The sequence below is a fragment of the Meles meles genome, chromosome 2 (genome assembly GCF_922984935.1).
Source record: "Meles meles chromosome 2, mMelMel3.1 paternal haplotype, whole genome shotgun sequence".
Classification (NCBI taxonomy): Eukaryota; Metazoa; Chordata; class Mammalia; order Carnivora; family Mustelidae; genus Meles; species Meles meles.
The window spans coordinates 202,781,533-203,025,325 of NC_060067.1; the positions used below are offsets into that span (position 1 = coordinate 202,781,533).

At 39.7% G+C, this 243,793-nt stretch overlaps 4 protein-coding genes across 14 annotated transcripts; 2 read left to right on the plus strand and 2 right to left on the minus strand.

The window, feature by feature from the left end:
• Positions 1-12,428: 12,428 nt before the first annotated feature.
• SPCS3 (signal peptidase complex subunit 3) lies at positions 12,429-21,180 on the minus strand. The gene is made up of 5 exons (XM_045996207.1): positions 20,899-21,180; positions 19,170-19,243; positions 17,203-17,279; positions 13,968-14,083; positions 12,429-12,821 (listed from the first exon to the last, which is right to left on the minus strand). The coding sequence occupies exons 1-5, from the start codon at positions 21,039-21,041 to the stop codon at positions 12,689-12,691; spliced, it is 543 nt and encodes a 180-aa protein (XP_045852163.1). The 5' UTR covers positions 21,042-21,180; the 3' UTR covers positions 12,429-12,688.
• Positions 21,181-56,760: 35,580 nt separating this feature from the next.
• On the plus strand, positions 56,761-106,797 carry ASB5 (ankyrin repeat and SOCS box containing 5). Its single transcript, XM_045997179.1, has 7 exons — positions 56,761-57,058; positions 97,327-97,406; positions 99,575-99,682; positions 100,385-100,535; positions 100,699-100,833; positions 103,189-103,380; positions 104,776-106,797. The coding sequence occupies exons 1-7, from the start codon at positions 56,863-56,865 to the stop codon at positions 104,901-104,903; spliced, it is 990 nt and encodes a 329-aa protein (XP_045853135.1). The 5' UTR covers positions 56,761-56,862; the 3' UTR covers positions 104,904-106,797.
• A 4,218-nt stretch (positions 106,798-111,015) lies between these two features.
• Positions 111,016-127,123, plus strand: SPATA4 (spermatogenesis associated 4). Its single transcript, XM_045987018.1, is given in 7 exon segments — positions 111,016-111,233; positions 112,055-112,184; positions 112,553-112,671; positions 112,782-113,002; positions 120,569-120,685; positions 123,531-123,563; positions 123,566-127,123. Coding segments are annotated over 7 exon segments (909 nt in total). The 3' UTR covers positions 123,637-127,123.
• Positions 127,124-127,286: 163 nt separating this feature from the next.
• Positions 127,287-235,529, minus strand: WDR17 (WD repeat domain 17). 11 transcript variants are annotated; one of them, XM_045998153.1, is made up of 31 exons: positions 235,413-235,509; positions 207,907-208,029; positions 196,788-196,916; positions 189,076-189,259; positions 184,921-185,151; positions 179,024-179,275; positions 178,020-178,142; positions 175,720-175,904; positions 173,523-173,691; positions 170,708-170,799; positions 168,629-168,711; positions 166,149-166,235; positions 159,756-159,920; positions 157,363-157,565; positions 156,227-156,376; positions 156,011-156,141; positions 155,592-155,717; positions 154,420-154,575; positions 150,532-150,596; positions 147,877-148,009; positions 146,982-147,073; positions 145,826-145,925; positions 144,697-144,836; positions 142,315-142,335; positions 140,533-140,644; positions 137,144-137,285; positions 136,743-136,845; positions 135,404-135,505; positions 130,655-130,753; positions 130,158-130,341; positions 127,290-128,104 (listed from the first exon to the last, which is right to left on the minus strand). In XM_045998153.1, exons 2-31 carry the CDS (start codon positions 207,970-207,972, stop codon positions 127,985-127,987), a joined length of 3,945 nt encoding a protein of 1,314 aa, XP_045854109.1. In that variant the 5' UTR covers positions 207,973-208,029; positions 235,413-235,509; the 3' UTR covers positions 127,290-127,984. The 11 variants fall into 11 exon arrangements, 5 of the variants coding, with proteins under 5 accessions (XP_045854112.1, XP_045854109.1, XP_045854111.1 ...); XM_045998156.1 differs by lacking the exon at positions 130,158-130,341 and having other exon boundaries at positions 127,287-128,104; XM_045998155.1 differs by lacking the exon at positions 207,907-208,029 and having other exon boundaries at positions 127,291-128,104; positions 235,413-235,529.
• Between the last annotated feature and the right edge of the window lie 8,264 nt (positions 235,530-243,793).

A 243,793-nucleotide genomic window follows, 5' to 3' on the forward strand; every position in this document is an offset into this window, starting at 1 on the left:
TCCTTATGCTGTTTAAAGGAACTCTCTCTAAGCCTAAGAACATAAAAATGATGGAAGTAAAATGCTTGTCTACTGTTGTAGCTTATAGTTCAAATTGTCCAGAAAATACCTCTTTCTACATACCGTGAGTGGGTTTGTTTTCAATCTAATTCTCAATGACATTTTATTTTTTCTCTTTATTATTTTTTAGAGCAGGGGAAGGGACAGAGAGAGGAAGAGAGAGAATCCTAAGCACTCAGCGCAGACCCTGATGCGGGACTTGATCTCACCACCCTGAGATCACCACCTGAGCTGAAACCGACAGCCAGAGGCTCCACCGACTGAGTCGCCCCGCAGTGATGTTTTAAAATTTACTTGGCTTGTTTCAGTGAGAGGGGATTTGTTGGCACGATACACACACATGTGATGAAACATTCATTTCTGTTAGCATCTCTCAACGAGGTGTAATTTTTTTTTCCACGACACTGGTTTTTGAGCCTACTCTCAGTTTATGAGATTAGATGTTGCTTTCTCTGGCCTCAACACCCTCAAAGATGTTAGCAATTTTTATGTGAGGGAAGACAAAAGGAACTGACAAGTGCACATTCTCACGGGTAATTTTTCTTTACGCTCCTCTCCTCGGTGTTGTCTATTGTGAGCCTTCGCCAGCCATAGGGTAACCAGAAATGCTGAGCTCTAACATGCTTTCCCCAATACCACCACCAGAGGGCGCCAGAGCTCCAGTAATCTGCAGCAGCCGCGCATTTGCGAAAAAGACGATCCCAACTGTTGGAGTTTTCCACAGCTTTTCACAAGAACATAGCCGCGCGTGGTGAAGAATGTCCACTTTTTTTTTTTTAAGATTTTATTTATTTATTTGACAGAGAGAGATCACAAGTAGGCAGAGAGGCAGGCAGAGAGAGAGGAGGAAGCAGGCTCCCTGCGGAGCTGAGAGCCGCATGCAGGGCTCGATCCCAGGACCCTGAGATCATGACCTGAGCCGAAGGCAGAGGCTTAACCCACTGAGCCATCCAGGCGCCCCAAGAATGTCCACTTCTTGAAGGCAAAATGAAATGCCAGGCCATCGAGGTGTACTGTCTGCACAGAGCACAGTGCCCTGAATTATTTCTTTCTGAAATAATTTGGTCCTTAAACATTTTACTGTAAAGAAATACTTAAAATCAAGAAATGGGAAACTTGGTGAAAGTTACTTTGCCGTCCAGTGACTTTACAGGTTACACTGAATTAAAAAAAATACGTCCCTTATATAGAAAACTATTCTCCCGTGCCATGTCTCTAAATGGGCGTTGAGAGCAATGCACTGCGTCCGTCCGTCTCTATTAAACTCTGGGAACTCGCTGGGCCCGGAGTTCCTCCACGGACAGCTGTGGAAGATGCCACCATGAGGCGAAACTGGGCAAAGGCACCAGACATGGGGCCTTTGTGCGAGCACTCAGCCCTGTATACACTGTTTTCCCGATATACGAGAACGATGAGGTGTCATTTATCACTTGGGCACAGTGAGAGACGGACGGTAACTAATCGAAACAGAACAACTCTACCATAATAAATGTGAACGTGCTCTCTCCCTCTCTTACAGGGTCTTATTTTACCGCACTCCCCCCTCTTGTGAGATAAAACACCTACCTGAGGCGAGGAGGGGAGTGACGTCAGCATTGTGACCTTCGCGTTGTGACGTCAGCATTGTGACAGCAGCACGGTGACACAGCACCCGCCGGCTGCTGACATTCTGATGCTGCTGCGTGAGGAGGAAGAGCCTCTGCTTCAGGGACGAGGTTACCCGGCGGATCACAGTAAGCCCGGACGAGGGGAGACTACTGGTTTTCTTCTTTTTCTTTAGAGACAGAGCAGGAGAGGGGCGGAGGGGGAGAGAGAGAGAGTCTTAAGCAGGCTGCACACCCAGCGCTCAGCCCATCCCTGGCTCAATCACAGGACCCCAAGATCAGGACCCGAGCAGAAATCAAGAGTCAGTTGCTTCACATGGGCAAGTGGTCCACTACTGATTTCTTTTCTTTTCTTTTTCTTTTTTTTGCAGGCAGACAACTTTAAACTGTAAAGAAAAATCTTACGATCTCTTATTACGAGCAGACCAATAGCCCAAGAAAACTTTGTTCTTTTAACAGAAAGAAACCGAATTCTTATTTTGCCCCAGCTTACTTTTCATATTAAAACTCATTTACTGGGGCGCCTGGGTGGCTCAGTGGGTTAATCCTCTGCCTTCGGCTCAGGTCATGGTCTCAGGGTCCTGGGATTGAGCTCTGCAACAGGCTCTCTGCTCAGTAGAGAGCCTACTTCCCCCTGCCTCTCTGCCTACTTGCGGTCTCTCTTTCTCTGTCAAATAAATAAGATCTTTAAAAAAAAAAAACAAAAAACCTCGGGGCGCCTGTGGCTCAGTGGGTTAAAGCCTCTGCCTTCGGCTCAGGTCATGGTCTCAGGGTCCTGGGATCGAGCCCCGCGCGGGGCTCTCTGCTCAGCAGGGAGCCTGCTTCCTCCTCTCCTCTCTGCCTGCCTCTCCGCCTACTTGTGTCTCTCTCTGTCAAATAAATAAATTAAAAAAAAAAAATTTAAAAAAAAACTCATTTACTTAAATTTATTTTAATCTTAGCCAGTCCTGACTACACACAAAATTCCTTCCTAAAGATTTCTTTTCCATAAACCTTCTAGGACTTGTTAATTTTATTAACAATGTATTATTTGTTTCAGGGGTACAGGTCTGTGAATCATCAGTCTTACCCAATCCACTGCACTCACCATAGCACACACCCTTCCCAGTGTCCGTAAGAGGCGGGTTGGGGGGGTGGGGGGGTAGGAAAGGAAAAAAATGAAACAAGATGGGATCGGGAGGGAGACAAATCATAAGACTCTTAATCTCAGGAAGCAAAATGAGGGCTGCTGGGGGGTGGGAGGGGAGGAATAGGGTGGCTGGGTTACTGACTTTCTAATTAGTAAGGAAGAACAGTGGGGAAGCATTTGCAACCTGTTACAGTGTTGCAGGAATATTTCATTATCAGAAAGGTTATTGATTATAAGTAGACAAATGACCAGGGGAGGGAAATAATAATGTGATGCGCTGACTTACATAAATATTTAGAACTTGATGGGAAAGGTGTTGAATAAATACTGGTTTAATTGAACTTATCGCTGTGATATAATCAGGGGTAAAGAGCTGACGGTTTGTGAACTCTGGATTTTAAGTTGAAAGTGATAAACCATGTGATAGAGCTGTGTTTCGTGCTCCTCATCGCTTAGACCCCTGATTAGGTTTCTAATGTGTTACCCTGATCACTGTCACTTTCTGGGTAAGGACCCACGGTGCTGTGGGATGATTCTGCAGTCTTCTGTGCTCTCCAGATACCAAGGACAGTGTTGAGCCTTTTCTGAACTGCTCCCAGAAGGAAGCAGTGGTTAAGAAATCTCATGACCTTTGAGGTTCTGGGAAGCAGCTACACTTCGGGATCACCCCCCACACGCACACATTCCAGGAACTAAAGGCTTCTGTCCTTCTTCATGATTTCCGTGTTCACCTCTCTAAAACCCTAAGCCTTCTTCCTTTTGAGACATTCTTCTGCAGAAATGAATGTTCTCCCAATTACAATGGTCAGAAGAAAACCCTCTCCTTCATTGGCTGGTGCATTTTGTCTTGTGCACCAACTTTCAGCCAAACATGTATTACTTGATTATTTTTCTCGTCCTTTCTATTTCACATGGTTAAAATGAGGGCAGATTTTCCCGTACTTTTCATGGTCATTAATAAGTTAATCTATCTGACTGAGCTAAGAAATTGGCCTTTTTCCATTTTTACTGGAAAAACAGTGGAGTAGACGCACCACTTTGCATCAAGGGAAGTAACTACCTAACTTGTTCTATAATTCTACGTAAGGGGGGAGGGATGTCTTTGCTGAGACACTTTAAACTCTGAAGTGTTCAGCTCTGTTGCTTCAGCTCCCCTCCCCACCCCCACCCCCCACACATGCCCAACACTTCATAGAAATAATAAAAACCTGCTATACTGCAAGAGTGCTAGAGGGTCCTTTTCCCACACATAATTATTTCTCACAGCAGTTCTGAGAGAGAGTGATGATCATCCCCTTGTTTCTGAGGAGAACGGGCAGCCTGAGGGAGGAGCAGATGCCAGGGCTTGGATATTGGCTTTACCACTAAATACCCTCATGACCTCGGGCAAGTCAATCTCGGGTTTTCTTGTCCTTAAAATAGGAATGATAATAGCATCTCCCTCATGGAGGTGCTGGGAGCTCACTAACGGGGAGTTCAGTCAATGCCAAGTACGTACAACTCGGTCCATCTCAGACATGAGGTGTGGGCAGGTGACTCCGCTAGGAAAGTGAGTCTCACTTACCCAAGTTCACACAGCCGGAAAGTGACAGCATCAGAATCCAAACCCAGATACTTCTGACTTCAAAGCTGGTAACTCTTTCTGTTACGTAGCCCTGCAGTAGCTGAGGTTTTCTGTAAGATTTTATATACACATTTTGACGGCAAAGACGTGTGGTAGAGTTACCAAGAAAAGACTTTTGAAAATAGAACTATCTGTACTAGTACCCATTAGGATAAATCTTATTGGGGAAAAGGAATGTAAATATGATTTTAAGAAGAAAAAAGAATAAAGTTTTTTTTTTAAGATTTTATTTATTTATTTGACAGACAGAGACCACAAGTAGGCAGAGAGGCAGGCAGAGAGAGAGAGGAGGAAGCAGGCTGTCCGCAGAGCAGACAGCCTGATGCGGGACTCGATCCCAGAACCCTGGGATCATGACCTGAGCCAAAGGCAGAGGCTTTAACCCACTGAGCCACCCAGGTGCCCCAAGAATAAAGTTTTTAACCTTAAGGATGTGTTCATTAAATAAATGGTTGTGGCTATCAATCATTACAGTATTTCTATTCCATTTGATATATTTAGATATATTTCTTGAAGTAATACAACAGTTTGTACTTTAAAATGTTAATATTTACATTATGCCAAAAATTACGTTCTTTCTACTCTTTTAACAAGATGTAAAATTTTAGACGTCTAATGATATTCATGATTCTTGTTTTTCCCCCACAAATTCTCCATATCTTATGCAAACAAAAATGTTTGAAGATCTCATTTCTAGAGAAACACAGACATGTCTACCAGGCTCCCTGTGTAAGAATTCCCACAGCAACTGTCCATCAATTGGGAACAGATGAAGACATTCTGCAGACTATGGACTGTTATGCATTACTATATTACAATTATTACTCCACAACAAAAATACATAGACTACAGCTTCCCACAAAAACATTAATGAATCTCTCAATTTACTGTTGAACGAAAGCAGCAAGACTCAAAAAATTCCTATGGTAGGATTCACTTACGTTCATAACCAAATAAAATTAAATTATATTGCTTAGGGATGTTTGAGAAGTTATGTCATTACTCCCAAGAATTCCCTCCCCTTTCCCCACAAGAGGATTGTGAAATGCATGAGACTTGCACTATTTTATTATTGAATTCACATTTCCACCCTTTTGAGTTTGGGTCAAAGGCTTTGCATGTGACATGCTTGAGCCAATTAAAAGAGTAGACATGAAGCTTGTCACATTCAACCAGAGGCTGTAAGGGGCATCGAGAATTTCTTCCTGTTCTCCTGCTCTTTGCTATTTCAAAGGGAACAGTCCTTTCCAATTTGGATTCTGGAATGAAGAGACAAGAGGAGTATATCCTAAGCCAAACCATAAACCCTTATCAATTCAAGAGATACAGATTTGTTTTTGTCAGCCACCGAGATGTTGCTACTGCTCATGACAGCACAACTAACATGATGCAACACAGAGGGTAAAAACTTTCAAGTAAAGCGAGAAAAGGAGGCAAAAGTGAAGGCAGCGGAGAGGGAGGAAGTTGTGATCCAGAAGAGATAGGGAGGGAGGCTTGGCGTAGTGGTTACGGAGGTGTGTGCTGTGTAATTTTTCAAAGAACTACTACAAATATTTCGTGCGCTTTTCTGTGTTCCTTTTCCCCAACTACAAACATCAGATCGGCAAAAGATATTCTCCCAAGCCCTATTTAACAAATTAAATTTAATGTTAATTGAAATTAAATTTAAATTTAAATTAAAAAATTCTCCCAATCCCTATTTAACATTACTTAATATTAAGCATTATCATCAAGCGATATTACTGAGATACCAGTCTAAGCAAATGGAACCAAAAGTTACTCATCACACTCATTTTCTTGCTTTTCATTAATTCATTCAATATGTATTAAATGTCCCCTGTGTAGAGCTAGGGATAAAACAAAATAAACATAGCTCTGCGCATGGTGAAACTGATGTGTATGTACACTTGTATATATCAGGGAGCCGATGAGATTATGTAGGGGAAAGATAAAGAGATTGGGGAGGACCTGACGAAATAATCCAGGGAGAGAGATAAAGAAGTGCGTTGACTGGGCAACAGGAACCTGCGGGGCGAGCTGGAAGGTCAGCAAGGTAGTCAGCGGTGGCTGCGCGGCGTGTGCGTTATCTGCTGGTGTGCTTTCCGTGACACAAATTCTGCGCACGCTCCTTATATGGAAGCGATGGCATCCCAGGAGTTTGAGGCTCTCAACTGTTTATAATTACCTGTACTCAACAGTCTGACTCCCAGGTATCTCTTCCAGGTCCAAACGCAGGGACAACACTAGATCAAAGTAGAGCAAAAGCTTTCCGCAGCATTCACTGAGAGGTCTTTTGCATATCTGAACTGCACTGAGTGATACAAACAGCAGCAACCAGGACAAAAAAAAAAAAAAAAAAAAATCAATAGAAACTGAGTACCCCTTCACTGAAACTTAAAAAATAAAAATTACTCTAAGGAGGGAATACTAGGTTTGTCAAGTAACTCTGATGCCTGATAAGTTGCTTTAAAAACCTAACTCTTAAAACCTAATATGCTCACCTTCAGAAAATGCTGAATGCCTAGACACTAGGTGAGACCCCCGCCCCCTCCAAGATATCTATCTATCTATCTATATGATTTATATATTATATATATTATATATTATATAATGTCCAAAAGAATCAATGGATTATTCCCTGCTTGGCATCAGGGACACTGGGAGCACAAGCAAAATGTGACAGACTAGCTATGCAAGAAAGATTTATGCTCCTCGCCCATCTCATGGTTGTTTCTGGAAAGTGAGCACCCAAGAAAACACTGTCCTTCCCCAACACTCCTTGCACCTATTCACAATTCTGCAATTAGTTCTCATCCCTGGAATCTGACTTCTGGGCCACGCTAATTAAGCAGGTAAGATTCCTCCACTTTTCACTTGGCCCTGATCAGCCAGGTTGAAGGGCAGTGAGCCCTGGGATGGCCATCCTAGGATGGTACATCCCTGGGTCCTTCGGTCACATCATGAGGAAAGCTGCCTGGACACCATCTTGGCTCCTTGCAGAAGAAAAAAAAGGAACTTACTTGCTTGAGCTACTCAAATTTTGGAGTTTAGCTATTACAACAGATAGTGTCATTTTAATTAACAGAGTACTTGAGCTCTTCAGTGCTGAGAGCAATCAGTTTGCCGTCTGCCTCTTCCAATGTAACAGAACTTGCAAATCTTTAAATGCAGGTGAACAGGATTCCCACGGTAGTATAGTCTCTGCTTGTCTCTGCATACATAGTACAAAAGGAAGGGAGTATTTATTTATTTTTTTTTTTAAGATATTATTTGGAGCAAGAGCAGGCACAGAGGAGGAAGGGGGCAGAGGGAGAGGGAAAAGCAGAAGCAGGCTCCCCGCTAAGCAATGTGCCCAATGCGGGGCTCCATCCCAAGACCCGGGGATCAGCATGGGTGGTTCAGTGGTAGAATTCTCGCCTGCCAAGACCCGGGGATCACGACCTGAGCCGAAGGCAGCCGCTTAACGGACTGAGCCATCCGGGCACCTCAACAATTAGGGGAGTCTTAAAAGCAGCAGGGGAGACTGCAGCAATGGGACAAGGCCCCCACACAACTTGGGGGCCTCTTCTAATGGAATCTAGTTCCCTCTAAGCCCAATCACCTTGCTCTGGACCCCTTAGAGCAGCTCAGAATCCTCCTCCTCCAGATCCCAGCCATCAGATTCCTTCCGGCCCTTCGTACTCACCTCCTTTCCCGGGTAGGTTACAGCCCTTCTGAGCCTATATGGCAGTGGGGCGAAGGACACAGACACGGTGGCATTTAGGAGCAGAGACTATTTGTCTCAGGTATCCCGTGCTGAGCAGAACCTTTACTTTCTACTCCCAGATGCGTTTCCAACTATACTCAAGAGCTGCAGCAGTGAATCAACCACACATATTCCAAAGCGGAAATGCTGCTTTGCTGTCAGGTGGGAAGGAAAGGCCCAGCTGAGAAGCTACTTTAAGCTTGAGGTCTCTTCAGACAGAGCAGGGCACACCTATTCAAGTGACACATTTTCCTTCTGCAGGGATAACCCATTAATCAGGCAACATTTTACTGAGCCCTGAATTCTTGCTTTAACCTACCACCTGCAGAGCAGATGAGAATACAAGGGAAAATGCCTAAGATTAAGGTTCTGACACACGGTTGCCCAGGTTTGGAGAAAACGAGCAAAAGCAAAACCTAGCTGACCTTTTATCATCCCAGATAACCTATCCTTATGTTAAAAAACAACAACAACAATAAAAGGACCCTCTAAATTCAGCTGATTCCCTGCTCTTGAAAGAGTATTTCTACTGTTTTGGTTGTCTTGAGTTTTCTGGAAACGTTCTAGATCTTGTCAAAAACTCCTCTCTCTCTCGATATAAAAAGGAAAACTGCAATTTCTACAACCTCCTGGGTTCCGTGCACGCCCCTTGGGCCAGAGGTGAGGAGTCAGCCAAGCCAGCGCATGCGCCCAAGCGGGCAGAGGCTCGGCAAAGACGGAGCTTCTGACCCACCGCCTCATGAGCTGCACATGCACCTTGACACTGTTAACCGTCAGGTCTATGTGGTGGTTTTCTTGTATTAAAGTAGAGCACTTTCCATGTCAATCTCCTCCTCCAGGCACTATCCCTTGGCTCTCTTATAATCCAAAGCTGGGTCAAAGAAACAGAAGGGCAGCATTTGCCACGACTGAGCAGTCTAAGTGGGCCCCAAAGGAAAGAAGAGTCAGATCTAACATCACCAGGAGCTCAAGAGGGAAATGGCAGCACTCACAAAGGAAGAAGAGTGTCAACTGGAAAGCAACCCCCGTGATTTGGCCACATTATAAAGACAAGGACTTCATTCATCATCAATATTTATTGGGCGCCTATGACGCGCAGGGCACTATGCTAGGCGCTGGGGAGATACAAAGATAAACCCAACAAGACTGCCCTCAAAGAGCTTACAGTCTAGCAGAGGAGCATACAGTGTCTGGAGAAGATATTTTAGAAGTAAATTACCTCTCCCCCCACCCCCCAGCCCACCAAAAAAAAAAAAAAAAGGAAAGGAAAGAAAAGAGAAAGACAAAAAGTTAAGTTTCTTAGACTTGGTTTCATCCATTTTCTTTTCGTTCAGCGGCTTCACATAAAAAGCAGAAATCTGGAAGTCTTTTAAAATGCATACTTTCACTACTAAACAAAATTCATTTTCATTAGAAAAAAGGCTGTTTATTGCAATTAAGAAAATCCTCAAACATCTCTTCAGTATTTTCATGAAATTTTTTATGAATCTGTTATTTGTGAAGTAAACAATTTCCCAAATTGCAAAACACACAACAACTTCTGAAACCCATCTTGTTAAATCACTGGCAGTCACAGATAATACACACGGGCTCTCTGCTGAAAGGAAAGCTTCTGAAAGGAACAGGTGCTGTTTACTACCAAAGTTCACAGCTTACGGTATTTCCCCTTTCACCCATTTCGTGTCAAATCCAAGATATTATAAAATAGCACGTCCACTAACGTATACCTCAAGGATCCAAAGCTTTAGATCGCTAAGCTTTAGATAGAACAGTCAAAAAAAAAAAAAAATGTTCACTATAACCTTAAAGCCCATCTCTTAGTGCTAATACGAGGCCAGCCAGACCCACCAAAGAACTGGAAAACAATTCCAAAAAAGGAAATTCAAAATAACCCACTTTTCTATTACACCCTTAGGAACTTCTGAAGTTTTCTACTATTTTCCTTGAAGCATAAAGAAACCAAACGTCATCCATCAGGGAAATACAAAACACAGTCAGAGCTGCATGTCTAGGTTAACCTGCTGGAGAAAAGGAGTCTGTGAGCACATATAGATCAGGTCATTTCTAACCCCAAGTATTTTAGATCAAGTATCTTGCAATTCTTCTCCTTCCCCAGTGTCCTGGGAATGTCCGGACTCAGACATTTCTAATAAGACTTAGGGTTCTGAAAGTCTGAAGCCTTGGGCCTGTGTGGAGACTCCAAGACTTCTGGAAACACGGGCACTGAGGGTAGATGGTGCACTTCTCAAACTGAGCACGAAGCCATCTGCTTTCACGTAGGATCGTGGACAACGGACAAGGCCGTGCACACCCAACAATGAGTTCCTGAGACAGAGGCTTCTTACTCCCATGCCGGAGCATTCCTGTCCTAGCACTTTCCCCAAGTTGAGCAAAAACAAGAAACGGTTTATTAATCATTGCGCTAGTTGCGCCTTTCTACTCGTCTTCCTCACCCAACTCCAAGAAAGCGGGTAGGCTTGTCAGGTACACTTTAACTCGAGTAAAGGTCAACATTCACCCCTAGCAAACCCACGATCTGCTCACCACCGAGGGAAGAGGGACTAAGCCAAGTGCCTGCTCCCGGTCAGGGCTGCCGAGTTCTTGTGCACACCTTCCTGAATGCACGTACCCAATTTTTCAGCTTTGACATCTAGGGACTACATTTCCATGTGTTCTATTTGTACCAGCGAGGTTAAATGTTCTGGGCATAAAAATCTAACAGAAATATAGTCCAATCAGCACAGAACAGGTATGGGTTAGTCTTCCTGCTCATCTCCTTGCCTTCACGTTCCTAAGGTGCTTTTCTGCTCAATCTCTCTGCTGAACGGATAGCACAAATTTTATAGACTTGTGTGGTATATAAAAGAACCACTATTTAAGTTAGTGAGTCCGACTCTGTCATTTTAGATAAAGAAACTGAGACCCTGAACAGTTTAGTGAAAAAGCTGGGAGCCAAACCCAGTCTGGTATTCATGATACGACAGCTTTGACCTTCGAGAGGAACACATGCTCTCACATACAACAGCTGTAAAAACCACCGTAATTAAATGGTGATGTATTTCCGATGAGGTAAATACAACAACTGTTAATTGAAACCCATTCATAGGAAACATTAGCCCTTTTTGGTTACTGCTGATAGTGTAACTACAGTGTTTGGTCTTGCTTTTAAGGGTAATTGATTTGTAGTTCCTTCCTTGAGCTGTTTATTTGCTCAGTGTAGGAAAAAATCACGTTCAATATGATCATATATTCAACCATGTATTATTCTGCATTTAATCTCTAAATCATTTCTACATACATCTGGATTCTTCTACTTTTAACATATGTAATATTAATTTATGCAGAGAATGAAATGAGGTATTATCTCTACACAAGTTGTTGGCAGCTTGAGGGTGTCCAGGGTAACATAAAACATAATGAAAATTGTAAGTGAATTTTGACTGGTCTATACTCTGAGCTACAGGAGAAAAGATAAGCTTAGAGAATGACTGAAGTTTTAACTATCTTCCTTGCTAGGTATGAATCCTCAGAGCGATTCAATAAACTTCCAGGTTTCAGTTTCTTCATCTGCAAAGAGCTAACATCTGTACTACTTACCTCGTTAGATCATCGAGGATAACACACAGTAAAAATATGGGAGTGCTTCTAAGTGGAAAAGCGCACCAACAAATATTATTACCCCAATAATGATTAAAATGTGGACCTAGAAACTTTTAAATAACTACCACTCAGTGGCACTAGGCATGCTCACAAGAACAAACATAACTCAGAAGGTAAACCATGCAAACATTTTCAACTTTCAATGGCAATGCTAAAAATTCACACAAAGATAATACAAAGGAACATTTTTAGAGAAAGCACTGAGACACACATATTTGGTTGACTTAAGAGACTTTAAAATGAGTTAGAATGATTTACAGCATATAAAGAGGTATTTAGTCTTTAAGTGGAGAAAGCTGTTAGTCACCTGTAAGGAAAACAAGCATATGGGGCATTCCAGAGACAAATGGAATACAATCCCATCACTTCTGGCTATTTTGTAAACCAGGTATCTTACAAATAACCATTCTTTAATTTTTCCGGTAATGCGACATACCCTAAAAAGAGAATGTCCACTTCTGCATCACCTCCATTGTGAACCTGCATGAATGCGAGGCATAAAATACAGTTCTTCTAACTCCACAGGCACCTAAAAGTTTTAACTACCCTTCATGCTCACTGTATATTCCGTAAGGAACCATGGACATACAGGGAATACCTCAAACATAAATTTTTTACAAATCTTTATTGTGTAGTTGTCTTGTTTTTATAATTTTATAATATTCTGGTGGCCTTTTGTGTGTGTGTTTTGCTTGTAAAATTAAGTAGCACATTAACCTTTCCCCTTCAACTATGCCTTTGATGTTAGTTCTTAAACCACCCCCACAAAAAAAGAAAAGTAACAACCAAATGAAGATGCAAGGGAAGAGAAAAACAAGATATGACTCATTAAGTATAAAAATATGTTGTTTCAAATTCAGAATAATTTAATAACTCTTCGTTATTTCATATGTATCTGGAAATGGGACAGATACGTGACCTGATCCTGTCACAAGAGGTAGAATTCCAGCATTTGGTACAACGTTCCAAGAGAGGGTTAAAGTGACATTCCTGTTTCCCCTATAAAAAGACAGAACAAACATGTTTATTAGATATCAGCAGAAACATTTTTAGTTCAATAAAAACATTTAACTCAAGCACTGGGGTTCTAATACTTCATAACCAGCTATTTGTAACGGAATCCTAATCTACCAACAGCAGTCCTCTCAAGTCTTTGAAATCCAGGAACAACGCTGGAAAACCAGCATTGTATCTGCAGGCATCCCATAATGACCTAACTGAACTCACTCACAGTGCCAGTTATTAGAGCTATGGGTCAAAAAGCTTAATTGAGTAAAACAGAGAGAGAATATAGAAAGAGATCTGAGCTAGATATCAGAAGGCGATGATTTGAAATCGAATTCTCTCCTTGTCAAGACTGTGATCAAATCATCTTTCATGGCTCCAATTTTTCATCTGCAAAACCTGAGGTCTGGTTACAACAGCTCTCCCCTAAATTCCTTTCCAGTGTTTACTCACAGAGCTTATGAGCTAAAATGACCCAAAATCTGTTATTCTAATTATTTCCCTGTGCATGAAAGAAAAGGGGGTTCAGAGAAGTTAAGCACAGCTGGAACCTCAGCTAGACACACAAATCCTAGATACACAAATTATTTCCTCCTGAAGGGCCCCCTGACAAATCTGTCTCCCATTCCAGAAGGAGCCCCTGCCACGGCAGTTCCTATCTCCAGGTGGGCAAGCCCAGGCCCCCTGCAAAGGTCACAGCATAAACAGCTAAGGGCCTTTCTCAGTGCGACTGGGCCATTTCACTTACCGCACGAGAACTGAGCGTTCAACTTAGACCCGTGTCTGTGGCAGTGTTTCTACCCAATCTTCCAGTTCAGATCTGTATTTCTTGTCTCTCAACTTTCCCCTTTTTACCCTCTAGTCACTTTCTTAAAAACAAAACTACATTAAATAATTCTCTCCCCCACATATTTAATTACATGTAAAGAATGACAAAGAACCGGGGCGCCTGGGTGGCTCAGTGGGTTAAAGCCTCTGCCTTCGGCTCAGGTCATGATCCCAGGGTCCTGGGATCGAGCCCCGCATAGCCTGCTTCCCTCTCTCTCTCTGCCTTCCTCTCTGTCTACTTGTAATCTCTGTCTGTCAAATAAATAAATAAAACCTTAAGAAAAAAAAAAAAAATGACAAAGAACTGCTCACTTGAGGCCATTTCCATCGTCAAAGAAAAAATATTTTGTTTTCATATCTTTCAACAGCAGCTTTGGATTATCACCTCGCAGAACAATCTTGTCCCAAAGGACAACTTGGTTCAGAGCCTACATTAAAATGAAAATTAATTAGATAACTCATCAGAACTTACAACTTTGTCACTTCGAATTAAAAGCAGTGCTATGCAAATACTTTAATTTACATTAATGAATACATGTTTTCAGGGAATTTCTAAAATCCTAGACCATACAAAATAACAAGTGGATAGATACAAGAAGTTGAACTTTTCTGGGACAAAAGATTATTTCCCTAAAGCAAATCATTGCTTAGGGCCCTCAAAGCTGACTCTAAGGTTTTATTTAGACTCATGTGCACTCCAGAATGGGGCCCTTGGAGGAACAGAGGGATTAGTAATCACCAGAAAGCAAGCAAACATACTCCTAAATCACTTTTCCCTGTAAAACTTCTGAGAGCCTCCAGCCCAGTGTGGACTCTGCAAAGTGTCGGGAAACTGAGACAGCTACGCCTGCGCCACCACACTCCTCACACAGGTCTCTGCTGCCAGATTAGGTCAGGAATATCTATGTATCTCCAAGGTCTTTACATTACCAAGGAATCATTAAAGAAATGAAGCCTTCTAAATAGTTTTTCTTTACATTAATCATAGACACATCGTTTTATTATCGAATGTTCTAGAAGTCAATTCTTTTAATCTGCTATTTTGACACATCAAAAACAAGCTCTGTTTGGAAAATGAGGGGCATAAAGTGCAGAGAAAAACACATCTGTGACCGCTATTAATCCCAAGAAATCTGTTCTTAGTAAGCTATCATCCATTATTATTTAGCCTCGAAGGTCAGTTGCTCAGCGTGTGGTGACTACATTCGCTGAAAAGAAATGTGGACGTTATTTCTAAGAAGGTTCAAATCTTCACCACAAAGCCTCTTTCTAGCATAAAACAAAAACATCAAGCCTGAAGAATATATATCTAAGATATGCCAAAGTGAAATGACTTTTTAATGCACATTTATTCCTTCACCAAAGCAGTGATCTGTCAAGTTCGCAGTTGTATTAACTTACTAGTCACACTGGGGTTAACCAGAATTATGAATATAATTTAGATATACCTGTCACCAAGAAGGCGACATATTAATTCGAATAATCGGTTGAGAGCTATAGAATGATATGTGTATATACAGTCATTACTCTTACCTTCAGAATAGCTTTTTCTATATGTTCTAACATTTTGTTGACTCTCAAGGGCAGGGATCAAAACCTACACAACCCAGTAATCCTAGGGCCTAACAAAATATTTGGCATAAAAGACATGCTCAAAGTGAATGTAAAATGAATTGAAGTACTAAAAATTCCAGTTAACTAATCAAGTCAATCAGCAGATAAAGTTTTCATCCCTTGAAAGTGAACACAGTTCGAATAAAATACCGAAGTAGACGCATCGCTAACTACAAATCACCTCTAGACTACACTGCTAACAAACATGAGGGTGAAAACAACACAGAAGCATATTTTAATTCCATGGATTTCACCTTCGTATTTTAATTCATTTATCACAATCATTCACTTAACACTTTCAGGGGATTTCTGTTTTAGCAACATCCTATATAAAAATCTCAGTCCTTCCTCTCATCTGCAACAAAAGCTCTAAATCAGACTACACCAATAAATTTCAGTCACAAAGTAATAACTTTAAGTGTTTTAATCTAATGGTTCAGTAGCTTTTAATGACAAAACTTCTGATAAGCTCTAGTTTATGATTTAAAAGACTACTTTTAAATCCTGAAATTGGTGAATCCCATATAATTCCAAAGCAAAGGAAAATATTTCTCAACAGATGGAGATGTTAATTGTAGCTATACAGCTCAGTAAGATGATCAGAACAGCTCACATCAAAAGAAAAATACAAATATTTAGGCGGATTTTAAGATAACCTGATAGGATTAAAGAATGTGTTATCTTTATAGTTTTTTATTACATATAAGGATAATGAGAGTTGTAAACACAGGTCACAGATTTTGTTGATTCAAGTATCTTGCCATCTTTTCTCCAAGCTATGGAAAGAATACTTCAGCTTAAAAAATCCTATACCCGTACAGCAACTCCACATCCCCATTTCTTAGTACACTCCTAATTCAACAACAGCCTTTCTGAGCTTATCACTGGAAATGGTACCTAAAGATCTGTGCAAAAATTATTTTGAGCACAAACCCCAAATATGCATTTATTTACAAATTCTGTACATAGTACACATTAATACTGCCATTAGATGATATATCGCCACTGATAATGAACGTAAATTTGCATTTCAAATAATATTCTTGACCAATGTTGAATTTTCTCAGCCAACTTTGCATTAGATCTTTCTAGGTTCTCTCTTTTTCTAATCCATTATTGTGGCTGAGCAGCTCCAAAGAGGAACACACACATCAGCTCTGCTGTGTTCCTGCTGCTTACATGTGGTTGAACCATTTGTGTTATTTTCAATGTGTAACTTCTCTGCAGGAATGTTTTTAAGCCGTTTTTCCATTTTGTGAGATTTGTTTATTTAAAACTATGTAACATCACCCACTGAACTGGATTATACTGTACAACTTTATAAAACGCTGAACTTGAACAAATAAATTGCTTGCAGAATGGTCAACCTTTCTGCCCTGCAGAATTCCTCCTCTTCCCCCAGAGGATCTGCATGCTGTCGGAGACATGTGACCGTCTGACTACGGGACTGAGTATATGAATGTCAGTCCATATTGCAAGTATTCATACAGTTTAGCTTCTTTTCCTTTTATTTTTAAACAAAAAATATATAGCTAGAGTTCTCATTTCCAGTACAGATCAGGAGCTTGGCAGTTGCCACTCCATTTTAACATGAAGTGAAAAGCTAATGAACTGAAAAACTGGCAAGTCTTCCTAACTCTGTAAGAGAAGAAATAGTAGCTCTTAATGATATTCCTTACATACCTAGAGATTACCCTGCATGCATCACATTCTGGGGACAACAATACTAGACAGCTATAGTAACAAGAAAAAAAAAAGGCTACCAACCCAAAGAGATGTTTTCTTAGTAGTCACCTCTCCAGAGGCTTATGATTTTTACCGAAGGACTCATGTCAGATATTTTGAATATGTAAGATTTATATCCTTTCATAAAGAATGAGATTTTAAAGATCTATTAAAATACATCTCTCTCTCTCTATATATATATACTTACATTATTTTTAGTTGAATATTCTGCTGATAAATAAAGAAACAACTGCTTAACATTCCAATCAAATATATTCTCTAGATGTAAACAAATTAAGGAACATAAAAATCATAAAGCAGCACACAACTTCTAAATCAATCTTAATTATCCACAGTAATACTAATACTAAAATAGAAAAAAGAGAGGTGGCTCAGAAACATACTGAGACACTAGTTTAATAAAAATACATAAAAGACAAATATATTATAAAATCTCATTTCAATTAGCATCATTCCCCTGTGCCTCTAACCATGATTTAATAAGAAAGTCACAGAACAATACAAAATTTAGCTTTCCATAACATCAGCCAAGTCTAAAAGAAAGAGGATTTAATCTTTGAGGCATATTCAATTCCACAGAAGTTGTAAAGTATAACCAATCATCATAGTTTAAATTTACTGACAGACAAACATGAATCAGCTCATGTAATTAAACGAAATATAATAAAATGTTCACGTTGCTTTTAAGCACATGCCAACGGAGATCAAAATGTCTCAGTCCACGAAGTGCTTTGGTAAGAATATGCAGCTGAATGTCAATCTGATTTCCTCAGCTTATCAGAGCGCAAAAAAAAAAATCACAATGATTAATTACAAGACTGGTGTCACTGCAAAATGAAACGAATTAAGTGTCTGGATTTTATTAAGTATCATATGTAAATGGCTAACTCATTTTATTACACGCCTTTACACATACTGATAGCAACATGGTCATTATATTCTGCTTTTAGAATTGAAGTCTAAGATAGCTCTTTATAAAAGCAGGCCCAATTTCAAGTTTTAGCAGTAGCATTAAGAAAAACTACAAATGATGAGATTGAGAATATATAAATACAGTAGTTGAGACGTCAGGAAATTTCACTGTAATTCTCCAGATAAAGTTACTACTTGCGGAAGAGATCCAAACTTCCTCTTACTGGACTGTTTTAAATGACACAAAAACTTAAAAGCAGATATACGAAGTTTCCCACAAGACTCTTCTGACAGTTACTCTATCTCCTCACAAAGTGCCTAGAGAACTAATTTCTAGTCTACTTCTAAACCCAACACTTTATTTCTAAAAAAATCAACTTAAAGTAATTCCATGGCAGTCAAGAGCCCTATCAGGTAAACTCCCCGGGTTGGTCATCTGCTTCGACTGTTCAGACAGTGGCTTAACAGAAGTCCGGACAGTGCAATCACCATAGCCAATTTTAATCCTGAGGTCTTAAAAAGGTAGGTGTGATCAGACGACATGGCAGAGAACAATGCTGCCAACATATTAAGCTAAGACCATAAAAGATTACATTGGCCAAAATGGACAGTTATCAAATGGTGGAAATTCAAAAGAAAAAGATTAAATCATTCCCATTTTAAAGTAACTCTTATAAATGTTAAGATTTCTGTTGACTCTTATTATAAAAGTACTTATTAAAGAAAACCATAATGGCAAAACTCTAATATGGTTTGCCAATAATCATACTGATAATGACCTTCTAAACCTTAACAGGTGACAATTAACTTTTTTAACATATGTTTCTCTCTGCTATCATGAAATATGGATATATTACTTGGGACTGTACATGAAATATTCGATCTAGGAAGGCTGAGCACTGCTAACATTTTTCTTTCTATAATCCAAACAACCTGATTCTATTTTTTTCTTTCCGAAATATTCAAACTCTCTTCAAGCTTTCAATCTGTTTAACGTTTCTGTGAAAAGTTTAAAATCGGTTCACAAAATAATAACTGAAGAATCCATAAATAAATTTTCTCAAGTGTAAATGAGGAGATATTAAAACTATTTTACTAATGGAAATATACCTATAGAAACTTCTAAAGTTTGGTTGATTCAGGGGATAGTGAGACTACTGTACCTCTCCCAAAATCATTAAACAACACATGTATCATTATACCACTACAGAGAAGGCAATAAAATATTTTCTTAAAGGATATCAGCAGTTATATCAAATGTAATGAATCCCAGATCACTTCTTTCTCTAGGTCCAGTGAAGTCTTCTACATTTTTTCTAAAAATAAAGATAAAAGTTTTATCACTCTTCAAACATAACAGCACATACAATTCACACAGTTCCTTAAAGTGAAAGACAGGATCTTGTTGGAGGCACCGGTGGAAGGGCAAGAAGTAAAAAATCAGAGAAACTTACAAGTGGGAAAAGAGGATAAAACTTTTAATCCTATATAAAAATTAGGTCTGTAGCTACAGCATATACCTTAAAAGAGAATCCCTAGCAAAATGGGGGGCAGAGTGTGAAAAGTGCTCGGAGGGAGTGTGAACACTTGCTGTCAGTGAGTCTGGTGGCGGGGCAGAAGGTCACAGAGGACTACAGGCGGGAAAATTAAGATGAGATGATAAGCGCTGCTGTATTTACTGAGTGCTTCCTGTGTGTCTGGGAGGTCCAACAGTGAATTTTTCGTAATTACCTCAAATAATCCTCACAACAAGCCTGCGCGTTGGGTATTATTTCTATTCTAAAAAGGAAATTAAGGCCCAGGACGATAAGAAACTTACTCAAGATTAACAACAGCAAACAGTGCAGGTGTCTACTTGAATCTAAAAACCAGTATCTAGCAAGCAGCAGTAGCGGGGGAAAAAAGGTGTGTTGGGCGGGGGGTGGCGTTTGGAAGCAGCATTTCACAGCACAGGAGCTATTCGATGATGACTGGCTTGTCGGAGACTCCAACAAAGAAATCTAGCAAACTACGGCTGAAGAACGACTGAACTTGATGCAAGAAGGAACAGAAAAGATGTGAGAACCGGAGGGGGGGGGGGGGGGCAAGGAAGGAAGAGAAAGAAAAGAAAAAGGAAAAAACCCCACCTACGTATCAAAAAATGTGCCGGCGAACACAAATTATCAAGGTAAAATAAAACCGGCATAATGGAAATGACAACGTCATTCTGAAATCCCATTTGGGGCATTTTCGCAGATTTCTTCAACCCGCTGACTCTCAAACGGCCGGCGCGGAATCCGAGAGCGGGGCTGTGGGAGGCTCTCGGCGCATCCTACCCTCTCCCGCCAACTTCAAAGCGGCTGCGAGTCCGCGCCGCCCCCGAAGGAGGCAGCCCCCCCAAAAGGAGGCAGCGCCCCCGAAGGAGGCAGCCCCCCCCCGCGAAGAAGGCAGAGCCCCCGAAGGAGGCAGCCCCCCCACACCCCCGCGAAGGCGGCCGGGAGAGAACCGCCGAAGGCCCGCACGCGCGGCCGAGTCCGGTCTGAGAGGGCAGCGCCGAGGCGCGGCGGCCGGCGGGGGAGCCGGGGGAGCGGGGAGCGGGGAGCCGGGAGGCGGCCCGGGAGCCGGCGGGCGGGCGGCGGCGGCGCGGCTCTGCTGTTGTGTTGCTCCCTCATTGGCCGGGCGTGGGCGAGGGAAGTGAGGAACAGGAAGGAAGCGGAGGCACCGGCCTGAGGAACACTCAAAATTAAAATTTAAGAGCAAGCCCGGGAATTCGCGGTGGAGAGGTGGGAGTTCGAGGGGAAGCCGAGAAGCTCGCGACGTCCACCGGGGCGTCCGTCCTCGGGGGCGCGGGCCGCTGAGGAGCCGCGGGGCGAGGGCGGGGGGGTTTCCCCAGGGCGGCGCGGACGCCCTGCCCGCGGCGGCCCGGCCTCGGCGCCCACCCCGGCCCGGTCCAGGCGCCCCGCCCCGCCGGCCGGGCCTCCGCCGCACTCACAGCATGATCCGCGAGACGTGCAGCCGCACCGGGACGCTCCTGTCTTTGAAGGCAGTGGTGATGAAGCAGCCGAAGGTGAGCGCCGCCATCACGCTCAGCGAGAAGGCGAACAGCGAGTTCGCCCGCGACAGCACCGTGTTCATCGCGACCGTCTCCCCGGAGCCCCGTTCCGCACGCACACCAGGGACCCCGCTCCGGCCCGGGACCGGCTCCCTGCGATCCGCGCCGCCTGAGCCGCGCGCGTCCCGGGAGCGCGCGCCGCCGCGGCCCCGCCTCCTTTCCGGTCTTCCAACGCCGGCGAGCGCGCGCGCACCCGCCTCCCCGGACACACCCACCCTCCCGGCCTATCGCCGCCACCAATCAGCGACGAGCAAGGAGGGGTGGGGTTTCTCCACGGAAGGCCCGCCCCCTGTCCTCGCTTCCTCTCCTCGGGGCCCCCTGACTCGCCCACCCCGTTTCTTGGTCCTTCAGCCTGGTGGTCAGCCCCGAGGCTTCTTGAGCGCTACTGTCTCATTAATTTGCACTTAAATCCGGCAGCAAGGCCAGGTAGTTTGGAATGTATTCTGAGGCGTCGCATATGGAAGCAGCACTTCACAAAACTCTTCCCCTTTGTCAAATCTGGTCAAAGTTGGAACAGTTTTTTGGAGGGTAGGGGCAGGGAGAAAGAAAGGCCTCCCAGGTCCCCCAAAGCAGTTTACCTTTCCTTTACTTTTCTCGTCCAGCCTTAGTCCAGTTCCTAGTAATGCTTTGCTTCCAATTGCAGACTAAACCTATTTTAAAATTGATGCTACCAATTTTGAATATTTGCATTTAGTGGGGCATTTCCAATAACTAAAAGAATGGCTTCACTGGGTTTTTAGGATCAAAGGAGATAACTGCTATGGAATTGCTATACAGCACAATGTAGAAAAATTTTAAATTAGGAAGTCGTCAACACATGATGGCCCCGCATCTTGGCTTTGCACTCTGGTTCTTTATTCCCGGGGGCCCTCCTGTCTCAGACTTGCTTTTTGAATCTGGCCATTCAGTCCAATGCCTTTGGTCCTCCTGTGTACTTGACTATTTGACTGCATGAAAAGGTAGCTCATTTGATGACTGCTGCCTGCTCATGACATGCCAGACTGGTTCACTGATCATCCTTGAGAGGGTATCAGAAATTATACCAGGGACCGTTCATTCCTGAGGATCTAGGGATCCACACCCTCCCAAGGAAAATGAAGATCAAGGGGGCCCTTCCATGTTCCCTAGACAATCAAAGACATCCAAATTTGCTGGGATTCTTCTAATGGTTTAGGCAGTTAATGTCCAACTTCTCTGCTCACATCACCTAGACCCTATGCTTCTAGGAAAGTGAGAGAATGTTACTGAAGCTTTTGGCATTTTCTTAGTTGAAGAACCTAATCATCGTTGCTCTTTCTGGCCTCCTCCAATTCACTCAGAGATGCATGGTTGAAGCTATATCTCGTGCACGGCCATGGTAAATATCTGGTCACTGGAGAACTCACATCCTGGGCATGCTAGTCCCACCTGAGTAATCAGCCTCAAGGTTGGTTTTGGGGAATTACCCCCATTATAATACATTCAGACCACTAAAGCTCTAGGGTAAGTAAGATCTGAAAATTCAGACCATGCCTGGTGAGGTTTATTACCTTCCTTAACTCATTTGAATAACTCTTATTCTAGAAAAGTTTCTAGATCCCACTGGCAAACAGAGCCAGCTGTATCTGGAATGGAAATAAAAGGGGGAAATAGTTAAGGGAACTGTGTGGAAGGGTTAATTAACAGGTCTGAGACTTCTATCCTTAGAAGTACCTGCTTGCAAGATTTGCCCTTGGGCATCCTGCCTCTGAAGGCAGGGGCAATGAAGAAGCCGAAGGCGAGTTTCACCTTCACACTCAGCGCTCAGCAAGAAGGCAAAGAGCGAGTTTGCCCATGACAGCAGGACAGCACGGTGTTCACTGTCTCCCCCTAGGCCCTAGGAAATTGGCTGGTAAATAGTTCCCTGCACGGATATAAAACTTTTCCTAAATGATTAAAGTGACTCCCTGCACCGAAACTGTTAATTGAAACAATGTGGTTTATGCCAAACACCTGCTTTCCTTCTGGAAGTTTGGAATGGCAGACGGGGTCTACATGACCCTTCCCAAGTGCAAACCCTTGGCACTGAGTCTAATGCTTCCTAGGAATTAAGCACATCCGCTGCGATTCCAGCGGGAGAGAAGTCTTTGAAGCTTCTGCCTGGTTTCCTCCAGACTTCTTCCCGGGCACATTTTCCTTTTACTGATTTCACTTTGTAATCCTTTTACTGCAATAAACCTTGGCTGTGGGTGTGACTGTATTCTAAGTCCTGTGAGTCTTTACACAGCAAATCACCAACCTGAAGGGTTCTTGGGGAACCCCAACACAAGGACTATCTCCCATTTCATAAATTTTAATATAAAAATGGCCTTAAGGATTTCTACCAAAATCTAAGAAAACTTAGCCCATTCTATTCTGTAAGGGAAGTAGTATGAGTAGTAACTTTTTTTTGCCCTAAAAAACTTTTTTTTGCCCTAAAAAATTTAAAAAAAGTTTTTTTAATCCTAATCTTATCATTGTGCTCTGTATTTTGTTCAAGATGGTGTTCTGCTTACACATTTTGACCTATCATGCTTTGCATTTATTTTGCCTGGTTTTCAGATTCTCTTCTCCCCTCGGTTTTCTGGTGCCTGTGGCAGGCCCTGTATGTGTTCTTAACTCACACTGACACATCTTGACCTTGAGTTTCTACTTGAGCTTGATCTTACCCGTTTTCTGCTTTTACACACGTCCACTGCACAGATGAGAAGATGTTTTCACTACTTGTTCTTAATCATTGAGCCATTCAGTGTCTTCATCTGCTCATCTGACCTCCCTCTAGGGGGAACAAATCAGGCAAAATCCGTTATCTCAGGCAAGTATATTTTTTGTGTGGATTTATTACTACTTTCCTGCTCCTCATTTATATATGTAAGCTGAGAAGAACTTAAAATCAATCTATAACAGTGAAGATTAGCAAACTCTGAGTAAAACCAAAAATCACTATTTTCTGAGAATTTTAACTACTGAAAATATCTGAAAGGTTAAAAACCCATATGGGACTCTATTATTTCATCTTAGTAACTTACAAAAAAGGAATAAGAAAATATCTGAATTCTTCATATTCTTACTTTGAAAGGTCTATTCTGTAGGGGAAAAAATGTTTCAGGAGAATGTACTAGATTTCAACTCCTGGATTCTGGGATATGTTTAAATTTTTTACACTATTACACTCTGTGAATCCTTATATCAGAAGGAAGTAAATAGTACCATTCAAGTGATATGAATATACGACTAAAACTGAAATTCTCGAAGCAAAAATTCTGCTTCTGTGCTTTAATCATGTGTCACATTGCAAGAGTTAGTCATAAGTGTAGGGTGTTCTAGAGCAGATGGGGAAGCAAAGGACATGTGACCTGTTAACAGATGCTGAGAAAATGGTCTTGCCATGTACCCTGATTTTCCCACCCAGTGCCCCAATGGCATTCCCAGGACAGTGGTGACGCAAGCAACAATCAGCATATGAGATGTGAGTTGCATGTGCACACTTAGGGTGTCTTTCTGCTTTTGCATTGCTCATTTGTTTAAGATATATTTCACTCTAAGTTACCATAGTTACAATTGGTAATTTTTCTGACAACTTCATTGGAAAGATCCCAAGTGATTCCTTGGAACACCAACTGATTCTTGACACAAAGATCCCTAGAAGAAAGCAGTGACTACATCGTGTCTTCCTTCTTCTCTCAAACAAGATAAAGAAAAAGCAAACCTTGAGCCAACCTACAAATTATGTTTCTTCACTTGCTGCTTTCATTGAGCCTTTGAATATAGAGGTGGATACAGAGATGGACATACATGACACTTGTACTTCCCTTTGGTTCAAGAGCTTAAAGTAAACTTATAATTCTTCTAGAACTGTAAACCTACAATGGATGGTTTTTTTTTTTTAAAGATTTTATTTATTTGAGAGAGAGATCACAGGTAGATAGAGAGGCAGGCAGAGAGAGAGAGAGGGAAGCAGGCTCCCCGCCGAGCAGAGAGCCCGATGCGGGACTCGATCCCAGGACCTGAGATCATGACCTGAGCCGAAGGCAGCGGCTTAACCCACTGAGCCACCCAGGCGCCCCTACAATGGATGGTTTTAAAGGAAGAATTATTGTGTGTAACATCTTTTTTTTTAAATTATTTTTTTGAAAGATTTTCTTTATTTATTGGACAGACAGAGATCACAAGTAGGCAGAGAGGCAGGCAGAGAGAGAGAGAGGAGGAAGCAGGCTCCCGCTGAGCAGAGAGCCCGATGTGGGGCTCAAACCCAGGACCCTGGGATCATGACCTGAGCCGAAGGCAGAGGCTTTAACCCACTGAGCCACCCAGGCGCCCCCTGTAACATCTTTTTAAAGTTATTTAAAAGTTTGGGGAGAGTTGCTGGAATAAAACATATGCATGATGGATATCTGGGAACATACCTTGACCATTGAGTTTAACTCTTTCAGAGAGAATTCTTGGTAAATCTTTTCACAGAAGTTGGGTTTTCTGGCCACATAATCTTGACATATTACATGCACTCATTTAGGCTTGATTTTCTGATTGTAAGAGAAGAACACCCTGTTGGGGAACTTACAATAGAGGTAGTACTCAGGCATTGGGCAGGTAAGTGGTAATTAAACAGGTGTGTCCATGAGCATATAGAATGCTCATGGGTATTCAGGGTAAGACTCCCAAGTACTAAATCAAATAATCAGGCTGAACTTAGAGGTAGAGACTGTGGCAGATTCTCAATCCTATCTAAGATGGGTATGAGAATGGGAAGGGAATATTATAATTTGAGAGTACACATGGCTCAGAAAATCACTAAGGAGGCTTACGGAGCAAAGCCGCCACAGCTGGGTCCCAGATCGCTCTTTTTTTTTTTTTTTTTCTTTTTTTTTTTTTTACAGAGATAGAGAGAGATTACAAGTAGGCAGAGCAGCAGCCAGAGAGGGGAGGAAGCAGGCTCCCTGCCAAGCAGAGAGCCCGATACGGGGCTCGATTCCAGGACCCTGAGATCATGACCTGAGCTGAAGGCAGAGGCTTAACCCACTGAGCCACCCAGGCGCCCCCCCAGATCGCTCTTAAGGATCTTTGATAAACCATGCTGCATTCCAGAGCACAGAGGTATTGATACCGTTGATGAGCTTTCTTCCCACAGTGGGGACTGAGTAAACAGCTACAGAACTGAAACTGTAGGTTTTGGGCGGGTGGTGGGGGTGGTGGGAGGGTCATCTGTTACTGCCATAAGAAGCTTGGAAACAGGACCAGAAGGAGAAGATATGGGGAACAGGAGGGCTGACATTAAATGCCTATTTTGATTTTCTGTTTTAAAACAAAATATCCATGATTATGTGAGGTCCATTAATCAAATCTCTAAACTTTTTCTTATGGAAGGATAATTACAAATTTCAAACATAACTCATACAAATAAAAAATGAGCTGTTTTTAACTCAATTATTCTGTGGACTTTATCAAATGTTTGAAGCTTCTTTTCAATTTATTTGCATATATAATATTTAATTTACTCTATCATCATATGGCAGGTACTATCTTAATGCAAAAGATAACTTTTGAAAATTTTCAAATTCAAATAATATCCTATTATTGAATTATTCCAACCACACATTCTGCAGAACATAGACCAGCCTGTAGTACAGGCCTTTTCCCATTGATTAAACACATTTTGCTGCCTGCATTATATAAACTATTGTAACACCTGAATCATGTAGGCACTCAATAAAAGGTAGCTTGTTCATATCGGCACTGCGAAAAGTCAGTTTTATCTAAACATACATTTTGGAAGTCAAGAATACTTGCTTTCAGTGTCATGGTTATCCTTCCTCCCCAAGCTTTCATGTAACAATCACATTTCGATAGAACAGAGCATTGAGTTAAAGTCTGATCAACAACGAATGCCACAGATGTTGGGAAGAAGGAGTGTGCAAGACAGAAAGAAGACGTTAGACCTACATTCCAGAGTGGGCTGTAAACTACTTTGGAGATCATCTGCAAATAGAAACCTATGAATTGTTTAATTTATTGGCTGTCACCTGAGGTAGAAGAATGACAGGAGGTTTGGGGGAAGGTGAAGAGTAGAAAATAGAGCACTCATCCAGATTCCCAGCCTCCGGGGGAAAGCCTCGTACCTCAAAGCTCCATATGAATAGCGCTGCCATCTGCAGACACAACATCCAGCTCTCGGGCGCCTGCAGACGCCGCTTCAATTGCGATGTGACAGCAGAGACGGGTGGAACCCTCTGGCCCTATTACGCACTGAGGGCTCCTGTGATGCCCAAGCGAAAGGCCCTGCACAGCCCGGGAAGCTGCCACTCTCAGCTCTGCCCTCACACTCTCCAGACCAGGCTGGAGCTCTAAGAGGCTCGGTATTGGCATCTGAGGTCATGCCAAAGCTGTAAAGCGGAAGTGGGATGTTGCTGAAGTACTAAACAGTTAGTGACAAAAACCTGAGAAGAGACGAAAGGCCAATTCCCCACCTGTCCTTCTGCAGCACTTTACGTGGTCCTTACTCTGCCTTTAGAACTGATCTCTTCACGGGGGGGAAAATAGTGATCTCTTTGAACGAGCGAGGCTTACTTTTTACGATACTTGTATTTACAAGCCTACTGTGTGCCTAGCATTGCGTGAGCCTTTTCATTTCATTTCCTAGGGATGCAATAATGGGCAAAACAGCTCTGGTTCCAAAGCTCAGGGCTTACAGCCTGACCGGCCTGGATAGACTTTAAACAACAAATACATGACTGAAAACTGTAGTAAGGGCTGTGAAGGCAAAGAAGAGGTTGCTGGGAGAGACCATAAAGGAGATGGAGGGCTTAGGAAGGCCTGTGGGAATTCTCTCAAGATGCTTTCAACTACAAGAAAAGCCGAGAACAAAAATGGTGGACACAGTAAGGACATCCCTCCTCTCACCTAGAGGATGTGGAGGCTCAGCCTCATGATGGCTGCATTGAGTGGCCCATCTGGGTTATCAGGAGCTTAGGTTCTCCTTTCTTCTCCGCTGTCCAAAGTCTCTGCTTCCTTTTAAGCTTTTTATGTCATGTCTCAAACAATAGAAATTAATTTTTCTCACACTTCACTGGGATTACTTGCCTTTTATTCACATCCGGCATGAGAGAAACAAGCTTATAGACTAAGGACTTCTCTTCAGCTCTTTAGGCTAATTGAGCCATGTTGGTAGAAAGGCTGATGGTTTTCCACCAACATCCCTTATCCGCAATTTCTAGCACGGCACACAGCCACCGGGAATAAAGATTACCTTTCTCACGTTTCCTCATAGCTACATATGGCCTTGTGACTAGGTTTTAGCGATGGAATGTAAATGAAAGTAATTTGTGTAACTTCTGGGATCTATTCTCACTGGGAGGGAGTGTGCCTTTCCTTGTCCCTTCTTCCTTCCTGCGGCTTGCACGTGAATGTGATGGCTGAGCTTCTGTCCCCACATATTGAAGATGACGAAGCAGTAAGTGTCCTAAGTGCTTGGCACCTATGGCCATGCTCCGTCCTCTAACTTCTTTCAGACAAGGAGAAACCCATTTGTGTGTTGTTCAAAGCACTAGCTGGGGGCATGTTCTGCTACCTGTACCTCCCAGCAAATGCACTCTCCCTAAGCCACTGGCCAGACCAAAGACCGCCATATGCCAACGGACTGATTCCGGTCACTGCTCTTGCCTGGACTAAGGAGGTGGTTAAGACCTCCCGAGTTGCAAAGATCGCATGAAGGAGGGCTGGATGAAATCATGGAGTGGTTAGGAAGGAGGAAGGGAGGGATTTTGCCGAGTGTGACTGACCAACAGTGACCACTGCTGAAGATGATTAGTTAACCAGGCAAAGAGAGAAGGGCTCAGTAAGACAGAATGAGAGTGTGTGTTCAGCCTCTGACCAAGAATCTGCTTGGATGTGGATGTGTTCACAGAACTGAAAGGAAGTCGGTTCAATAAATGAAGGGGGAAAATGATGTCAGACAGGACAAGAGTTTGATTACGTAGGCCCTTATGGCAAAGCTATATCCATGTTTGCCCAGGACTGTTCTGGTTTAACCATGTTGTACTGGAAAAATTGTAATGGTATTTCCTTTCACTTTCAAAATGTCCTGATTTTGGATAATAAATTCCAAGAGTATGCTAAAAATAGAGCCCATGTTAAGGAATTTGGGCTTTATTCTAAATACAGTGGGATGCAGTCTTCATCCTCATTCTGTTTTAGTAAAGGTATCAGGCTTTTAGAGTTGTTTCAAACTTTACCTTCTAGCCACTCCCTTGTCTGTTCCCCTTGGTCAAGCTAGAAAATTCTTCCTGCATTGGCTGCAAGGTCAACTAGCCTCAAAGAACTGATCAAAGCCCAATCCTGCCTCTTCTGAGCCACAAGACATTCCCTACAAGATTGCTTTTCTCAAAGCTAGATTTCTAATTCAGCAGTACAATTACTGCATAAGGAATCTCACTATGTTGTTGAAAACTATATTTCTATGGTTTAAATATTCTTGCTTCTCAAAACGGAACTACCATGCAATCTAGCAATTTGAGTTCTGGGTATTTATCCAAAGGAACAAAAACACCAATTCCGAGTGTGCATTCCAATGTTTGTTTCAGCATTATTTGCAGTAGCCAAGAGATGGAAGCAACCTCAGTACATTCAGGGGATGAAATCATAAAGAAGATGTGATAGACATACATACATACATATGACAACAGAATATTACTCAGCCGTAAAAAAGAATGAAATCTTGTCCTTTGTGATGAGGATGGACTAGAGGGTATTAGTTTTTATCTAGTTTTTGTAAACTAGAGTTACAAAAGTCAAGACAGAGAAAGACAAATTCTGTAAGATTTCACTTATGTGTGGAATCTAAAAAAATCGTAACAATAAGCAAAAAAACAAAACAGAAACATACCCATAGACACAGGAAAGTGTAAGTAAGTCACGGAGATGTAAAGCACAGTACAGTGTAGGGAATATAGTCAATAATGTTGTAATCATTTTGTGTGGCAACAGATGGTAACTACATTTATCATGGGGACCATTCGGGAATGTATGAAAATATCTAATCACTGTGATGTACACCTGAAACTAACAGAATATTGAATGACAATTATACTTCAATTTAAAAATAATAGTAAATAAATATTCCTGCTTATGGTACTTCTTTTCAAATCTTTTCTAACTTACTTTGACTGGCCTTGTAGCCAGAAAGTCTGTGGAAAATTCTTCTTCTGTCTGCGTTTTGACCTTAGGCAGGTTATTATACATTTCCTAGGCCTCTTTCCTAGATCTACATAGTTACTTGTAAAAGGGAAATATTACTACTATTAGTAGGGGCTGTATTAGTCCGCTACAGCTGCCATCACAATGGCATGGGTGGTATAGACTAGGTGACTCGAACAGCAGAAATCTATTTTCTCACAGTGCTGGAGGCTTGAAGTCCAAGATCAATGTGCAGTCAAGGTTGGATTCTGGGGAGACCTCTCTTCCTGGCACGTAGATGGCTGTCATCTTGCTGTGTGCAAGTCCCATGGCCTTTCCCTGTGTGGAGAGAGAGATTGAGAGAGAAAGAATGTCTCTTCCTCTTCTTGTAAGGACACCATTCTTACCAGATTAAGACCCCCCCCTTCTGACCTCCCGTAATCTTTATTACCTCCCTACAGGCCATATCTTCAAATACAGTCCATTGGAGGTTAGGGCCTCAACATACGAATTTGGGGGGACATATAATTCAGCTCATAATGGGGGGATTATGAGTAACAAATGAGGTACTGTTTGAAAAGCACTTGGAATAAAGTTTAATATCCTATATTTCAATATATTTTAGGATATAGAGAAATATAGGAATTTCTTTATATCCTAAATGTATATTCTAGTACTCAATAAATGTTATCTGCTACTATTTTTTTTTAATATTTTATTTATTTATTTGACAGAGAGAGAGGTCACAAGTAGGCAGAGAGGCCGGCAGAGAGAGAGGGAGAAACAGGCTCGCCACTGAGCAGAGAGCCCGATGCGGGGCTCGATCCCAGGACCCTGAGATCATGACCTGAGCCGAAGGCAGAGGCTTAAACCACTGAGCCACCCAGGCGCCCCGTTATCTGCTACTATTGTGGTTATTACATGGGATTCTTCTTTCTTAGGAGTAAACTCTGTCATTTTATCCCTGCCCTCCTCTTCAAATGGACCTTTATATCCAAGCTCTTAGTGACCGGGACAATCATGTACCAAATGGACTTTAATGAGTCATTGTTTATCCAAATCAATGATTCTCATATATAAAATTTAACATTGCTATTTATACTGTCTATGAGAAAACAGAAACTTAAGATATGAGTTAATTGCTTTATTGTGACCAAGGTAGAGGAGGGCAATATTATATGCAAAATTAACTGGGAAGAAAACAGTATCTTTGACACAAGTCATGGCAAGTATTATTTGAAAGAACAATCCAACACAAGCAGTGATAAGAGTCATGATTATTGGCATGATCTGTAGATTCAGAAAAGAAAAAGGGCCTAGCTTTGTATCTGTGACTTTGATACATCTGACACAATTATGATATATGCCATCTTGCTATTTTATTATAAACTATATTCATCTTATTCATCACCTCGGGGTTATAAATAGTAACTACTTATAATGTAGTTAAATGCTATTTTAATTCTCCATTAACTATATTACAGATTCACTCCAAATAATCTTGTGCCTTCCAATGTACAATGTCAGAGCCAAGATATTCTAGAACAATGGTTCCCAAATGTGGCTTCACCAATTGGTTACAAAAGAATCATCCGAGATACTGGTTTAATATCATTTTTCAGGCCCCGTGGAATCAAATCTCTGTGGATGATACCCTACAGATTTCTCCCTCAAGTCAGACTTGTTGCAAGGGTTCTTGCTTTATTAACAGTTAAAGCTCAGGAACACCGATGTGTGATAGGTGATATCCCATCATATTTAGTCATAACTCCTGAGTTTCTTGAATTTTCTAAGAATTTTATGGAAAGTAATTTGAATCCAATCCTTAATTACAGTTTACAGATAGAGTCTTTCATGAAAACCAATGCACTGCCTTAGACACTAAAATTGCTGGTTTACACCTAGAGTTGGACAAATGCACTAAACCTCTCTACAGATTAAGTACTTGGCCTTGTGGCACACTGAAAAATAGGCATGGTCAAAGCATGTTCATCAACATTATATTATAGAATATCTGTGTGGAATATTTATTTGGGATCCAGAAAAAATAATCTGGAATGAGTAAGAGGTAGTGGGGATAAGTGCTTATTCTCTAATTTGTTGTATGCCATTATCAGTATTTTATAATAGTTTTTGGCTGCTTCAAACGTTACCATTTTATGAGTCATTTTCCTGCTCACTTTCATAATGCATTTTCAGATGTGGACTAACCACTACTATTTTCAGTAGAGCTATTTTTAGTTTAGATTTCAAAATGAGAAATACCTCTTAGTGCCTGTCATAGTTGCCTAAGTAAAATCAAAATATTTAATGACAGCAAATGATTGAAGGGAACTTTTTAGATTATGTAGTATAGGAATAGCTAAATTGTCATTTTTATTTGTAGTCTACATTCAGCCCACATAATGCTTTTGTTCAGTCAATGCATTATGAGAATTAAATATGATAATATGTTTTTTAAATTATTTGGAAACTATTTTATATATGTATATAACTAGTTATAACGTGTTATAATACATATATATTAATATATAAAATGCATGATATCCAAATGCAATATGTCTCCCCATATAAATGTAAGCTAACAGAATTATTATTCTTAAATATAACTGTATTTTTATTAGACTGGTCAAAACAAAACATCATAATTTTTTGGTTAAGCCAACTATGTTAAAGAGTAGGAGTCTGTTTTATAGGCCATGAAACACTGGTTTGATATTTCCATTGTGTTTTTTTAATATCTGATTGTTGTTTTGCCAGAGGGATTTTGTCTCTGTAGAAGACTTGCTTTAATGAAGACTTGTTCATTATCTGTTTTATTACTATGTAAAACAATAATGTTTGGTAACAAGGTAGAGAAGCTGTTAGCAAGAAAGCTGAAAATAGCAGGCAAATTCCCCATTACTGTGGAAAGGAGTCACATCGAGCCTCCTAGCAGAAACAGCATGTAGTAGATCATTTCCTAAAACTGCTTTCGAAGATACAAGAGAGACTGGTGCCAGTCAGGCTACTTCTGCAAATTCATATGCACAGAGAACTCTAAAAGCAAAGAAAGTAGAAGATTCTAATAGCACCAGCATACTGACCTTGCTACTGAGGCTGGTGCCCTGACATGTCCCACACAAAGATTCCTCACTGTGCCTGACTGGTCTAGAAGTAAATTATTTGAAGACCAGCAGAATTCGAAAAGAAGCATTTCATTAGACTATTGGTCATATTTAGATCTGACACACTATAAATACATCTCATGCGTAGAGACCCACTCTAGTGAGTTCAAATGATCGATTATACTTTTATTGAGAGAAAATAATTTTCTAATATGTGACTTTGCCAAAAGGCAGTTTAACAGCTGACTCATTACTGAAGATACCGGTGCAGGTTCTCAAATAATCATTTTTCACAAGGAACATTCTAAATCAAGTATCTGCAATTCTTTGGTTCCTAAATTTTTTTTTTTTTTATTACTGTGATGGTCAGTATTTACTACTCAGTAAAAAACTGAGTACATTGATGATGGAATCAATAGAGCTTAATCTTGAGTGAAGCTTTTGTTATGTCAAGAGGGCGGACATCTGTCATTCATATCTACCCAAATTTTTGTCAGTGCTCTCTCCATACGGGGATAGTCGTCCACCCTGTGCATTTTGCCTCCCCAGTGCAGGATCCAAGAAACTACCTTTCCCAGCACTGCTTGTCGCCAGGGTACCAAGAACGTGTGACTTAGACTTCACCATCAGATAGAGCTTGATGAACCTCTGATTCGACTGATGACAGGAGAAAATAGGGAACCGACCTCCATACTTGCAGGCAGGGCTGTCCCTGAGATCGAGGGTGAGTGAAGCCGCATCACTGATAGTGGCTGATAACGGCATACAACAAATCACACCATAGTCAGGGGAGTTTGGGTGGTCTTGATGGCAGTGGTACCTTCTAGATCACCATAGAAGCAGCATAGGTCTGAGGTCAGGTAAGGTAGCTGCTTCCTCAACAGTCCTTTCTGTGCTTTTTAATTTTCACTTTCTTTTATTCTAGTCATTCACAAATGCTGGCTTCATGTAATTCCTATTTTAAAAGTCATTTTGTGGCATTAGACTTATCAGTGCAAGTCTTTTTTTTTCCTGGAATATCAAGCCATTACTGACTTCTGAACCTATCCCAGTACATTATAATGAATATGAACCATGTTTTCTCACGTCTTGGTAATTCGCTTTACAGTATTTAAGCTTAGCTTAGTTTCAAAGTGACAGATGGCAACTAATTGCCAATAATTTATTAAGCAAATGCTATGTGATATACAGAACTAGAATGGGGAAATCATAATCTGTGGCCATGTTTTTAAATGTACGCTGATTACATATTTCTATGGGGATAATTTTCTAAAATGAAGCCCAAATATCTCACAAGATTTTTAACACTGAAGTCTTTTCTCAGGACTTTTTTCTGTTTGGTTTTTAAACACAGGTGTATCTGCTTCACAAAGCAGTGTTGAACTCCGGTGCCCCAATTTTGTGGTACTGCACATCCAAACTTTTGTTACACCATCTCTTTGGTGTTATTCTTTGAGGCTTTCCTTTCCCTCATTATCCAACTAATCACCAAGTTCTCTCAAATGTACCCTTCAATGTATATGGTGTCCGTGCCCTTCTCTCCATTTTTACTTCCATTACCCTCGTTCGGGGCATCCCCACCTCACCTGGCCTCTGTTAGCTTCCTTCCTGCCCTCCAATTATGCGCTTGCCCTCTCTGAGTCTAGACACACCAGCCAACATTATCCTCCCTCGCTTTTATTAAAGGCTTCCAATCGCTTGTGTGAAAATCAGCCTTGGGAATCCTCCCTAACACGGTGTCGGGAGGTCTCTGCAGGGGCGCTCTCACGCCCTGTCACTCCACGTCCATTGCAGACCCAACAGGACGAGATGAACTTCACCTTACACCGACTTGATCTTGCACGTGCGTATTAGTCCACTCTTTCAGCTGGAGGGACAGGTGCTGTCCTCAAACCCCTGACCGGACAGCTCCGCCAGGGAGAAGCCACCACTCCTCGAACACGTTCACGCCCGTGGACTTTTGGTTCATAACAGTCTTCCTGGCTTCCCCGTTTTCTTCTTAGAAAGGCCTGCCTTTCCTTGGTTCCTCCCTCTTGCCCACGGTCTGAGCACAGCTTGTTTGCCCCAGGCTGCAGCGCTTTTATTCGCGACTAACCCATCTTTTGCTGGTAAAACAACTGACCTTTTTACTTTTCAGGCTAGCACTTTAGTGGAATTTAGAGTAAAATCCTATGTACTTGCTGCAGTGTCGCAGTTTGGGGTCCTCAAGAAGTCTCTGAGCCAGAGCGTCACCTGCAGGAGGTTGAGTCCAGAGGTTCCCGGTCAATTCTCAGGAAGAGTAACAGCTGAGGGCAGCCCACAGGCAGCCTTGCAGCTGGAGAGGAGATGCTTCTGTTCGGAGGGGGTATCTGGGCAGCACATCCCGGCGTGCACTGGCCATGGCCCTAACAGTCCCCAACCCAGCCCATTAGTGTCATCTCAGCCCCACACAAGTCCTGGGAAGCCAAACTCCTTCTCTCCTGGGCCTGGAACGCTCTCCGCGTGGCCAGCTCTCTCATTCTTCAGCTCTCTGCTTCCATCACTTTCTCCAAACCATGGTCCCCTTGCTTTCCTAATTGTGGGTCACCACTGTTCTGTTTAGTCAAGAAGCTGCCTTTATTTCCCACGTTGCTCACATCACTGTCTTTGTCTTTTAAATTGTTTTTCTTTGGTTTCTCCACAGGAATGTAAGCTCCATGACAAAAGCGAAACCCATTTTGCTCACACTGGTCTTGCTAATATGTAACCTTTCCTGGCACACAGCAGACGCTTAATAAATTTTTATTGAATGAATGAATGAATGAATAAAGTCTTCAGCACGTTTTCGCATTAGGCAAGCTTCGAGATTGCCTAGCTCAGACTGACCTAATTGTCTCTCAGTCAGACAGGCTAAATGCTGTGGTAACAATTTTAAAACTTAAGTGACTTAAAAATGCGAAGGATTTTTAATGCTCCCTCTTCTTGTCCCTGCTGGGGAGGTAGGAGGCTCCATTCTGTACTGTCCTCATTCAAGGTCCCAGGCTACACGAGGCATATTTTCTTGCTTCTGTTATTTGCTGAGGCAAGAAAGAGGGAACGAGGTGAACTGTGCACAGACCCCACAGGCTTCTTCCTGGAAGTGACATACATGGGCTCACCTATCACTGATCAAAGCAAGTCACGTGTTCAGGTTCAGTCCAAAGGGGACGGCGCAGGCAGTGTGCATTCCAACTCAGCTGTGGTCTTACAGGGTAAGGAGACAATGTCCACTAGAAAATGTCTGTGGCATCTAATACATTTGCAGCAGTTTTGCCTTGTGTGATGAAAGTACATTTTTATCTCTGGAAGGTCACATTATGAAGGACACCTCCAGGCGCATTACATAAAATTACTAATGAGAAGCCATCGTGTGGCAAAAGTGAGTCTATTTGGCATAACCCGTCACTGGGGTATAAGCCATTTATTTATGGAAATAAATAAGGAACTTGAGAAAATCCATTGATAGCTGAGAATCATTCCAAAAGGGAAAATAAAACCTGCTTGTGCAAAATTACTCCACAAATGCCTAATTTTGTCTCAGAGCTAGATTGGAACAATGTTTTTAGCATTTGGATTGCTGGAAAATAGAGTTTGTGGCATTATTTCTTCATTTGCCTCTATTGAGTTTAAGGAATTTGTGGCAAGGCTCTTTTCCAAGTTATCATCCACCAACTCCGTGTGTGTGTGTGTGTGTGTTTACATGTGTACTGAAAACTGTAGGACATGTATTTCTGGGACACTGTAGCAATAATTAACATTAATAATGTATCAAAGCAACTTTAAAGTAATTATTACACATGTAAGAATTATTACAGTGACTGTCTTACTAGAAATGCACAATATTGTTGCCATTAATCACAACAACAATAACTAAATTAATGATGGAACTATCCCTACTAATGAGTTGTTCAAGGACAAGATTGAGAAAGATGAAAGAAATGATTAAAAACAGAGCTTGATTCATAGGTGTGTGGTTACTGGATAGCGTGTCTGGTTGAAGGAAATTTAAATGATAATTACCTTACAAGGTCACCTCACACAGTTTTTTTTTTTTTTTTTTGACCTCACACAGTTATAAAAGGCCTATAACATAAATCTGATTAGCAAATGTCCTTAGACATTTATCGATGAAACAAATCAACGCTCCACTAAAACTAAATGCATCTTGGCCCAGCTTGACATTAACTATCAGTTAATCACTCTATCAGAGTGGATTATCATGAGATAAAACTGAGGAAGGAAGAAGCCTCAAGACTTTATATACAAAACAGTTTCTAAAATGGAATGTTATAGGGTATTTAATTAATTAATTAGTACTCAGTACAATTAAACTATTAAATAAAGTCGCTCCCTGTTTGGCGGTGACCTGATTATGGTAATTCTCTGCTGTCGATTTATGAGGATGTATTTTTATATCTACACACAGATGTGGAAGAGAAAAATGGGTCAGCAACAGACGATAGTCTTTACGACTCATCACCAATCAGTATAATTTTTTTAATTAATCATGCTAGTCTCAAGAACTCAAAGGCTACTCTTCTTACCTTTTTCCAAATATTTATTTTTTGTTTACTCTTAGGAAATTATGGGTCAAAATTTGGGCATAATTTTTTTTAGTGTTTGAACTACTGAATGCCTTTTGTTCCAAGATACAAGAGCACGGGTTCCATGACTGCATAGAACCGTCGTCCAGTGATTATTGAAAAACAAAATGCCTCAAGTATTTTTAACTACCTTTATTTCAGAGGACTTAGGCATAACCATTTTAAGAACTATTACTGGTTTATTGAGACACATAAAGCTTTTGCTTCAGTCCTCCATTTTTCTGCTTGTAGAATATGCTTACAAGGAAAAAAACAACAAAAAAGAGCATAATTTTTCTCCTATTCTGCCAATCCTTTGAGGACTCCTAAATATTCTTAACATTTGGCATTGGTCTTTGGGGGGGAATATGTCCCCTGATGCTTTATCCTAGGTGTAGGGACTTACGTGACCTTCCCCTCCCAACGCTTTATTGACTATCCCCTTTTCCATCCCTGCACTGAGTGACTAATCTGGTTGTCAAGTGTGGGGAGAAGAACCTGGACATGCTCACCTCGGTTCTATGTTCTACCTTTTAGGAACTAACGTCTAACCAGAAGGAGGCATTCTCTGCTGTTCCTCCAGGAGCAAGCTCTTCCCTGCCTCATGGGACAGTCTGCTTCGGTCCTGAATTGCCGGCAAATGGGTAGATAAATGTTGCCAGTTCTTACAGTAAATACGAGAGTCAAATGGACAGTATTCTGCAACCCAGGTTTTACTGATAATCACAGTAATATGTTGACCCTATCTTCATGGCTGTTCGTCTTCTTCCCTTGGGAAGGATAAAGGTGTTCATTATGGACCCCCTCAGGACTTCATCATTGGTTACACTGGTCAGAATCACAGAGAAATAAGTTATAAGGAATAAAACCCAACATGGAGTCATCAAAGGCTGGGCTTGGGGTTTCAGCTTTCACGTGTGGAGGGCGCACCTGTTGTCAGGGTCAATTTACCCCACAGACACCGCAGATATATGCCTAAAGCCAGGATTCTTTTAGGGGTCCCCAAAAATGCTTTCATTTCTTTTAAAATCTTTTAAAATCTGAACAAAATGAATAGATATAATCTATTAGAGATAATCTATTAGAGTTGTCTTTATACCAATGCAGTCATAAAATACAATTTTTGGTATTTTAAAATATGTTTTTTCTTACTTTCTTAGGGGTCCCTGAAGCAGACAAGTGCCTTGGGCACACAAAGAGCATAGTGCAGCCTGGCTTGATGGACCAGAGAAGCTTTTATTAAACTGGTCGGACATCTACAGTGGGGTGGTCAGCTTTTATTGCTCTGACCTAAGTTAAATTGGCTGTGGGGCTGTTATCCCGGTGGGTACGTGCAGATTATGGTCTCTATATTCCGTCCATGGATGAGTGCCTGATCCTGATAGAGGGAGAATTGCAAGGGTGCAAGGCTCTAAGCAGGCAGCACTTGGACAACATCTTTGTGAAGCAAAGGCCCTGGGGCAGCGACAAAGGTACAAACTCAGGGTAGGGGTTGCTACCGTTCACCCTGGAGGGACATCTGCAGAGTGTGGGGCCTCAGCGGATGGTGGTGTGACAAAGCTGCAAGGAGGAAAATACATCTTGCTGCATACAGACCTTTTAGATCAAGGAAGGCAGAACATAGCAATCTTTCTAGAATGCAGGATAACTGACTGTTTTGCTCCCGCAAAGCACTAGTAAGGTTCTAGAATTAAAACTGGGATGTCCTGATGTTTTTTTCTTTTCCAAGTTTTTTTTAAATCCCATTATTAACATGCACTGTAATATTTGGTTCAGGTATAGAATTTCGTGATGCAACGAAATCTATAAGCACCGAAAAGACCCGGTGCTCATCACAACAGGTGCCGTCCTTCTTCCCCATCATCTATTTCCCCCATCCCACCTCCCTCTGGTGACGGTAAGTTTGTTCTCTACAGTTAAAAGTCTGTTTCTTGGTTTTCTTCTCTATTCCCCCTTCTGTTCATTTGTTTCTTGAATTCCCCATATGAGTGAAATCATATGGTACTTGTCTTTCTCTGACTGACTTACTGCACTTAGCGGAACACTCACTAACTCCATCCACATCATTGCAAATGGCAGGATTTCATCCTTTTTTTATGGCTCAGTAATGTTCCTGTGTGTGTGTGTGTGTGTGTGTGTACCACATCTTCTTTATTCATTCATCAGATGATGGATATTTGGGCTCTTTCCATAATTTGATTATTGTAGATAATCCTGCTGTAAATAGTGGGGTGCTTGTATCCCTTCAAATCTGTATTCACTTATCCTTTGGTATCCTTTGGTATCCTAGAGGTACAATGGCTGGATCATGGGGTAGTTTCATTTTCGACTTGTTGAGGACCCTCCACGCTGTTTTCCAGAGTGGCTGCACCAGTTTGCATTCTTACGCACAGTGTAAGAGGGTTCCCTTTTCTCCAGAGATGCCCCAGATTCTACATTTAAGTGCAAGCTGGACTGCAGAACAATAATCTTGAAATCATGTGGCTTATCCATGGGATCAAATGTAAAAATACTCAAAGAATCAAGAGTTAAACTTCAAAGTAACATAGTAGAAATCAAGATGGAGGAAAGAGTATCTGAAGCAATTTTTAAAAAAGACTTAGAGAGTGTGTGACAGGGCAGGGGGAGAGGGAGAGAATCTCAAGCAGACTCCCTGCTGAGCACAGAGCCAGATGTGGGTCTCCATTGCATGACCCAGGAGATCACAAGCTGAGCTGAAACTTAGAGTCAGACGCTTAACCACCTGAGCCACCCAAGCGCCCCAAGTTTCTGGAGAAATGTATACAGACCTCCCAAGGCCTCTCAGGGAATAGGCATTAAAAATCCCAAAAGCAGCCTTTATTTTAGGAGTTTATTGAGGGTGATTTTCCAGTTTGCAACAAATGTAGAGAATTTGATTAACACCTTCTCTGAGATACATATTTCTTAAACGGTAGCAATCCCACAGGAAAAGACAGTGGCAGCGGCCTCCAAGGCACAAGACTGAAAATATCTGCCAACAAGATATCACAGAGCCCCAACTACCATAGAGAGCTCATACACCGCACCCTAACCTCCGGAAATGTGAGGCTCCCAGGGAAACTGACATTACATGTTTTACTAGATGGGAACAAAAGTCCCCCCAAATAGGACCTGGTGACAGAAACTGTCCTCACTGCCAATTTCAAGTCTTTGCAGAAAAATGCTGGTGTCACAGATATCCCTCTCTGAGAGAGAAGATAGTATGTATGGGTGGGCTTTTCCTTCCAGAAGTTCCTAAGTTCACAGTAGCCTAATTAAACTCTTGCTGAGAAATTCCTTCTCTTGAAGTTCACAGTTGTGGATGCTGTACAATCACCATCTTTCAATAAGCAATCTGGTGAAGATAAAACCCGATTTTTTTTTTTTTTTTGTCTACTCTCTGATGCTCAAATACTACTGAGCTCCTGCCACGGCTTCTGGAACAGTAACACTGGGTTCTAGAAATGTCATTTTTCCTGGGATAATTGCCAGAAGCAGAGAACTGGTTTGTTTTCTGCATTTGTTGGGTATGGGGCTAGAACTCTTGATAATCTTACAGGCCCTGCTAGGTCTTTGACCTTTTTTTTTGGTACGTTAGAAACGTCAGAGAGTTGGCGTTGAGCTGAAAGGACTTTCGATGCCCTGAAAGTATTCCAAGTGAGGATCTGGGTGGGGATGTTGCAGGAACTCTGGCTGTACCCAATTCCTGACGACTCCTCCGACTAGGCTGAGCAGAATGAGAAATTAGTAAAATCATGTTTGGATCTTAATTTAGCTTGAGGGTTTTTTGTTGTTTTTTTTTTAACTTCGAACTGGTAAGTCACAAGAGCAAATGAGTGTAATTTTGGACTCCAAGTCCTTTACGTCAACATGCTAACGGATTATTCCCTTTTTAAAACTTAAAAAATTCAACAGCATATTGAGGTTGCACAAAACAAATGTCTATCGTAACCAATGATTACGAGTGGTAACCCACGTTCAAGGAACAGGACATTGCCTCCATCCCATGTGCACATCCTGCCCCCAGAGAGAGGCTCCTTGCCTGGTAAACACTGCCTAGCTATTCTTCATTATACTCTCGGTGCCTAGGTCTGTATCCCTAAAAATAATGGTCAATTTTGCCTTTCTACGAACTTTCTATAAATCAAATTATAGGTCCTTTTTGGAGGGTGGGGGAGATCATTACATCAGCATTCTGTCTATGAGATCACACGTGGGGACTGCAGTCCATTTCATAAAGAACTAAAGGCCTGAACTGAACTGACAGCTTGGCTAAGCGGAAACCAGATGGCATCATTGGGGCCATGGTAGCTGTTTAACCTCAGTGCCCACAGCACAGACCCGAGAACGGATGTGGTCTCTCCACTCACTGGGGGAATTCAATCCCATTCTCCTAGTTCTGGCTAATACTCCCCTTAATGAGCCTCATTAGATTTTTTATGGATTCTTGGGCCATTGTCAATGGCCTAGCTGTTTAGTCAGCCACTTGGAAAACTGCGTTCTGGTGAATTTGATGCTCCTCTTCGAGGCCACACACTACGGAATCAAATTATACCACTAAATGAACCATCTGGGCCACTCATGTGGATGTCCATGGTAAGAGCTTGTTACGGATGAGCTTGTTACTGCTGAAGCTGCTGACTGAATCCACATGCCCAGTTTCCAAGCATTGTTGCTTCGATCCATCATGGCACCGGCCATGACAACACATGGAGATAACAGGCTGGGCAAAAATGCAAGATTCTGGCTTTTTTGCAGAGCTAACCCTGCCTCAGACTTGTGACTCCGTCTGAGGCTGACTCATCTATCCTCCAGTTGGGGGTACTGCATGGCCCTGCCCCTCCTCCTGGCACACTGACTACTCAGGGACTTTGACCCTCTCCTGGGGTTATCAGCAGTGCCTCACCGCAGATAACTGCCTTCTGTTTATGACCCTTCCTGTTTTTCCAGTCCAATCAGCTAACCACTGTGGCTCCCGAAACTACTCCACGCCATGTGTTCAGCTTTCCGGCTCGTTTTCAGTCAGCCTCTCGATGGTGTGCTTTTTCTCACAAAAACGACTCAACAAAGATGGACAAAGTATTTAATGAAGCTTCTGTGCTCCCTACCGTCCACCGGCGTCTGACGCTGTTGGAATGGCTTCCTCAAGAATAAACAGAGCAAGAAATTCTGACCTTACCTTTCACGCTTCTTCCTGACCCACACACGTGAATAAGGCAGAGGGATGACCGAACGTGGCTGTCTCCAGAACAAGAGCATCCTCCACCGTCGGCTTCCTGGCTGACAATCAGAATAAAAACAGTGGGCAGTTATATAGACACAGTTTGAAAGCTGGGGATTCTATCCTGATCATTCCTAGACATAATGCATCTTCCTTTCCCCCTGATAGCCATGAGCCTGGTTAGGACTCCCATCGGAAGGCAGCCCAGCTGAAAGGGGCCGTTGGATATTCAAACAATCCTTCTTGAGCCACCTGGATACGTTTCCTTTGTTGGGGTGGCATGACCCTAGATCACGAGAATAATGATAACTGGTTGCGGAATCTGCTTACCACGTCCCCACTCCGAGGACCACAGAGGCTAAACTTGGAGATGGAACAGGTCCCTGTGCCTTATAAAAATTCCCTGTCCTATTGCGTCTGCCCCTTCTGGATAAAAAGTCTGAGGGTGAGTAGAGGGACACCGAAGGCAAGGTGAAATTCCAGTTGTTGGAGCGGAGCCAGACCATTGTGTGGCTGCGGAGAGGGGTCCCTAATGAACAGGGAGCCCCTAAGACCCCGGGAGGTGTGGGAAGGGAGGGTCTTTGCCCTCCAGATCTGCCCGCAGAGCGTTCCTCACAAATAAAAATGGCGTGTCACAGCTTTCCCAAACTGCTGAAGGCACTCTCAGCTTGATGGGTGGCTGGGTCTGGCCCAGCCACGTGGTTCTCAGCACGATTTGATCACCATCCCTGTTGGGGAGTCATCCCTATTGGGGGTCTACTGGAAATAGTAAGGGATGGCTTCAGCTCCTGTACCCCCGTCAGTACCTCCGATGTCTTCTGTATCCCCACGCCTGGAGCCCTCACTCTGTTTTCTCTGGGGTGGGTGAAGGCTAGCAGTTGTGGTAGGGATCAACTGGACAGGTTTCACTATCCTTAGGCAGTCTCCTGAAAAAAAGAAAAGAAAAGAACTAGATTTAATTATCAAACTACGCTGGAACCTTAAGATTTGCCAGCCAATGGAAGGCCATGTTTTTGAGGCACCAGCTCCCTGTGTCCCCCTGACCCCAAGTAATGTAGGGATCACTTGGGGAGTCCCAACAATTGTAGACATGCTTCCTTTCCAAGGCCACCATGAGCATCCTTGGGGTGGTCCCTCTTGCGTAGAAGGCAGATATGAACTTGCCTCCATCCTAAAACCAAAGTGGGTTGCACTTAAGGAGTGATCTAGAAAACACCACCAGTAGATTATGTAGTCCTTGGGCTGAGAGCAGAATGAGTTAGGGGTCCCCAGAAAGAGAAAGAGGAGACATAGCTCTCTCTACTGATGAAGGCTCATTTCAGGCCTCGGCCATCTTGCGATGTGTGCCTGAGCAGCATTACTTGCCCAGAGCACATTTCTTATAGAACTTCCTGGGATATGCGGAAATTGCAGAGGAATAGACTTCAGTAATGATTTTAAGGGAACAAAAGCATGTAAGAACAAACAGCCACATAAGGCCCGGAGAGACCCTAATCATATCAGAACAATTAATCAGTGGTAAAATTCCCACTGCTGTTTCAAAAGCAGCAACTGACCTGATGCATATTCCATTCTTGAGTTTTCTTTGCAGCATTTAAACCCTTTTGAGCGCTCAAACACCAAACCAACTGGAACCAGAGAATTGAAGACACTGACCCTTGCTGATCTTCCGGACTTCGATCAACTAAGACCTGGACTCTTGCATCCTAAGATGATTTTTGCCCCAATTCCTTTCTGAAGTCCCCATTATGCAAGTCCCTTCATGAATATGCATGCAATCTTAGCTTAAAATTTACTTAGTTTTTTGTTCAAGGAAACACTGCTTTGGGAAATACTCCCAGTGTTCCATTTACTTATGGCAAGTAAAACCCTTCCTTTTCCTACTCTGGCGTGGTTGTATCTTTTGGTCTGACACCAAGAGGCGAATCCCGTTTGGGGTAACAAGATGGCTGCAGAGATCTCTCCAAAATGGGGCTGCCCTTGAGCACTTGGAGTTGCTCCCCAGAGAAATACGTGACTCATTATTTATGCATACTCTGGGGGATAATTACCCCTACAATGAGAGTACTGCATTGAGAAAAGATGGTTCAAAATTCGTCCCTCCCTTTAGCTTAAGTGATTGATAAAACTACCTTGGCACAAGAAGGCAGGAACTAACAGTTTATGGGAGTTGTTCAGCTGGTTGGGTCCAGGACTCTGGTGGAATTGTTGACATCAGTGTGGCAAGATTTTCCTCATCCTGCTGCTTGGAGTCTTGTAAATAGCCCTATGTGCATGTTGTATGAGACAAATTGGATGGATGTGGTCCCAGCCTCTGTCAAAGATTCTGTTGCGTCTTCATATTCATCGTAGGGGCTGACAAGAGAGACATACTCATGGGAAAATCAGCCAGAAGCCACGGAAATTAAGGGTGAAGATGTTGGCTCACAGTTCTCTAGGGGTCTCTTGAGCCTGTGCTCTTCTTCTAAGTAGAGACCCGCGCTGCCTTTTTTCCCCCTAGACTATCCTTTCAAGAATGTCTGTAGAGTCATAGCCTTGGGCAAGAGATCACTGTCTTTCTCCAGAGCAGAGAGCAAGTTTGTAAAATGATAATGGTCTCCCTCCAGGGCAAAGTTGAGGCTGGCTTACTGATCATTACGAAAGATCTGGACTGCTAAAGCTTCGAGTTCCTCAGCTGTGACACAAATCCACTCACTGTGTGTGCAGCATACTCCTGGGCCCCTCCATGTTGGCCCTGAGGGCCTTGGAGGCAAGAGGAATTGATGTAAACACTCAATTCTTGCTACTTTCTATGCCATGAATAATAAAGTCCTCTGACCGGAAAGAAAGTCTGTGACCCAGAAGGCTCCTGTCTTCCATAAGCAGCCAAGAAACTATGGCAGGCTAACTTACTACACTGCAAGTAGAATAGTATCTTAGATCCTTCATAGTTCTTTTTTTTTTTTAAGATTTTATTTATTTATTTGACAGACAGAGATCACAAGTAGGCAGAGAGGCAGGCAGAGAGAGAGGAGGAAGCAGGCTCCCTGCCGAGCAGAGACCCCGATGTGGGGCTTGATCCCAGCACCCTGGGATCATGACCTGAGCAGAGGTTTTAACCCACTGAGCTACCCAGGCACCCGATCCTTCATAGTTCTTGATGTGGAGGATTTTTTTTTTAAATTAGCCTCCTTCTGTTTTTTAGTTCCCAAGACATACATACATATATAGATGTATGTATTTATTTTGCTCTTAAATCTGTGATATCCTTTTTAAGTATTCCAGTTTCTTGTTGATAATTTGAAGTTTGGCTTCCATCTCTTATTAGCTTAATATGATACTTGACACATACCACGTTTCTGGAAAACTTCACTCTCCAAATACCTATGGGTCTGTCATTTGTTGCCTATGCTGGTTTTCATTCATATTAATCCACCTTTTTGTACTCCCTTATTTTTTAGTGAGTTCTAGATACGTATAAAGAAAAATCTTACCTTGGTTTAATGGACCTCAGTGTTAGGCATATTTATCCTGGTTTATCTTTGGAAAATATTTACAGAACCCACTCCTGCCTTGGGTGACTTTACAGTCCATGGCCAGGTGGGGGAGCTCGCCAAAGTACGCTAGGTGGAAAGCTCCACGGGCCAAGCTCTGAAGGCAGTTCCTATGGAAAATGAAGCCCGAATATACTTATTAGGGGAAAAAATGAGGCTTGAGATGGGTGAGAAAGACAAGGAAGGAATAAAAAATGCTGAGCTGGGGCGCCTGGGTGGCTCAGTGGTTTAAGCCACTGCCTTCAGCTCAGGTCATGATTTCAGGGTCCTGGGATCGAGCCCCTCATCGGGCTCTCTGCTCAGCAGGGAACCTGCTTCCCTCTCACTCTCTCTGCCTGCTTCTCTGCCTACTTGTGATCTCTGTCAAATAAATAAATAAAATCTTAAAAAAAAAATGCTGAGCTAATGCTGATGATGAGGGAACAGAAGGATGGCTGAGGACAAAGCACAAGGGGACACCCTGCAAACCACAGCCCCCCACACAGTCCTGGGTGGGATGTGTGTGATACTCTTCCAGGAATCTCCCAACTATCTTGATCTTAATGGCTTGCTAGAGGGAAAAACCTTGACAACGGCAAGGCTTCTGGTATCCGGTATCTTGCAGGTCCTCTTTAGCATATGAGAGTTCTTCTAAAACCTCCCTTCTTCCTTACCTCCCCCAACCCCATAGTATATAATCAGCCACTCCTCACACCCCAGTGCAGCAGCTCTTTCCGCCCACGGGTCCTGTCCCCGTGCTTTAATAAACCACCATTTTACACCAAAAACGTCTCAAGAATTCCTTCTTGGGCATGGGCTCCAGTCCTCACCCCACCGAACCTCACTTACATTCTAAACTTCATCACTGAGGTTGGTGGTCGAATGAAGGGTTCTCTTGACTTTTCCATGATTTTACATTCTGGGCACTGACAAAGAAAAGAGTAAAAGAACTTGCATAATTTCGAGAAAATCTATTGTTAAAAACTGGATTGTTCATCTGTTCCAAGCCCAGACTGAGTCAGCTGAGGGTGGCTTTAATGTGTGAGAGCAAGGACCTCATCTCCCGCGTTTAGCATCGTATCCCGGCGCCCGGCAGAGCCTGGTGCACTGTGCGTGCCCACGAGGTGGACGTTGAATGAAGGAGCCCTCTCCTGACTTGCAAAGCAGAGAAGGACATTGCTGACATTTTAGCAGTGGTGAACTAACTGCAGTTTAGTTATTACTGCAGGGCGAGCTCGTTTATTATTTTAGAAAGGGCCATGAAATCAGAGGCTCATAAGTTGAGGTGTCGCCTTTAAAAGGAAATTAAAATTTTCATACACCTTTATAAGTCTGTTATAGATCTATGACCCTGCTTTACAGGTAGGAGACCAGACTCAGAGGATTAAGGAACTTGCCCAAATTTGACAGCTCATAACTAGAGCAACTGGGTCTTCTCAGCACTCCTCACTGCCTTACCCAGTTTATGCTGGGACACACACAACGGCAGCTGGTAGATGCCCATCAGACCACACGTCCAGGCTCTCCGATGGCCATACGGCTCCCACTGTCTCCGTTCCCCTTCTTGCACAACTTTAGTTGGTTCATGGGCCAGTTTAGGGTGATAGGAATATATGACAAAATATATTTTGCTATTACCATTCTTATTATCATTGCCATCCATTACCTCTTCAGGGAAGATTTTTACCTTTCCAGTACCTTAGTTTCTTAACCCAGGAACCATGGATCCCAATATTAGATCAGCTTTATTTCTAAGACTCCAATACCTGCTCCCCCCTCCCCACCTCTCCCATGTATCCAAAACTCCAAAGTGCCTTCGTCATGGACCTGGGAAAATACATAAAGAATTACAAAGGGCACCTGGGTGGCTCAGTGGGTTAAGCCTCTGCCTTCGGCTCAGGTCATGATCTCAGGGTCCTGGGATGGAGCCCCACATCGGGCTCTCTGCTCAACAGGGAGCCTGCTTCCCCCTCTCTTTCTGCCTGCCTCTCTGCCTACTTGTGATTTCTCTCTGTCAAATAAATAAATAAATAGATCTTAAAAAAAAAAGTATTACAAAACATTTGCGATGAATCAATTTCCTAGGAAGACATAGCTGTCCTTCATATCTTTTTTTTTTTTTATTTTTTATTTCTTTGACAGAGAGAAATCACAACTAGGCAGAGAGGCAGGCAGAGAGAGAGGAGGAAGCAGGCTCCCCGCCAAGCAGAGAGCCCGATGCGGGGCTCGATCCCAGGACCCTGGGACCATGACCCGAGCCGAAGGCAGAGGCTTTAACCCACTGAGCCACCCAGGCGCCCCGTGTCCTTCATATCTTGAAACAAAACGATATCATTTATTTTGTATCTAACATTGGTTATGAATACCGGTGGTAGAAATGGGCACATTTTCTCACACCGATGGGAGTCTGATAGATTTCTTTTGCATGAGGACACATCAATTGTTGGCTGAGAGTATAGAACTACTAGAAGTTGGATGTTTAGTTAAACAAGTACACAACAACATTTTAGTGCCTGTGATGCAATGAATTCTAATTTAAATAACCTAAATAACAAAATAATAGAAATTATTATGATACAGATAATATTCGTAGCTCTTTTCACGCAGCACAAAGTGCTATGCGTTATCGCATTTAAACCCCACAACATGTGAGGCAGATGCTTTTATAATGGGACTCATAACTGTAGGCAAAAAAACAGATTTGAAAAGAGATCATATAACAGTACCTATGTTCTCAAAGAAACTGTAATCTTAGGATCCTAAACAGATCTTTCATGGACTCCAGTTGTATTAGCCAACTGACCACATCCTAGGGAAACTGATATGTTTTACGTCTTTGAAGAAATGATAATTATTGATTTCTACAAGTGTGTATATTAAAAAGTTGATGAAATTGACATCCTGGAAGTGGCTGAAACAACACTGGTACCTCATTTCATTTCTAACGTGCCCCTACCCTTTGGACCTTCAGAAGGATGCCACAGGGAAAGGCTTCTTTGTAACCAGTCGTGAAAACAGGTGCTTTGTTAAAATGAGAGGGTTAGAACACAATCTTAATGTCAAAGATGCGGGTAGGATCCATTAGCTTTAACTCAGTGAAAAATACGCAAGTATATAGCCAAAGATGATTTATAACCCCAATGCGGCAGGAATGTGTGCTGTAAACCAGAGGGTGGGATAGAGCGGAAGACAGCGAGCCCAGGAATGTTTCAGCTGTAACGGGTGAACAACGACATGAGCAGAACTGCAGCAAGAAGAACTAGTGTGGGAATCCCAGCACTTAGACTCCAAGAGTGATCACCTTGTGCAAGTTACCGAGCTGAAGTTTCTGTCTTCATTTGTTGCACAAGAGATAATGATACCTACACCTCATTCTTCTTTTTTTTTTTTTTTCAGATTTATGTTTTTGAGAGAAAGAGAGATAGAAAAGCAGACTCCCCACAGAGCAGGGAGCCAGATCCAGGACTCCATCGCACCTGAACCCAAACCCACCAAGAGTCGTACGCTTAGCCGACTGAGCCACCCAGGCGCCCCTCTCATCAACCTTTATAATGACTCCAGAAAACAGAAATGTATTAGGACTTTTTCTCTGAAAGTGAGAAAAACCTCAATGCATATTGGTTTAATTAATGACAACCGATTTATTATTCCGTATTATTGTCAGATTCAGCGGGTTCTGATGTACCTGGACCCAGCTATATATTCAAATGAAGTGCCACGATGCTACCTCTCCAAATCTTGACTCTGCTCTCCTTTGCACTGGTTTAATTCCTACACAGGCCATTTCCTTCCTGACAGGACAGCTCTTAGCATCTTAACGCTTAGATCTTGCTATCTTGACTTCTCTTGCTGGTGGGTTAGAGCATCTCTCCCCAAATTCCGAAAGTCCCTGAAATATCTTTCACTGGCTTAGTTTGGTCAGTTGTTTTTTCCTAGAGCCAGCGTATCAAGTGCAAGGACTGATCCTCTAAAGAAATGACAGGTTTACAAAACAACAACAACAAAAAATGCTTGGCACATAGTAGGTACCAATAAGTGTATATTAATTTGAAGATAACATCTCCTTTTCAAACCTTCCATATGTAGAGACACCAGCTGTAGGCGAAGTTTTCGTGGGCCACACGTACATGACAATTTGTTTCACCTCAGGCAGCCTCTGGGGAGAGGTGACCGCATATACAACATGTAAATGACTCAGTCTTCAGGATAGAGGCTGTTCTGATCTCCCCTGAAGGTCCCAGCAAAATCTAAGTCAATGATAACCTGATGAATAACATAGGGTTTTTTTGTGGATTATCATAAACTAGCAGAAATTACTTTTATTCTGTTATACTGGAAGTGTGGCTATACAGAAAGCAAGCATTTACTCCCTCGTAGTATGATCAAACAGAATATAATAGATCTCAACCAAACTATTCCCAACTAACAGGATAATCATTATTACGATGATCATGAGGTCTAGGAGAACTTATCCTTCATCGATAATTAAAGATATCAGTAGGAGCCAGAGTCATCAGTACTGATAGTGCTGCTGTGAATACAGTAGCTACCGATGACAGAAACATTACCTGGCAATGTCAAGGTCTCCGTAAGAAGTTACGCCAGTGTGCTTTGGGTGGCCTTTGTGAAGCATCTATTTCCCCGAGCATGGCTTTCAGTAAGTGAAGATAAACCAATTAAACAGAATCCACAGAATCTACTGACTTGGGATAAAGCTAAATTCAGTTACTGCTTCCCTTTAAGGATTTCAACGTAAAGTGTAAACATTTCTGTGTTGATTTCAAGTTCCTATGTATTCTGGACCTGTAAGACTCCAGTGTTTTCTAAACATCAAAAGGTTTCATTTGGGGGCCCTGGGTGGCTCAGTGGATTAAACCGCTGCCTTCGGCTCAGGTCATGATCTCAGGGTCCTGGGATCGAGCCCCGCATCGGGCTCTCTGCTCCGCAGGGAGCCTGCTTCCTCCTCTCTCTGCCTGCCTCTCTGCCTACTTGTGATCTCTCTCTCTGTCAAATAAATAAATAAATAAATAAATAATCTTAAAAAAAAGTTTCATTTGTCCTTATTTTCGCAAGACTTCACAAAATGAGAAAAGGTGCTATTTTTGATGGTGTTTTAAGCACAGCAGTGAGCTATTATGTCACCAATAACGACTTGCATACTTTTTCCTCTTACATTTTTATCAGCCATCAGATTTATGAACAAAGGGCTTTTTTCGGTTTGCATTTACGGTGTACAAATCTTCAAAATCCCTGGTCCAAGGCTAGGAAGATGCCTGCCATTACACTGACCATTAGCAAACGTGCTGTTTGAAATTATCCCTGTAGTTGTTTTTTGGAATCTTAGGAATAAAAAAGTCCATTAGAGCCTTCAGCTTTCTACCCAAAAATAAGGGAACAGAATTTTTCTTTTTAAGGAAATGATCATTTCAATGAAATGACTGTACTTTCTCTATGTAAAAATACTTATGCTAAAGTTTATCAACTGGAAAGCACTAGAAAGAGGCTTTTTCTTTTCATGTCCCATTGACATTTTCTGTCTAATAACTTGCATCAGTCCTGGTCTTGCTAATTCCGAAGTGGTTAGCCCCATAATCTCTGGAAATGAGATTGTTCTATGAGACTTTAAAGGGTAATTTGGGGGCACCTGGGTGGCTCAGTTGGCTGAGCCTCTGCCGTCGGCTCAGGTCATGCTCTCAGGGTCCTGGGATAGAGCCCTGTGTTGGGCTCTCTGCTCGGTGTGGAGCCTGCTTCCCCCTCTCTCTCTGTCTACTTGTGCTCTCTCTCTCTGTGTCAAATAAATAAATAAAACCTTTTAAAAAAAATAAAGGGTAATCTGGCCACATGTGAAAGTCATTATCATACTCAACTTCTGCATGACATGAAATTAAGTCTCTGAAACACGCCAAAAAAAAAAAAAATTATGTCATGCCCTGGATGCTAAATGTGGTGGAGCAAGAACTGGACAGGAGACAGGCTGGGGGGGTTCAGGGACAGCCATGGAGAGGTCTCCTCCTCTCCACCTGGGTGATAGGCAGAACCAGTGCCTAGAAAGGTGACGACAGGAGGAAGCCAACGAGCATTTTTCCCTTTGGAAGTTGCTTTAAGGATTACACCTCAACACTGACATCCCCATTCCTAGCCCATCACCTTATTAAAATACGGAGTTGAAAGTCCCCGTGACCCATTCTGGCTCGACTTAATATCCTTTCTCCAATCCTCATCCTTTTCATTCCTACTCAGTCATTTGAGCCTGTTTTGAACACTCAGTATTTCTGATGGACTCACTCTCCACTACCCTCCTCAGCCCCACTCTGTGCTGCTTCTCTTTATGGGAGCCTGTCACCAACTCCTTGCTGTGACTAATCCCCAAGTATTAGCACGGTCATGACACACTCCCGTTTTCCTTTATTCCCATGTGTTGAGCTCACACAAGATTCTGTCTCCTTTAGTCATCAGAACACGTGCACCCTGCCCCACCAGTTCAGGTACTAACTCCTGATAAAAAACAGCCTTCGACTGATCCCTTCACTGTCTGTGTGAATCTGTGTGGCTTGGTCTCTGCATCTGTGTGCATAAATCGCATTTGCTCATTCAGACTGGAAAGGCTTCAAAACAGAAAATAAGAGCGGTGACTTGTGCATGGATTTATCTGGAGTCGGATCTATGTCCAAACAGTGCTGATCCTCATAAGGAATGTGTTCAGGTCACCAAAGCCCTCTGAAGCCAACATACTTCATCTTTAAAACGTAAATAACAATAATAGTCATGCTGAGAGGGAATAAGAGAGTAAATGAGCAGATGAACATAAAACATGTAGCATAACTGAACTCTCAATAAATCATTTCTTCCTGTGTTTTTAAGGTCTCTTGTACCATCCATTCTAGAAGCACAATCGTTGAGCTCAATTTTGACTGACTGAAACTTACAAGATTAAAACAGTTAGGATGGACTGGCTAATCCCCCAGATCCCCCACCACATCACCTCAATAAATCACTTAAGTTACTCATCGATATTTTATTTTTTAAGAAAATGCCAATGCCGGGGAAAATAGGTTCACAATATTTTTCATGTGTCTTTTAAATATTACTAAAGTTATTTCTGGTGTTATTTACAAGAGTCTGTAATGTGAAAAATACAACATCTAGTTTCTATTCGATGATTTCATTTACTGTGAGTTATTTTATTTAGCCTTAATTTTCATTGTGATTGGAGATGGTAAACATTGCCAAGGGAGGGGATCTACCAACACAGAAAACAGAGGTAGAGATCAAGGAACTCCTACAAATAAAACCTGGCATGTTGACATCAAAGCCTAAATATGGGCAGGGGTGACTTTCTCCTGGTAAAACCACAGGACTTTAAACTCAGTGCCCCAGTGATCACAGCCTTATGGAAATAAATGTATTCCTCAACCCGAAAGTATCCAGGCCCCGATTAGCTGATGTGGAGGGAATTATTTATAATAGCACTTACTGGTAAAGAGGAAGGAGTGAAACCCTAGCCGCACACTTGGGCGGGTTTTACTTCTGATTCTAAAGCACTGACGTGGAAGTCAGGCCAGTGACTCAGAGCATTGTGATGGCGCAGCTGTTGGAGGACAGGCCCCGCCAGTGGGGGCTCCTGCCTGATAGCTGGTGCCAGAGGGAAGACGAACTGCAAGGGGACTGTCCTGTCAGTACTTCACGGACACAGTCTCGCTACTGGGGAGAGAGAGGAATGGCTCGCTCCTTTCCCTTCGGTACCTCGAGGTTCAGGGTCATTGATTCCCGAAGTGCACACACCCAGCCCGAGTACTGGCCACTCACAAGGTCTAGTTCTCTGCCTGTGAAAACCATCCCACTGGCCGTTTTCATAGAGAGCTCGGCAGTTTCTTTCTAATATACTGACCTCATTTATTTTTCCGGGAGCCACTGACTCACTGCGGAAGGAAGAAACCTGCTTCATTGGACACATTTCTTTCACATCAATGTCCCCTCTGTCTTAGGAATGTTTCAGGTAAATCACTCCACTCAGATACGATGAACAGCATAAAGAATATACAGCAGGGCAGATAAGCACACAACACATAGCGGTATGTCCCATATCGATGTGCTCTTTTATCATACTGAGCCACCTCTACTTTCCGAAGTCTAGGTTAATATTTATTATTTTAGAGCTTCTCCGAAGGATTGGGAAGCCATACACAACAGACCCCAAACCTGGTCATGAAACCATATGAATAAACTCCCTGTATAATATGCCATTTTTTGTCTTGGCATTTAATTTTGGCTTAAGTGCCAAAATATTGTCTTTATAAATTATTCTTCTTAACAATTTGCTTTATGGGTCACCTGGGTGTCTCAGTGGGTTAAAGCCTCTGCCTTCAGCTCAGGTCACGATTCCAGGGTCCTGGGATCGAGCCCTCCATCGGGCTCTCTGCTCAGCGGGGAGCCTGCTTCCCTCTCTCTCTCTCTGCCTGCCTCTCTGCCTACTTGTGATCTCTCTGTCAAATAAATAAGTAAAATCTTAAAAAAAAAACACAACAATTTGCTTTATTTCTCTTTTAAAAATATAGCTTGCCTAAGCTGGTACAGCCACTCTGGAAAACAGTAGGAAGTTTCCTAAGAAGTTAAAAATAGAGCTACTGGGCAAACCAGCAATTACACTACTAGGATACAAAAGATACAAATATAGTGATCTGAAGGAGCACATGCACCCCAGTGTCCACAATAGCCAAACTATGGAAAGAGATGAGATGTCTACCGACAGATAAATGGATAAAGACGACATGGTATATACATACTTAGCCATCGGGAAGGATTAATGCTCACTACTTACATCAACATGGATGGAACTAGAGGGTATCATGCTTAGTGAAATAGGTCAATCAGAGAAAGACAATTATCATATGGTTTCACTCGTATGTGGAGTATAAGAAACAGCAGAGGATCATAGGGGAAGGGAGGGAAAACTGAATGGGAAGTCATCAGTGGGGGAAAATCAGGATAGACTCTTACTATAGGAAACAGACTGAGGGTTGCTGGGGGGGTGCGTGGGAGGGTGCGTCGGGGGATGGGGTAACTGGGTGATGGGCATTGAGGGCACTTAATGTAATGAGCACTGGATGTTATATGCAACTGATGAATTATTGAACACTACATCTGAAAATAATGATGTACTCTATGTTGGTTAATTTAATTTAAATAAAAAAATAAAAATATAACTTGCCTAAATATAAATGAATAAATACATATATATGTATGTGTATGTGTATATGTATGTGTATTGCTTGCCTAAGGATGTGCTTATAAACACATTCATTCACAAACAAAACCAAATTAGGGTTAAAGGCTTCAGGCCTAAAAAGTATAGTTTTGCTTGGTTTTGGACATAAAACATAAAACAGTCCTGCTTATGTGATAATTCTCTGAATATGCCACCTCTTCCTGGATGTCTTTTCTGACTCCTTCCAGTGAGGATCAAGCCCTTCCTCTTTGTGCTCCCATAGTACGCTGTCCTCACCTGGATGTATCTGATATCTGTTTCCTCCTCTAGACCATGGTTCCTTGTGGCAGGGACATCACATTGTTTCACCATCACCCAGCAAAATATCTGACACCTGGTGGGTGCCTAAAAAGTGTTCACAAGATGAATTAACAGTCTAAAATTATTATTCTGTGGCTGTCCCAGCTATCCATTTAGAAGAAAAATTTTTTTGCCCTGACAACAGTAAAAGCAACATAATTGGCTAATTGATGAGTTAGTCATTAAGATTATCCAGTCATGGACTATTTGATGATTTAGCTCATGGTCTACAAATAGGCCACTTTAAAGGCTTGAAGCGATGGACTGAATTTCACCCAATGTTATGAAAATCGTTGACATTAACAACTGGAACCCCATAGACAGTCTTCAAAGTATTTGTGATAATTAGAAGCCGAGAAAGGAAATCATCTGTATATGATTCTCAATGTCTGGGTCTTGAAATTTGGAGCAGAGAGGCGGGGCGGGGGTGGGGGTGTCATTTTCTATTGAGAATGGAAAGTCAGGAGCCTTGGCAGCCAAGCACGTGTTGCAACTGCTTCCAGGGAACATTATCAGACCAATGGCAGTCTGCGGAGAACTTTTATGGACGGTATAAATATTCTGAGCTCGGGGCATCATGACCAGCTGACATTTTCCTCCCTCAGGACCAGCTGTTCAGGAGCCTCCCAAAGGAGAGCCAGGCACATTTGAGACTTGGCTCAGAGCGGAGAGCCCCGCACGCTCTGGTGCAGCAATGTCGGTGTTAGAAGAAAGCCGGCCGTTTGCTCAACAGTTATCCAATGTCTACTTCACGATCCTTTCACTCTTCTGTTTCAAGCTTTTTGTGAAAATCAGCCTTGCCATCCTCAGTCACTTCTACATCGTGAAAGGCAACCGCAAGGAAGCAGCCAGGATAGCAGCTGAATTTTATGGAGTAACCCAAGGACAAGGTATGTTTACGGTAATGCTCTCTTGCTTCACGTGGCATCTGACTACTGCTCCAGACACAGCCCACGGAAACATCGCATGTTTTCTCTATGGGCTGCTTCCAAGTGAATATGCCCCGAACGTCCCCTTAGAAAAACATTGGTTAATTTCACGGCTTCATAAAAAAGAAAGTCATTTTGCTGTGTAAAGGTCTGGGTTAATGAAATCAAGGTATCATTGCAAAATAGAGTAGTGGAAACAAACCTCCCACAGAGAAAAGTATTTTAAAACTTTAAACATTGCATTGGCCAAGCTATAATTTTAGAGGCTTCCATTACTGACTGCACTTCAGCTGTCCTTTAACATGGACCCAGACTTTTATGATTCTCCAACTGGCTCTTTCACCATATGTAAAACAATTGTTATTAATGAGAATATCTGAAGGTTGTATTTGTTCTTCGCACTCTTTATTTGGCCAGGATTAAAAAATAAAACACGGTGTGTCGAATACTGAGATTTATGGCATGAGTTCTCCTGGATGGAATTGTCACTGCTTTGCTCAACTTGTAAAAAGTCGACTATAATACAACAGAAACATCAATGAACACACTTGATGTGGGCAGCCAGGCATATCAATCCATGTTTCTTAGAAGAAACTGAAGTATGAGACCAAATGAGAAACAGTCATGTTAACCACAGACTTTAAAGGTCATAAAATCACTTGCATTCCATTGGACTGGTATTCTGTACAATAAAAACAATTGTTACAGTGGCCTTTAAGGTGACACTTTAATTTCTTACAGCCTTTGGGTTAATTGCTGGTTTGACATCGGCAAACGAGTATGAGCCCAAATGCCTCTAAAGTAACTTCAAATTTCAGAACCAAAATATACTATCTCGGAATTAGAGAACATAATTTTTTTTTAAAAGAGCATTTAGACTGGAAAGCTTGCCTTCTTAGAATCAATTCTTCTGCCTTTTTGGTTTGTGGAATAATTCATTTTAGAATCTAGGTTAAGGTGCATGGAAAGCTGAATGAAGTTCTTTTTTGGTATGTGAGGTGGATAGTAAGTCCATTTTTTGCCCCTGGAGGAAGAGAGTTCTTATACAAAGTGAGGAATTTATGTACTCATTCAAAGCGAGGAAAATCTAAATGCCAGTATGAAACTCTCAAGAAAAAAGGGTCTACAGGAAACAGGCAATATGTAATCCTTTACTTCGCACCCTTCTTTAGAATGGCTGTCACTATTCAAATGTGGCTCACACTATAGTTGTAAATAGAATATTTTGTTTCAGAAGCAGCAAACACAGGAAACTAGATTGTAAAACAAACAAAAACCCCCCAGTATTTCTAGATATAATTTGAAATTAATCATAAGGTGATGAGATTTACTCATTATTTCATAGTCAAATTTGTCTACCTATTTTGAGAATTGCCGTACATAAAAACATGAAATATTTGCTAAAAATCTACATGTTTTGTGGAGTGGCAAGCATTTTATTTACTTACTTTTTAAGATTTTATTTATTTGAGAGAGAGAGAGATTGAGAGAACCAGTGAGAGGGCCGGAGGGAGAAACAGATTCTCTGCAGAGCAGGGAGCCTGACGTGGGACTCAATCCTAGGACCCCATGATAATGACCTGAGCTGAAGGCAGACACTTAACCAACTGAGCCACCCAGGCACCCTAAGGCAAGTGTGTTTGAGAAAGCTACAGAAGCTCCTTTTTGTACATATTCATGAGTAACAGAAGACAATTGTCCTCTGTTGAATCTGATCTCAGTGCACTTTCCCTGGAAGCCACAGGAATATATGAAATGGCTCCCATGTTCCCATTTAGTTTTATGAGTCTATGTTTGTTAAGATATATTAGAACTCTAGAATGTCCCAAAAAGGAAAGAAAGAAATCAACACTTACTAATGGAAAAACACTTTTCCTAGAAATATAAATTGGGAACACAGGTTCTTAAAATTTTTTTTGTGTTGTGTTAGTATTATATCAATTTAATAAAATTTTTCTTTCTCATATCTTGTATTAATCTATAGATTAGACTATAATTTTTATTCAATGCAAGCACAATTGGTCTCCAATTTTATTGTAATATTAGGAGGACAATCAGGTACCTAACAAACCAGTTTTTGTTTTGTTTTGTGTTTTTTTACAAACTCATTCTTGATCTCCTACCTCTAAGAGTTAATTCTTCTTTGCCTGGGAAATTATTAATTTTTTCATTTTGACATAGCTCTTCCTTTTATTTACTACAATTAAACTATTTTTATTTTGTTTGTATTTGTATAATTAACCAATCAGGCTTAATTATCTTTGTTTAACCTAGCAATTTCCTCCTTCCTAGGAAAGATTATCACCTTCATTCCACTTTGAATTAGGTTTCTCATTCCTACTTTCAAGACTTAGCCAGATTGTTCCCCAACATTTCTGACGAGGAGTTGCCAAATTCCATGATACAGGAGATGATGTGTGTATTTTCATGTCTCTCATAACCACAGAGGACCCTGTTGACAACATGCTGGATGTCCTCCCCATGACACAGTACTTTGGTATGAAGTAAAAGAAACTCTTACTATATGCTATTGCAAATCAGCTCATCCTACTGGAGCAACACAGGGGAGGGTTTTTTGGTTTTTTCTTCAAGTACTTTCTAGTCAGGCTTGAGACCAAGGTGTGGTTACCCTAGGCTGCTGGAAGTTAAAAGGCAACTACAGTAGTTTAAGATTACTTCCTGCTTGATCTCCTCGCGAGGCCAGTAAAACTTACAAATCTGCCTCTTCGTGTTTGAAACGGAAGACTTTTATCAACTCTGCCATCACACAATTTATCATGACTTTTCCCTGTACCTGCTTCCTGTATCGTTCTTGCTGTTAAACGTCCTGGTTACAATCTTTAAAATATCAGAGGACTCGTCTATTTTTAAAGCTAGCACTATACTTTGAGACTAACAGGGAGGCTGACAGGAGCTGAAAAGTGTCTTCAGCTGTGGTATCAAACAGTACAGACAGACGGTGCAGATGTGGGGTGGGGGGTTACATAGATTTTATGAAATCATTCCAAGAGCCGAAACGAAGCCAGGAACTACTAATGCCCCAGGGACACTTCAAGAGGCACCAACTCTCTTCTGTTAAGAGTGATAATGTTGTCCTGGGCACCTGGGTGGCTCAGTCGGTTAAGCACCTGCCTTTGGGTCATGTCGTGATCCTGGGGTCCTGGGATTGAGGCCCACGTCTGGGTCTCTGCTCAGAGGGGAGCCTGCTTCTCCTCTGCCTCTACGCCCCTGTTCATGCTCTCTCCTTCAAATAAATAAAATCTTAAAAAAACAAAATGAAAAGAAGAAAGGAATGAATCTGATGATACCTTTAAATGGCATTGGCGGAGAGCAGATGTTACTTTAGGGGAGCTTCTTGTCTCCCAGAGTTAGATGTGGACACACGAGAGGAAAAATAGGTCTGTCAGCAGAGGGACTGATCAGCCGTGCGGGCAGGTGAGCCCTCAGCGTCCACCCAGGCCACCCTGGGGCCTGGCCCCTTGGCTGCTCCATGAGTCTGTGGACTCACCTTCCCCCAGTATGAAACATCGGGGTAACTCAGGAGGTGATAAAACTAGAATCTGCATTCTAGTCTTACATTTGATTTATTTCTGTCTTCCTTTTGTTCCACTTTTTTATTACCAACTAACCTTCTGGTTAGGATTTGGCACTTCCTGTGGCCCTATCCCCAGAAAGGGAATGAGCTGGCTCGCCCCAGGAGTGGGGGAGTCCGTGTGACATTTACGCTTCTTGTAAATTAACGTATTTACATCTTGTTATCACTCTTCGGTAGTGTTCTGTGTTCTCTGAGTTGTAAGTCCACCTCTGACGTGTGAATTTGCCCCAGCTTTGCTGACAGATCGGGTTTCTGAGTCGCCAAGGCCACAGACCAGATTTGACACTGTGGAAAATTCATCAAAGTAATGTCTCTCTGTGAGGTGGCTTGAAAAACAATCCTTGTGACATCCAGAACTCTTCAGGCACTCCTTTCACAGTTGGGACTTTATATAGAATTACAGAATGCATGTGTAATCATCTGAGAGACTCTGTTTTTGTGATTTCATAAATTTGGTTTGGGGGTTACCATTAAGCATGTTTTTGTTTTGTTTAGTTTTTCGATGTGTCTCTTGTTGACATTTGAAAATAGGCTATGGTGTAAACTTGCTACCACAAGTCCAATGGCCAAAGTGCTGGCCATTTTGGAGAATTGGGTAAGCTGGGTAGGAAAAGCAGCTAGAATTTTATATAATGTCATTCATGGTTTAAGCCCATCTCAGGTTTGAAAACAGCTTTAGGAATTTAGCTTTGCATCAGACGTCAACCACAGCAGCAGCAGTAATCATGTTTGCCTGTACCCGAGGAGCCACATAGTTTTTGATGCCTGGTGTTGACTGTGTTAGGGTTAGTTATGTTAGGAACGTGTCTCAGAATCTCAGCAGTGAAAAACTGCAAGAGGCAAATCTGTAGGATGACTTCTTTCATGGTGTTCATTATATAAAGGTATAAAAATACCTTGACGATGTGAGAGCTTTGGACACATTTTCTATACTTAGGTGGAGCTCTCTCTAAGAATAAGTTGAGCCAATAGGACTGTTCTTCTATGACAAAAGACAGGACATTATAATCGAAAGTGCTACCCCCCAAAAAAAATTTAAGCTATTTTCATTTTGCCCAAGTTCTATTTTTCTGGAAATGTCAGAGCACTTTTTTTGGAAGAGACCATTATAATCCTGTGAATTAAAGATGGAATGTGGGAACAAAGTTCCAAGTTCACAGAAGACTGTCATATTTCTAACATATTAATATCTTTCCTCTTCCTCTATATTTGGAGAAATGAATGAATTTTTAGAATTAAAGAACTTGGCATACTGATAACAGGTTGCGAGGGTCAGTTTTCCTGGGAATAGTCTTCTCATGCCTTTTGTCTCTCTCTCCTTTCCTTACGTCATTCCATTATTTGCTCTCTTATTACTTAAACTGTTGACTTGTGTGTATTGTATGTCACAGGCTCTGTGCTGGGCGTTAAAGAAAAAATACACAAACAAACCATAATCCCTTTCCTAAAGGTGTGTATCATCTAGTGGGAGACAGATAACTGAGTAGTTTAAAAACGTGGAAAGTGCCATTTTACAAGGCTAGGGTAGATGCTGTGAGCACAGAGGTGAGAGTTTAGGAATAAGAATAGATCTGCCTAGGACATGTCGTGAAAAAGAAGTTTTACTGGCAATATGCATATTCTCTCCTGTAATCGTACATATATCCTTGTTCATAACGCTCAAAACCTTCCCAATTCTCCACTTTCACAGTCTCATTCTCTTTTTCACCTCTATTATTATTATTATTATTATTATTATTATTTCTGACTCACATTTCTTCTAAGTTTTTATGTAAAAGCTCAGAGTTTTATTTTTAAAAGAATGTATTTTTAGGAAAAAATAAAGCATATTAATTATTTATCCACTAAGGTATTTGAAGGATAACAGGTCTTTTGGGGAAAAATTTCAAAAACAGATTTTGCATGTATTTCTAGGAGGCACTGTTAAAATCAATTCTATAGTTTTTAGATAATAGGAATAGTTAAAGAGTGAAAACTAAGTCTGGACCTTCTGCTTTTCAATTTCCTGTATCTTTTAGACAATGGTAATTTATTGAAATAAGAGTTTTCTCATTAATTGGTGTAACTGATACAATTCTGAATTTAATTCAGCTCAGTACTTGGACACCTACTCCATTCCTGGTTCAATGTTTTGTGCTACATGTAGACAGATGAATGCATATGTGTGTGTATGTGTGGGTTTACATATGGAGAGATCTGTATACTATCACAGGTATTACATGACTCCCCTTTTGAGCCAAAGCAAGTGTGGTTAAGTGGGGTGGAACTTTGCACATGTGAAACAGTCAAACAGCAAGCAAGCAGAAATTCATACAGTGCTAAATGAAAACAGTTAAGTTCTGTAATGACTGTTTTCTAAGGAAGGCCGTTGAGAGTATCCAGAGCTTCATCAAGAAGGTGGGGTTTGAGGGGCGCCTGGGTGGCTCAGCGGGTTAAAGCCTCTGCCTTCAGCTCAGGTCATGATCCCAGGGTCCTGGGATCGAGCCCCGCATCGGGCTCTCTGCTTGGCGGGGAGCCTGCTTCCTCCTCTCTCTCTCTCTCTCTCTCTCTCTCTGCCTGCCTCTCTGCCTGCTTGTGGTCTCTATCTGTCAAATAAATGAATCTTTAAAAAAAAAAAAGAAGGTGGGGTTTGAGATAAAATTTCCGAGGCAGAAGGTATCTCGTTATGTACAAGCAGAGATGAAAGCAAACTGAATTAAGGGCAAAGAGGAAGTTTAGAATGTCGAACTGAACAAGCCTGGATCGTCGGGGAGCAAAGACTGATGTATAAATTAGATAAGGATAGTTGGATCCTTGGTGCCAACGTGAAAAATAAATATACATCTTCTCAATCACACATCCAAAAGGAAATAGTTCTGTTCAGAGCTTTCTGCTGCGTTCACTAGATTCAGGCTACACAAAAGGAACCATTACGCAATGCTGGAAATAACTACCGTGGGGGTGTTTTGCAGACTCTCTGGTGTGATGAGGTAATAGGTCAGGACACGTGAAGTATGTGTTATTTCACGAGCTGCATCTCAGAGAAGACGAAACAGCCCCTCGATGTGGGCTCAACAGCTCAAGTCCTCAGAGTGCCTCGATGGCATTGTGTGGACTGCTGCAGTGATCTCAGCCCGCTTGGCTCCTTTCCCAACCAGAGCAGAAGAGAGTCAAGTGTGTCCCCAGTAACAGACGAACCATGTCATGGAAAGCGGTGGAGTATTTGGAACACCTCTTGCTTTGAAACCACCCTCAAATCCTTACAAAAAAAAAAAAAAAGAAAGAAAGAAAGAAAGAAAAGAAAAAAAAAAAGAAAGAAGAGTTTGCTTAAGGACTCTGTAGACCTTTTGGCATTTCTTCCCTACCAGCTGCACGAAGAACAAATCACTCATTCTTTCCAGGCTTCTCTCAGCGGTACTACAAAGGAGACCACTGGCTCTTTAGACGCCAAATTTCCAAAGGATATCAGATCAGGGAAGGAGAGCCACATAAATTGTTAAATTGTTAGCATTTCCAAGTGGCCTGTGATTAAACAAGTCCACTCCGAAATTAAATGGGGGGAGACCATATATTAGAATGAGTTTTTCCTTATAATTTCATTTCTTAGTCTTATAATTCTCCATTGGTTACTGTGGTACAGGTTTTTTTAAAAATCTGCCTTCTAAGTAGATTTAGGAGTTTTCTAGAAAAGCCTGTGGGATTGAGAGGCTAGGGCGGCATGCAGGGACAAGCTTCCCGTGGGCCCCTTTCCCTTTTCTAAACAGGATAGCTCTACTGTGGTGAAGTTCCAGAAGTTGGACTTTCCGAGGAATTTTTCTTTAAAGAAAAGGATGAAATGGTGTTTAAACACAAATGCTCTCAGTGTGTTGAAAATATGACGCAAGTTACGTGCATCTTCACAGAACCAACGACCTTTTAAAATGAATCACACCAGGAACAGCCTTTCAACGTTCTCTCCTAGGGATGGGAACAACAGTAAACATTTTGGGCCCGTCAGGAATGTGCGTGACTATGTAAAATGGCACGAGGCCATCCTGTCTCCATGAGGGCAACTAAAATTTCCATGCCACCGTCACCTACTGAGCAAAACAGAAACATTCAGAAATACATACACTCTTTCCAGAAGGCTTAGTGCTGTAAACTATGGACAGGGGACAAGCAAACTGGAACATAAAACCGAAAGGCCATTCACGTTCTTAAATAGAAACACTGGCTCCTCTCAGTCATCAAGTGTTTGATTTAAATGGAAACAGACCGTGATACAATGAACTTTAAGGCCTGTCCGTTGAAATTGGCTCTTCGCCCTCATAATGCTGCAGAGTTCCTCGGGAGCTGATGGAGTTGGGTAGGCCGTGACTCTAGGGGACAGAAGCCCTCCCAAGTACCAAACACATCTTTTGTTAACCACTGAGGAGATTTATGAGCTCCTCTGTTTTCCAAACAACCTCATTCACTAGAGAAACGATGATTCCTATCGTCCATCAAGCACAAGGAGTAGGTAAGATTTAGTGTGAACGGAAACACCAAATCAATTTCTGAATTTGGAAGCATTGTGTCTTCTTTCCCTCTTGAGCCACCATCCAGAATGGGTAAATAGGGAAAGGAGAAAGTGTTAGTTTCATCAGAGCTGAAATGCACAGAATCACAGATCTATTGAGTCTGGGAAGGAATGGCTATTTCTTCACAGTGACTCTCCAAAAGTAAAAGAAAGGAAGCGAAACAAAAATGTGAACATTGCTCTCTCCATTCCCTGTAGTTATGACGAAGCTTCTCATCTAGTAAAATCTAGTTTAGCCACCAAGTTTTATGGCTACTCACCGCTAGTCCAAGAAAGCAACAGAACAAGAGTGATTTGGGTAGGAGGGACTACCTCCTACACAGTGGATATTAAGTCCTGGAACAATACTTGAGCACCTAATTGGCATGACCTTCCAAAATGTGGAATAAACTCAATCTTTAGGGCCCTCTGGAGGTCGTAATAGTTTTAAAAAGAATTTTATTTATGAAAGCTAGATTCAATAATATTTTTATAACCATTTAAAGGTTAATTTTTTTTTAAGATTTTACTTATTTATTCGACAGACAGAGATAACAAGTAGGCAGAGAGGCAGGCAGAGAGAGGAGGAAGCAGGCTCCCCGCTGAGCAGAAAGCCTGATGCGGGGCTCAATCCCAGGATCCTGGGGATCATGACCTGAGCGGAAGGCAGAGGCTTTAACCCACCGAGCCACCCAGGTGCCCCTAAAGGTTAATTTTAAGTAGCACACACAAATGACCACAAACCCGGTTCTATAGCATTATAACAAATATTTTGATTATTAAAAAAATAAGATGTTTGAAAGACAAAGGATTTAACTAGAACGGGGGAAAAAGAAGTTTGTAACTAACCTAAGGCTCAAGAGGCAAAAAGGATTCTTGCCAAATACTTGGAGACTGAATTGTAACCAGTTTGCAGGGGAAAACTACTTTTTGCTTAGTAAATTATAATTTCCTTCTCCAGAATCATTCTGGAGAAGGAAATTATAATTTACTAAGCAAAAAGTCACTGGGACCTTGAAATAGCTGCCAATGGCATGGAAGAAAAATGCCTTGGAAATTGGAGGAACTCAGCAAATACTTATGGAATGAATAAAATACCTTAATCTAGGGGGAAATAGAGTTTCAAATCACGTTGCAGATACTAGTGATTTAGGCATGCATAAATTATTCTGTCATGTTTCTAGTACCTTCCAGCTGTGAGATCCCAGGAAAATTATCTGACGTCTGCAGTCCTCAGTTTCTTCATTATGAAAATGGAGATTATGTTATTTATTTCAGAGGGCTATTGTAAAGTTTCTAGGAGATAGACTTTAATTACTTAAGCCATTTGTCACAGTGCCTTGGAATACAGTTACTCCATAAAAGTGAGCTCCTTATATTATGCTTTAAAATTCTTCAAAAACAGTACTAAACTGCCTACGATTGAGTACTCAGAGAAACATGGATAAAAAAGGATGGTGGAATTATAATACACTGTGTTTGCTAGAGCTGCTGTAAGCACAGGATGATGCTAGGACATTTCTACTAAGCAACTAAGTTTTCTTCTCCGCATCACATTAGAGATTCGGGGAGGTTTCAGAACTTATGTGTTTGGCTTTCTTTATGTGTTTATTTAAGAGTAACCAACCGAAGTTCTGAAAGGTTGAGTCTTTCCGAGCCATCACAGAGAACTGGAGCAGAGCAAGGCAGAGGACTGGGCTGGTGTGTGGCAAGGACCTAGACAGAATGCTGTGGTGAAAAGGCGAGTTCAGAGCTGATAGTTTTAAAATCACTTGCAGATATTTCTTCTACCATCTTATTCTGTCAAAGAACACTTCTGGGCAGAAATCCTTTGGAAGGAAATGTTTTCCAGGGCCAAATACCTGGTCAGGTTATACTGTAGGAACACCCAGTTTTTTCTGGAAAGGCATTACCATGACAGCGTAATGGCACGTTACTAATACAGGAGCAAATTTCTCTTCACTCTTCCGCAGGGAGTGCCTTACAAAGAGCTGCCGCCACTTCATCTCCAAAACACCAAAAGCACCGGATATTAACTTCCTCTGCCAAGCCTTCTTGCCCTTTTATTTTCTTTCCTCTTCAGCCCAGTCCTAACAACAGGAGCAGCGAAGGGCTGAGTCAGCACGAGGCAGGGGGTTGGATTTTTTTCCTTTATTTTCTCTGTTTCTCTGCACCAGCTGGTCTCTCCAGGAAGCAAGCAAAACATAAATTTTCTCTGGACATATCTTACCAAAAAAATTTTTTTCTTACGAGAAAGGAGAAAAATAAGTCTTAAAAAAAAAAGCAGATTTGATCTGGAAATAAAAACGCAGGATTATTTCATAGGATCATTGAATAACCTCAGACCATTTTAAATGGTCTGGTGCCCTGTGTACGAGTTGGCAAAATATCCCCCCAAGAGCTTCCATGTTATGTATATTACAACTGGGGAACAAAGTGACCATCCAAGCCATGGGAATACTCAGGCTGTTAGCTGCGAGGTCCCGAGGTAGGAATATGATAATGGACAAAGCACTTTCTCACAATGGAAAATCTAACCACGATTTCACTAACTGGGGAGTAACACAGCGACTCCCACTTGAGGTAGCTCAAGCTAGCCTGGTCTGCAGTGGGCCGCTGAGGAACCATGAAGCTGATGCAATACTGGCCATTTGTTTTAGGAGATGATAGGAATCAGTTCCATGTTGTAATATCAGAATTTTAATATTCCAGCAGAAACGTTATTGCTCCCAATGGTTTCATCCTCGGTGCTTTTAAAGCTATGTTTAAAACTTGGTAAAACACCCATCAAATGTACTATACCGGAGTACAAGCACAGCTGTGCTTAAAAGTTGTGTGCAGGACAGTTTTAGGAAATTACTGGATTTTTGTCATCCCATGTAAATATGTCATGTAAAAGAGTCCCTTCGGGGTTGCTGGGGGGCGGGGGGGAGATGGGGTGGTTGGGGGATGGACATTGGGGCAGGTATGTGTTGTGGTGAGCGCTGTGAATTGTCTAAGACTGATGATTCACAGACTGTACCCCTGAAGCAAATAATACATTATATGTTTAAAAAAAAAAAAAAAGAGTCCCTTGGGAAATAAACTATTTTCTAAATATAAAATTTTCATATCCTACATTTTCTGGAATTGAGATGATTTCCTAGTAAATATTATGTGGTTAATACTGCAAGAGGAGAAGATGAGAAAAGGAAAAAAATGAATTTGTTTTCCAAATTCCCTATAATTAGACCTAATAGGGGTGCTTATCATGTCTCTTGACCTCTTCTATCCCCAGCTTTGACGCTACAAGACCCACCTCACACTTTCTGAGGGCAATATGTCGCATTTCTCCTGTAATTCACAAAGTCTTTCCATACATCCTATCCCTTTTCATCCTCATAATTGTTCCGTACAAAGTCGAAGGTATTAATGCTTCTTTTACGAAGAAGGAAACAATTTCAAATGTAGAGGAACTTGCTCGAGGTTACCGATCTCCACAGAGGAAAGTCGAAACAGGAGTCCAGGTATTCTGGCGTTGCTTCTGACATCACTCATCCTGACCATTTGTGGGATTTATTTTTTTAGTTTAAATTATGAAGCTAGCAGTTGCCTTCTTCCAGGGTCAGCTCTTTTTCAGGTTGCAGTCCCATCTTTCGCGGTTTTTGCAATAATCCCAGTCACAGAATCCCTTTGCATTTTTCTGGGCTGCTCCCCGCCCCCACCACGACTCCTCCCTCCACCACGCCGCCTCCTGCCCGCCCGGGTGCCCTGCGCATGCGTGAACGCAGGGCTTTGCCTCATCCTCAGAGTTCACCTAGCACAAGGCAGAGACCTACCAAATAATCAAGGAAGTTAGAAACAAAGGAAGGAGGGGAAAAAGAAGAGAAAAGAAAGGGATTCAAACTTAAGCCCACGGATTTTATCACTGCTTTCAACACAGCACTTCTCCTATCCTTCTCATGCCTCGCCCAGCAGTGTGGACCCACACATACACAGAGTGAACGTTCATGGAGAGGCTCAGGGAGTTAATTCTCAAAGAAAAATGAAGACAAAATCAATACTGCCCAGAAGTTAAATCTATATTAATGCCCTCCGCTCCACCTTTTTAATCAGACTTTTTGTCCCTTTTTCCTGATTCCTTTTAACTTTATGGATTGGCATGAGCCCTCCTCCTCAAATAAAACAAACCCATTACCTCTTTTTGACTGGAATCTGTTAATGGCTGTTAATGTTTTCAAATATCATATTCAGCTCTTATAAACTCAAAGGCTGCTTGCCTTTTGGTGAGGGATGCTACTTGTCTGCTTTTTGATTTCTCATTTTAGGTGAATACATTTTTATTCTTAAAATATTAGACTTTCTGAGCCAAACTTCAAGTATCACTTAATGTTTGTTCTTTGATCACTTTAAGCTGAATGCTCATCATGGCCCTTTAAAGTGTATACAGCATACAGAAACACCCCAAATGCCATATATGAGAACTCTGAGAGGAGACTGCTCTCTTTTTCCTCTAAAGCAAGTCAGAAAATTGTCAAGTGCTAGAAGCTGTTACAAGAAGGGGTTTGGCTGATAGAAAACTTAGAATCACTACCTGCTGTAAACAATACCTCTGGACTTCAGCTCTTCACTGTGCCCCAAAATCTTTAGCATCTGTTTTAGATAGCAAAGTGGCAAGAATGATAAAATAAACAAATATATATATATATATATATATATTTTTTTTTTTTTTTTTAGTATATTTTAAATTGTGATTTCGCCAGGGCACCTGGGTGGCTCAGCCGGTTGAGCATCTGCCTTCCGCTCAGGTCATGATCTCAAGGTCTTGGGATCAAGCCCTCCACTGGGCTCTCTGTTCAGAGGGGGGTCTGCTTCTCCCTTTTACTCTCCTTCTATACCTGTTCTCTTTTCCAAATAAAATGTAAATCTTTAAAAAAAAAAAAATCTTGCTTTTGCCTATGCACACAACTGGCTTCTTCATACACAGGTGGCGGAAGGATTACAGTGGGGGGATTGGTTTGTGTCCATGTCCGGAATCCTCTGTAGTTAAGGTAACACAAAGGCAGGAGAGAGTAGTAGTCCCTCGCAGCAGGGGGCAGGACTCCTGTTTGGGGACAGCTGCGCAAGGACAGACTGCCCCCAGGACCCCAGAGTGGGTCCACCACGGTGTATGCATGTGACACCGCCGTGGCTTGCCAAGCTGCAGCAGAACCCAGCGCACCCAGGTCTCCGGACTTCCTCTCCTTTCTGCTCTAAGACCTGATTCTCTGAGTACCTTCAACGTGGCAGAAACAAACGTCAGTACACCCTTCTGTTCAGGAACAGAAAACACCTTAGTTGCTGCCAGGGCCTCAACCTTCCGTAAGCATATGGTTCCTAGGGACACAACTATTTGTGGCTAGAACTATGGGGAGGAGAGGAGGTACGTGTAAAATTGTTCTTACACTAAACCCTTGTTCATAGAAGCGTGTATCAGATCTTCTTCCAGGCAGCTGTTGTGCTCAGACCAGAAAACAGGTTACTGATTTCATCCCTTGTAAGGATTTGTGGACCTTGTTTAAATTTCAAGGAGGCAGCTGGTAGAGATAGAACACTATAAACAAGTGGGTGAAGAGAAGGCAGGAGGTGGAAAGTGTCATTTTATGAGAATAAGATCGCGAACACCTACCTAGTTCTTAGCTATGCGCCAGGGACCATTCTAAACATGTATGATCATAAATTCATTTCATCCTAACAAAAAAGCTTATGATGTAGGTGCTATAAGTTGTTAGATCTGTTTTTTGCCTTCCTTTTTTTTTTTTTAAGATTTTATTTACTTAGAATGGGGAGGGGGGAGAGAGGGGAGGAGCAGAGAGAGAAAGAATCTCAAGCAGCCTCCACATTGAGTGTGGAGCCCCATGAGGGGCTCGATCTCATGACCCCAAGATCGTGACCAGAGCCAAAATGAAGAGTTGGACGCCCCGGCAACTGAGCCACCCAGGTGTCCCTTGCCTTCCTTATTTTATGTTCGCTGGTTTAGATTTGTCTGCCCGTGGTATTAAGTAGCAATAGGGTACACTAGAAACCGAACAGGTCAGGAGCAGACAATCTTGGTTCCAGTCTTGCTTTGCTGGTAACACTCTGGGTGACTTTGGGGATGCCACCCACCCTCTAGTGACTTCAGTTTCTTTATCTGCAAAATGAAGACGTTAGACAAGATCAGTGGGTTCTGAACATTTTTTTAAGCTGTTGACTTTTTTTTTTTTTAATGATCTGGAAGCTCAATTTGTGAGGCTGATAAGAGTGCAACCACACTGTTTGAAGGCAGAGCCCCACGCTAGCTGGCACGCTCCGAGGCAGCTCGGCTGAACTCCCAGGGCTCTCTGAAACCATTCATAAATCACTGAAGCAGATGGCATCTAAGTCCACTCTTCGCTCTGAAGCACCATGATTCTACCATGTTATTTTGACTATTGGTGGATCATTTTTGACCAGAGAAGCTTTTCGCACAGAACCTGAGTTCCTTTTGTGAATTTATCCCACCCATGACCTCACCTGCCCTATGGCGGAACGTGGAGACTGTAACTCAACTGTACTGCTCAGAACTGGCTCGAGTCACCAAATAACAGGTAATGACAATGATTTCAGAACAGCCCCTGCAGTTCTACAGACACATTTCCATGTATTCACACCAGGGGTCACCCAAGGTCATTGGTAACTTTCCTCCCGGAGGAGCGCTCTGTCGAGTATTCTCTCTTCCTCTCCACTGTGCACCCCTTTCCATCCATAACATCCTCTCCCTGTCTCCAGAGAGAGGGTGACTCCTTTTACAGCAATCTTTTTCTTGCCTGTATAGGTTTCCTTCCCGACTATACCTTAAGTAGTTGACCCTTTGGTTTAGCCCGCTTTTAAACTTTATGTCAATTGACCCATTCTCTCAATATTCTTTCCTTATTTCCTTTGCTCAGTGAAAAATGTGATAGAAAGATTTATCCATGTATACCTGGAGTTCATTCATGTTCAGTGCTGTTAATTCCAAATTTGGGGTAATTATGAATCACATTGATAGAAGCATCTAGTACAAGTAAGTTTGTCCAGCTCCAGGAGAGGAATTGCCAGGTCACACAGCATGTGTATCTTTGGTTTTTTAGTTGGTGTTAACTCTATTTTCCAATATGATTTTATCTATAGTGAGATCCACAGTGTATGAGAATTCATGGTGCTTCCCATTATTGCTAATATGGGATGTTGTCAGTATTCTTAATTTTTGCTAATCTGGTGGGCATGTGGAGATATCTTGTGGTTTCATTTTCATTTCCCTAATAATGCCATTTTCATGTTTATTGGCCATCTATACCTTCCAATTTTGTGAGGAGCCTTCCAAATATTTTGCCTTCCCTTCTATTGGGTCTTCTGCCCTATTTTTCATTGATTTTAGAAGTTACCTACATGGTCTACAATTAAATGGAAACTGAAAAAAGAATACTACTTTCAAATATCCTTTGTGGCTTGGCTTTTCACTTTTCATGGGTTTTGTTTTTGGTTTTTGTTTGTTTGTTTTTGGTGAACAGATGCTCTTTATTTAAAAGTAGTCAAATTTAGGGGTGCATGGGTGGCACAACTGGTTAAACATTGGACTCTTACTCTCAGCTGGGGTCATGGAATTGAGACTTGCATCTGGCTCCGTGCTCAGGGTGGAGTCTACTTGAGCCCTTCTCTCCTTCTTCCTCTGCCTCTTCCCTACTCCCCCCCCCCCCACATGCTCACTCGCTCTCTCCCACAAATAAATAAATCAATCTTTATTAAAAAAACAGTCAAATGTATAAATCTTTTCTATTTTGGTTAATACTTTTTGTGTCAGTTATCCTGAAAATTCCTGCTGTACTTCAACATAATCAAAGTGTTTTTCTGCATTCTCTTCTTAAAGTTTTCCTTTCAAACTATCCACTTGCAATTGAGTTTTTGAATGGTGTAAGCCCATTTTTTCCTAAGTGGGTAGCCAATTATATTCACCCCATTTAATGGAAAGTCAGTCATATATCCTATAAATCATAGTCACTGTGGTAAGCTCTCTGCCTAAGTCTGTTCTTACCAAGGTCTGTTTATGGGCTTTCTTACTGGGTGCATTTCTCCAGACCTATGTTGGTTTCAGCAGCTTTCAAATATCCTGATACTCGGTAGAGCAACCCTTCTCACTTTGTTGTATTTTCTCAGTGGCTTTGGCTGCACTTAGTAATTTGAAATTTCAAATTTTAGAAGCCACTTCTATGGTTCACAAAATACCTGTTGGGTTTTCTGTTGTAGCTCATTTAACCTATCATTTGTTAAAGGGAAAATTCACATCTTTGCAGTGCTTGCCTTCCAATGAATAAACATGATATATTTTCCCATTTATAAAGGTTTTCTTTAATATCTCTCAGTAAGATTTTATTATTATCTTTTGAGGAGGTCTTATATATTTTTGTTGAATTCATTCCTAGGTGTTAAATTGTTTTAGGCTACTGTAAAAACTATCTGGTTAAATCATTTCATTTTCTATCTCTATGTTGTAGGCATAGAGAAATACAGTTAATTTTCATATATTTAATACCCAGCAAACAACTCTCATTAATTCTAATAAGAATTTGTAGGTTCTATGGGGTTTTTTAAGATAGAAAATCATATTATCTATGAATAGCGCCAGTTTGTTTCTTCCTTTCCACGTTTCATACCATTATTTTTTCTTCTTCCTCAGTTATTCAATGGATTAAAACCTTCAGTGCAATGTTCCATGGAGTGGTGATAATTAGTTTCCTTTTTTTAGTTTTCAATGCAGAGAGAAAGCTTTCAACATTCTGCTATTAAGTATAATGTTTTCTGAAGGTTTTTGTTTCTTTGGTTTTGTCGATAACTTTTACCATTTTTAAGTTCCCTGTTATTCCTGTTATGGTAGCTAAGTTTTGTTTTGTTTTTAATAACTCCAGTATCTGGGTGCCTGGGTGGTTCAGCTGGTTAAGCGACTGCCTTTGGCTCAGGTCATGATCCCAGAGTACTAGGATTGAGACCTGCATCAGGTTCCCAGCTCCATGGGGAGTATGCTTCTCCCTCTGACCTTTTCCCTTCTCATGCTCTCTCTCACTCTCAAATAAATAAAATCTTTAAAAAAAAAAACCAAAAAAAAAAAAAACCACAACAACTCCAGCACCTTCAAATGGGCAGACATCTGGGCATTCTATTTACTGAAGGAACACTTACTTCTGCAGATGCATTTTTTTTTTCTTTTTAGCATTCCTCATATCATCAGTGATGTAGTTCATACTTTAGCTTAATTATCTGGAAGACAGTCCACAGTGCCAACACTCGCTTCATCAGTGATACACAGTGGCATGGGGAGGCTGCACCGGCATTCTGTGGTTGTGTCTGGTGCCATGATACTGATTTAAACTACCCAGTCTCTCAAATAGTCCATGCCTTACCTCTTCGACACATAGAATGCACATTCCTGAGAGATGCTCTGGAAAGTTCTTTTCACCATGAATTTTTTTTTTTTCAGCTTTCAAAAACCTTGCCTCCAAAAAATCTGATCAAACAATATTGTTCTTCTTTCTCCTGTTATATCCTGGTCCACCAATTGTCTTCATCAAAGTGTCTGTAAAGGTTTAAATAACCATTATTAATTTTGTGCCAAGGTAAACTTTGGGATTTTTCTGTGTTTTATTAGGTTTGCACAGTTTCTGTAATATGCCTCGTTGCTTCCTGGTAATGAACTGAGGAATGATTCAGGTAATCTGCAAACTCTTGAAAAGCCAGGCTCAGAGCACAAATTATAAGGAGCTGGTGGCTGATGTGAGGCATGGGTGCTTTAAACTCAAGTGTCTATTCAGTTTGGTTATTTTCACATGGTAGCAAGATACGATGGAGATATAGCTGCGCTGGCCGGTTTTAGAGAACTATTTTTTCTCTGCACTGGATGTGACATCTTATTTATGAACAGAGCTTCCAGATTCAAATCATATATAATAATTTAGTCATAACTGGCAGGCAATAAGTATTTAACTTTGGTATTAACTTTGGCATTTTGTGCTACAGATGTTAAGTAGCTAAGGGTGTCCGTGTGGTTTACAAGTGATGCCCCATATAACAATGAATTTGTGCTTCAGTGTAGGGGACGTGGGCCACGCCAGACTTACACTTGAAAGATGTCACTTCTGCAGACACAATTATGGGCATAACTTTATTCTAGCTCTCTTTCCTGTTTTAAGATTTTATTCTTTATCTATTTTTGAGAGAGAGAGAGAGCATGCGTGCATGCAAGCTCCTGCACAAGTTGGGGGAGAGGCAGAGGGAGAAGCAGACCCCCTGCTGAGCAGAGAGCCTGTGATGCTCTATCTCAGGACTCTGGGATCATGACCTGAGCCAAAGGCAGGCAGACCCTTAACCGACTGAACCCCCCAGGCGCCCTAGCTCTCTTTAGTGTCTGAGTCTGAGCAAAATATTAGGCACAGGGTTAAAAAAAATACAGTATATAACTTTCAGAGGTGAATAGGGGAAAACGGAATTATAAAATTAAGCAAATCAAAATAACACAAAGAAAGAGAACACAGAAACAGTGGGGAAAATACAAAGTACAAAACTAATATGGGAAAAATTAATCTAAATATCATACAAATAGCTTGATATACCAATAATTTAAATAATAATTTCACTTTTAAGATTTTATTTGTCAGAGAGAGAGAGGGCACGTACAAGCAAGGGGAGCACAGGCAGAGGGAAAAGCAGATTCCCACTGAGTAGGGAGTCCAATGCGGGACTCAATCCCAGGACCCCGGGATCATGACCCAATCTGCCCTGAATCACCCAGGCAAACCTAAATAATAATTTTAAGTAAATAACTTGAGTTCTCTAGGTTAAAGATAATAATTTTCAGATTTTGGGGGTAATACCCAGCAATATATGTATTTTTTAAATGTCCCATCTAAAACATAAGGATTCAGAAAAGCTGAAAATCAAAATATCAAGAAAGACAGGACCAACAGAAATACTCCCTGAAAGTGTCTCACCATATTAATAGGAGGTAGGACTTGGAGGCAAAAAACATGACTAGATGCTACTATATGATGATAAAAGATGAACTTACTTAGAAGCTATAACAATTCTATGTATTCACCCAATAAAATTGCTTTAAGATATAAACTTGAAATACTGACTTAAAAGGAGAAAGGGCACCTGGGTGGCTTAGTTGTTAAGCCTCTGCTTTGGCTCAGGTCATGATCTCAGGGTCCTGGGATTGAGTCCCGCATTGGGCTCTCTGCTCAGCAGGGAGCCTGCTTCCCCCTCTCTCTCTGCCTGCCTCTCTGCCTACTTGTGATCTCTCTCTCTGTCAAATAAATAAATAAAATCTTTAAAAAAAAAAGAAATTGAAAATGTAGATCTAATCTGGATATAGAACTCTCCGTCCACATTGTTTCATGTACATTTTGAAAATGTGAGTTCAGCTGAGTTCAAAAATTGAGTATACACAGGGCCATAAAGCATGTCTCTGTAAAAGTTCAAATGATTAGTATTATATAGGTCATAGGTTGGCAGACTTTTTCTATAAAGGATGAGAGCAAATATTCTAGTCTTTGTGCATCATATGGTCTCAGCACTGCAGGTTTAAAATAAAAGCAGATGATCTGTAAATGAACGAGTTTGGCTCTATCTCAATAAAACTGTATTTACCCAAATCGATCGTAGGGCAGATTTGGCCCACAAACCATCATTTGCTGCCTCTGATATGGAACATATCTACAACCCTCCATAAAATTAACGTAGAAATCTTTTATCAAAATGTAATTGGAAGAAAACTCCTTCTTAGGAAATTAGGAAGATGTCTTTAAGGAACTCAGGGGTTTAGAGATCAAATTATAAAAAGAACAACACGTCAACTTTCACACATTGAAGTAATAAAGTAATAGAGCTGCAAGGAGAAATTAATAAAGTGACTTATTATAAACAAATTTTAAACAAAGCTAAAAGGTGATATGTTGAGAGACTTATGAGATTGGTATACCTATGTCAATATGGGTGCAAATAAACAATGGCTGGAATTCAAAAGAGAGCATATGGGACGCCTGGGTGGCTCAGTGGGTTAAGCCTCTGCCTTTGGCTCCAGTCATGATCTCAGGGTCCTGGAATGGAGCCCCGCATCAGGCTCTCTGCTCTGCAGGGAGCCTGCTTCCCCCCTCTCTCTCTGCCTGCCTCTCTGCCTACTTCTGATCTCTGTCAAATAAATAAATAAATAATCTTTAAAAAAAAAAAAGAGAGAGCATAAAGCAGGTGTCAATGATATTTTAAAAAATAAGTGGTTTTATTTAACAACTTAATGCCAATAACTGGGACTATCTGGATGAAAGGCAATTTTTCCTAATTAAAAAAAAAAATACAATTTGTCAAAGCTGTTTTTGAAGAAATGAAGAACCTAACTAATCCTAAAATCACTAACAGAGATATAATCACAAGTTTTAAAACTTCCTCAAAAAAAAAAAAAAATCCAAGAGCAGAAAGTTTTACCAGAGTCCTCTACCAAGTACTATAAGGTAGAAATATTTCTAACAGGTGAGCCATGACAGCAGAAAAAGCAAAGGACTCGTCCTTAACTCATTTCATGGAGTTCGTAGCTGTTCCTTGTAGTGGTTTTGTACCATGTCAACTCAGGTATGCCAGAATTCTGCATTCCAGAATTCCCTTTCTAGTGCTGTTCCAGGTTGGGCCTGGCCAGAGGAGAACTTTGTGTAACGTTTGGTGGCAGAAAAAGGAGCTAGTTTTATGCTGTTAAGGCCGGTGTAGGCACTGCTGTTGGCTTGCACATGACCCTGGTCATCTGGCCACGTGGATCCGAGGCTCGTTCCACTCCCTCCAGATCGCCCACTTTCATATCTCAGAGTTCCAGGCCAGGTGTGTGTGCCTTCTATGGTCAAGGGCTCCGGCTTCTCCTCAGGCCACCCACATCGCTGAGGCTGGAGGTGGGAACAGACAAACCCTGTTCCTGGTTTTCCTCGGAGCTATGAGAAGTCTCTGCTCTCCCTGACTTAGCCTTCGGCTCTGATGCCCACTGTCAGCCAGCCGGCCTACGCTAACGTGCCTACAAAGACAGCAGCCCTGCACAGATTCCTTAACCCGTAATTGGAGACGGTCTATTTGCTATGAAAAACTCCTCATTCTATAACACTCGGAGCAATCAAAGTTTAACTGGTACATTACCCCAAATCGAACAAGTCAGTACAAGACAGGCAAATTATAGGAAGCCAACCGCACTCATGAACAAAGCTGCAAGAATCTTAAAGGAAGTATCAGCAGAGCAAATCTAGCATGAAGAATCAGGTTTCTGAGAACTCTCTTATGATAAGGTTCCTTTTAAATAATCTCCTGGCCCATCAATTGAACAGAAAGATAACACTCTTTTAAGAGACACAAGCTTGCTTTCGTAGAAGCACACAGTCAAACCTGCCAGTTACCTTGGGATTATTTTGAAGCAAATCTGACACGTGTCACTTAATCAACAGAGAACAAACTGGACAGTGGCCAGAGTGGATGTAGGGCGAACATTTAGTATGCGTTACAATACAGGAATATACTGCAGCTTGGTCTAGACCTCTGACCAAGAATTAGAAATGAATGAATGTCGATATAATCAAAGGAAATTTGGGAAGAAAACAGGTGGTGAAGAAATGGATTGGCTTATGCCTACTTCCATGTCAACATTTGAAGGATTTTCAGCATAGGCTATTAGAGTGCATTATTGCACATTTAGGAATTGTCATCAGTTTTTTGCCTGTTAAGCCGACATTTACCTAGGAAAACACTTAAGGAAAATTCAACTCAACAAACCTATACTTGGGGATTGTCCAGATCATCTGGCTTCATCACCATTGGCAAAACCCTCCCGGAAACTAGGGACTGTTGGTAAGGATATTCAAGAGATTTCTGTGCTTCCTGAATATTGCTGCTTCCCCGTTACTTCAAAAATTTGTGCTTCCGCCCTCTTTTAAAAATTTTCTCATATCTAATATTTTAAGTATTTTCTATTTTTTTGTTGTTTTCACATGAAAATGGATGGTTGATTGTATATCAACCAGCATTTCTTTCCTGGCAACCAGGGGACTTGCCAATGATGTAGGACACAGTTTTGGGTCCACAGCTATTTTAGTCTGTGTTTTTTTTGTTGCTTAATTTTTGTGAGCTATTTTTGTTTGGTTGGTTGTTTTCATTTTGCTGACAAAGTAGCAAAGTTATATCTAGTAAGCCAAGAATGGTTTTCTATACACCACAGTCACTGAGCAACCAAAGAACCAGGAATATTTGTGGGGCTTACCAGTAACTGAAATGCTTGAGCATTGTGAGTTTTGAATTTGCTTTTTTAACTTTACTACTGCATAGAAAGACAAGATTTGATGAAGCAAGCATGAATGATATATTTACATCTACATTATACACTAGCGAGAATAATGTCATAAAATTAATTGAGGGCTAACTGTATACCAGGCATAATTCTGATTTCTCTATTAATTCATACAGAAATCCTGTGAGGGAGGATTGTTATCCCATTTTCCAGATAAGGAAATCGAGGCATAAAGAAATGAAGTAACTTTCTCAAGGTAACAAATTTAGTATTTGCCTGGCGTGGGATACGGACCCGGCTTTGGTGATTTGAGGGCAGTGTTGAGGCTCCTAACTACTATACTATGTCAGAATGAATAGCTCTATTAGAACATGGATTAACAAGGGCACCTGGGAAGCTCAGTTCGTTAAGTGTCTGCTTCTTGGTTTTGGCTCAGGTCATAATCTCAGCGTTGTGAGATCAAGCCCCATGTCTGGCTCCGTGCTCAGTGCAGAGTCTGCTTAAAATTCTCTCTCCCTCTGCCCCTCCTCCTCCACCCCATTCGCACGCTGGGTCACACTCTCTAAAAAAAATAAAGAAAGAAAAAGTTCTAAAAAAAGAAAGCAGATCTCCTGAGATTTGTTAAATCAAGGGTAGGTGCACTGCTGATGCATATGGAGTTGATGAAAAAAATAGTTACATCATTGAGAGTTTTAAATCTTTTCGTTCTCTGTTTTGTGGCTAAAACATAACATTATGAATTTTTTTTAAGGCAGAATATACTTTATTCTAAAACTATGTTTAGCAGAAGCCTGGAGAAGTGCTGAGTTCTGTTTTCAAAATGAGAATTGATATCTTTGGTTAGATTTTCCTTGTGTATTTTTTCCTTTCATAATGGCATTATGATATCTCTCCATTCATCTCACAATCTGCACGCTAGCCAAATGTTTTCCAAGATATCAGGTTAAGAATAACAGCAACAAGAAAACAAAACAAAACCAAAAAAAAACATTTTTTGGCCACTTTTTTGCAAAATTGTTTTGGGCTTCGTAAGAATCTTAATAATGGAAATACACTGTCTACGATAAAATCGTGTCTTCTTTACAGAGAATTGCTACTTGCCGCTTACAGTTTATGAAACGTCAATGAGAATTATATGTCAATCAGATATTTTGTGAACACTTCTAACAGTTAAGGAGCATCATGGCAACCTAGCTCTGGGGATTTCCAAGTCTGTCATGAGTCTAAGAGCTCTTGATTCCCAGATGTACAGATGTTTCTTAGACAGTGATGGAGGTCCATGCCAATTCTGAAATGCCAGTCTAGAGTGTAAGGTTCAAGTGCACAGCAACTGTCTTTTCATCTGTGTACCCAGGGCATAGCACCCAGTAGACATCTAAGAAATAGGGAGTGAATGGGTGAATGAATGCATGAATAAATGAAATTTCATCACTTATTTGATCATTACACAACTAGAAATTAACATATTTTAGTCGTTAGCGTTTATGCTAGTCTCTCATGGTTTAAGCACTTAGGGATTCTGAATTTAAATTGTATTTTATTATTTTCGTGCTACATATGGGCGTTATTTGTGTCTTTCTGAAAAACCATTTATATCTTTTGGTGTAGTTTAAAAAAAATCCCAAATTCAGAGATATCTTCTATATTATAATGTTGAAAAAGATATTTTAAGCATTTTGAGACGACTTTAACTCTCAATATTAACAAACAGGTGAGTACGGTAAAAATCACCCTTATGTGACAGCTAACAGGGACTTACTGTGTCCTAGACATTGAGGACAAGTACATTTTCTTCAACAGTTAAGTGTCCTAGACATTGAGGACAAGTACATTTTCTTTAAGAGAACCCCTTAGCGTTCCGTTTCAAGATCTACCATAAAAAATATGCTTTATGCAAGCATATAATTTTGTTACTTCAAATTCCATTTAACTGGATTTTACGTTATGTTTCTACTTTTAAAAAAATCATCCCAAAACAAGTTGGTGATATTGATTACCTAACATTTATTCTCAAAGCCCTGCCCACACCGGCTCCTAAAGTATCCTTCACTGTGGTTAGGCACTACTGTGATACATGTGGTTTTATGAGGATCCTGCCCATATGTTCTTGAATTGTGATTTTTTCAGACCCCTGTGACCTTTCCTAACCACCGGCACCAACTAAGAGGGGAGCAATCAGGGACCACAAGATGTCACTGTAGGTTTCCCAGCAACCTTTAGAGGAGAAGTGAATGACCCTTGGACAAAGGTTCACTGTTAGATAACAATCACTGTGCTTTCCCCCAAGGTCAGGCCTGCCCTCAGACCTCCTCTGCCCTCATTCCCCATCCCTAGGCCAACAGATTTAGGTACCCATGTTTACATAAAATAGAATTAAAAAATAAAATGGAACAACAAGAGTGGGGCTCGGGGATGACGGTTATGAGCTCCATGTGCGTGCGGCCTGGTAGAGACACCCACAGAAAGGCGGCCTCCCGGAACTGAACGATGGCCCGTTCCAGATGCGACTGTGCAAGGGTGGAAATTTGGCACTAGCAGGTACAAGGGAATCTAACATATCTTGTGATGATTTAAGGCAAAGTTTTTATCTTGCATTTAGTGAGTCATCTGTACTTTAGAGAAACACTTTTTTTAAGGATGGGAATATAACATTTTTTAAAAAAATTTTAGAAAATGGAAAGATCGCAGACTTTTACTTTAAGATAAAGAATTTAAACATGGTCCATGTAGTTATTATTCTAGAAGGCAATTCATGAACTGGGTTGCTCTTCGGAAAATAAAAATTGATCAATGTGTGTTTGATGACATCCAGAATTACTGTTTTTTGTGTGATTAGGATACTATAGTTATGACTGGAGAGAGTCCTCATCTTTTTAGAGGTAGATAGTGAACTATTTATGGATCATATCATATAATGAGGTCTGCTTCAAAATAATCCCAGGACTGGGGTAGGGAGGGCTGCGGGTGGCTTGAAGATGAAACAAGACGAGTTGTGAGTTGGTAACTGTTGAAATGGGTGCTGGAGATTGTATGAGTTTAGAGTATTCCGCTGTCATACGTGGGGGAAACTGTCAACCGGGATCCCAGCTGGAGTCCCTTCATCCTGATCTGTTTCTGAAGATTTGCGTGGTGGCTCAACGCTGCCTTTTGGAAGCAATGAATTCCTGAACTTTGTGATTGCTTGTGTCAACAACAAAACAAAACAAACAAACAAAAGTGTATGTTAGTGTCCCACTTGTAATTTTAAAACTGTCAGAAGTTGATCCAACTCCCTAGCTTTTTCAGAATTTCTTGAAAATGTGTACTCACTCCTTACCATGTGTGGCATCATTACAGACTTCTATCATAATCCCTCTTAGATTTCAACTTTCCATTTTGAAATTTTTCAAGTATTAAGATTCCTCTCCTCTAGAAGTGCCTTTAACTCGTTGATGGTTTCCAGCATCCTCCTTTGAAACTGTTCCAGCCTTCGCAGTGCTCTCTCACGAAGGACTGGCAACCAGCCCAAACTCAGGTCCCCGAGTTTTCAGACACATTAGCATTGGTTAAAATGGGAATAGAATGGCCCTGTTTCATTTCCCATATCCTGCCTAAAAGGCATAAAATTTTATTTTAACCTTTGTGGGCAGTAATAGTATGTCCTCTCTAATCTACACCATATTTCAGATGTTTTGTCTGAGATGTAATACTTTGGTCTGTTATCTTCTACGTAATATAATTTTAATTATTTCCTGGAGTATTTTATCTACTGCTGGTTTGCTTTAAAATTTCTGCCTCCTCACAGGGCCCGGTGATACCCTGCTGCTTCCCAAATCCACTTCTGCACTGACACAAGGGAAGATGCTAGATTCTTCTATATATCTAGATATTTCAGAGTGGGTCCGTATTTATACAATCCTAGATAGCCAGCATTTAAGTGATTCAGTCGCAAACACACTCACTTCACTGTGCATTTTTTTAAATGAAATCATACAGCTTAGCTACTCCATAGATTTAATATTCTATTCCTTATTTTTTCCGGTAAATTAACTGTAACATTTTCCTTCAATTTCTTGGAGTCATTTTTTAAAAATTATTTTTGCTTTGGATGCACCTAAAATTTTTGAAAGAAGTAATTATTATTTCCTGAGTCCCCCTGATTATTTATGTGAATTTTTAAATGTATTCTGCAGGCCAACACACATCTCACTTAACTAAGTATGTAGTTATGATGAAATCCAATGGCTTTTTTTCTCCGCACTGCACTGGAAATTTATTACCCCCATGGACTACATTAAAAAAAAAAAAAACCCTCTTGAAGTATTAAGTATTCTTTGGAATTCCATTTTCAAATGTCGTCTTAAATCTTTTTTTTTTTTTTTTTTTTTGAGTGGCCACTATTTAAGAGGTACAGTGTGGTAGATCTGTGACATCTCAAATGTATATACTCTGAGTACCCAACCCAGTGGAGGGGACCATCAGAGAAATAATTCCCTTCGGCCTTTGCTAAGGCCTGGGAATGTGCCCTCCATCCAAGCTGCCTCAGCTGAGCTGGTCCAGTTTTCCTGACAAGGTCTGGCCTCCTTTGGTCTTGGACTATGCCCACAGCTCATGGGCCACCTTGCCCTTTGTATGTGAGTCACAGAATCTGAATCAAAGAGTGTCAGAGCCAGAAGATAGTAATCTTATTCAAGTTCTTCATTTTACAGACAAGGACTCCTACATATTCATTAAGCCGCCTGCCCCCAGTCCTTTAGTTTGAGGGATTAAAGCTTAATTCAAGATAAGGAAAAGATAGTGGTGTCCATTAGTGATAATTTTGAGGTAAATGCTGGCAATGGAATATGGCAGCAACTCTGAATGGGATAATGCACAGGAAATAACTTTATTCACAAAACGTTTTTGTTCTTACCTGGTTTGTTATATGAAGGCAAGAGCCCATTAATTTTTTTTTTTCTATAAATACCAGTGGAAGGTAGAGCCTAAACATAGTGATAAAAAGGTAAAGACAGAGAATGGAATCAGTGACCATTTTTCATCAAGACAGAGCTGGATATGTTGATACCGCGTAACCTGACCCCTGGCTCAGTTAATCCTTGGAGACCTCCGTGGGCCAGTTCCTGCTCTCCACTAGGTCATGGCCAATGAGCCTCGTTCAACTTTACATGCCAGCTGAAAACACCAGGCACATGTGCGGTTTTTCCTCTCATTGCCCTGCCTTTTAGGGTGAACACTCTCCATCGTACTTAAATTGACCACTGATGCCTTCTGGCCTAGAAATGACCTCCGGAAAAAAAATCACAATAGTGAGCTGTGCCTATGTAAATAACAGGGCTATGATTTTTGCGTGGAAGCCAATTCTAAACTTAGATTCTTACCAAAGGAACATGAGCCACTTACCAGCTGACCCTAATGCACACACACTATTTATTCCCGAGGCTGAAGCAGAAAGGCTCACCAGTCACCCATCACCGCTGAGCAATCTGGGGGCAGCCTTCTGTCTGTACCTATTTTCAAGGGTCAATTTTACAAGGGACTGATTTGTACATAATTCAAATCAGCTTTCCTATTTTAAATAAGGAGTTCATGTCTATTCTGTTTCCGAATAGGAAATGCAATTTTACACATTTTTCCCTTTCTGTGCCGTGCAAATAGTTAAATACTTCCGGCTGCAGCTGAGTCTTCCCTTTAAAAATAGAAAATCCTACTGCACTTCTGGCCCATCCCCCACCAGCTCCTTCCCAACCCGCTCCAAGTGCTTCTGAATAGAGCTCAGTGTCCCCGCCCCTCTCGGGTTGGCACACAGGAATCTTTGTGAAAGTCTGAAGGGGAGCAAAACGTGGCTAGAAATCCAGCCGCTGGCATTTCTTCCGGCTAGAGCACTTGACTCTGACACCTGGTTGTGGCAGACAGAAACTATGCCCTCAGATATTGCCGATGACATGAACTGCGTAAAGCAGATGCTCACGAAAACGAGAGCGAGTGTAGAAGAATATTCTTCTGAACAAAAAGCTAGCTGGGGTATTCTGACCAGTCAAGGTTAGTAGAGCAGCCATTGCAGATCTGTTGGTGTCCTGAAGTAAACTAGAGTGACCTGTGGTTTTTTTGTTAGTTTTGTTTTTTTTTTTTTTTTTTGCAAATACTAACTTTCAACTGGGGTGCTTTCCAGAACATGGGTTCTGAAACGTAAATGTATGTCGTGGCAAAGGGGTACACTCTTTTCATGGTTTAGTGTACAGAGAATGCATCTGTGGACTCCTTTTTATGACTGTGTATGAAACACCACGTTATGGTCTCAGTCTTTGCGTTGTTTACCTTCTCGCTTCTTGATTAAAAAATGTGTATTTAGAAAAAAATTGGGAAGGATATACAACCAAATGGAGTGGTTGTAATTGGAAAATATCATGGCTTTCTGTGTTTTATGATGTATTTATCGTCCTGTTTAATGTTCCTCTATTGTAACTGGCTAAGAAAATACAGTCAATGTTGCTACAATTTCAAATATACACATCATTATATGAAAATGTAGACAACAGTTCCACAGTTTTTTTCATTTTTAGAAGGCAACTCTTAGTTCATTTAATCAGTTTATTTTTAAGTATTATGGACCACTTAAGGGTTAACAGCCCACTAAACACACTATGCGCTCTGGGGTTGAAGAGAGAATGGGACAAGATAAATTTCCCTGAACATTCGAAAGGACTGAGTTTGCTTCCCGGCTTTATCAGTGACTGATTTCAACTTGAGGCAAAGCACTTAATCTCTGTCTTCATCTTCTTGGACCACCATAACAAAATACCAGAGGCTGGGCCGCTTAAACAATAGAAGTTAACTTTGTCACGGTTTCAGAGGCTTCAAGTCCAAGGATCAAAGTTGCCACATCTGTAGGCTTTGGTGAGAGCTCTCTTCCCCGCCTGCAGATGGCCACCTTCTCGCTCTAGGCTCACAGGGCCTTTTCTTGATGCAGATCTCTCTCTCTTTTCTTAAGCCCACAACTCTGTCAGACTAGGGCCCCATCCTCATGGCCTTGCTTAACCTTAATTACCTCCTAAAAGCCATACCTCCAAATCGAGTTACATGGGGTGTTGGGGTTTAACATAGGAATTTGGGGGGCGCCTGGGTGGCTCAGTGGTTTAAGCCGCTGCCTTCGGCTCAGGTCATGATCTCGGGATCCTGGGATCGAGTCCCGCATCGGGCTCTCTGCTTGGCAGGGAGCCTGCTTCCTTCTCACTCTCTCTGCCTACCTCTCTGCCTACTTGTGATCTCTGTCAAATAAATAAATAAAATCTTTTTTAAAAAAAAAAAAGGAATTTGGTGGCAGACAAAATAATCCTATCTTAGTCCCTTTGTGCTGCTCTAGCAAAATACCACAGACTGGGCAGCTTATAAATGAATTTATTTCTCCCAGCTCTGGAGGCTGGAAGTTCCAGATCAAGGTGCCAGCCAGGTCATGTTCTCCGTGAGGGTCCTCTTCCCGCTCCTGGCGGGCTCCTTCCCACTGTATCCTCACGTGGGGGAGGGGCTGAGGGAACCAGTTTGCTGAGGACACCGATCCCGCTCGCGAGGGCTCCGCTCTCCGCTTAAGAACCTCTCCAAGGCCGCCGCTGCTGACACTGTCACACCGGGCACCAGGATCTCAACACGGATTTTAGGGGGACGCCATTCCCCCCACAGCGCTGAATCTCGGTACAACGGAGTAACAGGGTTCTACCGACGACATACTTTGGGTCAAACACTTCTCACACAGGCCCATTTAGCCCTTGTAACAACTAGAACATGTAGATCCTGGTCACCTCCGCTTTACAGATGAGAAAACAGGCGTAGCAACGGACACTTACCGAGTCGCAACAGCAAATACCGACGGTCAGACGCCCCCAACCAGATCCGCCGTCCTCCACAGCCCGTGGGGAGGCCGGTCTCCAGCTCCACGCGCCCCCCCAGCGCCCTTCTGAACACCGTCCCGACTACAGCTGAGGAAGCAGGAAGCGGCCACCGCGGAGCAGCCGTGATGGAGACTCCGATTTCAGAGACTAAGTTCGCGGCGTCGCTCCTGACAACCCAGGAAGACCGCGGAGCTGACCCGCTCCCTCACGCGGAGCTGAGGAGAACACTTCCGGGCTGGGCTCTGCAAGGAGGTCAGGGGGGAACTGCCTAGTTGGTTGAGAAGGAATCTCTGAAGTGTCGTGGTCGAAAGAGCACAGCTTTGACTTCCGAGTTAAATCTGGCCTCAAGTTCCCATCCTGCGGGCTGACTGGGAACTTTATCCTTCTAATAAGGTCCCCTCTCCCCTCTTCAGCTCTGCGCAGAGGTGATAGCAGAACGCTCACGCAGTAGGGAGCCGCCCCCGCCTTCAGCAAGCTTCCTGCGGCGGAACAGGCTGGCCCAGCCCCTTTAGCCTTGAAACAAGTTCAGCCAATCTGCGGCCCCTACGTCAGACCTGCCGCGCGCAGCTCTGTCCTGAGTGGGGGCGCAGGAGCCTAGAGCCCGCCTCTTCCTCCATCCTACCACGGTACTTAGGTCCTATCACCTCTCTGGGGCGTGGCTAAAGCTGGGACTCAGGCTCCTGCTGGCCTTCGTAGTGGGCATTCAAAACCTCAAAACCTTTTTTTTTCTTTTTCTTTTTTTAATTTTATTTATTTATTTGACACAGAGAGAGAGATCACAAGTAGGCAGAGAGGCAGGCAGAGAGAGAGGGGGAAGCGGACTTCCCGCTGAGCAGAGAGCCCGATGTGGGGTGGATCCCAGGACCCTGAGATCATGACCTGAGCTGAAGGCAGCTGAAGGCACCCACTGAGCCACCCAGGCGCCCCTCAAAACCATTTCTGTCGCTCTCTGCCTCCCTCCGTTTCTTTGCCCCGGCACTCTCCCACTTCCCTCCCGCCTCTACGTCCTTCTTTCTCTTCTCCGTCTTCTCCTCACCCTACCAACATACCTTCCTCCGACGGAGTCTAACTCTCCACGTAAGGGGAGCAATCTTCCAGCAGCTTCTGCTGTCTGGACCTCTCAAGCCCTGTGAGCAGAGCAGATAAACCAGCGAAGCGAGTCCACCCAATAGAGGACTCTGTAACAAAAGAAGAATTGTGGGGCTCCTGGATGACAAAGTCCGTTGAGTGGGGGACTCTTGGTTTCTGCTCAGGTCGTGATGTCAGGTTCATGAGCTTGAGCCTGGCTTGGGGTGGGGGTGGGGGGGCTCGTGCTCAGCGGGGAGTCTACTTCTCTGTCGTTCTGCCCGGTTCCCCTGCACTTGCCCACATGCACTCTTTCTAAAATAAATAAATTAATTAAAATCTAAAAAAGAGAGAGAGAATTGAGCAGGGGAAGACAATATGGAAAAAAGAAAAAAATGGGGGAATGGGTACAACAGTCCAGTTTAATTTAAGCATAGGCTGTGTGGAGGGAAGTAATAGAACATCAGAATGGAAGGTCTAATCACATTGTAAATACTCTTTTATTCTCGGATGGGCATCTTAGGCTGTACTCCCTGGCGAGCCATTAAAGTTTCCAGGCGGAAGAGCAACAAGATTCCAGAGGTGTTTTGGGGGGTGGGGGGGAGGGCAGCCCTGTGCAGTTGTGTAAGCTGAGCATGTGTGCCCAGCATGGGCCTTGGCTGCTATGGAAACAGGTGCCTTTTCTCATTTTCCTAAAGGCACTGTAGGGGCTGGCTGCAACTCTGGATGCTCTTGAGGTGTATATAATTCAGTGGCAGCGTTAGAGAAGGGCAGGGTAGAGTTGGGAGCCCAGAAGACCTTTCAGGGACCGTGCAGTCCAAACTCAAAAGGAGGCAGACCATACTTTATCCATCTCTGTGTATCTCTGGCATCTAGAAGGTTGAAATTTGCCCTCGCAGATCACCCTAAGTGTTTAATAAATGACTGCGTATGAATGGACATGAGGGGCAAGATCACGGCCTTAAGGAAATACTCTTTGGACTCACTCATGGGGCAGGCCAGCGGCTTGGCGGAAAGTGAGGACTCACGACTCGAGGAGCAGAGCACGCAAGCTCGTCTCTGCAGCTCCTGAGATTTTGAACATTGATTCAATAGGTCGTGAACGTAATTCATATGCTAGGTCTTGGGGACACAGTAAAGAACAAAATACACCACGTTCTACTTTCCAAGATCTTACATTCTAACAGCCATCAGTGCTCAGAAGAAACACAAACACAAAGCAGGGTAAAGAGAACAAAGAAGAGGAAGTAGGGACTTTCTCCTGTGAGGTGGTCAAGGAAGGGCATGTGCAAGAGAGTGACATGCCAGGGCAGAACAGAAGTCAGAAAGAGCCACGTGCATCTCTCAGAAACAAGGCAGGGTGGGCAGAGTGAAGGGAAGTGTATCTGGTATGTTGAGGAGAGGCAAGAAGGCCACTGAGGCTGATGGAAGGGGTCCAACCTAGAACTGAGATCTAGATCTCCAACTGGAGACACTTGGAGGTCATGACAAGGACTTTGAATTTTCCTCCGGGTAAGAGGGGAAGCCATTGGAGTCTTTCTGACTTAAGAAGGATCATTTTGGCGCCTGTGGTTACAACAGACTATTGGAAGGGCTCGAGTGGAAACAGACCAGTCAGCACGGACTCTTGTAACCAGACGGGGGAGGGTAAGGGTGGCCGTCGTAAGGGGAGCGGCACTGGCTGGATTATATTTGAATAGGAGAGGCGAAAGATTTGCTGGAGTTTGCCTGTGGGCTGGGAGAAATGAAAGTGAAGGATATCATGGAGGTTTTTGACCTTGGAGCACCTGGATGGGTGGAGGCAGCAGGTGTAAATAGGGAGGGGAGGTAAGGGGAGCACAGCAGGTGCTCGTTTTCCATGTGAACTTGAACTGCCTATTTAAATATCCAACTGGAGAAATTGAAAAGCCAGCTGGAAATTCAAGTCTGGAACTTAGAGGCGAGAGCTGGTCTGGAGATATAAAGTTGGGCTACTCAACCTGTGAATAATATTCCCATCCATGGGGCCAGAAGAGATCCCCCTAAGAGTGAGTAGAGATAGATGCTAGGACCCTGCTTGCGATGATGAAGATACACAGACTGAGAAGAACCCAGGCGATAATAACTATCTCCTCGCAAAGAAGCACATAGACCAGTAAACACATATGAAGTTTCCTGGAAAACTATTGTGCTTAGGTTTAAGACCATACCATACTTTAAACAATAGTATTGTTTAAAGCAAAAGAGAACCAAAAAGAAATAACTGGTTGGGTTTTTTTTAAGATTTTATTTATTTATTTGACAGAGAGAGAGATCACAAGTAGACAGGCCAGCAGAGAGAGAGGAGGAAGCAGGCTCCCCGCTGAGCGGAAAGCCTGATGCCAGGCTCGATCCCAAGATCCTGAGATCATGACCTGAGCTGAAGGCAGAGGCTTAACCCACTGAGCCACCCAGGCACCCTGAAATAACTAGTTTTGAGAGAAAGATGATGCATTTGGTTTTAGAAATGTATAGAGAGGCCAGCAAAATATTTAAATGTTTAAATATTAAATTTTTAAACTGGCGGTAAATTTTGTGGGAGAGACCAGGGAAGAACTATAGATTGGACAGTTATCCATATGGATGAGATCATTGTCCCTAAATTTTGACCATTCCCTATCTCTTTATATTACCTACGGAGATATAGACAAGAGGAAGAAGATGAGCTAAAGCCTCATAATGTTAAGTAAGTTAAGTTGTTCTGCCTTCTATTTAGAAGAGGTAATAAAAAGCTAAGGGGCAGGTACAGGGAAATAATTGTCTAAAATGGAATTTCAATTGTGATGTTGTCATATTTCTGATGCGCTTGGTACTATGCTAAGTACTTCATGTTCACTTACAACCCTGTGATGTACACAGACTTATCCTTCCCTTCATGGCTGAAAAAACTGATGTTCAAGAGGTTAAATCACTATCAAGTTCACACAACCAGCATCTGTGCTGGGATTTGAGCTTGGATCCATCTGAAGACGTCCAGATGTTCTGTCCACAGTGCCAGGGACCAGTGAGAGTTAATTGGGATAACTGAGTAGTCTCTTCCAAGAGCAGCACTGTTACCTGGAGAGGGTGTTAAAATCTTTTTCTCTCTTGATTTTGGATATTTGTGGATATGATAGGGGAATCCATTGTCTTCACTTTGTTGGAAATTTTGTCTTCTTCTTTTTTTTTTTTTTTCCCAGATCAACCCTGATACTTTTTTCACTTGCCTGTTGTTTTTTTCTGTTTGGGGCCAGACATTATCTTCTTAAGACATAACGAAGGGATCTTAGACCATGAACAAGAGATGAGTTGGAGTAAGTCACACATCCATGCAACTCACTATTTATACCTAAAGTTCCCAGGGCACAATTGGTGGTTTCAGATCTGGACTAGATTTTTCTGAGGAAACTTCTAGAAAGGCAACAGAAATGGAAAGAAAGGAGAGTCTCAAGCTTGGAAGGGACTGGTTTTAATCATATGTTACTTCCCTCCTTGTCAAGCATGTCCCCATGGGTCTGTGTGGCTCTATTAATGTGGTTAAACAGAAAAGTACACAGTCAAGGTCAGTAAATGCCTGGTGATTTTTAATTATTTTGCAAACCTGTGCGTAAGGATGGGCCAGATGTTGAGCCTGAAGCTTATCTGCACTTGGGGATCTTCTTTAAGCAAAATAACATAAATCCCTGTCTTAGAAAGTGTCCGTGCAATGTAGGGGTCCTGAACTTGAGTTTCATTGGCTTCACGGTAAATCCACTGCCATTAGAAAGAAGATTGTTCGTTTAATGCTTTATAGCAAAGGGAGCTGTAAAATGCATTAACATTTGGCCCTGATTCAAATGTGAAGATGCCATTGCCTCCCACCTCTCCTTATAATTTCCTGTCTGAGATAAGTGTCCTGACTTTCCTATTTTGGGACCAACTGAGGAAAGTGGGTGTGACCCAAACTCAGAGAGCCCTCCGCACCACCGGGAGGTTCGCTCGGGAGCCAGTCTACAGCCTACTTCTGTGCTTGGGACTAAGAAGGAGAGCCAGGAAACGACTTTCTAAAAAATAAATCAGTTTCATCATAGCTATGGGCAGAGCTATAATTGTAATACTCTGATTTTATTGCAAGGCACATACTGTAAAGAAAAAATACCTTAGGAAAAGCAATTTGTCAAGGAGAAAGAATAAGGAAAAGCAATTTGGAAAATAAATCAGATTTTCACAAGCCGTGTTTGGTTTTGGAGGTGAAAGGTCATGTTACAAGGAGCTCAGAGCTCCTTAAGATGGCTGAATGGAACAAGCACATGACAAGCGATTTTTTTTTTTTTAATGCTGATAAAAACAAAGAGATATGAGTCGGATTTACCTCAGCAGTGGCTGGCTTGAAGTGCCATGGGGAGACGGCGATTTAGGTATGGTACAGACCTTTACCAAACTGGGTATTAGCTAAGAGAGTGGCTGTTTTTACTCTAGCAATGTGTTGTTTACAGAACGGGGCAGGCGCGCTCCCTGTAAATTGTATCCCAGATGTCTGGGGACGGGTGTTGTGTCTAAATATAGTCAAGTCAGCTCGTGTGTAGCCTCAGCAAGACCTTCACAGTAAGCATTCGATTAGCATGGGGAAAGTTACAGGTGTTTGTAGAAAACAGTTGTCACAGTGAGGAACTTATCCTCAGGAGTTAAACTGGACCTTTAAAAAAATCTGAGCTACCCCATTAAAGTCTGACAAGACTGAAAAGTTACAGAACTGCTATCTACGAAGACATGTATAATGTTGCTTGGTTTCGAGAAAGCTTATAAATCTTTGTAATATAAAGCATATCCATGTTGAAAGGTAAGAGATTTTATATGGAACACATTTGAATGGAAATTTGCAATTGCCGAATGTCACATTTTGGAGGGAAGAAATAGGGCGGGGCGGAGACTTAGTTCAGAACAGGAGCTAGAATTCGATCTGGTAGCCTTTGATTCTCACCTGTTCCTGGATTAGTTTCAGAGACGGTTCTACGGCATTACAAGGAAGCCAGTGAAGTGGGGTTGCTTGGGAGTTAAGTAAGCAGAGTTCAAACAAACAAAAAGCTTTTTGCTCTGAGTCCAGGCATGGTCACTCCTTCCGTAGATGGACACATGCTTATTTCCTGTGGCTTACTTGGGAAAAGAAAACAAGGCGGCAGATGTTGACTGTTGGCTTAAATGCATTTATTAGTCACTCAGCTGCTCTATTTTGTTTAATTAAACTGATAGCAGTGAAAATTATTTTAGTCAATAGCGGCTGCTATTCATGGCTTGAGTTTCTCTAGTTTTGGAGGAAAATGATGGTTCCATAAGATTCATATCAAAATCTCTCTCATTTACCAGTTTGTTTAGCAAAGATACTAGGTGATTATCTATTGTGTGTTTATGGGTCAGGCACTTCACCCATTTATTTCCAGCCCCCCGCCTCAATTCGGTCTAGTTATTGGAGGTGTTTGCCCCATTTTTCGGGGGTAAAGTTAGGTGACTTTCATGGGGGAAGCCACTGTCCTAAACTGGGATGCAGATCCTGCCCTGCCTGCCCCTCTGCCTTTCCGCTCCGGAGCTGCTGGGCTCCAGCCCCATAAACTCCTCCCATCAGTCTCCTGCTCCCCCGCACCTCACTATCCTAGTTCTTGAAGGAATAATGACAGACAGCAGGGGTCCCATGCACGTGTGCAGAGCTGAGTTCATCCCAGGAAAACAACAGGGTTGTGTACTCTCACACCCTCTGCCCCCGACTCATGGACCAATGGATTCCTCGTCCAACGTTGTCGATTTGCAGTGGTTTGCCACTGACACCCCCACATGGGGCTTTCCTGCAGATTACAGTGACATTTAACTCCTTTGTCTTGCCGTTGGAGGTCATGTTAATAGAAATAGCAAATACACATAGGTGTCAGCCTTTTTTCTTCCCGTCTTTCTTAGACTTAAGTCTTGGTGATGAAGACAATGTCAGTGGGTCAGAAAGCTGAGGGACAGTGGGACAGGAAGCTGCGGGACAGTCTGTGGGGATACTGGCACTTGGCGTATGGGACACTGCATTGAAATACTTGTGTTTCTTTATTTTATTACTTCTGTGGCCTGTTTTCTAAATGACCCTTTCCTTTTTTTTTTTGTCCTTTCTTTTGTGAAGCAAGCAATGCTGAAATTGTTCAGAAGTCTAATATAATAATTTTGATGGACAAACACATTCATATGAAAAGAGGAATATCAAGTTCCCATCGGCTGAAAATACTATTAGCTTTGTGGCCCCTTAAAGGTCTTCATGAACATGCCAGGTAGAAATAAGCCCAAAACGAATCCAAAAGACCATTTCTCTAAGATTTTCCGAATCCCAACATCTGGTCAGTTGCCCTTTAGCTAGTGACAGTGAAAGAAGCAGCAATCCTGAGTGGCATCATGTCACTCTGCTATCTTTTAGTGATCAGTGAAGGTAATGAAATTTATTAAGCCATTATACAGGAGGGAAAACATGACCTTTACAAATACTACAAATGATTATTTAAATGCATACATTTAAACATTGGACAGTTTAACTTTATTTACCACTGCTCTGCTGAATAAGCTGAACTGATATGATCTCATTGGAAAGTGACTATTATAATTTTCTTATTTAAATGTTCACAATAAAATCGATATTATGTCCAACGTCCTCCAGAGTTTCGCTCTGCAATCAAGTTGTTTACTTTAATAATAAGGCAAACAGATGTGTATGATTTTTAAAGCATTAGATTTCATCTTAGAACCTGAAACTCAAAATGTAGTTGTTCTCCCAAATAATATTACTTATGATGGCAACTTTTGCACTTTCTTCAGTAAGATATCATGTTTCACTTTCTTAAGAATTACTGCTTTACGGCCAAATTTGATCCTATCAACCAACATTTACTGGTGTGCATTACTTCAATTCTCCTTTTACTATATAATAGGAGCGTCACCTACTGGAAAGAAAGGATGCCCTAGAGCTGGTAACAGCAGCTCTTCTTTCAGTCAACAACTCAAAGAATTGGATGTCTGGCTTTTGAATAAGCTAATCCTTCTGAATAAGCAAGAAATCATGGTGGATAGGAAAGAAAACAGCTCCGTGTCATGACTGGGAGGCCCAGCTCTAGTTAGATTATGTGTGACGCTCCTTCAACAATTTCGTTCCTTTGGCTCTCATTCCTCAGCTTTAGAATAGAACAAACCATTGTACACACTTGAGCATGTGAGCGTGTGAGAAGGAAATGAGAGAGCGCTCAGTGAGCCTGCCCAGCTGTCGTGCTCATAGTCATGGCTCTTTGGCCCCAGCTACTAGTACAGTAAGGAGAAGATCTGGTCCTCCCCTTAGGATTTGTATCTTTCATAACATCCCATAGTATCACTGGATATAATTGGATGATTGGCAACTGGATGATTGGCAGTTGGCTTTCTCCTCTCCACCAGGTTCACTTGGTCGTTTCATTTATCCTGTGATATGTGTGTGACTCACATTTTATTCAGTGGAATCTCCTTTACAGGGTTTTGGCAAAAGTTCTGTAAGACCACAGTGCAGAAGCCTAGGTGTATGTGTAGGCTTTCTCAAAGGTACGGAAGCACAGGAGCAGTGGAGTGGTTTCTAAAGTAGGACTCCTTGCCATGTTTCCACTAATTTATCTGGCGTATTTAAGAAGTTTCAGACATGCCTTTCATAAAATTTGTTTCTTATAGCTAAGTGGCTTTATTGGAACCACACTATCACTGGTTAGCAGGGTTTTTAAAAATTACATTTATTTATTGCGTCTCTTGGATCCAAAATAGGAGGAAGAATTCGTAGATGAGAAGACAGATACTAGCACACAGAATCCCATCACATTGGGAATGTTCTCTCCCTAGTCAGCCGCTATTCAGTTTATCAGTCATTGATCCCCTTGAAATTAATGTTTTTCTGATTTGCATAGTCTGCATGTTTAATCACAGTAAAAACCTCCAGCCTGATCTCCCATGTCCGTTAAATGGAATCAACAGGGCTGATCTTGTTTAAATTACAAGAAAATTACTGTGCATCAACCCAGTATCATGGAAAACCTCTCAGACAGACTACAGTGGGGGAGATGGGGGTGGTTGGGTGCCAAGAGGCCCTGGGGGAGAGAAGAAAGGGGTGATTTCCACATAGGAGGCACTGACTTTTCTAATGGGAGGGTTGCAAAAGGCATGTAAAGAAGGGGAGCTCGGTGGGACATGGCAGGTCAGTGCCTTTTTCATCAGGGTGTGGGGCTGACGGTTCAGTACTGTCATCCACCGGCCACTGGTACGTGGAGAATCGGTGAGACCTGAGTGAGCCCTTGTCACTTTTCAAGACCATTTCCAAAGCTGACAGCAGTCTGCTCCTTCCAACCTGTGACACCCCTTTCTAGGGCCCTCCTAGCTTGTTCCACAGTTCAGGACTCAGGGAAGGGCTCCTCGATCCCCTTGACAACCTGCTGTAGCCCCCTTATACCCCAGGGCAAACTGTAAGGGCAGGACAGTCTGGGGGTGCAGAGAGAAGAGGGGACAAGCAGGGCAGGCGTGGAATGTAGGGAGTGCATGTTTTAGTAGCTATCCCTGCTGAAAGTGTCCCGAAAAAGTGAAACATGTATGTTTGTGGCATAATCCTTCGCTTCTTTGGAGAATAGTTCAAAAGGTCCAGGAGTTCTGGGATAGATCAGTTCCAAAACATGCATTATATTCCTCTGTGTTTGGAAACTGCCCGTCTGGATTCTGGAGACAAGAATCAGATTTCCTGCTGATGTGGTACAGGTATCGTGATCACCTCGTTGAACACAGACTCTGAAGAGTGTGTATTTCACAGGAACTGATTGTATTTGCTAGGGTTAGAACAGATGACTCACAGATCTTGTTTTCTTTCTTTTCCGCCAGGTTCCTGGGCAGATCGGTCACCACTACACGAAGCAGCAAGTCAAGGTCGCCTTCTCGCTCTGCGAACATTGTTATCACAGGTAAAATAGTATTTATGGCTTGAAATATGCCCCTTTCCCATGAGCCTAGAACATTAATTTTCGAGAGTAATCAACGCGACAATAAGAAAGCCGCCTAGTAAATGTCCCCTCTCTTTTTTGTTTTAACCCCTGTTATCAGTCAGGTCATTCATTTCCATTTATCTTTCAAATTTCTTTGTAAATATTTTGGTATAATCTTATGTCTTAATAGTTGCCATTTCTCATAGAATATACCTGTTCACTGATAGACCTAGTTCAGCAAGAAGTAATTGGATGTCCCTATCATTCATTAAGCACTTCAAACACACTTAACTCTATACAATCTGGACAGTTAATTGCCAAGGAAGTTTTACTCATAAAATATCCAAAGGGGATCATCAGAGCAGAAGCCTCAGCAATCTTTTTTACATTAACGGTAACATGTGGTGGGGAATTGCCCACAGACGGGACAGAACAATCATTTTTCCACTTTCCTCCTCCTCAGACTCATCAGGGAAAAAATGAAAAGCAGAGGTGCTTTACCAGCATGGAAAGGACTATGGCTTGGTCTGTGCATTTTTTAAATTTCCCAGTGTGATTCCTATGTACTCCCAGATCTGGAAGTATTTGTCCTAGTCCTTCCCAGTATCGGGGAGAAAGGGATGTTCTCAGATGGCTGAGAGGGAAGGAAAGGTGTTGTTCCCCTGGGACTTTAAGGCACCTGGACTCTAGGCTGGTACTCAGAGTGAGTCATGACTTCGCTGCCCTTCATTTCCTTATCTAGAGAGGGAGCATATAGGTCCAGAGGCTCCTTTAGGGCTCTCCAGTTCCATGATAACCATGTGGCCATTTTGTTTGCTCATCACTTGATGAGAAAAAAACAAAACAACAACAACAACAACAACAACAACAAAACACCCACAAAAAAGTCAGTGATTTCTAAAGGTAACCCCTAGCTCCCTACCCCCTACTGAAAGGGTCATGCCAGTCTCTGAAAGGAGAGCAGTCTTAGGATATTTTTCAACATGTATCTCGGATCCACTGACACAGAAGAGTCAGAGGCTGCCCTGAAAGCCCAACGTGAAAGGGAATCTGGACCTTTGCAGACTCACCTGGTCAGCCCAGTGTGGGGCAGTTAGGAATTAGCTCCCCGAGTCTGACCGCTGGCTAGACAATTCGAAATCTTTGAAAGGATAACTGAAAAGATCTAAAAAGTTGCCACTTGCTAGTGACCAAGATTTGGCAGGGTTATTTCCTTGCCTTCATTTTAAGATTCCTCCCGTCCATGCTGCTATTACAGACATGGTAATTCTTAATGCTATGGGGATTTGGACGCAAAAGTCTTCCTAAGATAGTGCTTGGTATGATTGTCAATAGACAATGAGTTGCCAAAAATAGTAAGAAAGCAGAGAGTCTCATGTACTAAGAAGATTTCATTATTTTAGTCTGACATCATTAGTTTAACTAGAATAAGGGTGTTTACTTGGTTTTGATTGGATAAGCAAATAAAGTGGAACAATTTCCATATGCTCGACACTGTAACGATAATTGCTTTCCATGCATCATGTCATTTAATCCTCATAATGACCCTAACATCTAAAGGTTAATGTACTCATCCAAATTAAAATAATTACTGCATCATGGAACAGGGCTTTAAACCCAAGTGTAACTGACTTCATAATCAGAGCTCTCAACCTAGTATAGACCTTTGTCACTCCTATCTAGGGACAAAATTCACAAAGCAGCTTACTACGATTTAGAGTACTTCCCCTCCCCCACACCCCGGTCTGGACTGATATAACTAATATTACAGCTCCAATCAAAACACAAGTGATCCAGCCTATAAATAGTCTTTAGTTCTACAAAACAAAACAAAAAAACCCAAAAGAACAATAACAATGAAAACAATTCATAAAGACCAAAAAAAGTTAAGGAAGGAGAATTTTAAAAAAACATGCTCAATCTCTTAAAATACGTAAGGCACTCGGGTTTAGAAAGGGTTGTGTTACAATAATGAGGAGTTTTGACAACTGATTGACTCTGTGGAATCAGAATTGGCCTCCCCTGCTGAACTTAAACCTAATTTCCTGAGAGTCTTTGATCTTGTATATCCCTCTCTAATGATATTTGTATAGATGATTTCATATAACTTTTTGCTCACCTTTCAATATGATTCATGTCATATTTAGGGTTATAATGTAAATGCAGTAACCATAGACCACATCACCCCCTTGCACGAAGCCTGCCTCGGAGACCATGTGGCGTGCGCCAGAACTCTACTGGAAGCTGGAGCTAATGTAGGTACCGGTCAAAACCATTAATGATTTCACATCTACTAAGAGAACGGAACAAAGTTCTCACTTTGCTTTTCTTTCCTTCTTAGTAGATTTGAAAAATAGCAGAATAAAAATCATATTGCTTCAGTCCCTTCAGTGCACTCTAGGAAGGATTTCCAATCATTGCAAAAATGGGTAGCATGCTGCATAATAATACAGAAACACTCTCTAAGTTATTTCCCGCTTCCGTGATTCTAAACAACGAGTGGACCTCTTGATGCCTGTAATAGTTGCCCATCTATTGGATGATTTTCTTTAGATGGATTCTCAGAGAATTTCCAAGTTCACTAATTCACATTGCCACCAGCAGGATGACCTGTCTCATCACAACTCTTATCAACATTCGTGGACCTGTTTTCCTAAGTGAAATGCACCTAACCATTGAATTAGTTTCTGTGTATTTGATTCTGGATATGTATTTCTTTTCATGACATGTACTAGCTGCATGCCCACTCTTGCAAATTACCTGCCACATCATATTTCTGTTTCTCTCTTGGCTTTTAAAAGCTTTGCTTATTGATGTGTAGGAGCTAAACATACTTGGTCGTATTTACTGCACACATTTCCCCAGTGATTTCTGTTGGATCATGTACCTGTTTTAAATGCCTCGCATTTCATCACAGAGGACTGTGAGTCTCAGTCTCAAACTTTGGTTCGGTTCAGGTAAATGCCGTCACAATAGATGGAGTGACTCCGTTATTCAACGCATGCTCACAAGGTAGCGCGAGCTGTGCGGAACTTCTTTTGGAATATGGTGCCAAACCCCAGCTGGAGTCCTGTCTTCCTTCTCCCACCCACGAGGCTGCCAGTAAAGGTAACGTAGTTATCAGAGTCAGTGACAAGGGGACAAAGTTCCTTCAGCAACATGCAGTGCTCCATTTTTCTTCCAATGGGTCACTGCAGGCAACAGCGTGGGGTGAGGCGCAAGGGGGTGGATATCGAAGAAAAGTAAACTCATCTCTACCTTGTGTTGGCAGGTCATCACGAATGCCTAGAAATCCTGATATCCTGGGGCATAGACGTTGACCAAGACATTCCTCATTTAGGAACTCCTCTCTATGTGGCTTGCATGTCACAACAGTTCCACTGCATCCGGAAGCTTCTTTATGCTGGTAATTTTCCTTAAAACATCTCCCATTCTATCCATACTCATGAGCAATGATTCAGGTCCATATTTATTTCTCTAAATAATCTGTATAAAGATATCTCATTGCGGAAGTGTTCCTGGGGTGCCTGGGTGGCTCAGTCAGTTAAGCATCTGTCTCTTGATCTCTTGATCTCAGCTCAGGTCTTGATCTCAGGGTCTTGAGTTCAAGCCCTGCATTGGGCTCCATGCTGGGTGTGGAGGACCCTTAAAGAAAAAAAAAATGTTAAGCATTGTTGCATGTAAGTATATAACCCACAATAAAAGAATTGCGTTCTTGATAACTCTACTTCACCCCACAAGTCCAAAAACCCTACTTATAAAGATCATAAAATGTAAAACCCCAAGGTTGACTATAATGTCACCAAATATGTATCTGTCCATGAATAAATCCATCAAAAGAAATTTTAAGGATAGTAACCTTATCTTCTACCAATAAGAACTCATGTGTTTTCTCAGACTTTGTCCTGTCCCATTTACTGAAAAAGACTGAATGGCATTTTCCTCTTACTGGAAACACACCAGTACCTCAAGGTTCAACTTTAGCCTCCTGAGAAATTTGCCTTAATCTTTTGAGACCATAGTGGCATCTCCCACGATAGGAATGGGAGCTTTTCTAAGGATGTGGATTAGGTCCTTTCCCCCATCAACTCCTTTCCCTACCACAGTGCCTGCCATGGGGTAGGGGCCTAAAATACATGTAAAATGAGTAAAGGGACTTCTAGGCTCTTTACTGTTTATGCAGTCATTTGGCCTCTGATACACACTGGCAGAGAGTTGTGTTCCTCACATTATCTTAGCTAAATCATAAGCTTCTTGTAGGCAGTTTTTGCAGTTCACTCCCATTACCTCTAGTAAGAGTCTGAAATGTGACCTCTGCTAGTCAACATTGACACATTGCTATTTTCTAGCTTTGGTCTCCCATGAATTTCTAGAACTAGAAGAGTTTTTTATTGCCTTGCTTTGTTTTGTTTTACTTTACTGAGAATATTAATCTTTCCACCAAACATTTTATACTGGGAAAAAAAGATACTGAGAAAGTATTACAGTAATTGTAGATTGATTGTTATTAACAGGCTCTGTTCTCCCATAAAATTAGCATAAGCAACAGAGTTTATGCTTTCTCTATGGAGATTTTGTTATGGGCTATCATTCTTTTACTAAACATTTTATATTTTTAAAAATATGAAAACAATTACATTTATTGAGATTTGAAAGTAGCAGGAAGGCCTAAAGGGACTCTTAAAATGTATTGCTTCTTGTAAACATCATTAGTTTTACCGATAGTTTCAGAAAACCAAGTTGAAAGGACTTATGCATCTTTACTGATAGATATTTCTCGGTGTCCTAACCACTTATGTACTGGAAAATGAGGTTATTATTCTTCCCAGCATTATACAGTATTTATTTGTTGCACATGCATTGAATGATCACCACGTGCCAGGGCTCATACTAAGAAAAAATAACTATGCAATAATAAATAATTTAACAGGTAAGAGTTTTTTTAACGCAAGATTTTTTAAAAAATAATTTATTTATTTATTTGACAGAGAGAGAGAGAGATCACAAGTAGGCAGAGAGGCAGGCAGAGAGGGGTGGGGAAGCAGGCTCCCCACTGAGCAGAGAGCCCGATGTGGGGCTCGATCCCAGAACCCTGAGACCATGACCCAAGGCGAAGGCAGAGGCCTAACCCATTGAGCCACTCAGGTGCCCTAATATAAGATTTTTTTAAAAATTTACTTTGTGTGTAGAAAAACAATGTACCTTTCTACTTAAAGATGCTCAATGCTTTTATATATTTATTGATTTATACTCTATGAGTGAGAAGTGACAGGAAAATCTGTATTCATTTTACCTAAATGGCTCATACATCTAAATTCATGAGTTTTCCAGGAAACAAAAAGAGCTCTATTGCCTCAAAATAAATGAAAAGATGAAGAGTATTAAGCTCTTAAACAATCCTAAGAAATATCAATTATGATGAAAGCAGATATGAGTGAATCCAATTGTTTATAATACTAGTTAATAGGATTACTTTGGGGACTTCAAAAAATTTAGAAATATTGATGACTATGGCATCTTTCAAGCATAGAGAAAAAAATATTAGGGAACATAAGTGCGTGTACTCTCTACCCAGATGCACCAAGTTGTAAGATTTAATATCTGTATATGTATATATGAAGTGTAGATATAGAGAGATAAATAACTCCTTACATACAGGGGTGAGGTCCTCTTGGTGTTACACCTTTCTACCTGCGCGGAGGTACCTGACTGGTCTAACAGTTTTGGTTTGTATTTATCCTCATCCCTTATTTACATGCAGGTGCTGATGTACAAAAAGGCAAATACTGGGACACTCCATTACACGCTGCTGCCCAGCAGTACAGCACGGAGATTGTAAACTTACTCCTGGAGTTCGGAGCGGATATCAATGCCAAAAACACAGAGCTTCTGCGACCTGTAGATGTAGCTACTTCTAGCAGTTTGGTGGAAAGGCTATTGCTTCAACACGAAGGTAAGAATCCGTGCACATTTAAAAACACAATAATACATTTGCCTGAAATAGACAAAACTGTTGGCGTATGAGCTGAAAACGGCATAACATTTCAAATGCTTTGTGTGAGAGCAGATCATCGTTTTGTAAAGCAGATAATTTTTTTAACTTAGTTTCTCTCTATAAAGAAGATATCACCATGATCTTAATTTTCTCTCTTTCATCTCACCCAAGCTTTATATTCATTTGGTTAAGTTAAAAGGTTCCTCTTGTTTTAACAATACATAATACACAATTCTGTTTAATGTCTGCTAATAAATATTTGGAAACATGCCCTATTTACTAGGGCTATGCAGCTTCTATGATGTGCTGTAGAAACAGAATTAGGAAATATGTTCACACCTAAGACTTGTTATTCTAAAAGAATCTCTCTTTTCTTTTAAGTTTTGTGGATTTAAGTAATCTCTATATCCAGTGTGGATCTCGAACTCACAACCCCAAGATCAAAAGTTGCATGCTCTTCCAATGGAGCCATCCAGGAGCCCCTAAAGCAGATTTTCTTAAGCCTGGTTCAGAAACTATAATAAAATTCATTTGGGCTTAACTAGTAAACCTAATTTGAGAAAAAAATATAATGTAAAATTTCTCCCTTTAGTGCCTAACACTTCTTGAGGCTTTTGATTTATATCTTCCTTGAAAAGCAGAATTTATTTCTGGGGTTTGAAATGCAACAACAGAATCATAAGCCTGAAGATGTTAATGTTTTAAAGAACCCATATGGAGGGTCGCCTGGGTGGCTCAGTGGGTTAAGCCTCTGCCTTCAGCTCAGGTCATGATCTCAGGGTCCTGGAATCGAGTCCTGCATCGGGCTCTCTGCTTGGCAGGGAGCCTGCTTCCTCCTCTCTCTCTCTCTCTCTGCCTGCCTCTCTGCCTGCTTGTGGTCTCTCTCTGTCAAATAAATAAATAAAATCTTAAAAAAAAAAAAAGAACCCATATGGAGGGGCGCCTTGCTGGCTCAGGTGGTTAAGCATCTGACTTTTGATCTCCGCTCAGGTCAAATCTGAGAGTCATGAGATCCAGCCCTGCATCAGGCTCCTGCACCAGGGGAGTCTGCTTGAGATTCTCACTCTCCCCCTCCCACGGCCCCTCCCTCCCATGCGTGCTCTCTTTGTCTCTCAAATAAATACATAAATCTTTTTTTTTAAAAGAACCCATATGGAATATACCACAATTATAATAAAAACTTATAAATAACAGCCATATAAATGCTTTTGCAAATGCCCCTGGTATAGTGGTCATACTACCCTAGTTTGCTTGAAAGCACTATAGATTATTTATGGTTTATTTCATGCCTCTTTTAGCATATACAAGTCCATTTCGATTTTAATTAACAAATACTTTTCCTGTCTTTTGTAGCTACTCCAAGCACTCTTTGCCAACTTTGCCGACTCTGTATCCGAAACTACATAGGCAGATCAAGATTGCACCTTATCCCACAGCTCCAGCTGCCAACATTATTGCAGAATTTCCTCCAGTACCGATAAAGCAGTGAAATAATTCTGAATACTTTCAAACTCATTTCTATTTCATCTGCATAGTGTATATTTTATATTGAATTATGTTACCGATAGAGTGTAAGTGACTAGGGGGCCCCAGGACAGAGGTGAATTTAAATTTTAAGTGCACTAGTGAGTACTACTGTTTCATGCATTTTTACTGTATTTTGGACTATAGCGTTTTTAACATCCCTAATGTTATTAGTCATTCCCATGTACTCTTTTGGATTTTGGGGAAAAAAAGGGGAGGAAATCTCCATTTCTGTCTTTTTAAAGTAAAAAAGAAAAAGTGAACTCTTACTAAAATTACATATTTTAAAATGCTTCCGTTCTTCAAATAATGCATTAACTTTTAAGTGTTTCACTGTCATTAATTATCTCTCTGTATTTTTCATATTAATGCAAAATATGCAAATGATTTAGAAAATAGCAACTAATATCCTTTTTGAAATAAAGGTGGCTATCATTCAGGAAACCCACTATGCTAAATGCGCACCTGTCCTTACAACGATCAGCTCGTGAAGAAGAGATAAATTGCCCCTCCCTGCAAAGATCGCACTAGTCACTTCGCCACCTTCAATGTCCCCATTCCAGAAACTGGTGGGACTCTGGTTATGCCTCCTGTCTCGTCCTGAGGTGGTTGGAACATTATACCCTTGCTAAGGCTGTTCTAAGACCTCCTCCTCCTTCAGGGTAGCCTCTGAGGCTCTCTCTTCAGTGCGTTGTATATACACTTCCCCCTTCTTGTTCCTCAGAAACCGTCTCTAGCTGGTAGGGTTTGGACTGAAGGAATTGAACTTCATACCCAATTGATAAAGAGGCCTCCGGTCACGCTGCAGGATCAGGGCCATCCGAGGCTGTGGTGTGGCAAACAGATCGAAATCTTCTTAAATGGTGGGGTTTTCAAAGAAAAGAAAGAGCGGGTGCCACTTAGCAAACTCAGAGACCTTATAAAATTTACCCCTTACATGGACCTTTCTAGTGCTGTTTCCAGCCCTTCTTACACAAAGCAAGGGTTCGGCGTAGACTGTATTAGCAAGGAAGTATCGGGGTACAAAGCAGTGTCCTCTGCAAGGATTAATACTGTGTTTGTCTTCTGCTTTAACTGCACTTCCATGCAGTAGAAAACGTAGTAAAACAGATTTTGTGCCTCCTTTGTAATTTAGACTAGACTTGAGTCTATTGTGGACTAAGAAATAAAATAATCTGGATACTCACGACTGTGGGAAGTAGAAAATGTTTTAATGAATTTTATAAGTTAATCAAATTTTGATAAAATATTTTGATCACTGTTTTAATAACTGAGGGGCCTATATTCCTTTCTTCTTAGTTCTTGGCTGACTTTTGGAGACCCATGGGAAGGACACTATTCTTGAATGTAACTGCAAAGTTACTAAGATTGAATTTTTAAAAAATCATGTTTAGATTTTCAAAAATAGAAGGCTGTAGCATGTTTGCTTAAAAATGTCTTTTATGTGCCTAGAGAGTTTTATATGAGTCTATTTTACTGAATATCCCAGCCTAACAAATTTGTAATGTCCTCATGAATAATGTGCTTTCAATTTCTTTATTATTGAGTAACCTCATTAGATATAATTGGGTATTCAGACTGCTTTTCTAGTAAAACAGGTTTCTACTATTATTTTCCCTGAGCTAGAGGTAGTCTTTGAGTGTAAGGTAATATGATTCATCCCTTTTCATTGGTTTTGTACCAATAAGAGAAGTAAATAACAAATATGAAAATTAAAACGGATGCCTTAAAATTTTAGTGTGCTTGTATCTTGTATCTTTGCTTGAGTATGATTGTCTTATCAAAGAAGTGTTCTCATTTAAATATATCATCTGTTTGTTAATATATTAAAGTGTGACTATTATCCCTGGAATAAAACACCTTTTCTTTTCTCTCTCCTAATTAGTACTTGATTTTCTAATTGAAGGTAATGGAGAATAAGATTCAAAGCTCTAGTTTTTTCCCCTCCAGTTTTCAAGTCATTGTATAATGGGCATTAGGTGTAGTGCACATTGAAATAGACACCTCGAAGGTCTTCTAATCCAAATCTTATTATACATGTGTATGTGCACATACACGCATAAAGATCCAAGGGCAAAATTCCACTAAGGCAAAGACCAAGCCAAACCAAACTATTTGACTTGAGATTAAAGAAATGCAGTGAAATAATCATTGTAGCAAGTGTTAGACAGTGATCGGGGGCAGATCACGAAGGGCCTTCCTAAGGAAACTCACAACAGATAGGTCAAAAAACAGACTTGCTTCTCCTTGGACTCATCTTGCCTCCCTGCCTTTGCGAATGCTGTTCCCTCTGCCTGGAAGGCAGCCTAACTCCTTCCGCTACTTTGTATTGCCTCTTCCCACCATCCATTAGCTAAAATATTACCCTTCACTTCCAGTTGCACTAAGAATGGTGTGTTTCTCATTCAACAAAATATTTATATCAAATAAAGCTCTCTGAAGTTTCTCCTGATGGTGATAAGTCAAAGACAACCACCGACTTGGATGACCGGCTCCTGCGGAAGATGGATGGCTCTTACAGGGGGACTGTGGGTTATTGCACACTTCATTCAGGCAGGAACACCAATTAGAGCTGCTTTCCTATTTGAAGGGCCTTTACTGGAATAAATCGCCCGAGTCCCTAGCAACTGTTACGCTGTTTCTGATCTGGGGGAGTACTTCCCCCCTTTATAATAATCTGCAAGAATGACCAAAAGCAGTTTGCTTTAATTTAGCAGGAGCAATAGTGCATACTCAGGATCTTGCCTCAGGTCAAATCTCTTGTTCTTGGCCACAAGATGAGCCGAGTTTCGGAGAGTCTGAACATCCCACGGAATGTCCCAAGGGCCCGCTCTGTTGATGATATCTCGCTGACAGGATCTGAGGAACAGGGATAGCACGTTCCTCCGATGACTTGGTCAGAGGCAGGTCAGCTAGTGGCAGAGGGAAACCTCACCCCACCTATGAAGCGGGGTATCACTCAGCATCCGATCAGGAAGGCAGAAGGAACTATGCACACAAAACAAGACTTTAAAATAAGGGAGGGTTAAACAGATGCTGACCAACTGAAAAACTAAAACAGGACCATCATGGTGTGGGAAACAAGGGCAAAAAAAAAAATAATTCAATTTCCTGACTACTTCCAGCCCACTGACAAGTCGCCAAAACAGGCAGAGTGACGTTCCTCTGGGGACTCAACTACCTTGATGTTGACACTTTGCTAGGGGCAAGAGGCAAGCCTAGCCCGACCTCCCATTCCCCCACCCCAGGACCCTGTAAGTCTACTTTAACATATAAAAATTCCTTTAGAAATGTCCTTTTTCTGTAAATCCCCCAAGATACATGCTGGCAATCATCCCCAAAGCATATAACCCACCAATATACATCTGAAGGGTCTCATGATGAGGGTTTTATGAGACAGTAGTAAATGACCTTTCCCCAACAATAGCGAGCCCCCTCAAGGTCCTGGAAACCTTGCTTCCAAAAGTCCTTAGAGACTTTCATTATCCATAACCCCCTCCCAACTTCAAAGTATCTAAAGGGCCACTGCTCAGGACCCCATTGCCAGTACCTCTTTCTGCCCACGGGTCCCGTCCCCGTACTTTAATAAAATCACCTTTTTGCACCAAAGACATTGGCCATCAGCTTGGACACCTAATGTCTTTCCTACGTCAGTCAAACTAACAGAAATACATGCTTCAGGAAGCAATTGCCACTAGAACAGATTTAAGAAATTAGGGTTTTAAGAGCCTAGAACTTGGAGGGAAAGTTCCACAGAATGACTCTTGAAGGGGGACGGTAACTACGGGGCTGGTGCCAACTCTTCCAGAGCTCAGAAGGGCGGTCCCGGAGTAAAATCCCCGTCTCTGGAAGGAGGGTCACTTCTCAGTGCTTGCTAAACATCTGAGCAAGTATGATGAAATCTGCTCCAGGAGAACTAAAAAAAAAAAAAAAAAAAAAAGTTGGAGACTGGAACCAGCTGTCACTGTCAGGTTAAGCTTTGTTGCTGTGGTGACACCCTGATGAAAGGCAAGCAGAAGGGGAAACAGCAAATCCCAAATCCCCCTTCCTTTCTTGCCTTCTCTTCCCTCCCGGCCTCTCTCTAGCTCCCCCTATTGTCACAATTTAATAAAACTTGTAGCAAAGGGGAAATCACACTGTGGCATTCCAACAAGCTAAATATAGAACGGTGTGTCTGAAAGAGATGTGTCTGTCTAACAAGTGGCACCTTTATTACAGGAAAGTTCTGACTCTTAGCAACACTGCTCAGTTGGGCCCTAATCTCCTTCCTTCTCCGTTACTACCTGAATATTGGGTTAGAATTCATGCCAAAGCCTAGGCACTTCTACTAACCCTAATGATGAGTTATTTCCCCAAACTCATTGAAAGACTCTCAAATCTCAGATGATATCACTGTGCTTTCGCTTATAGCAATCATTCTGTGTGGAACTTTCCCGTCGGCCTCATCCCACAGATTCGCTGTCTTAGAAACAATAATTTACACTTGTTCTAGGCTCTTTGCATATTGTTCATTTAATCCTTAACACAACCCTCTGAGGGTTGTGCTATTTATTTTCTTCTTTTACAAATAAAAATGGTTATATAACTTGCCTGAAGTCACATCACTAATAAAAAGTAGACCCGGTCCTCCAAAACCTCTGTCATAAATAATCTAAAATACTGCCTTATAAGATCCAAATCAAAGGTTACTTCCTCCAAAAGGACTCCTAGAGTCCCTGAGGCCAAATTGTTTGCTTCCTCCCTGATACTAACATATTTTTATTGTGGCAGAGCTTTTCAGTGTACATGATCTTTTTACTGATATTTATATCTGTGTACCTTCTATAAATAATCCAGCACACAGCTGTCTAATGGAACCTCCCGCAATGACAGGGTAGCTGCACTCTACAACACAGCCAATGGCCGCATGTAGGTATTAAACAGTTGAAATGTAGCCAGTGTTACTCATCTTATTTTATTTAAATTTATATCTAAATCGCCACAGGAGGATCCTGGCTACGGTATTGGATCATGAAGATCTAATGCATAACATAGCACAGAAGGGCTCCTCAAAAAAAAAAAAAAAAAAGAAATTCACTGAATGAATGAACCCTTAAAGGAAAACTTCATTGGGAAAGAAGAAAACACTTTCCTAGCTTCGTTTTTTTTCTTTCAAACCATATACAGATTCATTAATAAATGTGTTTATGAGTAAACATTCAGCAAAATATTATAGACCTCCACTATCAAGATCTAGCCCATATTTTATCTTGCATAATAATATCTATATGCCACATTAAGTGACTTATTTTTTGCAAAAACTTTAAAGGATTTTAATCAATTTGTTGTGTAAATATTTAATTTATAACTGATGATGTTGGCTCTGCAATCATTTTTTTTTCTATGCATTGTTCAGTGATAAATCCCAGATAACTAGGTCAGTGCCTGGCACATACTAGGGACTGAAATAATTGTTGAAGGAAAGAATCATATATACTAGGGCATCTTTGTGAAATGTGAAAACTTCCAAATTATTTTTGAATATTATGTAATTTTTATGAACACCTAATGTCATAACTAAGGAAACATGTTAAATCTGTAGATGTTAGACAGTTATTCATTTTAATTCCGAAAACTTTTTCTTTGGCGTTTTGGAGCAAATACCCTATCACTGACAATTTCTGAACAAAAAGCGACCTTGTCTTCTGGAGGCTTTTCACATCCTCCTCAAAATGCTTGACTGAAAATAGGCCTTTGGCTGGGCTGAAACTACAATGTTTAAAAAAAGTAAATTTATAAGAGCAAGCAAGAGGTTTAGGTGGTAGCTCCAAGTTGGTTAGAAGTGAGTCTAACCACAACCAAAATTGAAAGCGTCCACCCAGTGAGACCAGTCGTGTCCCCCATTCCCAAGCTTCAGCTCCCCAAACTGGGGAACCCCCTTTGGCCCACGGAAGCCCCGCCCACCCACAGGCCCGGCCCAGTAGCGCCGAGGCCCCGCCCCACCCCCCGAGTTCCCTCGGCCTCGCTGAGGCTCCGCCCCCGCAGACCCCGCCCCGCCGCGGGTGCTGCCATAGCAACTCCGAAAGCTAGATGGCTGCCGCCCGCCTGGGAGGAGGGATTTTGATACAGCCCGCGGCAAGCCTGCCCAAGTCACCGTCATTTTCGCTACAGCCAGCCGCTCCCACCCGAGGGAAGCCTAAGAAATGTCTGATCTATCCGCATCCACCGAAGAGCTCCCGCCTGTCTCGGTCGGTTCTGCGCTGGCTCCAGGGCCTGGATCTCACTTTCTTCCCCAGGAACGTCAACAGGTGCAGGAGCGAGCCGCCTACACTGGCCTGAGCATCCCGGGGACCCACGGACGATCCCGGTGCCCCTCCTGCCCCGCCGCCGCTCAGGGGCCGCCCCACTCAGCTTGCCCGCTCGGCCCAGTCTAGGTTTCCGAGCCAGACCCCTGCCGGCTCAGCGCGCACCCGCACAAACACACCTGCTGCTCTAGGGAGCGGGTCTACACGACACACAGGACGGGTCCACCCATTTACCCGTTCAGTCAATCATCACAGTTCAGACCCAGGCTACTGTAGAGCGCCTCGGTGTCTACAAAAACATTTCAACAGTCAAGCCTCTTTCTTTAGAGACGCTGGACATCAACTAACACCCGTGGGGATCAGTTTACCCTCCGGACGGCGTCTGTCTCCTTCAGTCAGCCACCCTGAACCTAACAGGCAGTTAGTATCTGCTCTGGGAATGCGAACTAACTTCCACAAATAGGAAGACGAGTCAAAGACTCTGGTTTACTAATTTCAATATTTCTTAATAAAGACGTGTCTGAAATTTTCAATGTGCCTAGGAATCACCTAGGGATCTTGTTAAACTGCAGATTCAATACAGAGTAACAGTATGGGTTCATAGAAAGGACGCCAAAGCCTCTGGTGTCTATCTAATCTTATCAAAACTCTATTCCATAGCAAATCTTCCACAGAGCACTGATCCAACAAATGTAATCTTATAAGTTATTTGCCATCAGTATGGAATATTCATTTAATTGGTGTTAATTGATTATAAAATACTACAACTGTTAAAGTAACTACATTTTATTTCATTTCCTTAATGCTGTCTATGTACGGATCAGGGATTTTTCAAATGGTTTCCTGATTGCAGAAATATTCACTATATATTACCCCTGGGACCTTAAATTGTCATCCTTTGAAAATGGAACTTCTTTGAAAGTCAAGTTGGATAACTGGGCACAGTTGGAGCAGGTAAGTTCGCAGTCACTGGCACTTTGTTAAGAATTTTGTGTCTTTAAAGGTGTACACCTGACCTCTTGGATATCTACAATGTGTGGGTGTGTTTGCAGGACAGAGTTGGCCGCTCATCTCCCTGTAATTGAAAAGAGTGTTATTAAAGTTTGTCACGAGTCACTTATGAAACTGAACGTACTCACTTCAAATTGGAATGGAACGGAATAATTGGTTTTCTTGCTGAAGAAAAATATTTTTTAAATAATTAACATGTTAAACACAAAAAATTAGTTGAGAGACAAAAGGGGGATTAAAGTGAATTCGTTGTAATTGGAGATTTGTATAGAACTTCTTATAATGAAAGTACTTTCTTTCTACTATTAAAGTTCCTGGCAAGAAAAAAATTTAAATTATCTAAAGAGCTAATCCATGGAACAATTCATTGCAAAGCTGGTGTTCCTGAAATCCTGATCCAAGAGGTTTATACCTTGCTAACACATCGAGAGTAAGTCATTCGGAATTTTTCTAGTGATACACTTTAAGATGAAAATTTGATAATATCAGTCTCGTTACAAAAATGTGGCTTGTCAACAGGTCTTCATTTTTTATTCCCAGAATTAAAAGCATCCAGGACGACCTCGTGAATTTCACGGACTACAGTTACCAGATGCATTTGCCCCTGGTTCCTCGGTCTACAGCTTCAAAGTCGATTAAAAGTAACATCAGGCTATCCGAAATGATAAGCAATCCCAACATACTCAGCAATAAACTTAAAGCAGAGTTCCTCTTGCTTTTACAAATGTTGCAAAGAAAATTGAGCAGAAAATTGAATCCAAGTAAGTTTTCCTTGGAAATAGTTGAGCTCTTCCCAACTTAATGAAGCTATACTTGAGTACAGATGAAAGAAAAGCTGGTTGTTGTCTGTCCCATTTCTGCTTTTGCTGTCGCTGGCTTAAAGGGAAAATAGCTACCTTATGCTAGCAGTGGAATGATTTATTATCATTGGAGTGGTTTATGTAATAATTTTTCTTTTTTTTTTAAGATTTTATTTATTTATTTGACAGAGATCACAAGGAGGCAGAGAGGCAGGCAGAGAGAGAGGGGGAAGCAGGCTCCCTGCTGAGCAGAGAACCCAATGCGGGGCGATCCCAGGACCCTGAGGTCATGACCTGAGCCGAAGGCAGAGGCTTTAACCTACTGAGCCACCCAGGCGCCCCTATGTAATAATTTTTCTAATGCAAGCATAGCTTAACCTAGTATATTAATACTTGGAAGAAAAATGTTAGTGAAAGTGTTCACATAAAATTTCGTGGGAAATAAGTTCACATAGCATCTTAGGTTACTAAAGAAGATGGGAATATTTAAGACTTCATCAGGATATAAGTACTATAGGAAAAGCCTGACCACCGTGATTCACTCTAGATGCTCTTTATCATATGGTCAGTGTTATCCTTTCTCTAATAGCTTCCGTGTGTAGATTGGGTAAGGCAAGGCAAGGCAGATTGGGGCAACCCTCTGCATCCTTCCAGAGGTATCACTGAAATATTCTCAAAGCATCCAAAGCATTTGCCATCAGAGTCCCAACAGAGGGCGAGTAAGTAAACTTTCTCTCTCTCTCTCTCTCTTTTTTCTTTTCTAACACCACTCATGTCCTGGAAGTCCTGGAATTTTTTAGTCCTTGATTCCAGCACATAGTGACTTCATCGTGACCATGGCATCCAAACCATTAAGGAATAAGGTAGCTGTAGTCATTAGGATTCCTCCATTTTGAACCCCAATTTTCTGAAGAGCCATTTTCTCTCTAGTCCCTGGAAGGAAAGGAGAGCAGAACTGTCGTTTCACCCAGTTGGCATGGCATATTACATTTTGTTCTCTGTTACTTTGTTCATCTGCCATTGCCTGTCATTTTCTGTTTCTCTTCCTTGATTTGCTCTCACTTCTGGTTCCACTCATGAATTTGTGAGTAGAGAAAGAACTGAGGTTATTAATCCTGTTGTGGAATTTTATGTTCATATTCTTTTGTATGTCTTTTAAACATTCAAATTTTGCTGTGACTTTTGTCATACATGCATGCATATAATGTGTATGTACAATTTAAAGACGATAATGGTTAAACATCTCTGTATCCCTCCTTTATGCTCTATTCCGTGACACGTTATCAATACCTTCACATTCTGCCGGTGTCCTTCTGATTGGATTCTCCGTAGTTCCCTCTGAGAGTGACCACTGTTGTGCTGCCTTTGTTTGTCATTTCCTTGATGTAAAAAACCCCCCCCAAAACAGTTCATGCACACAATTTGTTCTTCTTAATTTCATTCATGTGTATCTTTTTTTTATTAATTAATTTATCTATTTCCAGCATAACAGTATTCATTGTTTTTGCACAACACCCAGTGCTCCATGCAATACGTGCCCTCCCTATTACCCACCACTTGGTTCCCCCAACCTCCCACCCCATTCATGTGTATTTCTTAATTTAGATTCTATCCATCTTTGTAGTAGGCAGAACGGGGTTCCCATTCTTGTTCATGCGCGAGGCCCCGGCACCTGTGAATATGTGGCATGACATGGCAAAAGAGGCTTTGCAGAAGCTGCAGACCTTGAACTAGGGAGTTAATGCTGGGTTACTCAGTGGGTCCAGTCTAATCACAGGAGCACTTAAAAGCAGAGATCTCTCTCCAAGTGGAATCGGAGCAATGAGGCAGAAGAGGAAATAGGAGTGATCTGAAGTGTGAGAGGGGCTCAACCTTCTCTTGTTGCTGGGGCCATTCGGAGACCACAGGAAGGTAGGGGCGTGGCCTCAAAGAGCAAAGAACAACCCTCGGGGACAGCCAGCAACCAGATAGCGACTTTGGACCTAGAGATGCAAGGAATCACATTCTGCCAAAAACCCGAATGAGCATGGGAGAGGATGCATCCCCAGGGCTTCCAGAAGTATTGCCGCCCTGCCAACACCTTGATTTCAGTCCGGTGAGACTCTAAAAAGAACCTCTCAGATTTCTATACTCTGAGATAAAAATGGCTGTTGTTTGTAAGTCACCAAATTTATGGAAATTTGTTATGGCAGAAATGAAAAACAAATACAAACTTCATGGTTAACATTATTGGCATCATGGTTATAAAAAAATTCTCCTATATTTAAATTTCCTAAAGTTTATTTAACCTTTATCTTTTATTATTTTCATTTTCAATTCCAGTAAAGTTAGCGTACAGTGTTGTATTCGTTTCAGGTGAACAATATAGTGATTCAACACCTCCGTGTGTCGCCCAGCGCTCCTCACAAGGGCACACCTTCATCCCCATCACCAGCTGCACTCACCCCCCCATCCACCTGCCTCTGGTAACCTTCAGCTTGTTCTCTAGAGTTAAGAGTCTGTTTCTTGGTTTGCTGCTCTTTTTTTCCTTTGCTCATTTGTTTTGTTTCTTAAAGTCCACCTATGAGGGAAATCATATGGTATTTGTCTTTCCCTGATTTATTTGGCTTAGTATTGTACCTCTCTAGCCCCATCCACATTGTTGTAAATGGCAAGATTTCATTCATTTTTACGGCTGAGTAAAATTCCATTATTTACGTGTGTGTGTGTGTGTGTGTGTGTGTGTGTATACACACACATACTACCTCTTCATTCATTTATTGACGGACACCTGGCTGCTTCCATAGTTTAACTGGAGTAAATAATGCTGCAATAAACACAGAAGTATATTAATCTCTTTGAATTAGTGTTTTTGTATTCTTTCTATAAATACCCAATAGCATGATTACTGGATTGTTGGGTAGTTCTGTTTTTAAGGAAGCTCCACATTGTTTTCGGCAGTGGCTGCATGAGTTTGCATTCCCACCGACAGTGCGTGAGGGTGTCTTTTTCTCCACATGCTCACCAACACTTCTTTCTTGTGTTGTTGATTTTAGTGATTCTGACAAGTGTGAAGTGGTATCTCATTGTAATTTTTATTTGCATTTCCCTGATGATGAGTGATGTTGAGCATCTTTTTGTGTATCTGTTGACCATCTGGATGTCTTCTTTGGAGAAATGTCTGTTTATGTCTTCTGCCTATTTTTAAATTGGATTGTTTTTTGGGGGTGTTGAGTTATATAAGTTCTTTATATTTTTTGGATACTGACCATTTATCACATAGGTCATTTGCAAATATCTTCTCCCATTCCACAGATTGCCTTTTAGTTTTATTGATTGTTTCCTTCCCTGTGCAGAAGCTTTTTTTTTTTTTTTTTTTTTTTTTTTGTGCAGAAGCTTTTTATTTTGATGTAGTCCCAATAGTTTATTTTGTTTTTATTTCCCTTGCCTCAGGAGACATATCTAGAAAATTGTTGCTATGGTAGACTTTCACTTTTAAGATATTTTTCAACTTTATTGAGTTATAATTGACAAATAGAAAGTATATATATTTAAGGTATACAACTTCACATTTTGATGTACATATACTTGTATAATCACTGCAATCAAACATATCCATTGTCTCACATGATTGCCATGTTCTTTGTTTCTTTGTTTCCTTCTTTTTTCTTTTTTTCTTTGTTTGCTTGGTGTGGTGAGTATGCTTAGGATCAATGCTCTTAGGAAATTTCAAGTACACAATACACTATTAACTGTAGTCACCATGCTGTATATTAGACCTGCAGAATTTTTCCATCTTGCATACCTTTGACCAGCATCTCCCCAGGTCCCCTTTCCCCCAATCCTTGGACATTACCATTCTACTCTCTGCTCCTATGACTCTATTTTTGAGTCCACCTAGAAGTGAAATCGTGCAGTATTGGTTTTTCCATGTCTGGCTTATTTCATTTAGCATAAAGTCTGATTAATATTCCAGTGTGTGTGTGTGTGTGTGTGTGTGTGTATACACATCCATACCGCATTTTCTTTATACATTCATGCATTTTGGACATTTCCATATCTTTGGCTACTGTGAATAATGTTGCAATGAACATGGTACAGATACCTCTCTGAAATACTGATTTCATTTCCTTTGGATATATACCCAGAAGTGGTATTGATCATACAGTATTTCTATTTTTAATTTTGGGTCTTCATACTATTTTCCATAATGGCTGTACAAATTTACATTTTGCCAACAGTGCAGAAGGGTTCTCTTTTCTTCCACATTCTCACCAACACTTTTTATATTTTGTCTTTTTTGATAATAGTGATTCTAACAGGTGTATGATAATATATTACTGTGGTTTTGATTGCATTTCCCTGATTACTGATTAGTGATGTTGAGTAACTCTTTAAATATCTGTTGGCCATTTGTATATCTTGTTTTTTAAAAGACTATATATTTTTTAAAGATTCTATTTATTTATTTGACAGACAGAGATCACAAGTAGGCAGAGGCAGGCAGTGGGGGGGGGGGGAAGCAGGCTCCCTGCTGAGCAGAAAGTCGGATGCAGGGCTTGGTCCCAAGACCCTGGGATTATGACCTGAGCTGAAGGTAGAAGCTTTAACCCACTGAGTCACCCAGGCGCTCCAAAAGACTATTTTTAAATACGATCTATACTCAACATGGGGCCCAAACTCATAACCCCAAGATCAGGAGTCACACACTCCACTAACTAAGATAGGCAGCACTCCTGTATTCCTTATTTTGCGAAATGTCTACTCAGGTCCTTTACCCAGTTTTTAGTTGGGTTATTTGTTTGGTCTGCTATTGAATTGTATGAGTCCTTATATGTTTTGGATATTACATTTTACATATTTAAACATTATGAATTATAAAACATTGATGAAGGAAATAAAAGAAGACAGATAAATGGAAAGACATCCCATGTTCATGGATTAGAAGAATTAATATTTTTAAAAAGTCTATACTACCCAATTGACCTATAGATTCAAAGCAAGCTTGCAAAATTTCAATCGTAGTCTTTACAGAAATAGAAAAAACAATCCTGAATCCTATGGAACCAAAAAAGAACCCAAAAAGCCAAAAGCAATCTTGAGAAAGAAGATCAAAGCTGGAGGCATCACACTTCCCGATTTCACACTGTAATACAAAGCTATAGTAATTAAAATAGTAAGATACTGGCATAAAAACAGACATAGAGACCAATGAAACAAAATGGCAAGTCCAGAAATACATCCATGCATTTACAGACACTTGATCTTCAATAAGGATGCCAAGAACACACAATGGGGAAAAGATAATCTCAACAAATCATGTTGAGAAAACTGGATATGCACTTGCAGAAAGAATGAGATTGGACCCTTACCTCACATCCCAACATAAGATCAGAACAGGTCTTAAACGTAAGACCTGAAGTCATAAAGCAACTAGAAGAGACCACAGGAAAAGCTTTCTTGGCACTGGCACTGGCAAGGATCTTTTGGAGATGACATCTGAAACACAAGAAACAAAAGCAAAACAAACGTGGGATTCTATCAAAAAGGCTTCCACATAAAAAAGAAAACAAGAGTGAAAAAGGAACCTATAAAATGGGGAAAAAAATGTTTGCAAAGCATAGATCTGGTAAGGGGTTAGGCTCTTAAGATCTGAATTTGTCTGCAAATGAAATGGAGCACAAGTTCTGTCTCAGACCATTTCTTGAACAATCTGTTCTTTTCTCACTGGTCCGTAACACCCTCATGTCTCAAATATTTCCAGTTTCTTTATATCTATGGGCCTGTTTCCGGGCACTTGCTGGTCTTGTCTACCCCTGTGCGACTGCAACACCACACTGTCTTAGTTACTATTGCTTTACAGTAAGTGCTGACACTTGCTAAAGCAAGTCTTGCAATTCATCTTTGAAGCACCCTGTTGCGTGGATCTTTGTTATTTCATTCACTGTGACTTTAAATGTTATGAATTCAGTAGAACTGCCTACTGTTACATTTGCGTTCACAGCTATCATATTATTTCGTGGTCTTTGTTTTCTTTTTCTGTTTCTTGTTTTTGTCTCACCTATCTTTTCTTTCAGATTAAATTTTTTTTAAAAGACTCCCCCCACACCTGATCCCTACTAATTTGGAAAATTTAAAATTTCTACTCTTTTTAGTGCTACCCTAAAATTTTTAACATGTAAATTTATCCTAATCTAAAATTAATATCTTTACTTTCTCTAACTATAAGCACCCTAAAACACTAGGACACTGACGACTCCTGGCCAGCCCCCTACCACTCTTCAGCATTTTATTTGTCCAGTTATTTTTTTAATATCACAAATCAGATACAATTATTCTTTATACCTAACATTTGCTTACCTTTAGTCGATCTCACCATTTTTGCTTCTCATTGGCTCTAGTTCGGATTTCTAGAACAAAACACAACTATTTAATTTTCTCTTTGAATGTCCCTCTTTGTGCAAAGCTGACCTCTATCTCTCTTGTCTTTCTTTGACCAATTTCTCTTTAGCTCTGAACCACTTCAGCCCTTCAGATTCTTGAACAATATTCTATTCTCACTAGTCTTGATTTTTGAGACTCCTGATTTTAAGCTCAAAGTAATTAACTGTGATATTATAGGTCTGGGAATGTTACTGACCAGAGCTGTATAGAGCATCAACAGGGTCTGACTGATGAGTAGAAATTACCTTAGACTCTTCTTCAAGCCTCAGTGAAGGCTGAGGGCTGCAGAGGAGGGGTAACAGATCTTGAGAAGCACAGGGAAATTAATGCCCAAGTGTGATAGTTTAGAGATTTAATGAGAAATGCAGGAAACATAGAAGCAGTTTTGTCACTATTTTTATAGTATAAACAGTTTTGAAAAATGAAATAAGTCCTGTATGATTTTGTTTACATGAAATGTAAATACATGCATGAAATATAAAAAAATCATCTCACTGGGGCGCCTGGGTGGCTCAATGGGTTAAAGCCTCTGCCTTTCGCTCAGGTCATGATCCCAGGGTCCTGGGATCGAGCCCCGCATCGGGCTCTCTGCTTGGCGGGGAGCCTGCTTCCTCCTCTCTCTCTGCCTGCCTCTCTGCCTAGTTGTGATTTCTATCTGTTAAATAAATGAGATAAAATCTTAAAAAAAAAAATCATCTCACCTGTTATGACAGAAGTCAATACAGTATTTTCTTTTTAGGGTACTGTATGGGAGGGATAAGCAGAGGATTTGTACTAATAATACACCCCAGGTGTATTCATTCCAAAAATTTGATAGACTACAAACACATAATTTGACCGCTTTTCTGCATACATATTATTAAAAAAACTTACTAAGAAACCAATAGGAACAAAAATATATCGTCTTTAAAGCAACTATTTTGTGGCTCAGAGGTGTGCACAATGTGGGGAAAGGTCTAATAACCTCCCTTTCCACACTACTCTTTAGGACGATGATTAAAGAGGCGTCTAAAGAATTTGCCTAATTTGTAAACTGTGGCGTCTTATTTTGGCCATGGCCGCAGTGAATTTCTAACCAAGAGTTTCTGTACTCATATTTTCTAGAATGGTTTGAGGTCAAACCAACAGTGGGAGAACTTACTCTCAGTCGTCTTCCTCCCCAAGTCTCTGGGTGCAAGCACAACGCCATGATTTCGAGGGAAGGCGTTGCTCCTGTTTTACGTGAGTTGTTGTTATTTTAAACTTGCTACCAGTTAAATGACTGTTTCTACTTTGTTCCTTTACATTTCAAAAAGTAGTTAAAACGTCGGTCTAGGCCTTCAGTCTACCACTGTGCATTGGGTTGCTAGGCTGCTATGCTTTTGACAGATATGAGGGCCCTAGGGTCTGCTAAGCACCACCATTTCTCAGAAGCAGGTGAGTCTGGAACCGGCGGGGCTCATCTCGGCAGAGCTCAAAGCTCAGTTCTCTAGCAGGGGTGACGGATCGTCTCAAGGCAGCAAAGGACACGTGCATGCCTTAATTTCCCCAGCGGTTGTATCATGAGAAGCCACTTGTTTAAACCCTGGTAGTTCAGAAAGCTTTGATAGCACGGCAGACCACAGCCCACAGGCCCAAGTCAGTATTCTGCCTGTTTTTACACAGCCTGCAAGTTAAGGATGGCTTTTACATTCTTCTGTGGCTGAAAAAAATATATCAAAAGAAAAGTGATATTTCCTGACACAAGAACATTATATAAAATTCAAGTTTCCATGGCCATAAATAACGTTGTATTGGAAGCTGGCCACACCTGTCCTTTATGCCTTGTCTGCGGCATAAAGAGCCCAGTCACAGCCCAGTCACCGCCCGGTGTGGCCCACAAAAAAGATTCTAGACTTAGTGAATAGAGACAGACAGAACCAATACAACTAATAATTCTGGGGACATGTTGAGGACATATATTTATTAAAAATTATTCAGTTTATCTGAAATTCAGATTTAACTGAGGGTCCATTTTTTATCTGACAAACCTACCACGAAGCCTGAAATATTGGCTGTCAGGCCTTTGATGGAAGACATTTGGGGACATCTGCTACAGGGGATGCTTTCTACCATGCTAAGGGATTTCATGGGAGAAAAAAAAAGGTCTTTATTTACATAAGGTCTGGAAAAGCAATGTCAACAGATTCCTTCCTTTCTACTTAGGATTTCACAGAGCCTCTTATATGCTAATATGTATTGTAAATATTAAAGAGCAGAGGTACCAATCCAGTGTTTTCCAAGCTCTACTTGATCACATGTCACTCTCTAGCTAAGGGCCAGCTAGAGCTACCGTTTCTCGGGGCGCACTTAACATCTAGACATTAGGCCAGGCGGTGAAAACCTCCAACTCCTGCCTGAGGCATGGAACTCAGCACGACAGAGCTCAACAGAGTGAATTAATGTTGTTTCTATGAAAAAAAAAAAAAAATGTATCCCTAGTTTCACCTTCAGATTCTGGGTCGACAGCCTCTCCTGCAACCTGTCTCAACCTCCTGCCCATGGGGAGGCCTGCAGTGGAAGCCCTGGCGGCTGAGGCCCAGTGGGGCGGGGGGAGGGGGGCAGCCTGCTGCACAGGGCGCTTTGGGTTCACTTGCTTGTGAACCCCTCCGGCTGCCTGGACCTGACTGGGGCCCGGGAAGCACAGGACCACTTGCTTTGGGACCTGCAGAGAAATGGCAGAAGGACGGAGTCTCAGCAGGGCTTCCTTCCAGGGTGAGAAACAGATGCAAAAGGTCCGTATTTGAGAAAACGATGCCTCCCGGGACTTGAATTGCTAAAGAGCATTCCTCATTTTTGTTCTCTTTTCAGAAAAATGTCAAGGTCACATAGGACTTCTTGGAAAAATAATGCTATCATTATTTCAGATCAGAACTCCCTAGTAGAGAGGATTCTTGCTTTTACAATTTTAATCATGTATGAGCCGCTATAAATAACTTCTCCCCCATTTTATCCTCTCAGTGCTCTCTTTGAGTCCCTCTCACTTCAGTGGTCTTTTTCTATCCTTTTAAAAGTGGATGATGGGCCTATGGGGGTTTTCAGGACAGATCAGGATGGGAAGAAAACATGCTTTTATCTTTTTACGTCTCTCAGTCCTTTTCCAGATACCTGGATTCTCTTAATCTAGGCAGAATGTAAAGTAATGAGCAAATCGAGCAGACTTTGGTAATTATATGGATGAGAGCTGTTTTGCTCAATTTTATTTTCTTCCCAAATTCATTCAAGGGATTCCATTTCAGTTGTTTCTTTTTTTTTTAATTTAAATTCAATTAGCCAGCATATAGTACATCATTCGTTTTTGGTGTGGTGCAGTGATTCATTAGTTGCATGTAACACCCAGTTCTGAACTCAGTTCTGGAACTGAGTCAGTGGAAGGAGAAGCAGAACTAGACCACAGGAACTGGGGCCCAGTTGACCATCTAAGATTGCGTGCACACGACACTGAAACCACAAGGCCATTCATCTGAGAAGCTTCTAATGATCTGAGAGGTGGTGAAGATTGTTAGATCGGTCATTACCCTTGTTTTTTTTTTTTTTCTTTAACACTTAAATTCTTCCATTTGTTTTCCTAAACCTCACATCTAGCAAACATGAGACCAGCGGGGGGTTTGGGGGAGCAGATTTCTTAGGTGTCACAGGCTCCTCACGTTCAAACTGAGTCTGGGCAGCTTGGAGGCTTCAGCGCCGAGTTCCAGAAACTCAACGATGAACTCTGTGCATCTGCCAAACCTCGGCACTGTTGCCTCCACTGCTTTCAGAAGCAACGTCCAAAAATAACTGAGTCATATTCGGTGTCAGATACACCCAAATCAGCCCTGGCTATTTTAGGCGTGGCTAATGACTTTTCGAAGTGGGTGACATTCAGATTTCTTATTTAAGGCTACTCTCACGCATGCTTTACATATTCTGTTTACCAGGCATTTGGATGAACCTGTGCTCAGCCTGCTGCCCAGCATTCTGCGTGTGTCACGTGTTAGAAACACTGATCATTGTGCAAATATCTAATAACCACAAACTGATTTTAATGTTGTTTATTTAAATATTCCAGGAAATATAGGAGCTGGTGGCAATCCACTTAAGAAACGTGTGTGAAGCAAGCTGGAAGACGTTCTTTTGAATCTGCCGGGAAATCTATCAGAAACGAGGAAAAGTAAGCTTGAAAAGTACCCATCTGATGGCTTTGAAGAAGCGATGCCACCATCTCCTGCCACACTCAGGGGACAGAATTACCTAGTCTTGGATATACTAGTAAATTAAAGTGGCGTCTCATCCATAATTGGGCTGAAGAACGTGCTTTTTCAATTCAACAACCATTTATTAAACACCCGTGCGGTTACTGTTAAAAATACAAAATCAAATATCACAGAATGAGCAAGAATAATTTTAAAGGTACAGTTTAACATAATTCACCATGACAAGTAAAAGTTATTTCTCATAAATTCTGTAGGAATGGTGAGTCTACTTTGTAATATATTTTCCTCATTAGAAATGAAAAGAGCTACTACTTTGCCTGATATAAATTCACACATCACATGCATTTATAAAAAAATTTACTCTGAATGATTATTATACACTGGCCCACAGAGAACCTTGTTTACCCCCATAAGTAGCCTGACTTGAAACATTTTTTTAAAAACAGGTGTCCCTTTTGATAGTGAGTGGTGGGAAAGGAAAATTGTGCTTCACTTGGAATTTGGTTCTGGTGTTTAGCAAATCATTTAGGTCAATTAAATACTTCTTACTGGTTGATTCCACTTTCCCATAATTTCAGTAGAGGGAAACCAAAGCGAGCTGATATCTTGAAAGAGTAATGATATTTCATACATTCTTATAATTTTATATTCACATGCAGACATTTTTCTTCAATGGGAATTATTCATGCCTTTATACTATCTCATTAACAGTCTCATTTGTGACTTCCAACAGGAGTATTTCGAATGCTGAATCCCATAACGTGCCTGTCAATTTCCAGCTAAACTCTTGTCAGTGGTTCTGCATTTTTGAAGGCTTGGCTTTATTAGAATTTCCATCTCCAGAGACTTCCGAGTTTAATTTCACATTTGGGGCAGGTAATATTTAGTAAAAGAAAGTAAAGAGAGCCCCGATGAAATAGGATTACTTCTTGGGAATGTGTTTAGAATCCAGCTTTACATGAGGTAAAGGGTATAGTTTAAATGCATATCTTACCAGCTATAGGTTATTTATCTGTGAACCTTGTGTTCTAATGGGACAAATCTAAAGTAGAAGATTATGAGAATAACTTTCAATCCATAAAATATCGTTCCTTAGGAAAGGGTTATAGGAACAAGTCTTCTGAACCTTGGCAGGGGAAAAGATCCAGAGAGAAGGATTAGATTTGGATCAACAGTCATTTTAAAAGTTTCTTTTTTCTTCTCTCCACCGTACGTTTAATCTCCCGAAAAAGCTAATCATTCATGGCCGGACTATGGTAAGTTCCCAAGACTCCCGCGGAGCCTTTGGAGAGCTGCGGAAAAGATGAGCTTGTCTTAAAAGTTTCACTTCAGAGTGTGTAAGAACATGAAGGTAGCAGGCAGGGGCAAAGCGGCAGCTTCAAGAGCTTCCCCAAGAGGAGTTGTATTGAGAGGCCAGCACTCCAGGTGTCTCTGAGGCAGGCCATTTGCTTCACCAGGGATCTCTGGCAGAAGTAAGCAAGGAGCTTTTCTAGGAGCTAGAGCGCCGCCTCTAGGAGAGTTTCCAATTGGCCGAACGCTTATCACCGAACGGAAGGCTCTGGATGCGCTGTTCCTGTTTCTTAGTTCAGGGTTTATTGTAGTCAGTGTTTCTTACTGGTGGGGAATCCTCCTCCTGACAGTCCAAAGTGATTCTTCTAGGTTTCCAAGTAAGATAGTCACCCAGATGGACAGCTCAGCCCTTCACATCTCTGATGACTCAGACCCAGATTTTATGGAGAAGATTGTTAAATCTCTCGGGGTGGTTTGGGGGACAATACTGATGCTCATCTTAGCAGTTAACTCTGTCACGTCTGGCTTTAATGAGGTATTTACTGAAATTCAGGGGACCTGAAATACATTCATACCTATATACATAAAAATCTAGATAACTACAGGCCATATTAAGCACAGTCCTATGGTATTTAAATTTAGCATAAAAGTACTTTCATCAGTTAATTTAGGAATAAATGTTTCAAAGATACGGCACAATAAAAACTTAGTAAGAGTTGACAATGAAGATATCTTCTGTATTACTGCTACACTAATAAGAAACCCTAAATTTTATAAACAATTGGTGTTCCTGAATATTTACTGTATTCAGAATGCCTCTTGACTTAAGACTGAAAAAGTGTCAATCTTCCTATTATAAGGACAACAAAATAAAAGTCATTGCTTTAATGCGATGATATTCCTGAACACCTCTGGATGATTTCATGGAAATATAGACAATAAATATATATTGATTGACATGAAAATAATATTTTCACGATATAACTTATTTTGATGTTGTAATTGTATTAACCATCTGGTAATTTTTAGAGGCAAAATATTTTTCCAATTCTATTAAAACCATTGTCTAATGAGACTTCTTTCATAAAAGCATAATTAAGCTTGGAAAATAATTTGTACACATTAGTAATATAGACATCTTCTAGTAGTAAAAAAAGTTCATATTATTTGGGTTTTCATGCATATAAAATTTAACAATAGAAAACCTTTTATAAATTTAAAAAATTGCTTTGTTTTTCATATTAAGGCACAAGAGAAGCAAACTGAGATGGTCAAATGACACAGTTTTATGAGGAAATCATAGTTAAAATTGGTAATAAGGTACAGAACACTGTAGAAGTCAGAATAACAGATTTGTACTTAAATCAATCCAATTTAGATTTTAGACACAAATTGGATTACGCCTCTATTGTCTTCATGTGCTAAAGAGTTATTTGAATTTTTCATAGTTTAAACATAAAATATTTTCCTACATTCATTCAAAATGAAGAAGGAAACAATCATTTATATATGTATAACTTACACTCAGTGGATCTTTTAAAGCAGTTAAAGCACAAAATATAGGCTTCTTAATCTATTTTAAAACAAAAATAGAGAGAATTATTGCAGGAGTTCAACTGCTATATATGAGTGAAAAGATTTTACTACATGCATGCTAATGAAAAATCCACCTCATCTAAACAATTTGAGTTATGCCTATCACTAAGGATTAAAAAAAGTTTCACACTTTTGATGCACTGCATACATTCTCTTTTATAATGTTCATTAAATTTTTTTTGGTAAAATAGAATTTAGGCCTGTAATGTCTTTTTGACAGTTAGAGCTGGTCAATGCAATAGATGTATATACAGAATATATATTGTTTTCTGTTTTAAGAATCTTGTTAAAGAAAATTTTTAAATTATTTTAAATGCAACAAGTTTAAAGATAATAAAAACCACAATTATTCTAATTATAGGAACTCACTCTTTAGTTTGACAAAAACATCTATATTATAAATTCTGTAAAACAGTCTGAGTATCAAAGTCCCGTTCTTCCCAGTAATGCATTAATTTCAAAGACCTCAGAGTGAGAATTCTAGTGCAACTGAAATACTTGCAGTCGTGCCTCAGGCTTTTTTTTTTTTAATACTTTTGCTCTTTTAATATTACAAAAAAAAAACTTGAGTTTATAATATACCCCAAATTTCAACTAATATGTACTTACAGAAATTTATTTGAAGCTAATTTTATCAAATAAATTATGTTATAGAGTTAATATAAATCGATTAGAAATTACTGTAAATATTAAAATGGTAATAAAAACTAATATCATACATACCTGTAAATTCGAATGCAGATTTAACTGCATTTGTGTTTTTTACGCCTCAATTTTTGTTACGCTTATAGAACCTATTCCTTTATAACTGGACATTTACTTTCAGTTAAAAGATTTAGTTATGCTTTCTTTAAAAAAACAATAAAACTCGGAAGTATTTTGACTGTGTATCCATTTATTGCTACATATCAAACTCATGACTGGAAATTTACTCTGAAACGACTGGTTTACTATATATTTTACAGAGGACAGCATGGGTGTTGGTTAACTTGAAGGTCCATCATACATACCTTACATTTTGATGTCTCAAGACACTCAGTCATTCCAATATTCAGTAAGTACTTAGTCTATGTCAAGCACTATTGTGGGTGTTGCATTATTTGATATGTTTCAATGTTTCAACGATATAATATTTTGGTACTATTTGTGAAACTTATATATGTTCTTTTATATACTTCAGTCTTTTATAATTTAAATATTATCTTTCTCCCAAATACGGCTATTCTATTTTATAAAGGACACATCTATTTTTCCTTGAAATCATATAAATATTTTATTTTTTGAAGTTAATTTATAAAGTCAACTCTTATTCCCCACCTTCCCCGCTCCCCTCAACCTTTGGCTCTTGGACAACAAAGGCTAAAGTAATTCTAACCCGCAAAATGTCTTAAAAAAAAAACCAAACAAGGAGAAAAACTTTCTGTCAAAATGGGTTGAGTCGTATTCCAGTCCCTAACGGTGAGAATGGGTTCACCTTTGCCCACATCAAAGCGTCATTCAGTGAGATAGTGGATTTCCCGTCTTCAAGGAAATATACAGGGCCCTGGACACAGAGTTGAGGAAAGAAAAGATGGGATTAGAAATTTGCAATATGCTTATAAACTTCCAGAAACAGAATCACTTAAATAGAAAAAAACACTGGCAGTATTCAGACAATGCTAATAGAAAATTTTAAAATATGAGAAAAGTCAGATTTTTTGAACTACTCCAAAATATAGAAAAAAAATTTAAATATCTTAATATTATGCCCGGATGTCCTTCAAAATAGAATTTGGTTTTATAATCAGAATTCTCTGAATGCAGTAGTGCTATCAATGACAAAGGTATTGCTAATCCATCAACTAACACAAAGTTAACATTTTATACAAGTATATATGCTTAAATAGACTTAAATACACTTCGCTATTTCACTCATACTGAGCCTACATCAGTACAGCTGGGGAAACTATTTAAGCCAGAAGCCCTGAACTCCTCTCGAGAAGATAAAAACATACTGCTGTGTACATTACACACAATTTAAAACCATGTCAATCGTATGACGTACAAGCCTATTTATGATTCAGTCCATGTCGATCGTATGATGTACAAGCGTATTTATGATTCAGTTACCTCAGGTACTTCGTCTGTCAAGGGTAGTTCTGAAGAACCGAATGCAAAAAAACCTTTTAATCTATTTCTCCCAGCTCTCAGAAAGAAAAGCATGATTTCAAAAACACAAAATGGACTAAAAACTAATGTTCCTAATTCTTTTCTAGAGTGAGCAGATTTTTGATCACGACTTCAAATCACTAAATCATGTGTAGATGTTGGAAAACTCGTCATGTGAAGTAGACTGCTTCCTACTCAAAGACACGTGACATTTCACAGTTAGAAACAGAACAACGATTTTTTATCGAAAGATCCTGGGAGGGAAGCACCCCATTTACATTAGTGCTAGATGGTAATGAGTAGGTCCTCTCCTACTGCAGGTCTGCGTGCAGAGAGGTAAGGCAGCCTCTCCGCTAGGTCATTCGGCTACTGCAAATGGAATGGAGAAAAAGAACCCGAAGGGGAGAAGTGAACAGGAAGGCGCACCAGGAATACGAAGGAAGGACTAGGAATGGCACAGGGAGGGCAGTGAGTAGCACTGAAGATATATTCTAAAAATTGCATGATGTTTTTGCTCTTTATTATAAGTTACTGAATTTACTGCTTTGATTCTTTATCTCTGAACATAAGTGGATAAAAAAGCATGCACACAACTAAATGTCCTTTCTGCTTTTTGGACTGTCCCCACTGGCCTGGCATATCAGTAACAGAAATGTAATAAGTCACATTCCATTAGAAGTAAAGAAGCCGCTGTGTAAAATGTGAACATTTTTCTGGGAAGTGGTGTTCTTTGCGTCTGGACGGTAGCTGCCATCGCAGTCTGCGTGGACGCGGCTTGTTGTTCCATGTGGACACCTCCACCTGGCCTGGCTCTGAGACCATGAAGGCGTCTCCCCTTTCCCTAGAAATGGGGCACTGGGAGGTGTCACTGCCCATCGTTACTTCTGATTGTACACTAGGGACCTTCCTTAGGGATTAGCCATCCCTCATGATTGATCCCAATAATTTGTAATTGCTGAAAAACTCAGTAAGCCAATATAAGAGCATGTATATCAATAACATACACATGTCAGTTCTTCATTTCTTGTGTTTATAAAATACAAATGGAGACTATAAAGTTAATTTTAATCTATTGCGATATGATCATTTATAACTGTGTTGACTGTTGCTTGGTCTCCCTTATTTAATTTCCCTAAGGCTATGATCTACAAAAAAAAAAAAAAGGACATGATCTACATGTACTTTTTAAACACTTGTATCAGTACACCTGTTACATGAGTTGCTTTCACGATAATAATACAACGACTATCTCTCTGAACGTATTTGGAGGAGAGACCATTTAAACTAACCATAGAGCATTAAGGGGGCGGCATCTTCTCACTAAGGCATCAGTCCTCTTCATAGGTACCTCCTCTTATTCAGATTATGCTTATTGTAAGACCACTTTTTTAAAATAAACAAGTGAAAACAATGGAAATGAACAATTTATGCCTTACATTAGGCTGTACCTGGATTTTTAATCCCGTAAGACAAGAGATGTGGATATCAGAATGACTGGGCAGATTTGATCCAGTCACGTAATCTGGTCCAACAATTCCTCTGAGTGGTTCTTGTTCTAGTCTCTTTAGTAAAGTTGCATAAACCATTTTTTGTGAATCAGAAGGGGGTGTATAGGCAGACTCTTCCGATGATCTATATTTTCAACAGATATCACATTTTCATTTTTGTAGAACCATAGACTTATTAAGGTTTAAATCAGAAACAGTCCGTGAGGATTATTTGGTCCCCCTTTAGAAATGATGGCAACTTAGACTTGATTTGTAGTAAAGTGAAGGACTTTGACAAGACAGAAAAGAACAGGATTGTAAACTATCACCGAATATACGCTGAACAAACCAAGATGCATTATGTGCTAAGATTAATAGTCAATCCACATTTTCAGCAAGTTTGTCTATAATATTAAGTAATACCTCCGCATTCCAATTTTTCCATCATCTCCACTCACCGGCTGACGGACTGTGTGCAAGCTCTCCACGCGTCCAACTCCTCCGAAAGGTGCTCAATTTTTAAAGGCACCGACACCGCCCGACGCTGTAACAGCTGACTGAAACATGTGAAACAGAAATTAACATCTGGCACCCAAGACGAAGATGTCAAAAAAGCAAATGTGCTTTAAATAACTGCAATTTCAGATTTAACAACTACTGCTCAAAAATACATGTGTATACGCGAAGGTGTGTGTGTGTGAGCTCGTGTGCACGTTTTCTTGTATATCTGGCCTTTAAGTGCCCTGAAGTCAAAGATGTTTGGTATGTGCCAGTTGGATGACAGTCTGAGTGAGCAGATGAGTGAAGGAAAGGCAAGTGAGGCTTTGGGGAAATGGGTGAAACGGGGGGGGGGGGGGGAGGGAAGGGGACACTGGTCATGAGAAGCACGGGGTGATGCACCGAAGTGCTGAATCATTACATGGTACGTCTGAAACTAATATTACACTGAAGGTTAACGAGATTTAAATACAAACTTAAAAAATAAAATGTAAAACTAGCAAAAAGGAGGTAAACAAAGGAAGGAACAAGCAAACTGTGGAGAAAGGAGAGACGAGCCAAGCAATGTCGTGTACTGGTCCCGCACGGCTGCTGTGTGGCACCGCTCACGTCTGAATCAAAACTGAATATTAGAGGAGTAAGAAAGCAAGTGGGAGACCAGCAAGAGAAGAATGTCAACTGGTGGAAAGGAATGGACATGAGGACTCTTTAATTTAATTTAATTCTTTAAAGACAGACATGTGAGAAAAAGCCATAGAACAGTGACATGAGGGATCCATCACATCTCTGTAGAGAAAACTGGAAAAGAGACATGATTAGTATTAATTAGGAAGCCTTAGATAAATAATTACTAGTCCTAGTTTCTTTAATAAGTTAAGAACTCAGTGGGTTTTCCAAGGAACTAGTTAGCTGAAATTTAAAAGTAAAAGCTGTTTGGGAGATAGAAACAGAACACAAGACCTTAGAGATGAAGTAAGGGTTAAGGAAGCCATTCTGTAACGTGCATTTTCTGGTTATTCCGGCTAATTGTAATCATTCTGCTGGGACATGGTAAGACTTGGTGAGGAAAAAGGTAAAACTCTCCCCCCATACACACACAAGTCTAACACTGTAGAAATATCTCAAATTGACTAGTAGCTTATCATGTTCTTTAACCCCAAATGACTGAACTTAAAATTTTTATTGACGATGTGGCTAGATCCAAAATGATTCCTTAAACACTCTGGCTTCCCTGTCTACAAATCTGCACTTGATAGGACTTCATCTGTGCAGTCGTTTTGGTGATCTGCCATAAACAAAGCAGTGTCAGAGAATGAGGAGAAAAACCAAGGCAAGCAGGCGGAGGGACGCTGAGAGACCACCAGGGAAAGCTTCCACAGGTACGGGGGCCACGAGTAATTCAGTTTGGCTGGAGAAGCTGCAGGGGAGGCGTGGTCAGAGCCCCGTTTTTGCAGACCTTTACTGTAAGACTAAGGATCTGGAAGTTCTGTGATGGACAGTGGAGGGTCCGGAGGGTACCAAGGAAGGGTGGCGCTTCCGGGGCCCCGGAAGCCACAGCAGGAAGGGGATGGAGCAGAAGAACAGAGATGCAGAGAACAGGTGACCAGACGCTGGGCTGAGGCAGGAGGGAGTTGGGGTAGACCCTAACTATGGCAGTCAGAAGGACACTTAGTCAGGACCCTGATCGTGTGATTCTGGGTGACAGAGATAGAATGACACAATCAAAAGAAAGAGAGAACACAGGAGAAGCAGCAGATTTGAGGAGGAAGAGGTTTTCATGTTGAGCCCACGAAGCTGAGGCCAGAGTCTGGCCAGCCACGGGAGCGATGCCTGAGTATGAAAACCACCACAGAGGCGAAGGGTGCAGCCACAGAAACGTTGAGGGTTACATGGAGAGAGAACTGAGGGGAGAACAGAGTGAGGGAGCCCAGGAGAGCAAGCCGGGAGGCAGAGGAAGGGAGGGAGCAGAGGGCCAGAGAGAAACGCCCTGGGTGCTCAGTATGAGGGGCGAGGGCAAGGGCATGAGCACAAGAGGACAGACTCCACAACCAGCAAAGTAAGAAGTTCCTTCCCATGAGGGCCTTCTTACTTTCTCGTTGCACACTAGCAGGCTTCGATGCATTCTCCCGAGTCTCTCCTGCCTCACGTGTGAAAGCCTCCTTTTATTTCTGATTGTTTCAAGGGACCATTTCCCCCTCTCTCTACTTTCATTACGCAAGTCACATGTAAATGGAACACATTTCACCAAATATTTTCATTCCATGTGGTACATCCTATTGCTCCCATCAGGTATTTCAATATTGTTAAAAACTGCTGTTGTTAAAAAATATTGTTAAAAACCCAAATTTGGGTCTGCCACCTGCACAGATACAGGTTTTTCCCCGAGTTTCCCGGCAGTGTCACTCCCCACTGTCCCTTAGTCTGCTCCAGGTGGTGGCCTGAGTCCCTCACGAGGCCTTCGCGGAGACAGAGAGGGACCGAAGGGAAGAGGAAGCTCTCTTGGAAAGTCGCCCCGTGTGAGGGGCACTCAGAAAAACTGCTTTTACGCACAAATGCTCAGCATTTTTTGGAGTTAGCTACTCTGCCTGGAGCAAAATAGTCAACTGGGAAGGGATGTTTTGCAAAGGCGCTGCCGATTTTCTGATGACAACAAGTTTTAAGCACAATGGCTGAAGTTCAGCAAGCGGGTAGAAAATAGAGGAGTTTGGCAGGACTGCTAGGCCCGACTCTGAAGTAGTGAGTCACCCACTGTTCACAAATCCTCTTTGCTTTTTCTTACTCTAGAGATCGGAAAGCTGAAATACCCAGTTTCTTCTAAAAACAGGGTTCCACGACAGAGTAGGGAGCCCAGATATGGACCCTCAACTCTATGGTCAAATAATCTTCGACAAAACAGGAAAAAATACACAGTGGAAAAAAGACAGTCTCTTCAATAAATGGTGCTGGGAAAACTGGACAGCGATATGTAGAAGAATGAAACTCGACCATTCTCTTACAACGTACACAAAGATAAACTCGAAATGGATAAAAGACCTCAACGTGAGACAGGAATCCATCAGAATCCTAGAGGAGAACATAGGCAGTAACCTCTTCGATATCAGCCACAGCAACTTTTTTCAGGATATGTCTCCAAAAGCAAAGGAAACAAAAGCGAAAATAAACTTTTGGGACTTCATCAAGATCAAAAGCTTCTGCACAGCAAAGGAAACAGTCAACAAAACAAAGAGGCAACCCACGGAATGGGAGAAGATATTTGCAAATGACAATACAGACAAAAGGTTGATATCCAGGATCTATAAAGAACTTCTCAAACTCAACACACACAAAACAGATAATCATATCAAAAAATGGGCAGAAGATATGAACAGACACTTTTCCAATGAAGACATACAAATGGCTATCAGACACATGAAAAAATGTTCATCATCATTAGCCATCAGGGAGATTCAAATTAAAACCACATTGAGATACCACCTGACACCAGTTAGAATGGCCCAAATTAGCAAGACAGGAAACAACATATGTTGGAGAGGATGTGGAGAAAGGGGAACCCTCTTACACTGTTGGTGGGAATGCAAGTTGGTGCAGCCACTTTGGAGAACAGTGTGGAGATTCCTCAAGAAATTAAAAATAGAGCTTCCCTATGACCCTGCAATTGCACTACTGGGTATTTACCCCAAAGATACAGATGTAGTGAAAAGAAGGGCCATCTGTACCCCAATGTTTATAGCAGCAATGGCCATGGTCGCCAAACTGTGGCAAGAACCAAGATGCCCTTCAACAGACGAATGGATAAGGAAGATGTGGTCCATATACACAATGGAGTATTATGCCTCCATCAGAAAGGATGAATACCCAACTTTTGTAGCAACATGGACGGGACTGGAAGAGATGATGCTGAGTGAAATACATCAAGCAGAGAGAGTCAATTATCATATGGTTTCACTTATTTGTGGAGCATAACAAATAACATGGAGGACATGGGGAGATGGAGAGGAGAAGGGAGTTGAGGGAAATTGGAAGGGGAGGTGAACCATGAGAGACTATGGACTCTGAAAAACAACCTGAGGGTCTAGAAGGGGAGGGGGGTGGGTGGTTGAGGGAACAAGTTGGTGGGTATTAGTGAGGGCACGTGTTGCATGGAGCACTGGGTGTGGTGCAAAAACAATGAACACTGTTATGCTCAAAAGAAATTAAAAACAAACAAACAAACAAAGAGGGTTCCACGGTTCTCACCGAAGGGAGGCATTTAACCCAAGTGGGCCTCTCCTTCCCGAGTCTGATGGCCTCATGCTTTAGGGTCCCTGCCTTGTCACTCTTCTCCGCTTCCTGCTTAGAATGCAGACCCTGTAGGGGTGGGTTCCTCAAGCAAGTGGAGGGGAGCCGAGGAGGTCAGCGTCAAAACGAGCAAAGAATTCAGTCCTGGATGGCCTCCGTGCACAGCTCTAAGGGCCCTGGGAAGCCGATCCCAAGTGTCTTGACATAAGACCAATAAATCCCATGTGTTTAAGCTAGAATTAGGATTTCTATCATTTACATCCTAATTCACTTCTAATTCATGTATTTTTATCACTGCTTTATTATAAAGTGCATGTTAATGAACCAGTGGATGCATACAATATGTATGGGAGGACTTCTAGATGTACTTAGAGACTATCTCAGTGAAAGGAATTTCCCTAAGTTCGTAACAGAAGCGAAATTGGTTTTACCTTGTGTATTCATAAAGTGCTGGAACGATGCTTTGGTACTGTCTTCTGATAGCCAATAGTGCCCCAATATAACCACATAATATAAGCAATTCATTTCGAGCTCTAGAAGAGAATATATATATATATATATATATATATATATATATACACACACACACACACACATATACATATATATCTTTAATTCCATAACTTGAGATCTAGAACGTTACTCACATATGTAGTTACTGTACTTGCATCTCTGTATTTTGATGAGTGACATTTATAGCAAAATATGTTTAGAAAATTTTCCAAACTTGAAGATGTTTTATTCTTAAGTTAACTCCTATTCACACACTTATGTTATACCTCTAATAAGGTTTAATTCTTCTTGCCTTATTGCTTTTCTCTATTCCTTGACTGTTTCTTCATGTCCATTTTTCTCTAAATAACTCATTAGGCTCAATTTAGGAATTCCTGGCATATTGTTTAGACTCTGGGAAAGGACAGAGCATACCCACTCCACTTCTGGCTAGGGAAACTTGTCAAAGTTTCCCAGGCTGTGGCGTCATCATTTCTACACATGCCATTAAAGCAAAAATAGCCCAAAGCCTCCATTATAAACTACACAGTCTCTGGGGACTTTCATTCTATGGACAACAGTGTCCTTAAATGAAACATGAATGTAGGGATGGTGTCTGTTTTTCACTTCCTAGCACCTTCACTTTTCCCCCAGCCTAGTATGCTTTGTACACAGTTGCTATTTAATAGATATGACCACTAGCTTCTTGAGGACTTGAGGACTGAGACTACCCCACAGCTCTGAATTAGCCCTATCTGAGCCAGTTAGGGGTATGTGTGTGTGTGTGTGTGTGTGTGTGTGTGTGTGTGTGCACATGGGTACACACACATATATAAACATACATACTCTAGGTATTAGTAAATAGGACCACTTAGATTATTTGTTTCAAATTGATCTCTTTATTTTTTCTTAAGAATAGCAAATAAAGGCACGCCTGGGTAGCTCAGTAGGCTAAGAGTCCAACTCTTGTTTTCAGCTCAGGTCATGCTCTCAGGGTCACAAGATTGAGCCCCAGGTTGGGCTCTGAGCTCAGCCCAGAGTCTGCTTGAGATTCTCTCTCTCCCTCTTCCTCTCCTTCTCCTCACTCCCTCCCTCTAAAATAAATATATAAATCTTTAAAAATAAAAAAAAGAAGAGAAAATAAAAATGTAATTTTTTCTACAAGGGCATCTACTGGCCTAAGATGATCTTTTTTTGTGATCTGAACACTAAAAACAATATAACCATTTAAAAACGTTACATAGGTTCAATTATATATTTTGGAGAAAAAGAACTCACTTAGTACATGTATGCAAGACTAATTTTTCAGTACGAATATAACTCAGCAAGTCAAGAACAGGATAAATGGTATCCAATGTCCAATTTGAACTCATGATGTATTCTGGCAAAATAAAACCAAATACGAGATTCTCTAAGTAACAGTTTTAAAATGTGTTCATCCAATTTTTAACTTATGTAATTAATTCTCTTCTGGTCAATGCCGTCTACCCCCTTATTTTCTGGATCACAAGTACTTCCATATTTACCGTCTTTTAAGTCCCCATACTCTACCATCACCAATCTCTTTACTTTTTAAATTTAGGATGGCCAGTGCTTGGTTTCAAGGTTGCTTATCAATATTAATGAAAAGATCAAGTAACTGAGTAGATTTTAGATTATACTAACAACAAGAAACTTACCTTTAATGAAATCAATACCAATAGGAAGGGCTTTTTCAGGTTCCTGACTTAACAAGTAGTATTTCACAGTTTCAAATATATTACCATCTGCATGGGCTGTCTCCGCCAACTGCATACATTCCTCTACCATGGGTAGCTTGCACTGAAAGCAATTGGTTTGATGATGTTACTATATTTATAGGGATAAAAACAGCAGTATAAGTGGTAAACATTTCCAATATGTCTAGTATGCTTTTCTCATTAAAGTCGTTCAAAATAGATGGAAATGAAATAATTTGTATTAAGAGCATACACTTAGGAAAACACCTTTAGGATCTAATAACAATAAATAGGGTATTAGCTAACGAGTTAATAGCTTTCCATCACATAAATACCTAATAAAAGAGGTAGAAGGAAACTGTGATAATCGGAATTAGTATCCATGCACGTAATTCAGGGGAAAAAAGGCCGAGATTTTTTATTTCAAGATACACTGACCAATGCCAGAAACTACATTAAATGTAGAAAATGTCAACAGTACACTTTTCCACAACCTCTACACTCTGGACTTTAAGTTCACTCGGCCTTTGAGACAAAGCCACGTCATTTCAAGCAGGAAGGCAAAACACGTACAAGCTCTCACAGTTTTTAGCTCTGACATTCTGAAATGCCACAAAATGGAGATTTTGAGCCCATGAGATTTCATTACTGTAAAATGCAAAGCAATACTCCCGGTTTTTTTCAAATCATTTTTTTTCCTGTTGAAACAGAGAGCCTGCTCCTCCCTAGGTAAGCTCTTCCGCCTCCATAATGCAGGCAGGAATTGAAAGTTCTCTTTTATATCCAAACCTGATGTGTTCATGACTTTGAAGTGGAAGTGTTAAAGGTCTGCTGGTCAGTTTCTAAGCAACACCTATAAATCGTTGAAGGCTTTGTCTAGCTGGTCTTCGGCGACCCTGGAGAAGGTGTTCCCGGGGCAGAGGGCTTTCCGTGTGTGACCCCCGGGGCCTCAGTTCAATCACAGTAGGTCATGGGTCCGCTCATCTTTGAGATTCCTCATGCTTGTCCCTTCGTTCTTTCCCTCTATGTCCCTTCAAGTGACTAAGATGGTTTATTCGACCTATTTATTAACGCTCTTATTCAAGAGGTTCATAACTTCTGTGACTTGAAGTGGGTGGGGAGACGGGTGAAGGAGGTGATGGGGGCTGGGGAGCACCCTGGCTGTGAGGAGCCCCGGGCGATGTGTGGAAGTGGGGAGTCACTATATTGTTCACCTGACACTAACAACCCACGGCATGTTACCCACCCAGAAGTTAAATGAAAACATAAAAAATAAATAAAAATTTGGTAAACTGAACATTTTAGATTCCTTAATTTCTCCCTCTTAAACAATTACAACAAACTTAATTAAAGGGGCTTCCATACATATAACATTTCCACATTGTTTCCCCATCTTCATTTACTAAATGCCAGTTCTTTACTGAGCAACTACTATGTGCTAGGTACTATGCCTGGCTAAATAAAATAAAGTTTCTTCACTTTGTTACATGCTCCAAGAGTAAAGGAACTGGAAAAATGATTTCTATTGAAATTTTATTCTCAAATCAAATATAAGTAAGATGATCATTCCTGTAATTTCTGTCCTATCTTAAAATTCTAAAAGTTATATAAATCAACAAAATATTTGAAAACACAATTTTTAGCATTACTTGCGAAATTGTCGAGAGGTAGTAACACGTGTACACAAACTGACTAGTCTTTCTAAAGAGTTATTAATGAAGTCTGACCAGAAAGTCTGACGATATCTCTTTAGAACGTGTGATGAAAAGACTGTGTGAATGTCATCTTGCCCATGTCATTACCAGTGTGTAAACACAGACAAATATTTTGCCCTCTAAGCCTCAATATTAGCACCTGCTGTTCTCACCTCAGAAGAAATGTGAGCTACTCTTAAAGCACAAGGCAGGGCGTCTGCGTGGCCCAGTGCGTTATGCGGCGGGTCCTGATCTCAGGGTCCTGGGTCCGAGCCTGGCATAGGGCGCTGCAGTCAGCGGGGACTCTGCTTCTCCCTCTCCCTGGCCCTCTGCCTCCCCTTCCTCCTGCTCCTGCTCTCTCTCTCTCTCTCATATCAATCAATAAAACATTAAAAAAAAAAAGGCACTATGCAACAAATGTAAAGTTCCTACTTCCTTATTTTAATTCCAACATGGAAATAGCTTTTATTTGTCATGTTCGTAAAAACAAGCGCAGCTCACCTAAAAAATAATTCACAGAATACAAAGTGTATAAAGAAGTTAAATCACCCCAAATCTCACAACCTGTTGATTACTGTGCACACTTATCCTTTCACAGGTATCTTTCCTGGTATCACACACTCACACACACTTCCACACATCTGCTCACACACTGGAGCTCACACACACACATATGCTCACTTATACACACACACACACACACACTTCGGGTCTATTTGCACTATCACAATACTTAGTAAGTATCCCGTTGTTGAATGAATAAGGCCACTCAGCCACTGGGCACAAATCGAGGGTCATATAAGTGTAACAAAACATGGTTTTATTTTCAGAGTTAAAGATAAGAAAATGTTTTATTCTATCTTACATTTTTCTTAAAAGAACTGTACATATCTCCTTAAATGCTATACATAAGTACATACACAGTTGTTTTCAAAATGGAAATCACACGGCATGTGCGTATTTCATATTCTGCTTTTTCATGACCGAGTTACGGCCATCTACCAGCGCCAATAAAAACAGAACTTCGTGACCTTTTTAATGGATTGAAAGCACTGAAGTACAAAAATGTGCTGCACTTTATATAAACCTTCTGATTATGGAATATTTTGATTGTTTTTATATAAAATCTTGGCACGTAAGTTCCTATATTCTATAAAGGAATAATTCTTTAAACAACTTTAGAGTAATGCATGGGAATTTCATTATACGTCATTAACTCTTTTAGGGATCCTAAGTTGCCTATTTTTAAAAAGTCAGCTTCCATGTCCCTTGCGATGCAGAGCAGCAGAGTGGGAAGCTCCTGGGACGCAGAGGCAGACAGGCTGAACCTGACATTCACCCTCTGCCTTCCACTGAGGGCAGCTCCTTCCCTTCTCTGAACTCTCTTTCTTTGTGGAAAAGGAACAATATCCCCGGTTTTTCAGGGCGTCATGAGAATTGAGTAGAACACAAATGCATGCGAAAATCTACAACTGTCCCAAGCATACAGGAGAAGCTCAAGAAATGTCACGTACCGTTACCATTTTTGTTATATTTATAAAAGGGTTGGAAAGGGATATGTTTGTTTCCCTGCCTGAATCTTTATGTGCCGGAACCCACAGTTAGTTAAATCACAGCACTGCGTTCCGACTGGAGAATGGACTGTCCTGACCTTACCTTCTCACGAAGATCGTTCAGCTCCTCAGTGCAGCCTGGGTAGAAGGCACAGAGTTTGACCAGCTGCAGCTCATTGTCAGGAGTCATCAGCAGCAGATCGGCCGCCAGATTCCTACGCTCACAACAAAAGGGGAAACTTCAACTGAGGGAAAAAAATCTAAAAATAACATTTAGAACTATTTGCAAGGAAGAAAATTCTACCGCCGCCCTCGATTTTCTACTTATATAAACAGCACCAATTTCCTACCTAATTATGGAAGTCTTCTAAATGTGGATGACAGAAACTGAAGAGCATGAAGGATAAATGGATTATGAAATTTCTATAGTTTTTTTTTTAATCTAAGCAAATCTTTATATATTCATAATTAACTTTGTTATTATAGGACAATTCTCTAACCAAGCTAAATAGAATTAGATATGTTCTTTGGAGTGAATTACACAGCAAATTTTGTCAAAGCTAATTCTCAACAGCTTTGGTCATGCTAGCCAACCACGGCTCCTTAAAACCAACAGAATAGATGTTTTAAGTTTAGAATTTGGGGTATTCCACAACTCTCCTAAACTTTAGGTCGAAATCAAAGATAGAAATTCAATTTTTGGATTTACTTTTTAAAGACTCAATAAATGGAATAAATCACTTAAAAAATAAGATACTGTAAAGTGTTGTATGGACTTAACAGCTTTACATTAAAATATTTTGTATAATTCTTCTTAAAAATCACTAGGTAAAGAGTTTTTGGTTGCATACATCATAATTGAGAAAACACTACTTTTTAATGGTTCGAGATGTTATCATTCCATTTTCAAGAAACTGATATTTGACACGTTCAGCATAACCTGAGAATAGACAATATTTCAAACGTGAATTTCTGAAGGTCAGACTTAGAGTAAAATCCTCCTTCACCTTCTTTGTGAAGCCTTCAGTAAAATGTACACTAGTCATTTATATGAATAAATCATTTTTGAAACATTAAGAGATGTTTAATCGAGAATACTGTAAGCTTGGAACAGGAATAGACAACTCGTGTGCGTCAAATATTCTACTGTCATGTAACACGTAAACCTTTGGATATTTTTACAAGTCTCAAATTAGGGTAATTCATCTGTTCCTGCTAAAAGGTTTAAATGACTCTGTTTTCTTATACCAACATTTAATAGCAGTATTCAATTATGTCCATGAGAATACAGAAATTACCATTTGCTTTTATAGGGCATAAAATAGCTGTGCTAAACTTCTATTCAAACTTTTATAAACATTTAAGTCTGACTTTCTCACAGTAGAATTATATAGTCATACACTGAAATTTACAGCTATGCTAGTTAATTTTATTCACTCTTTAGTGTAATTTTCCATTCACTGAAAATTCAGGACACGAATTGGGGAAAAGGTATATATTTGTAATAATACAGACCTACCTAATAACCTAAAATCTGAAATTTTGCTACCAGAACAGGCGTTTTTCACTTGCTTAGTTATTAACTATCATTTAGTACTACAGAAAGTCAGTTTGTTTATTACACAAGTTTTAAGTATAAAATCAGGAGTGATTTTTGAATCTGGGCTACAGGAACTGTTCGTATTACTTTGTAGTTAGGTTTAGGTTTTACATGTTATAAATTCTATGAAAGAACTAGCATTCTGTGAAACAATGAAGTAAGAACAGGTAATGATCATTTCTTAATACAGAGTTCATATTCTAAAACTTTAATATTTTAGAATTTAATATTCCAAAATAAAACATGAGTTTTTTAATTAAATGTTTTTATAAAACTAGGTAATACCTGTATCCAACAGATGGAAAGCTGGAAAGAAAATGATTTTAAATATGAACACCATGGAAAATATGCAATGAGAACCAGGAAGAAGGAAATTTTACCAGTAAATGCAAAACAGGCAAAGTACACTGGGTTTACAAAATTATGAACATTCTCTTGAAATTACGCAGCTATCCATTTTAACTTAAATTTCTGGAGCTCTATGAATACCCATGAGGATTACAGATTCCCCCTAGAAATAAACCTGATTGGTACCACATATTTCAGAATTTGAACTTTATCCTAGTTTCTTGTGCATGTGTCTATTCTATGGATATATAAAGGAAACTTCTTGAGGGCAGTTATAAGGAAATGGAAGTTTGTTTTGTATTAAAAGCAACTAAGATATATAATCGGTTGAAAGATTTTTTTACAGCTCACTTAACTTTCTTTTTCTTTTTTTGCTATTTTTTACCCTGATCTAAAAACAAACAACTAATCACATTTTATTGAGATTAAATGACTTTTAGCAAGGAGTCAGTCACCTTTGTGAATAAATAGCCTGAGTTAAACCTCATGCTTTGGGATAGGTCCAAGGCAAGTCGCAGTAAGTATGTAACTAGCTGCTATCCACAAAGAAAAACGGGCGCTTGCTACGGATGGTGGGAAGTTTAAGGCCGATGGTGGGGGAGGGAGCTCTTACACGTGTAAGATATGGTAAAAATTATAAAAACCCTGAGATTCCTGATTCACTATGAAGCCCCCAGATCCAGAAAGAAGAGGAAAATGGGAAGTGCTGCTCTTCTGCTGATTTAGCCACAGATTAAGGACGTGGTATAGCATGACACCTGCCACAGCCTGGATGCTTGTGTGCCCCCCTCCCCCCCCCCCCACCCCCGGCCGAATTCCTATGTTGAAACCTAATCCCCAAAAGAATGGTATTTAGAAGTGGGGGCTTTGGGAGGTGATTAGGTCCTGGGAGCCAAGCCCTCATGAATGGGATTAGTACCCTTATAAAGGAGCTGGCCCCTTCCACAAGTGAGCACAGCGAGAAGCTGGCCAATGATGACCCAGGAAGCCAGCTCTCATCAGACACCTGATCCGCCAGCATCTTGATTTTAGGCTTCTCAGCCTCCAGAACTGTGAGAAACAAGTTTCTGTTGTTTATAAGCCACCCAGCCCGTGACATTTCATTGCGGCAGTCTGAACTAAGACGGTAGCTAAGTGCAAACTTTGCAGCCGGTTTATGTAACCTTGAACCTTGGCTTTAGTGGTGACTGAGACCTGCGGCGAATCAGTACCACCTGCAAAGTATCTAGTGGGTCATTCCACGTAAAGTGTTTCAGACGGTGCTTGGCACACAGTAAGCAGCGCAGAAGGGTCGGCTGGCCGTCCTTATGATTACTATTTCTATCTTCTGTAGAGGCCAGCAGTGGGGTCTGTCTAGCTCCGTCGTAGGAGCGGCACGTGTGTGCACGGGGCGTACGGCGGGAAGAGGTGCAAGACCTGAGAAGCAAGTTTACTCGGAAACTCCTTGGGGTTCTATGTACTTTGGGGAAAGAGAAGATAAAAGTCTACAGTTGCCTTTACTCAACAACCGTCTTCTGACTGTCAGCATCGTGTGTTTCCTGAGGCGGCTCGGTGAGGAAGGACCGCCTGCCCTGAGATCAGGGCGCTGTGCACGGGAGCGAGGACTGCTGGGCCAGGGCCCTTCCAGTGTTGATGTCCAGGCGCGCTGCCCAGTCTGGGAGAACAGCCTGTTCTAAGTCTCCGGCTAAGCCACACTGTTACTCTCCATCAGAAAGTGACTTTATGGGGTGCCTGGGTGGCTCAGTGGGTTAAAGCCTCTGCCTTCAGCTCAGGTCATGATTCCAGGGTCCTCGGATCGAGCCCCACATCCGGCTCTCCGCTCAGCAGGGAGCCTGCTTCCCTTCCTCTCTCTCTGCCTGCCTCTCTGCCTACTTGTGATCTCTGGCTGTCAAATAAATAAATTAAATCTTTAAAAGAAAGAAAAAGAAAGGAAAGTGACTTTATTTTCCACACTTTAAACTAAGACACAAGATCTGACACGAATGAGTGCAGATATATAGAATTTAAAATGTGGGAATGTGTGGTCCTGATTATCTTAAGAAGGGTGCATTTGTTCCCATGATGTTTTGTGTGCTGGGAAGATCGTGGAGGTGCGCCTGCCCTGCGTCAGAATGGGTCATGGAAGATTTCCTTCCTTAACCAGGGTAGTTCCCACTGTCACTTCGCTGTGATGGCCCGGTTTCTCCCCAGTCTCTGCTAGTAATTTAGAGAAAGGAGATGCTATGCTCTCCCAATACACACCAAATGCAACTAACTTACAGTATTTAAAAAAGGTATCCCATCACTGTAGAATCTTTCTTTGAATTTGGAAATTCTTACCATGTGGGAATCATCATGCATTTTCTTGCCAACAACTCCAGGGCATAGTGGGTGCCGGGGGCCGCGGCCTCGCCCAGCGTGGTGCCCACACACACGGCCAGTTCCAGCTCGTTCCCGCGGATCAGGTACGCCATAGCACGCTTGCTCAATGACAAAATAAATGCTTCAGTTTCATAGATGCAGCATTGGCTCATCATTCCCCGCTAACCTCATAAAGTAGGTAAAGCAGTATTAACCTATAATCAATCATTCTTCCAAAGGATTGAATGTCATATTCCTATGAAGTTCTTATGTAAGTACAAAGGCAATTTGCAGGTGGAAAAGCCTGTGATAAAGGGCCAGAGAGGAAATTTTTATAAGGTCAGAATTTAAGTTGAAAACCCTCAGTATTGGGCGCGTGGGTGTCTGAGTTTGTTAAGCGACTGCCTTCGGATCAGGTCACGATCCTGGAGTCCTAGGATCAAGCCCTGTATCAGGCTCCCAGCTCCACGGGCAGTCTGCTTCTCCCTCTTATGCTCTCTCTCACTCTCAAGTAAATAAATAAAATCTTTTTAAAAAACCCTTAGTATTATCTTTGTAATTAATAACCGTCTTTCTGCCATATCCTCCACATGTTCTTCAATCTATCACAAAACAATGTGAATTCTTAAAAGCTTTTTCAGTAGTGTGCAATGATTATCAATTACCCCTTAAATATACCATATCTAAGGATACACGCAAAATAGAACCCATCTTTACTTCACATTCTTCTTCTTAGATTAGTGGGTCAAACAGAAAAATACCTTAAAAACAGAATATACCAAAGAGTACTTAAAAGTAAGTGCTTTCCAAGGTCAGGTATGCTGAGTCCCAGTCCAGATTCTTCCCTTTACCACACTACTGCCCCTCACATAGGATGAAACACTTAAAGTAAGGTGGTTATAAACATGTGTCTTGTGATAAAAATAAATAAATTGGGGGGAAAAAAAAGATCACATAGTCTCTAGAGTTCATGTGTGCTTATAAGGCCTGGGAGCTCAGGCTTGGAAAGCACGCACAGTCAAATCTCACACAGAAGGCGCTGCATTTTTTCCACTCCAAGACCGTGCCGCGTCCTAAGAGTGTCTCATCCACAGACAGCGAAATGTACCTCGGTGTTATCTACAGCTAGCTGGCAGCACGCGGCTAGCATGGCCCGCCCGTCCCGAAAATACCACTCCGCTAGTTCTTCACTGACTTTGTGCAGGAGTCTAGAAGAGATAAAAGCATATATTCTCCATAAACACAAGGATTCCACCACAGAATGGACTAATGCCCTTGAACAATAAGCTGATTAAAGGATCAAATCAGATTTAATTTGATATCTTTGATTAGAGTATAAAGTCTGATTTTTGGTAAAAAAAATCAGGAAAGCAGGTGGGGCAGACAAACCACACTGCCAAATGTCAGAAGAAAAGCTTAACTTTCAGAATTTACCATCCTACACTGAATCATTTATAACTCAGCTATAGGGACAGTCAAGCTTAGAAGTGAACGAAAACTTTCAAAATTTAGTGGTGACACCAAGTACAGGCGGTGGATGTTCCAGCTTAGTAATGGCAGGGAACAGCAGCAGAGAACCAGGAAGGAGTATGCTGGTCGCAACACTATTTGTTTAACATTTTATGACTCTTTTTTTTACTGGATGAACATCCTTAAAGTTTAAATATCCAATTCTCAGGAACAATAAAAGGAGCCAATAGAGGTGGCACAGGAAAGTAGATTATTAGATTTTACAAAGGTCTAAAGGCTGAAGAATTCTAACTTCCAATTCTTTTAAAAGCATATGTAAAAAAAAAAAGTAAAATAAAATAAAAGCATATGTCGCTGGATTTCTTCTTTAAAAGGAGCATAAATTTTATTCCCAACACTAATTCTGGGGTCTTGGGATTATGAACAATGAACAGTTATCCACACTGACTTTACAGTGAAACATTCATAAACAGCACACCTGTATTTTCACAGCCCCTCCTTCCCTAAACTGGTCTGATCAGTTTTTAAGTATTTAAGTACTTAGGTGCTTTATTTGCGATCTCTCTACTGAATGCGTTTTCCTTCTCTGGAAGGGGCACACAATGTCATAGGCTGCGTCCCCATGCCTGACGTTTGCCCTGTTCTCCGCAGGAGGAGCCGAGACAGGGTGTGACCGTGGTGAGAAACGAGGTGACCCCGCCAAGCCTTCTTTTGAGAACTTCATGGCTCTCAAAACCTCCTACATGGAAGCCAACCATGAAAATATGACCCCACACAAGGGATGAAATGCTCACTCATTAAAGTCCTCCTTGTAGATATCATCGGAAGACGAAGATCCTTTCGGTGTAGAAACATGTAAGGTCTGCATGTTTCCCTCACAAGCGGCCTAGAATTTAATGAAATCTTTAATTAATTTTTAGCTAATTCTTGATAGCTGACCAATTTCAAAAAAATTTTTTTTCAGAATTTTATTTTGATCAAAGTACAGTTGACCCTTGAACAACATGGGTTTGAACTGCATGGGTCTGCCTCATGCAGATTTTTTTTCAGTAAATACAGTACATCACTGTAAATGTATTTTCTCTTCCTTATGATTTTCTTAATAACATTTCTTTCCTCTAGCTGACTTTATCATCATAATACAGCATGCAATACATATACAAAACACATGTTAGTCAACTACATTATCGGTAAGCTTCTGGTCAACAGGAGGCTATCAGCAGGTAAGTTTTGGAAGAGTCAAAAGTTATATGTGGATTTATGACTGGGTGGGGGTTCAGTACCTCTAATCTCTGTGGTGTTCAAGGATCAACCACTTACTCAAATCATGGTTGAAATTTATACAATTTGGAGATACCCTTAGAATTTGGGAAAAAAAAACAACAACAACAACCGTGAACTCCCTTTGTAACAAGTACATGGTTACTAGAAAAATCTGCTCAAGCACATCTGACATTCATCAGCATACAGAAGTTCAGACGTCAGGGGTGCTGGTAGGTCTAAACTACCCTCGATGTGCTCAGATCCTGTGACAGCGATGTGGGTGGAGACAGCTGGGAGGTGGGCGGAGGCCAAGCCATCCAAGAAGCGGGATCACGTGTCGGCAAGTGCGGCCGGTCAACACAGCCTTCGTTCCACCCACGCACCCACCCACCAGGGCACGGAGCCTGCGCAGTCACGCAGCTGTACCTGTGCAACAAGCAGAGCTTCTTTAAGCTGACCTCTTGACATAAAAAAGTCGACTAATTTTTTCACATCACCAATGGCGATGCAGTACGGAATGACATCATCCTTGTCTTCCTGGATTAACTGATCCGCTCTCCTAATAAAATAAGAACAATTTCTTTTATAATATGCTAATTTCAAGGTTCTAGTTCGGAGAAAGATTTTCTGAAATATCTAAAACATCCAAATATTCAAAATATGTGGTAGATTTCATAAAGCCCTTTTGCATATCACTTTTCTAAAAGACTCAAATTTTATAATCAAATCAGATATGGAAGACAAAAGTTTTCTGGAATAATAAATACTACAGATACTTGCTTTCTCTTAGAATACTACGTATTTTCATATTTTTAAGTGCACTGAACATTTTGGTCTTTAAATGAATGCAGCTTATCTATTACAATGAGCAGTATGCTTTCTGAAAGTAAGTTGCAAACTAGGTATGTGTGCTGGGATATCTACTTTCACCTGCATTAATACATCCAGGGGTGTCTACTTCATCACAGACAGTAGAACGCTAAATGTTTTACTGAGCACAACCGTGAATGGAGAGTTTCTAAATATAAGTAGTTTAAAATCATTAAAAAAGATCATATAAAAGCATAAATATTGGTAATACAGAATATTATGAGTACCCCAAGCAAGGTCGTTAAGAAAAAATAATGTTCCTGGTATATGAGGGGAAAACAGGATCCTGATCTTGGACATGATAAAGGGTTTACTTATGACTGCCTCTGTCTCTCTGTATCCTGTCTATGTTTCTCTTTTCCTAAGTCCCAGGTAGTTTCCCAATGACCAACCAAATTAATTCAACTCTTACAGTTTTGTTAAAAACTAATCTGGTCTATTTAACTTATGCTGGCATTTGCATTAAACTACATTACAACTGCCAATTTTTGGATAGGTGTAGCAGACTTTTTTTTTTTTTTTTTTTTTGGCCCAGCTTATTGTTAACAGTCTTCCATTCATAGGGTCTCTGACATTCTCCTCAACAACTATGTTTTTAACCACCTGACCCTGATTTCCTTGTTAGAGGAATAATATCCCCTTCCTAGGGACTGGGACTGAGATACTGCCACTCAATCTCTCTGAACGGCTGGATTTATACAACACAAACTTGGGCGTTGTGGGGAGACCTTTTTCTGGCCAACATGTGAATTAAGGAGCAGAGAATATCAGGTGTTGGTTTCCCAAAATAATGAAATAGTTTTTGCTGAAGTTGAAACAAAATGGTTTTGTGAAATAATCATCGCTAATTCGATTTTATTAAGGTTTCAGTGGGAGGGAACAACATAATTGTGCAGTGAGGGTACAGAAACTGAGCATTATTGGGGATTCTTAGGACTTAAGATGGGGAGCCTACAGTGTGAGGGCTGGAGCCAGCGTGCTGATGAACTCAACATCGGGAAAGTGGGGGCTAGCGCACGGTCTACATTCCTATGGCAGGTAAGTTTGTTAATCCTTTTGCATTTGATGCTTAACCTCTGACAGATTTTTATTTGTACATGTGAACTGCAGTTGAATTTACTTCTAAATCATGTGCCATGAAAGAAAAATCAAAACTTTTTAATGCCAGGAGGAAGGCACTTACTCATTAAATAGTACTCCACGGGCTTAGAGCAGCGATTGGCACAAAGGGAGGACTAACTAAATAAACATTCACTGAATGAACAGAATAGAATAGAACAGAAAGCAGTCTTATGTTGTGAATTGAAACGTGTCTGCCCAAAAGATATGCTGAAGTACTACGCCATGATATCTACAAACGGAACTTTATTTGGAATTACGGTCTTAGCCAATGTAGTCAGTTAAGATGGAGCTGTACCGGTTTAAGGGAGACCATAAATCTAATATGACTGGTATCCTCAAAGAAAGGGGAAAAGAGACACAGGGAATAACGCCCTGTGAACACAAAGCTGGTGTTGGAGTGATGCGCCCACGAGTCAGCAGCTGCCAAGGATCGCCGATAACCCCCGCAGGCTGGGGAGAAGCATGGAACTGAGTCTTTCTCAGAGCCTCCACTAGGAACCAATCCTTCCGGCAACCTGACGATGGACCTCTCTAGCCCTCAGGGCTGTGAGAGCATAAACACCTGTTGTTCTAGGCCAACCAACTCATGGTGCTTGGTTGTAGCAGCCACAGAGACGAATACATCTCCACAACAGTCTTCTTTGTCATCAGTACCTCCTTTATATTCACGGAGGGGACATGGCAGGGATTAGTGTCCAGAGAGAAGTTCTGAGTTATGACTCTATAAAAGTTATTTATAGAGTAAGTATTCTGTGAACTTCTGGTAACTGCCAGAAAATCTTAGAAACTGTCAGCAAATTTCAATAGCAATATATTCACCAGTAAGTATGTTTACTGATCTGTCAATTCCTCCACTGACAGGGGAAAATCTGCCTTCTACTGTTTTTTTTCCGATGTCAGGTCAAATACAAGAACACCAAAATGACTTGTAACCGATTCATTTAATTCACTGTACAGTAGACATAAAATTCAGCTATTTTTAAAGACAACATAACAGTAAAAATTCTCAAATGTTATCATCATATTTATATACTGCTTCCACTTTAACATATTTCAAAACATGTACCTGGACACAGACTCTCGGCTTACCTCTGCATTAACTTCTTCCAGTATTTTACAGACACCCCTGGGGCGACGGACAAGGCTTTGTCCCACTAGAACAGAAAAAAAGAACAAAAACATGTTGTCTATTTAAAATTTTATGTATTTATTTATTTGAGAGTGAGGGCGAGAGCTGGGGGAGGGGCAGAGGAGGAAGCGGACCCCCCACTGGGCAGGGAGCCCAGGACTCTGGGATCCTGACCTCAGTGGAAGGCAGAGGCTTAGCTGACTGAGCCCCCCAGGCACCCTGATTGTGCTTTTAATGGACTTTTTTTTTCTTTAAATGAACTCACATTTATAATACGAGTTTTTAGTGTGTTTTTAGAGTGTTGGATTTCCAGGAATATTTTTGTATTCTATTTGATGCATTGCACAGAGTATAAATATTACCACATTTTAAAATAAAGTAAGATATATAAACTGTATTATTTAGCAGGGAAAATCCCAAACCTAGAGAGAGGGGGCAGAGTGTGGGAAGGAGAAGAGTAGTAACTAAAGTATATGGTTTGAAAAACATACTAACTCATCTTCTGACACAACCCCAGAGTAATTTGTTTTATGGTAATCTAGTCTATGTTCAAAATAATACATGCGAAATGTTTCCTAGTCTCACTTCTCCTTAACAAATAAGACATCTATTTCTATTTTTATTCTTTCCTTGTTTATTTATAAACTTTATTTCTTGTCACTTCTTCCTTTATAGTTGATAATACTGATCTTCATATTTTAAAAATCAGATGTTATTAAATATGATCATTGTTCAGTTAAGACAAGTGGACAATTATATGGAAATAGAGATTTCACTGAACTTAAGTCTAGAAGGGAAATGAAGGGAAAATATTCTGAAATATCAAAACATGAATCCCAGTTTCATTTTAATTAAGATTCTCCTAAACAGTAGAAGTCTACTAAATTAAGGCTAGGAAACTGGTAATTAGCCTGAAAATAATAGGTTAAATTTTAAATAGGAAATTTTTTTTAAGTTTTTATTTAAATTTCAGTTAGTTAACATAGAGTGTAATATAAGTTTTGGGTGTACAAAATAGGTAATTTTTAATACTACATTATTTGAGTCATGTTACCTTTTTTTAAAAAAAAAGTAATCTAAAATATGCTTTGAGGGAAAATTTGCCTTTGTTAGAGTAGAGGCAAATGGAAGACAGAAGTTAAAATATAGGTTAAATTAACTTTGAAATCATCAAGATTTTTCTATAAAAACATGTCTTGTAGGTGCAAAGATTGAATGTTTTCCTAACCTCACAGTATTAATCTCAGAGAAACAGAAACTATGGAAGCTGGTGACCATGAACAATTACAAGGACACTCCCATTTTTCAAGGATTGTAAGTGCAGTGTTTTGGATCATTAAGAATATTAATTCTAAAGCTCCAGAAGTAGGTATTTTATTAAAGTATCTTTAATTAAATTTGAATTAAATATAGCTTAATATATATATATATATACCCATGTATAAAACTAAGAAAGATGAAGAATTAGTATCCTGTCAAAATTTATTTGTTCTTTTTATCCTTGACTTTTGATAGATATTCTAATATAGCTTTGTTAAAGGGTAACTTTTAAGACAAATCTCAACTTCTTCAGAAGTAAATTTTTTTTTTAAGATTTTATTCATTTATTTGACAGAAAGAGACAGTGAGAGACAGAACACAAGCAGGGGGAGTGGGAAAGGGAGAATCAGGCTTCCCGTAGAGCAGGGAGCCTGACATGGGGCTACATCCTAGGACCCTGAGATCATGACACTGAGCCAAAGGCAGAGGTCTAACGACTGAGCCACCCCGGTGCCCCAGAAGTAAAATTTTTATATTGCTCCTAAACACTTTATAGTTTACAATACCTTAAAAAATTTTTTTCTTTATTTCTTTAAAGTAAGAGAGAGAGAACCCAAGTACAATGGGGATGGGTGGGGCAAAGGAAGAGGGAGTGAGAGGATCTTAAGCAGGCTCCATGCCCAGCACAGAGCCAGACTCCGGGGATTGATCTCATGACCCTGAGATCATGACCTGAGCCAAAAATCAAGAGTTACCGCTTAACTGACTGAGCCACCCAGGTGCCCCTTCCTTTTCTTTAAATGACTTTTTTGTCTTAGGTCAAGCAGTACTTCATTATTTGTCTCTAGTGTGTGGATGGGAGACTAAAAAGGTGAGTTAAATTTAATTTTGATAAATTTTAATGTAGACTTATTGCTTAGTTTTACTTTACATTATTTATTAGTACACTTAATAGCATGCTTTGTAATTATAAAATTATCTAACTTAGAGCTTTTCAAAATGATCAACTATGAAATGAGTCCATGCCATTCTCATTTTTTTTTTGGAGGGTGGGAGAATTGTTCTTGAACTACAGTGGCCATGCAGAGAAATGAAAATCTTCATAAATTTCAAAAAATTTCATGAAATTCACAAACCGAATACACTCAGGTAACCAGCACCTGGATCAAAGTATTTGCAAATGACACAGACAAAGGGCTGATATCCAAGATCTATAAAGAACCCCTCAAACTCAACACACAAAAAACAGAAAATCGTGTCAAAAAATGGGCGGAAGACATGAACAGACACTTCTTCAAAGAAGGCATACAAATGGCTAACAGACACATGAAAAAATGTTCATCATCAGTAGCCACCAGGGAGATTCAAATCAAAACCACACTGAGACACCACCTTACACCAGTTAGAATGGCCAAAATTAACAAGACAGTGTAGTGAAAAGAATGGCCATATGTACCCCAATATTCATAGCAGCAATGGCCACAATCGCAAAAGTGTGGAAGAACTAAGATGCCTTTCAAAGGATGAACGGATAAGGAAGATGTGGTTTATATACACCATGCAGTATTATGCTCCATCAGAAAGGATGAATACCCAACTTTTGTATCAACATAGACAGGACTGGAAGAGATTATACAGAGTGAAATAAGTCAAGCAGAGAGAGTCAATTATATGGTTTCACTTACTTGTGGAGCATAAGGAATAACACAGAGGGCATGGGGAGATGGAGAGGAGAAGGGAGTTGGGGGAAATCGGAGGGGGAGATGAACCATGAGAGACTGTGGACTCTCGAGAAACAATCTGAGGGTTTTGGAGGGGAGGGGTGTGGGGGGTTGGGTGAGCCTGGTGGTGGGTATTAAGGAGGGCACATGTTGCATGGAGCACTGGGTGTGGTGCATAAACAATGAATTTTGGAACACTGAAAAGAAATAAAAATAAATAAATAAAAATTAAAAAAAAAAAGAAAAACAGAAGCTCCTTCTCCCTTTTGTTCTATTTTATTTGCCACCTACTTTTCAAAAGAACCACTATCTTGAATTTTAATAGGATAGATTCATCTTAATCTTTTTGAAAACTGTATTTTGTTGAATCAGTCCTCAAAACAATCAAGATGTGCCTTAGAAACATCTTTCACTAGGTAATCCTCAATGAAAACCCTCTTCTGGCCAAAGCGGGGTCTCGTTATGACAAACAGTGTTAGCAAGGGGCAAGGGAAGTCCACTGTGTGCAACTCAGCCAATGTTGCTGAGTTTGATACGGGGTATCAAAGATACTACCCTAGGGCAGTGGTTCTCAACCTTCAGCATGCATGTGAATAATGCGGAGGGCTCATAAAAGCACAAATCGCTGGGCCACATCCCCAGAGTTTCTGATTCTGTAGGTTTGGGGTGGGACATGCTTGTCTAACACGTTCCCATGTAATGCTTATGTTAATCTGGGGGATCTCACTCTGAGAAGTATCTCTCAGATATACACCTGATATCAAACTGGCAGAGAAGCAAACAGATCTGGAAAAAGAGAAGCGTAATATTTAGCATTTCACCAATACTTAGAATACTCTGTTAAACTCAGTGATTTTTAGCATTTACCTCTCCAAGTTCAACCATCAGTTCACAGTATCTCTGAATTTGTCCTAATCTCAAATGTATGTCAGCAGCTTCCTTCAGCCTTTCCTCTTTAGTGGGGGCCCCAATGCCACCACCAAATTTAGACATCTTGACTGTTGTCAATTCTTGGGCTTCAGACTGGTTAAAAAGAAAATAAAATTTTCTAAATTTAATTATCAAGAGCCGGTGATAACAGATGATTATAAAAGCATTGCAGGGGCATGTATTTTAAAAACATGTAGCACTGGAAGTTAAATACTTTTAAAAATCAATGCTTTTTCTCTATAAAATATGATACCTCTCCTACTATAATATTTCGATGTGGGTGTGGGATAAAAAAGTGGATGTGTCTGGTGTGGGCAGGGAGAGGCTAAATCCCACTGTCCTTAAAACTCACCAGGTGTTGTGGTTATAAAAGAAATGCAGGGCCCAAAAGGTTGTGAGTGATAATGTAATCACTGGAAAAAAATACACAAAAATCTGTAATAAAAATTAAAAATGACAGGCTCACTCTAACTGGCTCCTGTACTGGCAAGAGGTAAGAGCTGTCGTCTTCCAGTGGAGTTGTGACTACAGAAAGTCCTCCTTTATGAAAATAACTGTTTCGTCTGACCTTCAAATCCCCCTCTCTGGCCCAGTTCTCATGCTCTAATGGTTAAGTTAACCATGATATTTCCTTGCAAATATAAGACCCATTTCCACTTTCTGGTCCCAGCACTGGTTTGTTGGTACTGGTTATCACTCCAGGCATAAAGTAACTGATAATTTTGTAATGAAATTCATTAAGAGCTCTAATATGGCCAGTTTTAATAAAACATATCCCAGAATACAGTCTATCGGGTCTCTGAGACTAAGGTCAGAGTGGTCCGTATGTCACGGTCATACAGTAATAGGGTAAAGCATTTCAAGGAGTTCCAAGAGACCTTTGAAGAAATTCATGAGATTCAACCTATAAACCATGGCTGCCTCAATCTGGTCTCAAATAATTCAGAGTCTCATGACTGATTTTTACAACATTTATCTCCTCAGTGTTCACTTACTTCAGTCTACTCACTCTAATTCTATACATTTTTCAAAATAATTTTTGAATTTCAACAATGAAAAGGCAAAACTAATTTCTGCTCGAGGACCTGATCCTTGCATACTTTACTTACCATTCGAAACTTAATCAGATGTTTCAAATGCATTATTCCTTTACAGTAGTTTTGAGGAAGCAGGCTATCGTCCTGTCCTCTGATCACAGCCACTAAATTCCACAAATTGTCACTGCCACCTGGAGGCTGAAAGGTTGATACAGAATAACCAAAGATAAAATAATGCATTCGAAACCCCACAGAATTTTGCATCTTTAAAAATACGAGGCAGGCATATATCTAAGTTGGAAAATTAACAAGATAGTAATATATCTCATTTATTGTTCCTGGTTTCCATTTGCTTTCTTACTCTGAACCAACCACGTTCAGAGGAACCACTGAGTTGGGATGGTAAGTGTAAATATGTGATAACGACAGTAGCAGTAATGACTCATTCTGACTAAGGGAAAATGTTCACGTTTCACTCCTATAATACTCACTGATAAACATTCTGAAAACCATCTTAGTTTTTTTGCTCGAGGATTACCAGTTAGTTTCTCTATTTCGTGTTTAATATCTCTTGACACTTTACCACACAGTAGAGGAGGACTGCCTTGCTCTATAGCATGATCTAAAGAACAGACAATTCAGTGAGAAAGGATTGCTTTTAAGATATTATTTAAAAATAAAATCTAATACATGCATATTTTCAATACCGGTGTTCCCGATAATTTCTTCCCAAGATCTGTCTGCCAGAATATTTATTAGTAAAGGAGTGATTAAAGGTGTTAATGACCAAAGTCTCACTGTAGAATCACGGGAGCAAGAAGCCATAGTGAAGGGGCGGCTGGGATGACATGTTAAACCTGATGGGAAAAAGAAACCCATTTTAACAAAAAGTAAACACTGAAAAATATTATTTACCTATGTGTACCTCAAAAAACTTCTACAGAATTGAAGTTATATAGAAGTGTTTTGAATCAGCATTTCTTTTTTGGCTGAGAATGATACAAGAATATATTATTTAGCATATTCTATAAGTATGAATACAAAATTGAATAATGATTAGCTAATGGTCCTGGATGAAAATGCTGAAATTCCATTTCAGTTGGTTCAGCAGCTAGCAATGGCGTCATGGTAATCTGTGAGGAAATGGCGGACGGACGGAAGTTCTAATTATGAGAAGAAAGAGAATTGGGACCTTCCAGTTTAGAACATCCAGAAACACGATTCTCTTCCACACTCAGCCCCTCTGCCTCAGCTGAAAGGCCATTGAGGTAAAGTATACAGACACAAGTGGCTAGAGTGGGGTGACTTTCTCTAAGGAACCATTTTGCCTTCTTAATTCACCACTTATGCCCATCAAGGTTTGGGGCTATAAATGACAATGACATGCAAAAGACAAGAACTCTGATTTCTATACCCAGCTTAATCGTATTTACAGACTTACTATTACATTAAAAAGCAAAACATTGTCCTAAATATCCAAGAGTAGAGATACAGGAAGATAGATACAGCTAGAAGAGATACAGCTAGATAAGTTACATCTACTTTATCACTGATTTCCTGTTTTACAACCTCCTTCTGGAGTGATGGTAAAGGAAGGAAAAAAATCCAAGCCATACGAGTGGGCATGTCTGTGCATGCCCACGGAAACACAAATAACTCCTCATGACATTTTGGATTATCTTCTGTGTATTCTGATATTCCAATAATAAGCAAGTACAGTTTTAATAAGAAAAATATTATTTTAAAATGAAACAGTGAAGGTTTCTTTAAAAACATTGTATTTCTCAGAAATTATAAACTTCATTAATAAAGCAAAATTTAAAAGTGCATGAAAACACTTTACCATATACATCGGCACCATGATCATAAACGGTATCCAAACAGGTTCCTTCTCGGGTGTCCCATACTTTTATAGTGTAGTCCCAGCTGCCAGATATGAGGAGATACGGAATCTCGGTATTCCACATTAATCCCCTCACAGGCGCAGTGTGGCCACTAAGAATGTTTATGCACGCATCTTGAGTATAATTCCAGATTCGAACAGAACTGAAAACAGAATATCATGTATTACAATACATGTTCTAATTTGTCGAAAGCATTGGCACATTCTTAGAGGAGCACAATTACTTCTCAGTAAATTTAAAAAGCATTTTAAGTTTCAAGGTATGTTATAATTCTTTTCTTTATAGCAGATGGAAATAAACAAATAAGTAGGCTATATTTTTTTCCCTACTTTAACTGGTCCTTTACTACTGATCTTACATCTACCATTTCACAGTTTACAGACCTAAAAAATTTTTCTTAAAGTAAAATATCCAGAACAGATAAAGCCAAAAAATATTACTAATAATATGGATACAATAATTTAACAACACTCACGTTATTTGCAAATCATGAAAATATAATCAATGAAAATATAACCATGTACATTGGGTATTATTTGAAAAATCAATGCATCTTTATGCTCTTATCAAATAGTAAATCATTCCTTCATGTTTTGGTCAATAAAATAAGTTGGCTAGTTGGTGTGGAATCACTAAAATCAAGTACAAAATTTAAATATAACTGGATTCATAATATTACTTGAATCTACCAACTGTACAAAATACAAATTGTACTGAAAAAAATCTGAACTCAAAAATCAATTTAAGACCTCCAAATTCCAACTTTGCTTGGATAATTCATAATAATTTTTAGTTACAGACTTACATCAACCTGACAATGCCAAAATATTAATACTTCAAAGATTATACTGCACTATAAAGGAGACACATTATATATGTATTTTTCATTTCTTTAAGGCATATTTATTTCTGCTTTCTATAAAGACTTCCTTCTTTTTCCCCTTATCCTGGTACCTGTGTCTAGGCATATCACAACCTAATTTTGTGCTAAATCCTTATGTTAGCACTGAATTGGTTTTGGTTGATACCAAGTTTTTATAAGTAAGCTAATGTTAAAGTGAGGTGAATCGAAATACTTTAATTTATCATAAGGGACACTCATTAGAACAGACGCTCTTGCTTTGTGATGTAATTTAGATTAGGAAAACATCAGGCTAACATTATATTTTGTACTCAAACATTAAAAACACAGACCTGTACCCCTGAGACAAATAATACATTATATATTAAAAAAAGAATAATAAAAAAATTTTAAAAACATAGAAAAAGCTTTATATATCCCATTGTATATAAGCATTATTTAAAGGTGCTAGATAGCATATTACCTATATAGTCATATAGGTATATCAATAACCAGAATTACAGAAGACTTCCAAGTTTCATTACCGTAATTAAGTAAAATAATCTTATTGCTATTTTTATCACAAATATTTCTTAGACAATGGTTGAAAATTATACTTTTTTAAAATGTAGCAGTAGCATTCAGACTCTGAGGTCTGTGTTAAGAGACAATCAATCTCTAAGTCAACTCATTCACTGGGACATGATAACCTTACTGTAAGCAACATCTCCAGTGATAACCCACAGAACTCTCACAATTTGCTTAGGAAATCTGGATGGATGCCAAAATTTTAAGATGAAAAGAGTTAATTATTCAATATTAAACTTGTTACTATACTATACACTATGATTTCTATCTGCATAAAGTAAGATTTTTCTTACCTAAATTTATCTCATATTCAAATAGGGACCAAACTGTACTATGCAAAATCTATCCTGTTTGAATATAAAATAGAGACAAAATTTCAGTAACTTTTTCACAAACCCAGGAAAAAAATGTTAAATCACTCTCATTTCTAAATAAATTCTCTTCATGCTAAAAATACATGATTATCTTCTTGCTTTCTATTCTTAATGAAAACAGAGTACAGCTGTTTTCCATATTAAGTATCAGGACACTACCTAAAATAAAGTCTTCTCTATATTTTACAGAGATTTGTTTGTTTCAGATCTTTTTTCGCTTTCTGAAATGATTCTTCTGAAATTTTTGTTTCTGTTAACTATGTTGCTAATAAGATAGAAATAAGCATCCATAATAAGCAAAACAAGTAAGGAAATAGAAATCATGAGCACGATAGCATAAGCATGGCAAAATTTAATTTATTATGGTTAAAGGCAATTAGGTAATTGTTAACTGCTTATACATCCTGGTTATATGCACATATTTAAAACATTTCAACCCATAAGATGGATCATATAAGTATATACATTTCTAGAAGATTATAAGCTTATGACTTTAAGGACTAAAAAATTAGAATCCAAAAATACATACCCATCATCAGAACCACTACAAAGAATTCCCTCGCTCAGAGGAGACCATTTAACATGGAACACTTTTGCAGTATGTCCACTAAATACTTTTAGTGGTTGATCAGAGCTGGTGGCCACATAATAGACACGAACATTTTTATCTTCACAGCCAGTGGCTATCATGTCTCTGAAACACCATCAATGGCACATTAAAACATGAAAAAATACTGATATTATTTGTTACCAATAACAGAAAGTCACAGTCCTGGTCTCCCAATTTTCTCTGGTGGCTGCACCAGCTTGAGATGCTTTAACTCTCCCAACTAGGGATTCTCTGTAAAGAAAATACGTGGATATGATCTTTCAATGATCTTTGTTTGTTATTCTCAAGAGAATGAGAGTAACTAAGCAACCATTTATATCTATTGACAACCTAGTGGTCATAGTCGGAACACTATTCCAAACGGACTCAGGAGGAGTAGGGCAGATTCATGGAAATTATGCCCAAATAGTCTCCCTGAGGAACATTAACAACCATATAAACAGCCCCCATGCTCTAAACGGAAGTTACACATTTATTACACAACTGTTATTATGATCTTCCACAAATTTCAAATTGTTGATTTTGGTCACGTGGGTTATTATACTTGCATTTATTTAAGCCCATATGTATAAATACACCAGTTTGCAAACTGGCGTGCCAATCTATAAATGTGTTTTACATCTGCCTAAGTCCCACTGATAAATGGTCCAGTCTCTACATATGGGAAAATATACTTTGCATAATACAAATATTTACATGTATACATGAGTATGTTTTTGTTTATGCCTATGGGCACATGAATATAATATCTTAAAAATTAAATAATAAACATTCAAGAAATGTACATATAGATATCCAAATTATAAATTCAGAGATATCTCATCAATACACTTTTATAAGTTCAAGGTATTTTTCACTTACCACCTAAGGGGCTATATAAAATATGGATACTAAAAAATATATATATATATGGATATTGCTATTAGAACATTTTTAAAAGGTTTTTAAGAATAAAATTGAGGGGCGCCTGGGTGGCTCAGTGGATTAAGGCGCTGCCTTCGGCCCAGGTCATGATCTCAGGGTCCTGGGATCGAGCCCCGCATCGGGCTCTCTGCTCCGCAGGGAGGCTGCTTCCTCCTCTCTCTCTGCCTGCCTCTCTGCCTGCCTCTCTGCCTACTTGTGATCTCTCTCTCTGTCAAATAAATAAATAAATACAATCTTTAAAAAAAAAAAAAGAATAAAATTGAAATTTATTAGGTATACTTGGTGGTAAGCATAAACGTTAACTAACAAAACATACTGCATTAATATCTAATTTTTATTTCAACTGGTCAAATGCTTATTAACAATATAAAACAGAAATAAAAATGTGGAACTGTTTTATTGATCAGACACAAGATAATTCTATCCATTTGTATATTGAAGAAATATTTTTTAAACATCTACTTTGCTCTAGGCACAGTGAGGTTAGCAGCACAGTGTTTTCTAAGAATATACTGCTAAAAATAGATAACACAGTTGCTAATGTCACTGTAGAGGGCGAGACAGCTAATTTCCAACTAAAATTTAATTATGTTTTTTATTAACATGTAATATATTATTTGCCCCAGGGGTACAGGTCTGTGCAACCTCTTTGACCTAAGCCACAGCAATTTCTTCCTACACACATTGCCAAAGGCAAGGGAAGCAAGGGCAAAAATGAACTATTGGGGGGCACCTGGGTGGCTCAGCAGATTAAAGCCTCTGCCTTTCGCTCAGGTCATGATCCCAGGGTCCTTGAATCGAGCCCCGCTTTGGGCTCTCTGCTCAGCAGGGAGCCTGTTTACCTCTCTCTCTCTCTGCCTGCCTCTCTGCATACTTGTGATCTCTGTCTGTCAAATAAATAAAAAATCTTAAAAAAAAAATGAACTATTGGGACTTCATCAAGATCAAAAGCTTTTGCAAAGCAAAGGAAACAGTCAACAAAACCAAAAGACAACTGACAGAATGGGAGAAGATATTTGCAAACGACATATCAGATAAAGGGCTAGTATCCAAAATCTATAAAGAACTTATGAAACTCAACACCCCCCCCCCAAAATAATCTAATCAAGAAATGGGCAGAAGACATGAACAGACATTTCTGCAAAGAAGACATCCAAATGGCCAACAGACATATGAAAAAGTGCTCAACATCACTAGGCATCAGGGAAATACAAATCAAAACCACAGTGAGATACCATCAGACACCAGTCAGAATGGCTAAAATTTTCAAGTCAGTTAACGACAGATGCTGGCAAGGATGCAGAGAAAAGGGAAACCCCTACACTGTTGGTGGGAATGCAAGCTGGTGCGGCCACTTTGGAAAACAGCATGGAGGTTCCTCAAAAAGTTGAAAATAGAGCTATCTTACGACCCAGGAATTGCACTACTGGGTATTTACCCTAAAGATACAAATGTAGTGATCCAAAGGGGCAAATGTACCCTAAAGTTTATAGCAGCAATGTCCGCAATAGCCAAACAATGGAAGGAGCCTCAATGTCCATCAACAGATGAATGGATAAAGAAGATGTGGTATATATACACAATGGAATACTGTGCAGCCATCAAAAGAAATGAAATTTTGCCATCAGCGACGATGTGGATGAACTAGAGGGCATTATCCTAAGTGAAATAAGTCAATCAGAGAAAGACATTTATCATATGATCTCTCTTATATAAGGAATTTGAGAGGCGGGGTGGGGGGTCCTGGGGCTAGGGAGGGGAAAAAATGAAACAAGATGGGATTGGGAGGGAGACAAACAATAAGAGACCCTTAATCTCACAAAACAAACTGAGGGTTGCTGGGGGGTGGGGGGATCAGGATAGGGTGGCTGGGTGGTGGACATTGGGGAGGGTATGTGCTATGGTGAGTGCTGTGAAATGTGTAACAAATCAACGAAAGTAGGAGCTCGTTCTTTGAAAGAAGTAATTATGGTTTTTTAAATTATATGTGTATATATATGTATATATTACTCATATGGATAGTTATGTGTCAAGTAATTCATAATTGTTTTTTATTCATCATGGTAAGTGTGCTCTTTAATATGCATCCCATAGTTCCTTCATCTCTTCACCCACTTCCCTTCTGGAAACCATCAGATTGTTTTCTACAGTTAGGAGTCTGTTTCTTGGTTTGCCTCTTTCTCTTTTTGTTTTCCTTTGCTCATTTGTTTTCTTTCTCATATTCCACATATGAGTGAAATCATATGGTTTTTGTCTTTCTCTGACTTATTTTGCTTAGCATTATACTGTTTAGCTCCATCCATGTTGTTGCAAATGGCAAGATTTCATTCTTTCTTATGGCTGAATAGTATTCCATTGTGTATTTCTACATATATATACCACATCTTCATTATCTATTCATTTTAACATTTGCTCTTCCAACCCACTGAGCACGGAATGTCATTCCATTTCTTTGCGTTCAGTTTCTTTCATCAGTGTTTTATCGTTTTCAGAGTACTGGCCTTTTACTCCTTGGTTAAGTTTATTCCTAGATGTTTTAATTGTTTTTGGTGCAATTATAACCAGGATTGCTTTCTTAATTTCACATTCCGATGCTTTATTATTTGTATAGAAATGCAACAGATTTCTGTACGTTGATTTTATATTCTGCAACTTTACTGAATTCATTTATCAGTTCTAGCAGTTTTTTGCTGGAGTCTTCAGGGTTTCCTAAACCATCTGCATATAGTGAAAGTTTTACTTCTTCCTTGCCAATATGGATGCCTTTTATTTCATTATGTTGTGTGACTGCTGTAGCTAGGAATTCCAGTAATATGTTAACTAAGAGTGGTGAGAGTGGACATTCTTGTCTTATTCCTGACCTTAGGGTGAGAGCTCTATGCTTTCTGAGTATGATGGTGACTGTGGGATTTTCAGATGAGGCCTTTATTATGTTGAGATATGTTCCCTGTAGGCCCACTTTGCAGAGAGTTATCATAAATGGATATTGTACTTTGTCAAAGGTTTTTCTGCATCAGTTGAAATGATCATAGGGTTTTTATCCTTCTTCTTATTGATGTGATGTATCACGCTGATTGTCTTGCAAATATTGGACCACATCTGCATCCTAGAAATAAATCCCACTTGATGGTGGTGTATGATTTTTTAAAATACACTGTTTGATTCAGATTGCTAATATTTTGTTAAGGACTTTTGTATCTATATTCATGAGAGATACTGGTGTGTAGTTCTCTCTCTCTCTCTCTCTCTGTTTTCTCCCCTGGTTGCTTTATCTGGTTTGGGTATCAGGGTGATACTGGCTTCACAGAATGATTTTGGAAGTTTTCCTTCCTCTTGTATTTTTTTGAATAGTTTCAGAACAATAGATATTAGCTCTTTTTTAAATGGTAGAATTTGCCTGTGAAGCTGTCTGGTCCTGAACTTTTGTTTCTAAGGTGCTTTTTGATTACTGCTTCAGTGTCATTGCTGGTGATTGGTCTGTTCAAATTTTCTATTTTTTCCTGCTTTAGTTTTGGTAGATCATATGTTTCTTGGAATTTACCCATTTCTTCTAAGTTGCCCAATTTGTTGGCATATAGATTTTCATGATATTCTGTTATGATTGTATTTCTGTGGTATTGGCTGTTATTTCTCCTCTTCCATTAGTTATTTTGTTTATTTGGTTTTGTTGTTTGTTTTTTACAATGAGTCCTGCTAGAGGTTTAGCAATTTTGTTGATCTTTTCAAAGAACCCAGTTCCTGGTTTCGTTGATCTGTTCTATTATGGTTTTTTTTTAATGTGGTTTTTTGTTTGTTTGTTTTAGTTTCTATTTTCTTCCTTCCTTCCTTCCTAGATTTTAGTTTTAATTAATCTCGATACCCAACATGGGGCTAGAACTCACAACCCTGAGATCAAGAGTTGCATGCTCCACTAACTAGCCAAGTAGGCACCCTTCTATGATTTATTTCTGCTCTAATCTTTATTAATTTTATTTGTCATAATTACTTTTATTAAGTGCTCCCAGGATATGACAGAAGAAATTTACCTAACATGGGGGTCCAGAAACACTTTTCTGTAGGAGTGGTTTGGTGCTGAGGGCTGGAATATAGGTGGATGTTACCTAAATACAATATAGAAGGGTTGTGTGCATGGGGTGGGGAACAGATTCCTAGATATAGGGAGACAGCATGAGGAAAGGCTTTAGTATGAAAATGAGCTGACTAGCTCAAGAAATTGAAAGCCAACATGGCTGAATGCAGAGAACAAGGGGGAGACAGGCTTGAAATGGCATGTATACAATCAGTGTAGGGTAAATGATAAATGGTGCACTGTGACCCAGCTGTCAAATACTTGGACTTGACATCAAGAAGGTAGGGCAGGGAGATAAGGAAGCGGAGACAAAGGATGTGAATTTTGGAATTGATTTAGAAGGCTTTTGAGGAAGTCCGAAAGTAAACAAGTAGAATTGGGTTGGGGAGCGGAAAGGAGTGGTTGGAAAAAGGGTATTTACGTGGATGGTATCACAGGACTTGATGGCCAACTGGAAATGGAAATGGACAGATGACAAAGCATAAGAGAAGAAGCCAAGGATTTTGGCTTCAGTAGCTTTGTTATGAACATAATCAGGCCACTTAGATGGGGAATCCTGGGGGAGGAGCTGGGCATGAGCTCACTTTGCATAAAACCTCTGACAGGTTTTATATGTTTATAAGGTTTATAAACTCTTCTATATTTACTGAAAGAAATACACAGATCCATCATTTTTTATGTGATTTAACTCAGAACACACGTATAACAAGGTTTTAATATTATAATATGTATATTTTCCACTTGCAATATGGAAAAACATAATTTCACATTATTTTCACAATATCTAAAGGAAGTTTGAATCTTTAAGTACACTTTATACAGAATAAAAAGAGGTTTGGAAGGGCAGTGACTTGAAGGATCAATTTGAGAGGGGATTTGACTTGGATTAATTTTGAAATCTGACTCGATTTTTACATGGTAAATACTAGGCTTGTAAGGAAGAATGACCTTTCCAAACTACGCACATAATTTCTACATTTCCGGAAAGCATCCAGTGTCAGGGCATTGCAGGGGGAGGGCGGTGCAAAGTTGCAGTGGAATAACACCACTGGCGAGACTCCTGAAAGCGTTTAGGGAAAGGGTCACATACCTTCCATGGTAGAAGCCACATACAGATTAAGACTAAATTTCCATTTTTTATTAGTTAGTCCTATGCTTCTTCCTAAACACCAGCTAACATAAACAGTTACAAGGCCAGACAACGAGAACATTACCCTAAAGAGAGTGATGAGCATTACCTGTGGGATTAACATTAAATTTCAGGTTTATTTAAAATCTCAAAAGTTATTATTTATCTTGGGAAAGAAAGAAATTCTTACTTGTTGTTCTGGCTCCAATCACAACCAAACACTGCAGCTGGATGTTTGTATTTGTGTAGCACTTTACCGTCAATTGTTCGAATAATACTGAAATTAAGTATAATAGATTAATAGAAAAAAACAACATTCCGAATACATTATTCACAAAAACAAAACCAGTGTTGTATAATTCAAAAGTAAGTTTTTTTAGGATAGAGACCTTGTCTTCAAAGCACAGGGAACATTTAAAAATACTGAGTAAGTGATATTACCAATTATGAGTGAGTATATTTATATCAGACAGCATTAATTATGGCAACCCACTTAAATTAATTTGAAGGTGACAAGTTTTGATTTAGAATATTTCTTATAGAATATTTTTATATTCTATTTCTTATAGAAATATTTTATTGAATTTTTTTAAAGATTTTATTTATTTATTTGACAGACAGAGATCACAAGTAGGCAGCGAGGCAGGTAGAGAGAGAGAGGAGGAAGCAGGCTCCCAGCTGAGCAGATAGCCCAATGTGGGGCTCGATCCCAGGACCCTGGGACCACGACCTGAGCCGAAGGCAGAGGCCTTAACCCACTGAGCCACCCAGGTGCCCCTATAGAATTTCTTATAGCATATATTTTTTAATATTTTATTAATTTGACAGAGAGAAATCACAACTAGGCAGAGAGGCAGGCAGAGAGAGAGGAGGAAGCAGGCTCCTCGCGGAGTAGAGAGCGCGATGTGGGGCTCGATCCCAGGACCCTGGGATCATGACCTGAGCCGAAGGCAGAGGCTTTAACCCACTGAGCCACCCAGGCGCCCCTATAGCATATTTTTAATTGAGAAAAAAACATAGTTTAACACATATATTTTGAAATAATGATATAACTAAGATATGCTTCAATTTTCAGCTTCAAAATTTAGCAGTTCAAAATTTATATTTCAAACAGCTCATTTATAATGCAAGTTGCATGTACTATTTTACCAAGTCCAAGACATGCAAGCTGTAACATTGTTGTGGCACGTTCTGAGTGATATAACTAGAAATTTGAAGGATCCCTTTTCCCCAAAAGGATACATTTTAGCTGCAAAAGTTAAAGAGGTTCTAAAACCCAACTGTATCATTGCCATAACAAAGGGCAATTGATTAAAAAAAAAGAAGAAGAAAAAGAAGCAGCAGCAGCAGCAGCAACAGGAACTATGTATAAATTAATGTATTAAAAGTCTTTAGAAAAGCTCCTCCAAATCATTAGGCCAATGAAAACTTCTGAGGCTACTGGGAAGTGGTTGCAAATGTTTAGTCATTGCCTATGGTTATTTATCAAACCAGTGATGTCCTGAAAGCCTGTGGTAAAGCTAACTGTGGATCACCTTATCAAAAAGCTCTAAGGCACATCTATTGTATTTTGCTATTTATCAATTAGCAAACAGTTCTTTTTAAGGCAAAAAAACCAGTAATATGCCTATTTTTGGAAAATTTCCCCTTCCTGGTGAAGATCTTTGGTTTCCATAACAACTGTCTTTTTCACTGAAATTAAAGAGAGGACGAGAAAATTGGGCTGGGGCCTGCCAAACCCAACAGGAGACCACCTCTCCTACATTGCCTGCTGCAGCGGGCGTCTCTACCACCTGTTGACAATGACAAAACCTACAGCCGCACAATAGCAACATCTGGATAAAAACATTTGTTCAGCTCAAAGGCGATCCTTCCCTTATATATATATTCCTTGGAAACCTACTTTCTCCTGGGATTTAGCAGAATTAAGAAAGCACTGGTTTCTGAAACAGAGGGTCAGAGACGTTAGGCATTTCCCATATGCATTACCTTATTCCTCCTTGCAAAGGCTTTTCATCCTTTTATAAATAATAGCGTCTACAAAAGGTGAACAAGTGTCTAGACCACTTGATATCTCTTGAATCACCCATGAAACTGAAATACCACCCCCTCAAAAACGTGATGAGGATTAATTAGACTCTTAGTGAAAAGTTCTTAAAGTCTCTTTGAGGCAATTCACAGTATTTTAGGTACCACTCAGCAAGTATTTTCATTTAGAAAGAAATGACTGGTTTATTTATTTGAAACATCACCGCACTCCTATTTGGTACCGATACAGAACACGGGTCTGTGTCCGTGTGGGCTTGTACACACACTGACGACAGTTGGTGGAGCTGTACAGACAGGATCTCGCGGACGACCCGGATGTATGTGCTAACAGGACACAACTGGTCTGAATGCCTGAATGTCCTGAAAGCCCACGGTAAAGCTAACTGTGGATCACCTTATCAAAAAACTCTGAGGCACATCTATTGTATTTTGGTGTTTATCAATTAGCAAATAGTTCTTTTCAAGGCAAAAAAAATCACTAATATGCCTATTTTTAGAAAATTTAGAATTTTCTAAATTTTAGAAAATTATTAAATTAAGAGAGAAAAAAGTCCTGAATTCAGGACTCGTCATATCACATGCATCTTTAATAAGCAGTATAACTTCATATGAAGTACTTACCAGAAGCCATCCCCACTGCAGGTGGCTATTCTTTTGGAATCTTTATGACTCCAGGCAACGCAGAATATTCCATTTTTTCCATGCTTCAAAAAATGCAAAATACCTATCAATAAAAAATAATTCACCCCTTTTTTTCTCTTATTTATTTACTTCTTCTAGTATTGCTCTTCTGTTAGGAACTTACTCTAGATGATGCTAACAGAGGTATTACTATCAACAGCAGAAAGCGGAACATATACTTTAAAAATGTAGGAAGCTATCACACTTAAAATACCGCAACTGTTACTACTGGTTGTTGTTCTAAATCTCAAAGGTTTCTGTTTTATAAAAACAAAGAAGGATTTGAGGTTCTTCCTTCACAAACCACTCTATATTGACCTGTTCCTCAGCATTCTTGGATTGGGGGAGGGGAAGGGATACAGTCACAACCAGTATGATGAGGATTTGTAAAACCACAAGGAATATACTACACATGGGAATGTCATTCATCGGCAGGGCATGGGAGAATAAATGTTGCCATCGATCCATTTCCAACTTTTCTTTAACTTTACATAGCAATTCAGTTGTGCCTGCTGCTAAGGAGAGACCAAAGTCTTTGAGTTTTAAGGCAATGTTACTGAAGTGGTCTCTAGTTTGCTGTTTCCTCCCTCTCTGCGGATCAAGGGGGTAGATGTACAAAAATGGGCATAAAATGGAGGCAGTCTGTATATTCATGGAACTGAAGGACTGGAGGCCTCACGTCAGCTTCGTTTATCCCAGGAAAAGTGTGACTTAGGCTTCTAAGACCCAGCATTTCCTTCTGTGAGACTCAGTTAATTACAGCCAGCATCGCCCCGTATTTATTATCCTAGATTTAGGATCCTAGATTTAATCCTAGATTTAAGCACCTTTTCTATCAGTCACGACTATGCTCCGGAATGCTGGGAAGACATGAAAGGAAGTGAGGGTCACCCCCGCCCCCCATGCTACGATGCCGGTCGCTGTTGTCAGGGTGGGGCTGTCGCAGTGCTGATGGGCAGACATCTGAGGTCACAAGAGGTCAAGATGCCATAAGAAGGGTTCAACAGAATGACCCCCAAGGATAACACCTTTGAATTTAGGTCAAAAGTTTCTTTCTCAGATTTATTTCTTCTTTTCTTTTTACATGACTATTACGGGATCAGTGTTGTCAGGGGCACTGCTGAACTGAAAGCACTGCGCTGTAGAGAAAGGGAGGATGGGAACTGTATGGGCCTTTGTCAAAGCTTCCTCTTTTGGGGGCAAAATTGCTTACTGGTGGTTGGTAAAGTTTCCCTAATACTCTGCATTTTCCACATTACTTTACTGTCCCCTAGAAGATCAAAGCTGTTTGATCCTCAGAGGAAGATCAGTTTTTTGTATAAATAGCTTTAAAGTCCTTTTCAAATAGATTATATCTTCAATAAACGCCAACAGTAATCATTCGAAATGAATGAAATGTCAAAAGAGAGATCCTTTATTTCCCTTGATTCATATCTAACATATTACAGTGAGATCCCATGCAGTTTCCAAGTATTAGTGGGACTCAGTAAAACACAGGATGACAAACTCCAGGCAGAAGTCAAGTACGATGTTTGCCACTACCAGCAGGAAGAGGGGAGGTCTTTGCGCATGTCCTGGAGGAACAGAATTTGGGAGGTGGAAGGAAGTTCACAAAAATGTATAATCCAACATTCCCATCTTATAGGTGAAGAATCAGGTTCAAGACATTAAAGGGTTTTCCTTACGTGAAAAGTGAATTGTAACAGAATTTAGTCTGTAATTTGGAACTTGTTTCGAGTTTACTCTTCTTACGACTATTGAAGATTTGCCCAGATAATTTTGTGGAGAATAAATCAGAATTCCTTTGAATGTCTAATGCAACTGTAGGTGAATTCTTTTATCTTAGACCCATCTATATGTTTCAGAATTCATTTCAACATGTGTATGTTCTCTTACTTTTTTCCAAGTGACAGAACATAATGTCACCTGGTGATTATTAAATTAAGAGAGAAAAGCATTTACAAAACATGAGGCAGTATAAGACATTATACTATTCGGCTACGAATAAATACACCTTACCTCATTAAATCGTTGCACCATTTTGCCCTTTCTAACATCCCAAATAAAGGCACCATTTCGGGAAGTTGCTCCAGCAATACAATTTAAGTCACCTTAGGAAACAATTTGTTAAGACATTATATGAAATGTCTGCCACCCATGTAATTCTTTCCAAAATGTTAATTTTTGAATAGGACTTGCAATTTACAATGTAGTTTTTCTAAGTTCTTAATGATGAAAATTATCAAATGTATGGAAAGAGAAAATAGTATAATGAATGTATTATCATACAACTTCAACAATTATCAAAATATGGTCAACTCTCGTTTTGTCTATAGTCTCTCTTGGCTTTCTTTGGAGCAAATCTCTGGTAGTCTATCATTTCACCAATAAATACTTCAGTACAAATGTCTAAAAGACTCGTTCATTAACATGACCAAACTATCACAATCACGAACACAAAAATTATCAATAATTCTTCAATACCATCACTTATCCAGTCAGTATTTACATTTTTCTTTACACTGCATCTAATGAGTTGTTTTTTTTTTTTCTTTTTGGTTAGGAAAGCATTTCTGTAAGCAGAACACATGAAAAAATCCAGGTTCTTTAAATCAAAAACCTAAACAATGCTCTTTGTTTTTAAGAAACAAAAAGATCCGGGAACATCAAACTGCTGCTAAGTTACCAGATGTTCTGATATGTGTTTTTTGCAAGGCAGTCAAAGGGGCTTTCTGCATTAAAACAAAGGAACAGTTGTCCTGCGCTACCTACAAGTAAGACATGGAGGAAATACTTTGGAATAAATGATTTAAAACCTTAAAAAATAAGTCCTTACCATTTTTCTAGTATTTTCATTCTGCTCTCCTTTTCTGGGTTCTCAAATTATTGAGAAGTTTCCATATTAATTTGCACTTTTTTTTCTCCTCCTGTGGTTGATACTCTAAAAGGACAGCAAGTTACGCAATCCTCTAAACCCTACTCGACTTCCATGCCTATGGACCTTCGTAAATCTTTTAAATTTTAACCATACTTAGCTAAAAGTAGTGATTCGTCAGTAATCACATTTCAAAAAATTAAAGAATTTTCATTTTCCAATTTTCATTTTCAAAGTCCTGCTCTCCGGAGAGTGAACTAATGCTTTAGGTAAGATCGGGTTCTGCGTTATGAATCAGAACAACAGTTTTGACAGTTGCGATTTCTATTTAAGTTTTAGGTGTGAGGCTGAGGTAACACTGAGGAGGAGGAACTGTTCAGCCAGGAGCTGCCACCGCGCCATATCTCTGTGCCGCAGGCCGGGCCCCCGTGCGCAGAAGCATACATACGGCACTGAGCGGGAGCCCAGGCCCAAGTCCGCCTGTGGAGACCTCGATTCCGCCATCATTCACGAGGCATGTAAGCTGGGGAAGTTATTCAGCCTCCCAGACCCTCTTAAATAAATGTTGGTAAGCACAAAACGTCAAATGGGGATGAATATGAAAAAGGCAGCAGGTAAGAGACCTAATTAGCTCTTTTTGTGCCTCACTTCTTAGTGAAGTACCTTTTTTTTTTTCCAATTGGCCTTGTATCCATGATGGCACTAAGTATATTCTGCTTACAGAAACAGCTACTGTCAGAGTAAGAGTTGGAAGTAAAACCTTCTTCTGGATCTTCTGCTCATTGGGGGGATGAAGGATAAATAAAACAGCACTAGCTTCTTAGCCTTTTTTGTATCATGGACTTTTCTGAAAATCTGATTCCTATGATATTCTTTGATAGACACAGGCACGTACACATATAGGCTAAAACTTTCATGCATAAAATCCAAGAGATTCCCAGCATCCCTAAAAACACCTAAAACCCTTGACAGCCCATAAATTCAAGACTAAAAATCGCTGTGCACGAGGAGATAATCTAAAAAATAAGCTATACCCTGGTTATAGGTGCATTTAAATTAATATGTTACCACTAGGACAAGTAAGAAAAGCATTCTATATACTTTATAAAGTGAAAAATTCATTTGGGTGTGCAAAATGAGGTAGGGAAATAATGTTTTGGAGAAAAACTGTCAGGTTTCAAGGACATCTTTTCTCTCCTTTATGTACGGGAAGGTATAAAGATAGCATTTTTCTGAGATCAAACAAAAGACCCTATTCTGGCACAGAAGTTCTTCAGTGTTACAATGGTGGGATTTATATCAAATTACATGATCAACATTGATCTGTGATTATATAGAATCATTCATATTTAAAAATGATGTTATCAGGGCACCTGGGTGGCTCAGTGGTTAAAGCCTCTGCCTTCGGCTCAGGCCATGATTCCAGGGTCCTGGGATTGAGCCCCACATCGGGCTCTCTGCTCCGCAGGGAGCCTGCTTCCTCCTCTCTCTCTGCCTGCCTCTCTGCCTACTTGTGATCTTTGTCTGTCAAATAAATAAATAAAATCTTTAAAAAAAATAGATGTTATCAGGGAAAGATATATATTATTTTTTTTAAAAATTTCATGTATTTGATTCATATGAAAATCTTACGGAAAACTTTTGTCACATAAAATCTGTTACACCTTGAAAAGCATGGCTATACAAATGCAGCTAAATTAGATGGTCAAGATCATCCTTATTGACTGTGGCTTTTGTATATGATTATGTCATATAGAGAGGTCCAGAAATCAAAGTGCCTGCATGAGGCAGTTTATTCAAAACCCCCACAAAAACTGAACCAACATATATATTGGTACGAATTTGTCCCTACAATTATTTGAAGCAAGGTGGCATTGAGAGAAGGATATAATTCAAATGAAAACAAAAGTTAGGACAGTCATTTAACTGCATTCTTGATTTTAATAAAACACTTCTTACCTGGGGCCCATGATAGGGAGTAAATAACCCCTTCATTACCCGGGGAGGTGTACACAGCTGTTAGTGTGTTTATGTCCCAGACTTTTATAGTGCCATCGAAAGAAGCTGTTGCTAGAAGATTGGGATCATCAGGTTTGAATTTGCAGTCAAAGATGGTTTCCACATGTCCCTAGGAATGTGGCAAAGAGAAGTCACAACTACTAAGGAAGATTTGTGTTATTAACAAACAAACAACAATGTATAATCAAGTTGACATATGTACTACAGTTTCCAAATATTTACACACAATATATATACACACACACACACACACACATATATATATACATATATACATACACACACACACACACATAATATATGTAAGTACAAAATTAGAATCACTGTTGTGGTTGAATGTTCTCTATGCTGTTATTTTACTCTTTTGTACAGACCTAGATTTTATTCAACCACAATGCCTCCCATCTGCAACTAAATACAAAGGTGTTAAAAAAACAAAAGAATGCAAAACATATCTTTTCTGATTATCATATACATGATACCGTCCTAGAAATTTATAAAACAATGAACTAGTGATAGTTACTATGTCATTCTGGAAGTGTGATAAAAGATTAAGATGAAATTAAAACTACAGGTCCTTAAATGCAAACCTTCTCTTTTTTATACCAATGACATACTCCAAAAGAACTTTATGATTTTGGCAGAAATAGAATCCAGCATAATCTTGATTTTTAATTAGTCTTTTTCAAAATTTTCTAACAATCTTATTCTTCAAAAATTATTAGGGAAAAAAATTACTATGTCCTCTGGCTGGCAGGCATTATTAAAGTGAAAACAAGCCACTGAAATAATTTATAATCAAGGAATATTTTAGTTTTTAATGAGAACTATCAAATAATACAGTTTTTTAAATAAAATATTTTAACATTAAGATACACAGTTAACAGAAATGCTACTGAACTTAGATTGCACGATTTCTCCTCTGCTAATACAAGTTTTTATAGATTTAAATGTATTCTCATCTTTTTCTCTCTTCCTTTTCATACATTTTTGGGAAAGTAAATGGTAATTTGAAGTACAACTCTTTGTTGACCACACTGGAAACAAGTTTACATAAAAAGTTGACATGGAAAGGGAATAATCTAGAGGATATCTGCAAAAGGAATATTTAAAAATAACTAAGCAACACATTGTTATAAGGTTTTTTTGGCCATATTTCAATTTTTTCACTCAAGGACAAAATTAAATTTGTCCTAAAGTGATACAATATTACTTTCTTTCCCTCAGTTTCTTTACAAGGGTGATTATAGCTCTAGATTCCTTTTCTAAGTTTTTCCCCAGAAAAACAACCAACATATAAAAGTTTTTTAAATGTCTAGATGAGTCTAGTGCAGACCTGTAGAAAATAAGAAGGCATTTTTATGCACTATAAAATAGGGAGATTTAAAGAAGTGGATTCTTGACAAATCGCAATTACAACACAATATACATTATTACATGCCTTCATTCATTCACAATTCATTCATTCAACAAAACTGAATAAAGTCTTGCTACGTGCTGGGCACTATTGAGGGGGTTTAAGCACACATAGAACCAAACCAGTAAAAAATGCGAGTCCTCAGCGAGGTTGTACTCTAATTTAATGGAGGCTTAAAGATCACAAGAACAAATGTTCACAGAATCCTAGAATCATTGTATTGATTTGATAACAGCAAAAATCTTAGAGGTCTTAGAAAATCTCAGAAAACACTGAATCAATCCAACCTTGTTCACTTCACAGATATGAACAATAAAGTTTGGTACGGATGGACTTGTCCGTCCTCCTGAAAGAATACTTATTTCTCGTTTTGCTTCCAAAATATAGTACTGCAATGTAATTTTCCAATACTCTATGAAGGATCAACGGGGCGTACACAAGAATGGGAACACTACCAACCATGAAGAATAATCACGATAAGCTAAATAAACATCAAGACTGAAAGAAGTTTAACACTTAAAATTTTAAGAATTGTCCTAGTTTCGTCATCTCTCATTCTACACATAATTCTAAAATGTTTCAGCCAACCAAGATAAAGTCCTAACATACAACTCTTTACGAAAATAACTTAAACAGTCATAGCATGTAAGTAAAAGTAAACCTCAAGAGCTAACACAAAATAAGTGTGGTGTATAAAAGTAGGAATGAGCACAGACATACCAAGTCCCTAAGGAAATCCCATTTCTTGGCTCCCAAGTCATAAAGTCCAACTCCACCATCCAAGAAACAGCACACTGCATGCCCGGGAGGAAGAGAAAAAGCCTGATTCTGTGTCAAAGTCGGGTGTGGAACTGCTTCGCTTGTCGAGGACATATAATGATTTTTAGTTGGAGACTGGGCTAAAACTAAAAAAGAAAATATAGACAAGTAAATATTTACACCAACAGCTTCCCAGAAACTGGAATGAAACCACAGGGTCTAATTTATGAAAATGCCCCTGCTTTCTTTTATCCAGAATTTATGTCAGCAAACCATGAGGCAAGAACCATTTTCCGCCACAGCAGTGCTTCTGCGCACTGCTAAAAATTATACATATGGGCACATGAAAGTGGATGTCATTTTGAAGAGATGTATAAAAATGCAGGTGCAGCAAAATGGATGGAAATTAGTGAGTGAGGAACCACAACATGTTGTGACTATTTGATTTCTTATTGCCCCATAAATGAAACGGCAGCATCATTATTTTTTAATTAGAATCTTTTTTCAAAATGCTGACTAATGACTTTCTTCCCCTCTACACAGACAAACATGCATGAGAGTGTTTTTATTTTAAAGCCAATAACTCTCTTCCACTAATTTCCAATCCAGTGAAAATAATTCTTTTTGAAGTTCTTTATAATTCACTGTAATTTAGCAGCCAGATTAAGAATCACAACTGTCTGACATACATTTGCATCTCAATTTTCCCCTCTTCTTCCTCGGGTTTATTTCCACTGTTCATTCACTTTCATGTCTCAATTTTAAATTATCTAAATGTCTCTCTGTATGTTCTTTGTCTCATTTTTTATCTTCTTTCAAGAAGTTTTTCCTTAGAACATGAATATTCTCTTGCAAGCATAATTCAAAATAATGATACTGCTGGAAATGATCAGGCCAATCTATATTAATTACATAGTGGAATACAGATAAATATTTCCCAGTAAATTCTCTTTTTGGTCCAAATATAATAAAGTCTTCCTTGTTGCACTCATTTGGATAATACTCATTTCTCAGAATCTAAGAATGACAGTAAGTCCAAACTAGCATAAACTACTAATAACAAAAGAGGCATTTGGTTCAATAAAATATTGCTGACAGCTTCATTAAAATTAGTATCTTCCATGGCCGGTTCTTCTAATATTTTAATTTGTTGACTTTATGGGTTGTGTTGATACCTTTTATGTACCTATGTATCTGTAGTTTTTTTTTTTAAGATTTTATTTATTTATTTGACAGAGAGAGAGAGAGAGAGATCACAAGCAGGCAGAGAGGCAGGCAGAGAGAAAGGGGGAAGCAGGCTCAGTGAGCAGAGAGCCCGATGTGGGGCTTGATCCCAGGACCCTGAGACCATGACCCCAGCTGAAGGAAGAGGCTTAACCCACTGAGTCACCCAGGCACCCCTGTAATTTATTTTTTGTAAAGGATTTGGTATGTCTACATCTAAAATTTTTCATTTTCACATCATTTTTCTTATTCCACACTTTACTTTAAAAAATTGGGAGGAAAAAACCAAGATGTCTAATAATAGGTAGCCTGAAAGGATTTGCTTAATAATGACAAGATTGGTATGTTTTTTATATTTTTGGTTTTTCCTCTAATGGGTCGGGGCTACTCTTATAATAAGAAAGAAAATATGAAAGAAGAGAATCTGTCATATTTCAGTCATCCCATGATAACAACTAAACAAAGAAACTAATAACTTAAAAAAATACAGGATATATTAACAGTATGCTAGCGTCCAGCATATTACTTCTCTGGCCCTACCCCAGCTTAGGGTAGAAAAGGAGAGGCTTATCTTATCTTACAGCATAAGGTATTATCTTAATATCTCCATTTATTAGCATTTTAAAAATGTAACCTGGCTCTAAATATTTTCAAATTAGTAACATTAGATATCGTGTGGCCTTGATGGTTCCTTTAGTACACATACTGTCAGAGGCTAATTTAAAAAATCTGGTTTTCATCCTCCTCTCTCTCTGCCTGCCTCTCTGACTACTTGTGATCTGTCAAATAAATAAATAAAATCTTTAAAAAAAAATAAAAATAAAAAATCTGGTTTTCAGTAACATATAGTACTTGGTATGTTTATTTTCTTTTTTCTTTCCACATTTTTATCTAATTTCCAGTAGATTAACATACAGTGTAAATTTATTTTTTATTATGTACATGCGATATGTTTATATCATTATATCGATCATTTTATTCGATAGCAATAAATCCGACATCTTAAAATACTAAATTTTGATGACACTTTTACTTACATTTTTTTCGTGGAGGAGAATTAAGCACATGTAAGCAGTGAAACCCTGTTTTCTTTAATTTAAAATTATCAATAGGTGTTGTTCTTGAAACATTCCAAATGCGTAAAACACCCACTTGAGAATCTAGCGAGATCAAGAAAAAAGCATTTATTTTTAATGCATTCAAATAATGCATTTTAATAAATTCAAATAAAAGCATAGTTTTATTTGAAACATAAAATGCCCAGACATAAAAGCAGCAACAAAAACTTAAACTTGCAAGATTTGTAGCACCACTTACTGACATTCTTCAAACAATATCGTACAATAACCCAAAGAAACAGGTGAAAAGCTATTCGTCCTTTTAATGTTTGGCTTATTTTGCTTTTTTCTGTTCCAGATCCTTCCCTAGGGTGAAAGACTGCCTGCTTTGGCAGCTTCCTACAAAGGTCATCAGAGTCTGATCACAAAAAAAGCACCCCACTGACACACCTGCTCTAGGAAAGCCAGCTACAAAAATCTCTCCACCTCTAACAGGAAATAATATTTCGTCTTTTGAAATGTATGTAAACGGCTCCCTTGCTCACCTGCAACCAAGATTGCCTGATATACCAAAAGACCAATTAGAAAGTTCCCTCACTTCCTCCTGAAAATCCCACCTATTGTGTAGAAGCTGGTTAGGGAGACTTTCTGGCAGTTACTCCAATGATTAAACAGAGTCACGGTAAGACTCAGTGACTACACTCCTACAACACAATGACAAACATAAACACGAACACATGGCAATGTCTCACATACAGAATACATTCCAATTTATAACCGGAAACCTGGAAAACTGGGCCTTCGTTTCATATTTATTTGTCATAAATGACATTCAGTATAAATAAAAGTAGGCATTTTCTATAATAAATGATAACACTGGAATATTAATAAATTTTATATAAAATTAACCAATAAAAAGAATGTAATTTCCCTGACTCAGAACATACATATATTTAAAACTTTGGGGAACAGGGTAAACTTACCCCCAGTTACAAACATCCCAGGAGCACTGGGAACCCAGGCCAAGCACTGCACAGAAGCTGCTGCACTGGGAAAATTAAATGTTGTTATGCAATAAAGTGATTCCGAATCTAGCAGGCGGATTCCAAAATGCAAATTAGCCACAAGGAGATAATCGGTAGAGAGCGGGTCCCATTCCACAGCTGTCACTGGGTCCTCTTCGTCTGTCCCTTCAAGAGATTCAGGTCTCAGAACATGTTTCTGACTTTTATAACCTATTAAAATATAAAGACAAAGATTTTAAACAAAATGCTCAAAAGAAAATCAACACCTGAGATCATATTAATTTCCTCTTTAACAGCCCTGGTCTCCGAGAGCACTGGGAACAGAGAACTGGCCTTCGCGTGCAGAGGTCCTAACAGACACGGGAGTGCAGGGAACGAGAGGAAAGTCAGACCCAACTGCCCTGCTCTGGCCACCTCTGGTGCCCTGAATGTTTCTTCTATTTGTTACTGAAATGCCAAAAGAAAAAGAAGAGATAGACAATACCCATGATCCTGTCATCAACTGCAGCTCCTGTGGGGACAGGAAGGACTTACCAAAAGGGACCCCGTGCTGTGTTTAGAACCATAGACTTGTCGCCGGCTGCCTGTGTGCACAGCCTCGTTCCACCACCAACGAGCTCCGTGCTCTTGGACAAGACGCGGACTCTGTGGGCTCAGTGTTTTATTTGTATAATGGAGAACATAACAATACTTAGCTGGTGGCGTTTTGTAAAAGAGGGAGTTAGTCACTGCGGGGGCTAAGAACAGTGGGCCCTGTTAGAAGCAGCGTATCGATATTGACAGTCGCCCCTTCCTCATGCATCACCGCATCCGTCAAAACCACCGCTCGCTCCTGGCAACCAGTACGAACGAGGCAGCCAGAAAAACAGGGACGTAAAACATGCGGAATTAAACGAAGCAAAGGATTATCCAACAATCCTCTTGTTCCTTCCAAATTTAGACACCACTGGCAACGGGGAGAAAAAGGCCTCTGCTGGTACAGCACGCGGGGCTCCGGAGAGCCGGCCTCCCATTCCCAGAGGAAAGGCAGCGAACCAACGGCGTTCAGAGACCACGGTCTTCGCAGAACCAGCTCCCCCTGAGTATTATAAATGCAGCCAGACGTGTTTACTAAACAAAAACCCAGCTGACGGATACCACAGCTCCTTCTGCAGTTTCACCATTACATACTGGTTTTCAACATGTCAGAGAATCAAAGCAGAAAAAAAATCAATTTCCTTGGCTATATAAGCTATTTGTAACATGAACTGAAAACCTTACAGTTTCTGCGTTGGGATTAAATTTGTCAGACTATATTATTCTTTATGAACTTAAGCTCACATTTTATCTGGAATTTTTGCATATAAGACCATAGAAGCTACATGTGATATTTCCTTTATTTGGCTTTATCAAATTTTCGCAATCATCATCAAGAAAAGTTTGTTACTTATTTCCCCAAATCAGCATCTGCTAAATTGCTATTTGGTCTGACAAACAGTAATGAATATTAATATAATCATTACAAGTCAGAGCGAGATAGAAAAATGATTAACCTAAGCTATACTAAAGCTGTTTCTAAAGTAATTTTCAATTAATATGAATGGTTTATAAAAAATATTCCAGAATGTGAAAAAAATCAAAACAACAGTAACACAAACATGGGAAAATCTGCAATGCAAATGCTATGGTATATAAATCATGTTGCTTGAAAGCCCGTGCTTAGTCAAAATGATTATAAATTACCGTCACTGTTTTCTCTTCTGTCTAGTACCAACATTTTTATTATAAAAAATAGAAAACTCAGTCTATAAAATTTTACCGCCAGCCATTAAAACAGCTGATAATACTTTATTTTATATGCTTTATTTTTATTTATGTTCTATTTTATTATACAAATATCAAGTAACTTGTGTTGTCAGATAAGGAATGAAGCATTTGAGAAGAGTAAGTCAATAAGAAGGTAAAGTACATAATTTCAGATAAAAAACAAAAACTAAGAGTGTCTTGGTGGCTCAGTCAGTTAAGGTTTGCCTTCCGCTCAGGTCATGATCCCACAGTCCTGGGATCGAACCCCCTGTCGGGCTCCTGCTCAGTGGGAAGCCTGCTTCTCCCTCTCCCTCTGCCTGCCTCTCCCCCTGCTTGTGCTCTCTGCCAAATAAATAAAATCTTAAAAAAACAAAAACCAGGGTAAGGGAAAATTGGGGTTTAAAAATGAGATAATGAAGTAGTGTATAATCCACATAGCTGTTCAAATTTTTGTTTTGAAACCGGTGGCCAAAGCAAAGAGGAAAAAGTCTTGAACGGTTACATAACTCACGGTGTCCATAGGATAATAATAAAATAAAAAGACAAAAAAAAAATGTGTTGAGGAGATGCACAACTTTTCCCAGAACTGAGACCAGAAAACGTGTGTGTTTTCAAAAAGGGAACACAGTATTACACAGGGAATAAGTCATCAACATTTCTAAAATAAAACGATGCAAATTAGATTAATGCACATCCTTGGAATAACACCAAAGTCAATTCAATGAAAACATTTCTATTATGAAGATAAAAAAAATTCTGATGACCTAGCCTTGTCCAAAACTATAATCTAAAATAGCAAGAGCAGTTTTCTAATGATTTTGGCTCTAGAATCCTCTGTTTACTGTGAAGTTTTACATGAAAATCCAATACATAAATACAGAATAAAGTGGTTTTCAGACTGAAAGGGAAAAGGCATAAAAGCTAGCTGAGCCACCTCAATGAATATTTCCTTTTCCTTCCAAAAGAGATAAAGACCCAACAGCAGAGAGCTTGAGGTCTTAGTCTCCTGCAAGAAGCTGGAGGACATAAATTCTTCCTTGTTATTAGAGATAGAACAACCTGTTGTGCCAATAAGTCCTTAAGAAGGTAAAGGTGACCACTCCTTAGGAAAAGCAAAAAGCGTGAGAATTATCGGTATAATGCTAATAGTCTCAAAGCTTCAAACTGCAATACAGAATTGAGCATCAGAATAAAAAGTAGTATTTCCTTCATGATCCATTAGCTCATGTACACATGAAAGGAAAATACACAGCAAGATTATACCTTACCTAATGTTTTGTACATATCCACTGCTAAACATCCTATGGAATAAATGAGGTCAACAACTCTGTGTGGGGTTGTTATGGGTTGAATTTGTGTCCCCCCAAAAGATGTTGAAGTCCCAACCTCCAAGGATCTGTGAATGTGACTTTATTTGGAAACAGGGTATTTGCAGATGATAAATTGAGATGAGTCATTGGGGTGAGCCATTATCCATCATGACTGTGCCCTTATAAAGAGGAGAAATTCGGACAGAGCACTGCATGCACACAGGGAGAACGCCATGTGAAGCCTGATGCTGGGCTGCTATGAGCTAAGGAACCACCAGAAGCTAAGACAGAGCCCTGGAACGAAGCCTTCCCTGGTGTCTCTATAGGGCTTTGCCTTGCTGACACCTTGACCTCCTATCTCCAAGCTCTACAACTGCAAGACAATGCATTTGTTGATCTAAGCCACCCGGAGTGTGGGACTCTGTTAGGGTAAGCCCTAGCAAATGAATCCATGGGTGGATCCAGAAAAATAACACTTGATGATATCGGAGATATGAGTACAGATGCACAAATTACTTTAATAACTGGAAGATGAGTTGTGGCAAAATGGTGGCTTCTTCTGGAAGTCATGGGTCAGATGTTGAAATATTACACATTCCACCCTGACTTAAACCCACAAAAGGGAGATGCAAAGGAGGTCTTTATGCCTCCCTATCCTTTCAATGCCAGAATAAGCATACAGTGTCTCAATGTTTTATATCTTATAGATATAATACAATCTCAATGTCTTAGGACTTAATACCTTCAAAAATACATAATTTTAAAAGTATGTAATAATATAATATAATAATAATAAAGCAAGAAAAGAAAGCCCTAAGTCAGTGAAAAAGAGGTAGTCAAAATGACAAGTTATAAAATGTAAATAATATCTAGAATGAAATTTGGGCCAAAGTGCATGCACACTCCTCATTATCCTCTTTAGAGCTCAACAGCACCCAGGTTCCTCAAAAAGAAAGTATTGCAATCCTCATGAAGTCTCTGGGTGCGGGCTCGCTGGGGGAGTTGTGGGGAGCTCCTAATGAGATCTGGTTATACCCCGAGACCACAGAGAATCACGAGGAGGAACCACACAGTACACGGCCATCCTGACTGTCCCTAAATTACCTTCCTAGGACTGAAGAAGACCGCCGTAGATCAAGAGCCCAGGAGAGAAAAGAAGTGGCGTGCACCAGATCCAAACAGAGAAAGTCTGTGAATGAGGTCACTTAACCCTGAGCCTAATGACCAACTCTCAAACAGAATTTTCTCCCAATGCAGAGGACAGAACAGGGTGGAGGTGTCTGAGACAACAAATCCAAATGAAGCAAAAAACAAGCATAGAGCCGTCCCCCCTCCAACTGAAAACAGATAAAAGCCTCCCCAAGTTACCTTAGGATGACCAGAAGGAACACGAGGATATGCGTGAAGAGCAGAGGGGAGGTGGTGAAGGCGGACATGCATATTTATTGTCATCTTGCTTTGAGAGGTAAAACAGCAGATCCCATTTCAAATGTGTTTGAGATAAAATGGCCCCCAAATAGCAATGTTTTATATATCATTTTTTAACAGGAAGATTTCTTTAGGAAATATTTATTCAATTTTTCAGGATTTCTTCTTTTCAAATTCAATTTCTTTTTTCTTCTCTTAGTTTCAGATAAATTAGATGTAACACATATTTTAAAAGTAGCGATCTTAATCCTAAAAAGCACTTTTATCCGTCTATCTAGTGAGTTAGGAGTCACATACATCAACAGCGATGCCAGATGGCAGAAAACATGTTTCTCAAAGGGTAACCATACTACTTTTGAGTGGAGAGCTATCCAGGTAATTTTCAGATTTTCCCATTACACACTTTATCATTGTTTAAATTGGAAAAAATAAACATAAATTAGCTTCTCAGACCCCTTCATTCAGCTAGATTAATTAATTAACTGATGGGGGAATCCAAAGATTTATTGTTCCTTTCTACCTCAAGTTCAAAGTCTCTGCTAGGTACCTACAGGCATCACATTGGTATTGTAGAAGCAGGTGGGAAAATATTTTTGAGTTGTATTAGTAAGCCATCACATTCTGTTGTATGTCCTTATTCAGTCAGGCCATTTTCTTAGTAAATGTATAGAAATAAATAATTGACTTAAAAAAGTAAAATAATGGGGCAAGTGACTGAATTTGGGTTAACTCAAAGTACAATCTACACAGTTGAGTTAAATGTATTACAATAAACATGACTTCTTGGGGGGCACCTGGGTGGCTCAGTGAGTTAAAGCCTCTGCCTTCAGCTCAGGTCATGATCCCGGGATCCTGGGATGAAGCCCCGCATCTGGCTCTCTGCTTGGCGGGGAGCCTGCTTCCCCCTTCTCTCTGCCTGCCTCTCTGCATACTTGTGATTTCTGTCAAATAAATAAAAAATCTTTAAAAAAAAAAAGTGACTTCTTGGTGCTGGATATTATTTGTAGAACTATTATTTTGAAATTAAAATACTGTGGGGGCACCTGGGTGGTTCAGTGGGTTAAGCCTCTACCTTCGGCTCAGGTCATGATCTCAGGGTCCTGGGATCGAGCCCCGCATGGGGCTCTCTGCTCAGCAGAGCCCGCTTTCTCCTCTCTCTCTGCCTGCCTCTCTGCCTACTTGTGATCTCCTGTCAAATAAATATTTAAAAAATAAAATTACTGTGAACCTTAAAAAAAATAAAATAAAATAATGTGAACCTTGGCTGTATGCTAGGTAAACAAGAAATTACATAAGGTAAGAAAAAGAAACTTGACTAAATTAAATTCTTACCTGGTTGAAAAATTGATAGGCTTCCATCAATATGACCAAATACAATCTTTCCCTTTTTCTGGGTATGCCATCTGAATACACAGACATCAGACGAGAAGCTGTGAGCTTCCTTGTGCATAGTCACTCCACTCTCTGGGCCTGAGATGGTCCAGATGAACAGCGGGCCTCTATGGGAAACAAAGGCCACGGCATCACCTGTGTTCCAGCACCAGCTGAGAGAGGCAGGCGTCCCTAGGAGAAAGGAAATACAGACATGTCATAGAGACATGAGGAAGAAGAGTGTACCATTAAATAGTATTTCCACTGTCTATTTCTAGAACAACTTAAAATACAAGACTAATCTTGTTATTAAAAAAATATATTACCACCTTCTTAGTTGGGAGTCAGACTTATAAAGTGACCCTAACAACTACAGGCAACATAGGTAGGGTGTTCCCATAATGAAAGGAAAAGTACCCAGTTGGGTGTGAAACTACTCATATCATAATATGCTTCATATATATAGACATTTATAGAGTTTTTTCTTTCAGAAGCTACATATTAAAGCAATGACTTCTTACTGAGTTTTTGTGTAGACTTGCTGTAGGCATTCTAGGTATACAAGTTAATATGGGATATAATTCCTGTTTTAAAGGATCTTAAATATAAGATACAAATATAATATCTTGGGAAGATAAAGATTACATAAATGAAAAGTTAAATGCAACTATAGGGATTTAGTAACAAAATTAATGCTACAATCTATGTCTTATCAGGGTTTAGATTCAAATCTTAGTATTGCTTAGATGAACTCAACAAGAAGCTTTACCTCTTAAATCTGTCTTCTCATCTATAAAATGCATATAACTAAAAATAGCTATATACCTATTCCACATGAATATTAAGAAGATAAATATAATAATGCATGTAAAAGACCCTTTTAAACTATAAAAGAAATACAAAAGTTAATTGCATTCCCCTCTCTATTACTGTGATCAAATAAATCATATATAAAATAAGTATTATGGTAAATTTATAACTCAAGACAGAGATTATGAATCTCCCAACACAGATACTTTACAAATGCATCAGAATCAGCAAACTGAATATGCACATCAGATCATTTGGAATTAGGGCCCAGGAATCTATTTGTAACAAGGTTTTCCAGGGGCGCCTGGGTGGCTCAGTTGGTTAAGCCTCTGCCTTTGGCTCAGGTCATGATCCCGGGGTCCTGGGATCGAGTTCTGCATCGGGCTCCCTACTCAGCGGGGAGCCTGTTTCTCCCTCTTCTGCTCCCTCAGCTTGTGCTCATGCTCTCTGTCAAATAAATAAATAAAATACTTTAAAAAACAACAAGGTTTTCCAAAATGATTGTGATGTATAGAAAAGTCTGTGAACTGTTGGGCAACTGTCCTGGAAAGAAGCTGGATTTGGATTATACTTGGAGGAAGCAGTAGAGTTTAATGTATGGGATCAGCAGTACTTCCCAGGAGGAGGAAATGATATAAACAAAGACAGAGAGTTTTTAAGTTGTTCATTGACAGTAAATTCAATTTGTGTCCTTAATGTTCTAAGAGGCAGAAACCAGAAGCCTAACGCCTAGTTCAGGGCCTGACATAAAATGGTAACTCAGATAAATATTTATAGAAGGAATGGATAAGTCCATGAATAAGGCAGTAAAAAGCTGATGTGGTTTTTAGAATACATTAACAGAAGTCGAATTTCCCAATAAGGGATGAAACACTCTGAATGGGTCAAACCACCATCGAACACTTGAAGAAAGCCTCTGGAACGTGGGCTCTCTGAATGCTGTTTCCAGAGAGAGAGCAAGGAAGAGAAGGGACTAGAAACAATGTCATATAGTTAAAACAGGAAAGACTTTTATAATGGCTCATTATTTGTAAGTACTTCTAAGAACTCTGTAAAATATTAACTCATTTAATTCTTCCCAAAATATTCTAAGATGGTTACGTAGTACTATTATCCATTGGTAACAGTGTTTCAGTTTGTTTTTTTTTTCTGAAAGGATATTATCAAGTGTGATATTTTTCAACCTCATGATAATTTTAACATTTTTCATTTAAACAAACTAATACTTGTTTTAAGTAAAATTTTTATTACTGTGGAAAACAGAATGATGAAATAAAAAATAGAGGCAGTTTCAAATTCTAATATTGATTTTTTAAAAAGTTTGACCAAATGCAAATTTCTACTTTGCTTAAGCCAAATTCTGAAAAAAAAAGACAGAGTCTAAGACATTTCAAAGAGAATTACTTACAATAAAAATAACCCAAATATTCATAATTTTTTTTAAATAAAGCTTTCAATTTTCAAATTAAGAAGATACTTAGATATAGCATGAGCAACTTATCTGAAGTCTCTGAAAATTTTCAAAACAAAAGAAAATACATAAGGAAAGGAAAAATATGTAAAAGTGATCAAAACTGTTACCACAATGATTAATAATTCTACAAATGCAAATGAAAAGCTTTTTATTTTAGGATTTATCTATTTTTTAACATAAATTCAATTAGCCAAGGTACTGTACATCATTAATTTTTTATATAATGTTCAATGATTCAGCTAATGAAAAGTCTTATTTAGGGGCGCCTGGGTGGCTCAGTGGGTTAAAGCCTCTGCCCTCGGCTCAGGTCGTGATCCCAGGGTCCTGGGATTGAGCGCCACATCAGGCTCTCTGCTAGGCGGGGAACCTGCTTTCTCCTCTCTCTCTACCTGCCTCTCTGACTACTTGTGATCTGTCTGTCAAATAAATAAATAAAATCTTTTAAAAAAATTATTTTCACATAAAGTTGAATATAAAGTATTGAGAAAATGCACTCTTGCCCAATAAAAACAATACTGGAAAAAACTGTAGGATTTGTGATTGGTTGAGAAACAGGACTGACCAAAAAAAAACATGAAAAATCTTGACTGAGCTATTAATTGCTGTTTATATATCACAAAGCCTTGCACTGAAAGTATTTTGGCTTTTTCTCATTGATGTATTGAAAACCCTAAGGAAAACTTACTTACTTTAATGGAAGCTCACAGAATAGAGTTGACTTTAAAAAAAAATTTGCTCTGATATTGGAGCAAACTGCATACTACCTAATACTGAAGCTCAGGGGTTGTAGCAAATGAAAATAAGCATCAGGTTATATGAGCTTGAGAATGAAAGTCACATTTTTCTAACTGAAAAATTAACCTTGTTTGGCAAATTCTTTTTTAAAATGGAAGTTATATAACAAAATTTGTTTATTTTGCTGATATTTTCAACATTCCTAATGACCTAAATTTGAAAAGACAAGGAAAAAGAAATATACTAAGAATGCTGAGCATATCCAAAGGTTCCAAAAGGCATTATTACTATCTTGGAAGCAAGATTTACATACAATTGCCTACAAATTCTCAATATTGTTGCTACACACTGAAAAGAAGATTATAAAGAAACTGAACAAAATAAAATTAGTGAGATGGTCAAATCTCAGTTTTCTGTCTCAAAGTTATAACCAGTAATTGTTAGAGAAACAACTGCACATGGAAAACACGTCCAGCAGTAGCTCTCAAAACCATAATTAATAACTGAGACACCTTTGGTGTTCAAAAAGTGATTAAATTATTGTGACACCTAATACAGAAAAATGGTAACTTCATTGTTATCATGGGGTAAGATGCTAGCTAGGAAGAACGTCATTATATTCAATTCACTAAGACCTGCTTGTATAAATTAGGGCTTTCTATCTTGACCCAATTAAAAGTAAAGGAAAGAAACCAGCTCAGCACGCACTGATTACATGTGTAACACTGTCCTTGTATGTTTCAGATTGGAATACAGTAATGAAGAGGCTAGAGCAATTGTCTCATTAAGAAAATCTCACCAGTTATTATTTTTATATTTATTTTGGGAATTTTTGTTATATTTACATATTAATGAAATCATTTGGTATTGATCATTTGTCATGGATCATTGTGCTAAGTATAAAATATCTCATGTCATGATATGAAATTTCTTCCATAGATTTCTTACGTAGATTAGCACTAGAAAGTTTGAAAAGCAGTTTAAACTAGAAAGTTTGAAAAGCTCAGTTTAAAACCTGAGTCAATTTAAATAAAATATTTTCCTTATTAAAATAAAAATATTTCATTTAGTAAAATAAAACCCAGTTATAAATATACCTTTTGTATTGTCGAGCTTAGCAACGACTTTTTGTTCTGCAACATTCCAAATGATCACTAAATTATCGGTACTGCCACTTGCAAACACATCAGGGTTATGTGGACACCAAGAAATAGCTGTGATTGTTTTTTTATGTTCAGACATAATTGCGTGAAGTTTGAATTCATTATAACGGTGATCCAACTAAAAAAAATATATAAATAAGACATTTCAGTGCTTTTTTATAGATAACACACTTCTCATTAATAATCACATTAATTTTAAAAAGCTACATACATGAAAAGCAGTATTCCTAATAACATGGCATGAACACATTTCAAGCCTTGGTCTGCTTTCAAGTGTTAAGTGTGTTCAATCAAAAGAAAGAAATCGTTTTTTAAATGTTCATGTTAATTCCAGCTAGCTGATACAGTGTACAGGAGAGCGGCTCGACACTTGCACACATCAGCAGGGCTCATCACAAGCGTCCTCTATAACCCCAGCACCTGCTTCCCCTTCCCTCCACCCTTCCCCTCAGTTATTCTCTATAATGAAAAGTCTGTTTCTCGATTTGTCTCTCCCTCTCCTATTTTTTCCCTTTGCTTGCTTTGTTTCTTAAATTCCACATATGAGTGAGGTCATATGGTGCTTGTCTTTCTCTGGACTGACTTATTTTACTTAGCATCATACTAGCTCCATCCATGTTGTTGCAAATGGCAAGATGTCGTTCTTGCTTATGGCTGAGTAATATTCCATTTATACGCCGTCCACTTCTTTGTCCATTCGTCAGTCAGTGGACACTTGGGCTGCTTCCACAGTTTGGGTGTTATAAATAATGCTGCTATAATCATGGGAGTGCATGCAGCCCTTTGAATTCGTGTGCTTGTATTCTTAGGGTAAATACCTACTGGTGTGATTTCTGGATCACAGGGTAGTTCTATCTTTAACTTTTTAGGGAACCTCCATACTGTTTTCCACCAGTTTGCGTTCCCACCAACTGTGCATGAGGGTTCCTTTCTCTCCACATTCTTGCCAACATCTTTTGTTTCTTGTGCTTTTATTTTTGTGTTTTTATTTTTTTTTCTTGTGCTTAGCCATTCTGGCAGGTGTGAGGTGAGAGGTCACTGTAGTTTTGATTTGCATTTCCCTAATAAGTGACGATGAGCAGAAAAAAATCCGTTTTTTAAAAAAATAAGAGAATTGAAATTAAATAATAACTTTACAACAAGTAAAAATAAATGTATATTGAATATACATAACAATTCAGAGCCTTATGGGGAAAAAAACCTTGGTTTTGTAATATTTTTTCTGTAATTTTTCAATTAGATTTAAATGAAAAAATTTAGGCTAAGAAAATAAACTACCAAATTAAAAAGCTTTACACAGTGAAAGAAACCATCACAAAGAGAAGATATTTGCAAATGACATATTCAATAAGGAGCTAACATCTAAAATATGTAAAGAAACATCTAAAACATATAAACATCATAAAACTGAACACCATCCCCCCCAAAAAAACAAATAACCTGATTAAAAATGGGCAGAGGACCTAAATAGACATTTGCCAAAGAAAACATACATATGGCCAACATCACTCATCAGCAGGGAAATGAAAACTGAAACCACAGTGAGATGTCACCTTATACCTGTTAGAATGGCTAAAATCAAAAACATAAGAAGTAACAAGTGTTGGTGAGAATGTGGAGAAAAAGGACTGTTGGTGGGAATGTAAATTGGGATAGCGACCATGGGAACAGTATGGAAGTACCTCAAAATTTAAAAACAGAAATTAATTACACATAATCTAGCTATTCCACTATTGGCTATTTACCCAAAGAAATGAAAACACTAATTTGAAAAGATAGGTGCACCCCTGTATTTTTATTGCAGCATTATTTATAATAGCCAAGATATATAAGCAACTCAAGTACTTATCAATAAATGCATAAAGAAGATGTAGTGTGTGTGTGTGTGTGTGTGTGTGTGTGTGTGTGTGTGTTGGAATATTACCCAGTCATAAAAAAAGAATGAAAATCTTGCCATTTGTGACAACACGGTTGGAGGTAGAAGATATCCTGCTAAGTGAAATAAGTCAGAGAAAGACAAACACCATATCATTTCACTTACATGTGGAATCTAAAAATCAAAACAAACAGAAAACCAGGCTCTCAACGTCAGAGAACAAACTGGTGGTTGCCAGAGAGGAGGTGGGCGGAGGGATGGGTGAAATAGATAAAGGGGATTAAGAGGTACAAACTTCCAGTTACAAAAATAAATAATTCATGGAGCTGAAAAGTGCATCACAGGGAATACAGACAGTAATGCTGTAAAAACACCGCATGGTAACAGATGTTGATGACACTTACCGTCATGACCATGAGTACTGTATACAATGGCTGAGTCAGTATGTTGTACAGCTGAAACTAACAGCACTTGGAATGTTAACTGTATTTCAATAAAAAATTGGGTTAAATAAACTAATTGCTCATTATTACCTTATTAAGATGTCTAAAGTCTGCAGAGCAATGGTATCACTGGACCCATTTTCTGTTACTGCTTTTTGGATGGGGCTTATGTCGTGCTCTTGCATGTAAGTGGAAAAAAGAAATAGCCTAATTTTCCGATCTCCTTTGTAAATGTGCCATTAATCAGTGAATTTTTCTTTCTCGCATTTTCAACATGTTTGGGATCATACAGTATATGCCATTTTGTTGTACCTGGCTTTTCCTCTTAACAAATTATGAACCTTTCACAGTATTATTGAAGAGGGTTTCAAATCATCATTATATTAACTATTTATTACACCATTCTTCCTTCAACCATATACTTGAGTGAAATCCAAACTGCAGCATGGCCTCCGATGTCCCACATTATGAAGCTCTGCTATCTGCAAGGCTCACTCGGCATCATGTTCCTGCTTGTCCACTCTGACCTTCTCGTTGCTCTATTACGGCAAAATTATTTCTGCTTTAAAGCCTATGTTTGCTGTTTTTCTGGCCTTGAATGCTCTCCCCATCGATTTGTCCATGATTATTCATTCTTTCCTGTTCAGCTCTCAGTCCAAAAAAGCCTCTTTTTACAAAGGTATTTTCTGACCACAACACCTAAATAAATTTATACACTCACCCCAAAACCTGTCCTATGACTCTATCTTTGTCCTTTTTTAAAATTTTTAAAATTTAAAAATTTTTAAATTTTTTATTTTTTTTTTAAGATTTTTATTTATTTGAGAGACAGACAGTGAGAGAGAGCATGAGAGGGGAGAAGGACAGAGGGAGAAGCAGACTCCCCGTAGAGCAGGGAGCCCGATGCGGAACTCGATCCTGGATCTCCAGGATCATGACCTGAGCCAAAGGCAGTTGCTTAACCAACTGCACCACCCAGGTGCCCCTATCCTTTTTTTTAAAATTGAGATACGACTGACATATGATTGACATATAATACTAGTTTCAAGTAGACAACATAATGACTTGATATTTGCATATATTGCTAAATGATCATATAAGCCTACTTAACAAATACTACACAGTTACAGTTTTTTTTCTTGTGGTAAATTTTAAGATCTAGTCTCTGAGCAACTTCCCAATGTACAACAAAGTGTCATTAACCACATTCAACATGCTGTACATTGCATCCTCGTGACTTATTTAGTATATAACTGGAAGTTTATACTTTTTGACTCCCTTCACCCATTTCACCCCACCCTACCCCTGCCTCTGGCAACCACCAATCTATTCTCTGTATCTATGAGTTCAGTTTTATTTTGTTTTGTTTTGTTTTTGTTTTAGGTTCCACATATAAGTGAGAGCATATAGTATTTGTCTTTCTCTGACATTTTTCACTTAGCATAATGCCCTTGAGGCCCATCCACATTGTAGCACATGGCAAAGTTTCCTTCTTTAATGGCTAAATAGTATTCCACTGTGTGCATACCTAGACCACATTTTCTTTATCCGTTCATCCATCATGGACACTGGGGCTGCTGCTGTGTCTTGGCTATGCTGCAGTCAACATGGGACTGCATGAATCTTTTCAAATTAGTGTTTTTATTTCCTTCACATAAACACTCAGAAGTAGAACTGTAAGATCGTATGGTAATTCTGTTTTTAATTTTCTGAGAAAACACTATGGAGTTTTCTATAGTGGTTGCACCAATTTACATTCCCATCAGCAGTGCACAGGGTTCCCTTCTCTCCACATCCTCCCAATATTTGTTATCCCTTGTCTTTTTGAAAATAGAGATCCTAACAGGCGTGAGATGATACCTCAGCGTGGTTTTGATGAGCATTTCCCTGGTGATAAGTGATGCTGGGATTTCTTTTTTTTTTTTTTTTAAAGATTTTATTTATTTATTTGACAGAGAGAGGTCACAAGTAGGCAGAGAGGCAGGCAGAGAGAGAGGAGGAAGCAGGCTCCCTGCAGAGCAGAGAGCCCTGGGATTTCTTTTGATGTGTCTGTTGGCCATCTGTATGTCTTCTTTGGAAAAATGTCTACTCAGATCCTCTGCCTATTTTTCAATCAGATCATTTGTTTAATTTGCTATTGTGTCTTTATATGTTTTGGATATTAACCCCTTATCAGATGTGTGTTATGCAAATATTTTCTCCCATTCAGTGGACTGCCTTTGCATTCTGTTGATGGTTTCCTTTGCTGTGCAGAAGGTTTTTAGTTTGATATAGTCCCACTTGTTTTTGCTTTTGTTGCTTTTGATTTTGGTGTCAATGACTCTAACATATGACCTGTTTTTATAGCCTTTGTAGAAGGCATTTCTTCCTGAAACATTATTTATTTATTTATTTATTTATTTATTGACCTCTCCCTGCCCCATCCTTACTAAGAATATGAATCCAATGAGAAGAATCTACCTGATTTGTTCATAATTTCATTCTTAGTGCCTAGTGATACTTGGCCAATGGAAGAGATTCAGTTAATATTGAAGAAATGAGCCACTATGCTATTGTTTATCATTTAAGCCACCTTGAAATTTTGCTATAACAAATAGTGCTGTAGCAAACATCTGTGCATATAAAATTTTGACTAACAACACAATTATTTCCTAAGGTTTTTCCATCTATAATTTCTGTATTTTTTATTACCTGAACTTCAACTATTCCTGAGCAATGTCAGATGAAAATATTGTTAAAAAGAACCAAGTACAAGTGGAGTTTTGCAGTTACAATCATCTTAAGTTGGCCTGTTTAAATATATTTAAGTACATTTTCTGTACATTTAGGAATAGGTTTGTAAGTTTTAAGTCATTCAGTGATTCATCTGTGGTAAATACTGTGTATGTGTCTAATGTATCTAATAGAAAAACTGCTACATAAGTTAGAAATTCAGTGGAAGAGTCTATAAATACAGTAAGTACCTGAAGAAGCGATGTTGCATATCAATGATCTTCACTGGCTTTACTATACAAATTATCCAAGTAGTATCTTGGATACTACAATATAGTATTGTATACTATATTGTGCTTAAGCACAATATAGAATACATATGGGGATTAATTTATTAATACATTCCTATTATATTTACAGTTCAGTATTATGAGTCTATACCATTATATTCAGCTGCACCATAAATTATTTTTAGAGTAATTAATATATTATTGCATCACAACTCAATGGTCAAAGGGAAAATTCTTATGGCATTTACAAGTATCATTTAACAGTTCAGACAGATGTGATAAAACATCAGTATCGTTATACAGAGTGTGAAAAACTATCAGACTCTGACTGTACATTGACCCTAGGTATGATTTAATAAATATTCCCTTTGAAAATAACCTTAATATTTTATATTTATGTAGCATAATTTTCAAAGCACTTCAATTTAGACAATGACATTTAAAACAATACTGATTAACATAAGTTGAATGTTAATGTCACCATTTAATATAAATGTAATTGTCTATTTACATACTTTGAAACAAGTTTTTACAGGGAACTCTGTAATGAACTATCACTTGAGTTTGTTTTAATTTCTAAATCAGGATGAGTCTTAGTTTGTTTCAGTCTTAATAACACATAAATTTTCTTCATAGTTTTTTTATATTAATAATTTTAGCTCAATCATCCTAAATATTCAAGTCATAAAATGTATCATAAAACTGGGCAAATGTGAACATAAAAAAATAAGTTCTGCCTTCATCCATTCTCTGACTGTCCTTACTCCTTGGAGAAATAGTTTACCTAGACTGATATGTCATACTGAAGCTCAGGTTGATTACTGGGTGTTTCTATAATCTTGAATAATGGACTACATAAAATCTCAGTATTGTGGGAAATTAACTGGTTTATAGAGTAATGCTATTATTTCTTCAATTTTCAATAAACTACACTATTGGTAATTAAAAAGATTTTTATTCCAGAATAATGCAATAATTTTTTTCACTCTTCACTGAAATGTACTATTGTTTCAAAACAACAACAAAAATGTATCATTCAAAAAGTATTTAATGAGTATCTTAAATTCCAGAGAGCACAGAGTAACTTGAGAAATTCAAAGGTGAGGAAGGCTGATTCTGGTAAAGGGAAGCAGGCAGAGAGGTAGTCCATTTTATAAGGTCCTTTCCTATTACAAAAGCGGAAAAGGCAGAATATGGAAAACAGTTTATACACTTGAGCTGAGATTTGAAAGATGAGAAAACATTCTCCAAACAGGCAACACAGGCAAATGGAAAAATCAGTGTAAGCAAAGGCAAGATACAAAGGAGTCTGAGATGACTCAGAAAATGCAATTAGCATGGTCTGCCCGGGGCACAAGATGAGAGGAGGAACAGTGCAAAACAGTGTCACACCATGAAGTCTGGATGTGAATAGAAGGAATGAGGAGCAGCTGAAGACTGAAAACTTCGGATCTGCAGGACAGATGATCGACTACACTGAAGTGTACATTAGAGGGAGTCAAAGTAGAGGCAAAGAGGATAGTAAGAGACTATTATAATAGTTGGGTGAGAAGGCTACAAAGGTACAAACCCTAGGATTGCTCCTGGTTAACCTAAAATACAGGAGGTGAGAAGCAGGAGCCAAAGAGAGCTAAGCCTCACATCCGTGGTTCAGATGAGTGGTTGGCTGCTCACACAGAAATGCTGACTCCAGGTTTAAGAAAGTTTGACCTGGGTTTAAGATGTTTATAGCACCTCGATTTGGGGCAATTCAGAAGGCCATTGGCTCTTCAGACTGGAAACTGAAGAGCGATGTCTGGATAGAGTTCAGACATGAAAAAAAGGAGTTATAAATGTTTGTATCTCAAGAATATCTCAAAATATTTTATATCTGCATGGTTTTTAATATAATGATCTCTAATGGATAACCCATATTCTCTAACTGATTTTTTTTCTCATATGAAATGCTACTGAGCAAAGCCTGAAACAAACGAATAAATGAATTCCAATTATTTATATGGAGATACATTTTAAAAGCATTAAGTTCTAATTGCTCATCACTCATAAACTGGAAGCTTTCAATTCTTGAAGAAATTCCTTCTCACGAACAGCACACAAAGGTTGATGAAATCAATTAAGATTTTTCTAGTAACTTGAAACTATGATATAAGCATTTTCTAAAAGCTTGAATTATAAAGCCAATATAGTATAAACAGCAACAAAATATAAATATCAATTACATTACAGTACTTTTAAAACTTTTATGTAACAGGGATTTTAAAATATGTGTTAAATGTTAATTTTACCTAATAAAGTGAGAAATCAAAAGCATCCACAGTATTTTACCTGGTAAATATAGATGGCCAGAGTGGCGCAGTATGCAAACCTGTCTCCATGGGCAGCACACACGTCCTTGTTCCACGGCTGACATCCCGCGGCCAGCAGTCCCACCTGCCTGACCTGGGACATGTTTGCCTTGAAAACCAAATTTGGAGAAATATCAGTCATTTTCATTATTCAAAAAACTTAATTATCTTATAGCTATCTTTATCAATCCTTATCTTCATGCCCTGAAAAAAAAATTTCTACTAGGACTATTAATCTCAGGGTATACTTTCAGAGAACGAAGAGTTGAAATCCCCAAATGTCTAGAGACATCAAGGCATGTAATTCAAATTTGAAAAGCAAGAGATTAGAAAATGATCAATGACATGGAGCGCCTGGGTGGCTCAGTGGATTAAAGCCTCTGCCTTCGGCTCAGGTCATGGTCTCAGGGTCCTGGGATCGAGCCCCGCATCAGGCTCTCTGCTCAGCGGGGAGCCTGCTTCCTCCTCTCTCTCTGCCTGCCTCTCCGCCTACTTGTGATCTCTCTCTGTCAAATAAAAAAAAAAATTATAAAAGAAAATGATCAATGACAAAGAACACAGGGCCGAGGACTAGGGATCCTAGAGGAGTGATGGGGCCACGGAAACAGGAGGGGCAGATTCTACGCAAAGGGGTCCAGTGCCACCGGAGAAGGTCCTCCCCTATTGCCAGATTTATGAAACTTCCAGAGAAATGGAAGCATCCAGAATTCTGTGTAAAAGTTACCAATTTTTAAATACTGGCAATTCATTCAAGGCAGCAAATTCAAGGGTAAAACAATATTGGGAGGACTGTGGCCTCTGCCAGGGAGCATCACTGTATTTATAGTGACTCAGTGTCTTTGCACAAAGTATTTGCGGTACACAGGGCAGGTAGACAAGCCGCGTCAACAATATTGTTCATTGTGAAGATGGGACAGAAGGAAGATGGAAACGACTGGTTACAAGATGTTGATGTGGCCAGCAGAGGATGGTGGAGTAAACAGGCAGCATCAGTCTGGCTGGGACTCAGCAAGCAGGGATGGAGACCAAGCTCTGAGTTGGCCTAGAGCATGAGCTGGAGTCAGGCATCTAACCTCGTGTCTCTGTTCCTTCCATCTAAAAGAACCCTCTGAAAGAGGTTTTCCCCACCACTCCTCTCAGCTCCAGGGTTTCTGTGACTCTATGTGTAAACTCAGTTCTTCTAGGATGCTGGAGAACAGGAAGCCAAGAGTGAGGATGTTTATAAGTCTATGATCCTATTGAAAACCCAGATATAGAGGAAACACCAAGGCAAAAGCAAAAACAAAAAACCTATTCTGAATATTACCCTATGTAGTTACTTCAAAAACGGCATTCAAGAATACATTAATTGACCCAGAAAAGCTTTTTCAAGGCAGAATCTAGACCATTATTCGATATCCTTTCTAATATGGTCAAAATATTGGTCTAAAAATGAGGACTCTTAACATGAGACAATCTTCACTTATACCACAAAGTTATACCTTGCAATTATCCATTTTTCACTGTTAATTTATATCTGATTAAAATACAGAAAAATAATAAATAGCAATTATAACTTTAAAATATTTTTGAAAAATTAAGTGAATATCTAACAGATATAATAAATTTGGGTCACACTGACTAACATAACAAGTCAATTTTTAATCAATACTCTGTTTATGCTGTTCAAAAGTTTTATATTTTAGTAGCAAAATGTTATTGCCTTAACACAATGCCAAATATCACACACATGAACCATTAATACATAAATATATATATACATCTGAACTATGACACGAGTCTAATAGGTAACTAATTGTTCAATGTATCCCCAGGAACCACCCACCTCAAGCCGCCTCTTCTCTCTCTACCCTGCCACCTAGTGGTTTATTTTTATTTATTTATTTATTTATTTTTATTAACATATAATGTATGATTTGTTTCAGGGGTACAGGTGGGTGATTCATCAGTCTTACACAATTCACAGCGCTCACCATAGCACACACCCGCCCCAGGGTCCATCACCCAGCCACCCCAGTCCTCCATTCCAGCAACCCTCAGTTTGTTTCCTGAGATTAAGAGCCTTTTATAGTTTGTCTCCCTCTCTGGTTTCGTCTTATTTTTCCCTCCCTTTCCCTATGATCCTTTGCCTTGTTTCTCAGATTCCTCATATGATCTATGAAATCATATGATAATTATCTTTCTCTGATTGACTTATTTTGCTTAGCACAATACCCTTTATTCCATCCACATTGTTGCTAATGGCAAGATTTCATTTTTGATGGCTGCATAGTATTCCATTGAATACATAGACCACAATCGTCTTTATCCATTCATCTGTTGATGGCCATCTGGGCTCTTTCCATAGTTTGGCTATTGCGGACATTGTTGCTATAAACATTCGGGTGCACATGCCCCTTTGGATCATTACATTTGTATCTTTGGGATAAATACCAGTAGTGCAATTGCTGGGTCATAGGGTGGCTCTATTTTCATCTTTTTGAGGAAACTTCATACTGTTTTCCAAATTGGCTGCACCAGCTTGCATTCCCACCAACAGTGTAGGTGGTTTCCCCTTTCTCCGCATCCTGGCTAACACCTGTCCTTTCCTGACTGGTTGATGTTAGCCATTCTGACTGGTGTGAGGTGGTATCTCATTGAGGTTTTGATTTACGGCCATACCACCCTGAATGCACCTAATCTCGTCTGCTCTCAGAAGCTAAGCAGGGTCGGGCCTGGTTAGTACTTGTGTTTCTCCTTTATTTTAATGCTCAGCAATTAGTCTAGTCAGTTACATCATCTCCAATTTATGAATAAGTTACTTTCTTGTGTCTTTTCATTTTTCCACCTTCTAGAAAAGATCTCTTCTTTCTTCTTTCTTCCCCAAATCTATCGTCATCCCATTAAAGTGTTTTTTTTAAATAAAGTAAAAAGTTATTTGAAGTGAAAAATTCCATGTAACCGAACCATACTTCAATCTTTGAGAGCTTAACTATAAAATTCTTCTTGCCCCCTTCCCCCACCCCTGCCTCAGCACCTGCATTTCCTCAAGCACTAGCATTCCTGACAAATTTTTTAAATATAAGTATTTTTTTAACTAGTAATGTTACATTACTTTTCACTGAAAATATATATAAGTTCAACCACAGGATGAGTCGAATAGGCTTTTGTGGTTTATCTCTAGAGTCTACGATTACTATTAATAAAGTCTGTGTGTAAGTGAAAATGGTTTCTGATTTATGTTTAAGCAAATTTTGAGCTCATAACTGCAAAAGAAACATATGAGAAAGATTTAAGCAAACAAGTAAAATGGAATCATTTTTAAATTTTTCACTTTCTGCTGTTTTTTAAATCTTTTTTAAACTTAATAAATTGTTTTTAAGAACAGTGTTAGTTTCACAGCAAAACTGAGTGGAAATTACAAAGTTCCCACTCACTCCCTAACCCCCAGTTACACACAACCTCCCCCACTATCGATGCTCCCATCAGACTAGTACATTTGTTACAATGATGAACCTGCATTGACTCATCATCATCACCCAGAGTCCATAGTCTGCATTAGGGTTCACTCTTGGTGTTATTCATTCCATGGGTTTTGACAAATGTAGAAGGTCATATATCCACCATTTTGAATTGTATAAAATAGACACAAGGCCCTAAAAATCCTCTATGTTCTGCCTATTGATCTCTTCCTCTCTCAATAACCCCTGGAAACCACTGATACTGTTATAACTCTCCATAGATTTGCCTTTTCCAGAATATTGTATCATTGTAATTATACAGTATGTAACCTTTTAAAATTGGCTTCTTTAACTTAGTAATACGCATTTAAGTTTCCTCTATGTATTTTCATGGCCTGATAGCTCATCTCTTTTTAGCAATGGAAAATATTCCCTTTTCTAGAGGTACCACTGCTTATGTGTCCATTCATCTATTGAAGGACATCTTGGTTGTTTTCAAGTTTTAACAGTTATGAAAAAGCTGCTATAAACATCCATGCACAGGTTTTTGTTTAAACATAAGTTTTCAATTCATTTAGGTAAATAATAAGGAGTGCCAAAGGAGGTGATTGCTGGATCCCAGTAGGAGTATATTTTGTAAGAAATGATCAAACTGTCTTCTAAAGTGGCTGCACCATTTCCATTCCAGAAATATATCAGAGTTCCTGCTGTTTCCCAACCTCACCAGCCTTTGGTGCTGTCAGTGTTTTGGAGAAGCCATTCTAATAGGGATGAAACAGTAACTTACTATTGTTTTGGTTTGTAATTCCCTATGTCGGACACCTTTCCATATACTTACAGGCCATCTATCTTCAGTGAAGGGTCTGTTCAAGTCTTTTAATTTGCTAGAAGGGCTCGAGAACTCAGATAAATATTTAACTGGATTACTGGTTTATTAAAAGAGGATATAACTCAGGAACAGCCAGATAGATGAGATGCATTAAGGCAAGGGATGTGGAAAGGGGCAAGGAGATTCCATTCTTCTCTGTAGGCCACATGTTCATCAACTGGAGAGCCCTCTGAACCCTTTCCTTTTGTGTTTTCCTGCAGGCTTCATTATAAAGGCATGATCGATTAAATCACTCTCCACTGGCAATCTTTCAATATCTAACTCCTCTCCCACCTTAAGGTCAAGGGGTAGGACTAAAAGTTCTAACCCTCTAATCATAGGTTAGCTCCACCAGCAATCAGCCCCCCTCTTTAGGTGCTTTCTAAAAGTCACCTTATTAGCATAACAAAAGACACATTTAGGGCCCTCAACACTTGGGAAATTGGGTCATCTGAATGACTAAATATGTATTTCTTTTTTTTTTTAATTTTTATTTATTTGACAGAGAGAGAGAGAGAGATCACAAGGAGGCAGAACAGCAGGCAGAGAGAGAGGAGGAAGCAGCCTCCCCGCTGAGCAGAGAGCCCGATGTGGGGCTCGATCCCAGGACCCTGAGACCATGACCTGAGCCGAAGGCAGAGGCTTAACCCACTGAGCCACCCAGGCGCCCCTAAATATGTATTTCTTACAAATCACAATATCACTAAACATTATTATTGATTCAACTTCTTTAAAATGTAGGCCTATTCAGATTCCGTATTTCTTCTGTGAGTTTGGCAAATTGTATCTTTTAAGACTTGGTCCATTTCATCTAGGTTACCAGATTTTGGGGTAGGGAATTGATGTAGCATTCCCATATCATCCTTTTAATGTCCATAGGTTATATAGCGATATCCCGTCTTTCATTACTGGTAATATGTTCCTTCTCTCTTTTCTTCTTATTTAGTCTAGCTAAAGTCTTATAGATTTTGTTGATCTTTTCAAAGAAACTTTTAGTTTTGTTGATTTTCTCTGATTTTCTATTTTTGATTTCACTGATTTCTGATCTAAATTTTTGTTATTTCTTTTCTTCTCCTTACTTTGGATTTAATTTGCTCTTTTTTTTCTAGTTTTCCAAGGTAAAAGCCTAGAAGATTAAATTTAGATCTTCCTTCTTTTCTAGTATAAATTTCCTCTAAGCACTGCTTTTGCTGCATCCCATAAGTTAACGTTGTCGTGTTTTCAGTTTCATTTAGTTCAAAATGCTATTTTTCTTTGATCCATGTGTTATTTAGAAGACTGTTGCTTAGTCTCTAAGTATTTGGGGACCGTCAAGTTACATTCTGTGATGAATTTCTAATTTAATTCTGCTGATGTCTGAGAGAAGACTCTATATTATTTCTATACTTTTATGATGCTGGGATGTATTTTATGGCCCTAAATATGGCCTGTGAATGTTCCATGTGAGCATGAGGAGAATGTGCAAACCAGCTGTTGCTGGAGGAAGGGTTCCATAGGTGCAAATCCGATACAGTTGACCGGAAATGCTATATAGTTCAACTTCGCTCTTCCTGATTCTGTCTGGCAGATCTGTTCAGCCTGACAGAGTAGTAAAGTCTCCAACTATAATAATGTGCCCATCTATTTCTCCTCGCACTTTTATCAATTTTTTCCTCGTGTATTACAATACTCTGCTATTAGGCACATACACATTAAGGATTATTACGTCTTTTTGCAGTACTGACCCTTTCATCACTATGTAATGTCCCTCTTTACCCTGGCTCTGAATTCTGCTCTGTCTGAATTTAACACAGTTATACCCGCTTCTTTTAATCAGTGTTAGCATGGTGTGTCTTTCTTCATCTCTTTACTCTTAATCCATATATGTCTTAACATTAATTTGAGTTATTTGTAGACAACATATAGTTGGGTCTCTGTCTTTTTATTAGTGCATTAGGCCACTGATGTTCAAGGTAATTATTGATACACTTGGATCAGTATCTACCCCATTTTTACTGTTTCAGTTTGTTCCTGTTTTTGTCTTCCACACTTTTCCTTTCTTTTGTGGTTTCAACTGAGCATTTTATATGATCCAAATTTTTTCTTCTTTCTTAGCATATCAATTATGTCTCATTTAAAATTTTTTGTGTGTGATTATCCTAGACATTATAATATAGATTTACAACTAATCCAAGTCTACTTTCGAATTAACACTGTATCGCTTCTCAGGTAGTGCAGACACATTATAATATAATCAAATACCCCTGAGTCCTCTTCCCATCCCTTGTATCACTGCTGTCACTCATCTCACTCACACATAAGCAACACAGCACAAGTGTGTGTATTATGTGCGTATGTATGAGTATGTGATTAAAGCATACATAATCAGGGGCACCTGGGTGGCTCAGTCAGTTAAACATCTGCCTTTAGCTCAGGTCATGATCCCAGGGTCCTGGGATCGAGCCCCGCATGGGGCTCCCTGCTCAGTGGGAGACCTGCTTCTCTCTCTGTGTGATACTTCCCCTGCTTGTGTTCTCTCTCAAATAAATGAAATCTTAAAAAAAAAAAAATACATAATCAAATCTATTGTTGGGTTTTTATTTTGAACTAACTGTTCGAACTGTTAACAAGGTCACAATTTTAAAAATGAAAGGTTTTATTTTACCTTTACTCATACATTCTCCAATACTCTTCCTTTGTTTATGCAGATCTGAGCTTTGGATCTCTATCACTTACCTTCTCTGAAGAACTTCTTTTAACATTTGTTGTAAAGCAGGTCTGCTGGCAACAAATTTCCAAATGTTTGTCTGGGAAAGCCTTTATTTCTCTTTCACTCATGAAAGATAATTTCACAGAGTATGATTTCTTGGCTGGTATTTTATTTCTCCGAACACTCTAAATATTTCATTCATTCTCTTCTTGGTTTCATGGTTTCTGAGAAGTTGAATGTGATTCTTACACTTGTTCCTCTGGGTTTTTTTTTCTTCAAGATTTTCTTCTTTTTTTTTTTTTTTAGTTTGAATATGATTTGCCTAGGTATAATTTTGTTGTTTTGTTTTTTGTTTTTCGATTTATCATGTTTCGTATTTCCTGGGTTTCCTGGGTCTGTGGTTTGCTGTCTGACATTAATTTGGGGAAATCCTAAGTTACTGCTTCAACTGTCCCTTCTGTTGTTTTCTCTTTCTTCTTGTTTTGGTATTTCCAGTAGGTGTATGGCACACCTTTTCAGTTGTCCCACAGCTCTTGGATATTCTATTTTGCTTTTTATTTCCCCATTCTTTTTTCTCTTTTCTCTTCAGATTTGGAAATCCCTACCGTCATATCTTCAAGCTAAGAAATTCTTTCCTCAGCCCTAACGAGTCTACTAATGAGCTCACTAGAGGCATTTGTCATTTGCTGGTGTTTCTGGTCTCTAGCATTTCTTGTTGATTCTTCTTAGAATTTCCATCTCTCTGCTTAAACTATCCATCTGTCCTTGTATGTTGTCTATTTTTTAAAATTAAAATCCTTAGCATATTAATCATAGTTTCTTTAAATTCTTGGTCTGATAATTCCATTGTTCTCTGCTCTAAAAGGTTTTGACAATTTGCCTCGTGACCTCACTTCTCTTAGAGATCTAAGAAGAATGGATGATTTTTCAGTTTGTTCAGCTTTTTATCATTTTAGGCCAGACTGAAGACTTCTAAGCTCCTTACCTGCCAGACGAGAAACCCCAAGTCCCTCTGCTATGTATCAAAAATAAATAAGTTACTTCAAAATCCATTTGTCAATGTATTTTTACTTTAATTATCAGTATATTTTGATTTACTAGTTTTTAAAATTTTACTACTTTTTAATTTCCAAGTGTAGAGAATATAAAAATTTCAATATTGTCATATAATTTGGTATGACCTTGCTTCTAAGCAGCTTTCAAAGTCTTACAAGCTAACAACTTAATTCCTTTTTAAATTCAGAGTTGAATAATTTGTCCAAACCAGCCATCAAAGTAATAAGCAGGATAAAACAAAATGGCAATTTATTGTAAAGATCTATGATTTTGAATAAAATTTGAAAAAAATGTACATCATTAAATATATGAATACTATTGCATTTCTAAATCTTAATTAGGTATTTAAACGGGCAGTACTGGGCCGCCTGGGCTCAGTCATTAAGCATCTTCCTTCAGCTCAAGTCATGATCCCAGGGTCTTGCGATTGAGTCCTGCAAGGAGGTCCCTGCGCAAAGGGGAGTCTGCTTCTCCCTCTGCCCCCTCCCCTGTTCATGCTCACACTCTCTCTCCTGAGCAAAAATTAATAAAATCTTTAAAAAATATAAAAATAAAAAAATAAATGGGCAGTATTTGAAATTTCCACATTATTTTTCAAAAGTATTATTAAAAACATATGTAACATGATGTAGCTTTTATTAAGTGATGTTTGTAATTGCTAAGGAGAAAAAAGAAACATCTGGAACCTTTTGTTATTTTTGTAGTCAGCATGAATGGTTACATAACTAATGATCCTGCATTACTAAAAATGGAAAATGTTCAACTGCAGGTATATTCCAAAATATATGCCTTTTTAAAAACCACATATTTAGGTAAATAAGTATATATTAACTGAATGTAACAGTTAATTGTAGATTTCAGATAAATATTATGTACTTTTTTGTATCCTTACTTTAGAATAGGTTGTATTTTTAGGTGAATGATTTAAGAATTTCCACACCCATTCTAAAGATTTGTTGCTTCAGAAAAATACATTCTTCCTGGCCCAGAAACAACATGCACACTTTAAAGACGAAGTACTAAGCCCCCGTGGTACACTGAATAATGGAGAGTTACAAAGGCTTCGGGAAGAAAGTCTGAGCATTGTGTCACCCCACATATAAGTGACAGTGTTAGGAGCCTGGCAACAGCCTACTTGCAAAGACAATTTTTTGCGAATTCAATTTTTTGTTTCAATCTCATACAAAAGTATAACACATACATTATAATTACAGTAAAGATGTTCTTCACATTAAGTATATGAAATTTTTAAACAAGTGGTAAGAGTATATTTACATTAGATTTGTATAATATTAAAGTTCACTTCTGAATATGCAAGAAAATGTTGATATGAAATAATCACAATGACCTTTAAAATACAGCTAGAGTTACAACACTGCCAAAAGCAAAATTGTAAAACTAAGCCAAAATCAAGTTCCTATGTATGTGTCCATGTATCTATAGAAATATATACATATGCCATACATATTAATTACATCAAAATAATGCTATCATAATTTTGTACTAAAGATCAAACTCACACTTGTGTGTGGTTTTTCAAATGCTGCATTTCTAAATTACAACTTTAACTTCTGCTGCTGTAATAGGTCTCAGCCAGGAGTTCATTTAAAAAGGCTGATGGTAGTATTAAAGGGCAGACTGGAGTCACGATGGAGACCAAGATTTTGAATCCCCATCATCTCTACGAACTACTCTTAGACACTAAAGGAACACCCAATTTTAGTGAAAAGCATTTTGGCAAGTTAGTATGCCCTCCCATTGAGAAATATATGGACTATACTTGAAAAAAAAAATACCCTTTGGTTCAACATCAAAAATGCATTTACCATTACATTTAAAGTGCACACACACAACACAAACGCAGGGTCCTGGCAGTGCAGTGTGTGTGCGGTCCAGTGGGACTTATTAAATTCATAAGCTGGAATATTTCCATCATTGAGGGATAAGATTGAGATTCAGAATGACAAGCTACCCACCGGTTCTCAATCTGTTCTCTGAGAACGACGATTATTCTACAGAGTTTGCTATTAACCAGCTGCAGAGATGTTTACCAGCTTGTTTTAGAACTGGGGGGAAATTTTTTTTAGGAAAAGCCCAAAAGGCAGGAAGCTTTAAACTGCTGAGGAATTACAATAAAAAAGATAAGGGAAAGGAAATAAAATACTGAGAAAATGTCTTTCATGGACGTGTGGAGGAGGGACCCCGTGGAAGTAAGGCAGGAGAGAAATGCACTGCTTCCTATCTTTGGTATTGTTTGCCCTCTGACTTGACAGGGAGGAAAGCTGGAGACACTGCAGGAAGATACTCTGGCTCTTGGTTCCACTCATTAATAAAAAGAAAAATCCAGCTGTGTAAGAAAAGAAAAATCCACAAAGTGCTTTCATTTAAATAATTAAGAAATCTTCCATTCAAAATGTGAAAATAAAAAAGACATCGTATTATTTTATACTAAATCCATTTTGATTAAGTGCACTTTTAAATAGCAGTTTTCTACTCTTGCAATAATAGATCAGAACAGCTATTTTCAAAATACTATACAAAAGTTGCCATGGTAACAATGCAAATCTTTTGAAACATAATTAATTGCCTAAAAATTCATCAGATAGAACATGGCACTTTTCCTCAGAAAATTTTTGCACTTTCTTTTACAATATTAATGTAATATATAGTATTATCATACACATCTTCTACTTCATTAAATGTTTTTCTTTATGTAAAATGACTATTAAAAGTATTGCTATTTTTATACATTAATCTCATTAACAAGAATCTATATTATATTTAAAGCCTGAAGACAATCTGAAAATATTAAGAATTCATGAAACAAAGACAGAAAAAAAAATACCTTTTCATCAATGTACAATTATGACTACATTTATATATTATCTTCTTACCTCTGCTTTGGAATCTACCAAGTATTTTACTTACCCTCAAAATATTTCAATGCAAAAGTGTTTGCAACATAAATTACAAAGAAATACAGCTGCGTGTGCAGTAAGCAGAAAAACCCACAGAAAATCATAATCACAACATAAATATATCTTACTCTTTGTAGTCCTTCATACCAATCATCTTGCTCAAACCAATTTGAAATGTAAGTCATCCAAGCCATAGAACGTTTCTACTTTAATCAAGGCAATTGGAAAGTCGGCATCAGAATAGTCAGCACCTAAAGTAACAATAATGGGTTTCAACCAAATAGCTTTACCAAAATCTGCCTTGTGAAACATTGTTCAGTACATGAAGCTAGAAGCCCACAAACATTTCAGCTGAAACAGTTTTAATAATTTACAAATAATAGTATCTGTAAAAATAATGCTAAACCAGAAAATGTAAGCCCATATTCAAATAGGAAAGAAAAATCAAATAATCATTACATTGTATAGTACCAGCAAATGCTTTAGCAAACATTAGGCTTTCGGTTTTCATTCTAAAAAAACATACTTGATTCAACTGTTGCAAGAAATAGACAAATTACATCTAAAAGTTACCAAGTTACAAATAAGGAATCCAGAGAAACCACAAAGCCACAGGGGGCAGGAAAGTAGTTCTGTTTTCAACCTTAGGAGTTGGAGATAAAACCAGAAGAAAGCTTCTAGGTTAAAGCTGTACAACGACAAGGCAAAGTCTATATTTCTGTTTGCTTCCATCTCCACACTTGAGAATTCAGTCATTTTACGGTTAGCTGATAATAACCTAATAACCTAAGTGCCTCAAGAAGTTTGGAGACCCCACATCACTTAGTAGAGGGCTAATATGTTCCACAGAGAATCAAAATCACATGAATTTGGCTTCTTTTTCATTTTACTCACTTCTGGAAGATACTATTTACTAGCCACGCTAAGTAAGAGACTTCCTGGTACACTGGAGGATATGTGGACTTAGAAATATTCTCTAAGGTTCAGGAGCTTCACCCAACATAAAGCAGAGAGCTCTGACCTTTCCCTCCCTAAACACATCAAACCATGACACCTCCATGGAGAAAAAAAGGAAAGAAGAGATAGAGTGGGGGCAGGGGGCTAAGAAAAAGAAAACGTTTCGGTAATCTGAGTATCTCATTCTTCGTATCCTAAACTAAGATAGCATGTGTTCCGGTATAACAAAGGTACACTTCTAGGACATGTGGAAAGCATCACCATGGCTGACTGAAAACAGCCTTATTTCTAAAAATTTATCAGATGGAACATGGCACTCTCCTTCAAACTAATTCTTCTCTCTTTTTTTCCAGAAATAGTTTCCAGTATCTGCTTGAAGCCTCAGGTCAAAAAGTTTGGGAACAGGCTCTCACTTCCACAGAAGTTGTAGGGCTGACGTCATCTCTAGTTATATTTGTTTATATCTGAATGACTTCCTGATTCTGGACCCTTTCAGCCACCTCGGAACACTCCTCACTTTCTCCTGCATTGCCCATTTCAGTGACTATCGTTATGCTCACGAGGGTAACCTGAGAGGAAAACAGCAAGCTATCTCTGACTCTTCCGTCACCTTCCCCTCCCTGTTCCACTATTTCATCATCAAACCTTCTCAAACGATCTTTAAAATATCTCTTCAAAAGGCCCTTCTCTCCATCTCTCATGTCAGTGTTTTAGTGAAACCCCTAATCACGTCCTGGATGAACTAACAGAGTTCCCCCACTCATACCCCTGCTTGCACTGCCATTCCTGAACACGTTCTGTACCACTGCCACCTGGTGCCTGTCAGTTTCTAAATGCTTTTGCCGGAGCTGTCCTGCCCCTTTTGCTGTGAATAATGACATCTGCCACATTTATGGTCCTTTAAGACACAATTTAAAAATCCTCCTTCTTTGAAGACTCTCAAATGCACCAAATTCCTCATCTGCTTGGCTTTATTTACATATTTGCAAGGATTAGATACTGATTATTTGCACAGATACAAATTATGAGTTCCCCAAGGCAGAGGAACTTGCCTTATTTGTCTTCATATAGAAAATACAAAATGTTTGTTCGGTGAATTGACACTCACAGCCCTAGAAGTCTGTCAACTAATGGCAGTTCACATGAAGTAAACATTTATTTCTGAAACCTGGAAAGGGTCTAAAGAAATGTATCCAAGTGACAGTAACATACTCACCAACAAATGAAATGGACTACTGTTCAGTTCCTTATAGGGAAATGGCTAATCAAATCATTTAACACATTTAAGCATAAAATTAAATGCCAACTTGAATTGGTAAAATTACTTTATAATCATATCAGGCACAAGAATATTTATTATATCATTTTACATACAATGTATTTAAAGTGAATACCTTGTTCCAAGGGCACACAATAGTTCGATGCTTTATTTTGTGATATTTTTCCATGAGCACTATTTACCATATTTATAAGAATTAAGAAAAGTAAAATATCTGGGGTGCCTAGGTGGCTCAGTGGGTTAAAGCCTCTGCCTTCGGCTCAGGTCATGATCTCAGGGTCCTGGGATTGAGCCCTACATTGGGTTCTCTGCTCAGCAGGGAGCCTGCTTCCTCCTCTCTCTCTGCCTGCCTCTCTGCCTCCTTCTGATCTCTGTCTGTCAAATAAATAAATAAAATCTTAAAAAAAAAAAGTAAAGTAAAATATCTCATGTAATCCCAGATGAAATACTACTTTGCATAAGAATACATACTTCCTGATGGTAGTCAGGTGTTTTGAGGCTCCGAGAGTGAATGGAATCTGCTTCATTTAGTGCAAGAACAACAGTTTTCAACTCACACATCTGCCTGATGGGTTAGGACTATCTGCAGGGCAGAGCTAAGGCCTGTAGCTGACCTCAGAGGGGAGCATGTCATGATCACTGAGCAGTAACTGAGGCAGGAAGAAGACAGTCATGGTGGCACTTAGTCCATAGATTTTTTTATCTGGGCACTAGTCCATGGGGTCTAATTGACTAATTTTTGCTAAAATCACAAATTTAACTTAATTCAGAGTCAGAAAGTTCTTACTACCTCTATGACTAGTGATGGAAGGAAACACTAATCAAAGGGACACGTCAGGTTAAAGAAAATAAAGAGAATGAAGTAAATACTGTGTATTGTCAGAAAACTTCCTGCAGGCATTCATATCCAAACACACAAGTAACCTGAAGTTTGATTATCAGTTCTGACTTTTTAATCTCTCTCTCTGTTATCTGTTTCCCAAGACCTTCTCATAGGCAGACTGTGAACCACCGTCTATTGCCTTTGGACTTGCCCTGTGACTTGTTTCTCTCAGTGATACATGGGCAGAAGTCAGATTATTCCAGTTCTAAGATCCGGTTAAAGTGGCTATTTCCATTCATACCCTTGTGCCTCAGCCATCAATGCGAGAGCATTCCAGGGCTACTGTGCTAGTCCAAGAAAGACGAGAGACACCAGGAGGAGCGCTGCCACAGATCTCAGTGAGAAGCAGAACCACTCGGCCCAGCCAAGCCTGTTGTAAAACCCTAGTATTATACTTGTGAGCATGATAAATGGTTAACGTTGTATTTTGCTGAGTTTCGGAGTGGTTGATAACAAAATGTATTTGTGGCAATAGCTAACTGACACATTACTTCTTGACTACAGGACGAGAGGCACTCTCCAGGGAGATCAGCTGATGAAATCAATATTCTCACCTCACCTACATGAGGAAATTGGGGTCTACTGACTGTAGGAAATAAGCAAGATTGATTGAGTTATGCTTCTGTGCTTAGCAAAACAGTTTTAAAAGACAGCATATTTAAAATGAACCAAATATAGCAAGACATATTTATATAAGGAATCTGAGTTATCTCACATTCTTTTTCAAACTCTAAAAATCATGGAGAGGGGCACCTGGGTGGCTCAGCGGGTTAAAGCCTCTGCCTTCGGCTCAGGTCATGATCCCAGGATCCTGGGATCGAGCCCCGCATCGGGCTCTCTGCTTAGCGGGGAACCTGCTTCCTCCTCTCTCTCTCTCTGCCTACTTGTGATCTCTGTCTGTCAAATAAATAAACAAAATCTTTAAAAAAATAATAAATAAATAAAAAAAATTAAAATCATGGAGAAACAGTTGAGTTTTTCTTTTCATAAGAACAAAGTAATCAGCACATTTTGTATGATCCATGTGCATGTGATGTTCCCAGTTTGCTAGGACTCTCTCTTTTCAGAAGTGCTTTGTAATTCTTTAGAATTAGAAAGAATGGTGAGGACCAAGTGGGAGATATAGCAATTTTAAGTAAAGTAGGACCTGCTCTCTTTCAGAGAAGCTGGTCATATCGGGTAGTCATCAACATCCTACTATAAATATGGGGATTAAAATCAAGACCCATGTCAGCAGTCCCTGGTCTAGAAATGAAAGTACTGTAAGTTCTCTGGTTGTGATTTTATGTGAACCTAATTGTACCACATCCTAAAATGCTTATTTCTGCTTTCTTCTGCCTAAGCTGATAGTTTTCTTTTACTCATGCCTGTTTAAAATCCTAAACAGAGTAAAATGACATGCTCTGCCTATCCCAATGTTTGGGCACTGTGATGTCTATTTTGATTCTACATTTAGATTTATCCATCCAGTTTTACCTGATATCTTAGACCAAGATACAGGCTTCATCCTCTGAAATTTTGTTTGCAGGCCATCTTTTCTGTACGAAATTCATCCCTTACCTACTGTACTCTTACCTACTGTCCTATCTGCAGTTCCTACACTCTCTCAGTCTGCCCCCATCTCTGCTGTCTTATGAGACAGAAATTATAGTTTAAGCTTCTAACAAACTAAGTAAACATGTGAAATCAGCACAGGCCATTGCTTATTCCACCAGGGTAGAATGAAGTATAAAATAAATGGCATTGCTCACAGTTATTCTCTTTCATCTGCCTCTATCTGTCCTGCCTAAAGTCATGGTAGGATAGGTTAGGGGAGAGGACAGGGGTTGAGAAAGACTCAGGATATGCACACGGGCCTCATGCTAAGGGCCTCAAGATGATAGCAATCAGGGACCATCTGTCTGCTATCCTTACTATGAACAGATACTCTTGAGGCATCCGTCAGTGAAGGGCAGGTGACAAAAGCATTACATCATACAATGTGGGGCAGTTGTCCATCCCAACCAGATTACAATTCTACATAAAAATGTCAAGAGGAAGTCTGAGTTAAAGAGCAGACACAAAGTTTACCCCGTGTGCTCCGAAACCTCAGAATGATTCTATAAACTGAAAAGACTGCTACTTACAAGACCCTGGCTTCCAGCAACGGCAGACAAGTGCGTACAGACATACACACACACACACACACACACACACACACACACACACACACATATACTTGCATGCATACCACGTGTGTATACACACCTCTCTAATTCTCTTACTACGCACAACTAGAAAATCTGGATAGAAATATGTAAAATCTCAAACTAAAAAAGAACCCCAAGAGAAGTTCAAAGGGTCTAGCCAGGCACTTTTTCTTTGGTGGTAGTGGCAGGGTGAGGGGTGGAGGGCAGGGAATTCTACTTCTTCCCCAATGTAGTAAATGTAGTACTACTATACTACATTGTAGTATATATATATACTATATAGTACTATATAGTAGTACTATGTTGTAGTACTAAAATACTGAAATACTGAAATACTGAAAAGTTATGGAGAGCTTCCTGAGGGAAAAAAAAAACTGGAGTTCGATGCTGACAAAGAAAGAAGTGATGTAATATTGGTGTCCTTCCAGTGAGAGCTACCTGGATCTACATCTTAAGACTAAGACTGAAATAGAATGAGACTGTCCCTTACAAAGACTGAGGTTCGGCCTCAGATAAATTCAATGACGGGATTCGGCTGTCTTCCCTACCCTACTGCTTTCTAAAAGCAAAAGTATCTATTCTCTCTGGAGGAAGATAACATTAAATTGTCAGGCTGGAAAGCAGTCAAAGAAATTCCAGAGAGCAACAGGCCCCTCTCTGAAGAGAGAAAACACACTAATAGTTTCACCATTGACAAAGCAAAGGAGAAAGAGGGGATTATCGCAAAAGCAGGTAAGAAAACCAAATCAGATAAAATGGTAAGTATAAAATGGTAAGTAATTCCCCAAAGGCCAAAGTGAACCAGAGCATCAGTTTAGAATAACTAGATGCAAGTTGGGTTTGCACTCAGTTGTGAGATCTTCTCCACGGGCCTCAACTGGGTGCTTAGGAGAAAGACTGGGGGCAAATCAGACATGGTCCCCCTCAGTGGCTCAGACACGCAGGAAGCAACTGGCTGTAGAGAGCTGACGGGCATGAAACACTATATATGTGCAGGACCCCTCCTCTCATACAAAATAAATCCTTCAGCTACTAGGAGAGAGAAAACAAACACCCTCACTGCGAGGGACAATGGGGGAAGAGAAAAGGCAAATCTTATCTGTCTCCAGGAAGAGACAGAAAATCCTCCTTCCTGACCCCAGGTACTCCTGGGAGAAGGGAAGAAGAAAAGCTGTCTGTTGTTGGGGGGGGGGGGGGGCAGGAAGGCATCTCAGACTCCCACCCTGTACCAAAACAAAGCGCGGATCTGCCACTGATTGAGGAGATGCAAAAAAAAATGGTCTCCTACTCAACACCCACCATAAATACAAAGCATAGTTTGGCCGCCCCAGAAAAGGCTTGGGGAGGAAAAGACACAAATCTCCTCTAAGAACCAGATTCCCCCAGTCTGGGAGATAAAACTGTAATACAGTCATACACTGGGATACAGTAATTAAAATGAACTATGCACAACAAAATGGATAAACCCTAAATGTAGTAAGAATTCAAAGTCAAACATGAAAGGTTACATATTGCATGATTCTATTTATAAAAAGCTTAAGCACAAGCAAAACTAATCTACACTATTAGAAGTTATGAGAGAATTTTCTTCAGGCAGAAGGAAGTAGTGACAGGAAGCAGCCATGAGAGGGATTTCTAGAAAGCTTACAATCTTTCTTTTATGCTTGCTAATTATGCTAATGAGCACATTTTGCTGGTACAAAACACTAAACCGCACATTTCTGCTGTCAGGTATATAATCTAAATTTTAAAAATTACACACAAAGAAGCCACAGCAGTGTTTTCTAGTACTAACACAATTAAAAGGGGGAAAAACCCAAAATGAACTTGTCCACATATAGATACCGTATAATTGGATTATATTTGTTAATTTCACTTGGACACTTTATTTCTTAGAGTTTGCAGCCTTACTTGCCACTCCCAGTCATCATATTTCAGGACACATTAGCTTAAGTCTCTCGCTCTGAGATATGGCACTAATACTTCTTAATCCACAAAGTATTTTCAAAAGCAGTGACAGGGACAAGCAGATGTGGAAGATGGACACAAAGAATGATCTCACAACAAGAAATGAGGAAAAACTGATCTACCTTGAGAAGCTGAAGGGGACTGAGGTGGACTACATTAGGATGCGTGTTCGGAGATCCAAAAGGAATACCAAGAGGGAATGTGATGATTGCCATGAGAGTCCAAGTGGTACCATTAATGCCACATCCACGACACACCCTCTCACCCCTTAATTCCTCTTATCCCACCAGGAATGTGCACCTGAGCAGATCTCCACAAGCACATCCAACATGCCTGAAGAGATCTGTAGAGTCAGAGAGTTCCAACCCAAGCATTTCATGCTCGACCAGACCCTCAAAGCATTAAACAACCACATCCAAAGAACCATCTGAAAACTCAAATTTCAAAATAATCTCAAAGCTCACCCTTGAACAACACATCAGTACTGCTCACAACACTCCCAACTTTTAGTGATTCTCATCATTCATAACGAAGTATATAGTATATTTCTCTTTAGCTTAGACCACTTGGTGTTTTTAATGTGTAGTTATAAACAAAATAGATGAAAGTGTAGTATTTTTATCAGAGAACAGAATATATACAAAATAAAAGTAAAACGGACACTCTAAGACTAAACGACACCATATCTGAAATTCAGATCTCAGTGGATGAGTTTATTGATAGACTGGATACAGCATAAGTCAGTATTAGTGCAGTGGTATCCATAAGTAGCATACAGCAAAACTAATGGACAGAGAAAAGAAAGAGTGAAATAAAACAGAGAACAAGAAAGAGACAGGATATGCTGAAAAGTTACACACAGATGGAATGGGAGTCTCCAGGGGGGGAGAAAACATAACAGAATCAATACTCAAAGAGAAAAAGAATGAGAAATTTCCAAAATTGATTTTAAAAAATCAAGTTCTTAGAGATCACCAAATCCTGAGCAGTGTAAGTTAAAGCAGAACGACATCTAGGCATACCACAGTTTAGATGCTGAAAACGATAGCCAAAGAGAAAAAGTCTCTGACATGGTCATGATATTGTCAAAGATCAATCAAAATAACATAAGTCAAAAGATAATGGAATGACATTTTTAAAGTTAGGAGGGCGAAACACACACACACACACACACACACACACACACCCCTAGAATGCTACTATATCCAGTGAAAATATAGCTGGAGGCAAAAATTATGATATTTTCATACACACGAAAACTAGGGAATTTATTACCAGCAGGCTGGAACTAGAAAAACATTAAAGGGAGTTCTTTAAGCAGGAGGAAAATGGTCCCAGGTAGAAAGACGAAAATGCTGGCATAACAAAGGTCATGAGAAAGAGGAAATATGTGGTTAAATCGAAGTAGTTACTAACTATACAATAATTGCAATGTCTTCTGAAGTTTGAAATATTTGTAACATTAACATATGCAAACAGTAACACAAAACGTTAGAGCAGATTAAATGGAGTTAGGATCCATGAAGAGGTAAAAGTAATCACTTCTATTAAATGGTAAAAAGTTAAAGTTACATGTTAGAATTTCCAGCATAACTACAAAAAAAAAAAAGTAAACAAACACAGTATTAAGTGAATCGAAGGAAAATGTAATTAGTAAAAAATTTGTGAAGAAGGAAACAGAAGTTTGACCTGTACATGTGAATCAAATTATAACACCTATACACTAAATGAGAAATGGATTAAAGTTACCAATAAAAGTAAAATTGGCAAACTCCACTAGAAAACTCAACCGTATACGCTTTATAGGAGTCACACTTTACTGGCAAGTTATAGGATGGTTGAAAGTCAAAAACAGTGAATTATTTACTAGAAAATTATTAACCAAATGAAAACTCTTATAGTTATATAAATAAAAAATAAATTTTAAGGCAAGAAATATTACTAGAGAGACAGAGGGATGTTACTGAAGAATAAAGGGGAGATCTGACTAAATGATATGACGGTTCTGAAACTGTCTGCAGCCGAATGACAAGATGTTCAAACATATAAAGCGTGAATGACAGAATTAAAGGAGAAATATACAGATCTATAATCATAATGGGAAACTTGAAGTAATAAATCTCAATATCTGATAGAAGAGGAAATCCTGTAGAAGTGTGAAGGACCTGAACATATTCAATAAAATCGACCCAACTGACACATACAGACTACTGTACCTAACAATGACAGAGTTCCCATTCTTTCCAAAGATAAACCATGTGCTGAGCCATAAGGAAAACCTTGCCAAACTCCTAAAAATATTGGAATTCTTTGAGTGTATTTTCTGGTCACAATGGAATGAAGTCTGAGATTAATAAAAGAAAGATAAGTAGATAATCCACGGCTGTCTGACAATTAAATAATGCACATCTAAATAATCCTTGGTTCAGAGAAGTAAAAATGGAAGTTAGAAAATATTTAACATTAGATGGCAAAGCCACACAAATACAAATTTGTGTGTTATAGCTAAAGCAATGCTTGGAGGTGAAGGGCTAAAGCCTTTATTATATTTTTCTAACAGAAAATGGGAAAGGAGTAATTCAAAGATTTACCCAGAAATTCAAAGATTTAACTTTCTATCTCAAAAAGCTATGAAAAAAACTTTTAAAAATTTTAAAAATGCAGGAAAAGGAAATAACTCTGAAAAGAGGAGAAAGCATATTTATATTTACAAATATATGGTAGAGAAAATCTACCAAAACAAATGCTGGTTCCCTTAGGTCAACTTTTAAAAGACTTATCAAGAAAAAAAAAACCAGAAAAAGTAAAAATATCAGTATCAGGAATGAAAAAAAGACATCACTGTAGGAAATGCTGACAACCAAAAAAGAGTAAGAGACTATCATGAACACATGTGCAGCAATACAATAGATAAACTTGAATGAATGGGTAAATTCTCCAAAAAACACAAGTCACCAAAGTTGATGAAAGAATGAGAAAGTCTAAGAAGCAGGAATATGAGTCTACAATTAAAACTTTCCCACAGACTATCTCCCAGGCCCAGATGGTTTCACGGGCAAATTTTTGCAAATATTTACAGAAGATCTTTTACACAAACTCTTTGAGAATATAGTGAAAGGAATCACTTATTAATTTTTTACATCCTGCCAAAACCTAAAAAGGATTTTAAAAGAGAGGGAATTACAGAACAATCTCTCTCAGAAATTAAATATAAAAATCCCAAACAAAAGAGTAAAAACATAACATGTTAATGGATAATAAGATTTACTATAGAAAGATGTAAATTGCCTCAAAATTAATCTACAGATTCAATAGAGTCACAATCAAAATTCCAGCATGTGGGGCACCTGGGTGGCTCAGTGGGTTAAGCCTCTGCCCCAGCTCAGGTCAGGATCTCAGGGTCCTGGGATAGAGCCCTGCATCGGGCTCCCTGCTTAGTGGGAAACCTGCTACCACGCCCCACCCCCCATCCCAGCCTCTCTGCCTACTTGTGATCTCTGTCAAATAAATAAATAAAATCTTTAAAAAAAAAAAAAAATCCCAGCCTGTTTTGTTTGTGTGAGTGTTGTGCAAATTAACAAGATAATTCTAAAATTTACATGGATATGTAAATGGCCTAGAAAAATCAAGGCAGTCTTGAATAGATGAATAAGGCTGAAGGTTTACACTATTAGCTAACAGCACTTCTTATAAAGCTATCATAATTAAGACAGTGTGGTATTGACGTAAGGCTACGAAAACTCACAAATGGAGCACAGTACGTCCAGGATAAAGCCCTTCATATGCTTTTAACTGATGATGAATGTGACAATGCTGTACACTGAAGAAAAACAGACCTTGCAATAATTGCTGGTTGACTGAATACCCTTATGGGAAAACATATCAAAATCTTCACCCTAATCTTATATAATTCAAAAAAAAACCCACCCATACCAGAGAGATTGGAAATCTAAATATGTAAGGTAAAACAATAAAGCTTTCAAAGAAAACTAATGAGAATATATTGTCTTTGGAGTAGAAAAAAGTTTACTAAACAGGATACACCAAAAAAAAAAACAACAAACAAACAAAACCACCAACCACAAAGGGGAAAAATTGATGTATTTGATTACATTAAAATTACAAACTTATATTCATCAAGACATCATTAAAAGAGTGAAAAGTAGGGGTACCTGGGTGGCTCAGTGGGTTAAAGCCTCTGCCTTCGGCTCAGATCATGATCTCAGGGTCCTGGGATCGACCCCCACTGGGGTTCTCTGCTCGGCGGGGAACTTGCTTCCCCCTCTCTCTCTGCCTGCCTCTCTGCCTACTTGTGATCTCTCTCTCTATCAAATAAATAAATAAAATCTTTAAAAAAAAAAAGAGTGAAAAGTAAGCCAGAGAGTGGGAGAAAATATTAACAATACATATATTTTAATAAACTGATCTACTATTAAAAAACAAAAACAAAAAAAGACTGGCGAGCCAATAGAGAAATGCACATAAGACTTTGGATAAAAGACAAAAGAACTTCATAATCACAAAAAGAGGGCAATGAACATATGAAAGTTGTCCATTATTACTGCAGGTTAAAACCACAAAGAGATACTGCTACATTTCCGACAGAAGGACTAAAATGCACAAGAGCACAGGTCGGCAAGACTGCAGAATAATTGAAATTCATATGCTACTCCTGGGAATGTAAATTGAAGCAAACAATTTGAATAATTCATTGGCAGGATCCTCTAAGGCTGTGAACAAATATATACCATATGACCCAGCCTTTCAGTCCTAAGTGTTAGCCAACAGCAATGAGTATTACGGGTATCTATGGTCACCAAAGACATGTATTATAATGTTCAGAGCACCTCTATCACAGGACCAAAGTGGAAACAGCTCAGGTCTACGGTAACAGCAGAATGGATAAGTAACTGTGGTGTATTTGTACAATGGAAGGGGTTGCAATAACAAGAATGAATGGCAACAGCTCCAGGCAACCTGTATAGAAGAATCTCACAAACACAACGCTGATCAAAATGAGCTAGACACAAAGCTAATATTATGATCATATTACTCTGTTTACATAAAGCACAAAAACAGACAATATTCATCTATTCTGCAAGAGGTCAGGACAGTGGTTATCCTTGGTGGAGGTTGTGGATGATGGTAACATTCTGTTTATCCTTACAAAAATCTATAATCTAAAAAAAAATTCAGAGAAGAATTGCCTCTGGATGATAGGTTTCTTTGGATCCTAGTTATCACAGCCAGAAAGTTCATTTTAATGAATCCTCATATCCTGAAAGTTTGATCAAGGTTCCTAACTGGAATCTCTAAATTGATCTAGTCTAAAAATAAAAAATGACTTGCACTACAGTAATTTAAGAGGTCTAAAATGTCCAGCACATGTTATGGTGTATCGTAAATCAAATATTTTCACTTTTTAGACTACCTAATGGAATTCCAAGTTAACTACTATATACTAATTTGATTTTCTAAGAAAACCTATTTTGAGCAGTTTCTTAAATAATACTGTATTTCTAAGATACATAAATGTGGTCTCTGTCAAAATTCAAAGAAAAACATTTCCCATTTTTATGAAAGTGATTCTTTTTTTTTTTTTTTTTTTTAGATTTTATTTATTTACCTGACAGAGAGAAATCACAAGAGAGGCAGGCAGAGAGAGAGGAAGGGAAGCAGGCTCTCCGCTGAGCAGAGAGCCCGATGTGGGACTCGATCCCAGGACCCTGAGATCATGACCTGAGCTGAAGGCAGCGGCTTAACCCACTGAGCCACCCAGGCGCCCTGAAAGTGATTCTTTTTATGAAAGTGGACACAGCAGAAAGACTATAATCAACTGTTCAAAATATCTGTATTTTTAGATACGACTATTTCTCCGTATATACATCATCTTCACCTTTGCTATTTCATAACACCTAGAACAAAAAATAAACGAATTCAAAATGTCCTTGGAAAAACATCTCATAAAATGTAGATGAATTGCTATTAGAGAAAATTTTTTAAGAAAGAGAAGAAAGTCTATTTGCCCAGATTCTGAATGGTGAAGTGCACCCGGAATGCACCGTCTACTTGAAGAGCAGGGGCGTGCTGTCTGCAGCCCCCCCTTTGCCCCCCCCCCGGTATCTGAATGATGAAGGCAGAAGCTCCAGGAGATACCCTCCATCATCAGACGGGGGTTCCCCTCAAGGAACGGCACAACAGTGGACGGACCTCTGAAAACGAGAGCTAGACCTCTGAAAGCCTCTTGGACTTCATACCTCCAGCCTTTTTTCTTTTTCATGTGTGAGAGAAACAGACTTCTATCTTGCTTAAGACCCCATGATTTTGTATTTCTTTATTACATTTGAACAAACCTTGGGTAGGCTCTTAGTCTGCATCATTTCCAAAGTCATATTTTAGAAAGCAGAATTCATCAATAATGCCAATTCGTTATAGCCTTCTTAATCGTCTTTAAGAAGTAACTCCCAGACTTTCATCAGCACAGGCATGTACTATGATTAAAATCCAGTCATTACTGTCCACCCTACTACACCAGGCAGAGCTGGGGTTTCCCCTTTCCCCCTACCAAATGTATCTCTGGGCAACCTCCTCATACTCTGAGAAAAGCATCTCTATCCATGTGTATCTGCTGTATCAAGTTATTTCATTCATTTCAGCAAATATTGGGTGTTTATCATACCTAGGCACTAATGCTGGTTACAAAAGATGCAAAGATGAACAAGAAACAAACAGGGACAAGAAAGCCCTGCTTCAAGAAGCCACGGCATCAGGAGAGCCAGACACAGCCCAGTCGCTGCCTGTGGTCTAACCAACAACATTCCCGCCTATCTCCTCCCCTGCCCACAGAAACCCAGAATACTCTCGTGCAGGTGAGGACAGGACTTTTCCTATCGCTGGGCGGTGAAGGATGCTGGTCTACGTCAGTCGTACTACTATCATCCCCCTGGGATAATCACTGCACAAGCGTGGGCATGTGACTCAATTTCAGCAGATGAAATGTAAGTAGCGTTCTCTGATGTCCTTCTCCCCCTGCTGCTTTTGACCTGGACACTGACGTGCTACTGTTGCAGCAGGAGCTTTCTTGAATTCATGACATAAAGGCCAAGAAAACTCCAGAAATGTTGTGATGCTAACACTGTGACGCACCATCTTCAGTCACTTGTTCTATATTTTTTAAATCTCTCTTGAAGTCACTGGTTTTCTGTTATTTACATTTCACTTCTTTTCTGAGAGACACAAATAAATGTATGAGACAATTTTCAGTAGCTGCTTTTTTTAAAAGATTTTATTTATTTATTTGACACAGAGAGACACAGCAAAAGAGGGAACACAAGCAGAGGGAATGGGAGAGGGAGAAACAGGGCTCCTGCAGAGCAGGGAGCCCCACGCAGGGCTCGATCCCAGGACCCTGGGGATCATGACCTGAGCCAAAGGCAGACACTTAATGACTGGGCCACCCAGATGCCCCAGTAGCTGTTTTAATAGAGAATGAGCAAGGGTTTAGAGGAGTGAAAAGACAAATTTGCTTTAAGTGCTTAATAAGGCTGTCCAAAAAAAAAAAAAAAGAGAGAGAGAGAGAGATGTGAACTTTTATGCAAAAATTCTTTTTCTATGCCTAAAGAATCATGGTACCTGATGAAAACAGTGACTTGTCTGCCGGATAAGAAGGCGAAGATATAATGACGGAAAGTCATGCAGATCGGGGTAAGGACTGTGGATTTTATTTTCCATGTGACAGGGAGTCCTTGAAGCAGTTTAAGCGCGGTGATAATGATATCAGATTTCCCGATTTACAAATATTACCCTGGCACTCTGCGGAGAAGACTGGTGGCCAACAGGGCAGCAAAACATACAGAAGTAGGTGACAAACGATGAGGTTGAACTGCTAGCCTGTGGGAAGTGAGCGCCGGGGAGGACCCCGAGAAGACTGTTTCTCAGCTGCCTGGCCAAAGGACAGGGGCTGTTAGGAGGGGGACAGATCCCGGGTAAAGCTCTACTGAGATATACTGACTCTGAGTGTGTGCAGGACATGTGGGTAGCTATGCCTCCAATAAAAGAAATAAAGATCAGGAACCAAAAAATGAAAACCAGCTACAGGCAGGCATAGAGAATACTTACATCCCTGATAATTCGTTCCTGGGTTCTATTCTTCTGACACTAATGCATTACTTAATTAATCTGCAATTCATTACCTACATATTATAAAGTCCACAACGATTAAAATGTGAGCATAACTAGAGAGACAAATAGCTAAATATAAATTTAATTAAAACTTGTTATACTTTCAAATTCCAACTGAAGAGTTTTGTCCTCCCAGACTTCAAGGTTCAAATCCCTATTTTGTTCACAGGCTCAGTCTGCCCGAAGCCTCCCGTGTTTTAGAGGCCTAAGAAGTGTTCCAGCATTTCCAGCGGCTTCCATCAGTCTCTCATAACTTCTCATTTAAACACGGCAGTGAACATCTGTTGTCTGCCTCCCCATCATCTTCCTTCCTTTCTTTCAGAAATAGCTCTGCAGTTTTGTCTGGTGATCTCCAAACATCTGCTTTGGTCCAGGTTTGAGTGGAAGCCCGGTCTGAACTCCAGCAGGTGGTTCAAATTCACACTAATCACTTCCTTGGCCGTGGTGATGGTTCAGTGACAGGAACACAGCTTAAATGTGTCTAAGCATGAAACACAGGACTTTTGTGAGGACTACTCTATTCTCTGTCGACGTGGAGCCACAGTGAGCCTGAAATGAGAGTCAACGCAACCACCGTGCTCTCACGAGAAGTGATCTAGAACCACTGGGGGCTACTACCTAGAGTGTGAGAAAAGCCAGCACAGGAGAAAGGGGCTAAGTCACAAGGAGAGTAAATGATACGTGCCCGCTACCTAACTTTAGACTTTTAGTTACATGAATAGTAATACCTGTGGCATTTTCTCTTGCTGAAACGGAAAGAATCCTAACTGGCTCTTATAAGATCACAGAAAACACACGCACAGAGACACGCACACCAAAAAGCCTTCACAGCTGCACTCAAAACAACGTCTCAGCAACATTCCAAGGGGAAATCCCCCTATATACCAAAGTTCTCTAATTCTGTCTTAGGTACTAGTGTCCTAGTAAATCATCCACGGTACTGTTAGAAAGTTAAAACGCCTTTCTCCCAAAAGTATGTCTAAGTGAACACTATCGCTGCCTCACTAGCTGTCCCCCATTCAGAGAAACAAGATCTGTGTCACTCAGACGTTCCACCGTGTCATGGGAGCCAGAGCGCTGCCTGTCATTCCCTTCACGCACTTCTTCCCTGTCCTCTTCACTCCATCTATGACCTCTACTATTCCTACTCAGCAACTACAAAAAAAAAACAAAAAAAAAACAGAAAAACAAAAAAAAAAACCCAGCTACTAGAAAAGAAACAGGAGATAAGAGAGTACCACTGTACTCTGGGAAATATAACTAAATCACAAAAGTATTTGTACTTTTTAATGTATTTTCTCCATCCATTTAGTCAAGGTAGAGAGGAAAAAATTCCATCTCAGGACAAAAGAACCACACTAGGTAATGAAAAGCATGCTAGATGATAGCAATTAGGTCAGGATATTGACATAAGTTTTGTTTTTGTTGAGATTTTTGTATTGATCAAATAGTGATATAATTGATCTACTGTTCAAGAAGACAGAGACCAGACCCGCAGCGATCTGCATATTGTCTTTTGATTCTCCTTTATGGGATCCTCTCATTCAGGAATAAGAATGAGGATACTACCAGCTAAGATAAAAAGGCTCTGGGATGAGATAGTCAAAACAACAAACATGAAAAGAAAATAAAAGGCAAGAGCAGAAGAAAGATCCACATCAAAGAGCAGTAAAAGGCAGAATTCAAACTGTAAAAAAAAACAAAACTTGTATTAGTGATTTCAGAAAACAAGTAAAAAACCTCAAAAGCATTATGGGAAGGGATGCGTGGGTGGCTCGGTTGGTCAAGCATCCGCCTTCAGCTCAGGTCATGATCCCAGGGTCCTGGGATTGAGTCCCACACCAGGATCCTTGCTCAGCAGGGAGTCTGCTTCTCCCTCTGCCTGCTGCTCCCCCTGCTTGTGCTTTCCCTCTCTGTGTGATAAATTAATAAATTCTTAAAGAAAAAAAACATTATGGCAAACAGAAAGATTTTTTTTTTTAATTAGAGAGAAAAGAAAACATACCAGTGTAGAGGGGATGAAAACCCAAACTACATATTATAAACATGTTTAGAGATGACTCAAGCACAAGTAAAATAACAGTAATAAAAGCAACAACCCAAGAAGTAGCCAAAGCAACATTACTTGAATTGAAAAGACCCTGATTAGAGAGGAACCCTGATTAGGACCCTAAACGTAATCTTATTTCAAGCAAAAGAGATTTTTCAAAAAGATCCATATGTAGGTATAAGGCAAATTCAGGGGTTAGTTGAGTTTTTTACAACCCTATGAGTATCTAAGTAGAATTCTTAAAAATGTTATGTACAAATGCAGAGAATTCAGACTGACGTCATCTCTCACCCCTGCTGAACACGTATCAGAGGTACAATAACTATGTTAAATTCAACTACGATGACCTCGCTATTCTATAAATAACAAAAATATAATTTATGTGTGAAGACAAAACAAACAGAAAAACACTGTCATAGACACAAAAATTGAGAAGGCATTTACTCATGTAATATTCCTTTTAAAATCATTTGAATAAAAAAAAACAGGCTTTTGAAAAAATGAATCAGAACACCTCAAATATAGAAGTTCATGTAATTTAAAAATATATTAAGCGGGGCGCCTGGGTAGCTCAGTGGGTTAAAGCCTCTGCCTTCGGCTCAGGTCATGGTCCCAGGGTCCTGGGATCGAGCCCCACATCAGGCTCTCTGCTCTGTGGGGAGCCTGCTTCCTCCTCTCTCTCTGCCTGCCTCTCTGCCTAGTTGTGATTTCTCTCTGTCAAATAAATAAAATTATAAAAAAAAATATATTAAGCAAGTAAACCTGAATATCTAAGTTATATGGTTACAAAGATGCATATATCAATAGGAATTATTGAAAGAGAAGACCAATGATATAAAAGTTATAAAAAATATAATAATCTGTTTTCCCAAATACTGAAGTTCAGGAAAAGAAGAAAACAAAGGTATGCTAAATTTCTCATTTTACAAAAGTAATCAATAGACACAATTTATTTCTTGATATTTAGAGAGAAATTGACTCAAAGTATTTTTATAATTAAAAAATAATAATGAAAAAAATCATTATGAAACAAATATTAAATTTTGAATTCCTATGTTAAAATAGACTATAAACAAGGCCAAAAGAAAAAAGTCAGACAAATATATATAAACATATACATAACATCTTAAAATGCAAAAAGTGATAATGAATCAATGATTTGAAAAAGTTCTCTGTAGTTAACTTTAAAGGCATGTTATAGTTATGTCCCTATATTTAAAAACCCACATATAATTTATACATATGTATAAACATATACACACATTTTAAAAACTAAAAGAATACACACCACAGGGTAAAGTGTTGGCTATTTAATAGCTGGAAATTTATTATCCCTTTGACTTGTTTATGTTTTCTAAAATTTTAATAATCCTTTCTCAATTTCATTCATTCATTCAACAAATAGTTATTAAGCCCCAACTATGTTCTGGTCAAGCACTCATGAAAAAGCACTCTGCAAAACAGATAAAAATCCTGCTCTTCCACAGTTCCTATTCTTGAGGGAAGGAATGAGAGAATGAACTAAGCAAACAAGTCAATGGCATATACGAGAAGAGAATTCATGGTATAGAGAAGATAATGGAGGAAAAGAGGACAAGGAATTCTGGAGATTGAGCTGGCGTGGAAATTTTTTAAAAAAGACTGTGTGTGTGTGTGTGTGTGTGTGTGTGTTTATGTGTGTGTGTGTGTGTGTGTGTGTGTGTATTTGTTAGAGAGAGAGAGCACAAGCAGGGGAACAGCAGGCAGAGGGAGAAGCAGACTCCCCCACTGAGTAAGGAGCCCAATGTCCAATGCGGGGCTGGATCCCAGGACCCTGGGATCATGACCTGAGCTGATGGCAGACACTTAACCGACTGAGCCACTCAGACACCCCTCACATGGCAATCTTAAAAGATGGGGGTACGGGTGATACTGAGGTGACACTAAGCAAAGACTGGAAGGAGATGAGAAGGGCAAAATGTACAGGCATCTGGTGTCCGGTGCGAAAGCACGCTGAGCCAAAGCAAAGGTGGAAACTGAAGCTCACGGCCGGTTTGAGAAACACTGAGGAAAATCAATAAAAGGATATAAAAATGTATTCCAACATCAGAGACATACCAGGATGTGGAGATTCAAGGTAGTTTTGTTTAACTCACCTTTATAGTCTCCGGAATTTTGCAAATTTTCTTAATAGAACTATACTGATTAAATTAACAAAAAACAACGAATAATCTTGCTAAAAATCAGTGTTTAAAATTTGAATAAATCTATGCTCAGAGCTATGCAAAAAAAATTTTTTGTAATTATATAATCAACATGTGCTCACTAGAAAATATCTGGAAACTGCCCCCCAAAATGTGTTTTTTAATAAGCCATTGGCTCACTAACTTGAGGTCTTCCTCCTCTGTCTAGCATCCGTTAATTCTAGAGGACCACTATTCTCACTGGTACGTGGAGCCATGTATTATCAAGATGAATGAAATTTTAAAAGATCTCTATATCAATGCATCTCAAAGTGTGGGTCTTACTTCTCTTGCATCAGAATTAACCGAGAAACTTGCTAAAGTTGCAGGTTCCTCGATCACACCCCAAAGCTAGTGGGTCAGAATTTTATGGTAGAGCCTGGAAACCTGCTTTTTTTTTTTTCTCTAAGTTTTTATTAAAATTCTAATTAGTTAACATATCATGCAATATTGCTTTCAGGAGAATTTAGTGATTCATCACTTACATTTAACACTGAGTGCTAACCACAACCATCCTCCTTAACACCCATCACTCATTTAGCTCATTCCCCACCCAGCTCTCTCCAGGAACCCTCAGTTTGTTCTCTAGAGTTAAGCATCTCTTATGGTTTGCCTCCTTCTTTTTTTTTTCCTTCCCTTATGTTCAGCTGTTTCATGGAAATCTGCTTTTTAACATTACCCCCAGATGATTTATATGCACAGTAAAGGTGGAGAACTACTTATATAGTTTAAGGACAGCAAAGATAATTTAGCTGAAAAACTGCCTCTAGAATCTTGTACTGACGAAGATTCAACTTTTAAATTTCCACCATTCCTGGGGTGCCTGGGTGGCTCAGTGGGTTAAACCGCTGCCTTCGGCTCAGGTCATGATCTCAGGGTCCTGGGATCGAGTCCCGCTTCGGGCTCTCTGCTCAGCAGCGAGCCTGCTTCCCTCTCTCTCTCTGCCTGCCTCTCTGTCTGCTTGTGATCTCTCTCTGTTAAGTAAATGGATAAAATCTTTAAAAAAAAAATTATAAATTTCCACCATTCCTAAATTTACCTTTCCTGAGCTTGGCCGGGCAGTTTCTCTCAGCATGCCCAGCATATGTCAAATCATGATGTTCTTAAAAGCTTACATGGTAAAATAGGTCACAACAAGCAAATGGTATTAACCTACATTAAAATCCTGGATTAGTTAGCAAACAGAAAAGATGAAGGTCGTTACGGTAGTTCTAGTCTGGACTCAAGGAAAGATCACTCACGCCAGCAGAAACTCTATTTGATCAAGAAAACACACTCGTTATAAGCCCAAGACACTGATTTAAAGATTTCATCATCCACCTACAAGGAATTTATCATCCATCTGCACATTTATTTTTACACTTTCCTAAACTTTAACCCCCAAATGAAAATTATATGGATTTAAATTATGGAATTAGTTTTTTCTAGGTGGGTGGAGGATTTTAGAATCTCTTGAGCTGCAATGTGGGGATAACTTTTAATTTGAAGAAGTAATCCACTTTTCTTGAACAAAAGGATCATGTATATACCTCAGTGTGACCATTCTGAGTCAGCTAAAGAAAAGCAGAGGAGGGGTGAAATCATAAAAATTTTCACCCATAAACTAGTAAGTTAGAGGAAAATATTCCATTGACAGAAACATTTTAATATAAGTGTGTATTTGACATAAAAAGATATAGGATTATTTCTATATTAGGGTATGGCAAAATATGTAGCCTTATTTTTTTTATTTTATTATTTTTTAAAAAATTTATTTATCTGACAGACAGAGATCACAAGTAGGCAGAGGCAGGCAGAGAGAGAGGAGGAAGCAGGCTCCCCGCTGAGCAGAGAGCCCCATGTGAGGCTCAATCCCAGGACCCTGGGACCACAACCTGAGCTGAAGGCAGAAGCTTTAACCCACTGAGCCACCCAGGCGCCCCTGTAGCCTTATTTTTATAAATAGGATCATTACTCCTGAATGAAAACTTGAGAAGCTGTGCCATGAATCATTTTGTAAACCAGGATCCCCACCCCCTTCTATTAGTCTGTTTTGTGGGTTGTATTTTTTTTATATGAGTTTGGTTTTTTTTTTTAAGATTTTTATTTATTTATTTGACAGAGATCACAAGTAGGCAGAGAGGCAGGTGGAGAGAGAGGGGGGGAAGCAGGCTCCCCGCTGAGCAGAGCACCCAATGCGGGGCTCGATCCCAGGACCCTGGAATCATGCCCTGAGCTGAAGGCAGAGGCTTAACCCACTGAGCCACCCAGGTGCCCCTTTATATGACTTTTTAAACAAGGGTGGGCCTTTTATGCTTATCTGTTTGAAAATCAGGATTCCAATTTGGCAGAAACTATTACTTGGACTGGCATTTTCTCATTCTTGGCAAGTGGTATTAAAAATTATTTTGATAAGTCAATTTAGAAAAGCCAGCAAAGGAAATCCAATGGTGTTAAAGCTGGAAAGCTTTAAAATGCACAGAAATAGCCCACATAAGTCACTAAATCCAAAAATATCTTCAATGTATGCATCCATACATTGATAGAAGGCCTGAGATAAATCCTATAGTTTGATAAGTGAAGGGTTGCATAGGCTAAGTCAGGACCAATGCAGATCACATAGACCTGCATTTTGATAGCCCATCTATCAAAAATTATGCCCTTAGGCAAAATAAAATTCCCCCTAAAGATGAATTAATGTAGTTAATAATGAAGATGAAACATTATGTCCAAAAAGCTACTATCAGATGTTTATAAAACATACCCACTATTATGTTTTTAGGAATTAATTCATTTATTTGGCAGTTCATGGTGCTCCCAAGTTTCAAAAGTGGAATTATACAATGGCCATTATCAGCTCATGAGGTATTGGGATCCAACAGCATAATGTACCTTGTATCAGTACTTCCCAAACCCTACCTTAAGAATCACTTGAGGCTTATTAAAACAGATTCTGATCCCTCCCTTAGAGATTCTGATCGGCTCAGGGCCTTACGTGAGAATCTGCATTTCTAACAAGCTCATAGGAAATCTGCTGGTCTAAAGTACTTCGTGTAACACCGCTCTAGATGGCATCTGATACCAAAAGTGGCACCAAGTCTAGAAAATAAACATCTAACTTCAAAGTGATACCTAATGGTAACCATCATCTAGACCTCAGACACAACTTTCAAAAGTTTCTTATTTTTAGTATTTCAACTGCAGGTGTGATGGCTACGGGCACTTAGGTACCACTGAGATGCATTGAGATTAAAAATTTTTAAGATAAATTTTCAAGAAAATCACAAAAGACTTTGCAGCAAAACTTAACTTGTATTAATGAGCAAATCAATGAATGATACAAATTTTGGGAAAACACTTTTTAACCAATATTTTAAGTAACCTTTCTATATGATGAAACCAAACACATGTACAATGTTCGCTCTGTACAGTAATTATTTTAACGATATAGAATAAACATAAAAGTGATGTAATTCCTAACTACTCCAAGTTTTGAATTAGGTATTTGAAAAAATGTAATGAAAGAGAAAATGATGGAGCGCCTGGGTGGCACAGTGGGTTGAGTGACTGACTCTTGGTTTCGACTCAGGCCTTGGTCTCAGGGTTGTGGGATCAGGCCCCACGGCAGGCTCCCATATCAGCACGGAGTCTGCTTGAGATTCTCTCTCCCTCTCCCCTGCCCCCTCCACCTCCCCTGTCCACTCACGGGCTCTGTCTCCCTCTACAATAAATAGATAAATATCCTTCACAAAAAAGAAAATGACGCTTTCTTTATTTTGTGCTTCTTTAGGGAGCAGCACAATGCTGAATATCAGAGCCCCAAGTTCTATACCAGCTTTCCCACTGACACATTTTGAGCAACGTATCGTTACATGTTTAGTGACCTCATCTACAAAATAAGGGTGTTAGTTTAACTGGGCTCTAAGGACCCTTTCAGCGAACATTCTGAAGTGACTCTTCCAAACCTATTTACCATGCTCACCTTAAAAATAAAATGTTGACTCTTCCATGAAAATTCATTCATACTGTTTTATCTTAAAGGACCAAATTTAATTAAATATTACCTGTTTCATATTAACCGACTGTTTAATTTTCAAGACTCCATGTGGAGGTTTTTTACATGGGAAAAGGCAGGTTTTCCTACAGCACATCAAATGTGAGTGCTCTCTGTAATGAGAATTATTTTCTACTTTCCAATTTGAAAGTTTTTGTGTGTGAGATAAGAAATTGAGTTTATTATATATAATTGCAAATGAGGCTGCCTGGGATATTGATCTTTGCTCCCAAACTAGTGTGTAAGCAACCTGGAAGAAAATGAACCTAAGAATAAGGAAGACACTGAACTCCTCTATTGCGAGTTCTCAATGGCTGAGTATTCGAATCTATAAAGTATTGAGTGGAGTAACGTCCTTACCAAAGCATGAAAAATTATTTCTTACATCTCTTCAGAGTTTTCCTGAATATGACCATTATCAATTATCCCTATTAATAGCAAATAACTGATACATTATCTGCTGTATGATCTTACTGTAGAAAATTTATATTACTGTCTATTGTTAATATATATGTAATTAAAATGCAGAATTGCAGAGTTTTAAGAGGTAATTAAGCTAGAAAATCACAGTGAGGACCCACCTGTAGAGTAATAAAAAGCACGACTCTGTCATTATTGTTTTTTAAATTCTCTCCCTCAAGTAGACATCTGCATGACAGGTGTCGCCTATGGCTTCAAACGTAGGCTGCCTTTTCTATAAAGTCTAGCCTATTTCAAATGTTTGACTTTCTCTTCAGTTACAGATCTAGTTTTTTCTAGTCATTGAAGTCAGGTAACAACAACCTGAACCCTCTCTCCTAATGTGACAGCTCACCTTTTACTGTTACAACTTTTGAAATCTTTCTAATCAATCATGATGAGATATTTTCTTGATACACAAAGGCATTGGTCAAAGCTGGTCATTTTATAATATGTCCCTACCAATATTTGTAACCAAAGTTACATGTTCTTCTTGAACATTTTAAGCAACCCCAGGTAAGAAAAAAGATTTTCCTTTAGGTTTTGTTTCTCTATAGAGTAAATTCTTTGGGGAATTTCTCAAGTTCTCTTCAGGCATCCACATCTCATTTCTTTCTTTCTTTTTTTTTTTTTAAGATTTTATTTATTTGACAGACAGAGATCACAAGTAGGTCCAGAGGCAGGCCCGGGGCGGGGGGGGGGGGGGGGGGGAGGTGGGGGGGGGGTGGAGAGAGAAGTAGGCTCCCTGCAGAGCAGAGAGCCTGATGTGATGCAGGGCTTGATCTCAGAACCCTGGGATCATGACCTGAGCCAAACAGAGGCTTTAACCCACTGGGCCACCCAGGGGTCCCCACATCTCATTTCTTGCTCACAATCTCTAGGAAAGGTCTCATCAACAGTGAGAGAATAATCTCCATGTGATCATCACAGAACACAGCAAGTCTTGAATGTTGAAAAGTGCCGACCAGTTCTTAGTTTAATATGTTTCTGATACAAAAGAAAAGAAGGCATCAGAGTTAATAAAGAAACCCCTCCCAAATTCCTAACATGATTCTTATGGATTAAAATACTCAGTTCCTAGACAAACCATAAGAGACTCTTAATCTCACAAAACAAACTTTGGGCTGCCTGGGGAGGGCGGTAGGGAGAGAGGGTGGCTGGGTTACCGACACTGGGGAAGGTATGTGCTATGGTGAGTGCTGTGAAGTGTGTAAGCCTGACAATTCACAGACCTGTACCCCTGGGGCTAATAATACATTACATGTTAATAAAAAAATTTTAAAATTTTTTTCAGTTCCTGAAAAAAGTTCAGTTCCTGAAAACACCATAAAAGCTGTATGACTTCACTTGAATATTTCAGAGTAGATATACAAAATATAAAAGAAAATTAGTCAATTCTACACAGTAGCAGTAAAGTTTGTATACACGGCATTGCCACGAATGGGTGAGTAAACTGGTGATTCAGTAAGCTGTCGTCTTTCTGGAATACACCAGACTTCAATAAATTCTGGAATATAGGAAGGAAATGTGAATCCTTCAAAACTGTTTGAATTTCATTTTGGTCTTCATTTCAGAGGTTAGGCAAAAAAATTAGGTAGTCTGGAGAATTTGAACAAATTTTATTGATCGTGATAACCTACTCATTTATGTTGGACTTCTATTAACTACCAGGGTAAAACAAAGAAAAATACAACTACTCCTAATTGTCTCTGAGTGATTTAAAAATTGCCACTGGTTCCTCTGTGCCCAAGCTGAGGGCTACAGGTAGAGGCTAGAGAAAATAACAAAAACATTCCAGCCTTCATAGTCCCTCTACTGGGAGCAGGGGATTTAACAACATTTTTTTCCTAAGCTAAATTAATTTGTGGCTTTCTAATATATAGAATTATTATGTAATGAATGAGTAACAAAAAATTTTAGCACACCAATATTTAGTAATAACAAATGAAGAACTTTTAAACTTTCGAGTAAATATACTTGATTTTTTCCCCCACAGATACCCACAGTTTTTCATAGTCACTTATTTTCTATTTTAATTTTAGATCACAGAACAGTAAAGACTGTCAGACCACTTGGCTCAGATTCCTGCCTTCACACAGATAAGACAAAACTATGCCCATTTTCTTGCACACTTAAGCCAGTGAGACAGAATCTCAAAAGGACATTAAAAAGTGCTTTTTCCGGGGCGCCTGGGTGGCTCAGTGGGTTAAAGCCTCTGCCTTGGGCTCAGGTCATGATCCCAGGGTCCTGGGATCACATCAGGCTCTCTGCTCAGTGGGGAGCCTGCTTCCCCCTCTCTGTCTGCCTGCCTCTCTGCCTACCTGTGATCTCTGTCTGTCAAATAAATAAATAAATAAAATCTTAAAAAAAAAAAGTGCTTTTTCCATAGTGGTTGGAATCACCGTAAGTCCAGCATCAGCCCCCCACCCCCACCCCAAGCAGGTTAGTGAGACTATCCCAAACCTGTTGTGTTGTATGATAATCACAGGGGGAGTATTCTCTCACTATTGATGAGACCATTCCTGGAGACACATCTGTGAGAGAGAGATAGGGATACCTAAAGAGAATTTTATAAATTCCCGGAAGAATTTACTCTGTAGAGAAATCCTAAAGGAAAACGCTTTTCTTACCTGACGTTACTTAGACTATTCAAGAAGGACTTCTAACTTTGGTTATAAAAACTGGTAGGGAAAACACGTTCCTCTGAGGGGTGTTCCTGAAATGCTCAGTGCAAGATTCAGAAAAGGTCACCTCTCTTCAAGCCCTCGTTCAAGACTGCAATCCATCAACCCACCAGGAGAAGTTACAAACACAAGTGGTACACAAAGTGATCCCTACATTTCATTCACATCCATTGATTTTAACAGAGTAAAAGTCATCTTAAATTTGGCTCCTTTTCATATTTGCAGGCAAAAATCTGGGAGGGTGTGGAAAAACAGGAAGGACTGTGTTTTTTATGATTTACCACATACTATGCCTCTCACATTCAATACTGTCCTTTCCTGGTACACACTTCGTCTCACTCAAAGCCTCCTTGGTACAACCTATTAAGACCATCTCCCAAAGGGTGGGAAATCTACACACAGGTGCCCGGCGGGCATACAGTCCAGACTCCGGACTCTGATCTTAAAAATCAGAATAACGGTCAGTTCACACTGCAGGGGCAGCTCGGGTGTCCATACACACGCTGGCTGCTGGTTGTGGCTCGTGATCATCAGGTGCGTGAGCCTAAAACTCCGGGGAGTCACGCATCAGGCTGTCGTGCGCAAAGCCCGGGAGGGCGTGCAGCACGCGGCTCGGCTATCCTCACGGGCGCGGTGAACGCCCGCTCCCGCGACACCACGCCGCCTCCAAGACCCCTCTTCACGCCTGCGCCCGCCCCCCTTTCCCCCTGCGCCCCGCGGGCCCCTTACCTGGAGGAGGCAACGACCGCAGCTGCGAACAGCGAGAGGTGCTGAAGCGGGCGCGGCGGCGGCGGCGAGAGCACTGCCGGAGCGCTCCCCAGCCTCCTCCGTGGCGTGCCTCGGCCTCCCGGGGCGGGGCGGCGGGACCGCGGGTTCCGTGGGGCGGGGAAGCTGCTCCTCGCGCCGGACAGAGCGCCCGGCTCTTTTGGGCCCGCCCTCGCGGGCCACGTGACAGACACGCCGGCCTCTGATTGGATCGCCCGACTGGGAGGCGGTGGCGACTCCCGACCCGCGGAGACCGTGTGTGAGGGAGCTTAGTTACCTGGCAACGGGGAGTCTGCGCGGAGGACGCGGTTCCAGGGCATTGGGCGGGGCTGCTGCGGAGCTCACACGGAGGCCCAAAGTGGAGGAAAGCCGTGAACCACCAGCGTTCTCGGAACCGAACAGGTGCCACATACTGCGTCTGCACTTTCGAGGAGAGTGAGTCAAGCCTGCAGTAACTCAGGGCGTCTCCTGGAGCGGCGCGCAGAGGGCGGCGAGCCTCCTAAGAGGCCAGGCTGCACCGCTCTGTGGCTGTCATCCCCGGACCGGCCATGAGTGCCCAGGGCTGTTTCTCTTGCACTTCCTTGTTGTCTGATTGGGCTCAGCTCGCTGCGAGCCCCCTTGGAGGCAACCATTTGTCTTGATTAGTGGAGTTGTATGTAGTTAATATACCTGCCTCCAATGTGTGCAGAACATTTTCCTTGTGGAAGTCTGGTGCAGTGGAAATGCTTGGTACTGTATTCATAATTTCTTCATATCTCTGAAGTATCTTCACTGCTTACAGCCCTTATCCAGCACACTGGCGACAACAAGCCTTCATGCATTCGGAACAAAGTGTATTTAAGAACATTCATTGAGCTTTAATTATATGTCAGACTCTGGATTGTTAATAAATTAATTCCCCCCGGGCAGGGAAATTCTCTGGGCATAATCCCTACCCACTTGTGCCATAGATTTTTCTCCTCTTTTCTTACAGGGTATCTCTGCAGACCATACCCTACCACAGCACTTAACATTCTATTTTGCAAATTAAAATTTACTTAAAAGTTGCCTCTCCACCTAGACAGTACACTTGCTTGAAAATTGGAATCCATTCTCACAGCTCGTACCTACATTCTTTTTTTTTTTAAGATCTTATTTATTTGACAGAAAGATGAGAATTAGGCAGAGCAGCCCGCAGACAGAGGGGGAAGCAGGCTCCCCCGTGAGCCGAGAGCCAGATGCGGGGCTCCATCCCGGGACCCTGAGATCATGACTGGTGCTGAAGGCAGAGGCTTAACCCACTGAGCCACCCAGGAGCCCCTCATGCCTACATTCTAACAACGTCCTTGGTGAGTAGTAGATCTTTAATAACTGATGAGTGGATGGATGGATAAATAAATTAACACATGAAATACCAGAGAAAGTAGAGAAGGCAGCAACTAAGTATAAGTCAAGGTAAGTTCTGAAATACAGTTGTGTGAAAGTCCTATGAGAGGATTCCAGGTGAGGGAGGGAGAAATTTTCTCCCAGTGTATTCAGAGAAACTTCCAGTAAGAGTGATGTTTGAGGACACCTGCTTCTCCTTCTCCCTCTGTTCCTTGATCATGCTTGCTCTCTCTCTCTCTCTCTCTCAAATAAGTAAATAAAATCTTTTTTAAAAAGAGTGATTTTTGAACAGGAACGAATAAATAAATAGATTTCACTTGAAGGAGAAGGGGAGCAGACATGTGGAGCAGGGACAGTATGGCCCAAAGCACAAAATGGGGGAAACACATGACCGATTTAATTGGCCTGGACTTCTTTGCCTTGTCTGGAGGAGGGGAGACTGGGTGTCTAAAGATAGGAGGGAAGAAAGAAGTTGGTAAAAAGATTAAACTGGAAAAATAAGAAAACCAGATTGAGGAAGATACTGGACTTCCTGTTTAGGTTAGACTTTAACCCCTAAAATCAGGGCTTGAGGAAGGATACCCTGGAAATGTTGGAGGCAAAAAGGGTACAGAGAAATGAAAAGTGTGGTGGATTAGGAGAAAATGCCATAGTTCATGGAAAAGATGCTAATGGCCTGAACTAAGACCACAAAAATAAGAATGAGGAAGAGGGAAATTGTAAGGAACATTTTGGGGAGAATAGACTAACATTTTCATTTACCACTGATACTTGCCAGGTGCAATGCTAAATAGTCAGTAATACACATGAAGAGAAAGACTTGTCAAGACAAAATGTCTAGCTTGGCCCTTTAGTTGGATAGAAAAGTCTTTTATGTCTCATTTATTCAAAATTGCTCCAGCCCTCCAGTTAGGAATCATGAAAGTCAATGAAACATTAAAAATTATCTGGTTATGAATTCACAGTTTAAAGATGAAGGTGCTGAGGCCTGGAAAGTCATAGAAATTGTCAAGCCCAGACAGCTATGTTAATAGCAGAATTGGTGTCATGAGACCTGATTCCTAGCTGAGTACGCATCTCCCTTTTATGTGACTTGGTTCATTGGTTTTAAAGGGGAAATTCAGGGGCACCTGGGTGGCTAAGTCAGTGAAGCATCTGCCTTTTGCTCAGGTCAGGATCCCAGGGTCCTGGGATCAAGCCCCTCTGTAGGATCCCTGCTCAGCAGGGAGTCTGATCTCCCTCTTTGCATCCACCTGCTCCTGCTCTGTGTCTGGATTTCTCTCTCACAAATAAATAAAAATCTTCTTAAAAATAGATAAAATAAAAGGGTACTTTAAATAATCACAAATATAGTTAGATTAAGAACCCAGAGAAACAATATAACCTAATTCCTAAGGAAAAGATCTCTTTACTCTGATTTTCATTCTTTATTCAACAAATATTTAATGTGATGTTCTCATCACACAGTGAAAAAAGTTGTCAGTCACTCTGGCTGACTGCAGTTTCAGGGCAATCAATAGTTCATTTAACACTTAGAGTACACAGAGTTCTTCAGGATGAAATTTAAAGCACAGTGATTAGGGGAATCTAATGAGTCTGGTCAATTCATTTTCAAGGTGAGGTGTGGTCTATGAGGGCAGTGGCTTTGAAAATGCTATTTAATGAGGCAAGTGTCTTTTGAGTGGGTATTCTTTTTTTTTTTTTAAATTTTATTTATTTATGATAGAGACAGCAAGAGAGGGAACACAAGCAGAGGGACTGGAGGGGGAGAAGCAGCCTCCTAAGCAGGGAGCCCCGATGTGGGGCTTGATCTCAGGACACTGGGGTCATGACCTGAGCCGAAGGCAGATGCTTAACGACTGTGCCACCCAGGTGCCCCTTTAGTGGATATTCTAAATAAAAAACCAACCAAGGGGTGCCTGGGTGGCTCAGCAGGTTAAAGCCTCTGCCTTCGGCTCAGGTCATGATCCCAGGGTCCTGGGATGGAGCCCTGCATCGGGCTCTCTGCTCAGCAGGGAGCCTGCTTCCTCCTCTCTCTCTGCCTGTTTCTCTGCGTACTTGGGATTTCTGTCTGTCAAATAAATGAATAAAATCTTAAAAAAAAAAAAAACCAACCAGGAAAGACTTTTAACACTTAAATTTTTTGAAAAGTAAGAAAAAACACTTTAGATTGACTTTTTAATAAAAAGCCCTTTCACGCTATTTTAATTTTTTTTTATTTTTAAAAAAAGATTATTTGTGAGAGAAAGTACATGGAGAGGGGCAGAAGGAAAAGGAGAGAGAGAATCTCAAACAGAATCCATTCTGAGCATAGAGCCCGATGTGTGGCTCAGTCTACAACCCTGAGATCATGACCTGAACCGAAATCAAGAGTCAGACACTTAACTGACTGAGCCACCCAGGAGCCCCTCACACCATTTTTAATGTAAAAATGATAAGAGAACAGAAACAAGCATTACAAAAAAAGCTGATCCAACTGTATATTAATTAAGTAGAGAACTGAATACTTAAAAGCGTACTGTATGCAAATACACTTTTAAAACTTGAAATGGTTTTTAAAAAATATACTTCTATAATTTTGCTATTAATGTGTATATATATACATATATAACATATATAAAATGAACATTTCTGTTACTACGAAATATATTACCTATCTTACATCACTCTGGACTTTATGAGATACCAAAAAGGCTTAAAATTAAGTAACCAATAATTTCATAAAATTTGAGATTTTATCTCTAGAATAACATTGATGGAATCTTTAAAAATTTTTAAATTATAAAGTTTTTAAAGAAGGAAATACAGAGAACACTACAATAAACATTTGTATTTAATAAATTGTCGGCTTCTGTCATATTCGTATCTTTTCTTAAAAAAAGAACATGATGTGGATACAGTAAAATTGTACCTTTTTTCTCTTATCATTGGATTACATTGCATCTAGTTAGATGTAACTAATCTAACAGATTAACATACATTCTAATTTTTTTCATGTCATTATTTTTTAAAATTTTTGTATGTATTGGTATGTGTGGTTATAATTTGTTCATTTTGATTGACATGGATCTCAGTGTACAAATATATGGTCACAATGTATTTATCTATTGAGTGTTTAAGTTGTGTGAACTTTTCTGTATTGCAAAATGCAGCGAAACTCCTTGTATATGTGCTTGTCCATCAGTTTCTCAGACCACAAAGTGGGTTTGCTGGGTCATGATACGTGTGTACCTTCCCCATTTTTGCTATAACCAGCAGTATATAAATGTTTTTACTGCCCCATATCTTCACCAAGATCACATTTCCAGTATTTTTAATCTAATAAATACAAAATGGCATCTTTTTATCATTTAAGTATGTATTTCCTAAATTTGTTGAAATGAGACATCTTTTCCTGTTTACAAATTATTCATTTCCTTTGATTATTTTTTCTTTATTTGTTTAACTTTTCCTTATTGATGTGTCATTGTTTAAATAGTTGGGGTGCTAATCTTTGTTTGATATACCCATTGCAAATATGTCTCCAAATCTTCAATTGTGAAGAATTCTCAGTTATAATTCATTTCAATATTCATCCTATCTCCCTCCTCTAAAATTTCAAGTGGACCTACATTAGAGTTGTCAAATCTACCTAGCATATGTCTTTATCACTCTTTTTTTTCCTATTTTTTCCTGTTTTCCCTCTGTACTGAATTTTATACAAATCACTCAGTACACGTTTGGATTGATAAATTCTTTATTTCAAGTTGTTTCAAAGTGGTAAGTCTGGCTTCTGCCCCAGGCTCATAGGAACACTCTAGACTCAGTTTCTCAGCTAGATCCAACTCTCATTGGCTTTTATCTGCTTCAGTCTGGAGATCCACAAGGCTTATGTTTTCAGCCCCAAGTCAGTATATTTAATTTAATTCTCCAGTATGTTGATCAAATTTTTCAGTGAGGCTAACCCCTTCAGTTTTAAAATTCTCAAAATCACGATTCCCCAGCACCCAGAAATGTTGACTTATTCCCAGCAAAATGTTTTTTGTATATTCACGTAAGATTTGCCTGCAATTTCAGAGGGTTCATCTCCTGAAATCCTTTCAAGGATCCACAATCCCATGTTATAAAGCCATATTCTGTCACTCCCATTCTCCTGAAACACACTGTTCTTTGCACAACTGGAAATGCCTTGCCTTTGGCTGTATATCCACTACCACAGATGAGTGTCAGATGAACACACTTTTTCAGCGTTCTCTTTCACTCACCTCAGCTCCTTAATATCTTTTTTTGGTTCAATTTAATTTACATATAGTAGTAAAGCATGGGGTACGTTCCCTCAGGAGGCTGCTGAAGCCACATTGTTCTGGCTCCAGAGGGACAACTGCTAATATTTTTCAGGATTTTTGCCATCTGTTGTTAAGCACAACTACTATTTAAATTAAATGATACAAACTTATAATTTAAAAATTTTAACAAAAATAAAGTAATACTCAAAACTCAGCAGTTCCTACTTTTTTCTTAATATTTTACTTTTGTCTGTGCTCTCAAGGTTATTTATGTCTATTTATGTTGGGTCTGTGTGGTAGAAATACAATACGATATTGTGTATTTCTTTTCAACCTGTCATTCAATGATATCACACTGGAGGCTTGAAACTGGCCCCAGGGAATGTATTTATACTCCAAAAATGAGCAAATGCTACAAATCAGGGTGTGGTTCATGGTTTTGTTGCCTGTCTTGACCTATACCATGTAACGTAGTGTCTACCAGCAAAATACAGTTATATAAATTTAAATTAACTTCAGTAGAAATTTCCCTTAGCTCCTCAGTCACCATGGCCCCATTTCAAGTGCTCAGTAGTCACTTGGGCTTGGGTGGCCGCCGTATTAAACAGCACAGATAAAGACAGTTTGATTATCACAGAAAGTTCTCTTGCTAAGTGGTGGTTTATTTTGGGAGTCAGAAAACTGATCCTGTAAAGGGCCAGAGAGTGGATGTTTAAGGCTTTGCAAGTCGTACAACCTCTATCTCAACTACTCAGTTATGCTGCTGTAGCTCAGAAGCGGTCAGATAAAGCATAAAGGAATGGATGCGGCCGTGTCTCCAGAAAACCTTATTTTGTTTTTTAAGATTTTTATTTATTTATTTGACAGAGAGATCACAAGTAGGCAGAGAGGCAGGCAGAGAGAGGGGGGGAAGCAGGCTCCCTGCCGAGCAGAGAGCCTGATGCAGGGCTCAATCCTAGGACCTTAGATCATGACCTGAGCTAAAGGCAGGGGCTTAACCCACAGAGCCACCCAGGCGCCCCTCCAGAAAACGTTATTTACAAGAACAGGAGGCAGCTGGATTTGACATACAGGCTCTCTGCCAATCCCTGGCATAAACTTAAGAAAGTGATGGGGAAGATATCAACAATGCAATCCAACTGTAAAGTAGGATGCTTTGGGGCACCTGGGTGGCTCAGTAGGTTAAGCGTATGCCTTCGGCTCAGGTCATGATCTCAGGGTCCTGGGATTGGCCCCACATGGGGCTCCCTGCTCAGCGGGAAGCCTGCTTCTCCCTCACAATCTGCCTGCCACTCCCCCTGCTTGTGCCCTCTCTGTCAAATAAATAAATAAATAAAATCTTAAAACAATAAAGTTGGATATAGTTGTTACACAGTACATAGCACAAAAATTGAGGAACTTGGCTTCCAGTATTCAAAAACTATTATCCAATGCTGCTAAGAAGCTGCTTAGGGCAATGATGAACAAGCTTTCATTGTTTTGCTTTTGACTTACTCATTAACATAAAAAATATTAATCAGCATTAAAGTCAGCTGTAAGTCACTGTTCATTTGTCAATTGCAACCGTAAGTTGACTATGAAGAGAAGAATTTGGTAAGAATTAAAGAATTTTGTGAAAATCAATTAGCTACGTGGACTATGAAATACAGACTATTGCATATTATACTGTGTGTAAGTTACATGCATCACACCCAAAGTAAAATTATGTACATGTGTCTATGTACACATTGTTTTTTTTTTTTTCCAGAAAGCTAGTTGTTAAATGTTTATTAGTACCCCACTGGCACGTCCTTGTGTGTCTAAAAATGTGACTCAACAATGCATGATGATTCTTGGTGTATCTAAAGCCATCTGTCTATGTATCCATCTCTCTATCTATCGATTTTTCTATCATGGCCTTGAAAATATGCGGCTCAGCTCGAGGTCTGGGGAACGTCAAGGGGAGAAGGCCCCACCACCAAATGCCCCACTATGCTCTGAATCCACTACCACCATGTCAAAGACACACTTCACTGTGAGTAAATTTTATCTCAATTATGATTACTTGACCTTGGTAAATACCAAATGTCCACAGTTAATATTGAAATGTCCCAGTAGTATAGAGTTGGCCCATCAGACTGAAGGAAAATTATGTGAATAAATTTCTTTAGAAAAATGGGAGATACTGTTTGAACATATATTTGCATTGAATATTGCGAGTGGGGGCGTCTGGGCGGCTTAGTGGGTTAAGCCTCTGCCTTCAGCTCAGGTCATGATCTCAGGGTCCTGCAATCCAGTCCCTCATCGAGCTCTCTGCTTGGCGGGGAGCCTTCTTCTCCCTCTCTCTCTGCCTGCCTCTCTGCCTACTTGTGATCTCTCTCTCTCTGTGTCAAATAAATAAATAAAATCTTAAAAAAAAAAAAAAAAAAAGAATATTGGGCTCCTGGGTGGCTCAGTGGGTTAAGCCTCTGCCTCCGGCTCAGGTCATGATCTCAGGGTCCTGGGATCAAGTCCCGCATCTGGCTCTCTGCAGGGAGCCTGCTTCTCTTTCTCTCTCTCTCTCTCTCTCTCTCTCTCTGTCTGCCTCTCTGCCTACTTGTAACCTCTCTGTCAAATAAATAAATAAAAATCTGTTTAATTAAAAAAAAAGAATATTGGGAGTTGACAGAAACATGAGTAAAATCATTCTTTTCTTAGATAGTCACCTGAGTTTATGCCCTTCATTTTGCCGTGTTC

Bases quoted from the DNA above. Each gene is read 5' to 3' on its own strand.
- ASB5 (XM_045997179.1), top strand. From the start codon at position 56,863: ATGTCGGTGTTAGAAGAAAGCCGGCCGTTTGCTCAACAGTTATCCAAT. The intron at 57,059-97,326 runs GTATGTTTACGG...CTTTTCCGCCAG, and splicing joins TGGAGTAACCCAAGGACAAG to GTTCCTGGGCAGATCGGTCA. The intron at 100,536-100,698 runs GTAACGTAGTTA...TTGTGTTGGCAG, and splicing joins CCACGAGGCTGCCAGTAAAG to GTCATCACGAATGCCTAGAA.
- SPCS3 (XM_045996207.1), bottom strand. From the start codon at position 21,041: ATGAACACGGTGCTGTCGCGGGCGAACTCGCTGTTCGCCTTCTCGCTG. The intron at 19,244-20,898 runs GTGAGTGCGGCG...CTTTATTTTTAG, and splicing joins CACGTCTCGCGGATCATGCT to AAAAAATGTAGAAGACTTCA. The intron at 12,822-13,967 runs GTGAGCAGTTCT...GTCTTTTTATAG, and splicing joins GACGATGGAAATGGCCTCAA to GGGAAACAGGAATGTCACTT.
- WDR17 (XM_045998153.1), bottom strand. From the start codon at position 207,972: ATGGCTTGGATGACTTACATTTCAAATTGGTTTGAGCAAGATGATTGG. The intron at 150,597-154,419 runs GTAAATGCTAAA...TTTCTGTTCTAG, and splicing joins TGATGGTTGAACTTGGAGAG to TGGGACAAAGCCTTGTCCGT. The intron at 135,506-136,742 runs GTGAGTTCTTTT...ATTCTCTTCTAG, and splicing joins GTCTTGCATACATGTACTAA to AGCTCGAAATGAATTGCTTA.